Genomic DNA, 288,358 nt, shown 5'->3' on the forward strand with positions numbered 1-288,358 from the left:
CCAGCTTAACACACGGACTCTTTCTAAGGCTGACATTCATCACAGATGATCAATTAGTTATGCAAATTTCAGTTCCAATACTATCTCTCAGATGTTAGCAGCCAGGGCTGATTCATAGATAGGTCCTAAATTATATAGATGTTGCCGTGTATCCCACATATAATACTACTTATGCTAAACATCTAACCAGTCTATTAATAAAATAAGTAAAATTTAATGGTATGTTAAAAAAAGCAAGCCAAAACAAATAGCTACAGGTATATGTATGTAGAGATCAAAGTTCCATAGATAAACATATACATAAAGAAATCATCCAAAAAATGTCCATAATGAATATCCAATGAAAAATATCCACTACAACCATACAGACACTCACGCTAAAAATCGGTGGAACAGCGTAGGTGAAGTCTTAAGTGTAAAGAAGTAGTAGGAGGTAGGTTCACTGTGGCTAGAAAGTCCAAAGCGAGAAGCAGTGGCAGCGTCTTCCGTAGGAGTGTGTCGGAGGAGTCTGCGGTCCTTCTGTGTCTCACAGTGGAACGCAGTGAGCAGCTACTTCCTGATTACGGATGGCAGTGTGGAGAAAAAAGGTGACCCAACGCGCTTCATCTCTATCGAGACTTTCTCGAGGGTAAGTAATTGTGCAGCGATGTCCTCTTAAATACTCTGGCTTAAGGGTTGGTAGAATAATTAGAAAGGGGTGCAATTGAACATGTCTCAGAGTGTCCTAATAATAGTGGTATGCACGGACTATATCATGGAAAAGTAAAAATTCTTCATATTATTGAAATAACTATATTGTAATTGTTCTGTATTATACAACCAATAATAAAAAAAAAGATATAGTGAATATTAACAATAATAGATAATTGACATAATCAAAAAATAGCATGAGCTTCTTAAATGAACCCAACTGTGTAATATTTATATATCAAACATGTCATTATTATTATCATGGAATCTAATAGTTAATTCATATTATGCAAAAGAATAGAGAGTGCATTGCATGAATTCACAATAATTGATGTTAATAAACATTATTATAGATTCTGACAGTTATTTTATATTATGTAACAGATCAGAGAACACATGGTAAATGTTCACAATAATTGATATTGAAGTGGTACTGAATATATACAAAGGACAGGGATCAGGACATAAACACTATTTAAATATCATTTCAGAATTAGATATAAATGTATACAATGATCAAAACCACAAAATGTATAATTCGTTGGCGGTGCCACCAAATCCATAAAAATTGAAAGACAAAGGTAAAATGAAAGTAAAGATGGTATACATACCAGGTGGGAAACCTATAAAAGCCCAAGGCGAGTGGTCATCTAACAGCAGATCGAGAAATAGGGCATAACCAAGGAAGATGTCAACCTACTGTTCCAGGGGTTCCCAGGTGGTCTCCCACCCTGGTACTATTCTGGCTCACCCCATTTAGCTTCCAAGATCGGATGGTATTGGGCGTAAGGTGGGTGATAAGACTGTAGGTGTGAACCTTCCAAATTGGAGTCACCCCAATCTGCTGGTGACCGTGCTCCCAAAGGCCACAGTACCCACCCGCATAAGAAACTATAAAAGGGGTAAAATTCCAAATGAAGGTAAGTTAGATCAGGGATTGTAATTCAAAGTCTATATTGAGCCCAATTGGGTCAAGCGTTTTCAAAACATAGATCAGTCTCGCTTCTTCTTTGTTGATTTGTCTAATATGGTCCCCTCCTCTCCAGTTTCTTGTAACCTTGTTAATGGCAGTGTATCTAAAGTTATCTATTTTACCTTGGTGTGCTGTTTTGAAGTGGTTGTACAGATTGTGCTGTTCAAAACCTATCCGAATATTTCTCAGATGCTCAGAAATTTGTGTCTTTAGTTTACGGAAAGTACGTCCCATGTATTGTTTGTTACTTGGACATTCAATGAGGTATACGACATTCTCAGTATTACAGGTCAGAAAGTCATTAATCTTGTATGTTTTGTTCGTATGTGTAGAAGTGTATTCAGTATTGGGCTTAGTGCTAGAACAATTTAGAGTTTTACAGTTGTGACAACTTCCACAATAGTAGAAACCTGGTCTATGGCTTTGAATAGTAAGCCAGTCAGTGGGTTTAGACTTGACCTTAATATGGTTTGTCACCAATTTCTTTTTGACGTCAGGCGCCTTCCTGAAAACAATATCTGGATTGGTCGGCAAATGGTCCTTGAGTACAGTGTCTTTCTGCAATAAATGCCAATGTTTTTTAATTATCTGGCGTAATTTGGTGGATTGATCTGAATACTCCGAAATAAAGTAAACTTTACTGGAGTTGTTGTGAGATAGTTCTTTAGATTTATAAGAGACTCTCTCTACTTGTGGCCTCAACCTTCTTGAAATCTCTTTCAACAATCAGCGGGTTATAGTGTTTGTCAAGAAATTGTTGATTAATTTCCTTGTTCCCTATAGTCATCAAGAGAGGTACAATTGCGCCTGACTCTAGTGAACTGGCCCAAAGGAATGTTATTGATCCAGTTGGGATGATGGTGACTGTCAGCCAGGATGTAACTGCTAGCATCAACACTTTTCCTATATGTCTTAGTTGCTATAGATTGATTTGTGATGAAAATTTGTAAGTCTAAAAATTCTACATGTGTCTCTCTGTAGTTGGATGTTAATCTAAGGCCATCCTCATTGCTATTCAAGTAATCGAGAAATTTGTGTAATGAATTGTCAGTGCCCTCCCATTTGAAAAGAATGTAATCGATATATCTCTTCCAGAGCACCAGGTTTGCCTCCCACTTATGACCTGACCAGATATGCCCATCTTCCCAATGACTCATGAAAAGATTGGCATAACTGGGGGCAAACCTGGTGCCCATAGCTGTGCCACACTCTTGTAGGAAGAAATGATCATTGTACCAAAAATAGTTGTGCGTGAAAATATATCTGATGCTGGTAAGAAGGAAATTGATTTGTTCAGATGGTAGTTTACTGTATCGTTCTAAAGTGTATTTATATAAGGTTGCAAGATTTAAATAAAAAAATATTTCCAGCCATCGCATAGTCCGTGGTCGTCCTTCTTTATATTGGTTCCCAAGAAGGAAAGACAATGCGGTTATGCGTAGACTACAGTTGAACGAGGTGACTGTGCCTGATGCCTATCCCCTGCCCTGAATTGACGCTCTGTTAGACGAGTTAGCAGGAGCAAAGTATATTTCCACCTGTCATGAACATACAGTTATTTATAAGGGATAAATCATAACGGCAGTGTAAATTGATAAGTTTAGTTAAAGTGGAAAATGTGAAGACAGAGAGTCTGATGTAAATGTATTTGATGGCTTTGCACATTCCAGTGTGAGAAGAAAGGAGTGTTAACTGGGGCAGCTTCAAAGAGCTCCTGCGGTGAGATAAAGCCTGGTTGTGACACCTGAATAGACGTCTAGGTACTGCTCAGCATGTTGTCTGGCTCAAAAAAGTCATGTAATATAAACAAAAAGATTTCAGTTTTAAAATATGCCACTTAAAATCAATAAAAGTAGTGATCAACCACATATTCCTAAATATCATGATGAAAAGCAGCTCATATGTTGAATTAACAATTCTGCCCCACAGATAAGTGAAGGAAATGAGTGTAAGCTCTGCGAATACACTGTATTTAGGCATGTTTGATATCAAAAGATGGACAGATACATAAGGGATTTAGTAATAATAAAATGGGCTCTGTGTGTCGTTCCACAGAAAAGCTAGGTCACATAGTAGAATTGAGTAGTAAATCAGACAACAAGCAAATGGTGATTGAAAAAATGCCACAGGCCACAACCACTTGGGGTCAGAGACAGGGACAGGGTGTAAAGGTGCCTTTAAAATGCTGAGACGAGACACAGAAAATTGTCAGACTTTGGGAAATCACATTGATAATCTGTGCATCTTCCTTGCCAATTTCCCATGGCACAGAGTATGCAATTCATGAAAGTGACACTCTAAAGGTAACCCATTTTATTTTAAACTGTTTTGCTTGTGTGTGTGTCAATCTAATAATTGTTTATTCAATATTTTTTTATATCTGTATGCTCTGTACTTTTGTATATTAAATCTATAATTTAATATGCTGCGTCCTTGATACTCTAAAAAATCCATTAGCCTGTTAAGAAGAAATAGCTTGACCAAGTTAACCCAGTTTGTGATTTGTTGGTACATTTGATTAACAAGCTGTGTGTGCTTGCATTTACGTTTGTGTAACAGTCTGGAGGTGTGAATAGTTAACCCTATGCTTGCAGGTGTGGGTCTTGCTAGTCTGTGTATAGCTAGAAGTCTTGTGTGCCCGTCTGGGACAGTGTATTGGGGTCCTATTGCCCATATTCAAAAGGTGGTGGAAAACCTGAAATGTCTGGGGGTGTGAGAGAGCTGTGTTTGGGGGCAATTAAATAGGTCTATAACCTTTGTGATAGACTGGGATGGAGTCGTGTGACTTCATACAGCAAACACCCCCAAAGTCACGGCATCTGGGAGCGTGTTCGTGACAAATTGGTGGCAGCTGTGGGATTATTTTAGTTCTTAGAGTATTAAGTGCATGGTTTAAGCAATTAACCCTTGCAATTATAAACAGATTGTAACCTTGCGGGGAATACAATAGTTTTACAAGGACAAAACTCAGGGCTTATTATTTTTGAAGACATACATGCAAAGCAGTTCCCTTCCCTTCTCTCTGTTTTCTTCTTTTCCTATTTTTCATTTTGCAACATAACTGAGGAGATGGCTGCGGCATATAAACGCATGACAATGGAGGCGCTAATTTCACATTGTGAGGATGGACTTATTCCCACTAGTGGCAAACGCAAGGAGCAATTGATTGAAGCTCTTGTGCAGAGAGATCAGCATTAAGTCGTAGATGTGTCGCAGGAAGGGCACAGCCAGGATTCAGAAGCGGACCTGACTGTGGATATTGCTCAAAACAGTGAACTGTTACTCTCGGACGATGCTAATAGTTCATGTGTGGACACTCCTAAGGATGTTTATTTGCAAACTGCCCTAAAATATTTGGGCCCAGTGGACATTACAATTAAAATGTAACTTATACAGCAGTTCCAGGAGAAGGAAGCTGCAGAATGCCAGCGACAGGTTGCAGAGAGACGAGCTGCTATGGAGGCAGCGGAGCGCCAGGCAAAGCGCCAGACAGAAAGAGAATCTGCTGAGTGAGAGGCAGAGAGGAGGTACCAGCTAGAGCTTGCCAAGCTCCAACACCAGCGAGAAGCCAGAGAGGCTGGTATCAGCAGACCCCGTCCAGAGAATTTCCCTGTATTGGAAAAAGATGGGGATTTGGATGCTTTTTTGAGAGGATTTGAAAAGACATGCCAACAGTATGGACTGCACAAAGATCAGTGGGCACAGCATTTAACCCCTGGTTTGCGAGGGAAAGCATTAGAGGCCTTTGCAGATCTTCCACCTGAGATGGACGGAGATTATGAGGCAATTAAAAGTGCCCTGTTGCAGTGTTTTAAGAAGAAACTCCCCAAAGTAGTTGACTAGACACCCGCTTGTAAGCTGGCATTTCAGTCATTAAAGGAAGCCCTGGTTCGTTCTCCAGTACTGTTGGTGCCCAATTATGACAAGGACTTTATTGTGCAAATTGATGCGTCACAGTATGGACTGGGAGCAGTACCTAGCCAGGTGGGGCCAGATGGGCAGGAGCACCCTGTGGCCTATTTGAGCAGAAAACTACTATACTGGGAGGTGGGGTATGCCACAATTAAGAAGGAATGTTTGGCCATTGTATGTGCAGCGAAAAAATCTGATCTTAATCCTTTAAAGTGGCTTCAACACACCTCAGGGGAAAATGGCAGATTATTGCGCTGGAGCCTTGACCTGCAAATCTATGATTTTCACATAATTCACAAGCAAGGAAAGGCTCATAGCAATGCGGATGGACTGTCTCAGCAGTCCATCCGCATTACCGGGTCACCCCCGATAACCCTAAGAACTGCGGGACCAGGAGCCAAATCGTTGGGACATGGCACGCTGGTTGCTCATATGATCAACGGGGGGAGGAGTTTGACTGGATCACTTATAAATAACTTATGGTATAAATTTATTTAAAGGACATAGCACGGGTGCTTATTTATATAATTGCAAATGTACTTATTTTTGATATTGTGGGTATGTTGGTAAAAGAGATATCTTTATTTCTGAGACCAGGGGAAGAAATTTGTTTGTTTTATCTTTGCTAGAGGAAATGCTTGATTTCTGAAGAATCTGTCTGATACACAAAACACTTCCTCCTTATTGTATCGTGATGTGGGGAATTGACTTGCTTGGGGTTTTGTACTTTTCTTTGGGAACGTGTGTTCTGCGACTGTCTGAAGAAAGGACCAATGTTTATCGCATATTAATTTGACCTTTTGATGTGTGAAGGTCTTGCACCTGGAGTCACAGGAAAGTTTAATTAGAATGCTGTTAGATTTCCTGTGTCCAAAATGAGATGCAGGAAATCACAGCAAGTTTATAGGATATCACAGATAAGTGTAAATATTGTTTGCTTTGCATTTTATGTAAATCCATGTTTTGGTAAACAAATTGCATCCTGATACTAAAAATAGTTCAGACCCCAGTGAGCTGGCTTACCCTTAAAGGCTGTGTTCAAATCTGTATAAAAAGCACTTGTATTGAATATTGTTCTTCTGGTTCCATCTGACATGATCACTGATACCTTCAATCTGTGTGACTGCAAATAAACATCACTTGCTTAAAAGACCTGCTTGAAAACGTCTTCCATCCTGAAAATCCTGTGACCTACAGATTAGACTCAAAATCTAATCCATTTCCGGCTGTCTGAGGTTTGGACCCAGCTTCCTAGCACCACCACTCTGCCCGCTCTCCAGCAACTCTGACCAGTGGGATAGGCCAGAGCTGCTGTGGGGGGATCCATCCACAGCAACCCGGATCTATAGGAAGAGGTCAGGAGTACCATCCCAGGTTCACCAGTAACGGGGCAGAGTCAGTTATCTAGAAGATAACTAGGTGGCTCCACATTTTCCACAACAGAGTCACTGACAAGTGATTGTCTCAAGGGCTCCTTTTGTTTCCTTGTGCGAGACTTGGAACGAATAGCGGTCGTGGATCTGTAGTCAGCATCCATAGGTGACAGTTCTGTTGTCTCATTTCCCGAGCCCAAGTTGGACAGGTTCCTTTAAGATATGACTTTCGACCGGTGTATCAATTGCCAACATGTCCAGCCAGATAGGAGTCACTTAGAACCTCCTGGGACATGGGAAAGTTTTGTCCAAGGATAAGGGGGTATGGTAGCCACTATCTCAATTGTTTGGCCTTTTATGGTAATAGGAAGGAGAGTCTGCTCATATTCCTCAGTAGCTCCATGGATGCATAACACTTTCATCTTGGGTAACCTTGTCGCTACATCTTTCGGGACCACAGAACTGGAGACCAATGTTAACTCGCTTCATGAGTCTACCAGGGCCAAAACAGTGTGTTGATTTATTAAGACAGTCACCCGAAACAGTACCGGTTTCCCTGTGGAGGGGGACATGGTGCAACAACTAGGAAAGGCTGGTCCTAGCCGAGTAAAAGAACAATTCACAGGTTCCTGTTGCTTTTGACATTCAGCACGGGAATGCCCAAGTCTGCCATATTCAAAACGCAGAGCCAACATCTTTGGCTTGGACAACAGTTTTAGATTACCCTCTGGAGCCTTAGACATGTGTTGCAGGGACGTATAACACCATAGCGAGTTCCTCATAAGATGGTGGATACGCATGTAGCACCTATATATCAAATAGGGGCGTTACAATGGCTTGGCTTTTAAACACAATAAATTGCAGGAGAGGACACCTCTGCAGACACTATACAAAATTGGAGGAGCAAGCATAGTATCCTGCCATTTTTTAATTCAGGCTGAATAACTATATCTATTTTGTCTGGTAATTTGGCTAATTGCTGTGAAAGAGAGAGCTGGCCAAAGTGAATCAACCCCCTACAAGCTGAGGAAACCGAATTTCACATAATGCAAACTGGAAATCCTTGTGCAGCTGCACTTATCTGGCTAAGCACCAAATTTGGGAGGACATCACGGAGCAGTTCAATGCTATGGCTCCTATTCGGTGATCTGTGACTGAGCTGAGAAAACTCAAGTTTTTATAATATTGCGGTATATTATGATCTACATATATTTTTAAACTGCCCAACATCTATATATCTAAATGGCCATCCACTTTCAATATTGTCAAACACGTAAAGGTTGTACTAGGCATTGGAAGACCAAGACCAAGACCAAAACCTTTTATAAATATAAAAATAAAAAATGGGAAAGCTTACATTGCAACCTATTTTAAATTTTTAAACATGATTATGGCGGTGTTGTAATCTGTGATTATTGTGTAACCTTTAGGTCCAATACATTTCTTTATATAATATATATATATATATATATATATATATATATATATATTTGTGTATATATATATATATATATATATATATATATATATATATATTATATATATATATATATATATATATATATATATATAAAATCATTGCTTTCTTTGACCTCAGACCTATGGAGACCACAACATTGGCCTGCATCGGCGATCAGTTGATGCAAGGTATGGCAGGTGCCCCACTAACCACAACACAATCCCCATCAGGTGAATTTCAAACTAAATGTATTAACATTTCAAATGACTGTTTCTATGTATTTAGTCACAACATTACAATCTACCAACAATCTAAATATGCCTGTGTTTTCAAAACTAATCTCCACTTGTCCTTTTCCAAATGAGATTTTCAATTTGTCATCAAAAATCCTACCAAAGCCTGGCAACCTAGACTACAATCTAGTCAGCCTATTGGATAATCTTGCCATGTATTCAATATAACAATGTATTTTCTGTGATGAGAATAACTAAGTTAATAGTTGGCACTTTATGCGTATTGTTAAATCATTTGTTGTAATATTTTCTCTAAATGACCCCACAAATACATACATGGCACCAAAAAGTATACTTTTCACATGTGATCTGTTGCCCGTTCTGCCCCTGTGCCACCTTCTGGTTGTGTGACCCAAAGACAGCTCCAATCAAGTAGCATAAGGAATATTGGACCAGGAAGAAAGTAAGGTCAAACTTTTTTTTGTATTTTTTTGTGTGTCACAAATTTGCCTTTTTTGTAAACTAAAATGGTTTGAACAAAAAATGGTTTCCTTGTTTCTTTGTACATTTATTGTAATCATTCCATTTTAATTTAGCCTAAAAGGTACTTACATAAAAAGTACCTTGAAATCACATATGCCTTGAACGCCAAATAATCTTAAGACTCTGGAGGACTAGGTTCAACATTGTCCTTCTGGTTAGCACCTTGGCCTCTTCCACCCATGGATGGAAATATTGTGAAAATATTTCCTTGTGCATTGTAGATTTTGGAGTACCCTTTTTGGTCTTCACATTAAAGACAAACATTATTCTAGCTAACACAGCTTGGTCATACAAATGTTTTTCCCTTTTTGAGTCACTTAAAGAAAAAAAATGTATGCAACTGTATGTAAACTGCATTACTTAGCAAAAGTTCTAACATTTTAATACATAAAACCACATTGCACAATGAATGCAGCTATGTCTAAACATTTGATGTTATGCAAGATTAGAGTTCATTAGGTGTAAGTTTGACATTGAATAACAATATAAAGCCTTCTCAACAAGCTAACATATGCCATGCTTTTGAAAGAAAATGGTTTTGTTAGCTACTGCTTATGTGTAAGGAACCCCTCCAGCCGGCACAACATAACCCGGAATCTACTCTGCCAATCAGGTGTTCACTGGAGCCCCTGATGGTTGGGACAGACTGGACCGCAGACTGACAGAGGGTCGTGAAGTGTGTACCGGCTGGGGAGAACCCATGCAAGCGGAGTGAGGTCCACGCAGAGGTCAAGGGCTGGCAGCAGACAACAGTACCAGTAAACAAGCCGAGGTCAGGGGTCACAAGCGGATAGCAGAAACGGTAAACAGGCCAGAGATCAGGGTCACAGGATACACAAGCAAAGTCCAATTCAAAGCCAAGGGTCATACACGGGAAATCAGTAGAGGTTCAGAAGACAGGAACGGTAACAAGCATGTCAGCAGACTGGAGAGCAGAAGCTATAACTGGCAATGAGGTAGGCAACAGCCGGGTTATGGCCGAAAATGACGTCCCGGTCGCCATAGCGACGGCCGGGACGCAGGTGAGTGAGTCGCGGCGGCTGGGCACCGCCGCGGCTCGTAACATTATGTGAAAGTTTCACCTATAGATGTGAACAAATTTGTTTGTACTTTTATAGCTCATTGAAACAATGCTTCCTCTTGAAAGTGATAAGATTAAAAGCTATTGTCTCATGTATACCTGCAGGTCTTTGGTATATCATAGAATAAAGCAATAGTAAAAAGAGATAAATTATTGCTTGTTCTCCAAACATATTCTAAAATGGGCTGGACAGATTTGTTGCTACACCTAGAAATTATTATAAATATTTGGATTATAGTAATAGTTAAAAATTGCTTTCTTGCATTAGTATCACACATGTCTTCAATTTTCTTTTTTAAAAAAAAATGTTTTATTGTTTATTTAAACAAATTTACACGTATGCAAAATCAGCAAGTGATTGTATAAGTGTCGTAAAACGTAAGTACATGAGGATACAATGTTAACAACATTTGCAAACGCATAATAAATAGAATGAAGCAATATCCAAATGTAGTTTTGGTGCATACAGTTCAAAGAGAAAAAAAAAAAACTTGTCGGTGAGGATAGATGAACAAGGGGTAGAAGGGGAAGTGAGGGGAGGAATCTGAGGAGGAAAAGAAATAGATAAAAGAATTTGTCTATGGTCGCTGGAGCAAGAGGTTGGTATATTTAGTCAGCCATCTCCAATCAAAAAGAAGTATGCAGATAAAAAGTTAAAATAGTAGAATGTCAAACGGTAGAGAGGGGTGGTTCAGCTTCGTAAAAGGATGTCCAAGGGTTCCACACAGCTTTGAATTGAATTGGAGTATCATTGAGGGTGGCGGTTATACTTTCCAATCGGTATGTTGACCAGATAGAATTTACGGTAGCGGTGAGTGAGGGTGTGATCGAACTCTTCCAGTGCAAAGCAATCAGGCAGTTAGCTGCATTCAGTATATGTCTAAATAGTTTTTGGGCTGGGCGGGATATATTAGGGAGAGGTCTAGGGAGCAGTGAGAAGAGAGGCGTATCAGGAATTTGAATATGTGTAATGGAGAATATCAACTTATGGACTTGTTGCCAGTATGAAATTATTTTGGGACAGGACCACCAAGCGTGCAGCAGGGAGCCCCTACAACCACACTCCCGCCAACATCTGTCCGAGGAGGCTGGGAACATAGTATAAAGATGCGATGGTACCAAGTACCATCCACTATATATTTTAAATGAGTTTTCTTTGATTCGAACGGAAATAGAGATTTTAGCCAGATTAGTTCTAATTTTGGTCCATTCTTTAGGATCTATAGTTTCTCCTGCGTCTTTCTCCCACACAAGTTCATGTGGTTCTTTAGATGGTAGGCCAAAATTATTTATTAATTGGTATAATGTGGATATGAGGCCTCTCGTTGAGATGTTTGCAGAGAGATTCTAGGGGAGAGCACTGATCTGAGAGGGCAGGTTTAGGTAGGGAGTTGTAGAAGTGTCTAATTTGTAGGTACTGATAAAATATTGAATTGGGGAAATTGTATCTTTTTTAAGTTCCGCAAATGTAGGGAAGATATTCATGCGAGCAATGTCCCATGGAAATAAAAGATGATGGTGAGTCCAGTAATGGAAGGCTTTATGATTTTTCCCTGGGAGGAATACAGAGGAATTCCATAATGGGACGAGCAGTGGGTGTTGAGAACAAAGTTCATAAGTTCGTGTCACTCGGTCCCAAATGGCTAATGAGAATTTAACTGTGGGGATATGGTTTAAGTGATTAGTTCTGTGTTGGGGCTTGGTCCAAAGTAATGAATAGAGTGAGTATAGGTTAAGTAAATCAGCTTCTATAAGTGTCCAGACACGCCAATTTGGGGGAGAGTGCCAAAGGACGCATTGGACTAAATGAGTGGCTTGATAGTATTTTGTTATATTGGGTAAGCCTAGGCCTCCTAAATTTTGGTGCTTGAATGAAAGCCGAAGTCGGATTCTTGGTTTACGACCGGCTCATATGAATTTTGACAGGGATTGCTGTAGGTCTTTAAGAACATGGGTGGGAACATGAATGGGGAGCGTCTGCCATAAATAGAGGAGGCGGGTTAATATATTCATTTTTATAGTGGCTATACGGCCGAACAAGGAGACCGTAAGTTTAGACCACTGTGTGAGGTCAGCTTTCATTGTGTTAATGAGCTTTGGAAAATTAGCAGAATAAAGTTGGGAGTAAGATTTAGTTAGGTATACACCTAGATATTTGAGTTGTTTAGATTGCCATCTAAATTTGAAGTTAGTTTTGAGTGTCTGAGTTTTCGCGGGCGCAATATTTAAACTCAAAATCTCGGATTTGTCAGCATTAATCTTATAGTTGGATAGGGAGCTGTATGTGTCAATTTCTTTAATAAGATTCGGGAGCGTAATATGAGGATTAGTAAGCGATAAAATAACATCATCAACGTACAAAGCTATTTTATGGTCTCTAGAGGAGGTTGGTATACCCGTAATATCAGGATTGTTTCGTATGCGGGCTGCAAGGGGCTCCATTATGAGGGCAGATATGAGAGGAGAGAGAGGGCATCCCTGTCTGGTGCCATTGTGTATAGTAAAAGGAGTAGAGGTGAAGCCATTGGCTAATACTGAGGCTGTTGGGTTATGGTATAGTGCTTAGATACCACAACAGAAGTCTCCCTGAATTCCCATAGAAACTAATCTTTGTTGCATGAAAGGACAAGCGACCCTATCAAAGGCCTTTTCGGCGTCTAAGGTGACCACCAGAGCAGGGAGAGCGTCAGTATTAGCTATATGAATCAAATTAATCAGCCTTCCAGTGTTGTCCGAAGACTGTCTACCCGGGACGAAACCCACCTGATCTGGGTAAACTATTGAGGGTAGTACTGGGCTCAGTCTATTGGCAAGAACCTTAGCAAAGATTTTTAAATCAACATTTAAGAGTGAGATGGGGCGGTAACTTTCTGCCTCTGCGGGATCCCTCCCAGGTTTGGGAATAATTACAATCCCTGCTCCAGTGGTCGCCCCGTCGAATTTGCCCCCAGATAATATGAAGTTAAACAACCCAGATAGCATGGGTGCCAGGGAATAAGTGAATTTCTTACAATAAAGTGATGTGAATCTATCTGGTCCGGGTGCAGCCTGACGTTTCAGAGATTTAATAACGTCAATGATTTCTTCTGTCGTTATCGCTGCGTTGAGGGAGGCAAACTGCGCAGGGGTTATTTTAGGGAGATGACAGGATTGGAGGTATTTTTTTATGTTGGATTTTAGGAGAAGGGGGTCTGTGATGTCTGGGATGATATTATATAAGGATTCATAATATTCTCGAAATCTGTGTGCTATATGTTTTGGGTTATATAGTAAAGAGCCTGTAGAAGATTTTATAGAAGAGATTCTATTCTGCGTTCGCCTAGCTTTCAATTTGCGCGCTAAAATAGAATCTGCCTTATCACCCCTCTCATAATATTTTTGTTTCAGCCATAGCAAGGTTTTTGCTGCCTTTTTTAAAAGGATTTGATTCAATTGGACTTTAAGAGATAACAATTTTAAATAAATACGTCTCTTAGGGTGCTGCTGGTGGAGAAGTGTGGTACGGTGGATGTCTAATTCTAAGGATTTTATACGGTCGATTTCCTCTTTTTTTTGTTTTGATGACATACTAATAATAGTACCTCGTATTTTGGCCTTATGTGCCTCCCACAGAATAGCTTGAGATATATCTGGAGAAGAAATAAGGGAAACATATTCTGTAATTGCTTGTGTTATTTTTGAGATATGATCTTGTTTAAGCAGAAGTGTTTCATTGAGTCTCCATTTTGGGCGAGTGTCATTTTGTTGAGGAATATGAAATGTAAATTCCACCACGTCATGATCAGACCAGGAAACAGGGAGTACTTGGACCTCATCTATTTTCTGTGTAGTCAGGTGGTCTACAAAAAAGTAGTCAATTCTCATGTACAGGTCATGAGGAGGTGAATAGTGTGTATATGATTTAGAAAAGGGATATGACAGACGCCAAGCGTCCTATAGATTATGCAAATGTAATTGTGTTTTCAGTCTTGTCGAATCTCTGGATTGTGTGGAGTGAGTTTGCTTGGTTCGAGATCGGTTTAGAGAGTTGTCAAGGACGGTATTAAAATCTCCTCCAACAATGGTAATCGTACTCGTAAATGAGGAGAGTTGCTGAAAAAACCCAGAATAGAAGGTTCCCTGCCGCACGTTCGGGGCATAGACTAAGGCTATCGTTATAGTAGTTTGATTGAGCAATCCTTTCAGGATGAGAAATCTACCATGTGGATCTGAGAACGTGGAATCTATGGTTAGGGGGACTCTTTGATGTATTAGAATAGGCGCTTCGCACTGGAAGAGGAATAGAAAGTGTGTGGGTAGAGTTTAGATGCAAGTGAAGGGTGTGGGTCTTTAAAATGAGTCTCTTGAAGAAAAACTATATCTGGGTTCTGTCTCTTAATAAATTGGTGGGCTATTGTCCTTTTTGTAGGGGAGTTGAGACCGTTGACATTCAACGAGAGAAGTCTAAACTTCACGGAGGTTTAAAAAGTGTAGATCGCTGTGAAAATAATTGGATATGAGTGACTTGTGGTTCCAGATACCGCAGGACAAATGGGTTAAGGGGCATACATAGAGGGGAGAAATGGAAAGGGAGTAAGGTTCTGAACTAAATCAGAGTTTTAGGAACCGGATTTGAAAGAGGCGAAGAAGAGAAGGACTCCACCTCTGTGTTTGGGGGGTGCATGAGGCAAATTTTGAGTAGCTGAAGATACACATACATTACAATTCTATTACATTTGATCATAGAAGAGCAATTGTATAGGAGGGTAGTGGCATCGAGGGAAGAGGACTAAGGTGTGTGAAGCAGAGAGTGTGTGTCTATTGTAGTAGACATACTGTTATAGTGTTGCCACTTTTAGAAACAAAGGCAAAAGTCAATAGAAAGGCAATAAACTGCAGAGGGAACATTCATTTCATGTATAATTGAGCATAAAGCAGATAATTATCGTCAGAAGGGGAGGAAGGCGAGAAGGAGCGCAGGGATTCATGAATACTCCTTGACCCACCTCAGTATCAGAATGTTGGGGTGTAATATTTAGATTCCCATAGGAGTTCAGCGAGATCTAAAATAACAAACTTGGCAAAACGCTCCTTCCCGACTTCTCATCGGTCTTCAATTTTCTAATCAGTCATTCAGCCTATTTAAATGGATAAAATAGTCACTCTGCTGTTTGATATCATCGGGTGCACCAAACCGCACATGAACAAAAGAATGCCAAGGAGAGAGTTGTCTGAGGAGATCAGAAAATAAAATTATAGACAAAAATGTTAATGGTTATAAGACCATCTCCAAGCAGTGTGATGTTCCTGTGACTACAATTGCAAATATTATTAGGATGTTCAAAGTCTAAGGAATTGTAGCCAACCTTCCTCGATGTGGTCACAAGAGGAAAATCGACCCCAGATTAAACAAAAGGATAGGGAGACTAGTAGAAAAAGTTTCAAAAAGATACAAGCTGAACTCCGAGGTCAAAGAACATCACTGTCTGATTGCACCATCCAATGCTTTTTTGAGTGACAGTGGGCTCTATGGAAGAAGTCCCAGAAAAAAAAAGAATGTAATTTGCTAAAATGCATATTGATATTTAAAGTGTGGGTGTGATTCTACATTAGGATTACTGGACTGTCCTCACAATTTATTATCATAGGTATTATCTTCCATTTATTATTTTCTATAGAGGGGGTGCTCAGTCCAACAAATGGAAATATGAACACAGGTTCAAAAGGGAAGGGACATAGAGAACTCTGGTCCATCCAATAGATAATAAAAATTTACTTTTAATTTTACCATGAATTAAAATGTTCTATATCCTGCCAGGATTGGTGAGATATTAAAAAACATTAACACAGACATAAAATGAAAAATCACGTTTACACAAAAACAAGTGTGAATGAAAATGTGTACCCACCCATGAGAGCTAATAAATAAATAAAGAGTGAGTACCCAATAGTTGTGTCAGAGTTACACCCCAATAGTGTAACTTATCAGCTCTGGTACCTGTGAAACAAACGGGTTATCGATCGATAGAGAAGAGACACACTCAGTTTTTTAGGGCTGAATGAGAATCAATTCTGACAGCCCCCTAGTCAGAAGGCTTTATTTATACATGAAAAGTGTGCTCGCAGGCACATTCGTTATCTAGAAATTATTGCATTTTCTCTTGAGAAAATTAGACATAGTCTCAACAGAAAGAGTCTATACATCTATTATTTCACTTCTCAGGGATGCTGCTGTAAATGTCAAGGCCTGTAACTCTTGTAACTCCTTATCTTCAAGGACGGTCCATAGCCTTAGTCTCCACCACATCCTCTGGGCGTATTGCCAAGCTCAACATATTCACATGAGAAAGAAACAGAAAAGCTGGTGTCAATATCATATTCAGAAAAGCAAGGAAAGCATCTTTTATTTTACAAGTTTGATCAATGTATGTACTTTTTACCATATTAACTCTCACAGATCCTCCTTTTTATCATACTTTTAAAATGCTACCTGTCTTTTTATGTCTGTGGATTACACCTTGCTACCTGTCTTTTTATGTCTGTGAATTACACCTGCACTTTGCCTACTTCAATGAATGGAATCCCTTCTGGACCCTAGACGCTGGTAAAGATACATTCAGTCAAAGTCTTATAATCCACATACATTCATCTTATTATGGTATGACAATAGGAGGTATCCGGGGGGGCTTAGTAATATAAATCAGGGGTAGATTAGGTATAAAAATATACAGTGCGCTCGGCAAGTGTCTTAGTCACTTATTTCACAAAAAGGGGGATCACCTTTTGTGCTGCATACTTTGAATAGGAAGGTGAGGGTAAGGTATCAATATAGCTGAAAAGGTCTGGGGGCGCAAAACATTTTGTAGGCAATAAAGCAGTTCCATAAGCTGAGTAGTATAGTATCAATACTGGGTGTATCAGCATATTTAACATAGCAAATACTGTGGGGGACGCTCCTGTAAATACATCCCACCAATGCTTTTCTAAATCCTCCTTCAATTTGTTAGCCATGCCTCTTAGCTTCAATAATAGTTACCATTTTAGCATGATTATTGGTATAATTTACCTGTTTAAGATGATCATTTAGTAACTTGGTTTCATTAATTACCCTCACTATCATCCCTATATCTAGGGTCAGTTGAGGTAATGTTAAATCATTATACATGAACATTTTGTCCAACTGTGTCATTTTATCTTTATAGAACATTAGCAACTTTTCTTGCCATTGTAAGTGTGTTATATTTATTAAGCACCCTGAGAACGGGTAAACTAGTCCATAAGTTTGTGTTATTGCTTCATCATATGTGATGAGGCAAACCATCTGAGGAGCCACCTCTATTAATGTCTCATATTCTTTTTCTTTTGGATGCACTGTCCATATACAAATGCTGGTATTATGCTGTAGTAAACATGGTTCAAAGATAACAGTGTGTTGTGGGCATACTGGTCCCATGTCCGTGTCATCACAGAGGTCTAAATTATGTGACCTGTTTTTGTTATCAATATAATGTCCCTTAAATTCAGGTGTCCATAGGTTACCATCCTGCAAAATCATGGGCATAACAATAAATTTACATACTTGAACTTTTGTTTTTATTGTATATGTTTCTAGAGTCCCTGCACAGAAGGTTCCTTCACATCTTATTTTTCTACCATCTAACTTAAACCTTTCTTGGTTTGTCAGATTAAACATTTTTCTATAGAATAATATGTTTCCAGTCATAAGCTTTGTTTGTGCAGTGTCCTTCTGCTGCTTTTGATACAAATATTGCAACGTACACTGGGTCCAATTTACAAATTTCGTAATGTTTACTTGTGTACTCCAGCTATTAAGTATGGTTCTGTTGTATATCTGCAAAAACTCTTTATCCCACTGTTCCAGGGGAGTTTACCCCAGTAAGACTCTTCCTTATGCCCGGTTCTAGACCCTTTATGCTCACAATGAGCGACTGGATGGTCTCTTTACAGAACCTACTGCTTTTGAGTCTTACAACTGTATGTTTTTAAACTGCTTTATCTACCAAGGAGATAACAGATCAGTGGCACTACGTCCTCTCTTTATATTTAGAACTACTTTAATCAACAGGACAATGAATAATATTGCAAGTATACAACAAAGTACTGTTATCCCTTCTGTACATTCAATTTTCACCCATCTAATGTGGTCTTTGCACATCTCTATTCCGCTCTCTCACAGCCTGTGCGCCACACTTGTCCTATATCGGATATATCTGGTTTATTTCGGCTATTAATTATTTTTGAGAACCGCCCATATCTTCCAGCAAATGTTAACCTAGCACTTCTGTCTGTGTGTGTGTGTAGAGCACAAGGTATTATGTCACACAATATCCACGAGTTGTTCTCTCTTGCTAGGACTACACTGCAAATTACCTCTGCACCTTCTTCATTTGACATGACTCTTACATTTCTTAACAAGTACTTTAAACATGCAATTTCAACAGTTCAACACAATTTCAACTTTATACTTTATATAACCTCTAAAGGGGTTATTCTGGTCCAGAGCTTGGGATCATCGTCAATCCAGACGAGTTACCCCCGGACTTGTTACCTACCCCACTTCCACAAGGACAGAACTCTAAGAGTAAAAATAAAGCTTTTTACTCACCATATGGATTTTGTCCTCTGTCCTTGGGGATGAGGTGGTCCCGTGTGCCGGAGGGTCTGGATATATTGAAGATCCCAGATGAGCCCCCACTGAAACTGTCAGAGTTACACCCCAATAGTGTAACTTATCAGCTCTGGTACCTGTGAAACAAATGGGTTATTGATCGATAGAGAAGAGACACACTCAGCTTTTTAGGGCTGAATGAGAATCAATTCTGACAGCCCCCTAGTCAGAAGGCTTTATTTATACATGAAAAGTGTGCTCGCAGGCACATTCGTTATCTAGAAATTATAGCATTTTCTCAAGAGAAAATTAGACATAGTCTCAACAGAAAGAGTCTATACATCTATTATTTCACTTCTCAGGGATGCTGCTGTAAATGTCAAGGCCTGTAACTCCTGTAACTCCTTATCTTCAAGGACGGTCCATAGCCTTAGTCTCCACCACGGCCTCTGGGTGTATTGCCAAGCTCAGCATATTCACATGAGAAAGAAACAGAAAAGCTGGTGTCAATATCATATTCAGAAAAGCAAGGAAAGCATCTTTTATTTTACAAGTTTGATCAATATATGTACTTTTTACCATATTAACTCTCACAGATCCTCCTTTTTATCATACTTTTAAAATGCTACCTGTCTTTTTATGTCTGTGGATTACACCTGTACTTTGCCTACTTCAATGAATGGAATCCCTTCTGGACCCTAGACGCTGGTAAAGATACATTCAGTCAAAGTCTTATAATCCACATACATTCATCTTATTATGGTATGACAATAGGAGGTATCCGGGGGGGGGGGCTTAGTAATATAAATCAGGGGTAGATTAGGTCTAAAAATATACAGTGCGCTCGGCAAGTGTCTTAGTCACTTATTTCACAAAAAGGAGGATCACCTTTTGTGCTGCATACTTTGAATAGGAAGGTGAGGGTAAGGTATCAATATAGCTGAAAAGGTCTGGGGGCGCAAAACATTTTGTAGGCAATAAAGCAGTTCCATAAGCTGAGTAGTATAGTATCAATACTGGGTGTATCAGCATATTTAACATAGCAAATACTGTGGGGGACGCTCCTGTAAATACATCCCACCAATGCTTTTCTAAATCCTCCTTCAATTTGTTAGCCATGCCTCTTAGCTCATTTCCTTCAATAATAGTTACCATTTTAGCATGATTATTGGTATAATTTACCTGTTTAAGATGATCATTTAGTAACTTGGTTTCATTAATTACCCTCACTATCATCCCTATATCTAGGGTCAGTTGAGGTAATGTTAAATCATTATACATGAACATTTTGTCCAACTGTGTCATTTTATCTTTATAGAACATTAGCAACTTTTCTTGCCATTGTAAGTGTGTTATATTTATTAAGCACCCTGAGAACGGGTAAACTAGTCCATAAGTTTGTGTTATTGCTTCATCATATGTGATGAGGCAAACCATCTGAGGATCCACCTCTATTAATGTCTCATATTCTTTTTCTTTTGGATGCACTGTCCATATACAAATGCTGGTATTATGCTGTAGTAAACATGGTTCAAAGATAACAGTCTGTTGTGGGCATACTGGTCCCATGTCCGTGTCATCACAGAGGTCTAAATTATGTGACCTGTTTTTGTTATCAATATAATGTCCCTTAAATTCAGGTGTCCATAGGTTACCATCCTGCAAAATCATGGGCATAACAATAAATTTACATACTTGAACTTTTGTTTTTATTGTATATGTTTCTAGAGTCCCTGCACAGAAGGTTCCTTCACATCTTATTTTTCTACCATCTAACTTAAACCTTTCTTGGTTTGTCAGATTAAACATTTTTCTATAGAATAATATGTTTCCAGTCATAAGCTTTGTTTGTGCAGTGTCCTTCTGCTGCTTTTGATACAAATATTGCAACGTACACTGGGTCCAATTTACAAATTTCGTAATGTTTACTTGTGTACTCCAGCTATTAAGTATGGTTCTGTTGTATATCTGCAAAAACTCTTTATCCCACTGTATGTTTTTAGTCAAAGGGTTGAAGACTGTGGGCATCCAATCAGCTAGCATATGAACTATTTTACTGAGATCTGCTCCTGTTTTGCTAAGTTTCGTGTCTATGACCTCAGTGTCTATTGTATTCATTATGCCTAATCCTGTCCCTGTAGCTCCTAACAAGGTATCATACCACTCCCGCTTGCACTTTTTTGACTATGTGCCAGGAAAGTAATGTTCCACCTTATTATTGTTCTTTGTTTTCTTGTTCCCATCATTAGACATGTAGATGGGACCCTTACAATTGTGTTGGTTACCACCTTAGGCTGTGATTGCAAGATATAAAATCTAAGCCTTAACCCTAATGTGGAATCTTGCATCTGTGTATTATTGGCACAAACTATTACTTTATCTTGATAGTTTGTAGCATTATTGGTTTGGTTATACTTTATAGTATCAGTTCTATTTTCACACTGATCTATTTGATTCTTTGCCTCATCACTTTCTAGCCATTTCAGAAAAGGCTGCTCACAACATTGAGTTTCATTGGTACCTTTTAACTCAAAAGTACTATTCAATTCTGCTGCCCAGATTATATGAGTGTGTGTATCTCCTAGAATTTTGTACACCTTTCCACCTTTTATTTTTACACTTAATTTGTCACATGGCCAGACAAATTCCTGAGCTCCAGTTTTATTTTGTATTGTGTCTTCCATGTCCCAAGTGCCATCTCTCAAATAGCTTTTAAAACATGTATCTGCAGTCACATTTCTCCCTATGCTTGAGAAATCTGTAATATTCCATTCGCATATAGTCATATTATTTTCTGGTAGTTCCTGGTGTATGTAACCTTTACCTGTGCAAACTGTCACATTTTCTTGCAATAGCCCTGGAGCGGCAGACAGTATTATAGTCATGTGATGGAAAAACAAAACACATGTGTAGGCTTTGTGTTGCATTTTGCACATATCAGGTGTCATTCCTGTATATTACCTCAGCTAGTGGTCAGGATTGGGATCTGGTGCTGTAGCTTTCTTGCAATGACTAGCATGTATCCAAGATCCTTTTCCTTCCAGTTTCACTGAAGTGGAGGTAATTAGTAGGACTTGGTATGGTCCTTCAAATCTGGGTTCCAAGGTCCTTCTGACGTGCCTTTTTACGAAGACGTAATCTCCTGGCTTCAAACAATGGGTACCAGACAAGTTATCTGGATTTGGAATGGAAGAGAACACTAGACCATGCACTTTAGTTAATTGTCTTTGTAACTCTCCCATATAAGTCACCATATTGCCATAGTTATGTTCCATCTGTTATGGAAAATAGCACCCTGTTTTGGGTGGCCCACCAAACAATATTTCATAAGGACTCAACTTAGTTTTTTTATTTGGGGTTATTCTTACAGAATAGAGAGCTAAGGGCAGACATTCTACCCAGGATTTACCAGTTTCTCTCATAGCTTTCTGTATTTTTAATTTTAGTGTCCCATTCATTCTGTGCTGTTGCTCCCCTTTTTTTCCCACTCTCCATTTTCCGTGGGCATTGCTTGTTTCTGTAATTGTTTCAACACCTGCAAGTCTATTGGTTTCCCTCGGCCTAGGGTGACCTCATAGTATATGGCTACTGCTTTTAAAGCTGCATCCTTGGCTGCTTTATCTGCTAATCTATTACCTTTTACTTCAAATGTTTGCTCCTTAGTGTGTGCTTTTACCTTTAAAATAGCCACTTCTGTAGGGGCTGCTAAGGCCTCAAATAATGCTTTTATGAGGCTTGCATGCTTTATTAACTTACCATTTGCTCCCAGGAAGTTCCGGCTACGCCATATGGGGCCAAAATCATGTGCTACCCCAAAAGCATACCTGGAGTCTTTGTATATATTAACTCTCTGCCCTTCAGCCATAATACAGCATCTATTAAGGCTTGCAGTTCCACCTCCTGTGCTGATTGCCCTTGGTCTAAGGCCTCTTGGACGAGTATTTGCTGTTCAGTAGTTACAGCATACCCTGTTTTGGGTTGCCCCTCGTGGTAGTATCTGGAACCATCTACAAATAAGATCATATCAGGATTTGTTAGTGGCTCTTCGAACACATTGGGAAGCCCTTGATGCTCAGAATCCATCAAAGCTAAACAGTCATGAGAAAAATTTGTAGTGTGATCTGAGCCCTGCGCATTAAACTCCTCACTGAAGTCATCATGCTTATGGCTACTTTCCAGACTACTACTCCCCTCTTTTAAATCCTCTTCCTCATCCTGTGGTAACAGGGTGGCTGGATTTAAAACTGTACATCTTTTAATGGTTAGGTTACTCAGACTTTTATAATGCAACCTCATATTTAGTAAGTCTGGCAGTTGACAGATGTTTGGTTTTAGCTTGATTTAAAATTTCTGTTACTGCATGCGGTACTTGTAATGTGAGGGAATGGTCCAACACTATATCCCCCACTTTGTCTTTTAGCAGAGTAGCTGCAGCTACTGCTCTTATGCATGAAGCTGAACCTCTGATTACAGGGTCTAGTTTTCCTGAGTAATACCCCAAAGGTCGTTGTTTACCGCCATGCAAAGCCCTTCTGCTCATGACAGAATATACAAAGGGTTTATCATAATTTGGTAACCCCAGGGCTGGTGCTTGTAAAATGATTGCCTTTATTTGGAGAAAAACATCAACCTGTTTATCTGTTAGTTGCAATGGGCCCTTGTTATTACCGTTGGTGGTTTCATACAGAGGGTCTAATAATGCAGAGATGTTGGGTATCCATTTTCTGCAATAACCTACCAAGCCTAAAAAGGCTCTTAATTTTCGCACTGTAGTGGGCACAGGAACATCTTTTATAGCATTAATTTTGTCTGCTGTAAGGTATTTTGTTCCTTTTCCTATACAGTGTCCCAAAAAGATTACTTGGGATTGTGCCACATGCAATTTATCCTTGCTTATTTTGCATCCTACCTTATGTAAAAACATAAGTAGTTTTATTGTTTCTGTTTTACATTGTTGTTTATTTGTTGCACACAATAACAAATCATCCACATATTGTAACAACCTTGTCTCTGGGTACTGTGGCTGCCATTGCTGCATTACTGTCTTTCAAACCATCTGATATAAAATTTGGTTTAAAAAAAAAACAAAAATAAACTTACACTATTTCATATTCAACTTCAATGTTAGTCCATTTCTCCTTTTCCCTTTAAAAACATCTTCTCACCTTCTTCGACATACAGAAAAAACACCTAGTTCATGCATTTGCTATGCGAATAGCCCATAAACTCTATTATCTCTTTCCAAAACAAGGTAATCATTACTCAGCAGAAACTACGTTCTTTAAATCCTTCATTAGTTTATACTTATGTTTGTTGTGGCTGTTGACCAAAATATATTGCAACTTCTATTCATTGGAAGTTGGATCAATGCAATCTGGATTGCCTAAATGGTCTTTTTTTCTGGAGATCTGTGAAGAAAAAACTTTTGCATACAAATTAACATTTATTCAATAGGAATTACAGTAACTGTTATTGATTCACATTGAACAGCTGCTAATACGACACTTGTTTAAAAGTTTCTCTTTGTAGCATAACTGTGACGCTATGCGTTCCATGCAATGAAAAACTGATTTCCTCAAAAGGGCAGTCCCCAATCTCACAAACAGGGAATGTCAAAGTGACGAGACCTGGGCGAGTGTTCAAAGCCACTCCTTTCTCATCATCTCTTTGTAAACCAAATATTCACACATATTTTCAGACTGTGATTTCCATGTTTAAAACACAAATATATATTCACAATTCTCGCTCACAGACGACATTTTATCTCGTAACATTTCATTATGGGCATAACAAACCCTCCTGATTTCTGAGAACATTTATCAGTGCCATTTTACACAGATAAAAACAGCTTGTAATATCTCTCCATGTAAAGCTCACTCCCACAATTCTCAACTTCAGAAACAAAATTACTTTGTTTAAATACAGAAAACGGCTTGTTGGACCCAAGCCAGCTTTGTTCTGACCCTATTAATAGTGATAATGTACAATATTTACAGTCTTGTGACGGACCGAAGATTTTAAAACTTCTTTGCATCTCTTCAAAAGCATTACATTTGCAACTGTACAGCTTTTTCAACCTTGAAACATGTCTCTTAAAACGGTCAAGACAGACAAACACGGATCTCCCTCACACGTAGTAAGACGGAGATCAAACTCACATACAGAGAAAGAAAACTTAACTGCTATCTTCCAGCCTACTGCTGTGGAACTACAAGTCCCAGCATTAGACTAAATACACATTAGCTTCAACATGTTACTATCAATCAGCACTCCGGACATATTTTTTCTCTTGAAATATTGAAGCAATGTTACATACATTGTCAGATAACAAAAAAAAACAGCGTGCTTCTTATCTCAACACACTGAAATCTTTTACACAGAATAAGGGAGGGGCACATCTCACTCTTTAAGCTGCGCAACATTAAACATACATTTTTAGTACACAACCTACTTGATTTATTGTTTTAGTCATTATATCATTTAGCTTGTGATACATTGTTCAAGATAACCTTCTTTTAATGACTGCTTGTGATGTCCTTTAATTAATTTTATCCATTTGTCTGCTTTTAATGTCCCTTGCTTAGGAAATCCTGTCGCCTTAAAAACTTTTTTCACGCCTGTAGTGAGGGAGCTTCCCCCATGCCTGTATGCATTCCCAGGGGGTATACCCCAAATAATTTTCTGAATCCTTATCAGTCCTAGACTCTTTATTACCCACGTCTGGGTACACCTTATGTCTTTACTCTTAGCGGACCGTCAGATAATTATATCTTTATTTTTATTGTTTATATTAAGGCAGGATTACCAGGGGGACAACAAATCTGTGGGGTTTAATCCCCTTCTTATGTTGCAGACTATCTTTATGCAAAGTATAAGAAATAATATTGCTATTACACAGCTAAGTATTATTATTCCTTCTGGGCAATCTAGAAATATCCACTTTACACATTGTTCTAAATAACCTTTTGCCTTGAGTTTTTTTTTGGTGTTGTTTTAACAACTTTTGCCACTTGTCTAACTTTAGTGTGCCTGTTTCTGGAAAACCTGCTGCTTTAAAAACTTTATCCATGCCCTTTATGAGGGGTGAACCCTCTCTCTTTTTGGCATATTCCAGGGGAGTGTAACCCCAGTAAGACTCTTCCTTATGCCCGGTTCTAGACCCTTTATGCCCACAATGAGCGACTGGATGGTCTCTTTACAGAACCGTCTGCTTTTGAGTCTTACAACTGTATGTTTTTAAACTGCTTTATCTACCAAGGAGATAACAGGTCAGTGGCACTACGTCCTCTCTTTATATTTAGAACTACTTTAATCAACAGGTCAATGAATAATATTGCAAGTATACAACAAAGTACTGTTATCCCTTCTGTACATTCAATTTTCACCCATCTAATGTGGTCTTTGCACATCTCTATTCCGCTCTCTCACATCCTGTGCGCCACACTTGTCCTATATCGGATATATCTGGTTTATTTCGGCTATTAATTATTTTTGAGAACCGCCCATATCTTCCAGCAAATGTTAACCTAGCGCTTCTGTCTGTGTGTGTGTGTAGAGCACAAGGTATTATGTCACACAATATCCACGAGTTGTTCTCTCTTGCTAGGACTACACTGCAAATTACCTCTGCACCTTCTTCATTTGACATGACTCTTACATTTCTTAACAAGAACTTTAAACATGCAATTTCAACAGTTCAACACAATTTCAACTTTATACTTTATATAACCTCTAAAGGGGTTATTCTGGTCCAGAGCTTGGGATCATCGTCAATCCAGACGAGTTACCCCCGGACTTGTTACCTACCCCACTTCCACAAGGACAGAACTCTAAGAGTAAAAATAAAGCTTTTTACTCACCATATGGATTTTGTCCTCTGTCCTTGGGGATGAGGTGGTCCCGTGTGCCGGAGGGTCTGGATATATTGAAGATCCCGGATGAGCCCCCACTGAAACTGTCAGAGTTACACCCCAATAGTGTAACTTATCAGCTCTGGTACCTGTGAAACAAATGGGTTATCGATCGATAGAGAAGAGACACACTCAGTTTTTTAGGGCTGAATGAGAATCAATTCTGACAGCCCCCTATTCAGAAGGCTTTATTTATACATGAAAAGTGTGCTCGCAGGCACATTCGTTATCTAGAAATTATAGCATTTTCTCAAGAGAAAATTAGACATAGTCTCAACAGAAAGAGTCTATACATCTATTATTTCACTTCTCAGGGATGCTGCTGTAAATGTCAAGGCCTGTAACTCCTGTAACTCCTTATCTTCAAGGACGGTCCATAGCCTTAGTCTCCACCACGGCCTCTGGGAGTATTGCCAAGCTCAGCATATTCACATGAGAAAGAAACAGAAAAGCTGGTGTCAATATCATATTCAGAAAAGCAAGGAAAGCATCTTTTATTTTACAAGTTTGATCAATATATGTACTTTTTACCATATTAACTCTCACAGTTGATATATAGCTCATATAATTACTCCTATATCCAGGATCAAATATTGAGGTATCTGCGGGTCTCACCTGTCATGTACTGACCTATCTGCACAGCTGTTAATGTTATCAAAAATACAGGTGGCGAGATCACAATTGAAACCTATGATACACTAAAGAATGGTATCAGATATAATGCATGCATATCATATTGTACATTATTTAAATGTCATAAGAATAGGACAAATCATACGGAGGTATGATATGCTCAATACACATATTTAGTGATTGGTTCCACTTAAATCACCCAAACCTTCATCCTCTTATGCACCTCTCGCAACCATCATTGAGGCAGAATTGTACATCTCTGGAGAGGAGATTCTGGTGCACAAGGAGAAAGTCTGCCCTTAACGATTTAAATCATGAAATATAGTTGTGATTACTAAGGTCTCGCAGCTGATCAAATTACCAGCATGGCGTTTATTTCTTATTCCCTGCAGATTGCTTTATTTGATCTTCCAATCACATAATGTGTCATATATACAAGCAATAAGTCTGCCATAACATTGTGTCATTGTTTATACAGAAGGGCGCATACAGGGCTCTAATTCTCACTACATATTTTTCCCCAATTGTTAGAATAAATCTGCTGGTTAAACTGACCATGTAATTGATCACTGTGTGACCCATGGACGTGAATCTCGACCAAGAGTGAATGCCTCCTTTCTCAGTATTACTGCATACAATTCGCTAGTTAGACATACACACTAGACAGAGCGAGCAGCGGAGAAGACAACCATCTAACCTGAGACAGCTAAATTAGTTTGCCCAGGAAGAGTGAGCAAACCTGTTGGCAGGTGTAGAAGTATCATTGAGAGCTATAGAAATCGCTTGACTACATTTATTGCTGCTAAAAGTTGTATGTTGTATATGCTTTTTTCATATCTTGCAATGTCATACAAAGAGCATGCTTGCTGCATTATACAAGCAATATGAAATAAACAGCATACATACTGCATCAGACAAAGGGTTAATGAGCAGGGTTAGTATGATAATTTCGATCATTAAACATGAATATAAGAAAGGAATTGCAACCCTGTGCGTTCCTCTCTCAAACTGCAATATAAATGCATGTTGTACAGAAACGTACTTCTTTGAATTAGATTGTGGTGCAAATAAAAGTGCACTGTTGCATGCCCCAGTTTTTACGTCCCATAACTAAGTCACTATAATATCCGTCAAGATACATTTTGTCTATATATGCTCGACCATGAATACGCATGTTAATATGTCCGATATTGCGCTCATTTTGAGTTCCTTGTAAAATCAGGCCTTGTGAGCAGTTGGATATATTATAAATAAGTTGGCATGGGGTCATTTGATAGAAAACCTGGTGGGCAGGGGGCATGCTACAATAAAGCTGATTGGCAGGAGGGCATGTGAGAGAAAAGCTGGGTGTCAAGTGAATGTGAGACAAATGGTGGTGACATAGGGTAACTTGTAAGAGAAAATTGATTGTGAAGGTGCATAAGCGAAAAACTGGTGGGCAGATGGGCAGGTTAAATAAATGTTGTAAGGCAATGTGTGCAAGTTAAGAAAATGCTAGTGGGAAGACTGGAATATGAGAGAAAAGTTGATGGTAGTGGGACAAATAATGGAAAAGCTGGTAGGCAGGGGGAATGTGAGATAAAATTTGGTTGGATGGTGCATGTGAGGCAAAAGTTGGTGACATAGCGTAACAGCTGATGGTAGACAAGGTGCATAAGAGAAAAACTGGTGAGCAGATGTGCAGGTTAAATTAATGCTGATTGATAATGGGTGTCAGATGAGGTAAAATCTGATAGACTGGGGGAATGAGAGAGAAAAGCAGGTGGACATATGCACATGAGAAAAGGTGGTGGGCAGTGATTGACTTATAAGAGCAAAGCTGTTGGGCGCAGGTGTCATGTGAGAGAAAAGCTGATGCCAAGGCGGCATATCAGTGAAAAGCTAGTGGTGTGGTGGTAACTTGTGAATGAAAAGCTGGAAGGCAGAGTGCATTATGGAAAATCTCGTGGCAGGAGGGCATGTGAGAGAAAAGATGTTGGGCAGAGGGCATGTAACGGAAATGCTAGTAGGAATTTGAGACAAAAGCTAGAGGACTTTGCAACCCATGAGCAAAAAGGTTTGTTAGCATGAAATTAAAGATTCTGGGCAGGTATGTTAGAAAAAAAGATGGTTGGCATGGTGTCATTTGAGAGAAAAGTTTGTGGGCAGGTGGGGATGTGAGTGAAAAGCTGTTGTGCAGGAGGTGACTTCTGAGAGAAAAGCTGCTAGACAGGGGGACAAGTAAAGGTAAAGGTGATTGTCAGGCACATGATAGAGAAAAGCTGGTGGGCGGGTGGTAAACTGTGAGAAAAAAGCTAGTGGGCATGGTGCATAAGAGTAAAGTTGGAGGGCTGACGAACATGTGAGATGCAAGCTAGTGGGCAGATGGGCATGTGAGAGCAGCTGCTGGCAGAGGGTGAGGGGCAAGTGGGAATGGTGGCATGTGATGGAGAACCTGTGGGGCATGGGTTAATCTGTGAGAAAAAAGCTAGTGGGCAAGGTGCATGATAGAAAAGCTGGTGGCAGACTGGCTTGTAAGAAAAAACAGTGGGCATGCGGGGTGACGTGAGAAAAGCTAGTGGGCATCTTTGGTGGCATGTGAGAATACTGGTGGGTATTTGGATTGCCACATGAAAGAAAACATGGTGAATATATAGGATGACATATGAGAAAGAGTCTTGTGGACATGTGAGGGAAAAGTTGTTTGGAATGTGAGGTGACATGTGAGAGAAATTCTGGTGGAAATATGGGGTATTGTGTGAAAAATAATTTTGGGCATATGGCGTAGCACATGAGAGAAAAGCTGATGTGCAGGGGTTGACATGTGAGAGAATCTGGTGGGTATTTAGTGTAGCATGTGAGATAAAATCTGGGATGCTTGTGGTGAAATGTGAAAGAAGGGCTAGTGGGAGGATGGGGTTGCACATAAAAGAAAAGTTGATGACTATATGAGGTGACACTTGAGAGAAATAGTGATGGGAATGTGGGCGGCATGTGAGAAAAGCTCATGTGCATATGGGGTGTTAAGAGAGTAAAACTGTTGGACCTGTGGTGGGCATAGGCTGACGGGGCAGTGGAGAGCAGAAATCTGGTTTGCCACTTTGAAAAAAGAGTGAGTTAAATCAACTTTGCAATGTGCCAGACCATAGACCTCACCAATGCATACTTAACCATTACAGTCAAAACTCCTGCTGTTGGGCATTTGAGGTGCGCATGATATAAAAGATGATAATGATATGGGGTGGCATGTGATAAAAACTGGTGGAGAAATGTGGACTTTAAGTTGTGAATTACTTTGCCATCTTGACAATAATAGTAATGTAAGAAGCAAGAAGTTGTTCATGTGTGCATTACCAGAAGTGTACCAGTGTCACAAGTGGTGTCAGAAATGCAGATGCTTATGGAAGCTAGTTTCCGCTACCCAACCTGCGTAGACATTAACATGTAGGAAATTTAAGAGCCGCTGCACAGCAAGAGCTCAGTAAGAGCTCAGCAAGCTCAGGTGCTGCGAGTTGCAGAGGCACAGGAGGAAAACACCAGGCTCGTAAGGGAACAGTTAGTCCAGGTGAGGTATGACAGAAATGTACCAACTGGTCCGGCTCTGCAGAAAATGTCACAGCTGATTGTAAAGGACTCCCAGTGTGAAAACCACAGAAAATAGTTGTGAATGTAAACAGAGTGTCTTTATTGTGAACAACGGTCACACAGATTATAACCAAATGCAGTCAATGGTAATACAGCTATTACAAGTCCATAAGTACAAGATATAATGCTAGTAAGATATATTTGCAGACAGGAACAAAGCACTTGAGAATGGTGGTTAAATATATTGTAGACAGGAACAAAAGTTCTTGATAATGCAGGTTAGAGATATTGCAGACAGGAACAAAAGTACCTGATAATGCTGGTTACCAGGATTAGCAGATGAGTTGGAGCCCAGGCACAATAAGATGATCCACGGGAGATTAAGACCAGAGGTCAGGCAAGCCAGGGTCAAAAGCCAGAATATCCACAACAATACCAGAGAGTAAAAAGGAGCATGGTCAAATGTAGCCAGGGTCTGGGTCACAAGAAACAGTAAAGGATGATGGATCAAAGCAGGAGTTAAATGTCAGTGAGAAGTCAGGATGTGGTGGCACAGATATATTGCAAGCAAAATTCAATGAGTCCTAACACTGATGAACTTGAACTGTATCTGGTGTCTTTTGAGAGAGCTGCAAAGAGGGTAAATTGGCCTCCTGAAGTTTGGGCTGAAAGGCTGGTGCCAAATCTAAGTAGCGAAGCTCAACAAGCTTATGTCACACGCCGGTCCCGAGGACGGGCACCGGCAGTGTTACCTCTCTCTTGTAAGCGGTGAGCCCGATGTTCTGGTCACATCCTTGGATGGCGACCACCATCTTCTCTTCAGACCTCCTACTAGCTCCTCATTGGTCACAGCATTCTGGTGCGGTATTTAAACCTCCTACTCCTCCTGTCAGATGACTGTTCTTCAAGTTCATTCACTTGCTTTGAGGATCTGGCTCCCTTCGGTCTCATGCTGCTCCAGTGTGGCCTCTGCTTCTCACGAGTACTCCTCGCCGTGAAGGCTGCAGCTCTACCTCTCAGAAGCATCCACAGCTGCTTCTGTTGTGCCAGAGGTTCCATCTCCTCTCCTGAAGTAATCCATATCTCCATTGCTCATACTGAACTACCGCTGTTACAGGGACTCTCCTGCCGTGTCTTTGAGTTACCATCATCAGGTCAGCTACAGTTCTACATCTCCATTGCTCATATTGAACTACCGCTGTTACAGTGACTCTCCTGCCGTTGCACTGAGTGACCATCATCGGATCAGCTACAGTTCTACATATCCATTGCTCATACTGAACTACCGCTGTTCCAGTGACTCTCCTGCCATGGCTTTGAGTGACCATCATCGGATCAGCTACAGTTGTACATCTCCATTGCTCATATTGAACTACCGCAGTGCCAGTGACTCTCCTGCCTTTGCTCTGAGTTAACATCATCGCATCAGCTATAGTTGTACATCTACATCGCTCATATTGAACTACCGCTGTGCCAGTGACTCTCCTGCCATTGCTCTGAGTTACCATCATCGGATCAGCTATAGTTCTACATGTCACTCACCGGACTGTGAGTGCCATTTCCCGTGTGTTCAGGAACCGTGGCCGTCCGCAATCCTGAGGGTCAGCCCTTATCAAACCTTCAGTACCTGTTGCTTTTAATTGATTGGATGATCAGGCAACCCTCCCTATTTAAACCACCTGTGATCATTACCTGGTTGCCTGATCTTGGAGTCTCATTCCCCTTGAGCCTCTGAAGGTGTTCCTGTGTTTCCTCGTGTATTCAGCTCCTGTTGATTCCTGTTTACTGCTATTGTGGTTTCCAGACCACTTCAACTCTCCTGTGTTCATCGTGCCTGCACTCAGCTGATTCCTATCTGCTACTACTACCGGACTCCAGTTCGTCTCAACTCTCCTGTGTTTATCGTGTCAGCTCTCCGCTGCCTCCTTTACTACTACAGGGTTCCAGACCGCCTCTACTCTCCCGTGTACAGCGTGCCTTCTCTCCGCTGCCTCCACCACTTCTACTGGATACCAGACAGCCTCAACTCCCCCGTGTTCATCATGTTTCCAGTTTCACTACTGCTTCCTGAGTATTGCTTCGCTGATTCTGGATTACCTGCCGTGCGCTGCACCAACCGGATTACCGCTTCCACCCTCCAGTGGTCTCTCCTCCTGCCGGCCTTCAGCCGTTCAGGTATCCCTGCACGTCTCTCTGACAGCCTGCTCTCCTGAACCGCGGTATGCATACTTTCCATTGACTTTGCTTTTGTATTGCATATCCATCTGGACTGAGTTGTGTTCCTCTCCGGAGCCTCCTATCCACTGAAGCTAATGTTACCATTGACTTTGTTTCCTATTGCCTGGATAACTATTGTGACTTTGTATACTTCAAGCAGCGCTTGTCAGTTATTGTTGTATTGTGGATATCATCGTGGGATCAAGTTCTGTGTGCCCCGTGTATACTCTGCTTTACATTCATCTCCTCGTGCCCCTCCTCACATATATATAGCAGTGGTACAACTTGCTGACGCAGACCACTGACTCCTGTTCCCTGTGACACCAGTTTCAAGTATCCTCTCACATAAGCAGTGGTACAACTTGCTATACGCAGACCACTGACTACTCCGTTACCTACTTTCACCTGGATTCCATTCCTTAACTATAGACAGCGGTACAACTTGCTATACGCAGACCGCTGACTCTCACTACCTCCTCGCTACTCCTGGACATTCCTCCTCACTATAGCAGTGGTACAACTTGCTATACGCAGACCACTGACTTTCCTCACGTTTACTTGTCCATCTGGTTCCTCGTGTACATACATCTACTCATTACCAGTTGCTGCTAGTCATAGACTTTCCTTGAGCATTCTCTCACCATCTGCTAATTCTCCTGTTCCGTTGTCACCCTGCTACCAGAGAACCATAGTACCAGCTATATTACTCTGGTAAGTCCATCATCTGGTGATATCCTGGGCAAAGACTCCTAGTGCCCGTGACAGTAAGATCAGGCCATGACAGACCCAGGTGCGGAACCTACAGCTAAAGAGATGCTGCAGTATCTGGTTACCCGTATTGAACAACAGGATGTTCGCCAACAACATTTGCTGCAATGTTACCAGGCGTTAGCCTCCCAAAGAACGTCTGTGCAAAATATCACAGCTACTGTTGATGCTCCTGTGCCTTCTTCCGTTTCCCCAGTGCCATCCCAGGTGTCTACTGCTTCCACGCTACACCCGCCTACTCCTTCAAAATATGATGGAGACCCCAAAACATGCAGGGGTTTTCTAAATCAATGCTCAGTTCATTTTGAGCTTCAACCTCACAATTTCTCTATTCATCGTTCCAGAGTGGCCTATCTCATTTCCTTGTTTTCCGGACAAGCTCTCGCATGGGCTTCCCATCTGTGGGAAAGAAATGATCCATTATTACAGGATAGTGCCAAATTTATTTCCACGTTTCGAAGTGTATTTGATGAACCTGGTCGTTTTATTTCCGCTGCATCCAGCATCCTCCGTCTACGTCAGGGTTCTCGTACTGTAGGCCAGTACGTCATTCAATTTCGGATATTAGCCTCTGAACTTCAGTGGAACACTGAAGCGTTAATTGCCGCCTTCTGGCAGGGGCTTTCTGATAAAATTAAAGATGCACTGACTACTCAAGAATTACCTACTTTTCTAGAAGATTTGATTTCTCTTTGCCACCGTGTAGACATGAGATTTCATTAAAGAGAGTCTGAAAAAACAACTTCATTTAAAGCACCTCTTCGCTCAAGCCCTCAAGTTCACCCAGTTTCATCTCCAGCGATATCCAAGGAGATAGGTCGCTCCAAATTAACTTCAGAGGAGAGGGACCGAAGAGTAAAAAATAGACTTTGTATCTATTGTGCTGATTCTACTCATATGCTCAATTCATGCCCTAAAAAATTGGGAAATGCCAGGCCCTAACCAGTTCTGGAGAGGTGAAGTTAGGGTCCCTGGAGTCCTCTCCATGTTCTACGAAATTAAAAGTTTGTGCTTTTGATGTTACAGTTTCCTTTGCTACCAAATCGTTTAAGTCCCAAGCACTTATTGACTCTGGAGCTGCAGGAAATTGTATTTCTAAATCCCTCGTGAATCAATGGTCCCTACCAGTGATTACTTTGAAAATATGTATTACTGTGACTGCTATCGATGGATCACGCATTATTAATGGTCTCATCACCCAGAGTACGTCTCCAGTAACCCTTCAAATTGGTGTATTACACCAGGAAGAAATTTCATTTTTAATTCTTCCTGTTACTACCAGTCCGATTGTATTAGGCCTTCCATGGCTTCAACGTCACTCTCCCCAGATTGACTGGCACACTCCTCAAGTTACGTCTTGGGGGCCTGAATGTCATCATCGTTGCCTCTCTCAAGTCGTTCCTCTCAAAATACAGCAATCCTCCATTTCACCTTGTTCACCGGGACTTCCTCCTCAGTATGCTTCTTTTGCCGATGTATTTAATAAAACTCAGTCTGAACGTCTTCCTCCTCATCGTTCGTGGGACTGTCCGATTGATCTTCAACCTGGCAAGACTCCTCCCAGGGGACGTGTGTATCCACTTTTGTTACCTGAAACTCAAGCTACATCTGAGTACATCCAAGAGAATCTCCAGCGAGGATTTATTCGACCTTCTACCTCTCCCGCTGGAGCAGGGTTTTTCTTCGTAAAAAAGAAGGATGGGTCATTACGTCCCTGCATAGATTTCCGTGGACTTAGCGCCATAACTATAAAAAATCGGTATCACATTCCATTAATTACTGAGTTATTTGATCGTATCAAGGGAGCCCGGATCTTTACCAAGTTGGATCTTCGTGGTGCCTACAATTTAATTCGAATCAGGTCCGGTGACGAATGGAAGACAGCTTTCAACACCAGAGACAGGCATTATGAATATTTAGTAATGCCCTTCGGGTTATGTAACGCCCCCGCTGTTTTCCAGGGTTTCATTAATGAGATTTTCCGGGACTTGTTATATGTTTGTGTCGTCATCTATCTGGACGACATATTGATCTTTTCGCAGGACCTGCCTTCTCATCATCAACATGTGGCAGAGGTCCTTTCCAGACTCCGGAAAAATTCATTATTCTGCAAGTTAGAAAAATGTTCATTCGAGTTGCCCCAGATTCCATTTCTGGGATATATTGTCTCTGGAGTTGGTCTTCAGATGGATCCAGAAAAGGTGAATGCTGTGTTACATTGGCCTCAGCCAACTACTCTTCGTGCAATTCAGCGTTTTTTAGGTTTTGCCATTTACTATAGACGCTTCATTCAAGATTTTTCCTCGATTGCATCTCCTATTGTGGCCCTAACTCGTAAAGGGGCCAATACTAAACAATGGTCCTCTGAGGCTCTTCAAGCCTTCCAGTTTCTCAAAGAGTCCTTCTCCTCTGCTCCTGTTCTTCAACAGCCTGATGTGACGCTTCCCTTCTTCCTAGAGGTAGATGCCTCTAATGTTGGTTTAGGAGCCTTTCTCTCCCAAAGATCGGAGCAACACAAATTCCATCCTTGTGCCTTTTACTCTCGGGGTCTTCTGCCTGCGGAGAGGAATTACACTATCGGGGACAAGGAGTTGCTGGCTATAAAAGTAGCATTAGAGGAATGGAGATATTTGTTGGAGGGAGCTCGTCATCCTGTGACAATTTTTACTGATCATAAAAATTTGTCATATTTACAGTCTGCTCAATGTTTGAATCCTCGTCAAGCAAGATGGTTTCTTTTCTTTTCTCGTTTTGAACTAATCATAACCTTCAAACCAGCTGCAAAAAATAAAAAAGCAGACGCCCTATCTCGAGCCTTTGTGACGTCCTCAGACGTTGAAGATGGTCCCAACCACTCTATATTAGACCCCAAATGTGTTTCTCTGGCTGCTTCTTCCACTAAGGTGCTACCATTTGGAAGAACCCTCGTGCCTCCTGCTCTTAGGAAGAAAATCCTTTCGTGGTTTCACTCTTCTCGTTTTTCTGGACACTCTGGTGAACGCAAGACCTTTGAAATTCTTTCTCGAAGTTACTAGTGGCCTTCTATGATGAAAGATGTCAAAGATTTTGTGGCTGCGTGTGAATTGTGTTCCCAGTTTAAGACTCCCCGCAGAACTCCAGCGGGTTTGCTTCAACCACTACCCATTCCTTCCAAGCCGTGGACCCATATTAGTATGGACTTTGTTACTGATCTTCCTCCTAGTAAAAACTGCAATACTATTTGGGTAGTGGTGGACAGATTTTCGAAGATGGCACATTTCGTTCCTTTGACCGGTTTACCTTCTTCATCTACTCTGGCTGATTATTTCATCAAAGAAATCTTCCGTATTCATGGATGTCCTTCCGAGATTGTTTCAGATAGAGGAGTACAATTCGTTTCCAGATTCTGGCTGGCCCTCTGTAAGACCTTGGGTATCCGATTATCACTCTCATCCTCCTACCATCCTCAATCAAACGGACAAACCGAAAGGGTCAATCAAGATCTTGAGACTTTTATAAGGATGTTCTCTTCAGCCAACCAAGACAACTGGGTAGATTTGCTTCCATGGGCTGAGTTCGCTCATAACAACATGTATCATGAATCATCTTCTAAAACTCCATTCTTTGTGGTTTACGGTCACCATCGTCTTTTCCGGAATTTCCTGCCCTCCCTCCCACCCAAGTTCCTGCTGTAGAGACTGTTTGTCAGACCTTCAAAAATATTTGGTCTCAGGTCAAAACCTGTTTAAAGAAAACATCTGCCAGATATAAGTCTTTTTCAGATAAAAAGAGACGGGCTATTCCACCACTGAAAATCGGAGATCGTGTTTGGTTATCAACCAAAAATATTCGTTTGAAGGTCCCATCTATGAAGTTCGCTCCTCGTTTTATTGGTCCGTATATGATCATTCAAGTGATAAATCCAGTTTGTTTCAAACTTCTACTACCTAAGAACCTTCGTATTTCCAATGCCTTCCATGTGTCTTTGCTCAAACCTCTTATCATCAACCGTTTCTCGGTCCCTCCTTCAGCACCTCGGCCAGTTCAAATTCATCAAGAGGAGGACTTTGAGATTACTCACATATTGGATGCAAAAATTTCGCGAGGAGTTCTTCGTTTCCTCGTTCATTGGAAGGGCTTTGGTCCTGAAGAGCGGTCATGGATCACAGCAGAAGATCTCAACGCTCCAGCTCTTCTTAAGAAGTTTTATTCCAAGTTTCCGGACAAACCCAGTTCCAGGTGTTCTGTGCCCACCTTTAAAAGGGGGGGTACTGTCACTCACCGGACTGTGAGTGCCATTTCCCGTGTGTTCAGGAACCGTGGCCGTCCGCCATCCTGAGGGTCTGCGCATGTGCAGCCCTTATCAAACCTTCAGTACCTGTTGCTTTTAATTGATTGGATGATCAGGCAACCCTCCCTATTTAAACCACCTGTGATCATTACCTGGTTGCCTGATCTTGGAGTCTCATTCCCCATGAGCCTCTGAAGGTGTTCCTGTGTTTCCTCGTGTATTCAGCTCCTGCTGATTCCTGTTTACTGCTATTGTGGTTTCCAGACCACTTCAACTCTCCTGTGTTCATCGTGCCTGCACTCAGCTGATTCCTATCTGCTACTACTACCGGACTCGAGTTCGATTCAACTCTCCTATGTTCATCGTGCCTGCACTCAGCTGATTCTTATCTGCTACTACTACCGGACTCCAGTTCGTCTCAACTCTCCTGGGTTCAGCGTGTCTGCTCTCCGCTGCCTCCATTACCACTACAGAGTTCCAGATCGTCTCAACTCTCCTGTTTTTATCCAGTCAGCTCTTTGCTGCCTCCGTTACTACAGAGTTCCAGATCATCTCAACTCTCCTGTGTTTATCGTGTCAGCTCTCCGCTGCCTCCGTTACTACTACAGGGTTCCAGACCGCCTCTACTCTCCCGTGTTCAGCGTGCCTTCTCTCCGCTGCCTCCACCACTTCTACTGGATACCAGACAGCCTCAACTCCCCCGTGTTCATCATGTTTCCAGTTTCACTTACTACTGCTTCCTGAGTATTGCTTTGCTGATTCTGGATTACCTGCCGTGCGCTGCAATAACCTGATTACCGCTTCCACCCTCCAGTGGTCTCTCCTCCTGCCGGCCTTCAGCCGTTCAGGTATCCCTGCACGTCTCTCTGACAGCCTGCTCTCCTGAACCGCGGTATGCATACTTTCCATTGACTTTGCTTTTGTATTGCATATCCATCTGGACTGAGTTGTGTTCCTCTCCGGAGCCTCCTATCCACTGAAGCTATTGTTACCATTGACTTTGTTTCCTATTGCCTGGATAGCTATTGTGACTTTGTATACTTCAAGCAGCGCTTGTCAGTTATTGTTGTATTGTGGATATCATCGTGGGATCAAGTTCTGTGTGCCCCGTGTATACTCTGCTTTACATTCATCTCCTCGTGCCCCTCCTCACATATATATAGCAGTGGTACAACTTGCTGACGCAGACCACTGACTCCTGTTCCCTGTGACACCAGTTTCAAGTATCCTCTCACATAAGCAGTGGTACAACTTGCTATACGCAGACCACTGACTTCCCCGTTACCTACTTTCACCTGGATTCCATTCCTTCACTATAGACAGCGGTAAAACTTGCTATACGCAGACCGCTGACTCTCACTACCTCCTCGCTACTCCTGGACATTCCTCCTCACTATAGCAGTGGTACAACTTGCTATACGCAGAACACTGACTTTCCTCACGTTTACTTGTCCATCTGGTTCCTCGTGTACATACATCTACTCATTACCAGTTGCTGCTAGTCATAGACTTTCCTTGAGCATTCTCTCACCATCTGCTGATTCTCCTGTTTCGTTGTCACCCTGCTACCAGAGAACCATAGTACCAGCTATATTACTCTGGTAAGTCCATCATCTGGTGATATCCTGGGCAAAGACTCCTAGTGCCCGTGACACTACATCTCCATTGCTCATATTGAGCTACCACTGCTCCAGTGACTCTCCTGCCCTTGCTCTGACTGCTGTCATCAAGTCAGATATAGTTCTGCACCATATTGATCTACTGCTGCTTCAGTAACTCCTCGCCTCTGCTGGTCACCACCCAGCATCTGCCGTCTTCTGCTCTCTCCCCGCTCCTGACTCCTCCTACTAATCTGCCCAGCACTCACCCAGGAGACCGCGACGTGCGGGATAGGGGCAGCTAAGGTCATACCTCCTTGCGGGGGTCCTTGGTGAATACCACCTACTCGTTAGACTCAAAGCCCCTGAGTGAGCAATTCCAAACCTGGCAGATACAAGGGATCCATTAAAGACTCTCGGATTTCGTGACAGCTTATATGGATCTGGATGAGGACCAGGCTTCTGATTATCTGTGCTAAAAGCTTGAGATATTGTCTCACATTGGGTTTTTGGGGCCAGGCAGAGCCCAACGCCAACGCGAGTTGTCCTATGACAAAGACAAACCAGTCAGCGCACAATAGGCTGAGCTTTCCAAAAGGGTTGCAGCCAGAGGAGAATTTGCCTACTCGGAATATTGAAGTTTTGGCAATAGACCACTGTTTCCGGGCCTTTATCGCGGCCTGCAAAGATGGGTGCTGCAATCGGCTCTACAGACTTAACACAGTGGTAAAGAGGATTTGTGTATTACAGCAAATGACCAAAGCTCCTGCGTCCATGCCAAAGCCAATGCCACATCAAAAGCCAGGTTTGACAATCCTTGCTATAAGGTTCAATGGTAAAATTGTTTTTGACAGAGGGCTGGTTACAAAGGTGTCTAATCTAAAGTGCTTCAAATGTGGAGAGCCAGGCCACTTCCGACCGAGTGTCCTAAACTACCGGAAACTATGGCTTGTACTGTTGCTCATGTTGGGCCTGCTTATCCAAGTTGTTATGCTATGAGTCCCACATCAGGAAGTCCTTGCTTGTTCTGAGTGACTGTGGTTATCAACCAAAATCTTGTCCTAGCTTTGGAGTGAGCTTACATTGGTTTCCAGGTCTGCCTTGTCTGAAGCCATAGCTACTTGGTTACCCAAGGTGAAGGTTTTGTAAATAAATGGGAAAACTGAGGAATATGAGGGAAAAGTTCTGACAGTCACACTTAAAAACTACACAGTTTTGTTGATGGCTGCTATAGTAGCTAAGCTGCCTTATCCACTTATTCTGGGGTAAGACTGTAAGCAAGTCTGACCGGATATGTCGGCAACTAATTCATTGGTTGGTAGCTTGGTCTTAAAGTATCTGCCTACAAAACCACAGTGTCTTAACTTAAATCTTTGGGAACGGCCAACCCAAAATTTTATCCTGGGTTCATGGCCAGACTTCCACAAAAGTGTCTCCGTTCGGGGAAGCATGGTACAGTCGAAATCAGCATTGGCTCATGACGCCACGGATGAGCAGTCCCCACCTGTCGGTGAGGATATAAACTGGTCTGCAATAACAATTTTGTTTTCTTTGCAGGACTTTGCTTCTGACCAGCTTAACGATGCAACTTTAGAACATGCATTTAAAAGTGTGACTTATGTGATGGTGTAGCGAAAGCTGCGCAGCCTGCAAAAATGTTGTTGTTAAAATTTATTTTCTGTATTAAATTGGTGTTGTACAAGGGGAAAAGTTAGAACAATTAATGGTACTTCAGGCTCATGTACCTCTAGTGGATACCTTGGGGAACTTAAAACACGGGAACGAGTTCTGCTCAGGTTTTACTGGCCTGGTGTACATATGGCAGTGAAAAGAAATTGCCAGTCATGTCCCATTTGTCAGAGAACTTCTCCCAAACCTGTACAGGCACCTCTTTTACCAATACCAATCACACATTAAAGCATATGCTGAGAAAAGCTGTGGCACAGGAAAAAATATTGGGACACTCTTATCACATATTGATGTTTGCCATCCATGAGGTACCTCAAGCCTCAACAGAGTTCAGTCCTTTTCAGTTATTGTTCGGAATACAACAAAGAGGTATCTTGTATATGTTGAAGGAGGGGTGAGAGCAGCAATACCTCAGAGAGTCATATCTGGTACAATGTGTGGCCCAAATGTATGAGAAATTGGACAAGGTAGGGCCCGTTGTACAACAACATGTAAAAGGGTCAGGAACACGTATGAGAAGTTATGATAAAACTGTTGTAGTTTAAACTTTCAATCTTGGGACAAGGTCCTACTCCTGGTCACAACCTAGGAAAGCAAACTTTTCACCCACTGGCAAGGTCTCTATGAAGTCCTAGGGGTAAATGTATCTAGTAGCGAGTTTCCAGCGGGTTTGAAAAGTGGAGATGTTGCCTATAGCATCCAATAAGATTGTGGCTGTCAATTTGTAGAATGTACTTAATACATGATAACTAGAAAGGGTTTAGTTACTATAGGCAACATCTCCACTTTTCAAACCACGCCGGAAACTCGCAGCTTGATATATTTACCCCCTAGAGGCTGTTGGCTCTGTTAACTACAGGGTCCTTCAATTGGTAAGGAGAAGGGAGGAACAAATATACTGTGTCAATCTTCTTAAGCCAAAGTATTATGAAGTCGCCTCTCCTTGGGTATTGATTACTGTCATTAAAAAGACTGAAGTTCCCATAGAGCCAACTTTATTAACAGACAGAGGAAATGATATAACAGACTAGAGAGGAAGGAACAGAAGGAATGTCTTCTCTTCCATTCTTGGGCACACTACTTTAACTGAGCATGACATTTTCATTCTGCCAGGAGTTGTTGTGAAGCCGAAACCATAGTGAAGTCATGAATCACCCTACAAGTTAAGTTATCAGAACCTGTTGTTGACGAGAGCTTCACCTCTAGCAACTCCCTTTCCCATGAAACCAGATATGTTCATCGGTACTTGGTTGTCCCCAGGACTTAATCTCGAGTAGTGATAACTTAACTCAGATAGGTGGGCACCTCAAGTACTTGGCAGTGTGATACTGAGCAGAGTTCTCTGTGGCAACAGGGATGCAGGATACAACTAAACCAGAATATACTGAGTTGCAATAGAATATAGTACCAAGCTTCACCAGTATAACAGTTTGGCAGTGTAGAGTAGAGAATTGAGCTTGAGAGCAACACAGTGCAAGAGAAGGTACAGGAACAAGATCGAGCTGTTAATCTGGACGGTGAAACAGAGCTGACAGAAATGCATCCAATAGGTCAGATAGCTGGCACCACAATCCTGCGGCTGGGTGGTGGTCTCACAGATGAAAGGCAAAGTCAATTAGTAGGCAAAGGATAGGTCCAGGCAGCGAAATACGTAGTCAGGTTCACAAGCAAAAGGTCTATCCAGGCAGCGATCAGGGGTAGTCAGGTCACAGGATGTGGTCAAAACTGAGTATAAGACAGGAGTTGAATGTTTCAGGAACACAACAGAGATTTATACCACAGACTGGAAATCACATCTGCCCAAAGTCAAAGCGGTTTTAGCTTCATTGAGGTCCGCAGGCTTGACAGCTAATCCAGAAAAGTGTGCCAAAGCTATGAGAGAAGACAAATATTTTGGATATATTGCAGGGTGTCAGGCGCCGCTCGGCGGCCGCCCGCCCGTCCACACAGAACGTCTGGTTGCCTAGCAACCAGACGCATCACTTCCCCTTCCGCCCGGCCGGCCAGCTCAGACCCAGAAGCGTCCCCGTTGCTAGGCAACGGGACGCTGCTTGAAGAGAGCGCTACGGCGCTACAGTATGACTAGCGCTACGGCGCTACTGCTATGACAGCACTACTAGTGCTGAGGGCATTGGCTAGCAGCACTATTTAAGGCCCTCTGACCTCACCTCCTGTGCCAGAGTTTCAGGTCCTTTCCTGTCCTCCAGCGTTCCAGTGTTCCTGAGTCTCTCTGTTTCCTGACCCTTGCTTTCCTCCAGTTTATTGCCGTTTGCCTGTGACCATTGTGACCCGGATTGCCTTGACTACCCCTTTTGGATCTCCCTTTTGTACCTCGCTGTCAGAACGTTATCGACCCGGCTTTATTCACACCCCGCTCGGATTCTCCTTGTGTACCTACATTGCCCGCACCGTTGCCGAACCTGCCTGTCTGACATTCCTCTCGTGCTTCGCTATCTGACTCGTGGAAGGACCGCGACCTGCGTGTTTCCTGGAGCTAAGCCCATACCTCCTTGCGGGGGTCCCTAGTGAACACCAGGGGCACGTTAGACTCCGCGCCTTCCTCCGAGTAGTGCCAACGATAGCAGGTACGCTATACTAGTCGTGACAGTAAACTCTGGCGATGACTACTGAAGGAACGGGGGAACCCTCAGCCCGGGACCTTCTCATTTATTTGGCTCAGCGAGTAGAACAGCAAGAAGCAGCCCAAGCACACCTCCTACAATGTGTTCAAGGTATCGCTACACGCTTCGATGCCTTACAAGGCTCCCTGCCTGCTGCTCCTGCCATTACCACCGCCCCAGGGGCGTCCTCTAGTGTGGTTACTGTATCCACCGCAACTTCTGGCATGCGTATCCCCACGCCTGAAAAATACGATGGAGATCCCAAGAAATGCAGGGGTTTCTTGAACCAGTGCTCCATCCAGTTTGAGTGCAATGCAGGAGCATTTCCTTCAGAGCGAACGAAGGTGGCGTTTATGATCTCCCTCCTGAGTGGTCAAGCACTAGCCTGGGCTTCGCCTTTGTGGGAAAATGGAGACCCTCTTCTTAATAACACCGGCTCCTTTATTGAAGCTTTCAGGAGAGTCTTCGATGACCCTGGGAGAGTAGCCTCTGCTGCCACCAGCTTGCTGAACCTGCGTCAAGGCAACTTATCGGTTGGGCAATATGCCATCCAGTTCCGGACCTTAGCGTCAGAGCTGAAATGGAACAACGAGGCGCTGGTCGCAACTTTTTGGCAAGGTCTAATCGACCCTATTAAGGACGAACTAATTTCTCGGGATCTTCCCTCTGATCTTGATACTCTAATTGCGCTATGTATCAAAGTAGACCTACGTTATCAGGAACGCACCCAGGAACGTCCGGTCTCTAAGCGGGTGGTTCCTCGTCTGGCTCCTCAATTTCAAAACCCAGTTTTGCCTATGGATGAACCCATGCAAGTAGGACGTTCCCGTTTATCCCCAGAAGAAAGAGAGAGGCGCTTCAGGCAGCGTCTCTGCCTTTACTGCGGCGATTCCGGACATGTTCTTAAGGTCTGTCCTAAGAGACCGGGAAACCCGTCCTCCTAAACGGTAGCAGGGAGGCCGGTTTAGGAGTATCCACAGTTGCTCCCTACTCAAAAAACACCCCTGAGCTTCTTATGGCAGTCACCCTGAGCACCCCTAGAGGTCCCTTCTCCACCACGGCCTTTGTGGATTCCGGCTCCTCCGGGAACTTCATTTCTGCCACTCTCATTGCTGGGCTTCAAATTCCCACCCTCCCCTTGCCTCAATCATTATCATTAACAGCAGTGGATGGGAACCGTGTCAGCAGTGGCTCCATCTCCTTCATCACTTCACCTATTCGGCTAATGGTTGGAGCCCTCCATAGCGAGATGATTCAGTTGTTGGTGTTGCCAAAATCCATCAATCCCATTATCTTGGGGCTTCCATGGCTACGAAGACACTCTCCGCAGATGGATTGGGATCGAGCTCAGGTTACTCGTTGGGGTACAGAATGTCATCATAGATGTCTACCTAGTGTTCTGCCTCCTGGTTCCCAAGTTGTTGCTCAGTCCACGGTGACGGAAGTTAGCCTTCCAGCTGCATACACTGACTTCCAAGATGTTTTCAGTAAAACTGAGGCCGAGTTATTACCTCCCCATCGGTCCTGGGATTGTTCCATCACTTTGCTTCCCGATCAACCTATACCCAAGGGGCGAACGTATCCCCTTTCTCGCCCAGAGACCCTGGCAATGTCCCAATATATCAAGGAGAATCTGGAACGTGGTTTTATTCGCAAGTCTACCTCTCCTGCTGGGGCTGGATTCTTCTTTGTCAAGAAAAAAGATGGGTCTCTGCGCCCATGCATTGACTATAGACCCCTGAATCGTATTACCATCAAGAATCGGTACCCGTTACCTCTTATCTCTGACCTATTTGACAGAATCAGCGGGGCTCAAGTGTTTACTAAATTAGACCTACGAGGGGCCTACAACCTCATTCGGGGTGACGAGTGGAAGACCGCCTTCAATACGAGGGATGGTCATTTTGAATACCTGGTAATGCCCTTCGGTCTTTGCAATGCCCCTGCCATCTTCCAGAATTTCGTTAATGACATCTTTCAAGATCTGTTGTACACCTCCGTAGTCGTTTATCTAGACAACATCCTAGTGTTTTCTAAAGACTTGAGTTCTCATCAAGAACAAGTGAGGGAGGTCTTACGAAGACTGCGCAAATATCATCTTTATTGCAAATTGGAAAAATGTGTTTTTGAAGTTCTCCAAGTGTCCTTCCTTGGGTTCATTGTGTCCGGCTCCGGGTTACAGATGGATCCCACCAAGGTGTCATCCATCTTGAATTGGCCTCAACCGCAGGGTCTTAAAAGTACCCAAAGATTCATTGGATTCGCCAATTATTATCGACAGTTCATCCAAGATTTCTCTTCCATCATTGCTCCAATTACAGCATTAACTATGAGATCTGCCAATCCAAAGATATGGTCTCCAGAAGCTGTTTCTGCCTTTACTACTCTGAAGAAAGCCTTTTCCTCAGCCTCTGTTCTCTCTCAGCCGGATCAACAGCGACCTTTCTTTGTGGAGGTAGACGCCTCTTCAATAGGCATTGGAGCCGTGTTATTCCAAAAGACACCTTCAGGTACCCATTCTCCATGTGGGTTCTTCTCCAGACGATTTCTTCCCAACGAGATTAATTACGGAATCGGAGACAAGGAGCTTCTCGCTATTAAAGCAGCTTTGGAGGAATGGCGGCACCTATTAGAGGGAGCCCTATATCCGGTTACCATCTTTACAGACCACCGAAATTTGACATTCATTCGGGAAGCTCGCTGTCTGAATCCTCGGCAGGCCCGCTGGGCATCATTCTTTGCTCGCTTCAACATGATTCTTACCTTCTGTCCAGGTGCTAAGAATGGGCGGGCAGACGCTCTATCTCGTTCTTTTGATGATACAGACCGCCTGAATCCATCGATTCCTCATTGCATTATTGACCCTTCGAACATCATTGCTATTACCAATACTGTGAAGGATGCTCCGCCCACAACACGATCATTTGTGGAACCACAATTACGACTCAAGGTATTGCGTTGGGCCCATTCGTCCTGTATTGCGGGTCACGCCGGCATAAAGAAGACCACATTCCTTCTCTGCCGTTGTTTCTGGTGGCCTACCATACGCGCTGATATACGGGACTTTATTGCAGCATGTACCATTTGTGCCCAACACAAAACTTCCAGGAAGGTTCCTGCTGGGTTGCTCCAGCCCCTACCCACGCCTGATGCTCCTTGGGAGAGTATAGCCATGGATTTTATTACTGACCTTCCCTGCAGTTCTGGATTCAATACCATCTGGGTTGTCATTGACCGATTTTCTAAAATGGTGCATTTTATTCCTCTTTCAGGTCTACCTTCAGCCAGTCACTTAGCCGACACATTTATCAAGGAGATCTTCAGACTTCATGGTTGCCCTAAGGAAATTATCTCTGACAGGGGAGTGCAATTCATCTCCCGGTTCTGGAGGACTTTCTGTAAAAAACTGGGTACGGAGTTAAAATTCTCATCGGGATATCACCCCCAGACCAATGGTCAGACCGAGCGGATCAACCAGGATTTAGAGACTTTTCTCCGTTGCTTTACCGCTGATAATCAAAGCAGATGGTCACAATTCCTTCCCTGGGCAGAATTCTCACACAATCACCATGTCCATGAATCTACCGGGTTTTCTCCATTCTTTATTGTGACCGGGATGCATCCTATTATCCCAGAGCCATTTCCCAATTCTTCCTCCTCTGTTACAGCGGTGGACTCACTTTATCGAGAATTCTCTATCATTTGGGCCACAACCAAAACAGCTCTGCAAAAGGCATCACAGCACCATAAGATCTTTGCAGATCGCCACCGAAGAGCTACTCCCCTATTAAAGGTAGGGGATCAAGTATGGCTTTCCACTAAAGATTTAAAACTCAAAGTACCATCTATGAAAATGGCTCCACGTTTTATTGGTCCTTACATCATCTCACAAGTTATTAATCCAGTGTGTGTTAAACTAAAACTACCGGCTTCTTTACGATGTCATAATACTTTTCATGTGTCCCTACTCCGGCCATTGGTGCTTAACAGGTTCTTTGTACCCCCATCTCGACCTCCTCCTATTCAAATCTCCTCTGGAACAGAGTTTGAGATCAGCCGGATTCTGGATGTCCGCATTCGCTACGGGCAACAACAGTTCCTTGTGCACTGGAAGGGATTTGGCCCGGAAGAAAGATCTTGGGTGGATAAACCGGACCTTCACGCTCCTCAGTTACTCAAGAGATTCCTCCAAACAAGGGGAGAAGGAGGAGGGCATACTGTCAGGCGCCGCTCGGCGGCCGCCCGCCCGTCCACACAGAACGTCTGGTTGCCTAGCAACCAGACGCATCACTTCCCCTTCCGCCCGGCCGGCCAGCTCAGACCCAGAAGCGTCCCCGTTGCTAGGCAACGGGACGCTGCTTGAAGAGAGCGCTACGGCGCTACAGTATGACTAGCGCTACGGCGCTACTGCTATGACAGCACTACTAGTGCTGAGGGCATTGGCTAGCAGCACTATTTAAGGCCCTCTGACCTCACCTCCTGTGCCAGAGTTTCAGGTCCTTTCCTGTCCTCCAGCGTTCCAGTGTTCCTGAGTCTCTCTGTTTCCTGACCCTTGCTTTCCTCCAGTTTATTGCCGTTTGCCTGTGACCATTGTGACCCGGATTGCCTTGACTACCCCTTTTGGATCTCCCTTTTGTACCTCGCTGTCAGAACGTTATCGACCCGGCTTTATTCACACCCCGCTCGGATTCTCCTTGTGTACCTACATTGCCCGCACCGTTGCCGAACCTGCCTGTCTGACATTCCTCACGTGCTTCGCTATCTGACTCGTGGAAGGACCGCGACCTGCGTGTTTCCTGCAGCTAAGCCCATACCTCCTTGCGGGGGTCCCTAGTGAACACCAGGGGCACGTTAGACTCCGCGCCTTCCTCCGAGTAGTGCCAACGATAGCAGGTACGCTATACTAGTCGTGACACAGGGCAAGGGTAAGTAAAACTTAATCTTGACAAAAACAGGTCAAGACCAGGAAAGTAATTGCAGTTAAGAATCTTCCTAGGCCTTGTTGTTTACTACAGGTGGTTCATTAACCATTTCGCCACTAGGGCTTCTCCACTTATGGACTTATTAAAGTAAAGTTTTCCAGATCGGTAAGCCTGGTCTGACTCTGCAGAGGCTGCTTGGTCAGATCTTCGCTTAGCCCTCTGTTCCTCTCTTGTACTACAAGCACCTGACTTTACTCGGCAGTTCTTCCTCCAAACTGATGCCTCAGGTGTCGGCTTAAGTGCAGTCTTGTCACATGAAGAGAATGGAATAGAGAATCCAGTACTGTATCTGAGTAGGAAGTTACTTCTTTTGGAACTAGAGATGGGTGGGCTCGGTTCCCCGAGAACTGAACCCACCCAAACTTTGGGTATCCGAGTAACGAGCCAAGCAGAATCCAAATTGGAATCCAAATCGAGGCCGAACGTCATCGTGACATCGTCGGATCTCGGGGCTCAGTTCTCACGATACTTGAAGATTATAAATACACGCCTTCACAGCAATCCATCGCCATTTGACAGAGGGAGAGAGCAGGCTGTAGTCACAGGCTGATTAGAGCAGGGACAGAGAATACAATATTAAGATTCTAATTGTGCTAACAAAAATCGCTAGAGAAGAGAGGAGGATAGAGGAGGTTTTTTTTTTCAATATTTGCCACTCAAAGAGCTTTTTGGGTGTCCCCCATTATTTTGCCTAAATATTTCTGGCTGTCAAAATTACTATCTGTCAGCAGTATCTACCAAATAATTTTTAGCACTCCCCAGTGCTTTTGATGTGTCCCCCATAATTTTGCCTAAATATTTCTGGCTGTCAAAAGTCATATTTGTAAGCAGTATCTACCAAATAATTTTTAGCACTCCCCAGTGCTTTTGGGATGTCCCCCATTATTTTGCCTAAATATTTCTAGCTGTCAGAATTACTATCTGTCAGCAGTATCTACCAAATAATTTTTAGCACTCCCCAGTGCTTTTGGAGTGTCCTCCATAATTGTGCATAAATATTTCTGGCTGTCAAAAGTCATATTTGTCAGCAGTATCTACCAAATAATTTTTAGCACTCCCCAGTGCTTTTGGGGTGTCCCCCATAATTGTGCATAAATATTTCTGGCTGTCAAAAGTCATATTTGTCAGCAGTATCTACCAAATAATTTTTAGCACAACAAGTGCTTTGGGCTTAGAATGGATTCAAAGCAGTCCACATATGAGCAGAATGAGCAACCAGGTTCTGTCACCAGTCCTGATGGTAGTGTTCCCAGTACATCATCTGGGCAAGGCGATGTCAAACTACACAGTGTTGCGAAATCAGTCCAAAAGACACACACCCAAAAAAATTTACTGTGTTGAAGCGAAAAAGAAGTGTAACTGATCAAAATTTAAGTGCTGATAAAAAATTTTTTTGCCAACCTGCCATTCTACACACGCAGTGGCAAACAGAGAATGAGGCCTTCACCTTTCTCTATTAGTGGCAGATCCCAAAAAGTTACCGAGCCTACAATTGGTGCACAACTACTGTTATGCGTCAAAGCCGAGCTGCAAGATAACAGTAAGGCATTAGAGGACAATGTTTGCTCTGATTCACAATTAACACCAATCCCTGTGGAGAGTCCATCCAACAGTGGGATGTCTAATCGTGAGAATTCTGCTGATTTGTGCCTTAATAGCCCGAGTGTAGCCGGTGATACACAAATTGAGGATGCCACTTTGGAATTAGAAGAGGATGAGGGGGAGATTTGTTTAGGTGACGAGGGCACTAATGAGGATGAGGTTGTTTGTGTAAGTCCTGCACTAGTGGCAGCAGTTCTGGCACGTGACAAGAAAAAGGCCATTGTCATGCCTGGGCATAAAACAAAAAAATCCACTTCTTATGTGTGGAATTATTTCTACCCAAATCCAAAAAACAATTGTATAGCCATTTGTAGTGTATGTCAAGCCACAGTCAGTCGAGGGAGGGACCTTAACCATCTTTAACCTCGTCTATGTTACGCCATTTAACTTTGTTCATGGCAAAGTGTTGGGAAAAGCTAAAAGTTCTTTCAAAAAAATTACAAGTACTCCATCATCAGCTAAGACCCTCCGGTCACCGACATCCCGACGGCTACAAAATACACCCACCACACCATCCTCATCAATATCCTCAGTAGCGCTCGGAGTTAGCCCGGCATCCCACTTATTAAGGCTGGATGACTCCTACACTATTATTGATTCCTCTGAAGAAAGCGTTAGTCCCACTGCTGCTGCTGCTGCTGTTGCTGCTGCTGAGGGTGAATTGTCAGCCCAGAGGCAGGTCAAGAAAATGAGCAGTCCTACATTTCAGCAATTAACTGTGAAACAATCTTTGCGAGGGGAAGCAAATATGACAGCAGTCACCCAGTCGCCAAGCGAATCACAGACGCCATGGCTGCAATGTTAGTGTTAGATCTGCATCCAATCTCCACAATAAACGCAGCTGGTTTTTCACAGTTAATTGAGGTTTTGTGTCCGCGTTACAGAATTCCATCGCGACACCATTTCTCCCGTAAAGCAATTCCACAACAATACCAAACAGTGTATAAAAATGTAGAGATTGCGCTGAAAAATGCCATTATGCCCACTGTCCACTTAACCACAGATATGTGGACAAGTGGAAGTGGCCAAACCAAAGACTATATGACTGTGACAGCCCACTGGGTTGGTCATTCACCTTCACCAGCAGGAACAGCAGCAGCATTTACACCACTACGTAACATTTGTCACAGGCAGGTCACTCTTTGTATCACCGGCTTCACTAACAGGCATACAGCTGACAATTTGTTACGCAAACTAAGAGATGTGATTGATACATGACTTATACCAATTGGACTCTTCCCAGGATATGTCATTTCTGATAACGCCAACAATATAGTGCGAGCATTACAGCTGGGTGATTTCCAACACATTCCCTGTTTTGCTCACACCATCAACTTGGTGGTGCAGAGCTTCCTACGAAATTACCGTCAGACAGTCCCTTTCCTTACTGGGAAGAAAAGCAGGCCATTTGGAAACCCATGTACAAACTTGCTTTGCAATACCTAAGCTGCCCACCCTCCAGTGTGTACTCTGAACGAGTATTCAGTACAGCCGGGAACTTAGTCAGTGATCGCCGTCGAAGATTACTTCCAAAAAATGTGGAGAAAATGATGTTTATAAAAATGAACTACATCTTCCACGAGGAAGGCCTTCACCATCAAAGACATCCAAGCACTGACTGTTCTCTAATGGCGGATTCAAGCGGCGATGAATTGATAGTCTGTGATGATGACGTACACACTAATGTGGGTGAGGAGGAAGCTGGATATGATGACAATAACATCTTTTTAAAACTTTCTATGTAAGTGTAGGGTGCAATCTACCCCCAACAAGAAAAGGGACTTGTGGCATTTCCATATCACGTACCGTCTTGAAAGGCTGCTGTTTGGGCAATTTCTCCTTAAGGGTAGGGTGTCATAGACAGAGTGACCCCAAACTGGCTTTGTCCATCTCTTAATATTGTACAGACTATAACGGCTGAATTTTTTGGTATTTTCAACAAGTGGAGGGGGCCTATAGAGACAGAAACCAAACGGGCTTTCTCCATTTTAATTAATATTGTACAGTCTATAATGGCTGAATTTTTTTGTATTTTTAACAAGTGGAGGGGAGCCTTTAGAGACAGAAACCAAACTGGCTTTCTCCATTTCAATTAATATTGTACAGTCTATAACGGCTGATTTTTTTTGTATTTTCGACAAGTGGAGGGGGGCCTATAGAGACAGAAACCAAACTGGCTTTGTCCATTTCAATTAATATTGTACAGTCTATAACGGCTGAATTTTTTGTTTTTTTTCAACAAGTGGAGGGGGGCCTATAGAGATAGAAACCAAACTGGCTTTCTCCATTTCAATTAATATTGTACAGTCTATAACGGCTGAATTTTTTGTTTTTTTCAACAAGTGGAGGGGAGCCTATAGAGACAGAAAGCAAACTGCCTTTTTCCATTTCTTTACATATTTATCTATAAGTGTAGGGTGTAATATACATCCAAAGACGATGGCTGCATTGCCAATATGCATAGATGGAGAGGAAGACAATCTGTTTTATGTGTAGAATTAATGAAGGCCTACCGACCAGGAATTAAACAGTTTTTTTGATAATTTATTAGCTTTACAATTACATTACTTATCCATGAAACAGGTGGAGCACTAAATTTGGTTATTTTAGGCCCAAAAACATTGATTTTCCAACAAAATAGCAAAACAAAACAAAACAAAACCAAAACACGCAATGGCGGTTTTACAAAACCAAAACCATAACACGGCGGTAATCCAGATCCAAAACCGAATACAAAACCAAAACATGGGGGTCAGTGACCATCTCTAATTGGAACAGAAATATGTAAGCATAGAGAAAGAAAGCCTCGCCATAAAATGGGCCACATAAGCTCTGCTATTATCTTCTAGGGAGAGAATTATCATTAATAGCGGATCATGCACTGTTGCGGTGGATACAGAACAATCAGGGGGGGAATGCCAATGTATTGGACAGCATGGTGGCTTAGTGGTTAGCTTCACTGCACTGGGGCCATGAGTTCAATTCCCAACCATGGTCTTATCTGTGTGGAGTTTGTATGTTCTCCCAAGTTTGTGTGAGTGTCACGCACCGGACCTGCTTTCCCCACAGTTGGAGTCCGGTGATCCTACCTGTTCTTTTCTGTAGTTGCCCTCCTCTCTGTGGACAGCGCTGTGCTTCCACTGTTGGGTGCCATCTTGCCAGCATTTCTGCGCATATGCAGACTCGGCTTTTCTAACGTTCCTTCATTCAAACTATTGGTTGTTTACTGCCTAAGTTCCTCTATACAAAGCTCCTATTACCTTCTCTAAGTGCTATATCTTCAGGTCTCCCTACCTGTAAGGTCGTTCCTATCACTGGCTTCTGTTTGTTTTCCTTTGTTGCTGTAGTGTCTCCCTACAGTCTGCTGCGCCTCCTACAAAGATCCTGCTCCAGGGCTTCCTGCTCTTCAGGACCTCAGTGCGACAAATTTCTGCAGACCACTTCTGTGTACTTCTGAATCCTCTATTGCCCTGCAGACTGTTGTGCTTACTTCAAGATCCTGCTCCAAGACTTCCAGCTCTTCAGGACCTCAGTGCTACTCCACTGTGCAGATCTCGTTACTCCTATGTACCCTTGAATCCTCTCACCTGTTAATTAGACTCCAGTATTGTCCTGTAGACTGTTGCGCCTACTAGAATATGCTGCTTCAGGGTTTCCCAGCTCATTAGGACCACAGCGCTACATCACTTTGCAAAACCCAGAACTTCTGTGCACACCTCTACCACTTACCTGGATCCCAGTATACTCCTGCAGACCATTGCACCTCTCTCTGAATCTTCTCCTGGGCTCCTAAGCTCTTCAGGACCATAGTGCTGCAGTCTGTGAGCTGCAAAGTCCATATTCCCTTGGGGGGATCCCTGGCAAAAACCTCCATCTCTGTTAGATTTTACGCTTCTTTGTGGATAGTGCCTAGCCAAGCAGGCCTCCAGGTACCATCTGAATCTGAACTTGTGACAGTGGGTTTCCTCTGGGTGTTCCAGTTTCCTCCCACACTTCAAAAACATACTGGTAGGTTAATTGGCTGCTATTAAATTGACCTTATTTTTTCTCAGGCTGTGTATGTTATGGAATTTAGACTGTGAGCTCCAATGGGGCAGGGACTGATGTGATTTCTCTGCACAGCGCTGCAGAACTAGTCACTATATAAATAAATGATAATGGTAAAGGTAACCCATTAGTTTTTGGTATTGCAAGTTTAAATGCACAGTAGAACATAGACCTGGGATTTTGCACAAAAAAGCAGATGTGTTGTCACAGAATTTTGCGTTCCTTGACGCTAGGGGTTATGTGCCAAAAAAAGTGGTTTGCTACAGGCCTCCAAGAAAGGAGTTAGATATTTAGCTGACAGTCTGCAGGGCAAGGCTGCAGACAGAATTACACATTCGTACAGCAGTGGACCCAGGGCCGGATTAACCCGAGGTCTAACTGGGCTACAGCCCAGGGGGGCTCCAGGGGGCCGTGAAAGTGCTCAGCAGCATGATTGATTGGTGCGGGGGGTGGGGGCGCCCCCCAGCCCGATCAATGCTGCTGAGCCTGTCACTGCAGTCTTTCCCCGGCTCAGTAATCTCCTTACTGAGGAGATCTAGTGAGTCTCACTCTCACGAGATCTCCTCAGTAAGGATCTTACGGCGTGCCGGGGTGAGACTGCAGTGACAGGACAAGGAGGTAAGTGCCAGGGATGGTGGAGGGCGGCTCACAGGTGGGACCTCACGGGGGGGGGGGTGCTTGGCTCACGGGGGTCGGGCCTCACGGGGGAGTGGAGGCCCCCTTAGCCCATTCCCTTAATCTGGCCCTGAGTGCACCTATTTTAAAGAAATACAGGTGTAGGAAATATGTGTGACAGAATAATAGTATAAGGTATGATTTAACTTACATATTTTGAAGTAGTTTGGAGTTATCTTTTTCTACAGCTAAAACCACCTCACAGGGTGTGATTGCAGTGAGGCTTATCAAGCAGAGCACCTGATGAGAATTCCTGCATAAAGACAAGTTCACCTGTCTATCAAGCCAGGGCTGTGGGACGAGTCTAAAATATTTAAACCTGTCTTTTTCATTTGTTCAGTGTGACTGATGCGAGATAGTGGTCAGTATCTGTGAAGCTGATTTCTGTTAATTTAGCCTTAGAGTCACAAGACAGTGGGCCTGATTCATTAAGGATCTTAACTTCAGAAACTTCTTATTTCAGTCTCCTGGACAAAACTATGTTACAATGCAAGGGGTGCAAATTAGTATTCTGTTTTGCACATAAGTTAAATACGACTGTTTTTTCATGTAGCTGTTAGGAACCTCAGCAGCCAATACCACAAAACCCGGAGTCTGCTCCGAAAGTCTGGTGTTCACTGTTGCCCCTAGTGGTGAGGACAGACTTGGCTGCAGACAAACAGAGGGTTGTGTGATGGGTACCGGCTGTGGAGAACCTGGGAATGATGAGTAATGGCGGACAGCCAATCCAGCAAACTAGCCGAGGTCAGGGGTCACTTGCACAGAAGAATAGTCAGAACACGCCAAAGGGTCAGGGTCACGAGCAGGTCAGAATTGTTCCAGGGACTGATTGACCCTCTCAGTTTGTCCATTAGACTGCGGATGATATGCCGAGGAGAGGCTGATATTTGTTCCAAGGAGAGAACAAAAGGATCTCCAGAAGTGAGCCACAAACTGAGCACCCAGATCAGAAACAATATCTACCGGTAAGCCATGAAGTCGGAAAATATGTTGAACAAAAAGTGAGGCCAAGGTCTGTGCACTAGGGAGTCTGGTTAGAGGTATGAAATGAGCCATTTTACCGAAGCGGTCAACCACTACACAAATAGAATTGTAGCCTGCTGAGACAGGAAGCTCCACAACGAAATCCATTGACAAGTGTGTCCACGGTCTAGAAGGGACAGACAAGGGCATAAGCTGACCCTAAGGACAATTCCTAGGAGTCTCGTTCCTGACACAGATTTCGCAGGACATAACATAATCTTGGACATCAGCAGACATAGTTGGCCACCAAACAGAACGTGAAAGATGCTCAGTAGTTTTCAAGATACCTGGGTGTCCAGCAGTTTTATGATCATGAGCCTCCGTGAGGACGGCCTTTCTGAGGTGAACCGGAACGAATAAGCGGTTCGCAGGTGTTCCAGTGGGGGCCAATTTTTGGAATCTTTGAAGAATTGAAGTCAAATACTGGGCTAAACCGGCATGAATGATTGTAGATGTAGAATCGGTAGTGGTTTCGGAGCTGGTGCATGATGAGAGGAAAAACTTCTGGACAAGGCATCCGCCTTAGTGTTCTTAGAACCTGGTCTGTGACTGATAGTAAAACGGAAGCGAGTAAAGAACAGAGACCATTGAGCTCGCCTTGGGTTCAATCATTTTGCTGATTCGATATATTGAAGGTTCTTGTGGTCAATAATGACCGAGATAACATGGACTGCCCCTTCTAGCCAATGACGCCATTCTTCAAAAGCCCATTTGATGGCCAAAAGCTCTCGATGACCAACATCATAGTTGGCCTTTGCAGACGAGAATTTCCTGAGAGAAGAATGCGCAAGGGAACAAACGCTGGTTAACAAGATCCTTTTGAGAGAGTACAGCACCTGCACCTACATCAGAAGCATTGTCTCAGTCTGTATCCAAATCTAAAGGAGTTTTATCTGATAATATAGCTGATATGCACCATTTGTTTAATAAACTTGAATCACTATGTATGTCCGAAACTAGACATTGGTGGGATCAGGTGACTATACAAAAATATATTGATGGTGGTATTATACCGAGAGGTTTACGTATTTTTAAATCCTCTTCATTTACAGACGATATTGGGTTTATCAAAGAGTGGAATAACATTTTGGATGGGTGCTCCTTTGATTTAATGAAACTTTTAGTCAAGTATAGAAACAATAAGGTAGAAACCATTCAACATGAGATCGATAAAGTCCAAGAGTCCCTGAAATCATTTGAAGTAGTAGAGGGTTTTCAGGAGAGGGACAATAGGATCAGTAAATGCTTAGTTGATTTTGAGAGTTCACTAATCAATCGGAAAGATTTAAAATTGAAACGAGATAGGGATGACTACCAAAACGATAGAGTGAGGTCCTTTAACCAGCGTTTTAAAAGGTTTCAATCAAAAGAGGATAAGAATCGATCCCGCTCAAGGGTTAGATATCCACTCAATAGACAGGAGATGTCCTCTGCAGTTTCCCATGGTAATAGATCTTATCAAAATTCCCCGAGATATGGGAATGAAGGACAGTATATTCCAATAGATACAAAAACAGCCAGAGAGTACAGGAATCCTAGAGATATCAATATGTCACGGGCACTAGGAGTTGCTTACCCGAGTTTCACCAGATGGAACTCTGCTAGAGAGGCGGGGTTATGGCACGCACCTCAAAGCAGGCAGGTGAATGATTGGAGCGACACAACAGCAGGAGAGTAGAGATAGTCTGAGGAAGTCAGCGACTTGCAGCTATGGTTAGAGGAAAGTCAGCGACTTGGAGCAGTAAACTGGAGGCTGAAGATAATGTAGACACGAGGAGTGGACGTGGATAGGTGATGGTAGGTAGAGGAGGAGTCAGTGGTCTGCGTACAGCAAGTTGTACCACTGTAGTGATGGGAAGAATAGTACTGGTGCAGGTAGGTAGCAGGGTAGTCGGTGGTCTGCGTTCAGCAAGTTGTACCACCGCTATGGTGAGGAGTCTGGTCCAGGTGTAGGTAGGTAATAGGAGAGTCAGTGGTCTGCGTATAGCAAGTTGTACCACCGCTGTGATAGGAGGACTTGTCCAGGTGCAGAAGAGTGAAGTTGAAAGGCAAACTGTGGCTGTATGGAAACAGCGCGAGTAGAGCAATGTTTTGTGAGACAGAGATGGAAGGCACAATGAATAGTCTGTATGGAGTAGATGCCTTGCAGTGAGGAGAAGCTGGTCACAGCAGATATGCACAATAACGCTAAGTAGTAGCCTGAGGAGATATCGTAGCTTGAGTGAAAGCTTGTCCTAAATGAAGCAATGCAGAACACAGTCTATATGGGTACTTGTACCTTGTGCAGCAAACACTAATGGATACAACTGGTGAGCGAGCAATAGGCAATAGTCAATAGTCAGTAGAGCATACCCAGTTGTGTAGATCCGGAATCAGCTGAGAAGTGAAGCGTTGTAGCGGTATGGGAACTGCCGCTGAGTTGAGCAGGGAGCAGCGAGGAAGCTGAAGCACGAGTAGAGCTGGAAGCAGTTTGGAAACTGTACACACGAGTAGAGCTGGAAGCAGTTTGGAAACTGCACACAGGAGTAGAGCTGGAAGCAGTTTGGAAACTGCACACAGGAGTAGAGCTGGAAGCAGTTTGGAAACTGCACACAGGCGTAGAGCTGGAAGCAGCTTGGAAACTGCACACAGGAGTAGAGCTGGAAGCAGTTTGGAAACTGCACACAGGAGTAGAGCTGGAAGCAGTTTGGAAACTGCACACAGGAGTAGAGCTGGAAGCAGCTTGGAAACTGCACACAGGAGTAGACTGCACACACCTATAGAAGTTCACTGGGAGTGAGACTTCAAGATCAGGCCCCTACCTAAGGCTGCAGGTGCCTTAAGTAGGGAGGAGTGATTCATCCATCAATCACATTAGTGGTCAGGTGTAGTTGTTAAAGGGACCTGCGCATGCGCAGTGCGACAGGATGGCTGACGGCCGCGGTTCCACACAGGTGTGAGCGGGAAAGATGGAGAACCACGTACCAGAGTGGAGGCACTCACACTCCGGTGAGTGACACAATAGAGGTGCTATCCGGAAGGATTATAATGGTTTACCTATAAGTAGAAATAGGAATACAAATAAAACTATCAAGGAGAGGACTCGGGGGGACTCTGAGGAGTCAGAGCTCCAAATGAGAGGTTCAAGATTTAGAGTCCTGAACCCGCATAATGAGTCAGACAACCATGCTTGTAATAGAACCTCCTCTGAATCTTCTGGTCTGCCTTTTTTAGAGAGGGGCCATTCTCCAACACATTATCAAAATTCTCAAGGACCCAATCTATCCAAAAGATTAAGAAGAAGCGAAGTAGAGGATCAAGAGGAGGGAGGTTTAAACCAGGCAAAAAGTTCACGCCTGAGTTAAAAAACAGAGGTATATTTAATTTGTCATCAATAGTTTTATCACAGACAGAGTTGAAACTCCTTCGAAAGGGGTTAAATTTGCCCCAGTAACCAAACCAAATCTGTTCAATCTTTTTGTGGATCTCAATAGAAATACCAGAACCCTTAGCAGAAAGCGATATTTTGCGTGCAAAGCTTATAAAAAAATGGAGATTGAAGCTTCTCCTATAGTTTTGGATACAAATGATCATTCGGCTTTGGTTTGCTTAGAATCACTCCAAACTGAGAATGATGAAATGGACCTTAACACTCCTGTCCAGATGTATAATATTAACTCCTCGTTCCACACAGGGAAGTTTAAGATGAAATCAAACTTTTACCCTCTCCAGTATAAGGGGCCCTTGATAGAAAGCTTCTATAGAAAGACCATTGAGGACTTCAGGGTGTTGTGTGAGAAGTCAGCACAGGAACAAGTTAGGGACAATTTAACATCTCTTGAAAGAAAGGCTCTCACCAATTTGATGTCTGATGTCAGTATTATTATTAAACCCGCTGACAAGGGGGGGGGTCTCGTAGTTCAAGATAGATCAGACTACTTAGAGGAAGCCATGAGACAACTAGGCGATACCCAATTCTATATGAAATTGAGTAGAGACCCCACTCTGTCATATCAGCAAGAATTAAGGTGTTTATTGGATGACGCCACAACAACAGGTGCTATAACGAAGGAAACCTTTAGCTTTCTCTATACACAATTCCCTGTGGTTCCTACTTACTACCATCTGCCTAAAATCCATAAAACCCTTTGTAAACCACTGGGTAGGCCCATTATTTCGGGCATAGGGTCTTTGACCACTAATTTGTCATCTATGGTAGATTTTTACCTCCAACCGATTGTCCCCACTTTGAGATCTTACATTAAAGACACTACTAGTTTCCTTAGGATGGTACAAGATGTACCGTGGAAATCATCATACCATTTTCTTACGTGTGATGTGACGGGCCTGCGTTCTAATATTCCACATATTCTAGGACTGAATGCAGTCAGGTTCTATCTTGAGAAACAAGAAAAATTGGATTCCTCATTCTGTAACTTTCTGCTATCGGCAATTCAGTTTATTCTCTATCATAACTATTTTATTTTCGATTTTACTTATTATTTACAGATACTGGGGACGGCTATGGGGACCAGGTTCGCCCCGAGCTATGCGAATCTCTACATGGGTCGATTTGAGGAGGAATATGTGTGGGATTCGATCTTTGGGGCGAACCTGGTCCTCTACGGCCGCTATATTGATGATCTTTTCTTTATTTGGGATGGGGATGTACAGTCCATATCCAGTTTTGTTGCACATCTGAATTCCAATGAGTACGGACTTAAGTTCACTAGTAATTATCATTGTTCCACTATCAATTATCTGGATATCACTCTGAAAATCCATCAAGGGAGAGTTGTCACTGAGAACTACTCGAAAGAGGTGGACTCTTGCAGTTTTCTGCATTTTAATAGCAGTCACTACAGACCCTGGAAGGTTAATATACCTAAGGGTCAGTTTCTCCGAATGAGGAGGAATTGCTCAAGAGAAGAGGATTTTGTAATACACTCGGCTAAACTTTATGATTCTTTTGTTGAATTGGGTTACCCTTGTCAGGTCCTGAATAAGGCATATGAAGAAGTTGTGAGGCTTGATAGATCCAGTCTCCTAAAACAACCATCTAAGTGGCAATATGACGATAAATCTCTGGTCTTTGTGACCCAAATTAATAGCCATGCGAAGGACATCAAGCAAATTGTAAAGAGAAATGCTTCTATATTGGAGCTCGATGACCATATTGGCCATCTTATAAAGAAAGATAACATGACAGTGTTTAAAAGATCTAAGAATCTCAAAGAAAAATTAGCCCCCAGTTATTTTAAGGGAAACAATACATCACTCCCTGTAGTAAAAATCCCACATGCTGAGAGGTGGCTAAGCAGAGATAAGGGATTTTATAGATGTGGTAAATTGAGATGTATTTCATGTAAATATGCCGAACACAGAGCCAAAGAATTTACATCCTTTTCATCAGGCGACATCTATCCGATTGAAAAGATTTTAGATTGCCAATCAACATATGTGATTTACATGATTAGTTGCAAGTATGGTATGCAATATGTTGGCCGCACCATAAGATCTTTAGCAGTGTGGTTTTCAGAACATTGTCGGAACATAGTAAAAAATGTACAAACTCATACCTTGTCGGCACATGTGAATCTATGTCAGGGAAATAATCTGGAGGGTCTGACTGTTAGAGCTATTGAACAAGTAGACATCACCAATAGGGGAGGTGATAGATTCAATGCACTCTGTAGAAGAGAAGCCTATTGGATTTTCAGACTTAAAATGTTGTCACCAGGTGGTCTTAATGACTGCATAGAACTTAACAACCTCTGAAGATATTAAAGTGTCTTTGAGTAATACTATATCTAATGTGCGTAGTGTATGTATATGTCTCTCCGTCATGCCTCATCTTTTAAGGGGTTGAGATATTTTTAGAGGACGCATGATATTCTGTAGTCAGTGGGGAAAATGTGCAATGATATATATATGTTTGGTTTTTAAAATTGACCAAATATGTATTCATACATTTATATCTCTATCCATTCTCCTGATTTAATTACGGATTAGGGATAAACAAATAAAGATAAAAATTCAATAAAATGCAATATTTTTTGCTAATATTTGTATACGAGTTGGGATGCCAGTATGTTATTCAATGATATATATATATATTTTTTAGTATCTATGTAGTACGCTATAGCTGATTAATGTTATATGCATTTTACATGTTTGTTCAATGCTTGGGATAGTCTAATGATCTTATTAGGAATATTTAATAACCACATTAAGTCAAGTGGAATTAGACCCCAGAGACCGATCTGGAGTTTAGAGGAGATATAAGTCCTGGGCTGGACAATCTTACTCTTTGGATAAATCCCAGTTTGTATGTATATTTTTATTTTTACTTTTATTTCTATTTTTATTTGTATTTAATTTTATTTTTATTTTCATTTTTATTAATTTTTTGTTTTAAACACAATATGTATATGACCCTATTAGATGTGGGTTATTTTTCATTGTAATAGGGAGACTGAGTCATGCAGGTGAAATTTGTCTATTGTTTCATATTCACGGCATTGTGGATATGTACATATGGGAATACATATTCCTGTTGGTTATGTTTTTTATATAATCTATAATGTAATTGTATTTTATGAACAGAGACCTTTTCTATATTTATTTGTTCTAAGTACTGAGGTCCGTACGTACCTCTGAATCAGCATAAGCTAGCTTAATTGATTAAATCTGGAAGGTCACATGACCATTGTGCAAACAAGCTGTCAATTGGAGGATCGATGGATCGAGGGGTTAAATACTGAAGTGTGAGGACCATAGGAACATGCTTCTGATGAAACGGCATACGCGTTCACTATTGATACTTTGGAGAATATATGCTTTCCAAACTTTGGCATTTAACAACCCCGGGGTTTTTTGATCATTTGCGCTTGGAGAAAGATGCAGCAGATTTACATGTGAGTTAATCTATTTGGGATTACATCACTAAGGAGTATCAGCTAGACGCTGATTACGAAAACCGGCAAAAGTCTATGCTGAACAGCCAGTACAAGGTACTCCTCCTAACAGAGAGACAACGCCGCAAGGTACTGTGTTTATTTTATACAGTTTTTACGGGACGCTACACTGTCATTTTCTACTGCATGGTAGACGGAGTTGTGCTCTGAAACAGGTGTGATTTGAATTTCATATGAATTCCCTAAATACAGCTATAAAGGCATGCATATGTATTGGTGCGAATATCTACATATGAATAGCGAAGCACGCTCACATATTAGCAAAGAAATTCTTTACACACAGTAAACTGCCATTATCTTGCAGCCGCAAAACTTTTGTTGAACTTTATGATATCATCTAATTGGCTGTACTGGAGCCGATAAAACATCAAAGGATCATATATACATCGTGAGGTGTTTGCCCTCTCAAGCATTTATGCTGCAATTAACACATTACCTCCTCTACATACTATATTGAAAACATGGAGGTGTGTATAATGTGTTAAGATAGTTTCTACTCACCAGCGCTTTCATTTCTATCGATACTCTACTTATATGCATCTGCTGCTATTATATTTTATGCATTGAATGCTTATACATTTATGTGCCCTGTGGGGTTGTTTATGGCCATAAACTATTGTGTTTTTAATTGTGCATATTATTGTTAATAAATGTTTAATGTGTATTATACCTAGCGCTTTATTACTCTGTTGTTTGTATATCTGTTTATGGGACTGGAGCCCATTATAAAGCTGCTGGTATTCACTATATAGGTCGTATTAGCACCCAGTTGTGTCTATTTATTAAGTCAGGATTAGGTTGCCTTAAAACAGAAGCGGAGATGAATGCCTGTTTCAAAGCCTCAAAGGAACGAATAGCTTCCGGAGACCAGTTGCCCGGATCTGCCCCTTTTTTAGTGAGGGCAACAATGGGGGCTACTAAATCGGAGAAACTTCGAATAAATCTTTGATAATAATTAGCGAAGCCCAGGAACCTTTGTAGGGCCTTTAGATTAACCGGTTGCACCCAGTCAAGGATAGCTTGTACTTTCTTGGGATTCATGGAAAAGCCGGACGAAGATATTTTGTAGCCAAGGAATGATACACTTTGGACTTCAAACTCGCATTTCTCCAGCTTGGCGAACAAGTGATGATCTCGTAACTTACGGAGTACTTGTTGAACGTGGAGTCGATGTTGTGACACAGACTGCGAGTATATCAGAATGTCATCCAAGAATACCACTACAAACTGATCAAGGAACTCCCGAATAACATCATTATTAAGGTCCTGGAACACTGCTGGTGCGTTACAGAGACCAAACGGCATAACTAGATACTCATAATAGCCGGACTGGGTATTAAAAGCCGTTTTCCACTCATCTCCTTCCCGGATGCGGATGAGATTGTATGCCCCGTGGAGGTCAATCTTGGTAAAGATGGTAGCACCTCTGAGTTGGTCACACAGGACCGAGATGAGAGGAAGAGGATATGTATTTTTGATAATGATCTTGTTAAGGCCTCTAAAATCTATGCAGGGACGGAGACCGCCATCCTTCTTGGAAACAAAGAAGCAACCAGCTCCTACTGGGGATTTTGAAGGCCTAATGAAGCCTTTCTGAAGGTTCTCTTTGACATAATCATGCATGGCTTGGGTCTCTGGACCGGAGAGGGAATATAACCTCCCTTTAGGTAATTTAGCACCCGGGATTAATTCAATTGCACAATTGTATTCCCTATGTGGAGGGAGGGTGTCAGCTGCCTTCTTAGAGAAAACGTCCCAGAATTCTTGGTACTGCAGAGGTAGTAGCGGTGCAACAGGTTGTAAGATCCGAAGAGGCAACTTCAAACAAGTCTGTGAGCAAGGAGAACTCCACTGGGTAATCTCCCCTTGTGTCCAATCAATTACTGGTTTATGTAGTTGCAGCCAGGGATGTCCTAAGATCACTGGTACCGATGGACAGTTAATCACGTAGAAGGTCAGAAATTCTGAATGGACGGTTCCCACCGTAAGATGTAATGGTGGAGTTTCATACAGGACCTTGCCACCTGGAAGGGATTCTCAATCTAGACCACATACTGTGATAACTGGATTGATACTGCGGAGAGGAATTCCAGTAGACTTAGCGAAATCCATATCAAGAAAGTTCCCGGCGGCACCGCTATCAATGAAAGCTGAAATATTGACGGAATGAGCCCCACAGGTGATGTGGGCAGGAACCAAAAAGGCATTTTTAGAGGAGATGATCTGAAGACCTAGGTGTACCCCCTCTTTATCTATATAGGCCAAATCTTTTCCAGGCTTGGCGAGACAGGAACAAGAGAAATGTCCCTTGGCACCACAGTAGAAACACAAACCAAGGGTCCGCCTTCTGGCCTTTTCCTTTGCTGGGAGGCGATACGCTCCTAGTTGCATCGGTTCTTCTAGATCCAACGGTGCTGAGGTGAATACTGGCGGTAAACCAGACGGCGTCTCTCTCTCCGCCTTCCTTTCCCTGATTCGCCTATCTATTTTAATGGCGAGTTGCATGAGATCTTCCAACGACGTTGGCGAAGGATACTGAAACAATGCATCCTTGATCTGCTCTGAGAGACCCAAACGGAGTTGGCTGCGTAACGCAGGATCATTTCACTCGCTGTCGGTGGACCAACGCCTGAATTCGGCACAAAATTCTTCAACGGAGCGCCGGCCCTGTTTTAAAGCCTGGAGCTGAGCCTCGGCCTCGGCCGCCCTATCAGGATCATCATATAGTAGGCCTAAAGCGTTAAAGAACGCATCGACAGAGAGTAGTGAGGGACTTGAAGAAGGAAGGCTAAACGCCCAGGACTGGGGGTCACCTTGGAGGAGAGAAATAATAATACCGACCCGTTGTTGTTCTGACCCAGAGGAGCGAGGTCTTAAACAAAAGTAAAGCTTGCAACTTTCTTTAAAATTGCGGAACAGCGACCTTTCCCCGGAGAAATGGTCTGTCAAATTCATCTTATGTTCTGGAGGAGGCACTGACGAATCTTGTTGAACTTACGCAGTCCTGAAAGCTTCCGCTTGACCCGACAACCATTGCGACATTGCCTGGACCATCTGAGACAGGGATTGAATCTGTCCAGCTAGAACTTGGGCTGGAGAGGAATTTGTCCCGCTTCCATCCATGAATAACCCTCTCCAGCGCTTCACTGGTCGGTTATGATGTTAGGAACCCCAGCAGCCAATACCAAAAAACCCGGAGTCTGCTCCGAAAGTCTGGTGTTCACTGTTGCCCCTAGTGGTGGGGACAGACTTGGCTGCAAACAAACGGAGGGTCGTGTGATGGGTACCGGCTGCGGAGAACCCGGGAATGAGGAGTAACGGCGGACAGCAAATCCAGTAAACTAGCCGAGGTCAGGGGTCACTTGCACAGAAGAATAGTCAGAACACGCCAAAGGGTCAGGGTCACGAGCAGGTCAGCAGAATCCGAAGTACAGGCCAAAAGATCAGTGACACAGGCAAGAAGGCGAAATCTGGTAAACAGGCAATGGTCAAAACAGCAATCAGCAGAAACAGAGAGAAGGTCAGCAAGTGTACTACACAGACGCTATAACCGGCAGGGAAGCTAAGCCCTCCCTGCCTTAAGTACTTCATGTGGCCAATCAGAGCCTAGCTCTGACACAATCACCGCCAATCATTTCTCCCTAATCTCCAAGTGGATCTTGCGCATGCGCCCGGCCTCCTCTCATTGCCGGGATGCAGCGACGAACAAATGCTTCTGACCGTTGCCTTGGCAGGTCCTGGCCGGAAATGATGTCCCGGTGGTCAAGGTGACGGCCGGGACGCAGAACATAGGAGGAAGTGAGTCGCGGCGGCTGTAAGTACCGCCGCGGCTCGTGACAGTAGCACACAAATATCAACTTTAAATTTCAGTGTAAAAATAAGCTATCAAGTATTTGTGTGCTACATGAAAAAACATTCAGTATTTAACTTATGTGCAAAACAGAATACTAATTTGCACCCCTTGCATTGTAACATGGTTTTGTCCAGGAGACTGAAATAAGAAGTTTCTGAAGTTAAGAATCTTAATGAATCAGGCCAGTGTGTGGAACTTTATGTTGTCAATTACTTTGCCATCCTCACAATAAAGCAAAGTAATCAACTTGCTTGTGAGTGCATCACTAGAAGGGTGTACGTACCACAATATATATCATTTTGTTGATACGCTTAATATATTTAAATTATTTCACCTTTTCTCTTAACTCCCTTAATCTGTACATGCATATTTATGAAGATGAAATTTGTTATTCAGGTCATGCACTTTTTCAGTAGAAGACAAATTCCACCTGTAGACTTTTGAATGTGTCCTTGGTAATTTTTAGAAAATCTCAGATTCCTTGTTTCAAAACAGAGTAGAAGTTAGACATCCCAGGTAATGTGTACTGTAAAATACCTTGAAATTACATTTAATAATGTGTTTGCATTCATCTATTTTTGATGAGATTAAGACATTTGACAGAAATAGTCTTCCTCCTTATTTGTGTCAATTTAGGTCCATTTAGAGCAAAATTAAGTTTTTATTGCACACTGTTTATACATGATGCTTGAAAAAAAAATAAGTGTATGTTCTCACCTAGTAAAGTGAGATGGAGCACTCTGTGAAAGTCAAATAATTGGAAGAAATCGTTTCAAATTAATTACCATTTAATTGGCTTTATCTGAAAAGTATGCGAATAGCCAGCAACGCGTGGAAGGCTGTATTTCGCAATAACACTTGCGAACACATCTACATACATTTACACTCGCGCATTAATTTGCAAATAGTTCACCTTAATAAAGTTCCGGCACATAGTTTTTATAATCAAATGTAATTGATTTAATAGTTTAATTAATAGTTTAATATAATAATGTTAAAACCATTTTATTGCTTTCTGAGGCTCAGGATATAGGAAATGTATCATGTTTAGTGTCATTCTTATTCACTTTTTACCATCAAACATCCGCTACTTCACACCTTGCGTATGCAAGTTATGGATGATAAAGGATTAATGGTCAAAATAATAATTGTGTTTGTAATGCTTATAGACCTGTTTGAACCAGCATTTCGGTGGGAAGACATGTAGGCAGCTGTTGAAGAGTTGACCCCCACCCTTGGAGGGCATCGTTTGAACCGATCTATGACCTGCATTATACTGGACTGTCCTAAATTCTGAACCAATGGAAAAAAGCCATGATATCACTACTTTTTTTATGTACCACAAACTGTATAAAAACCAGGCATTGAAAAAATCATTCAGTCTACTTTGAACACAGGCGTCAGGATTGAAATACTGTATGCTGGATTCAGTGCACAGCGTATGTATCGGCTGTACTTTATTTTAATTGTTATTTGTTACATCTTGCTATTAAATCTCTTTGTGCGTGGGAACCACACTGATCGCAGTGGACAATTTTTATTGATAGCGACTATATGAACATAACAATTTGGGCGCTCTTGAGCGCAGATCATGCTACCGGAAGAATTACAAAATCTAGGGATTTCGGTTTCTCAACAAAGGGTGGGAGACTCGTCATAATCGAGTAAGAATGCAAATAGTTCAAGGCTTGTTTATCATTCTATGTTGTGAAGTTGAATATCCGTTTTGTGTAATCCAAGGGGTGCTCGTTAAAAACTAGGGACAAGAAAGAAAAAAATGGTTTATTTTTATTGTCATTGTGTGGTTTAATGTGATTTGTTTTGCATAGCGTATACAGTTTCCCTGTATATTTGCCACGTGTTTAAACAGTTGTATTGATAGATAGTCCTATTGTATTTTATAGTGAAATTAATTGTTAAAACATCTGAGAAGATTTTAAAACCATTTTTGAAAAAAAAAATTCTGCGCAGAAAACAAAGGTGTATATGTATGTGAATTGTGTGATTGTAAAGTTTAGACCCCAGGATACTGTTGACATAAAGGACATAAAGATAACCTGACAGAATGCCGGTTGCTGTTTGACGAAACAGGATATAAAGATAACTTAGGAAAGTATATGTGATATACAGTGTGATGAAAACAAGGGTTTTTCGTGGCAATTCCAATAGTAATTGTAAAGTTTATTGATAGCTAGTATCTGTAAGTGGTGCGATTGGACCACACATGTTGTAAACGCAATTGTGATTGTGATTTCGGAGTAATCGGAGAAAATATGCTAGAAAGCCTGGTATTAGTAAATAGTTAGTGCTCCCAGTGGTATAGTACTCAGCAGGAAACTCTCTGGAAAGGCAGGATATTGTTTTATGCTTTAAAGTGTTAATATTGCCATCAGTTCAGTAGAAAGTGCCTCTGTTAGGCACCTCATTGGGTACGCTGACAATTGTGTGCATTGCTTAGTGGTACACAGTGGAGAATAAGTGAGTGTACGCAGCTTGTGGAATTCGTTCATGGCCAATAAAAATCCTTAGAGGGAGTTTTGTGCAGCGAAACGTTGGAAAATTGTATTTCCATTTGGGTGCTAAACAAACTTTAGAGATGGTCGATGAGTTAATGGTTAAGGAAGAGCCGATTGGTTCGGTAAAGTATATTATGCGTGTGAAATATTGTGCGTACGCGATGGAGTACTGTGATAAGTGGGTCCAGATGACCAATGAGTGTGTGAATCCCTTTCCTAAGGTTGGTAGTTTTGATCCAGAGGTATTAAGTACTGTTATAGATAAAATTTGTTTGATAACATTTTTAATACTAAGAATTAAAAACAATGACTGTTTAAAACTGTGGAAACAGGAAGAGCACATGTGGCAGGGTAGCGCGTGCGTAACGGAAGGAAGCGCTGCGAAGCGAGGAGAAGGGAGCGCAAGCAAGCCTCCGCTGCCATATGCGGACAGGGGAAAAAGTACTGCCAATACCAAAAATTATAAAAATAAACAAGCAATTTATTTCCTATATTAAGTCATTTTAAAGGTAATGTTTCTGAAGAAGATGATGAGCCCACTGTTATTTCAGCCATTGCCCATGCAATTAATATGCAAGAGGTGCAGCGCAGACAAGGAAAGGGAACTGTCCCACAAACAGGGGTAGCGGCTGAAATTGGTGAGTGTAGTGTAGAAATCAATAGGCGGGGGAACATTAATTGTACTCAAACAGTAATTCCAGCAATTAGTCCAGAATGTAGTGATTTGGTAGGTTTACATCCTGATCGCACAGTACAGTCCTGTTCTGCCTTCCCAATGGGAAGGCAGAAAAGATGGTGTAGTTCCCATAAAACATGTAGCAATGCATTGTCCATGGACTAGATCTGAGCTGCATTCAATTATGTCTGATTTCCCAGATCCTAGGAAAGATTTGGCCAAATGACAGAAGTTTGTTAAAGATTTAGGTAATGTACACAAGCCCACTAATAAAGATTGATGAGTGGTGTTGAGGGCCTGTCTTCCTCTCAATACTGATATATAAAAGTTTATTAAGGAGTGTATTTTAGATGAAGATAAATCTTTAACAGATGATGATAATCAGGAAAATATTAAATGTATAATCTCACAGATGGCCATATACTTTCCAGTAGTAGTGAACTGGAGCAAAATTTTTACTATCAAACAATAGGATAGTGAAAATGCATCAGTTTATTTTTCTAGAACTCTAGCAGCAATGACCAAGTACACAGGTATATCAGACATAAAGGATGATGTGCATCACAGGGAGCTTACTGTTACAGTACTAATGGATGGTCTCAGGGAAAATTTGAAGACCAGGGTACAAACCTCTTTACCTAACTGGAGGGGAATCACAGTAGATGCGATTAGGGAGTCTGCTGTGGAGCTTGACAAAAATATAGGGAAGAAGAAAGAGGCACAAAGTTATAGGCTAATGAGGATAAGTATTCAGGTGTTAAAAGGACTATATACACAACCACATACTCATAACACATATTATAAGGAACAAATGCGACATATATCATTGAAGTTAGGAAAAAATCCCAAGCGCTGTCTGTTTTATCAAATTTTATCTATTAAAGTGAGGTGCTGCCTTAGGTATCTGAATTCTTTCTCCAACATTCAAAATAGTACAAAACACAAGATTATTTCCCTGGCGCTCCACCACTTTAAAAATAGTCTAACACTCTTAGAATGTATTGTAAAATATCTTATTCTAAAATATACATCAATATATCTCTGGCCAGAGTAAAATAATGCACTTTGTGCTTTGGTTTCTAGATAGACCTGCACAAAAAATCTGTAGACTGAGGCTTCTTCAGGGATAATTATGAATCATAATTAATAATTATCCCTGAAGAAACCTCAGTCTATGAGGGGAAACGCATTGGTAATAAACATCATTATTACCAATACTTGCGTTCTATCCGGAGAAAGGAAGGATTCAGGTGACACAACACAGCTAGGAAAGGATTTTCTCTAGCACCAAAGCGGAACCAAAAGTCTACATCTAAGTTCCCCCGCCGGACTAAGGATGACAGGACGCGTATGCACCAACGGAGTTCCCTGTGCACGGGACAATACAGCCAGAGCTCTCGCTGCAGACACCGGAATGAAATCGTAAGGACCCATCGGACTCTGACTTAACCTCCCAACTGTAAGTGTATACAAGAGTTTTTACCATTGGGAAAATAACCACGGACTTAGAACGTATTGACATTATTACACCATTTGTGCAAAATGATTTTAACGAAATCAAGTACCATTCAATGATAAGGAATACTTTTATCTCTATTAACGTGCACTACAGATTTTTTTGTGCAGGTCTATCTAGAAACCAAAGCACAAAGTGCATTATTTTACTCTGGCCAGAGATATATTGATGTATATTTTAGAATAAAATATTTTACAATACATTCTAAGAGTGTTAGACTATTTTTAAAGTGGTGGAGCGCCAGGGAAATAATCTTGTATATCATTGAAGTGTTTTAACTGCCTTAAAGATGGACACATAATGAAGTACTGTAGAGAGGGAAGATCAGAGTCATCTAGGAGGGAATAACATAGCTACCCACAAAGAAAGCATACACAAGTTTCAGAGGGTACCCAACAGTTGCCCTCACACATCATAGCAGCAAATGCTTTGCGGGAGGACAAAAGTCAACACTAAGGGTCAGGTCATACCTGTATTCTACAACCAGTTAGGTTAACTGAGAATCTTAGGGAAGAACTGTGAGGAAACAGGGTGCTACTGAACTGAGACCTTTGTATTCATCACTCGTTTATCACGGTTTAATGTACTTTTTAATTATTGGCCCAGTCTAAGTAAATACACCAGAGCATCAGTGTATGCACTTCCCTACAGGAAAAGGCGGTTTGGAAGGTGAAGGAATGTGGTCAAGAGTCCTCTGGACTCTGGAGAGATGGACAAGGTAGGCCCATGGCTCTCAGAACATATTTCCCAGGCCTAGCTAAAAAAACTGTTCATGAATTTGTGTGCACACATGGTATCCCTAAAATTATAGAGAGTGATAGGGGTATTAATTTTACTGGTGTTATCTTTCAGAACATGTGTAAACTTATGGGAATTGATAGCAGATTTCATACTCCTTACCAACCACAAGCCAGTGGTAAGGTGGAAAGGGTAAACAGTACCATTAAGAACAAACTGAGTTAGATAATGGCTGAAACTGGATTGGCATGGCCAGAAGCTTTGCCACTAGTCCTCCATAGCATCAGAACCACTCCCATACCTCTTCTTAATCTTTCTCACTTTGAGATACTTTTTGGCAGACAACCTCATTTGAATTTAGGTCCACAGCATGATTGAAAGTACAATAATGAAGTGACTGTTCAATATCTCATAAACAGCTAAGACAACAGCAACAGGAAATCAAAATGCTGCTACCTGGTATGCCAGAAACAAACTGTCACGATGGTGAACTTGGGGAATATGCCATGATATGCAATTTCTTATGCTCAGGTTGTTTAACAGACAGGTGGGAAGGCCCGTATCAAGTGTTAATGACCAGCACCACATCTCTGAAAGTCACAGAAAGAAACACTTGGGTCCATTCTACTCACTGCAGGAAAGTCCTCAATCCGGAGAAGGTACAAGACAAATCCGAGACTGACAACACAGATCTGAACCTTTTATTGCTAGTGTTTTTTGGAGGAGTTTATTGAGGGCTTGATTGAAGAACACTGATCACATGTGTTTTTTAACCTTATATATTCATTGTAGAATGGCTGCAAGCCAGTGATGGCTGCATAGTTAGTGTTTATAGTTTTAAGTGTGTTAGTTACAAGTGTAAAAAATTTAAATAGCATAATTCGGAGTTATACTGGAGTTAAACAGGAGAAGAACATTCTGCCTGTTATCACAGCTACACAAGGACAACAGTCAGTATTCACCAGAAACTCCATATTCTACTCCCAATGTATTCAACTCTCCTTGGCTACAAGCTACAAGCAACATGAGGACTGTTTTGGACTCTGATCTTATTTTCTTCTCATCTCATGAAAGTTTGTTTTATGTGGCAGTTTATTTTCCCTGCAAAATCCCCTCTGTTTAGTCAGCCTGCTGTACTACTTGCTCAGCCACTCCCTACCCATGCTACAGCTTTTTCAGTCCCCTACCTCAGCATTGTACTTTCAATTCTACTTTAAGCTTTGTCTGCCATCACAAGTACAAAGAAATGATACTGACTTTCAACGACTCTCCTCTCTCATGACTCTGCAAAAGCTCAGCTACTTAATCACCTGCTCTTTAGTACTCTCCATTCAACATTTCCACCAACTTCCCCGCATGGCTCCCCACATCATTCCTCTATGCTATCCAGACATCCAGGAATACACTACATTTGCTGCAGCCTAGCTCTGCACTACTTCTCTGATAACACAGGACATTGCAATTAGGTAATTCCTTTAATCCCATCATTTTACTATTTTACTAAATCCCAATGCTTGCCAAAATATTTTCTCTTTTTCTTTTCATTGCATTATCTTTAAGACTATAGTATCCCTCACCCATCCTGCAACACACACCTCTGTCCACATTGCTCCTTCATTACTTCACTCACCTCTAGTGAACACTCACAAACTCTTTTCCTATTTTAATTCAATAACTTTAATAGCCTCACCCTGCCACCAGAAACTAAGAAGAAATACATGTGACAATCATCTTTCCTACCTTTCTTCCTCCCTGCTTCTATTAGCTGGTGATATATCACCTAATCCAGGTCCCCCTCAATTCTCCCACAGGCATATATCTGAACATTACAGAAATCCAGCAAACCTCAAATGCATCACCTGTCTCCCCTCTATTCCAAATTCCTTTGGAATGCATGCTCTGCTTGTAACAAACTTTTCCCGTACACAATCTCTTCTTCTCAAACAACCTCAACCTTCCAGCAATAACAGAAACATGGCTCATGCAATCAGACACTGCCTCACCTGCAGCCCTTTCACATGGTGGTCTTCATTTCACCCACACCCCAAGACCTGGAGGCAGAAAAAGAGGGGGAGGTTGGACTACTTCTCTCCCCACAATGCATGTTCACAGTTCTACCAAATGTCCCATCACTCACGTTCATATCTTTTGAAGTACATGCTGTTAGGATTTTTAACCCGTTCTCTATGCGTGTTGCTGTCATCTATCGCCCCCCTGGTCCACACCAACAATTTCTTGAACACTTCTCTGTGTGGCTCCCTCACTTCTTTTCCTCTGACATCCCCACCATCATCATGGGTGATTTCAACATCCCTATTTCTAATCCACGTTCCAATGCTGCTTCCAAACTACTCTCTCTAACCTCCACACTTGACCTCTCCCAGTGGATTGAATCCGCTACTCATCAGGATGTCCACTGTCTAGATCTTGTTTTCTCTAGACTATGCTCAGTTGCTGTTTCATTAACACTCCTTTCCCCCTCTCGGATCATCACCTTGTTAGCTACACGCTCACCCCCAGTTCTTTACCCTTCCTAGTGTCAAACTCTTCCAAGCCTCCTCACAACCGCAGGAATATCATCTCTATTGATCTTCAACAGTTTTCCACCTCTCTCCAACACCTTCTCTACCCAATTTCTGCATTCTCCTCCCCTGATCGGGCAGTACCCCATTTTCACCAAACCCTAGCAACTGCCCTGGATCAAGTGGCTCCAGCGACACTACATAATCCCCGTAGACTTTGTTGCCAACCGTGGCACACTAAAGTAACACAAACTCTACAAAAAATTTCTTGTAAAGCAGAATGTCACTAGCGTAAATCTTGTACCTCTAATGATTTCATTACATATACTGGTATCTACCGCTCCTATAGAAATGCTCTGGACACTGCTAAACAAACATACTTCCAATCTCTCATCTATGCTCAGGCCTCTAACCCCAAATGCCTTTTTAACACATTTAAATCTCTTCTGATTCCTCCCCCCCAAATCCTCCAACTACTATCAGTGCCCAGGATCTTGCTTCCTATTTCAAGGACAAAATAGATAAGCTCAGACTTGAAATCGTATCATCTCCCTCGACAAGCAATCGCCTCAAATTCCTTTGTAGCACTCTCTGACACTCTCTCTTCATTTGATCCTACAAATGAAGAGGAAGTTTCTATTCTCTTCTCATTTTCCTACTCTACCTCTTGTCCTCTTGAACTCATTCCCTCGCAAATTGGTAGGTCCCTGTCTCCTGTGCTCATTCTCCCTCTAACTAAAATCTGTAATCTATCTCTTTCTACTGGTATTTTTCCATCACTATTCAAGCGTGCAGTGATTGCTCCCATTTAAAAAAAAACAAACAGAATTCTGATCCTAACTCTCTTGCAAATTATCGCCCATGCCCCTCCAAGCTTCTTGAGAGAATTGTCTACACTTGGCTCACACACTTTCTTACAGCAAACAACCTATTGGATCCTCTTCAGTCAGGCTTTCGCTCTCAACACTCCACAGAGACTGCGCTGACAATGATTTGATCACAGCAAAAAATAATAACCATTACCCACTTCTAATTCTACTGGATCTCTCTGCTGCATTTGACACTGTTGACCACTCTCTCCTCATACAAACGCTACAATCCCTAGGGCTTGAAGGCACTGTCCTATCCAGGTTCTCATCCTATTATTATTATCCTTTATTTGTTAGGCGCCACAAGAGTTCCGCAGCACCGTACAATGCACAGACAATAGACAGTACAGGGTAAAACATTACTGAGCAGTAAACAAAAATACCAACAGTTCAGAAGCTCCAAGCAGGCTAATGCAGAAAAGACGGAGCAGAAAAGTAGGTAAGGACACAGAAGGGAAGAGGGCCCTGCTTAAATGAGCTTACATCCTAAGGGAGGGTGAACAAGACTCAGGTACAAGAGGGGCCAGTTTATGTAAAGGAGAGAAGAGGGGATGGAAGGAGGGAGGGGAGAACGGGTTAGGTGGAGGGATGGTAGGCTTTGAGGAACAGGTGGGTTTTTAGTGCCCGTTTGAAGGAGCTTAGAGTGGGAGAGAGACGGACGGAGCGAGGGTGGTCATTCCAGTGAAGGGGGGCTGCCCGGGAGAAGTCTTGGATTCTGGAGTGGGAAGAGGTAATCAGAGAGGAGGAGAGGCGACGGTCATTGGCCGAGAGCAGGGAGCAGGCAGGAGTGTGAATGGAGAGGAGGTTGGAGATGTAGGGGGTAGTAGACTGGGAGAGTGCCTTGTATATGGTGGTCAGGAGTTTGAAGATGATTCTGAAGGGGATGTGGAGCCAGTGTAGGGCAAGGCAGAGAGGGGAAGCGGAGGAGGTGCGGCGAGAGAGGAAGATGAGTCTGGCAGCTGCGTTCAGAATGGAGCGGAGGGGGGCGAGATGGGAGAGGGGGAGGCCGGTGAGGAGGAGGTTGCAGTAGTCGAGGCGTGAGATAATGAGAGCGTGGATGATAGTTTTGGTGGCATCCTGAGAAAGAAAAGGCCGGATGCGGGCAATGTTGCGAAGTTGAAAGTGACAGGTCTTGATAAAGACCCTCGTTTTAAGGGTTGAAACGCGTTGGTAAGTGGCGATTACTGGAGGATCATCCCAGGTGACATATGGCGTTGATTACTTGTGTTTAAACATCTCACAAAGATCTAGCTATGTGCACGTTAAAGATGTATCTCTGGTACGAGTTTTATTTGTAAGCACAGCTACGGTTTGGGAGATCAGTGTTTTTTTTATATATTGTTGCAATAAATTTTTAATGTAATACACAAGGATTTTCTTCCTTGATTTTACTTTACCACATGTGCTGAGATGAATATTGGGGATGTCTGACACCTAAGGGAAGGAACCCTACTGGATGAAAAGATCGTGATAAGGCGCATGATACATCGTTTTTCTGTAAGCTTATACCCATAAGGGGTTGTATTTCCCTGAAGGAACATCACGATTGGGGATCCCTCTAAAGACATCAATTTCACTATCTATGAATTTAGTGGTGGTGGAAGTTTTTCCAGTGATGTTAACTTATTACACTATGCTGTGTTATATGTTTTTTTATGACATGTGAATAATATTGAAGATTGAACATATTGGATCAGAAGGTCCACCATTATACAAGGGGCCATTCAAGAGTACCTTTTGAGTTGGAAAAGAGAGCGCCAGTGTATGTAACATTTTGTTTATTTTTGTATACTGTTATATGTGAATACTTGTGGAGTTCACAGTTACATACCAGCTGCAAATCTGAGTGGAGCGCCCAGTAGATTCTATACCCTGCAATTATACATGGAGTACCACAAGGCTCAGTCCTAGGTCCTCTGCTATTCTCTATCTGCACCACTTCTCTCAGAAAATTTAATAAGCTCCTTGGATTTACCCTCTAGGTGGGTAATACACAAATCTATCTATACTCTCCTGATCTTTCACCATCTGTGTTGTCTCGCGTTACTGACTGTCTTTCTGCCATTTCATCTTGAATGTCTTCTCGACAACTCAAACTCAATCTTTCAAAAACTGAATTAATAATATTCCCACTCAAAAACAGAAGCTTCCTGCCTGACATTTCTATTTCTGTTGATAACGTGACCATAAATCCCACCCCACAAGCTCGTTGCCTAGGTGTAATCCTTGATTCACAACTATCGGTTATTCCCCACATCAACTCTATATCTAAATCATGTAACATACACCTAAAGAACATTTACAGAATATGCACATATCTGACACAAGATACCGCAAAAACATTAATTCATGCACTCATCATCTCCCGCATCGACTATTGCAACTCCCTCCTTACTGGTCTTCCCAAAGTCAGACTTGAACCCCTACGATCTATTTTGCACGCAGCAGCTAGATTGATTTTCCCTGCAAACCGTTCTTCCTCTGCTGAGCCACTCTGTCAGTCTCTACATTGGCTACATTTGATTTCAACAAATCCAATATAAAATTCTTCTACTAACATTTAAGGCCATAAACAAAATTGCACCGACATACATTTCCTCACTTGTCTCAAAATATCTCCCAACTCGACACCTCCGTTATGCACAAGATCTATGTCTCTCTTCCACTCTCCTCACATCCTCCCATTCTCGGTTACAGGATTTTTTCCGGGCTGCACCCACTTTGTGGAATTCCCTCCATTGCACAGTAAGACGTTCCTCTAGTCTTCAAACCTTCAAGCGTTCACTGAAAACCCACCTCTTCAGACAAGGTTGTGATATTCCTCAACCACTATCTTAATTTCCCTAGATTACGCTATTACCATCCTCTACACTGCTAACGCAAGACAACAACCCTCTGACCAGCATTGCAACACACACAGCACACTCAATACTTTTACCTTTGCATTCTAGCTGGTCCATTGTGCAATATGATGTAGCACGTGCCCTTGTGTTTCAAACTCCCATTGTCCTATAGAGTGTAAGCTTGCGAGCAGGGTTCTCTTACCTCTCTGTCTGTATGTATTACCCAGTATTGTCTTATAAATGTTTGTTCCCAGTTGTAAAGCGCTACGGAATTTGCTGGCGCTATATAAATAAATGTTGATGATGATGATGATGATAATGGTCAAAATGATATTTTGTTTTTAATTCTAATAGACTGGTTTGAACTAGCATTTCGGGGGGAAGACATTTAGGCAGCTTTTGGGGAGTTGACCCCACCCTTGTAGGTCATCGTTTGAACCGACCTTTGACCTGCATTATACTGGACTGTCCTAAATCCTGAACCAATGGAAAAATGCCATGACATCACTACTGTTTTTTTATGTACCACAAACTGTATGTAAACCAGGTACTGAGACCATCATTCAGTCTACTTTGACAACAGGCTTCAGGATTGTATGACTGTATGCTGGATTCAGTTTGCAGCGTATGTATTGGCTGTACTTTATTTTATTTAATTGTTATTTGTTACATCTTGCTATTAAATCTCTTTGTGCGTTGGAACCACATTGATCGCAGCGGACAAATTTTATTGATAGCAACTAGATGAACATAACAACTCACAGCCAATACCTCTTCACATTTGCAGATATAAATTGTCAGGGATGTCAGGAATTGTGTCACAAGTGGAGTTGGAGATACGTAAAAGTATAGAATTCTTTGCTACACTCAAAAACATACAAAAGTTAACAATGATTGGGAGTCATTATATCTCAGGACTGCACATGGGTAGCAGAGTGTCATTAACTCAGGATTGCACATGTACTTATTTTAAACATATTGCAATATGAATTTGGCAGACATTTTCTTATTACAATTCGATTATAACAAATATTTTTTTCTATTTGTGCTGTTTTGTGGACATCTTTTATTTAATTGTCTTTTTTTTAAATTAAAATAACATGGTGATGCTTGTACAATTTATTATTTTGTATAATGTATACCGGTTGCCTGGTCCTGTTTTTATCAATTAACCTAACTGTCCACATGGTAGTGTGAGACCTACTGGAAGTAATATATGTACAAATGGTTAATCCCAGCAGGGCCGGACTGGCCATCTGGCACTTCTGGCAAATGCCAGAAGGGCCTATGGCTGGATGGGCCAGTCCAACTCCTCCTGTCTTCTTGGTGGCTGGTTCCTCCTCAGGAACCAGCTACCTCTGTTGCGCGCTCCTCATCTCCCTCCCCCGTTATGCTGTGCACTGCAATCTGGACAGTTTCCAGGTTTTTTTTGTATCTGAATGGGGGGGGGGGCGCAGGGGTGTCGCGATTTCCAGGGGGGTCGGCGCTGGGGTGCAGCGATCTTTGCGGGGGGCGCGGGGGTGCCGCCATTTTCACGGGGGAGGGGTAGGGGGGAGGGGTTGCAAGGGTGCCGGGAGAGCCAGGGGGTAGGTGGTGCTGTGAGAGGTCGTGAGACAGCCAAAGGGGAAGTGGTGCTGTGAGATGGGGTGAGAGAGTCACAGGGGAAGGGGTGCTGTGAGAGGGGGTGAGAGAGCCAAAGGGAAATGGGTTCTGTGAGAGGGGGTGAGAGAGCCAAAGGGGAAGGGGTGCTGTGAGAGGGGGTGAGATAGCCACAGGGGAAGGGGTGCTGTGGAAGGGAGTGAGAGAGCCAAAGGGGAAGGGGTGCTGTGAGAGGGGGTGAGAGAGTCAAAGGGGAAGGGGTGCTGTGAGAGGGGGTGAGAGAGCCAAAAGTGAAGGGGTGCTGTGAGAGGGGGTGAGAGAGCCAAAGGGGAAGGGGTGCTGTGAGAGGGGGTGAGAGAACCACAGGGGAAGGGGTGCTGTGAGAGGGGGTGAGAGAGCCAAAGGGGAAGGGGTGCTGAGAGAAGGGGTGAGAGAGCCACAGGGGAAGGTTGCTCTGAGAGGGGGTGAAAGAGCCATAGGGGAAGGGGTGCTGTGAGAGGGGATGAGAGAGCCAGGGTGGTAGGGGGTGCAGGAAGAGGGGTGAGAGAGCCAGAGGGGGGGTAGAGGGTGCAGGAAGAGGGGTGAGAGAGCTAGGGGGGTAGATTGTGCAGGAAGACTAGTGAGTGTCAGGGGGGAAGATGGTGCAGGAAGACATGTGAGAGAGCCAGGGAGAAGACAGTGCAGGAAGATGTGAGAGAGCCAGCGGAGAAGGTGGTGCAGGGGGTTAAGTGAGAGGGACAAAGGAGAAGATGGTGCAGGGGCATAGGTAAAAGAAAGTGTAAAGGGAGAGACATCTTAAGAATGGGAATGTCAGGGATGCAGCCATCATAAAACACAAGTAGTAATGAAGAATGGGAAAGCACAGAGGGGACAATTGTTATAAAAAATAAAAAATTAAGCCTTCATACTCCATTCACTTATATTTTCCATACCCCCACTTCTAAATTTCTGCTTCGACCACTGCCCTCTGTTCCTGCTCCCGATTGCCTGTGTGAGCTGACAGCTGCTGATCCCTCCTCGCCCAGCACACCCAGTAGGAGAACAGAACACAGGATGCCATAATCAGGTAAGTTTATATATTTTCTCGTGTGCAATGTGTTTTTAACCATCCTTTCTTGAACTGGGGGCACTACAGCGTATCCAATAACGTTTAAAACACTATGTACTGCTCATTATTGCGCTGTAATGTTTGTTGCATATTTATCTGTACAGAGATTTTTAAATAAGAGGAAAAAACATTGCTTGTCATAAATTTTATCTGTGATTGTGTCAATATATATATTTTTGTTTGCATTGTAAATGGTGTATTAAGCTGCTCTTGGGACTCACACTCAGTATCTGATATGCTGTACTAATTTTTATTTGTGAATGGGTTTTTGTCTGGGCACTACTAATTTTACTAAAATTGCGAATGGCCTCACCCCCCGCGACGTACATGACGGTTTCGCGGGGGGCGGGGCCAAAATGACGTGATTGGGCCTGCCCCGCCCCTTCCCGCCCTCCCGCCCTCCAGTCACGCCCCCTCCCCCTCTCCCATTTCCAGGAGTAGGTAAGTATGCACTATGTGGCATAATATGACCTTGGGGCACTACGCTGTGGCATCATATGAACTTCTGCCAAAGGGAAGTCTTTCATTGTTGAATATGACGGGAGCCCAAAGACGTTGCTGTACCAGGGCCCAAGATTCCTCTTGTCGGCCCTGCCTGTGAGTCAAGAGGGTAGACGTCTCCAGGTAAATAATCTAAATGTTTCCTATCTAATCAAACTGATGGATCACATCCAATTATTTCTCACCCACCTCCTCTATCCCCTTTAATTTATATAATGTTATTTAAAATGAATAGAAAAGACGCATATCCAGTTACTGTAGTAAAAAAATATATTTTTCTCTGACATTTTGCTGTAGATGGAAATACTTTTAATGCGGCCGTGTGGGTTCAAATGATCATTCAATAGTTATCTTTTTTTTAGATATATGTTAGAGTTTTATTTCATGTGGAATGATTCATGAAAATTCTGCCATTACTATTTAATTGAGGGAAAAGGGTACCTGTTACCTATATGTGTGTAAGTATTCTGTTCGTTGTTGCTATTTTGTGGGAGATTTGAAAAAAGCAAAACATTGGTATCCTACAGTGGCGCCTGTATAATTGGTAGTATTGATGTAGTATGGGGTGGCGTGCTGGTAGCAATGTTGTAGTGTGTTTGGGGCTTAGTGTTGTTAATAAGTAGGAGAGGGTATTGCTATAATGTGGGAGGTGATGCCGGATGCTGTAATGTGGGGGGTCATGGTGGACGCTGTAATGTGGGGTTGATGCCAGTTGCTGTAATGTGGGTGGGTATTGATGTAGTATGAGTGTGTGTGGGGGGTTATTTATTGCTGTAATTTGGGTACTAATAATGTATTGTCATGGTATTTATTGATGTAATTAGGGTGCTAACAATGTAATGTTGAGGGTCATTAGGAGAAATAAATACCCCCCCCACACACAGTCATACTACATCATGTTGTACTGCACCAGCAACGAGCACTGCGCCAGCATCAGTGTGCAACAATATAGTGCATGGAGCCCACAACACGTGGGCCTGTGTGCTTTAAATGCCAGGGCTGATTTTTAGTCCCAGTCCGGCCCTAAATCCCAGTATTTAATCAGTTGCAATAAAAATGTGTCAGCCTCCTGTTTCCCAATATTACCAGACAGACTACTTTCCACCTGAAAACTGTGCACTGCTTATATTTCCACCATTCTAGATCCAGATTAATATAATGGAAGAAGAAAAGATAATGTAACTGTTTTACGTTATTTGTTACTCAAACATAATGGTGTAAGTTTTCTAACCTTAGCAATTTCAAAACTTAAAGTTATGTTTTATTTATATGATTTGTTGTAATACCATCTCAGTTCAGCTCCATTTCTGTTGCCACCTCTGTTCTTCCTCTGGTGTTCTCTGTGGCCTCATTGGTGTCAACAACTGCCATCACAACTTCTGTGAACATGGGCAATAAGTGTCCTCGCTCTGTGTCCAGCAACCAGCATGATGGCAAAGCATTATACTGGGTGCAAAACTACACTGAGCTGGAAGACAACCACAAGAGTGCCCATTAAAGACATCATAATAAAATATTAAATGTTGTCTGTTCAGGCTTAAATGGTTACAGTTTATAGCATTTTTAAAAAATATTCTTTTAATTCAAAAAGCAAACATTACTGTGTTTGAGTTCAAAGTTCAAGATTGCTGTCCGAATAGAAAACCTTTAAAATACTATGTAAAGTATACATTTAACCTCAAACATGGACAAATACACTCTACTGTCTTCACTATAACTCTTTTGTTAATCTATCTAAAGTTTGCAAAATTATTGCAAATGCTAAATTTGGTAAGTGGTAAATTTTAAGCTGATTTGAAGATTTCGAGAACCACTTTTAAACATATTTGAGATTTTTTACTTAACATTTGCTGTATGCAAGAGTATTCCTATTACAAATTTTAAATGTGAAAGTGTTGATGCTCTACAGTTTGGATTTAACCTAGATTGTCCAGTTCTATATTTTTAGTATTACCCATATAGATATGAAGTATAGAACTGAGTCCTTTGAATAGTCTTGGAGTTAGAACTGAATCACTTGTTAAGTTGAAACAAATAAAACTTTACTTGTCACAGCTTGAGGATATACTGTACTCAGGGTTTGGAAAATAATGTACTGCTTTTATTAAAGAACTTGACTTTCAAACTTTTGTGTGAGCATACCGGGATGATGTTTAATTCTTTTGCTTTGCCAGTTGACTGGGTGGCCTGCAAGCAGTCTTATGTGTCAGCCTGGTATCACCAATACCCCTAAGTGGGTACACAATCACCTAGGGAATTAGTGGGTAAAGCAAGAGGACTTTATTGTCATAATACCACAATACACAGAAAAAATAGCACAAATACAAATACTAGTAGGTCTTCACATCAAACCTAGTATATAACGTTATCTAACATAATCACCATCCTTTATTAGAGCTGTCTCAACTGCTGAGACATGGTCTTCCACTCCTCTACCAGTGAGATAGGGTCTAAGTCCAATGTCTCCCTGGTTGTGTGGATTTCACAATATAACAAAGTCCAAAGTAGGCTTTCATGAGCAGAGTAAGAAGCATGATCCTCTGCCCAGCTCAACAGTAACTGTAAACCCTAGTCAGACTGTCCAGGTGAAAGACAGAGAACTACTGGGGTGACACATTATTTTGTACCCATCTTGCTTCCCATGGTGGTGTGGCAATAGCAGGGCAGTTCTTAGAAAACCCGCTTGCTCTGGTTTGGTGTCTGCTTATCAGAGGGGCTGATCCTTGGCCTTCCTCCAGTCCTCAGATAACAGCAAGCTCTCTTCATTGAGTGGCTCCAGTCAGTCTCACTTCGCAGGAAAATTTTCTCATAATGAGGCATAATTTATGGCACAAAACGGCAAGCACAAAAATAGAGTATTTCAGCCCACACGCTGAGTTGGACACATCTGAAGATGTCTAGCTCTGCTTATGTACCATATGTGCCCGGTTATGGCAGATGTACTTACATCCACATATACATACACAGAACCAGGTCATTGGGGCAAACATTTGCTTTCTTAGGGAAAGATGCATTTGCTATTAGGCTTCATATAATACAACAGGTATAACATTCCTTCTCGCATATGAATAAAATTAAGATTGTTTTGTTTAAAATAGACATGCAAAATCCTATAGCACATGAATGCTCAATGAAGAAAGAACCTAGCATTCAATCAGAAGTGGTTAGCTAATGTTGGTAATCGTCATCATCAGCTCTACATTGGTACTTGCATGTGTTTTGTGAGCATGCACATAGCGAAATACGCAATTTGTGCTATGCAAACAGGTGTACGTTCAACCCAGACCTAGTTTTTGCACATTAATCAATTCAAGGGAGCATAACTCACACTAATCCTCTTGGCAACCACTGTTTAACCTTATATATTCTTTTCTAGGGAGAAAAGTCCCATGTTGACCGGTACTTGTAGCAAAACATGGCCAACTGCTAGCAGAGGAAGTCCAGCAATGTCTTGTGCCAGCGGTCGGCACAGCTACTCGGGTGTGGCTCAGTGAACAATGAGTCACAGCAGCTCTTTTAAGGAACATATTGATCTACCTAGTAGAACATAGGGAACCCACTTGGCAACATTAAGGAACACTGTGCATAGGACATACATTGCCACATATGCAACATAACACACCCATCAGAATCATGGAGGCAAGAGGGAATGCCAAATCTTAATTTTTACAATTCCATGCTCTCACCAAACCTTGTAAACCCTTGTGCCCCATTATATATAGTAACCATACCACTCAACCTTTGGTTTGGAATTTTTAAAAAAGTTAGACTCATTAAAACAACTTGTTTGCATTTTGTACATCAGGCATAATACTTAATCAGTTTGATGAACAATTAAAAACTTCCCAGCACTATGCCGTTTATATGTTCACTTTTGTTCTAAACACACTAATGACAACTGCTGCTGTTTGAGGGGATAATGCTAAACTCCAAAAACAAATTCAGTTACAAAGAAAAAATAAAACTGCGCTGTAGTGTGGATAATATTATGCCAAAAAAGCAAAGGTGGTAATAACCACTGCTGTAGTATTACCAATAAAAAGATTTTAAGAACACTCCAGTTCAATTATGGCAGTTTGAAATATCAGAAGGAATTATCTCATTTAACACAATAAAATCAATAAACATTTATTTCAAAATCCGACACAATAAAACCAATTATAATTATATTCATACCAAAAAAACAGATGGCTAATGATATCAATATAGGCTCAGTTATAAATCTGTGCATCCATTATAGTACCATTATCAGTTCTTCAATAACCAGATTAACTTTCTTAAGAGAAAAACCCAAATAGGTGCTGTGTTATTTAAAACTCTATAAAACTGTGTTACTACAGTTTGCTAGTTCTATTAGGAGCTCTCACCGGTTAGAATATTTAAGAGAATACAATCCCCAAATGCCTGTGTTATACTGAGTTCAGAGTTCCATTAACAGAAGTCTGTATTTTAAAAGGAATTAAAAAAAAACAGGTTCTTTTCCCTTCTGATGATACCATGCTAGAGCACTCAAATTCACTTCCTTAAAGACTCATAGCTTGAGTCTAAAAAACCGATTCTCACGTGTCCTTTATCTCCTGCTGCACATAATCGTAGCCCTTAAACATAACATAGTAACATAGTTGACGAGGTTGAAAAAAGACACCAGTCCATAGGTTTAAACTATATTGGATCTCCTGCAATCCCTATCTTATATTTGAAATACATCCAGATGAAGCAACCGCCAATCTGTTTCAATTGGAAAAAAATCCCTCATGACCAAATGTTGCAGTCATATTTCTCCCTGATCCACTACTATCCTTCATTTTCATTAACAGGAGAAACCCTGGATACTCTTTTCTGCCAAAAATTTGTCTAACCCTTTCCTGAATATAGCAATTGAATCTGCCATCACAATCTTCCCTGGCAGTGAATTCCATATCTTGACTGTGCATAACTGTAAAGAATCCCTTCCTTTGCTGTTGTGAAACTTCCTCTCCATATTCAAAATAAGTTCTTACTAATGTTTTATATAGTGGCAAATTACAACTTTTTCCCTTGCATCTATGCCCCTTTTTATGCATGCCAATACCTTGCAGCTGCTGCTTGACATTGAGCATAATTGCTAAGTCTTCTGTCTATCCCTAAGCCTTTTCCATTATAGCTTCCCCTAATTTTATCCCATTTAAATTATAGATTACATGCTTGCTTTTGATCCCTGAATGCCTAACCTTACATTTATCTATGTAAAACCGCATCTTCCATCTAATCCAAGTTTATTCAAGTCCCTCTGTAGAGAAACTACATCTTGCTCTGATTTTATTACCTTACAAAGTTTAGGGTCATCTGTAAAAATAGAAACTTTGCTCTCTTCATTAGCACCAAGTTATTAATAAATATATTAAAAAAGAGTGACCCTGTAAAAGGGTTTCTATTCCAGCCCCTAAAGCAGGAGCTATTTCCCTTGAGAGTCTGTTATTGCTATCTGCTATGACGAGAGTCTAATGATGAGGTAAATATACTATTAATATATTATTGATGCTAATATTGTAATAACCATGTAATAACTGCCTTCAATATCTCTCACAAAGGGTAGCTACTAGTTTAAACCCAGATATTAGAAAGATAATTCTATTTCAATGTCTGCTCTATTTACTCCATACTTACCTACTTTCTTCAGCTCTCTTCCGGTAGCCAGCCAGTGGAGGTGGGCGTGAGGGGGCGGGGCGGCCAAAATCGCGTCACCGATTCACCGGGAATCGCGGCGTTTGGGATCTATTTCTGCCCACTTCACTAGGAAGTGGGGTACTTCCTAGTGAAGTGGGCAGAATTCGGGAGATTGCCACATGCACTCAGGGTGTCCGGGAGACTCTCGCAAAATGCGGGAGTCTCCCGGACATTCCAGGAGAGTTGGCAAGTATGATTTACTCTGATTACCACAGTTTAATACAGGAAATTGTGCATATCATATTCAAGAACGGATTTCATTTAAGATAATATGTATTCTTATTAACAATAGGTATTTTCAGTAATGTTATTTACACATATAATAACAGTGTAGAAAGCATAATATATTTTACATAAAACATTGCATTGCTGGCTTTAGCTATTTTATACATGTGTATATGTGCCTTTATCATCTATGTTATTAAGTAAACATGATAGTACTATATGTGTGTATATCAGATTTCAGTATGTGTATATGTAAATCAATCATACTAACAGTGTGTGTGTGTGTGTGTGTAATCAGATTGTAAGACAGTGTGTGTGTAATCAGATTGAAAGGCTTTGTGTGTGTTTGCAATTAGATTGTAAGACAGTGTGTGTGTGTGTGTGTGTGCAGGGCCGCCATCAGGAAGGTACGGCCAGTACATCTGCAAGGGGCCCGGATAGACTAGGGGTCCCGGACAGACCTCTCCGTCTACCAGGGCTCCCTGGACTGTCAGGGCCCCTCTGTCTGACCAACCCTGCTGCCCCTTCTTCTCCGCGATGCTGCAGCTCCCAGGCTCTGATAGGCTGGGAGCGTGGCGAAGTGACGTCATCACAGCTCGCTGCGCTCCTAGGTAATCAGTGACCGGGAACTGCATCATCGCAGAGGAGAAGGTAAGTTAATTGGGTATTCATATGATATGTGAGGGGCAAATAGAAGAGGGGCAAATTCACTGCGATTGTAGGGGGGAGAGGGGAACATTTACCTTGGAGGGAGGGGAGAGGGGAACATTTACCTTGGGGGGAGGGAAACATTTACTTTGGGAATAGGGGGACATTCACTTTGGAGGAGGGGAGCAGGATACATTTGTTGTGATTGGAGGGACATTTACTTTGGGGGGGGACATTTGCTGTGATTGGAGGTGGGGAAAGGGGAACATTTACTGTGATGGGGGAGTGGGGGGAGGCATGTACTGTGATGAGGGATAGGGGGAATGTACTGTGATGAAGGATAGGGGGTGCATGTATGGCGATGAGGGAGGGGGCACATGTATGGGAGGGGGGCCCTGCCAGATTAATTAGTACTGGGCCCCACAGTTTCTGATGGCAACCATGTGTGTGTGTTTGGGTGTGCAATTATGTTGTAAGACAGTGTGTGTGTGTGCTATCAGTTTGTAAGACAGTGTGTGTGTGTGTCTGTGTGTGCAATCAGCTTGTAAGACAGTTTGTGTGTAAGACAATGTGTGTATGTATTTATAAATTGCAAGTAGGGGTACGCAAAATGTAGACTATGTAACATGGTATAGAGAATGGATGTTACAATCCAAAGTGGAGTCCAGACCATGTGTCTCTGACTCTAGAACAAAGCATAACTCACTGTTAGGCTGACGGACTGTTCACAAACTTACAGAACTAGTTGGCGGAGGTCTTCACCTTTAGCAGCTGCCTTTCCCATAGAGCTTTATACGCTCACCGGTACTCAGATGCCCCCAGGTCTTAACGCCAGACGTAGTGCAAGTTTCAAATAAAGAACCGTAGTGGCAGGCCAGGAGACAGAGTAGATGGCAGTGGATGGTCAGACGTAAGCTGAGGTCAGAGGTCACTAGCAAGCAGAATGGGCAGATAACACGCCAAAGGGCAAGATCACAGGCGTAGAAGCGAAGTCCAAGGTATAGGCCAAAGGATCATGGTCACGGGCAAGCAGGCAGGGTCCAAGTACAGGCAGAAGGTCAGAAGAGGAGATCCAATAGAAAAGTATCAGAGTATCCACAGGCACTGGGATCAACAGGAACAGGACAGGAGCAGGTCAGCATACAGGGTAGTAAGCGCTATAACTGGCAGGCAGGCTAAGCCCTTAAATACTTGAACCAGCCAATCAGGGCTTTGCCCTGAAACTACACTCAGATGCAGGCTACTAAAATCATTAAAATTATTAATCAGCCCACAGGCTGTGAGGAACCCTGCGCATGCGCCCGGCTGATATTGATGGCCGGGGCGCAATAAGTCGTTGCCCTGCCAACGATTGGGCCGAATACCTGGAAGTAACGTCCCGGAGATGATTGGGACGCTGTGAGAGCAGGCGGTGCCAGTGGCCGCCGCAGCTCCTAACACTCACATGTCTCTCACATGGCTCACAGGGCTCACACAAGAGCTATTTTGTCCATTAAATCTATCCAGCAATAAACTGCATGTACAGACCTTAATACAAAACTCCTGTATCTAATCTATTTTGTTTAACAAACCAGGGGCGCACGCAGGATTTTTAAGGGGGGTTTCCCCCCCATCCCCCCAAAAAAAAAACGTGAGAGAGCTGCTGCGCATGAGCCTGCACAGAAGCTCGCTCCGTTTTGGCATCACTGTACTATACAGCAGCCGTGGCGCTGTCAAAGAAGCATCCGCGGCGGTACTGTATACTATACAGCACCACTGCGGACGCTTCTTTGACTGCGCCACGGCTGCTATATAGTACAGTGCCGCTATGTAGGGGCACTTCTTTAGCGGAGGGGAGGGGATTCTGGAAACCCAGAATCCCCCCTGCATGCGCCCCTGCAAACAGTATATGCATTTAATCTATGGAATCTGCACACTATTTTCACTTTACAATCTGACCACTTCCTGCAAAACCTTCCCATAAAAATCTATTCATTTGCTATGCATTTACACTAAACTGCATTAAACAGTAACTAATCACTTACTATTCACTTTCTAACAATATCTCATACAAATAACTATGTAACAAACATCACATATTCACAATGTTTTTCTGTGTACAAATGGTGTAAAGAACACAATGTTTTTTATGCACTTTCCCAAAATAACCATTTTAATCTTCTAAGTCAGAACCTTTCCAAGTCACTTTCTAAATTCACTTACAATATAATTTGTAATATCCATTAGCCTTTTCAATCAACTCAAAACAGCTTACAAACAGAGTAACCACAATTCCATTCAAAAACACTGTACTACAAACTACATATTTAACTATAAACTAGCACCATATAATTACCTATTTTGCATGTTACAAAAATTACAGTTTTATCTACTTTGCCTTACTTTTAATCTATATGGGCCTATTTCTAAGAAAAATGGAGAGGTATTCTTAGTTGTTTCCATGTTAGCAGAGAGAGCCAGAGAGAGACTGTGTGTCTGTTAATGAAGAGTTCACCCCCAAAAGTGTGCAGTCCTATTACAGGATGTGATTGTAATTAAAAGATGTTAATTGAAAAAGGCCACTGTATTGGGAGGAAGCCTAGCCAGCAATGGTCTATCCAGGTCATATTTCAAAGCTAGACAAACTGGTTTTACTAAATAGAATTATAACAAAGAGGGGGGCTTTTCTTCATCAGACCCCAGCATGGAACCTTGAGATAAAACATAGAAAACTTTTGACCATTTAGAAAATGTGCCATTAATCACAACTCTTTGTTCCCCATTCTCCAACCAGTTTTCAACCCAAGTGCAAATGTTGGTTCCTAGACCGAGTTCCCTTATTTTGTAAACCAACCCTTTGTATGGCAAAGTATCAAAGACCTTTGCAAAATTTAAGTAGATCACATCTACTGTACTACCATGGACTAAGTTCCCACTAACTTTCTCGCAGAAACTAATTAGATTAGTTGACATGACATATCCTCCACAAACCCATGTTGATTCGCACTAGCAATCTTACTGCTCACAAAGAAATCCTGAATACTAACCTTTAATATACTGTCTAGTAGTTTTCCCACTATTTATATCTAGCTTACCGGTTTATAATTCCCTGGTTGTGATCTCATTCCCTTTTTAAATAACGGCACCATATTTGCCAATCCCTTGTACTGAACCTGATTAAATTGAATCTATTAAAATTAAGAATAGTGGTATTAAAGTTATTTTATCGCTTACCAATAATCATTGTCCACTGCAATTTGTGTGGTTCCAACTCACAATGCGATTTAATAGCAAAGGCAAAAGAATAACAGTTCAATAAATAAGTACAGCCGATACATGCTCCGCGATCCGCTGGATCCAGCTGACAGTCATTCAATCCTGAAGTCTGTGGTCAAAGAGACTGCATGCTGGTCCCAGAGAGCAATATATATACATTTGGTGTTACAGTAAATACAATACAGAGGACTTGGCATGTTTCCATAGGTTCAGGCTCCAGGACAGTCCAGTGTAGTGTATTTCATAGGTCAGTTCAAAAGACACCCTCCAAGGGTGCGGGTCAGCTCTCCAAGGGTGGGGGTCAGCTCTCCAACAACTAATCTTCCCGCCAAAAGCTAGTTCAAACTGGTCTTTTTACATTATACACACATAATACCATTCTGCTCACTAGTTCCCTATATTCCATAGCTAGCATACAGGAGGTGCAATCTCATAGCCAATGGTACCAGATCACTAAAGATAAATAGGGGATTAGAATGACACCAAACATGATATGTTCCTGCAACCTGAACCTTAGATCTCAATAAAGTGCTTCTTAACATTATCATATATAACTATAAATACAATAACATTTGTTCATAAACGACTGTGGTTTGGAACTACTATGAAAGTGAACTATATACAAGTACATGTGTAAGTGTAAGTGTATGTGTATGTGTACTTTGTTTATTGTGCAATTGCATCATAACACGTTGCGTACTGATTGCAATCGCACAGTAAACAATATTATTCAATATAGTTTCTTTCATCCAATTATTTAACTTTGACAGTGGCCTAGCTATTTCTCAGCTTAGCTCCATAAGAACCCTTGGGTGTATGCCATCTGGACCTGGAGCTTTATTTATCTTTATTCAGTCGCCTTTGGACTTCTTCCTTTGTCAGCCGAGTATTAATTATTGGTAAGGTAGCATTTCCATTTTTATGTATTATTCCTATCATTTGTTCCTCTCTAGTAAATACTAAAGAAAGGAAAGTGTTTATTCCTCTGCTTTTTCCCTATTATTATTAATCAATCCGCCCTTCTCACTGTGTAAGGATTGAGGATTGTCTTTTTAATTCTTTTGACATTTATTTACTTTTTAGTGTTTGCCTTACTTTCTTTTGATATTTGTTTTTTATTTTCTAATTTAGAAAATCTAATTTCCTATTTGTATGTTTTATTATATTCCTAGTAGATGTGGAAGAACTCATCAGTTCCTTCAGACTTAAACAATTTAAATGCACGCTTCTTTCTTTCTTTCATTTCTTCCCTTATCTTTTTATTTTGCCACATTGCTTTAGACTTGATTCTTTTACATTTGTTTCCCATAAGAATGAACTTATATGTGTATGTTTCCAACAACATTTAAAAGACAGAATATCTTCTGTATTTTTTCTTCAAAAACTGCATTACAGTCTATGCTTTTTATAGACTCCTTTAATCTATTAAATGTTGCCTTTCTAAAGATTAAAGTCCTAGTTGATTCTTTATACTGTTGCTCCTGGAAACTAATTTCAAATAAGACTATATTATGATCAAGAAAGGATATGATCAGCATTCTCTATCAGCCCATTTCAAAGAGATATATAACTGTGATATTAATGCTATTAAGTTTTTTGTGGAATCAAGAGGATTATGGGGGATTGGAGAAAGAGAGATTCCAAAAGTGATCTAGCGAAGTGTGAAATGAAAATGATTTACTCTATGGGCACTTTGACCCCGAAAAGTCTAAATAAGGATTTCGAGATAAAGTTGTTCTTAGAGTGATCTGTAACTGAGGGGTTAACGAACGTATGTTAGGTCATTATGATTCAATATAGAGTTTTAAGATTGTGCCTTACAGGATACATATATTCATATATTTTTATAGTCTCTTCTCAATTTCCCCAAAAAGTGTTTTGAACAATGTTTTGAGAACCTCATAAGTGTATTTTCATTCAGTGGTTGTAATATGCTGGGATGTTCTGCGAAGAAAAATCCCTGCATAATTGTTTAATGTTTGTATCAGGCAATGTTTGTAGAAGAAGTCTTTTTTTCATGTGGAGGCTAATTTATTCTGATTATCATGTTCTTACAAGTTCACGATTGGTTGTAAGAAAACTACTTAAGGATGTACGTTTGTTCACCTACCATGCCTTGATAAAGATTTCATATTCGAAACGCGTCGGAAGGAGTAGGTGATGTCAGAAAAACTGAAAGGGGAACTCCCTTCTACTAGGCTACAGCTGGATTTGCAGTGTACTAAGCCGCCAGTTCGGATTCTCTTTACGGACCATTACATCAAACTACACGCCTGTTATTATCGGATTGGGGGTAAGAGTCCACCCTTACTAAACGCTTCCGGATTGTTTATTTCATTGTGGTTTTATTTTTAATTTTCATCTGCGTGTGCATGTACGGAAATAAAGATTCTAAGGACTTTACACTATGAGAAGTTTTTTCCTTCCACATATGAGTCCTTGACTGATCAGAGTGGATATCCATTATATAAGAAGAGGGCTAAAAGGCTATATGAGATCCCATGTGCATTATCTATCTTCTTGGTGTAAGTGCATACCCAATAGGGGATGAAGAGTGTACCACGCATGTACCACGCAGTGTTTATATGTAATTTGCCATCATTCACTGGTCTTTATGGGTTTTGATTGATTATTGATATAGTAGTCCTACAGATTACACTATGATTCCCTCATGGTTGTTTACTTTTTACATGTGAGCTACATGGACTGACCATTTATCAACTGACCAGGAGGAATCATTTGATGTGAAGCAAGAAATCTGGATTGTATTCATATAGGACTTTTTAGACTTTTTATTGTGATGTAAAGTTGTTTATAGATCTATGCTTTCTATTGAGGTTTACCATTAGCGTCATTCTTTCCTCTTTGTTTTTGTGCTATTTTTAGATTTATCGGCACAAAGGGAATTGTGCTTAAAAGGATAAGAGGCAGCATTTGGTTTCATGCGCAGGTGTATCCATTTATTATAATTTCTTTATATTATGATCACTGTTTTCAAACTGCTCCCTTACTTGTAAGTGCTAATACCAATATCTGGGGGTTTATAGCATTTCCCTATCAACAACTTCTCTGAACTTTTTCTTTAACTAAATATTTACACCAACAATGCCTCTATTTTATCACCAATTCTCTCGTAAATTAATTCCTGTATATTTGGTTTTCATTTTTTAGGACATCCCCATCTTCCTCTAACATGGTAATTGGTGCCAACATGCACAAAAAACCACTGGGTCACTCATCATCATTGTGTGAGATATGTAAGTATTCTAGAAATGTTTTTTTAGATGTATGCAGCATGATGTAAATATAGAGTTGATGTGGGGAACAAAGGATAGTTGCGATTCAAGGATTACACCTAGGCAGCAAGTTTACGGGGTGGGATTTATGGTCATGCTGTCATCAGAAATAGAAATCTCAGGCAGGAAGATTCTATTGTTGGATGGGAATATTATTAATTATGTTTTTGAAAGATTGAGTTTGAGTTGGCGAGAGGACATCTAGGATAAAATGGCAGAAAGACAGTCAGTAACGTGGGACAACACAGTTGGTGAGAGATCAGGAGGGATAGATAAATTAGATTACTATTTTCTGAATTATTTCATTCATCACTACTAAATCCATGAGTACATCATGTGACATTGTCCAGCGCTTAATTTACAGCGTTTTAGGTCCATATTTGCTGAGCATTCTATTTTTCACTTAGAAATTGTACATTGATTTTTATTGAGATGCTTTGCTTGGGTAAATCAGATAATATTTACATAATATAATGGCTATTACAATTCTTTACTATATCAACATAATCACTGTACTTTTTGTTGTTGATTTTTTTACTCTGGTTACAATGGATTTGTAGTTCAATTATTTTGTTTCTTGCTCTTTGCAGTTCTTGATTAAATTTATCCCAACATTTAAGGCAATTAAGTCAATTTAAGCCATATCATAACAATGAATGGCAATGCTCCTCGGTCCACTTGCTGAGCTAATTATTTAATGAAGAGCAGTAGTTGCTGGGCCAAATGTGTTGTTATTCTCCATGTATCATGCAATTTTGTGGACACTTTGTAGCTGCTCTGTTTTGGAGATAGTTTACATTAAATGAAATTGAACTGATTTTGTCACATTCATCACAAATGTATTAATACAGTGTTTGTCTGTGTTCACAATGTTAATTCTCTGTTTTGGTTCCGCAATAGATATATTTTTATTTTTTTATGAATAAATTATTCCATTAAAAATATCTGAATGCTCAACCACCAGATCTTCATAAATGTCTTTCTAAAAACAGGGTTTTTTTTGTCAACAATTACAACAGATAATTGGTGCCAAATTATATGTTGCTCATTATGGGCCTCATTGTGAGTCAGATGTAAATCCAGCTTAAGGGTGAAAATATTCAACAGGACAAACAATATTGTTATGCAAGTTGTGCAAATGCAATTTTGTTGTGTGAAGGAAAAACACTGCTCCCTGCATATATGCCCAGAAATCAATGTACAGTTTATATACTGTGAAGGAGCTCCAATATCGCCACTGCTATGCCTGTGATGACACAAAAGTAGAGGGCAGAGCTTGAGCCATACATAATAGCCCCTGGTATTCCACCAGTGAATATAAAAAAAACATAGAATAACATGTGTGCAAATATTTATGGATTAAAAGTACAGAACTGCAATTCTTTTCGTATCATTTGCATTTTTTTATAAAAATGATCAAATTACATTTCTAAATAACTGTTATTCAAATGTTCTTGGATTTGATTTTCTTAGTGCTGTAAAATTATATTATTTAATAAAGTATTTCATAAAAATCTGGGGAAACAAGAACTACTTGTAAAACTCTGACTTAAATATATTTTTTACTATATTGGTAGCTGGGCGAATGTAAATAGAAGTAATTTCAAGTAAGTGATGGCAGTGGCTTCTTACTTTAGCTGAATGGTGTTATCACACATCTTACCAGCTACATTAACCTCTTTGGAATTACAAGTGGAATCCTTCATTAGAATAAGGTTCCTCCCTAATGAGGACCAGACTTCATACAGAGTCCCAATAATGCCCACTGATGTTGTCTTGCTGATTGATGTCATTTAGCTCAAATGCCAACTTCAAAAAAGCTGCAGCTAAAAAGTTAAAGAATGTTTTGTGTTATATCATGCCTCTGAATTACATAGAACTAATTCATATCTGACAATAATCCTTCAAGTTCACATTGAGTTTGCGGCTAAATTAGAACAATGATGGCTTGTTTTCATTATATCAGTGGAATTTGTGCAACTACACGGCTTTTCTAAAAAGAAACAGAATATCTTTTATAATCGCATCATCAGAAAAGGACAGCTCTGAAAATAAAAAATGTAGTTACTACAAGAACAAAGCTAAGTAAAACAGAAAGCATTGTTGTAGATTTTGCTCTTCAGTAATGAGTTTAAATTTTCTACTATGATCTTGAAGTAAACTAGCCAAAACATATCACTTGCTGTATTGTCTATTATATTACTGTGTTATTATGACAAGATAGTCAGAAATCTTAGGATATCAAACATTAAATAACAAAATGATGCACTGCAATATTAGATTATGGAGAAATACAGAAATAGAAAATCTAATTCCTCCAGGAATATGGCAATTATTGTATATCATGCTCTTGTTTTTAAAAACATTTCAATCCCCTGTCTGCCCCTTTCCTTGTAAATTCACTGGAAGAGATGTGATGGGAAACCTGAATAAGTATGTAACACTGGGGGGGATCTCTTTTTGTTCCAAACACTTTACTTAGGAACTTTTTAGAAATGCAACATCTTTTCTCGAGAGCATCATAGAAACTTAATTTACTTTCAATGAACAGAGCAAAACTCTTTTGTATAAATGCATACAGAGCCTGATATAAGTTTGAATTATGAAAAATATTCTTTTGATGTATGCATCTCATATGTGGCTCATTTATGCTTGACTTGGAATCATCACAGTTATTTTTATTTTATTTTATTGAAGCCCGTGTTGTGGTGCTCCATAACACCTAGTGCAGTGCAAAAAATACGTTCTGTGGGCTTGGGTTTTTAGACCCTTCCCAAAAGAAAAAGGCCAGTTTCTCCCCATTCCACAGAGCCAAAAGGCCCCTCAGGGAGATAAGGATCATCAGACCACCCTTTGACGAGGCTAGGGTATGCCCCAACCGCCAGAGCCAAAGGACCCCTTAGGGGGCAATGGTCTTTGGGACTACCTCTGCTGCAAGGCTCATGCAGTCCCCTTTACCCCGAGGTTCGCTGAAGCATTCCCCAGAGGACTAGGTCTTCAGCACTCCCCTTAAGAAGGGAGCCTATGACAACTTAAGGAGAGAGCAGCCCATAAGGGTCATGCCCAAACCCAAAACTTTCAAGCAAAAAATAAACTAAGTGAAATCCATGCCAAAAAATGCTTGTGTTCAATAAGAGAGGCACCTGGTGAGTGTGCAGGGATGGCGCCTGACAACTGGCTTATCCTATGAGGCTGTGTCCAAAAACTATAAAAAGCACTGTTTTGTAATGAAAATTGTTTTTCTTGTTTCATCTGACCTGCTCACTGGTACCTTCAACCAGGGTGAGCAAATAAACATCACTTGCTTCAAAGACCTGCTTGGAAACTTGTCTATCTCTGCGACCTATAGATTAGACCCAACTCTTTTTCGTTCCTGGCAACTTTGCGGTACCACCGCTTTGCCCGCTACACAGCAGCTCTGGACAGTGTGATAGGCCAGGTGGGATCCATCCACAGCAACCCTGATCCAGCCCAGGTCCACCAGTAACGGGATACACTAGCAGAGTCAGTGTCACAGATTTCTGGTGGCAAGCGGTGGGATAATCCCAGGTGGGTTTTCGTGCACCAGTCAGGAGAACCGAGTTATTCAGGAGAGGAATAACTGCAGTCAGGAGAATGCACAGGATGTCTAAGTACAGTAAAATGTCCAAGGTAGACCTTGAAATATTGTGCCAAGCAAAGAAGTTAGAAATTTATTACACAGTGACAAAGAGTGAAATGAAAAAGGCGCTGAAGGTCTGGGATGCGCAGTATTGTTAAGCAGATGAGGAAGCTGACTGCAACAGTGACCAGGAGGAGACTTCAACTCCAAATCTAGAGGTAACTGCAGTAACATCCCAGAGTACAGCACCTGTTACTAGCAACAGTCACCTCCCACAGAGTGAACCAGTGATGCAAGTTCAACAGCGTGATGAGGGTAACTTTTCTTTACTAAATACAGCAGCTGGGGTGTCTGGGAAGCAAAAACAACTGAGGTGGAGCTGTGGCTTATCAACAAGTTGTGAGGCAATCGGTGGGCACTGCCCATGAACAGTCATCTGCTGCGCCCAGACTGGGTTCTCTCCACTTTACCAAATTTGATGACACTGTTGGCGATATTGATGGACATTTGCACGTGTTCGAAATGTCTTGTAGCTTCCATGACTTGCCCAAACAGGAGTGGGTAAAGTATCTGGCTCCCACGCTACAAGGTTGTGCCATGAAAGCTTATCGCGGAGTGGCCCCAGAGGACTGTGCGGACTATGACGTGGTAAAACTGACCCTCCTTAAGCGCTATGTTATTACTCCAGAGACCTACCAGCAGAAGTTTCGGGACTTGGCTAAAAGCACCCATATCAGCCATGAGGAATTTGTCAGCCAGTTGCTTTAGTTGGCAATAAGATGGATTAATGGATCTGACACCAATTCCTGGGAAGAATTAGTGGACTTAATTTGCAGAGAGCAATTTCACCGTCAGTGCGCACCGGAGGTGAAGGAGTGGGCATTGGACCGTTGCCCAGCAACCCTGGAAGAAGTTGCCCAGTTTGCGGATCTGTATGTGGCAGTGAGGCCAGGTAAACAGCCAACCCCAAAGTACTGTACAATCAGGGGGACACCCCTCTTCTACTCACCCGCAAAAGCAAGTACCTAACCCATTGGGTACCATTCGTCAGTCACCGCCCCGTCCTGTCCCTGGCAGTTATCAGAGACCACCAGAGCCCAGGCTGGAGAAGAAGTGCTACAACTGCGGGAAAAGCGGTCATTTAAGGATGGACTGTCTCACAGTCCCAGCACCAGAAACTCATGCCACTAATCCCGAGTCCTGGGGTCCAGCTGACTTGCTTAACTGGCGAAGGTGAGCCATTAGAGACTGTTTACACCCCTGCCAACCCAATGGAGTGTGGCATGTCTGAAGGTGACTCAGCGGAGAGAGTCAACTGTGTGTCCAAAAGACCCCCCAAAAACATGTGGAGGAACCTGCAGCCGGTCCAATTAGGACCCCTGCAGTAGAAGGACTGAGAGACTCAGGGGCAATCATAACTGTAGTGAGCCCCCATCTTATTGATCCTGCTGCAGTATTGCAGGGTCGTACTGCCAAAGTTACCATGGCAAATGGACTGGAGAAGGAAGTGCCTGTAGCAAGGTTGTATCTGGACTGGGGAGATTGGCGAGAGTTGTGAGATGTTGTAGTTATGGATGGCATCCCAACTGATGTGATCTTGGGCAACAATGTTGGAGGTGGAATTGTGACCACATTTCTCAACTCTATTACCCAGAGCCAAGCTGCTAAACTATAGTCTTCAGGATCTACACCTGCACAACCCAGCCCAGAAGAAAAGACAACAGCTGCTATTTATTCAGGAATCAGCCAGCCGTTTGCCTCTGGACAGACTACGTCTCCTAGCAATGCAGAGGTTGTTGTTTCTTGCCAGCCTGATCTTGTGGGGGTTCCCGATGATGCTCCTAGCAGTATGCCTGCTCCAGCAGTGAGTATAGCTGACCACAGTGATCCCACCTTTGACTGAGCACACTTTGACTGACCCTACTAACCCCAACCTGCAGACCCCCCTGCAGCGTATCCTTTAACAATAATGAGGAGCGCAGGGAAGAATTCAGGGCAGCTCAGCTCTCTGATACCTCACTGGAAGGCATGAGGCACCAGGTTGGCAGTAACCTTTCAGCGATGGAGGTGGGAAGTGTGACCTGGCGTAAACTGTGCGAGTGGTTCAATGGCACTCTGAAGCACATTCTACGGGCATTTGTAACTACGGAGGGGGGAGACTGGGAATGCTACCACTTCAAATTACTATTACTATTGCCACAGAGCCCGTGGACCTCTTTACCTGTACCCACCCAGGATGTCTCTGTGGTGGAGTATGTGTTGAAGCTCAGAGATCGGTTAGAGAATCTCATTGGGCTCACACAGGCTAACCTAGCGGAAGCACAGGCAAAACAGAAGACTTGGTATCATCAGGGTGCGCGTGCCAGAGTGTTTGAGGTAGGGCAGAAGGTCCTTGATCTGATGCCCATGCGCCAGAACAAGCTCCAGGCTGCCTGGGCTAGACTGTGCACGGTCTCAAAACGCCTGAGTGACATCAGTTACGTGGTGTCATTTGATTGCGACGGTAGGTGGCAACGGACCCACCACGTAAATATGATGAAGACATAACATGAGTGTGTGGAGTCGGTAGCAGCGGTTTGCTGCTTATGAACTAAGGAACCATGAAGTAACCCACTACCTGACCTCCTCGTGGATGCCAGAGGTGAATGTGGTGTAGAGGAAGTGCGCTGGGATGAGCAGTTGAATGCCAGCAAATGGGTGCAGCTTGAGACAGTGTTGTGCCCCTTTGCAACTCCGTTCAGTAGGAAGCATGGTCGGACTTCCTTATGATGCACCATGTGGACACTTGTGAGCATAGGCCAGTTAGGCAACCTGCTTATCGGGTCTTACCAGAGGCCAAGGAAAATATGTACAAGAAGGTACAGGAGATGCTTGAGCTAGCATTGATCCAGCCTCATTCTGGATTCAGCAGCTGTGGTGTGCAGAAGCTCCTGAGAATCAGTGATCCCTGGGACAACATCCAGGGAAGCATGGAGGATCCTGGAGAAGGAGGGAAGGAAACTCCCCAGGCTTTGAGGTCTTGTCCAGGCGCAAGCCCAGCAAAGCAAGAGCATGCTGGATTTTTAGCCGGGAGAAGGCAGGAAACATCTGATACTCAGCCTGTGAAACATAAGGTACCTCCGGATAAAGATTTGAGTGAAGAAGTAGTTACTAAATATGCTACAAAATCAGGTAAATCCACCCTGTCTTTACAGCCAATGCAAAATTTGAATGCAGCAAAACAAGATCATGCTGGGATTTCAATGGAAGTAAAGCAGAAGAATTGTTGTGGTTTGAATGTGGAAGATAAAGATCCTGCTAAGGGAAAATTAGGGGCTAGAAAGAGTATGAAAGACGCTGATGAGACTGTGTGTCCCCCTTCATAATCTGTGTTGCCTTTGAGCAAAGTGGTAGGAACAATGGACAGTGAAAAGCAGCTTGTTAGTAAAACTCAGTCTGCAGTGTTTGACAGTGATATGGCTGGTTAGGGGTTAACCAGTCAGCCTGTGTGTAATGAAGGTTATCCCCACTGGCACTCCCTCTTCATCATGTACTATGTCAGTTATGGAAATTCCCCAGGCTCCTGAGGCAGCCCCCTGTGGCAGGAGTGTCAGACATTGCAGATATTTAACAAAAAATTGGCTATTCACCGTGAAGGGGTCACTGCAAAAGTCAAATTACCAGATTCTGGACAAAGTGAAGCTGTGAAGGGCCTTACCTGACAAAAAGCAATCCAGTGCTGGCAGGGGATCCTTTTACAATGCAGAGTGTAGTGCTGCAGCAGTCATGGATAATATTAAACTAAGTGATTCAGATGTTTGTCTTCCAGAGTCAGAGCCCAGCGGTGTTGATGAGGCAACAGTAAATGAACAAATCCAAAAACTGGAATCTGAAATATTAAAGCTAAAAAGGCAAATCCTGCAGAAAAAGAGAAAGAGGAATAATGCTTATAGTAGAGACCGAGCTGCTATCTCCCTAGAGATTGAAGACATGGATGCAACTCTCAAAAGGAAAGAAAAGCGGCTTCAAGCTTTATTTTCAAGTATGCAAACTGTGGCATCCAAGGAGTCTATGTCTGAAAGAGAGGACTCCTCGGTACCCTTGCCTGTCAATTTGCCAGCCTCTGAGACTGTTACAAATTCGGTGTCTCTGTATGATAATATCAGGGCCTTGGAGGGAGAACTACCAGTGAAGGAACCGGTGGGGACTGAAGGTGGTGTGGGGAAGAGCGTAGGTGTGACCGCAGTTACCGTGGCCGAGCCAGCGTTCACTTTCCCCATGTCACGGCGGAAACTGGAAGTCCCGGTCCTGGTATCCTGAGCGCAGCTATGGCAGATAATGCCATTCTGAGTCCTCCTTTTGTGAGCCTGTTAGATCCGGTGGCCCAGTGTTTGCCTGCAGATGGTGAGTACCCTTGTTTACAGCTTAGAGCGGAGGTTGCCTCCGGGAGCGAAGGGGGTGTGGCTGAAGCACCGGAGGTACAGAGTGTAACATCTAATGTTAAACATATTTATAAGCATGCTGTGTCTGTTGCCAGCAATGTTAAAACTAGTGGTGTTGTCTCCATGAGCAACGGGGGCGTGGCCAAAACTCAGAAGGTACAGAATATTTTGTCAAATGAAAAATCTATTGATAAGCTTACTGTATCCGATACTAATAATGTTGAAACCAGTGGTATTGTCTCCAGGAGTAAAGGGGCGTGTCCAAAGCTTCCGTGGTACAGAATATGTTGCCTAATGTAAAATCTACTGATAATATTTCTGTGTGTGTAGTTTGTAATGTTGAAACTAGTGATGTTCAGAAAAAAGTAATTGAGACAATTTTTGGCCCATTGAAAATGTTAGATAGAACAAAAGGGGCTTTGAAGTTAATTGAAAATGCAATAGAAGAAATGCCAAAAATGATGCCTGAAGCAGGTTGTTCTAGCACACAGAATGTTGATACAAATCAGGCTTCATCTTCTAAAGAGAGTGGCTTGGGAGCCCAAAGGGTTAATGTAACAAATGTACTTTCTGCTTCTAATCAGGCTATTGTGAATATAACCTGTACAGTAAATAATCCCTATCCAGCCCCCATTCATATGCCTGGTACAGTGTCTTATGCAGGAGTTGTGTCTGGGGGGGGGCAAAGCAAGGTGCATCAGTAATGCCTCCTGGGGGACAGCCTCCCAAGAGACGTAACATAGTTCAATTAAAATTTGTAGGAAATGGTCCCCGAAATTGAGCAGATTTTTTAAAAATGTTTCTTTCTGCTTTTGGGTTTGTGGCTGCGGATCTGTTTGCCTGCATCCACCCAGTCGGGTCACCAGAGTATGATGTCAGGTTTTTTTCTTATGGTGGTTTGCAGGCTTTTTGGACCCGTTGGGCAGGATGCAGGGGAACAGATCCGTGGTCAAATTTTAGAACTATTCCTATTACAAAACTTAATTGTATAGGTTGATCAAATTTTAGAACTATTCCTATTACAAAACTTAATTGTATAGGTTGACTGGTTAGACAGCTGCAACCGTTACGTGGCATTCCTATATAGTGGGAGTGCATGCAAACATATAGCGATCTCAAGGTATTATTTGAGAAATTCGTAAATTATATAGATGTGTCTCTGAGAAGACAAAAACATCTATTGTAAATAGAATGTGTGTCTGAAAATGATAAAGTCACTCATTCAGTAAAACAGAGATATTCCAAACATTAACTGTTGTTAATAAGCAAATATAAAGATAGAAAAGTCCTTTCCAGAGTAATCTTTCGTTGTGAAGGACGGAACTGGTGAAATAAGTTCCCAATCAAATATAAAAGGACTCATATGAAACGACTATGTCCAAATGTTGGTATGTAGAGGATGGGAAATCACTCACCCATATGTCCCGCTGAATGTCCGTAGCAGGAGGGTCTTACCGATAGTTAGGTGGTGAGTGTAGCCTGACAGATCCTTGTATTCCTCCGTATAGCCTCCTTCTGGGCTCCCCAGCAGCTAGCTAGAAACCTATACAATTATGTTATGATATCTATGTGGTCATTTTATAATACCAGTGCACTAGCTTTTCAAGTTATTAAAGTTGTCAAAATCCATTGTACATAATTTTATTTCTTTTGCTTGATTAGCAGTTTTTATGCAAGAAATTCATTATTTTGATACGTATTTACTGCTCTCTTTTTAAACATTCAGGTCATACTTTGCGCCAGTATTTTGTTTATGTTGTTATATTTACGGGAGGGACACCCCCTGTATTCTGTGCAGCATTGGAGACCACTTTCTAGAGCCGCGCCTTTGGGCTTTATTATTCTAGTACAAAACTTCTTTACCCTCATCTGACCTCATATTTTGGTTAAAGAGATATGCAACCCTGGTGTCTCCTTTAGTCAAGGTACCTGATCCTAGCTATGGTGTCTGGGGTGGCGGATGGTCAGCCATGGTGGATCTACGGTACACTGAGGCTGGTCTGGTGTATATACCATCGGCTGCATTTATAGGGTGTGACAGAATACAATGCTTTTATCCAGGTCAGCCGAGGATGTGCCACCGTTGTGGGGATTTCCGCCACCTCAATGCCAACTGCCCCTCCCAAAAGTGTGGTCACTGTGGTGAAGTGTGGCATGAGGCTAGAGGTTGTGTAAGAATACGCTGTAATCTGTGTGGGTAAATGGGGCATCCTTTTAGCAAATTCCCTCATGCATCACATAATAACAGTGGGTATATCCCTGATGCAGAGTTGGTTAGAGTAGTAGAGGACATGGAGACAAGGGAAGTAGTGTTGGTAGAGGGGTGTTCCACCTTGAAGATTGTTCCCACTAATGCTGCCTTTTCATCAGTTCAAGAACAGCCAAGTACTTCAGCTTCTGCTATCTCTAAGGTGACTAAAGAGCAACCTTTTGTTGTGCAAGGTAGAAGGGGGAGAAGAAAACAGGCTAAGGAAAAAGGCAGCGATGGTCTAGTGTTATCAAATAGGTTTTTGTTTTTTTCGAGTGAGGAGGAAATGGAAGTAATCTGGGTCCTACTTGTATAACTCTGTAAGGATGGCTCCCCAGTCCATAAGATTTGCCACCATTAATGTGGCATAAATTCTGTCCGAACGTGTTCGTTACATGGCCTTTAATTTTTTCAGCACGGTTGAGGCTGATATTTTATTTTTGCAGGAGACCGGAATAGGTCGGTTAGCAGACCTACATAAAGCCAAGAGGGAGTGTATTCATGGGCCTTCATACTGGTCTAGTGCGGCCGAGCCGTACGGTGGGGTGACGGTCCTTTTTACCGACATGATAACTGTCCAACGAGTTATAGAGCTCCAAGTAGGTAGATGTATGGTTTTGGATGTCAACCTGAGAGGACACGACCTGAGATTGATCAACATCTATGGTCCACAAACCAAAGGGGAAAGGAAGTGTGTTTTCAGGGAGAGAAAGCCATATCTTTTTTCAGCCCAGCAGATAGTCTTTGGTGGTGATTTTAACACCATTATTAGGACCAAAGACAGGGAAGGGCTTCTCTGGGCTATGATTCTATGCTAAGACAGGCGGGTCTGGTGGATGTGCATGTTCGCCATTTTCCAGACCTCACAGGTTTCACTTATTATAGCGGTAGCTGGAGGTCTAGAGTAGATAGGTTTCTTGCTAAGGAGAGCTCGAAAACATTGGCTCCAGAGCTAAAGCCAGTAGAGTCCACATTTACCTCAGTGTATCCTTGAATGCCTCAGAGACTCTTCAGAAAGGTAGGGGCCTTTGGCGCCTGAACTCTAAGTTCCTAGAGGAAGAGGAGATAAGACAGTCCTTTAGAGACTTCTCTGAATCCCAAGTGACGCTTTTGGAGGCAGAGTGGAGTAGGTCAGAGTGGTGGGAGATATTTAAAAAGAGGACCCGGGATTTCTTTTGAGACCTGTTAGCTAGAAATAACTTGTTAAGAGAAAATACCTATTTAGCATTAAGAAGGAAACTTGGATTCCTGATCTCTGAAAAAGGAGATGGTGGGGAAATCTCTTGAGTGAAGGCTCGGATGAGAAAGATACAATATGATGGGTATGCTTCCTTGGCTCTGGAGAGGGATTACGGGAAGTACCACTCGCCCGACCCTTACCTTAACTGCAGGAAATCGGTAGATATGAAAGAGGTGAGAGGCATCTACTCTGATCTCTTGTCTGAGAAATCACTAGACAGAGAGAAGATGGACCATTTTCTGAGGGAGACACCTGGGGCTAGATATACTAAGCTGCGGGTTTGAAAAAGTGGGGATGTTGCCTATAGCAACCAATTAGATTCTAGCTGTCATTTTGTTGAAGGTACTAAATAAATGAAAGCTAGAATCTGATTGGTTGCTATAGGCAACATCCCCACTTTTTCAAACCCGCAGCTTAGTAAATCTAGCCCCTGGTCTTGAAGATCTGTGCAGTTCATTTGGGTCTTTGGGCAGCGAGATAACTGTGGATGAGGTCAGAGTGGCCATAGATGAATTGTCTAAAAACAATTCTCCAGGTCCGGATGGTTTAACCTCCGAGTTCTTTTAGATCTTTGCGGACATTCTGGCTCCACGCTTCGTGAAGGTCTTTAATGAGAGACTGGAGAGTGGCTTTTTACCTACCTCCATGAGGGTTTCCACACTTATTTTGCTGTCCAAAGGGAAGGACCAGTCACAAATTGAGAACTGGCGCCCCATAGCCCTTCTTAATACCGACAGAAATATTTTGGCAAAGGTACTTTTTAATAGACTGATGTAGATCTCCGGTTAAATGCTTTCCCCTTCACAGCATTGCACTGTGAAAGGTCGAAGAACCTTCAGTGCTGTCCTGGGTATCTGGGAGGCTATTGAGCGGTGTCGGGCTGAGAAGTGGGTAAAGTATCTTTTAGCTCTGGATCAGTCTAAGGCCTTTGACAGGGTGGATCACGAGTAACTGTGGGCTCTACTTCTGAGGTATAGTCTTCCAGTGCTGGTGGTGAATTGGCTTTGTACTATTTATAAACAGGACGAGAGCTCCCCCTTGGTAATGGTTGGGTAGGTCCATCCTTTGTAGTCAACTCTGAAGTAGCAGGGTTGCCCCCTGAGCCCCCTCTTGTATGTGTTTGCAATAGATCCTTTCATTAGAAGGATTGAAGGGGACTCAATAGGAGGGCTGTACATTAGCTATGTGTGCCTTTTGCCACAGTCTTTATGGTCTAGGGTTTATGCAGTTTTCTTCCTTTTACTTTGGGGGAATAGGCTGAACCTGATCAGGCGAATAGCCTCCACGAAGAGATTGGTCGACTGTTCCTCGCCATTCTAAACCGCAATTTACTGAACCCTGATCACCTTGTCCTCGTTCTGGCTCCTTTTCAAAGTGTATCTGCACTACCTTCTACGTGACCAGATGTAGTCCTTGCAGATGCCTGACATAGTCCTACAATTGGATATGAAACTTAAAGATGCCACATCTTCAGCTGTCTTCACCCCTCATCTTATACTAGGCCGAGACTGTATTACTATTGCCAAAAACTGCAATGCCTTCTAGGGACTGTTACCCTGTTTTCTGCTGTTTTAAGAGGAGGCGTGTTGTTGCTCTTCACCTTTTCCTTAAGGTGTGCAAACTGAACTCTCTACCTCATTCCCCTCATATGGACCCACAAGGTGGCCTCGATGGGACACTGACGAAGCGCAGACTACAACTCCTGTCTTCGTCATTGATAAGTAACTGTGATGTCATTTCAATCATTTTTATATTGTATTTGCTGTTGTTTTGTTGTCTGTTTTTCTCTTTTTCTACAGCTCTCTCATCAGACCAGGCCCGGTTGCTTCTCATGCGGACATCACAATATGCATCTTGCTATTAAGTTACATTTTGCTACATATAACTTGTTTATTGTTGGTGATTACTTCCCTTTCTTTTTTCTTCCCCTTTGCTTCCCTTTTTCTCCTTTACCGTAGGGTTCAGTAATTTTCTCACACCTTTTCCACTTCCCATACACTCTATGTATGTCTCCTGGGATCTCCATTTTGGTCCTCTGGCCCTCTGTTTTTGATTGTTGCTACCCCCTTAGAGCCTAGGGCTCTATGCTGGTCCCCCTGATGGCTTGTTCATCATGTCCCGTCCTTTACCAGCAATTGTGACAAGTGGACTTTGGTCCGCTATGTCGGCCCCTATTTACCCTTAACCTTTGGTCCTTTCCTCCTCCTCTCCCTCACTGATCATCGCTTACCTTGTCTTATTCTGTATATATTTCTTTTTGTTTCTTCTTTCTTGACATATCTTTTCTGTCCTGGTCTCTTGCGCATCGAACATTGACTTACCTATGGCCCTTAACCTTATCTCCTACAATGTCAAGGGCCTCATCTCCCCTCAGAAGCGAACTAAACTTAATTTTTCTCTAAAGTCTCTTAAAGGAGACTTTATAATCCTGCAAAAAAAAACATTTGGTTAACCATCTCCACCCTGACCTTCTTAAAAAAGCGAGGGGTTGCAATCCTGTTTGCGCGCCATTCAATTTTTGAACTTCGTGACTCTCATAAGGATAAGGAAGGTAGATTCCTGATCCTCATAGGCTCTTTAAATAATCTCCCCTGCACCCTAGTGAACCAATATGCACCCAACACTGGTCAGCATAAATTCTTTAAAAAATTGGGTTCTTTGCTAGCGCGTGTTTGCCAGGGTGAACTTATTGTCACTGGGGATTTCAATGCTGTCTTAGCTTTGACTGTAGATCGCTCCTCAGCCTCTTCCTCTCCTCCCCTGAGGAGAGATGTCCACAACACTGCTGCTTTACAGGCCTTTCTGAAACTCCATAACTTATATGATTCATGGAGAGTACTAGACCCCTTGGCCAGGGACTATACCTTCTTCTCTTCTCCCCATAATACTTACGCCAGGATTGATATGATCCTGCTCAGTCACTACCTCACTCTTAAACTTAGCTCTTCCCAGATTTTTACTGTTACTTGGTCAGACCATGCCCCTATTTCATCTGTACTTACCTCCCTTGCCCAACGGCCTCCTAAAGCAACCTGGAGAATTAACGAATCACTTTGAATAAAGAAACCATAACTCACCTCAGTCTCTTCTCTTTGAGTATTTTGTTACGAACGATACCCCTGATATTTCTCCTACGACTCTTTGGGATGCTCATAAGGCGGTAATACGGGGTCATCTTATTGCTCTGGCTTCCTGGTCTAAGCGATTTCGTCTGGCCAAAACTATCCAACTGACGGACTCGTTTAGAGCCTTAGAGCATCTTCACAAATTGAATTCTGATCCCCTAGTTCTCCAGGAAATTGCTTCTGTTCGAGGTGAACAGAATCTTTTATCATCCCACCAGGTTTCTAATAAGCTAAAGTGGCTCAATCAGCGCTTTTATGAAAAAGGCGACAAGGCTGATAGATTGTTGGCCTCCAAACTTAGAGCTAAGATAGCGGTCCAGAATCTCCTAGCTGTCAGGGACTCCGATGGAATTTTACACTATGACCCTCAGTAAATATGGGCTGCCTTCCAATCCTACTATAGTAAACTTTATAACCTTCCTCAGCCTTCTGATCCCTTAATCTCCCAACAACACTCGCAGTTGATTGATTCTTTTCATTCTTCTGCTAAGCCTCCGAAACTCTCTCCACAGGCTAGTGCTCTCCTGGGAGCCGAGATTACTTGGGATGAGGTTGAACACATTGTAAAGTCTCAGAAATCCGGTAAGGCTCCGGGGCCTGATGGCTTCTCTGCTGTCTACTATAAGAGGTTTGCTGGGCTCCTGATCCCCCATTTGCACACTCTCTTCAATTCAATCCTGGCCGTGGGTTCTTGGTCCAGGGATTCTTTGGAGACTCGGATCGCCGTTATTCATAAAGAGGGTAAAGATGTTTACAAATGCGCTAGTTATCGCCCAATCTCCCTGCTTAATACAGATGTTAAATTATATGCAAAAATTTGGGCTAATAGATTCAATTTGGTCCATCCCTCCCTTGTACATTACGACCAGGTTGGCTTCATACTTGGCTGTCAGGCCAGAGATAGCACCAGGAGAGCCGTTGATCTGATTCATATCATAAATGCCAGAAAGGCTCCGGCGATTATCCTCTCTCTTGACGATGAGAATGCTTTTGACAGGATCTCCTGGAGCTTTATGTCCCGAGACTTGTCGGCGTTTGGAATCTCAGGTAGCCTCTTTACTGGTATTCAAGCCTTGTATTCTCGACCCTCTGCAAGAGTCATGATTAACGGCTCTCTGTCTGACCTTATTTCCATTTCCAATGGTACTCACAAAGGTTGCCCTCTTTCCCCTCTCATCTTTGCCCTCGTTATAGAGCCTCTTGATGCTTCCATCCGAGCCTGCCCTGATACACAGGGTGTGCGAATGGGGGACCTGGAGAGTAATCTCTCTCTTCACGGATGATATCCTTTTGACTCTCCAGCAACCAGGGAAGTCTCTCCCTGGACTCTTCAAGATTTTATACCATTATGGCCGCCTCTCTGGGTATAAGATTAATATTGCTAAATCAGAAGCCCTTCTCCTAAATATTTCCACCCAGGAGAGGCGAACACTCACCTCCCGCTTTGAGTTCGGTGGCAAAAAAAGAAAATCAAATACTTAGGTATTTTTATTACCGACTCCTATGACTCCCTATACCAGGAGAACTATCCAGGCTTTTTTGAAAAAGTCAGAACTTTTCTCCTGATGTTCGCTGATTATCTCGTGGCTGGGCATGATCATTTCTGCCAAGATGAACCTCCTTCCTAAGCTTCTTTATTATTTACAGACCCTTCCTGTTAGAGTCCCCCTTTCGGAACTCTCATCTATTCAAAAGTGTCTTTCTATATTTGTCTGTCTCCCAGGATCAAGGCTCTCTTAAAGAGACCCACCAAGTGTGGTGGTAGGGGCTTCCCAGATTTAAAGATTTAATATTGGGCAGCTCACTTGCGTCAGATTGTAGACTCCTTTGCCCCCCCTGGCGGCACTGTCGTGGGTTGACATTGAATGCGCCTATCTTAAATTTCCAATTGTCTCCTGTTTATGGGGTCTCTGAAAACAAGCTAGATCTCCCTTATCTGTTGATGACCCACCTTATTATTCTCAGATACGATCTGGGAGACCTGCCGACCCTCAATGTCCCGATTTCTTCTCTTCCTGTACTGCCTCTTTGGGGTAACCCTGCCTTTCCTCCTGGGCTCTCCCCTGCCTTTTATAGGACCTGGTCTACTGTGGGTGTTCGATTTGTTGAAGATCTATTATATCAAGATGCCTTTATCTCCTGGGATGATCTGCGCTCTAAGTATCCAAATCTCCATCCTAAATTCTATGAGTATTTTCAGTTGCAACACTTTGTGGGCTCTCTCCTCGGGGGTGCTCCTCTCCCCCCCCTCTCTTGTTTCCCCTTTCGAAACCTTATGTCTCTTCTCACCTTTGGGTAGGTGCATGATTTCCTTTATCAATAGCTTAATTCTTGATGCACTTTTACCTCCCGGCTGTAGACATGAGAGGGAGTGGGAGAGGGATGTGGACCCCCCCAGAGGAGGACTATTGGGAGATCATAAGAGTGCAGGTTTCCACCAGCTCTATTTCCACCTTGGTTAAGGAGACCGCATACAAAATATTCTATAGGTGGTATTTCACCCCCGAAAAACTTACTAAAATGTTCCCCTCTAGTTCTCCATTATGTTGGTGTGGTTTTGGGCAGATAGGATCCTTTTTACATATTTGGTGGACTTGCCCCAAGATATCCTCCTTTTGGGATCGAGATAGGGCCCTCCTCTCCTCCCTCCTTTTGTGTCCCGTCCGGAAAGACCCATGGTCTTTTCTTTTCTGTTATCCTCTGATTGATAATGATAGACAGTCTGAGAAATTAGCTTCCCATATCCTTGCTGCTGCGCGATGCCTAGTGGCTAAGTCATGGAAACGAGCTGAGCCCCCCACTATGGCGGCCTTACACTCCTATATTTGGTTTATTGCGCAGATGGAACAGATTACATATCATCTACACGATAAGGATGATAAATTCCACCAGACTCGGGCCCCTTGACTTTATTTATAACCCCTTAACTCTTGCACCAGCTCCTTCCTGTTAGGTGAATTTCCTAGGTTCCTTATTAGCGATCAGCTCATGGGCGGTCTAACTTTTGAAGTTGTTCCCCTTTCCCGAATGTTTGGGTAGTATTAGCTTCTGCGCTTTTGAAAAAAAATATATTTTATTTACTTCTTTTTCTTTGGTGACGACCATTGTCCCCCACCTCATATTATTAGAAAATCTTGAATAATTTATACAACAAATGTTTACTCACCTGTCTGATCTATGACAATCTGTTGTTGAGTTATGATATTTGTTATTCAGATATCCATTAACATTGTTATCTATCTATCTATGTTTTGTTTATTTTATTTTTATTTATTTTTTACCTCTATTCTTGTAATGTACTAATTGCTGATTCTTGCCTGTAATGCTATTTTTCAAAATAAATAGTTAAAAAAAAGCAAAATATTAAAACTTGGTGGTGTGAAAGAGAAGCTACATATATATATCTCAGCTAATCCTCTTTATGAGGCTCTTACTAGGAGTAAATTCGTATAAATGGTATAATACAAAATATGTATAGCCACTTATAATATAACAATAAGTAATATTGTCATACAAAATATACACTATATTTCAGAGTGATCTTTAAGATCATTTAGAAAGCTGAATTTCACAGATATGATGTTATATGCTGATACTGCTCTCATAAATATAATATGAATATAATAACACAATAACTGTTGCAAATATTGTGTAACAGTATTTGAGACTAATATAGGCTCCATTTAAGTATGTTGAAGATATATTATTAGTTGCTATGTCCATTAGTAGTAGTAGACTTTCAAGTCATATTAGGTATGTTTATATAGTAACGATTCTAAGGCTGAGTTTCAGAATTCTAATAAATAATCATACAACCGATTACTCCCATCCATGTGCAACTTGTAAGCTAAGATAAAAGTAATTGATATGGCTAAAATCTTTTGTACCATTTATCTCATTCCATATTGTGGTCTACAAGTGCACAGCAGTGGTGGACTGACAGGTGCACCTGCAAAAAATCCAGGAGGTGGTGAGTGATCACAGCTTGCTTTGAAGTAGTTTTAATAAAAAAAAATGTTTGCTATAAATTCGAATATTTAAAAGGAAATGTGTTAAGTTTGCCAGTGTCAAATGTCTTTGGAGAAACAAAAGATAATTAATGTTTATGTGAGCTGCAGTTAAAATATTGTGTTTCAAGAAGAGCAAATGTTTTAAAAGTCTTGAAAGCAGTAAAGTATTTTGTGAACTGAGCCATCTTGATATTGTGGTCCAGCATTGTTAAAAAGTGTTTTAAGTGTTTAAAGTAAAGAGAAAGGACAGGAGATGACAGAATGACATATTTTAAGTCTCATGTCAGTGAATCTGCCTAAGTAAACGTTGGGTGTTGTCCATAACCTGTACAAAACAAAAAAGATTTCTGCAAGGAAAATTAAAGTGGAAGTTACTGTGGCAACTGCTGGCTATTGTAGTTCCACACCTCAGTCAAGTAAACTTTGTTGTTGGATAACAGTGCTTGATTTGTGTGAATGCAAAGTTTGCCTTTAGTAAACAATGAGAATAAAGCCAGACAGGATTGTCAAGAACAAGCAATACAGTTGGCAATAAAAAAAAAAGTTCAGTCCAGCATTGGCACACAATTTTCATATCTTCATTTCTGCAAATTATTCTATTAATTGATACTTTTTCTTTTTATGTAGTCAGTTGCATTCCTGCACATCTCAGGTGTTATTATTCAGTGTGCTAGCTAGTTATAACTTTTCTATGTGCATATAGATTCTACATGCATATTATTGTTTTTATGTATATTCATACTGTGCACAGGCCCGGCGCTCCCATTAGGCAAGGTTAGGCACTTGCCTAGGGTGCCGGGCTCTGGAGAGCGCCTGGAGGGCGCCACAGAATTCTAAAAGACTTTAAAACTGTGCGGCGACCGCTGACCATACCTGTCACAGCCGCCGCACAGCATTCAGATACACGGGGAGGGGGGAAGAGGCTATTTTCTCACCACCACCGCCTCTCTGCTCCGTCTCCTCCCCTCCACTTACTAGTGTCAGTGAGTGGAGGGGAGGAGACGGAGCAGAGAGGCGGCGGTGGTGAGACAAGGTAAGGAGAGTAGGGAGGAGGGAGGAGGGCGGCGATTTTTGCGGGGGCGGTGGGGGGCGCGATTTTTGCGGGGGGGGGGGGGGCGCTTTTTTAAAAATGCCTAGGGCGCCGTGGACCCTAGCACCGGCCCTGACTGTGCAAGGACTTCCAGAGCATATTGAATCAATTACATCAGTCCCTGATTCATCTGAGCTTACAGTCTAAGGGCTAGATTTACTAAACTGCGGGTTTGAAAAAGTGGAGATGTTGCCTATAGCAACCAATCAGATTCTACCTGTCATTTATTTAGTGTATTCTACAAAATGACAGCTAGAATCTGATTGGTTGCCATAGGCAACATCTCCATTTTTTCAAACCCGCAGTTTAGTAAATATACCCCTAAATTTCCAGTCACACAAACACACTAAATTTTCCAAATGTGTAGAACATACAAACTCCAAGATAATGTCCTAGTTGGAGTCAATCCTATGGTCCCAACAATATGAAGCAACAATGGTAAATTATTTGTCACCTTCAGTCCAGAGATAATATAAAAGTTAAATTAATCTGTGTTTCATTGGTCCAGGTAAAGAAATTTTAATCTAATTCCAAAGTTGTAAAATGAACTGTATGTTTGTTATTTTTATGTGAGTGTCCAGTCTCTTAATTATATTAAAATCTGAATCACCTGCAATGATTATTACAGGAAACAAGGCAAAGGCACCTGTAATAGTACAGCATAATGAAAAATATGCAAATATTACCATATAGGGCAAATACACAGGCCTGATTTGCCAATGTATGCAGACATAGACAAGCTTTACAAAAAAATCTGAAATGCTGCAAAACCGAATGGAAAATAAACAGACTTACCTTCAAGATGAAACTACAGCCACATTAATGGGCACCCACCAATCATTGGCCGCCGACAGCACTACATTTTTTGACCATGCCCGGATACTCAAGACTCGAGCTCCACCACCTTACCTACACCTGCATTCCCCAGACTCTTATAAATTTCCCTAATAAACAGAAACAAATATTCATCTGTCAAGTCCTGCTGGAAAAGAAAGGGACACTGGAATCTAATTGACGGTTGTTCAGTCCGCAGGCCACCTAAAGAGTGTATAAACCAGGTGTCATGGGCACTAGGAGTCTTTACCCAAGGATCACCAGGTGATGGACTTACCAGAGCAGTATAGGTGGTAATATGGTACTCTGGTAGCGGGGTGATCACGGAACAGGAGACAGCAGATGGTAGAGAATGCTCGTGGAAAGTCTATGACTAGCAGCACTGGTAATATATACGTAATAGTACACGAGGAACTGAATGGACAAAGGAAACGTGAGGGTAGTCAGTGGTCTGCGGTAGCAAGTTGTACCACTGCTATAGTGAGGAGGAATGTCCAGAAGCAACGAGGAGGTGATGAGAGTCAGCGGTCTGCGTTTAGCAAGTTGTACCGCTGTCTAGGTGAGGGAACGGAATCCAGGTGGAGGTATCCGGGAAGTCAGTGGTCTGCGTTAGCAAGTTGTACCACTGCTATATGGAGGGATACTGGAACAGGAATCAGTGGTCTGCCTCTAGCAAGTTGTACCACTGAAATATATATGTGAGGAGGAGCACGGGGAGATAATGTAATGCAGAGTATACACCGGCACACTGAACTTGAATCCACAATGATATGCACAAAGTAGTAATAACTGAGCAGCACTGCACAAATATACAAAGTCACAGGAAGAGTCCAGACTACCAGGTAACACAGTGAAATGATGGCAATAGACTCAGTGGATAGGCGACTTCAGAGAAGAACAACTCAGTCCAGCAAGGTATGCAATACACGAGCACAGTCAATGATAAGTATGCATACCGTGGTTCAGAAGAGCAGGCTGTCAGAAAGGAGTGCAGAGATACCTGAGCGGCAGGAGGCCGGCAGGATGCAAAGTCCCAGGGAAATGGAAGCGGTATCCAAGTAGGTGCAGCGCACAGGTAGGTAGACCAGCAACGATGGAACAATACTCAGGAAGCAGTAGTATATAGGACTGGTCACCTGGAGATCACTGAAGAGTAGAAGCGGTATCGAAGTAGGTGCAGCGCACAGGTAGGTAGACCAGCAACGATGAAACAATACTCAGGAAGCAGTAGTATATAGGACTGGTCACCTGGAGATCACTGAAGAGTAGAAGCGGTATGGCAGAGAGGACAGCAGCGAAGCGTTGATCCAATGCAGACAGGCGAGTTGACACAGGCAGGAACACTGTAGAAGCACGGAGAGCGGATCAGCTGGCTGCAGACACGAGTAGAACTGAAGGGTAGCGACATGCAGGACACTGCAGATACACGGAGGTAGCGGATAGGAATCAGCAGGTGCAGTCGCGATGAAACACGGGAGAGTTGAGATGAGCTGAACCTGTTGAGCACGGAGGCAGCGGATAGGAATCAGCTGGAGCAGTCTCGATGAAACACGGGAGAGTTGAAGTGAGCTGATAACTGTAGTGCACGGAGGCAGCGGATAGGAATCAGCTAATGCAGTCACGATGAAACACGGGAGAGTTGAAGTGAGCTGATAACTGTAGCGCACGGAGGCAGCGGATAGGAATCAGCTGGAGCAGTCTCGATGAAACACAGGAGAGTTGAACGGAGCTGATAACTGTAGGGCACGGAGGCAGCGGATAGGAATCAGCTAATGCAGTCACGAGGAAACACAGGAGAGTAGAAGTGGTCTGGAAACCACAGGAGAGTTGAAGTGGTCTGGAAACCACAGGAATCAGCTAGGCTGAAGACACGAGGAAACACAGGAACACCTTCAGAGGCTCATGGGGAATGAGACTCCAAGATCAGGCAACGAGGTATAGACAGCAGGTGCTTTAAATAGGGAGTGTTGCCTGATCAGCCAATTAACTAAAAGGAACATGTACTGAAGGTTTGAAAGGGCTGCACATGCGCAGACCCTCAGGATGGTGGACGGCCACGGTTCCTAAACACACGGGAAGAGGCACTCACAGACTGGTGAGTGACACCAGGCCACTACAGAATTTACCTTTTTCCTAACCTTATCCCCAACCCACCCCTCGGGAAAAGGACCACAACACCTTTCTAGGCACTATATGGCACCTGCACAGTGGAAGATAAGGCCAGGAGGCATGGACCCGAGCCTGGTCAGAATTAATTTGCAAAATCATTTCACGGATGTAACGTGGCCAAAATCATTATCCCCCAAATAAATTACCAAGATATGGCATACCCCCCCACCCAGATATGTCTGAAGACGGTAGCTCTCTAAACCCAAGTCAAAGCAAACCCCTCCGACCTATCCAAGAAATCACTACCAACCCCAGGAAGGAGAGGGTGTCTCTAGTTGTCGGATGGGGTGGGGGATATACCTGCCCCAAAACTGCAGCATTATCTGTCACCCCCCAAGTGGCCCCGGGGGGCCCTGGATCATTATGAGTGAGGGAATTTGTGGCTTGTGCGGCCCATACTACTCCTCCTGGCCATAATTGGGGGATGGAGCCTGCAGCTTCGGGAACTGGTGGGGGTAGCACCACACACCGCCTCATACTGGAACTGGGTGGAACGCTACTTCCCCCAGTCATAATGGGGGAACAGGGCCTATTGCCCCAAGAACATGTAGGGGGAACCACCCCCACCCCTTCGTATTGGTCCTGGGGGGCACCGCTAAGCCCCCCAAGCCATAATGGGGACACGGAGACTAGTGCTCCAAGAATGGGTGGGGGGCCACCACAGTACCCCCGTCAGACATTTTTGTAGCTGGAACTTATTCCCTTGAGATGCGGTAGAGGGGGGCCATCCACACTGATGACACTCCAGCATGGGTGTTCACCCGGGTTGGTCTATGTCCAGCCAGCACGCCCCGAGTCTGGAAAATGTTCAGGCCACAATGCAGGGATGGGTGTCAGACCAGAATTATCGTCCGTCACCTATGGCGGTGAGGTGTGATTCTCAGGGTGTAGGATCTTCTTTCACTACAGGCCACACTGGGGGTCTAGGAGTGTGCCAGCTTACCCTCCTGGAGGAAGATCGACAACCCAAATTCTCTGGCTGTGCTGTACCGAGTGACAGGATGAAGGGGGCAGATGGTAGACCTGGTCCCAGACACGGTGGTGGTGTCACTAGGGCTCTCCATTGCTGAAACAATGATGGGGCTAAGGGATGAAAATGGGGACAGGGAGAGGGGGCACAAAAATTAAGGATGTTCCAGACCACTTGGTCCAAAACATGGGGAGAGAGGGATGGGGCAGCTGTAGATGAGGTTGGGGGGATGAAAATGGCTGAAAGGCTCAATAGTTAAAAAAATTGGGTACAAATGAAATGGTGAAAAACAGGGAGGAAAGAAAGGCAGACAAAGAGAAAACAACATCAAAGGGAATAACATTGTCAAAGTCAGATAACTGGATATGGTCATTTCAAATAAATATCTAAGAATCCAATTGTCTTTATCTGAAGTTTTGCGACTAGTACACTACGGCGTGGAGGAGCATAACTAACAACACGTGGCAAACACTTATACATGCATTTACACAGACATATACACTTGTAATTAGCTCACATTAAAATTAGTTGCAACACATAGTTATTTATACTGAAATTTAGCAGAGTTTATGGTGAAATATTATTATGTTATTTACATGTTAGTGAGTTCATAGGTTCAGGTCACAGGTAATATATATTATATCTGGTATCATTCTAAACCCCTATTTATCCGCAGACGTCCGGTTCAATCGCCAAAAGGATCGCACTTTGCGTATGCTAGATATGAATTATAGGGAATAAATGATCATGTATGGTATTGTGTGTGTAATGCTAATAGACAGTTTGAACTACGGTAGTTCTTGGCGGGAAGATTAAGTATGCATCTTCTGGAGAGCTGACCCCCACCCTTGGATGGCATCGTTTGAACTGGCCAATGACCTGCATTACACTGGACCTTCCTGAAGCCTGAACCTATGGAAACATGCCAAATCATCTGTATTGTGTTCACTGTATCACTGACTGTGGGACCAGTATTCAGTCATTTTGGCCACAGACTTCATTACTGAATGATTGTATGCAAGGCGCCTGCTAAGTAACGGCTGTACTTATTTTATTCTGACTTGTTATTCTGCTACTGTTGACTATCAAATCACATTGTGATTTATAATCCTGCTGGATGTTTTAACTCTTAGAGAGGTGAACTTTAGCTAACACAAAATCAGCTTTTAATTCCACTCATGCTTAATTCAGCCCTTAGTTCTTATTACAAGTGAATAACTCAAATTTGACGCCCCAGTACCAGTTAATAAAATGGCTGATAAATTTTGCTTTAAGACCTTGTCCTATGGAGGTCCTTTCACCTTCACCAGAGTGGGACTAACTTGGACCTTCAGTTTCTCTGAGAATTTATAACATCTAATTATATCCGTATTTGCTGATGTGAGTGTTCATTGCACTAGTTTGACATACTTTCTGTTACCAGGGGCGGGCTGGCCTGGAGGGCAGGGAAGCATGTCCCCCGGGCGGGCCAAAAAAATATAAATTCGGGCCGGGTGTCTGTAATAGTGACTGGCCACTCCCCCGGGCCAGCCACCTTCTCCAATTGTCCGCGGTGCAGATCCCTTCAACTTTGACCTCCTCCTAGTGGCACATGGGACGCGTACCACGTTATAGGTGCCGTCTCATATGCGAACAGATGAAGAACTGCACAGCGCGCTGATGAACCAGGTGAGTGTATGTTTGCCACTATATGAATGTATTGTGTGTGTGAGGAGGCCACTATATTAATATTGTGTGTGTGTGTGAGGGGGCCACTATATGAATGTAGTGTGTGTGTGTGTGAGGGGGCCACTATATGAATGTATTGTGTGTGTCTATGAGGGGGCCACTGTATGAATGTATTGTGTGTGTATGTGAGGGGGCCACTATATGACATACTTGCCAACTCTCCCGGAATGTCCGGGAGACTCCCACATTTTGCGAGAGTCTCCCGGACTCCCAGGCGAGTGTGGCAATCTCCCGAATTCTGCCCACTTCACTAGGAAGTGCCCCACTTCCTAGTAAAATGGGCAGAATTAGATCCCAAACGCCGCGGCTAAAATGTTAAATCGGGGTTAAAATGACGTCATTTTGGCCGTCCCGCCCCCCTCACGCCCCCCTCCACTGGCTGGGAGCTGAAGAAAGTGGACAAGTATGCTATATGAATGTGTTGTGTGTGTGTGTGAGGGGGCCATTGTATGAATGTATTGTGTGTGTGTGTGTGTGTGTGTGTGTGTGTGTGTGGAGGCCACTTTATGAATGTAATGTGTGTGTGAGGGGACCACTATATGAATGTATTGTGTGTGTGTGTGTGTGTGTGTGTGTGTGTGGGCCACTATATGAATATTGTGTGTGTGTGAGGGGGACACTATAAAAGTATTGTGTGTGAGAGGGGGCCACTAAATGAATGTATTGTGTGTGACAGGTAGGCTGTTAATTTAATTGAGGAGTGTAGGTGGGGGCTAATTATTGGGTGCTATTTTATTTGTGGGGTGATGGTGGGGCAATTTAATTTAATAGTGGGTCCTATGAATTTAAGATGGAGTAATTGGACCTTTAATGCTGAGGTGGTGAGCTATTGATTGTGGGGTTGTTTGGGGAGAATGAGGTCTCTTTATTAAATGTGATTATGAATTATTTAATGCCTGGGATTGTTGTGGGAAATGGTTATATTTGTTAAATGTAAATGCTATTTAAATTATTGCTGGGGCTGTTTGGAGAGGGGGAAATAGGTTTATATATTAAATGTGGGTGCTATGAAATGTCAGGGTTGGTTAGAGGGAAAGAGATCTATTTAACAAATATAAATATTATTATTTTAATATTGTGGATGAAGGGAGGCCTAATTATAAAACGTGGGTGCTATTGATTTAAACTGGGACTGGTTGGAGTTTTCTAAATTTTATGTACCCATTTTTTCTCCAAATAGGTCCTCCGATATTCCATGGTCCAGACAACCAGCAAATGAGCTAAAGAAACCAGCAGCCACAAGTGGTGACAGTAACAAGAACAGGTAGGAGAGAGCAGGACAGTCTGCCAACTGTCTTGAATCTGGTGGGACAGTCCCGAATTTGGGTGACTGTTTCGCTTAGGACAGTTGGGAGGTATGTCCAGCTTCACCGTGTACTGCTCGTGAAGGCAGAACAGTGGTGCACCCAGTATTGCCTGTGTATTTGTCTAAATGGATAACCATGCTACATCACAGGGGGTTACCCTGTCTAAAGTGCCCAGGCCCTCCAGAGCCTTAATCCAGCTCTGGGCCTGGGCATAAATATATATATATATGGATTAAGCAACACTAAAATAGCTTCTTTTTATATATATAAATATATATTGTACCAAAAAACACCCTTTAAGGATGGGCCGCTACTTATGGGCTAGTGCGGTGTGCATGCCCCCCGGGCCAAAATCTGCCAGCCCTCCCCTGTCTGTTACTGTTGGCAATCCATTTGCTTGAAGCTTTTACACTATTAATAAATAAAGCTTTATTAAATTATTATATTTTACTTTTAATGTGCAAATATATTCTAATTTTATGTGTATACCCCTTGCTGCTTTGTTCTAGCACTCACTGTGCATTTGGCTTACACTACTATGCAGTTTACTAATAAAATATTTACCTTTAAAGTCTTGTTGGCTTTCTGTATACTTGAATTGTTGTTAAAAGTCAGCTTAGGCCTTATAAGGGAATGGAATGGCAAACATCGCTCACTGAAAACCAAAGTAAGCAGAGGCTTCTATACCAATTAAATGTATTTGAAATATATTGTTATTTTGCAGTTCTACTTTTTTATGAAAATGCTCTACTGTCTCTTTCTATGACACTGAGGCCCTAAACTACAATAAAGCTACTAAAAAGCTAAACATAGAAAGTGTGATAGTACTGCATGTGTGTATTCCAACTCCACCATTTTCTGTGTGTCAGCAATCTGAATCCATGATAGTGTTGAATCTGCAGCTCCCCCCAGGATGTGATATCATACCATGTCTGCATTGAGCAAGGAACACGTCCATTATGGCATCTGCCTCAAATGTTGTAATTTCATTGCTTTTTGGAGGTTCAGTGGAAGAATGTCTATAGTTTTCTTACATTTTAGGCGTGTAAGTGTAACTAGCTTTAATCAGACATGTTAAACTGTAAGGTTTTTTGTCTATGTTTTTTTTTAAAGTTTATTGGCCTGATTCAGTAGGGCACGCATTCTGAGCGCATCTTGGGATATGTATTTTACGCACGTATCCATGAGTTGCATACTCCCTAATTCATCAAGATACGTGCCAAGATAAATTCACTCGTAAACCGTCTACATCACATAAAAGTGGCGTTGCGTACTACTGCGCCCGATTATGGAAATGTGCCATTTCCGACTATACACCTCAAGTACGTTAGAGTAAGCTAGGCATGTTGATTGCTATAAATTGGATGCTTGAATTTGCTTTGCAGGGGAGTTCTAAGGAGTTCAGTTCGTATCCTCTACCAGGATTTTGATTTTATTTGAATCACACAATGTATTACAGATGAAAGTCCCTTCATTTCCGTGACAAATAAACGTGGTCAATGTGTGCGTGTTTAATTTATGGCATTAAACATGATGTTTACACTTGTGTCTGTGTTTTATTTACATGTTTGTACAAGCTTGTGCTGGTAGTACTAGTGCTGTTTAATGGCAGCCTGGCCATCTGAGACCTGTTGTGCACTAGGGACAAATACTTTGCTGCATTACGCTATTAATATTACCCCACACACGCAGCTCATCGGTGTGGGAAGGGCCATTGTGCTTTCCGCGCAGGTGTGGTACCCCTAGGTAGGGGGGTTGGTGGAGGACTACATCTCCCTAGGGAATGGAGTCCATTGCTGACTACTCTGGGATTGGTTACCATTATGGCAGGGAGACCCCATGCTGCTGTACCTCTGCTATAGTGTCAGACAGGCAAATCCTAGTGCTGGTGCTAGTGAAATTTTGGTGAACCCAGGCTGTTTGGCCCACCAGTTTTTGCTAGTTCCTGTCCAGGTCGGCAGTGTTACAGTTGTTTCAGCTGTTTTGGTGAGGCCACTTATTTATTTATTTTGTATATATTTAACTTTGTCTAAAAAATTAAATGATTTATGTCAATATTGTGACTGTAATCGGGGTTATATCAGATTTTTTTTATCAAACTTCATTATATATAAAAGTGTCTTGTAGTTAATATCCAATAAAAAGGGAAAAATGTGTATTAGAATTGAGTTTATGTTCAAAACATCCATTAGTTCTGGTACAAAATTGCATGAGTACACATTTTTATTTTTAAAAACCAAAAACACACACACCAGTGTATGTGACATTACTTTACCAACTAGCCAAACAAAAATAATGTAAAAACATAATATTTTTTAATTAACGCAACTTTTTTATTTTTTTAGATTTATTTATTTTGTTAAGAAGTAACTTTAGTGATGGGAGATTAGCAACTGAGCTGGATTGTGGGTTAGGGGAGATGGATTACAGGTGAGGGGATTGTAGGTGCAAAGGGCTGCCAATATAAGCTGCAAAAAAAAATAAAAAAATTTCAAAGCTTAGGTCATATGGTCAACATATATTACTTCTATGGGTATACACATTACTTCTACTTTTTATACACATTTGCCAGGTTTGGAAGAGGTCTGAAGTGTAATATTCTATAAAGTGAAACTCTCTGCAAAAGTATGTTGTGCTAAACACAGTATTAGACAGATAACTATTAATTATTGGTTGCACATGCAATTTATTAGAGATGCGCAGGATCGGTATTCTAAAAACTGCCGCCACCCCTGAACATCGCAAATGCGAGTACTGAGCCAAGCCAACTCGGTAATTTCCCAGTTCCTCAGATCTGACATTGAGGCAAAATGTTGAGGTCGCGTTGTTGGATCTCGCGGGTGTTGGATTCCATAAGTACCTCCCTAACCCCGGAAATCCGGTGCCATTACTCACACAGACACAGGAGGAGTAGCAGAGTTCTTGTCAGTCTGCAGTTTCCAGTGCCATTGCTCAGTGCCATTGCTCACACAGAAACATGAAGAGTAGCAATTTTCATGTAACTTTCCAGTCTCCAGTGGCATTGCTCAGTGCCATTGCTCACACACAAACAGGAGGGGTAGCAGTGTTACTACTACTCTCCAGTCTACATTGTCATTGCTCAGTGTCATTGATCACACAGAAACAGGAGGGATAGCAGTGTACTTACTTGTCACTCTCCAGAGCCATTGTTCTGTGCCATTGCTCAAACAGAACCAAGAGGGTTAGCAGTGTTTTTGTCACTCTCCAATCTTTAGTGCCATTGCTCACACAGAAACAGGAGGGGTAGCATTGTTCTTGTCACTCTCCAGTATCCAGTACCATTGCTCTATGCCATTACTCACACAGAAACAGGAGGGCTAGCAGTGTTCTTGTCACTCTCCATTCTAAAGTGCCATTGCTCACACAGAAACTGGAGGGGTAGCTTTGTTCTTGTAACTCTCCAGTATCCATTATCAATGCTATATGCCATTGCTCACACAGAAACAGGAGGGGCAGCAGTGTTCTTGTCACTCTTCAGTCTCCAGTGCCATTGCTCTGTGGCATTGCTCACACAGAAACAGTAGGTGTAGAAGTGTTCTTGTCATTTTCCAATCTCCAGTGCCATTGCACTGTGCCATTGCTCACACACAAACAGGAGGGGTATCAGTGTTACTGCTACTCTCCAGTCTACATTGTCATTGCTCAGTGTCATTGATCACGCAGAAAAAGGAGGGGCAGCAGTGTTCTTGTCACTCTCCAGTATCCAGTACCATTGCTCTATGCCTGTCAGAATCACTAGATGGAATTGATGATACCTGCCAGCAGTTGGCGCTACTGAGTACTGAGGCACGGAGTCTAACACGCCCCTGGTTTTCACCAGGAACCCCCGCAAGGAGGTATGGACTTCGCTGCAAGAGAAGTGCAGGTCGCGGCCCTCAGTATCAGTCAGCTGGCGAGGTAACAATTGAGGCAGCGGTGAGAGCCCACCAGGATGCAGGATGGAAGAGTAGTCAGCAAGCTGGGTCAAAACCAGAGAAACGGATATAGCCAAATCAGAAGCAGGAGAATGGTCAGGAAGCCGTGTCAATACCAAATATCAGTCTAAGCCAGAATCAGGAACCAAGGAGAAGTCAGGAACAAGCCGGGGTCAGAATCCAAATAACAGCAACACAGGAACAAACGCTGGAGCAAGGCTGAAGACCAAATACTCTGGCACTAGACATGTGTCAGAGGCTGCCTTATATACACTAAGGTGCCTCCTGATAGGGTTAGGGAGATTTTGGCGGTAAGACATGCTGGCTGCAGACAGGTGAGCAGAGATAGCGTCCCGCTGCTAGGCAACAGGACGTGGTTGCTTGGAAGGTGCAAGCGTTCGTCTCCAGCACCAAGTGTCAGTGCGGAGACGGCGCCTAACAATGCCATTACTCATACAGAAACAGGAGGTGTAGCTGTGTTCTTGTCACTCTTCAGTCTCCAGTGGCATTGTTCAGTGCCATTGCTGCTACAGAAAATCGAGTCCAATATCCACCATTAATTCAACTGGTTTTAGTCAGTTAATGGCGATCCTGTGGCCCCATTCTTAAATTCCATTTCAGCACCATTTTACTAAACAAGTTATTCCTCACCTGCACCAGAAGATTAAAAAAAAACTAATTATGGGCTACAAAATGCCATTCTTCTCACTGTACACTTAACCACAGATATGTGGTCAAACGGAAGTGGGCAAACTAAAGATTATATGACTGTGATCTAACAAACAACGCCAGGGGGTAAATGTATCAAGCTGAGAGTTTTCTGGCGGGTTTAAAAAGCCAATCAGATTATAGCTATCATTTATTTAGTACATTCTACAAAATGATAGTTAGAATCTGATTGGTTGCTATAGGCAATATCTCCACTTTTCAAACCCGCCGTAAAACTCTCAGCTTGATACATTTACCCCCAGATCTTTCAGAGGCAGGCTACTCTGTGTATCACTGGCTTCACTAAGAGGAATTCCGCTAACAACCAATAAACTAAGGGATATCATTGCAATATGGCTTATCCTGCTTGGACTCTCCCCAGGGTATGTGATCTCTGATAATGCCACAAATAGTGTGAGAGCATTACAACTGGGTAAATTCCATCACATTCCCTGGTTTACTCACACAATCAATTTGGTGGTACAGAGCTTTTTAAAAAATGACAGGGACGTGCAGGAAATTCTGTCTGTGACTCGAAAAGTTTCGGGACATTTTTGGCATTCAGCAAAAGCATGTAGGAGATTGCAGCAGCTGCAAAAACAATTTAATTGGTCCTGCCACAAACTGAAGTAAGAGTTGGTAACAAGCTTGAATTCCAGGCCTTATATGCTTCAGAGGATTGAGGAACAGCGAAAAGCCATCCACGCATACTCAACAAGGCATTACAATAGGAAAGTCATCGGTGAAGTGAGTTCAGAAACTGCTAGCTTGAGTCAAGTGATTCCCCTAATTAGACTTTTGGAAAAGCAAATCGAGAAATTGAAGGAGGCGATGAAAAAAAGCAATTCTGTCGGACTTGTAGATCACGTACTTTATTCTCTTCACCAGGATCCAAAAGTTATCAACATCTTGAAATTGGATAACTATATTTTTGTGACTGTTCTTGATCCTAGGATTAAGTGCTATGTCTTCTCTTTATTTTCAACTGACCCAGGTCTCAAGGAATGCAATGGTGAGCAAGTTGACGACTTAAGTAGTACATGACACAACGATGTCTCCTCCTTCAGTTTCTCAAGCAACTGCTGCTAGGAAAAAAACTTAGCTTTCTCAAGAGACCGAGTGGTGATGCAGATGAGTCAGCACAACATTTTGACATCTGGTGGGGTGTAAAAGAATTGCCCGAAATTCGTGACACCTCTGCTGCAACTTCACTTGATCCTTCTATAAATATCTAAAGAATGTTGGAGATTTATTTTAATGACAGCATACAAATAGACATGTCAAACAAACCCTTTATACTGGGAGGAGAAAACGGAATTTGGAGACCCATGTACCAACTCGCTTTGTACTTACTAAGCTGCCCACCCTCTAGTGTGTACTCGGAAATAGTTTTCAGCACAGGCGGGAACCTTGTCAGCAATCGGCTTAGGAGGCTATTTCCACAAAATGTGGAAAAGATGATGTTCATAAAAATGAACTACAATTTCCACGAGGAAGGCCCTTACCTGAAAGTAGAGAGACTTCTGTAATCGTGGATTCTAGCAGGGATGAATTAATATTGCATGACGATGATGTACACACTGAAGAGGGTGAAGATGAGGCTGAGGATGATGACAACAACATCTTGCCACAGTAGAGTTTATTAGCAACACTTTTAGCTTAGGTGCCTTAAGCCCATTGTTAGCTTGATTTGTTGGGGCCCAACCAAGCCAAGCACATAATCCACAAAAGTGTCACTCCTTGTCTCTGAAGTGCTTGGTTTGTTAAAGTATGCGAGAAAACAGCCCTTTTCCAGGCTCCAAAGCATGAAAAGGGCTGTTACTACCCGATACGTGAAAGGGTGGTGTCCTGGGTGGGGAAGTGGCATGTTGCCAAAGTCACTGTACAGTGTGGGCGTGCCAAACTAGTGTGCACTAAGCCATGGCCGTAGCAAGCTCTACGGTAGTGGAAGTAACCTTCCATTTTGCCTGTATCTCTTGCTCCAGCTCTGGGACTAGTCTAAGTTAGTCGGTGGGTCTGCCGGCATTACAGCCAGCAAACCAGCTGGCTCACTAAAGTGTTGAAAAATAGATAAAACAATAAAATAAATGTGTGTGGTACCCATGTATAAACAGCATTAAACCTAATGCTGCTTGGTTAGTGGTGGTTGTGGTAATATCGGGGGGAAAATTGCATGGGTTGCCATCAATTTCATCGCAACTAGCACTAGGCATCCCAGCCAGGGTCGGTGTCACTACAGCATGGGTCCCGTTGTCATAATGACAAACCCTCCCTAGGCTGCTCAGCACTGGGCTCGATTCCCAAAGGAGTGGGATCAGCAAAAATAATGTATGGGACCCCTTCTAGTTAGAACCAGCCCAGTTCTGAAAGTACTAGTACTCAGATGTCTTCATGTGTATGGGATCCAATCTTAGAAGCTTTTAATCCAATAAGGCATGTAACTATACCCAAAGCAAATCATAATATACCAAAGGTCCTGTAGCTGTCCTGAGGGTAAATGTATCAAGCTGCAATTTTCTCAGCTATTCGAAATGGCCGCAAATCGCGGGAGATAACCAGCAATTTGAAGTTCAAAATCGCCATATGATTTAAGTAGCGATTTTTAGTCTGATCTTCAAAATCGCTCTTCATCGCTCGCGATTTGCAACGATTTCAAACTCAGATGTGTTTAGCAAACTCGCCCGTGTTTAGTTCAAAATCACCATTTTTAAACCAATACTCATTTCTAATTGGTTGCAAGTTTTACATTCAAAACTCACATGATTTTGACCTCATTAACATTATAAAAAGCAAGGTACTTCCTTATTTGAGTTGATAGGGGTTTCAGGAGTTAGAGAGAGGGGTGTTAAGTCAGAGATTTTAGTTGGTGTGTACAGGAGTGAGGAAAGTAAGTGTTTTTTTCTGTGATTTGATTTATCTGCCCTTGTTTGTCCTTTTGTCTGTGTGTTGATTAATATTTTTTTTGGGTGAGTTGTTTTTGGCCTGTGTACTGTTTTACCCCTTGTCCTTGCTTTGTTTGCTGTTTTGTATTTTCCCTGTGTTTTATTTGTCAGTGTATATGTTGTGTTTTTTTTTGTTTTGTTTTTTTAAATACATTTTATTAGTAACATCTTATCTTAAACAGTGTTACAGAATAGCAAAATTCTTGTGAGGTATATTAGTGAGATTACATATGCACATATAAATTGAGCAAAATATATGATATTCTCTCAAAGTGCTTTACAATATAAACTCAACTTCGTGTCAATGTGGTACCCTGAAGATGTTATTTTATTTTGGGTTGTACAAACAAAGGGGGAAGAGAAAAAGAAGAGGGGGAGGAGGGAATGGTACAAGGTAAGATGGGAGGGGCATAACAGGTTGGAAGGACTAGGGGAGGGGAGAAGGAATTCACGCTTTCAGCAGGAGAGAGCAGTCTAATTTGGTGTTACCAGAAACGAGTCAGGTTCAAATAGAATTGAAGCAGAGGTTGATTACAATATGAAGCCCAGGGAGACCAGACTTTGTTAAAGGACACGGAGGAGCCCCTAAGCACGCTGGTGATATATTCCATCTGATAGGTGTGCCAGACCTGACCAGAGACCATTTGGAGAGTTGGGGGTATAGGATTCTTCCAGTAGGCAGCTATTTGACAGGTAGCTGCACTGATTATATGCCGGAGAAGCTTATGAGTATGTGTTGGGAGGTCTGGAAGAGGTAGGGGCAATAACACATGCTTAGGATCGGAGGGTACTGGGGTGTCAAGAACAGCCGCTGCTTATGCGAGAACCTCTGTCCAGAACGGGCGCAGTTTGGGGCAGTCCCACCAAGTGTGCATGAAAGTGCTGATGTGGCCACAGTTTCTCCAGCACATTGGACTAGTTTGAGGATATATAGTGTGGAGGCTCGACGGAGCGTAGTACCATCTGTGGAGCAATTTATTGGCATTTTCTTTAATACGTACATTTATGGAACAGCGTGCTGTCCATTCGTTTATGTCTGACCATTCTTCTGGGTCTAGAGACACTCCCAAGTCCGCCTCCCACTGCGCCTGGAATCGGTCCTTGACCTCCGTGGAGGTGGGGAGCAAGGCATTGTACAGCGTGGAGATAAGACCTTTTGAGGATGGTCCTGAAAGGCATAGATTCTCAAACACAGTGGGAGGCCTAGAAGATAATTGAACCTTAACCTGTTGGTAATAATGTCTGATTTGCAAGTATTGGTGGAACTGTCCCTTCCCCAGTCCGCACCGGCTGGCTGGCTCTGAGAACTGAGGGAACATTGGGGTCCCCGTTATGTGATTTAGCAGCAGTAATTTGCCCTCCCCCACCCATTTTGTGTACATAGGACGTGATAGGCCCGGCGTATAGGCTGGGTTCGACCAAAGAGGTATTAGTATTGGAGGAGCAGGAGATAAAGATGCCATTTTATTACATCGGGACCAGATAGAGAGGGAGAGGGCTATTACTGGGTGAGCTCGAGAAGGGGCTGAGCGCTGCGCAGCTGGGAGCCAGAGGGTAGAACAAATCGGTGAGCCTCCTAGAAGATCTGATTCTATGTCAACCCAGTCCCTGGTTCCAGGCGGTGAGTGCCATTGGACACATTGTGCTAAACGTGCTGCATAGTAATAGTTGCGAAGATTGGGTATGCCGAGGCCACCTGCCATGGGCGGGCGTTGCAAAAATACGACTAGAGATCCTGGGTCTCTTGCTTGACCAAATGAAGCACATGACAGAGGTTTGCAGCATTTTCAAAGTAGAGGGAGGAATTCTGATGGGGAAGGTATGTAAAAGGTAAAGCAGCCTGGGGAGCAAATTCATCTTCACTGATGTGATCCGCCCCACCCAAGATATTATTAATTTATCCCAGGAGATCATGTATTTTTTAAGACACGCTATCAGTTGAGGGTAGTTTGCTTGGTAGAGGTCTTCTACCTTTCTGGTGATTGCTATGCCCAGGTATTTGATACTATCGGAATTCCAGTGAAAGGGAAAATTTAGCTCCAAGAGCTGCTTTAACTTAGGTGGGATATTGAGATACAGGATATCTGTCTTGGCCGTATTGATCTTAAAGTTTGAAACTATGGAGAAGTTATCGAGTTTCTGGAATAAATTTGGTAAAGATGTTAGCGGATTGGTGATGGTAAGGAGGATATCGTCTGCATAGAGCGCAATCTTATAGATGCTGGAGGATAGCTGTATGCCAGAGATACTAGGATTTTTACGTATTTTCATGGTCAAGGGTTCTATGATTAGTGCAAGCAAAAGTGGGGAGAGGGGGCACATTGTCGTGTTCCATTTTGAATTGGAAAAGATGGTGAGGAACACCCATTCACCTGCACAGAAGCAGCGGGATTGGCATACAAAGCGGAGACCCTTTTGAAGCCATAAGCCGAGAGGGTTTTCATCATGAAGGGCCAGCCAATGCGGTCAAATGCCTTTTCAGCATTTCGAGGGACAAGAGGAGGGAGGGCAGTTTACGTTCATTAATGTGTTGGATGAGATCTATAGTTCGCCTGATGTTATCTGCAGCCTGCCGGCCTGGAACAAATCCAACCTGATCGGGGTGTACTAATTTCAGGAGGATAACGTTTACTCTATTTGCGAGGACTTTGGCATATATTTTCAAATCTACATTAAGTAAGGATATGGGACGGTAGCTACTGCAAAGAGAAGGGTCTTTACCCTCTTTCGGTATGACAGTGATCCGGGCTCGGTTCGTAGCCAGATCAAAGGGGGCCCCATCAAAAATAGAGTTAAACCAAGTAGTTAGCTTTGGACTGAGAATCCCTGCAAATTTTTTATAATACTTGGCAGGGAGGCCATCCGGACCCCAGCAGAGGCTTCCTTTATACTACGTAAGGCTGTTGTGGTTTCTTCCATTGTTATATCGTAACAAAGAAATTGGATCTCCGAATCAGATAGTTGCGGGAGTTGACATAATGCAGGTAGGCATTTATTTTACCATCCAAATCAGGAGGTGGCGGGTTTGAGGCATCGAGAGTGTATAATGAAGAATAATACGCCTGGAATTCTTTTAATATAGCATATGGGTTGTATGTTAACTTCCCTTGAGAATTTTTAATAGATGAGATTGCGTTATGTGTGCGCCTCTGACGGAGTTTCTGGGCTAGTAGGGAGTCCGCCTTGTCACCTTTCTCGTAAAAAAGCTGCGGTGCCCATTTAAGGGTACGGGCTGTTTTTTTGGACAAGACCGCATTAAGCTGGCCCCTCACTATTGTCAACTCCCTTAGGTGTGACTGATCTAGTGATCCTTGATGCTGGGTGAGCAGGGAGAGAAGGCGAGCCTCCAATGCGGATATCTGTTCTCGCTCTTTCTTACGTAGGGATGAAGTGATACTAATAAGGCGTCCACGAATGAGCCTCCCAGATGGTGGACAAAGATATTTCAGGGGTTTCATTCAGATTGAAGAATTCAGTAAGAGCCTCTGCAATATCCAGACATGTCGCGGGGTTGAGCAAAAGAGTGTCATCCAACCGCCATTTTGGGCTTCATTTGGGGAGGTCTACAATGTCTAATTGAAGAGATGTACCCGTGTGGTCTGTCCAGGTGAACGGATGAACCTCAGCTCTGCGGAGCTTGACAGCTAGTCTAGAATCAACCAACAAGTAGTCTATTCGGGTGTATACATTATGGGGGTTTCGAGTAGAAGGTTTATCCTCTATCGCTGCCATTAACCACCCGCCAAACATCCAGAAGAAAGTACTCCTTTAATAATGCGGCAAATCTATTAGCCTGTCGAACAGAATGTGTCAGAGATTGAGATAAAGGTGCGGCAAATGGTGATCTATCTAGAGAGGGGTCTAGAATCATGTTAAAATCACCTCCCATAAGTAGATGGCCCTTGGCATGTTTATGTATACGGCTGAATAGTCTCTGGAGGAAAGAGATTTGGGAATTGTTTGGGGCGTAGCAACAGACTTGGGTGACTGGGAGTTGGCCCAGTGTACCTATTAGCATGAGGTAACGACCCTCTGGGTCTGCAATCGAGTGGCACACCACCAGTGGGACAGACGGTCATATCAGAATGGCCACCCCTCGATCTTTGGAGGTAGCTGAAGCAAAGAATGTCTGTGAGAAAATCTTTCCTTGGAATGTTACGTGTGGTTCGGTTAAGTGGGTCTCTTGGAGGAAGACTATAGCTGCGTGTCACTTTTTAAGGGCGGCCAGGAGTGTTGTACGTTTCTGGGGTGTGTTTAACCCCTTAACGTTAACTGTTAGTAGCTTGAGAGACATACTGCAAGAGAGAGTCTAGTATGTGTCGCCGGGTGGCTCCCCCGTTTGGTGGATAGGACAAGAAAGCGTGAGTTGAGTTGGGGAGAGGAAAGGTTAGGAGGTAAGGAATGAGGGCGAGTTTAAGCCGTCTGCAATCAACCAGGGAGGAAAAAGGAAGACCGGACACAAGGTGGCCGATCTATGGTTGCTAGACTTCGGAAAGGTGAAAAAGTGTTGCTACAAGGTGCAGCAACAGTGGGAGGTGTGGGAGAGGGGGGCGGACAGGAAGGGCCCAAACTGGAGTGGAGTTCGGGTAGTGGGTGTAAATATGTGGGGGCATCAACATAAATAGCTTAGATTGGTTAGCAAACATTAACCTGAGAGACAAACTACTATCTGGTCTATTACATAACAATATTAAATAGCAATGAAGATGTAACATTAGGCTGATGAACTATGAAAACATTGTAACTGCAGAGGATTTAAACGATTAAACATCACCATTGCAGATAAATCTGTGAGCATGCATCAAACGAGAGCGACAGAACTGTAATCTTGGAACGGTGAGGTCCCTCCATGGCAGTAGAGACGAGGATGGAAGGCGAGCAGCCGAATCTTCTCCTTGCTTCCTCTGCAGGTCAGCCGAGAGCAAAGCAACTTATATTGAAATCGCTAGTGTATGGTATTCATACCTGCAGAGAAAAAAAAAAGGGGGGGGGGGAAAGAGGAGACAATAGGAAGGAGAAGGGACAAACAACAACATTCGGCATCCTCAAGGGATAAGTCACTGAAGTTCAGAATTTTTTTGTTTGTCTTTCCCCTGTTTCTTTGTCAGGATGGTGAGGAGGCTAGGGAGTGTGGGGAGGAGGAGATAGAGGAGCTAGGAGGTGAGGAAGAGCAGAAGGAAGAGTAAGACAAAACTAAATCCGGGTGCAATGTGCGCTTTAGTTTTGCCAAAAAATGTGCGCTTATACAGTTTAATTCATGTATATGAGTGAATTTTGGGCAGTCTAGCTGCCAAGACTAATTTCTCCAGTAAAAAACACCTGTGGAGTCAGATGTGTGATGCGGTCAATGCTATAGGCCCCATCAAAAGGAGCATTGAAAACTGCAGAAAATGCATCTCAGATATTAAACGGCGAGGGAAGGAGAAAATGGCAGTGTAGAGGGGTGCAGCTACAATGACTGGTGCTGGTCCGGCCCTGCTTATGACATATACCTCCTATGATGATGAATTAAAGCAGCTTATTCCCATTGAATTAATGAATTAATTAATGAAGGGCTAAATGTTCGGGACACGGACAGACCTATGTCACAACCTCAAGCTGGTGAGTAATGTATAATGGTGCAAATGTTTTTATTTTATGCTAAAACATTTATCCTGCAGCATTTAAAAGTTTATTTTTTTCTTTACATTGCAAACAGAAGCCAGAATATTTGTAAAAAAAATTCCTGCTGAATGTTTTTGCACAAGAAAACAATATTAATTACAAACATTTGCAAACAGCAGCACCAGCAACATCAATCGCTACCCAGGAGGATGATGACTTCTTAGCAGATAAATCCACTTATGTTGCAGTGGAGGGAAAAAAATTCTATTAATCATTTGCCTGTAACGAAAATCACCTGTCAGTGCTATTGTACAAAAAATGCTTATAAATTATTATTTTTTATTTTCAAAGGAACATCACAAGTACACAAATGCAGTGTCACAATTGGAGACACCGAAGATATAGATGCAGCAGACATTCAAAGTGAGGTGTGCATCGCGTTTGAAAGTGTGCCGGACATCAGTGAATTGCAGCAGCATCCTGACTCTGCACCACCAGCCACTTCAGAGAATCCCCGACAGAGCCAATAAGAGCAAACTGGCTGTCACACGCTGCTCATTCGGCTTCCATAGACGAAGACTGAGACATTCACCTGTGTCTCATTAGCAGACCTCAAACCTCCGAGTTCTGATCTGCGCATTTGCAGACTGATTACCTGTCTACTTCTAATTAAGATTCCTATTGGTTCCTGTTTTGGCTCCAAACTTGAAAAGGCACTTCCTCCCTTTCCTCTGGGCCTGTTGATCAAGTTACCTGTCTGGTTAGGTCCCTACCTATTCTATGAGCTCTCACCTGGATCGTCAGTGCCTCTGCTGTTTTGCTTCTCCACGGGCTATACCGCTCAAGCTCCACCTGCCTCTGCTGTGTTGCTACTCTACGGGCTATACCGCTCAAGCTGCACCTGCCTCTGCTGTGTTGCTACTCCACGTGCTATACCGCTCAAGCTGCACCTGCCTCTGCTGTGTTGCTACTCCACGGGCTATACCACTCAAGCTGCACCTGCCGCCGCTGTGTGCTACTCCACGGGCTATACCGCTCAAGCTGCAACTGTCTCTGCTGTGTGCTACTCCATCGGCTATACCGCTCAAGCTGCACCTGTCTACGCTGTGTGCTACTCCACAGGCTATACCGCTTAAGCTGCACCCATCTCCACTGTGTGCAACTCCACGGGCTATACCGCTCAAGCTGCACCTGTCTCCGCTGTGTGCTACTCCACGGGCTATACCGCTCAAGCTGTACCTGCCTCCACTGTGTCGCTGATCCTAGGACTGGACTGCCTAAGCCACGCCTGACTCGTCAAGCTGCTGTCCCACTTTCTCAAGTCATCTCTCTGAGCTGTCCTGTTCAAGCTTCATATACTCCGCATTTGCCTCTGTGGCTCAGTGGCACTACAGGTCGTATCATCAAACCACATGTTATTACCTTCTCTGGCTGAATTGTTTCTGTATCTACTAAAGCACATTAAGGCATTGTATGGTACCTCCTTCCTGCTGCATATGTTGTGATCATAATACTGCCTGGACTGTTACTCTCTCCTCTGATGTGCGCTGCTCTATTGTGATACCATATACCTGCTGCCTTATCTTCTCCACCTTATTGTTGGACTGTTCATTCTATGCCATATTCAATTACATGCTGATTGTTCTCATTGGATATGATATTGCCGGTGGCTCTGCTCACCTTGTACTATGCTCCTAGTGTTAATATATATATATATATATAGAGACTTTCTTGTTATTTCATCATTAAACCACTGATTGTACTTTTATCCTGCATCTGTCATCTGTTTACCCTCTGGATACTACTACCACTTGCAAGTGTGTTACAATACTCTCACTCCGCGAGGATCCGTTCCTATAACATCTATTGAACGGATCCAGAGTCCAGAATACCAAACTGTGACAGTATCAACAGGCCACAATGGATTCTGCTGGGGAGCCTTCAACCATTGATATGTTACAACATCTAATTACCCGGGTTGAACAACAAGATGCTGGTCAGCGACAGCTATTACAATGTTTTCAGACGAACAGCACAAGAATGGATACTATTCAAGTTGTCCCCTCTATTTCTCCTCCGGTTGTGCCTGTACCAGAGCTACCAAGTAATTCTCATTCTACTCTCCGTATTCCATTTCCTGCTAAGTTTGATGGCGACCGTAAAGTCTGTATAGGTTTCCTCAATCAGTGTTCGATTCAATTCGAATTACAACCTCAGAACTTTCCTACTCAAAGAACAAGAGTTGCTTACTTTATATCATTATTATCTGGCCAGGCCTTGGCCTCTCCTCTCTGGGAGCATGATGATCCTCTCCTTTCAGATAGCTCTGCCTTTATAGCCACATTCCGGAAATTTTTTGATGAACCTGGTCGTGTTACCTCTGCAGCTTCAAGTATTCTCAGGCTTCGTCAAGGGTCACGATCAGTGGCGCAATATGTGATCTCCTTCCGCACCTTATCATCAGAACTATGTTGGAATAATGATGCTCTAGTGGCTATTTTCTGGCACGGCTAATCGGATAAGATCAAGGATGCTCTTGCCTCCCAGGAACTGCCTGCTACTTTAGATGCTCTAATTTCTTTGTGTAATCGTGTGGACTTACATTTCAGCGAAAGGTCCGCTGAAAAGGATAACTCCCGTTGTCCTGTATCTAGGACATTGGCTCGCTATCTCTCTCCTACTTCTGAGGAAGAACCAATGCAACTGGGACGATCGCGTTTGACTCCGAAGGAGCGCGATCAAAGATTTAAAAATAAATTGTGTATTTACTGTGCCAATCCAGGGCATATCCTAATAAGTGTCCCAAGAAATCGGGAAACTCCAAAGTCTAATTTGTTGCGGGGAAGTCAAATTAGGCAATGTCAAATCTTCTCCTCAATCATTGTTACCCTCTGTGTGCTCATTTCCAATTATATTATATGGCCCTTCTGGCCCTGTTCACTCCTATGCCTTGCTGGATTCAGGAGCTGCTGAGAACTTTATTTTTTCTTCCCTCGTGTCCCAAGGGTCCTTATCCGTATCCTCCCTAGAGCATCCTGTATCTATTTCTGCAATTGATGCATCTCGTATCTCCAATGGTCTCATTAAGAAATGCACTCAACCTATTCTGTTACAAATAGCATTCCATAAAGAGATGATGTCCTTCCATGTTTTGCCATCTTCTACTAGTCCTGTCATTCTGGGATTACCCTGGCTCCAACAACATTCTCCTCAGATGGATTGGACCACTTCACAAGTTATATCCTGGAGTTCTAATTGCTTTAAAAATTGTCTTTCACGTGTTCATCCCCTGGCCTCTACTAGCATCTCGTCTGAATCTCAATTCAGCTGCCTTCCAAGTCAGTATCTGTCATTTCGGGATGTGTTCGACAAGGCCAGATCTGAACATCTTCCTCCTCACCAAACAATGGATTGTCCTATCGATCTGTTATCTGACCAAATCCCTCCGCAAAGTCTTGAGAGGGGGAGATGATGACAGGGACAGCGGATGACAGGGGAATCTTCTTCGTGGATTCATTAAACCTTAATCTTCTCCTGCTGGAGCCGGTTTATTTTTTGTTAAAAAGAAGGATGGGTCCCTGCGCCCATGCATTGACTACAGAGGCCTTAATGCAATCACAATTAAGAACCGGTACCCCATTCCTCTCGTCACTGAACTATTTGACCGTATAAAGGGGGCGAAGATTTTTACAAAACTAGATCACAGGGGAGCCTATATTTCATCCGAATTAAAGCCGGCGATTAATGGAAAACAGCTTTCAACACTCGCAATGGCCACTATGAATACCTAGTGATGCCTTCCGGGTTGTGTAATGCCCCTGCGGTGTTTCAAGGTTTTCTAAATTAAATCTTCAGAGACCTCCTCTATGATTGTGTTGTTGTATATTTAGATGACATTTTGATCTTCTCCCTAGACTGCTGAGAGCACGTCACCGCCCTGCGGAGAGATCGCCCCCTCATGGGAACTTTGTCACCTGGTTGGAAAGTTCTAACTACAGCTGACTTATCATAGGTTTTTTTGCTATTGTGCTGAACTTTATATTGCGCCAAGGTATAGCCTTGGAATACCTGGTGGCATAGTCCACTGTGACCCATACATACTGATGGCCGCAGGCCAACTTCTCTAATGGGTCTACCCAAATCCTTACCAATACGCTTGAACGAGGTCTGCACCACAGGGATGGGACCTAGCGGGGCTTCGGACAGCGGGGCTTCGAGCAGGTTCTCTGACATACTGGACACATCCGGCAAAACCTTTTTATTGCCTTGCACACTCTTGGCCAATAAACCTGAGCAATATCCGCTCCATTGTTTTATCTTCCCCCAAGTGTCCCACACACAGATGTGTATGTGCAGCTTTGAGAACAAGTGATGTATGGATTTGTGATATTAACAATTGCTCCACAGTTCTACCCTGTACATTAGCAACTCTATACAACAGATCATTATTTACCATATAATAGGCAATACCCTCTGCAGGCTTGTTAGCCTGCTCAACCCCATTAATCTCAACCACATTCTTTTAGACATTGGCTAAGGCAACATCTCCAAGTAGGTCTCGGCCAAAGTCTCTTACTGGAAACAAGTTAGACAGGCCTGCACAGTCTGAGTCCTCATTAGGAGGCGTAGACCCTTCACCCAAGGCCTCGCCAATGAACGATGCCAGGGTCTGGTTTTGCATTGATACTGGTGCAGCTCTCCTTTGTCTACACTCTCACCTCTTAGGAGGTGTATTTTCCTGAATTGTCTGGTTCAGGTTCCGTAGTAGATCCTGGCGCTTTCCATTTTCTGTTCCCTCAAGCTCCTCCATCAAGGCTGAACTTTTGGCAGGTGCTTCAATTGCCGTCATGTCCGGCTGTATTTGCTCCTGGAGGATCTGCTTGAACAGTGGGAAGTCCCTGCCCAGGATAAAAGGGTATGGTAGTTTTGGGGCAACAGCCACTACCATTGTACAGCAGCTTGGATATCTTGGTTGTGTGTGCGCTAGTGAACAATACATATGCTCTACTAATGTTGGGCACTGAGCCCTCAAATATCCAGGCTCTTTGCACTTGAACCAGATTGGTCTTAATGCATATTTGGCTGCCTTTTTATGCAGCAATCTCTCCTCACCACTGTTCCATATGCCAGTCTTTGACCGAGGTACAAACTTTGGAGTGGGCAACAGAGGTTTGGGCATATGCTGCAAGGTGCTGTATCTCTCCACTACAGCAGCCAATTCCCCATATGACTGAGGATCCGCCAGTCGCGCCCACCTTTGGAGCCCTTGGTCCATACCTGTATACAGTGATCAATGGCCAGAATTTCGATCATTCTGTCCGCAGTGTTCTTTTCTGGCTGCAACCACTTCTTTAGTGTTCTACAAAGTTCAGCAAGCTGAGCCCGAACTGGTATATCTTTGGAGAGCCTCCAGTCATGATATTGTTGGGCCTCCCCTGCTCTGGTGACACCAACCCTCGTTAAGATGGCAGTTTTCAGCCACTGATAATCGCCAGCCTTGTCCTCATCTAGGTCTATATAGGTTCGCTGTGCTTCTCCTGAAAGATAGGGAGCCAGTTATTCGGACCAAGACCCAGGTGGCCCCTTGGCCCGGTTGGCGGCACCAGGGCTGCCATCAGAAATTGTGGGGCCCAGTACAAATGAAACAGGCAGGGCCCCCCCCAATGAACGCCCCCACCCCGCTTGGTGAATGTCCCCCCTTTCCCGAAAAATACAACAAAAACTTAATTTATGATTTTAAGGGAGAAAATAACTATTATCCCTCAATAAATACAGCTTAACCCATTATCATACTTCAAAGCCTAGTCTCCTACAAAATTTAGAGTAAAAATAAATGTGATAATAAAATATCTTTAAAATATACTTACCCAGATGTTGCAGCTGCTGCTCCTTGCTCCTTATTCTTACAGCTGCAGCAGGAACATCAGTGTGACGTCAGGTCACACCACACCATCACTCAGGGGCGGATTGGGAACTTAGAGTTGCCCTGGAAAAAATTCTGGAAGTGGCCTCACATGGGCGGGACCAAAGAGTGGGCTGGTCCAACACAAAAGTAGATGGGATTAAATCAATTATCCATAACCACATCAGTTATCAGTGGCAGGTGAGGCTAATGGAACACGCAGTGGTAGGCGGAGTCACCAGTAAGCAGACACAAAGAAAGGTTATAAAGTATTGTGCTACAACCCAAGTATGTATTAATGTAGAACTGAAAACTGCCATGTAAGAGGAGTGTGACTATATTGTGTGAACAAAAAGACATTTGACACACCGCACAGACAGGCCATGCCAGCCTCCTATCTATAAGAAAGTCATTCATTCAGAGGTCCCTCTCCCCTTCCTATACCATCAAGCATTGAATTCTGACTAAATTGCTCCTCACGTGTGCGAGTATGTGGTAGGTAAAATATATTGTAATCTACACAGGGACTGATATGCATGAATAAAATGCTGGTGTTCCATACATATGTAAAACATGTTCATAATATTTAAACCATATATTGTAAGCTTGCGAGCAGGGCCTTCCATATATTGTAAACTTGCAAGCAGGGCCTTCCATATATTGTAAACTTGCAAGCAGGGCCTTATCACCTCTTTGTCTGTTTTACCCAGTTTGTTTATTACTGCGTTTGCCCCCAGTTGTAAAGCGCTATGGAATATGTTGGCGCGATATAAATAAATAAATGATGATAAAGAGTTAAAATAAGTAAATACTCTGCAGAAAGGAACTGTGAGTTTCCAAATTTGCAGGATAATCCATTCAATACCTCATGAATTTACTTACAGTACCTGCTTAAAAGTGACCAGATAGAGAAATAAAAGAAAGATGCCAGTGCTAGAATATTGCAAGGACAGCAGCACTGTCAGATGTGAGAGTACCACTGTTATGCAGTAGAATCAGATCATAAACGTGTAACATGGTCTCATAACAAGAATAAAATCCTTAAATACTACCAAATAAGGAGGATGAAATACAATTTTGGATGTTATAAGATATAGAAAGATGACACAGTAGGCTGGCAAGCAGATTTACTCCACAAGAAAATTCTGTTGCCAATGATGATCTGATATTAGCTCAGTACTCACTCAGAGTGTTCAGTTTGGGTCACTTACCCATAGGAGTGCGCAGAACACTTCATTAGGGTGTGCACCCAGGGACACCGGGCGAGGGATACTCTGTGCCGCAGCTCGCTGCCGGAAGGGCGTGTACGCAACGTCTAGGGGGCGGGTGCCTAATAGTGCCCCCAGTTCATAAAACGCCAAACAATAGTGCCTTAAGTTCATATAACACCAAACACCAAACAATACTGCCCCCAAATCAATCACATTACACCAAACAAGTGCCCCCAGAACATATTATGCCAAACAATACTGCCCCCAGATGATAATATGCCACACAGTAGTGTCCCCAGATAATATTATGCCAAGTAGTGCACCCCAGATGATAATATGCCACACAGTAGTGTCCCAGATAATATGCCACACAGTAGTATCCCCAGATAATAAAATGCCACACAGTAGTGCCCACAGATAATATGGCACACAGTAGTGCACCCCACATGATAATATGCCATACAGTAGTGTCCCAGATAATATTATGCCACACAGTAGCGCCCACAGATAATATGCCACACAGTAGTGCCCCAATTCAAATTGTGACACACACTACAAACTCTAAAAACTGCTCTGTAGTCCTATATGTGAGTAAACTCACCTCTCACACTGATGTTGTCCGGTCCTCATTGGTAATAGAAGAGCTGTGAGCAGCCTATCTCAGCTCCAGGACGTTGAGCTCCCTCCTGCTTGTGCTGAGCCCACCCTCAGTGAAAAGCAGCCTGGTGATTTACTTCCAGGACTGCTTCACTGTCGGCCGTTGGGGCACCCCCTTGTGGTCGGAGGAAAAACAACATGCATAAAAAAAACAAAAAACAAATGAATGAAAATGAAAGTATAAGAGAGCCGCCGGGCCCCCTGGTGACTCCGGGCCCGGTACAAGAGTACCCCCCTGATGGCGGCCCTGGGTGGCACGCTCAAAGGCTATTAGATATGCCTCCACATCATCATCAGAAGTTAATTTCTGTAGAGTGGTGGTAACTGGAGCCTCTCTATCCCGTCTCCCCTGAGCAATCTCCTCACGGAGAAGTTGGGTATTTTCCTCCTGCACTGCTGCCATATGCACTATGGTTCTTAAACTGTCTTCCATTCCCACAGGAGTTTGTGCTGGGAAATGAAACCTAGCTTCTCTTAGCATTCAGGTAACAACAAAAGTTTCTGGGCTACACCCAATTCACAACTGAGTGACCCACAAGGTGTGGTTCTACCATTACCAGAAAATAAATTTGTTTTTGCTTATTTTTAAACCCCTTTTTTTTCCAGCTGACATGTGTTGTGAAACTTTCAATGGTAAATAGCAAACAAACCCCAAAAAAAATAAAAAATTTCTTGAACCACACCCATCTCACAGTCTAAACCCTTAATAAGTGTGGCACTACAATGACCAGCAGTGTTTTAACTTCTGCTTTCTTTTGCAACAAAACAGCTGCTAATCAGTTCCCAATACAAAGGTTTGTCTCTTCACAACAACACATTTGATTGATTTTCTTAATCAGACCCAATTCACAGTTTGAACCTTTAGGACAAGGGGAGCGGATGACAAGTTGAGCGGATGAGAGGGGGAGATGATGACAGGGACAGCGGATGACAGGGGGATCGGATGACAGGGGCAGCAGATGACAAGGGGAGGAGAAGGGAGTCCGAATGACGGGCAATGGATGAGAGGGGAAGCAGATGACAGGGGCAGCGGATGACAGGGGAAGCAGATGACAGGGGCAGTGGATGACAGGGGGAGTGGATGACAGCGGCAGCAGATTCCAAGAGGAGGACAGGGTAACCGGATGACAGGTTGAGCGGATGAGAGGGGGAGATGATGACAGGGACAGCGGATGACAGGGGGATCGGATGACAGGGGCAGCAGATGACAAGGGGAGGAGAAGGGAGTCCAAATGATGGGCAACGGATGAGAGGGGAAGCAGATGACATGGGCAGCGGATGACAGGGGGAGTGGATGACAGCAGCAGCAGATTCCAAGAGGAGGACAGGGTAACTGGATGACAGGTTGAGCGGATGAGAGGGGGAGATGATGACAGGGGCAGCGGATGACAAGGGGAGGAGATGACAGGGGCAGCGGATGACAAGGGGAGGAGAAGGGAGTCCGAATGACGGGCAACGGATGAGAGGGGAAGCGGATGACAGGGGCAGCGGATGACAGGAGAAGCGGATGACAGGGGCAGCGGATGACAGGAGAAGCGGATGACAGGGGCAGCGGATGACAGGGGCAGTGGATGACAGTTTGAGCGGATGAGAGGGGCAGCGGATTACATGTTGAGCGGATGACAGCGGCAGCAGATGACATGGGCAGCGGATGACAAGGGGAGGACAGGGGGAGCAGATGAGAGGGGGAGCGGATGACAGGGGGAGCGGATGACAGGGACAGCGGATGACAGGGGTAGAGGTGGAGCGGATGACAAGGGGGAGCAGGGGAGAGGGTGAGCGGATAACAGGGGTAGAGGTGGAACGGCTGACAGGAGGAGGACAGTGGGAGCGGATGACGGGGAGCAGATGACAGGAGGAGAGGATGACAGGGGTACAGGTGGAATGGCTGACAGGAGGAGGAGAGGGGCAGAGTGAGGATGCAGAGGGTGCAGAGTGAGCATGCAGAGTGGGCATAGTAAGGGGATGCAGAGGGAGCAGATTGAGTGGATGCAGGGGCACAGAGTGTGTGGATTCAGGAGCACAGAGCGTGTGGATGCAGGGGCACAGAGTGTGTGGATATGAAGGAGAACACAGAGCGTGTGGAGATGAAGGAGGGCACAGTTTGCGGATGAAGGGGCACAGTGTGAATTAGCTGTAAATTATTCTTTGACAGAAATATAATTGAAACAAATATATAAAAATATTATTTTCCCTAGGATTTATGTGTATTATTTTTGCTAAATAAGTGTTTCTGTCCTGACCTAAATACGTATTATGTTTTTTGACCAAACTACTAAAACGGGACTGCTCAGTCTTGAAAAAATTATGGAGACTCTAAGGGTGCTGTGAACTGCAAAAGTTTGGGAATCACTGGCTTAGACAATGATGCTGAATGGACTGAGCTGCTGTCTTGCAGATAAAAATTGGTATCTGCAAATGATTTTGTCCTGGTATACTATTATAGCTGTTATGAGTTAAATCGCTAGGACTGTTTGCAGGTTAGTTTCAGAGATCCATTTTTTGTGGGGGGGTGGCAGTAGTGTCTCTCACCAAGGGCACTAAAATGTCTAGTTACGGCTCTGATTGTACTGAACCCAAGAGGAGATGGGGGGACCCTCGGGGGCAGAGGAGGGATGGATCACTTAAAAACAGGGTGATCTTTAACACTATTGATTTAAAATTGCTTGTACCTGGTACCCGGTATCAGTCACTGATTAAAAGAACGATAAAAAGGTATGCTTAATGAGAGATATTTAAATCCTATTCAAATATATATCTGACTCATAAATACTGCCAGACAGGGTAAAAAGACTTTTCTTCAGGTTCATTGAGAAATAAAAAAAAAAACCAAAACTTTTAATGCTTAATTCTCCAGAGCTTGCTCTGCTCAGAAAAATTTTCACTGTGTCATCAATATTAACTCAGGGTTGATGAGGGCTCTGCAGTATTAACACAATAAATGTATTTAAGATGAATGTACAGTATAAACTATTCATCTTGTTTTCTTGCACTATTAGGCATTAGAATCCCATATAACAAATGTAGTGAGCAACACAAAAATCCTGTTGGGTTGAAAGTTAAAGAGTTAGTGAAGCCACAAGTTGACACACACACTATGCATGCCCAAAAAATATATACAAAGTAACTTAACTTTATAAAGTTTGTGTACTTAGATAACTATCATTCTTTTGTTCAGCACAAGTCGGGTGTCATGGTGCTGCTTCTCTATCTGAACACTGTGGGGATTTGTGTATCCCTACACAAAGGCATAGTAACTGACAGAAATTGTCCCAAATGTTGTCTACAAAGGATTGGGGAGGTACACTATTAAACATAATGCTTTATTTGTAGTTAGTGTCACATTGAACTATGTAGGGAATTTCTGGGACTTTTCGGTTAATTATGGAAAGGAATTTGAAACAGAATTAATTACATGAATTTTCTCTTGTACAGTCAGCGAGGAGAGGAGAGGGAGCGGGTGGAAGATTGGTATGTTGTACGGTCAGCGGAGAGAGGAGAGGGAGTGGGTGGAAGATGGATATGTTGTACGGTCAGCGGGGAGAGGAGATGGAAGTGGGAGCGGGTGGAAGATGGGTATGTCGTAGGGTCAGCAGGGAGAGGAGAGGGGGGAGGGAGCGGGTTGTAGATAGGTATGTTGTATGGTCATCGGGGCGAGGAGAGGGAAGGGGGAGCGGGTGGAAAATGGGTACGTTGTTCGGTCAGTGGGGAAAGGAGACGTAAGAGGGAGCGGGTGGAAGATGGGTATGTTGTACGGTCAGCGGGGAGAGGAGAGCGAAGGGGGAGCGGGTGGAAAATGGGTATGTTGTACGGTCAGTGGGGAAAGGAGACATAAGGGGGAGCGGGTGGAAGATGGGTATGTTGTACGGTCAGCGGGGAGACTAGAGAGTGGAAGATGGGTATGTTATCAGTCAGCGAGCAGAGGAGATGGAAAGGGGAGCGGGTAGAAGATGGGTATGTTGTATTGTATAGTCAGCGGGGAGAGAAGGGGGAAGGGTGAAGGGGGTGGAAGATGTTGATGTTGTACGGTCAGCGGGGAGAGGAGAGGGAGTTTTCCAAAGGAAAACTGAGCTCCAGGCTAAGGCAGCTGTACTTCCCTTCCATTGTTGTGGAGCCTGAGAGCTCCTAAGCCAGGGGAGGAGAGCTATAAAGGGAGACCCCAGCACATGAAAATAGCCAAGTACTCCTGTGATTGAAGTTTAAATGCAACACTTTCTTTAATAGGTAGTGACAGTGGTATCACCCGCCATGCCCACTCTCCCAGAGAGAAAATGGTACAGTCCACATGCTGACGTTGCCATAGAAACAACTGGAGAGGAGAGAATGAACAGAGCCCTCAGTCAGCATGAGAAGAAGCTGCTGCTTTGACTCTGGAGACAGAACACTGACAGCGTAATTAGCTGGGTGTGTCGGGGCATTGTGATCAGAGTGCTCCTGAGGGTGAGTGTTAGGGGGCAGTGTGATCAGAGTGCTCCTAAGGGTGAGCATGCGGGGGCAGTGTGATCGGAGTGCTCCTGAGGGTGAGTGTGCGGGGGCAGTGTGATCAGAGTGCTCCTGAGGGTGAGTGTGCTGGGGGAGTGTGATCAGTGTTCTCCTGAGGGTGAGTGTGGTGGGGCAGTGTGATCAGAGTTCTCCTGAGGTTGAGTGTGCTACTGTGTAGGGGCTAAGTGTGTGAGAGCAAAGTTGTTGTGCAGGGGCTGAGATGTATGAAAGTAAAGTTGTTGCGCAGGGGCTGAGATGTTTGAGAGCAAAGGGGTGGCGGAGGGGCTGAGATGTGTGAGAGCAAAGGTGCTCCGCAGAGGCGAAGGTGTTTGCCAGCAAAGCTTCTCCATTGCATGTGACATAGGAGGGAATATTTGTGCACAATGGGTAACGTGTTTAGAAAAGCTTGTGCGCATGGCGTGAGAGAAAAGCTGTTACACAGGGGGTGACGTGAGAAATTTGGTGCATTTGGGGAAATGCTGGTGGACAGGAGGTTGGTGCGGGAAGGCATTGGGGAATGTATGAAAAAAATATGGTGGGGGGGGGTTGCTACTGATCAAAACGCTGGTGGGTAGGGGGTATATATGCAAAAAAGGCATGCTCTGAAAATGTAGGGTTTTGGTTTATATGACATCTGAGGAGATATTACTTTACCAAAATGGTAGTGGATTGGTGGAATAGGCATCCAACAGAGATGGTAGAGGCTAATATAATAGAACATTTTAAACATGCTTGGTTATTAGGGATTAAGAAAAACAGTGGAAACTAGATGGCCCAAGTGGTTCCTATTTGCTGTCAAATTCTAAGTTTCTGAATTTGATATCCTAAATATTTAAACTTTACAAAAAGCAATGAAATTCCATAAACAAAAAACCTTACAGTTTAACATGTGTGATTAAGGTTTCTTACACTTACACCATCTAAAAGTTAAGAAAACTTTTGAAACTCTCTTGCACTCAAACTCCAAAAAGCAATGAAATTACGACGATTAAGGCAGAAGCCTTAATGGATGCGGTACTTGCACAATACAGACATGGTATGCCATCACATCATGTGTTAGCTGCAGATTCAGCACTATCGTGTAGGGAGATTGCTGTCACTCACAAAGGGCAGCACAGTGGCCTAGTGGTTAGCACTTCTGCCACACAGCACTGGGGTCATGAGTTCGATTCCCGACCATGGCATTATATGTGTGGCGTTTGTATGTTCTCCCTGAGTTCGTGTGGGTTTCCTCTGGGTGCTCCAGTTTCCTCCCACACTCCAAAAACATACTGGTAGGTTAATTGGCTGCTATAAAAAAAAAAAAAAAATTGACCCTAGTGTCTCCCTGTCTGTGTTTGTGTGTATGTTAGGGAATTTAGACTGTAAGCTCCAATGGGGCAGGGACTGATGTGAGTTCTCTGTACAGCGCTGCGGAATTAGTGGCGCTGTATAAATTGATGATGATGATGGTGGATCTGCTAATTCACAGAATTGTGTGTTCACTGGAATACACACATACAGTACTATTACATTTTTTTAGTTTAGCTTTATCGTAGTTTAGGGCCTGGTCATCTTAGAAAGAGACAGTAAAGCAACTTCATAAAAAAGGACAACTACAAAATCCCTACAGAGCATTTCTCCCTCCAAAACTGTGCCTGCTCATTAAAGATACCTGCAGAACCAAACAGTATCTGCTCCAGAAAGATCCCTGCAGAGCATCCCTCCACCCAATACATTCCCCGCAGAGCATCTTTCCACTCAACATACTACCCCCTTCTGACAGATCACTGCAGAGCATTCCTCCCACAAACACTATACCTGCTCCCAGCAGAATATCCCTCCTCCCGATACACAATACTTGCTCCTGACATACCCCTGCAGAACATCCCTCCCTCTCAGACTCTGCTTGCACCAAGATGATATCTGCAGAACATAGCTCATCACCAAACAGTTGATCTGCTCCAGGAAGATCCCTGCAGCGCAACCCTCCACCCAAAATGTTTCCAGCAGCTGGCAGACCCCTGCAGAACATCCCTCCACTCAAGATACTACCCCCTCCTGACAGATCCTTGCAGAGCATTTCTCCCTCCAATATTGTGCCTGCTCCTAAAATATACCTGCAATACATGCCTCCTCACGAAGTATAGTTCCTGTGACTGATAGATTCCTGCAGAGAATCTCTATGTGTTTGGATTACACTATTTTGCAGTTTGCTAAAATATTCCCCAATAAAGTCTTGTTGGTTTTATGTATCCTTAAAAGTTAGCTTAGGGCTTGTAAAAGAATGTAATGGCAGACATTTCTCACTAAAAATCAAACTAAGCAAAGGCTTATACACCAATTTAATGTAATTTAACTCTATTGTTATTTTGTAGTTCAGCTTTTTTATGGTTACTTTGCTGTCTCTTTCTAAGACACCCAGGCCCTAAACTATGATAAAACTAAACTAAGAAAATGTAATAGTACTGTATGTGTGTATTCCAGTCAACACACAAATCTGTGAATTAGCAGATCCACCATTTTGTGAGTGACAGCAATCTTACTACATGATAGTGCTGAATCTGCAGCTAACTGCAGGATGTGATGGCATACCATGTCTGTATTGCACAAGGAACACGTCCATTAAGGCTTCTGCCTTAATCCTCGTAATTTCATTGCTTTTTGGAGTTTGAGTGAAAGAGTTTCAATAGTTTTTTATATGTTTTAGATGGTGTATAAGTGTACAAACCTTAATCGGACATGTTAAACCGTAAGGTTTTTTGTCTATGGAATATATATATATATATATATATATATATATATATATATATATATATATATATATATATATATATTACACTATGTGCACCAAGGTATTCGGACGCTTGACCATTACACATTACAGGGACTGTAATGACATTTTATTCAAATACATATACTGTAATATGGTGTTGGTCCCCCTATTGCAGCAATGACAGCTTCCACTCTTCTTGGAAGACTTTCCACAAGATGTTGGAGTGTTTCTGTGGGAATTTGTGCCCATTCGTTTTGTAGAGCATTTATGAGGTCAGGCACACTGGTGTTGACCTGGCTCACAATGTCTGTTCCAGTACCTGCCACGGGTGTTCAATAGAGTTGAGGTCAGGGCTTTATGCGGGCCAGTCAAGTTCTTCCACACCAAACTCATTAAACCATGTCTTTGTAGTGCTTGTTTTGTGCAGTGGGGCACAGTCATGTTGGAATAGAAAAGGGCCTTCCCCAAACTGTTGCCACAAAGTTTGAAGCATAGCATTGTCCAAAATGACTTGGTATGTTGAAGCATTAAGATTGCTCTTCACTGGAGATAAGGTGCCTAGCCCAAACCCTGAAAAAGAGCCCAATACTATTATCCCTCCTCCACTAACATTCACAGTTGGCATAATTCAGTCAGGCAGATAACGTTCTCGCGGCATCCGCCAAACCCAGAGTTTGCTCATCTGACTGCCAAACAGAGAAGCGTGATTTGTCACTCCACAGAACACATTTCCACTGCTCTACAGTCCATTGTCATTGTGATATACACCACTCCATCCGATGTTTGCATTGGTCTTGGTGATGTGAGGCTTGCATGCAGCCGCTTAGCCATGGAAACTCATTCCATTAAGCTCCCGCTGCAAGGTTTTTGTGCTTACATTAATGCCAATGGAAGTTCGGAACTCTTCATCTATGGAATCAGCAGACCGTTAGTGACTTTTACGTACCATGCGCCTTAGCAGCTGTTGACCGCACTCTATGATTTTGCATAGTCTTTCGCTTCGTGGTTGAGTTGCTGTTGCTTATACACTTTCTAATAATATCACTTACAGTTGACCGTGGAATATCCAGCAGGGATGAAATTTCACAAACCGTCTTATTGCAAAGGTGGCATCCTAACACAGTACCACAGTTCCACGCTTGTCACTGAGCTCTTTAGAACGAGACATTTTTTAAGACAAATGTTTTCAAATTGAGATTGTATGGCTAGGTGCTTGATTTTATACACCTCTGGCAACAGGTCTGATTAAAACACCTCAAATCAGAGCTGGATTTAGACCTCATAGGGCCCTAGGCAGGATACTGTTTTTGGGCCCCCTCACCGCCAAAGTAGGTGCGTGGAACTGTGGTACTGTGTTAGGATGCCACCTTTGCAATAAAACGGTTTGTGAAATTTCATCCCTGCTGGATATTCCACGGTCAACTGTAAGTGATATTATTAGAAAGTGGCTTGCATCTTTGAAGGCGTACCTAACATGTGAAAAGAGCAAGGCCACCCTGCTGCAGAAAAAGGCACCCCTAGATAATTACCGAGCAGTCCCGTTTTTTTAAGTAGTTGGATCAAAACAACTTAATAAATATTGAAGTCAGGGCAGAAATACTTAAGTTGTTTGCAAAAATAATACGCATAAATCCAAGTATGTGCTCTTGTCACTTTTGTCCCTCTATCATCACACTGTGCCCCTTCATTGTCCCTTTTGCCCCTTCACAATATCACATGTGCCCTTTCACCATCATCTCTGTGCCCATCACCATCACCACCTCTGTGCCCATCACCACCACTGTGCCCCTTCATCACCTCTGTGCCAATCACCATCACAACCTCTGTGCCTCTTCACCATCACCACCTCTGTGCCTCTTCACCATCACCACCTCTGTGCCCCTTCACCATCACCACCTCTGTGCCTCTTCACCATCACCACCTCTGTGCCTCTTCACCATCACCACCTCTGTGCCTCCTCACCACCACCACCTCTGTGCCAATCACCATCACCACTTCTGTGCCCCTTCACCATCACCACTTCTGTGCCTCTTCACCATCACCACTTCTGTGCCCCTTCACCATCACCACCTTTGTGCCTCTTCACCATCACCACTTCTGTGACCCTTCACCATCACCACCTCTGTGCCTCTTCACCATCACCACTTCTGTGCCAATCACCATCACCACTTCTGTGCCCCTTCACCATCACCACCTCTGTGCCTCTTCACCATCACCACTTCTGTGCCCCTTCACCATCACCACTTCTGTGCCCCTTCACCATCACCACTTCTGTGCCCCTTCACCATCACCACCTCTGTGCCTCTTCACCATCACCACCTCTGTGCCAATCACCATCACCACTTCTGTGCCCCTTCACCATCACCACCTCTGTGCCCTTGACCATCACCACTTCTGTGCCCCTTCACCATCACCACCTCTGTGCCCATCACCATCACCACTTCTGTGCCCCTTCACCATCACCACCTCTGTGCCTCTTCACCATCACCACTTCTGTGCCCCTTCACCATCACCACTTCTGTGCCCCTTCACCATCACCACCTCTGTGCCCTTGACCATCACCACTTCTGTGCCCCTTCACCATCACCACCTCTGTGCCCATCACCACTTCTGTGCCCCTTCACCATCACCACCTCTGTGCCTCTTCACCATCACCACTTCTGTGCCCATTCACCATCACCACCTCTGTGCCTCTTCACCATCACCACCTCTGTGCCTCTTCACCATCACCACCTCTGTGCCTCCTCACCACCACCACCTCTGTGCCAATCACCATCACCACTTCTGTGCCCCTTCACCATCACCACCTCTGTGCCTCTTCACCATCACCACTTCTGTGCCCATTCACCATCACCACCTCTGTGTCCCTTCATAATCACCACCTCTGTGCCTCTTCACCATCACCACCTCTGTGCCTCTTCACCATCACCACCTCTGTGCCAATCACCATCACCACTTCTGTGCCCCTTCACCATCACCACCTCTGTGCCTCTTCACCATCACCACCTCTGTGCCTCCTCACCACCACCACCTCTGTGCCAATCACCATCACCACTTCTGTGCCCCTTCACCATCACCACTTCTGTGCCTCTTCACCATCACCACTTCTGTGCCCCTTCACCATCACCACCTCTGTGCCTCTTCACCATCACCACTTCTGTGACCCTTCACCATCACCACCTCTGTGCCTCTTCACCATCACCACTTCTGTGCCAATCACCATCACCACTTCTGTGCCCCTTCACCATCACCACCTCTGTGCCTCTTCACCATCACCACTTCTGTGCCCCTTCACCATCACCACTTCTGTGCCCCTTCACCATCACCACTTCTGTGCCCCTTCACCATCACCACCTCTGTGCCTCTTCACCATCACCACCTCTGTGCCAATCACCATCACCACTTCTGTGCCCCTTCACCATCACCACCTCTGTGCCCTTGACCATCACCACTTCTGTGCCCCTTCACCATCACCACCTCTGTGCCCATCACCATCACCACTTCTGTGCCCCTTCACCATCACCACCTCTGTGCCTCTTCACCATCACCACTTCTGTGCCCCTTCACCATCACCACTTCTGTGCCCCTTCACCATCACCACCTCTGTGCCCTTGACCATCACCACTTCTGTGCCCCTTCACCATCACCACCTCTGTGCCCATCACCACTTCTGTGCCCCTTCACCATCACCACCTCTGTGCCTCTTCACCATCACCACTTCTGTGCCCATTCACCATCACCACCTCTGTGTCCCTTCATAATCACCACCTCTGTGCCTCTTCACCATCACCACCTCTGTGCCTCTTCACCATCACCACCTCTGTGCCCCTTCACCATCACAACCTCTGTGTCCCTCATAATCACCACCTCTGTGCCTCTTCACCATCACCACTTCTGTGCCTCTTCACCATCACCACCTCTGTGCCCTTGACCATCACCACTTCTGTGCCCCTTCACCATCACCACCTCTGTGCCCATCACCATCACCACTTCTGTGCCCCTTCACCATCACCACCTCTGTGCCCTTGACCATCACCAATTCTGTGCCCCTTCACCATTACCACCTCTGTGCCCATCACCATCACCACTTCTGTGCCCCTTTACCATCACCACTTCTGTGCCCCTTCACCATCACCACCTCTGTGCCCTTGACCATCACCACTTCTGTGCCCCTTCACCATCACCACCTCTGTGCCCATCACCACTTCTGTGCCCCTTCACCATCACCACCTCTGTGCCTCTTCACCATCACCACTTCTGTGCCCATTCACCATCACCACCTCTGTGTCCCTTCATAATCACCACCTCTGTGCCTCTTCACCATCACCACCTCTGTGCCTCTTCACCATCACCACCTCTGTGCCAATCACCATCACCACTTCTGTGCCCCTTCACCATCACCACCTCTGTGCCTCTTCACCATCAACACCTCTGTGCCAATCACTATCACCACTTCTGTGCCCCTTCACCATCACCACCTCTGTGCCCTTTCACCATCACCACCTCTGTGCCAATCACCATCACCACCTCTGTGCCCTTCACCATCACCACTTCTGTGCCCTTCACCATCACCACCTCTGTGCCCTTCACCATCACCACTTCTGTGCCCCTTCACCATCACCACCCCTGTGCCTCTTCACCATCACCACTTCTGTGCCCCTTCACCATCACCACCTCTGTGCCCTTCACCATCACCACTTCTGTGCCCCTTCACCATCACCACCCCTGTGCCTCTTCACCATCACCACTTCTGTGCCCCTTCACCATCACCACCTCTGTGCCTCTTCACCATCACCACCTCTGTCCCTCCGTTGTTTTACTTACCTTTCTATTGCCTTTCTTCTCCGGCGCACTGCTCCTCCTCGGTTAGTCCAAACAGATAAAAAAAAAAAAGTGTCACGTGATCGCTCATCGGGTCCCGGCAGTCTCTCCTCCTCTCTCTCTATCACTGAGACACTGAGAGGAGGAGAGGCTGCCGGGACCCGACGAGCGGTCAGCTGACTTGTTTTTTTTTTTCTTAAATCTATTTTCTGCCGGTTCTTGTGTATTATGTCGGCGGCCAGAGGGGGATGGCAGGCGGAAGGGAGCGCCCCCCTGCCTTGCCTACCCCGCTCACCGTCGGCTCTTGCAGGGCCCCCTGGGTACCGCTGGGCCCTAGGCAGTTGCCTAGGTTGCCTAGCGGTAAATCCGGCCCTGCCTCAAATCAGTCCATATAGTGCGTGTGTGTGTATGTGTGCATATATATATATATATATATATATATATATATATATATATATATAAAATCAAAAATAGATAATACAGCGCGTAACTCCAATTTGACCAAGAAGGTTCAATAACAGTCCAAGTTGGACATAGGATTTCCTATGTACAGGAGGCAGCCACAGTTCCCACAAAAGCCAGATGGTGACCTGGAATAATCTATAATAAAACAAATAGGGAGGGGCACCACATAGTATAAAACTGTATATATAGGAAGGTATACAGAAGGTGTGCCATAAATAAGAAGCTCAGTCATCCATATGAGTGAGAGAGAGAGATAGTTTCTATAACACTCAAACAGCAAGGGTGAATGTAAGTAGATGGATTAGACGCTGGAGCTCCTGCACCTCACCAATATAAGGTGTGCGTACCAGATAAAAATTCTTTAAAGCTTATCTGTATAATAGATGATGATTTTTCACATAGAATCCACTCCGTTATCACCCCTCAGATGTACACTAGGCAGGAGTCATGAATAGTGCTTCTGGAGTCCAGAATGGATACTCAGTAGTAGCTGTTGTCCTGAAAAGAAGGGGGTGCAGTGCTCTGTATTGTAGCCTATGGCAGCCATCTGCAGCCGTCTGAACCTTCCCAAAACACAACAGAGCATATTACAACACACACATGCATTGATAAGGGTGCAGCTATCTTAAAGACAGCATTTCAAGCAATGTTTTTCATTTTTTTATGACTATTGTTCTGTGTACTTCCCTTTTTAATTATTTTGATAGAGGTATTAGTAAGAAAGACAATCCATATTAGACAGTGTCACCACTTTAATGACAAGCTGTTAGAACCTTTGTTTCTGTAATATTTTTTCAAATTACTTATATCTCCCTAACCATATGCAAGCTGTTCTACCCAGTCATGAGTACATACATTTACAGAATGAGGTTAATTTCTAGTGACTCATATGTCTGGGAATCCCTCTAAAAAATGTTTTTTTTTAAAATGTAATACTTAAATTGGCAACTTTACAGTGAAACATGTTTGAAAGAGGTTATATCTAATAGGGAGGTGTTACTGTATTTTTCTTTTGAGTCTGTGGTTCATTGGAAACTGCAGACTCCACAAAACCAATTCCCTCGATGTTGATGGTAAATGCCAGTGTGGTGGCAGTGTTAAGTTAAACTTCAACATTTCCCTACATTACATTTGATCTACAGCTGGATAAGTTCATGCACTAAATGGAAAAATGTAACCTAAATCGGTAAGAGATTCATTACTGCTATGTTAGAACTAACTTGTTTTACATGTGCAAATACTGTGTGCTAGGAAATCAGTTTCTTAGACAAATATGAACATTTACAACAAGTTATACATTTAGTATTTAGAAAAACTTTTTGAAAAGCAAATATTTATTTTTATTTCCCAGGAACTGTAGCTATTGAAACTACATCAGGAATAATTCTGTTCAAGACTTCATAACATGTAAAAATTCAAATCCTTTGAATGGGCATGTAGTTTTTTTGGATCAATTCAGATAAAACATTCATCATTTGTAAAGCATTGTGGTAATGCTGATGATAGCTCCATTAATATATACCGTATTTTTATAATTAAATTGGCTAACAACTAAAATGTTTATTTTTCTTGTATTTTTATTTAATTTCATGTTTAATTTTATATTTAAAACTGGTGAGGAAAAGTAAAGCATCATTAAATGTTTCTATTTGCTTACTAATATTTCACAAATTAAGCATTTTGTTCATATTCTATAGGAAACTAGTCTTCATATGAGTTACTACATTTTAAAATACATAGCAGTGGAATATCAAACATTTTCAGTTTATTGCAATTCACTGTACACATTGATGGTCTGAGCACAAGCACACTGAATACTGCAGTAAGCAAAAGAAGACAGGTGCAAACACAAGCTCTGAGGTAATGCAGGAATATAACATCTGGTGGCAATGCAAGAATATAATGCAATCTTTGTGACAATGCAAGAATATAACAGTCTTTATGGCAATGCAGAAATATAATAGTCTTTACTGTGAATGCATCGAAGTGTGAGAAATGCTGATTACAACAAAATATAAATGGGAATATTGTGTAGAACTATATGAATAGCATGCAGCATAGCTGGATTAAGGCTTTGTGGGGCCTTGGGCACTTATGACAGGGAGGCCCCTATGATTTAAAATTATGAGTCTAGTGGGACAACTTCAATTGTATATTAAAAAAAATAGAAAAAGCACCTCATAATAATTATTAACCCCCTGATCAGTAAATCCCCTCTTCTTCAGTCATTAGCCTTCTCATAATCATTAAATATCTCGTTATAACCTCTTCAACAACATCGAGCTCCCAATCACCAATTAATCCCCCAAATTTTTTAGAATTATCTTCTTGTAATCATTAACTCCCTCATCATCCTCCTCTAATCAGAGCCAAGAAATGGAAAGTGAGCTTCATCTTGCTGATATCATGGGTTCCATGACAGGGCAGATTAATAAGACCTGGGGGTAAATGTATCAATGTCAGGATTCTTCAACTCCTGCGAGATCGACGTCTTCAGCGTTTAAATTTAAAGCGGCGCTGCATTGTAAAGGGAAGTTTCCCTTTACAAGGCAGCGCCGCTTTAAATTTAAGCGCTGAAGACGCCGATCTCGCCGGAGTTGAAGAATCTGGACATTGATACATTTACCCCCTGTTGTGAATTGATGACACCAACCTTTACAAATACCTTTTGGCTCTGTGCACGAAAACTGACAATATGTGCTGAAGCCAATTGACCACAATTGAATATTGAGCTGCAGCAAATGAATATTAATAGAGTTGCCTGTGTGATTTAATCATCAGTGAAGGTGGAAGACAAATAAGTTCTTTCCAGATACTAGATGTAACAGCAATGTTAAAGAAATATGAGGCTAGAATGAGATTAAACTGTATGTATTTCCCCAAACATCATGCACAAAAGCTTTATACATTTGGCATCACCTGGATAAGTGCTCCCACCAGTTTTACACTGCTGATACTCTAATTAGAACCCGTCACAGCAAAAGAAAACAGCACCGAGATCCAGAGGCATTGACTCTACTTGTGGTCCTATTGGCTGCATACGTCTGACAGCTGCAAAGAAGTTTGAAGCTGGCATAGATACATTGGAAAATTGGCGCACTAATAATGATAAGAGGACTATTAACTCTTCAATCTAATATGCCAATATTTTTCTTTCCTAGATATCCTACCTAATCTGCAATGTTGGATCAAATTGAGGTATCACCAACCAGCCAAAGTCAACAGCATAAAGAAAAGAAAAAGGAACACTTGATCTACAATGGTGAACAATACAGTCCTTCATAAATTATGAATGTGGTTGACATAGAAACCTAAATTAATTGCATTAAAATACAGCTTTTACTTGTTATAATCAACAAAATTATTAATTTATTAAATGCAGCGAAATTGAGAAGTGAAGTTGTTATGTCGGTGCTATTGTCTAAAATAAAGATTTCCCAAAGTGTTTGCTATGGTTCCAAAGCACAGAAGGTTTTATTAGCAAAGAGATTTAAAAGCAAAGTTTGATATTCATACGCATGTGCCCATTGGCACCAACACAAGCTTCAATCAGAAATCTCTGGTTTTCAAAGCCACAGAGCGCTACAATTTATATACTGCACAGTTGAAAAAAAAACAATGACATCACAAAGTACACAGTAACAGTATTAAAGTCTTCATTCCTAGGTTGAAGGGTCTTGGCTTCACAAGAACTCTGTACAGCATTGATGGATTCTTCTGGTCTTTGTTCCTTAGAATTGCCAGCTGTCCTTCTCTAGATGTCCGCCTCTAGTTCTGTTTTAACTGTTTTTTTATGACCCCTATGAGCTGGACATTTAGTGTATGAAGATGTGATATTATCTATAACTAGCGACTGCACGGTGCAAATGCTACACAGATAGCACCAGAAACGTTCCCTACCAGTTGTATTACAGATATAGATAACATTACTTAGCTTCTTCACCACTTTATATTTTATTAAAAACATAAAAATAGGCATTGAACATAGTTAAATGTTAAGCTAAAAATTACGTTGCCTATGAATCGCATTAGAACTGATTGTAGTGTACAAAAATTGTTTATTTACCACTTTCATCCGATTATTTAACTTTAACAAAGTGAAATAAAACGTTATTTCAAATTGCTGTGTGTGACTCTCAATCTTTCTGTATGCAAAAAAAGATTTTTTTATTATTATTGCAGTACCGTGTTAGCCAGAAAAATCTATGTGATTTTAAATGCTTTTGTGGCAAAAAAGACAATAGTATTATAGGAGTGATACCTTTATTGGCTAACCAAAAAAAAATATTGTATTTGCTAGCTTTCAGAGCACAGAGGCCCCTTCATCAGGCAAGTTTACAAATAAATGACTGAGGAAAAGGCACAATATTTAAGAGCTGTTACATCAAGAAATTTGTACAGGGGGAGGGGGGATACATCAATAAGATAAGCTAAAGTAATAAAAAGGAGGTTTTTGTATATATATTTAAATATGATGGATTATTAATACATATTGGTGCCTTTTTAAAGCAGGGATGGATTAAGGTAGGGGCTGGCCTGGCAACATTTGACCTGGGAGGAGAGTCCATCCATCCAAGCGGCTCTGAGTCTGCTACCACCAGAGAATGTATTAACAAGTTAAAGATGGGGCACTTTTAGCAAAAGTCTGTTCTGTGTGGAAAAGAGAGGAGGAAATAATTTTATAATTTTATATGCCTAATCAGAAGTTGTTCAATAGTGAATGGCAGGTTTCTAGGTTGACTAACCACCGCTTGGTGTATGCTGCTTGCCTTTCATTAGTGGTGCAGCATGAAGCAAAACATACCTGTCCTGACAGCACGGGACCAGAGTAAACATAGATAGATATGCTGCTCTCTCCTACCTGATCTTGCTACTTTTACTGCTTGATGTTGCTGCTGGTGATATCTTAAGCTCTGATGCTGTTTGGATAGATCTTGGAATGTTGTGGAGTCCTGTCTGAAATAGATTTAGACATCATTTACCTTCTGGAAAGCAGGGCAACCACTGTTACTTAAACAGTGCAGAATTATCAAATTAAACAGCAAATGTCAAATAATGCAATAGAGATACTTCAGGTGTATAGTACAGGACAATGCATTAAAATGTTACATTACTCAAACAAAACAAAACTTTTTTTTAAAATATCAACTTTAACTTTCTTTATATTAACTACATGACCTGCAGCATTATTTATAAAAAAGAGTAAGATGTGAAAACCTACCTGCCTGAAACATATGGGACAGGAGTCTAAAAGTGCTGACATTGCTGTCATGGTCACGGTGATAAAAATAATGAAAATACATGACACCAAGAGGTGGTGCTTAGCTACTAATCATTGTTAAGGAACACACAGCAACATAAGAGTATTGAGTTGGCTGCCCCTAGCTTCTTTTTTTTTTTTTTGCACCCCCCATGTATGTTTTTAGAGACTCTTCTTACCTACATAGTGACTTCATTACAACAAGGAAGATCTGAAGAAATTGAGCTTCCTTGGGCAGTGTCATGAAGGTGTCTTGAGCTGGAATTGACACTGTATATAAGATACTTCTTTCATCGGTAATCAAGCCTGTTTGAATCAAAAAGTCTCCCTCCAAGAAAGCAAATGATGCCTCTGCCTCATTTTTGCACCCTGCTGAACTGTGCAGCTGCACAGACAGTGGTCTAGCCTGGCAGTCTACTGAAAACATTGCTGGTGAAATAATAACATAGGTGGCACTCTGGCCCACTCATGAGCGTTCCAATATAGATTGAGGAAGCGCCCACCTTTTTTAATTTTCTTATATTAAATAACAAAAAAGTTTTCTTTGGGCAGCAGTCCCTTGTTGGCAGCCACCTCGGAGAGGGGGGACAAGGGCACGTACCGTCTGTGCCCTGCTTTAATCTAACTTTGGCGTGGAGATGCAATGCCAGTTATCAGGAATGAAGAGACAATAAGTTGCAAAACCAAGTATCAGGGACTAGGAGACTGCTGAACGCAGAGCCAAGAACTGTTTGATGCAAGGTCAGAAGCACATAAGAACCACGATGCTAGGGTGCTTTTTTTATCACTGGCAATGAGTGCAGGACACATTAGAGCTAATAAAGTGCAGTTTTGAAATATACACTTAGATGGAGACCCAACTGAACTGCATAGTGGAATTCAAAGCAGGTGGAATCCTAACATTACCCCTGGCACCCATGTGTGGAAGGGGCACCAGACCCCTCATGAGGTTTTCTCTGAAATTTGCTGATGGAATGTTGCATTTAGTTTCTCTGCATTGAGATCTCGAGAAGGCACCTACAAGCTCTCTTTGGAATATATTTACTAAACTGCAGGTTTGAAAAAGTAGAGATATTGCCTATAGCAACCAATCAGATTCTAGTTGTCATTTTGTAGAAGTAATAAGTCCAATGACTAGATATTGTACTTTACTCCAAACTTTTCTCAAAATTAAAATCTCTAAAACGGAACTCATTGTCTTTCCTCCCTCCAGACTCCCCTCCCACCACAACCTCTCTATCGTTGTTAACAACATAACCATCTCATCTGTCACCCAACTCGATTGCCTGGGTGTCACCCTTGACTCCTCTCTCTCTTTTTCCCCCCAACATCCAATCCCTTGCTCAAGCCTGTCGCTTCCAACTGCGCAACACGCCTGCAACCGACCCTTCCTCTCACAAGACGCCACCAAAACCATCATCCACGCACTCATCATCTCCCGCCTGGACTACTGCAACCTCCTTCTCACTGGCCTCCCCATCTCCCATCTCGCCCCCCTCAGATCTCTACTTAATGCAGCTGCTAGACTCATCTTTCTCTCACGCCGCTCCTCCTCTGCCTCCACTCTCTACCAGGCCTTACACTGACTCCCTTTCCTCTACAGAATCCTCTTTAAACTCCTTACTACCACTTACAAAGCTCTCTCCCAGTCTACTGCCCCCTACATCTCTAACCTCCTTACCATTCACACTCCTGCCCGCTCCCTGCGCTCGGCAAATGACCGTCGCATCTCCTCCACTCTTATTACCTCTTACCACTCCAGAGTCCAAGACTTCTCCCAAACTGCCCCCCTGCACTGGAATGACCTCCCTCGCTCCATTCGTCTCGCTCCCAATCTGCGCTCCTTCAAACGGGCACTCAAAACTCACCTGTTCCTGAAAGCCTACCAACCATCCACTTAAAACCTCATCCACTCTGGTGGTTCTCCCCCCTCTCCCCTGGTCCTTTTTTCAATAAACATCAATAGCTACATTCATTATAATAGTAATCATCATCGTCTTTGGCTTGAGAATGTCCCCTTGAGCCAAATGTTAAGAGTTAGAAGGAACTGTACGGATGAAATGGTATTTCAGAAACAAATCATAGAAATGAAACATAATCGGAAGGGCTACATGAAAGGGACTTGCAGAGAAGGTAGAGAATGCTGAGAAGGTAGCAATAGAAAAGAAAAGGGAAGATCTCTTGATCCCAAAGAATAGGAATTTAAACCACAAAGGTCACAAATGTGAGTGGGCTTTCATTTCCAATTATAATTCTAATTATCAACAAATAGAGAAAACCATCAACAAATATTGGTATCTGTTAAAAAAAGATGCGACAATAGGAGACCTGATTCCAGACAAACCCACTTTCCTGTATAGAAAGGCCCCCAATCTAAAAGACAAGATTGTTAGGAGCCACCTGCCAGAAGATAAAAGAACATCCAATAGAACTAAGGGTTTCTACAGGTGCGCACAGTGTGTAGCATGTAGGACTTGTAAAATGGAACATAATAAAATGTCCACTCTGTTTCTTAACAACAAAGAGATTCATATAGAACAGTTCATAACATGCAATTCCAACAATGCAATATATGCCATCAAATGTAGCTGTGAGAAAGTCTACATAGGTAGAACAACTCGTCCCCTTAAAACAAGATTACGGGAACATCTTTACAATATAAGAAGAGGCTTAGAAACACATGCATTGTCCCAGCATTTTAAGCTTCATCACTCTTGCTCAGACAAACATGTGATTGGGGGATCTGGGGATTACAAAAAATTGAACCCAGCTGGAAACATAAGGATACTGTCGAAGTCAGCAAAATGGATAAAGTCATTTCAATTGATATCGAGCAAACTTGATTGTCCTTGTCTGAAATTATGCGTAGAGGACGCTACGGCGTGGAAGGGCGTATCCAGCCGCAACACGTGGCAATAACAGTTTTTACACTTTAGTATACATTCGCACCAACACGCACATTTGTAAATAGTACACATTAATCGTAGTTGCAAAACATAGTTATTTATGTCGAAATATAGTAGTGTTTATGTGTAATATAAGTTATATGCATATTAGTGATACATATGGTTCAGGTTAAAAGAAATGTGTCATGTCTAATATCATAGTAGTCCCCTTTACATCAGCAGCTGTTTGGTGCATTCAGTGAAGAGATTGCACATTGCATACTCTAGTTATTGATGTCAGGGAAGAAACCTTTAATATGATTATTAACTGTCAAATGCAAATGGACTGATTGTAATTGGAGTGTGGCGGGAAGAACAGAGGAGTGTGGCGGGAAGAACAGAGCAGTGTGGCGGGAAGAACAGAGCAGTTTGGCGGGAAGAACAGAGCTCATCCCCTGGAGAGACCCCCACCTTTGGATTCCTTAGATTAAACCAACCTATGATGTGTAACCCCCTGGACCCTCCTGATGCCTGGACCAATAGAAGTAAGCTATACCACCTACATTGTTTCACTGTATCTCTGTTTGCATCTCATGCAGTGTTCAGTCACCTAGACCACAGACTTCAGGACTGAATGACTGTACACTGGATCCAGAGCGCCTGCGATAAGTAACGGCTGTACTTATTATTATTTCGCTTGAATATATTCTGCTACTTTTTGAGAATAAATATTTGTGCGTTGGAAACACAAATTGATATTCGACAATCATTATTGGATAGCAACAAAACGCTCATAACAATACCCTTTCCATGTTGTCCAAGTCAGAGATGAGATGGATCTATGACTTGGATACTTTGACCCCTAAAGGGCATAATGCTGACTTTGAGTTAAAATGTTTTCTCTAGACGTCATCATTTTAGACATGATATTGTTTTATTTATGTAATTTGGGATACTCTTATCTCCAAAAGGCACAATGTTGATTCTGAGCTTACATTATGTTTTTTCTAGATGCTATCTCTTTAAGATATTGTATTGTTTTATTTATATTTTTCATGGATTTTCACATGGTTTTAGAATTATGTGTGCCAGCAAGTGTGCGCATTGTATACTATTATTGTCACATTCCTTGTCTCCTTTTTCCGTTTTGTTCTGAGGGAAACATCAACCATAAGGATCGTCATTACCGATATGTAAGATGATGCATATGTAAAGCATTGTTTAGGTCAGCTGACACTATGTATTAGTTAATTCAGTATGTAGTAGGTTTACCGATGTTTCTATGGTATCCAAGCCTCATAATGGAAAGAAGGATAAACCGGAAGTATCACAAGGAGGAAGTATCCAAGCCTCGGTTTGGGATCATCATCACATCGCATATGGATATAAAAGGAGGACATGGCCAGTTACATATTACCTTGAGAAAGACTTTACCTATAAGTCGAAACGCGTTGGTTTTTAATTTGGAGGACAGCGGGACCCGACAGAGCGTGAAAGACGGATGTCATTTGCGGCGGTGAGAGGATTCTGATGTGATAGACTTACCTTGTTGTACGCGAATTCATCATCTTTCCCTGGTACGGGTTCACTTTTATGTTTTTACCCTCATTGTTTTAATAAACGGTAATATGCTAGATTTGCTTCTTTCATTTTTGAGTGAGGAAGATCGTCAGTGTGGAATTTGATGACGAGGGGAAATCCATTAAGTATTTGAGAGCGAGATCACAGCTGTGTTCGAGTAAGCATATACCCGAAAGGGAGGTGTCACGAGTGAAAATCAGGGTGTTGTGTAATACAACTGCACATGGGATTACATCTGGACAATTAAGTTATATGTCTTTTGATGGTTTGTGTTAGACAGATTGCACTATCACTATATGTATGTATCCATCTGTTTATTATACCTGGTCCCTTTTTCTCACTCGCATCACTGCCTCCCTTCGTGCCTGTTTTGTCCACCCTCCCTTAGGATGTAAGCTCGCATTAGCAGGGCCTCTCTCCCCTCCTGTCTCCATACCAACTTCTGCTTCGCCCTCACTCCATATGTCTGCCCGAAGTTTCTGAAGCATTGGTACTTAGTGTTTATTGTTCTGTAATGTTTTACCCTGTATGGTCCACTGTTCGTACTAAGTAAGGCGCTGCGAAAACCCTGTGGCGCCCAACAAATAAATGATAACAATAATAACCCTTTGTGGATCTAATATTTTCTTCAATGTATATTCAGGAGATCTATCAACAAGTACCGGAAGTAAAATATTAGAATGAATTCTCTTAAAGGTTTGCTTTCTGTAATCTGAATTTAAAGAACAATGGAAAGTATTTGGCAATCTTAAGAATTCTGCGCAAGGTTTGGTTACTGTGACTTGGTTAATTTTTTTTGTTAATCTTCTATGGCCAATAATCTTGGGTCCCAATTTAGCAATGTTCTGATAAACACAAATATATTTTGTTGAAAGTCAAACCATGTCCCCGATTTGAAATTTAAATGGTCTGTGATGTTTGTTAAAAATATTTGTGCTTTGACAGTAGCTTGGGAGAAGAAAGTATGAACTCTCGTCCAGACTGATTTAAGAGTGCTGACAGTATCACAGGCCTCATAAAAGTATGCATAATCAAGAGTAGAAAAATGATTGGCCTTAGGGTGAACCGCATAATTTCTGTAGAAAGGTGAAAGGCAGCACAGTGGCAAAGTGGTTAGCACTTCTGCCTCACAGTGCTGGGGTCATGAGTTCAATTCCCGTCCATGGCCTTATCTGTGTGGAGTTTGTATGTTCTCCCCATGTTTGCGTGGGTTTGCTCCGGGTGCTCCGGTTTCCTCCCACACACCAAAAACATACTGGTAGGTTAATTGGCTGCTATCAAAATTTACCCTAGTCCCTGTGTGTCTGTGTGTGTATATTAGGGAATTTAGACTGTAAGCCCCAATGGGGCAGGGACTGATGTGAATGAGTTCTCTGTACAGCGCTGCAGAATCAGTGGCGCTATATAAACAATTGGTGACGATGATGATATTCCAGAGACAGAATGTTATTATACGTGAATGCAGCCCATGGTAGATGTTCTGTGAAATCATTCTGCAAGTGAGAGGTATAGCATCTTAAATATTACTCCATGGTCTGATTAACTCTTTTCTACCCATTTGTGTGGGGATACAGATAAGAAATTGAAATCTATCCTGTGCAGATTACGGGCAGCGTTCCAAAAAATGCATATTGTTTCTAGGAATGCTGTGGAGCCTCAGGATATGCTGGATAAATAACGGGGCAAGCATTTCAGCTGTGGTAATATGAGACAGAGGTTCATGAGAAGGCGGGAAGTTCCTATAGAGAGCATCAGCTGTGATATTTTAGGTCCTTGCGTCTATGTAATCATAAAGTTAAATCTGGTAAAGAAGAAGGCCCATCAAGCTTGTCTGGGTGTTAGTCTCTAAGAAGAGCTGAATTTCAGGTTTTTATGGTCACTCTGTGATTTGTACCCTACAACCAGTGCCACTATTCTTCTAGAGCCAATTTCATTGATAAAAGCTCTCTGTTGCTACATCATAATTATGCTCAGCAGATGAATATTTTTATCGATGGAATTTCTGAGTCTCAGGATTTGCTTGTGAGAGAAAATTCTCCAGCTCCCACATCCAAGGTGTCTACCTCAACAAAGAATGGCAATCATTGATCAGGAAGCTGCAGAAATGTTGCAGTAATAAAAGCTTTCTTTAAGGATTTTAAAGTTTGCAATGCCTGAGGGGACAAGGGGGACAGATCTGTGCCTTTCTTAGCTGTGATTCATGCTTATATAGCAGAAAGTGCTGGTAGGAATCTTCTATAATAGTTAGCAAACCCCATAAATCATTGGATGGTCCATAGAGAAGCCTTCAGCAAATATGATGTAGCACAGAAAGGAGTCCTGAGGCACTTAGATTTTGCATGTCTCCCTTTTTGAAAATAATATGTTAAGTCTTACGCTTTTAAGGACTTGACATAGATGGCCTTGATGTTGTGAGACAAGAGGAATAAATTGGAATATTGTTGAGATAAACCACAACAAAATGTGGCAATAAATCCCAGAGAGCATCATTGATTACATTTTGGAACACTGCAGGAGCTTTGCAAAGGCCAAATGATATTACTACATACTCATAATGTCTTGAATTGGTATTAAAATCAGTTTTCCATTCATCACCAGATATTACTCTAATCAGATTGTAGGATTCTCGAAGATCAAACTTAGTTTAAATGTTAGCTCCCCTAAGCTGGTCAAAAGGTTCTTAGATAAATGGAAATGAATATTGATTCTTTATCGTTTTGTTTTTTTATTAAGTTCATGGAGGTCAATGCAGGGGCACAACCATCTTGTCTCTCTTTGAAAACAAAGAAAAACATTTGTCTCTGGTGATGTAGAATGGTGAATAAAACCTTTCTCAAGGTTTTCGTTTATGTATTCATCCAATAGTTGGTTTCAATAGTAGATGAAGATTATAGTCTAGCTTTTAGGTAACATATCCCCAGGAACCAGGTCAATGGCAGAATACTATATATGCTAGGAGGCAGAGTGTCAACAGAACTTTTACTGAAATCATCATCAAACTTTAGGTATGGAATAGGTAAGTCAACAGAGTTCAATGTGTTTTGACAAAGTGAAATACTCAAGCAACTGTGATAACACGAAACACTCCAACATATTATCGTTCTGATTTTCCAATTGATTTCTGGATTGTGCCTAACTAGCCCAGGGTATCCCATTATGACGAAAAAGAAAGTGTTGAAAAAGTAATCTGTTTTGAGTGAAGCATCCAAATGCTCATAGTCATGGTGGAGTAGAAAACTTGATGGGACTCCCAGGAAGAGGTAAACCATCCACCCCATTCAAAGAAATACTATTATGTAGAGGAATGAGTGGTAATTGCAGGACTGTAACCAAATTATAGTCCAGAAATTTACCTGCGGACCCACTATTAATGAAGGTTGATGCGTGAATTGAAGTGGTAACATATAGCAGTCTTTTAAATAGTTTTAGGGAGTTAAGTAGAGTTTCAGGTTTGAGATCTAGGATAACTACTCCCTCATTCATGAGTGCATCTAATCTGAGGCAGAATTGACTGCAAAGATGTGTTTGCTGCCCACAGACAAAATTCTAAACCATATTCTTCAGTGGGATGATTGGCTTGTCTTAGAACACGCAATGAATTCTGCAGGGGATCACCTCTCTGGGTCAGCATACAGGAGGGAAAATGCTGCAAAGAACACCTCCATTGTCTGTAATGGATCAATAGGCTGTAATGATAGAACCCATGATTGTAAATCTCCCTGAAGGAGTGAGATAATGAGGCCCACTCATTGTGATTAAGTACCATAGGACATTGGTCAAAAACGGAAATACAACTGTTCAGGAAGTTGCTGAAGCCATCTCTGTTACCATTGGTACAATCTGGAAGGCGCATTTTAGTCTCCAGAGATGCAGTATGTACAGTAGCTTTTCAAGTTCCTGCTGAGCTGACTGTCTGGCGGATAAAATCTGTAGTGCTTGTTGTAATTTCAATGCAAAGCCGTTGAAAACTTAAAAAAGAGCCAACATCAAGTGATTATTTTGCAATAGATCATAAATAAACTTCGTGAATAGCATAAGTAGCACTTGCCGCTTGTAAAAAGGGTTATTTACCATTAAAGTGGGCCCTGGTGTTCCATAAGCAGAGTGATCTAGAGAGTCAATAGTTAAACACAATCTAATGAACCTCTATCTTATGGGCTGCAATGAAAATATATTATGTAGTGTAACCAAACACTATGCATACACTATTCACCTTACACCTTTTATATATTTTTTCCTTAATTTTTTACACTTGTTTTACAGAGAGTAAAGCAGATTAATTACAATCTGGCATGTTCAATACATTTTAACAATATGAAAATTGCTCCATCTGTAGTCCAGGTTCAAGGATAAAAGCTATAGGAAAAATATTAGAAACATTAGTCACTTTCAGCTATTTACACCTAAATAAATATATAGCATCTCTTTTATAGAGAAATAATGTAACCGGCAGTCCTTTTCTTGAAGTTTATAAGCCAGTGAATGCTACATTTGCTCTTCCCAGTCAAATACACTTCTGTGTGAGTGTGATCAATGCGACATATGACACTTCGAATTGCGTGCTTCATGTGGGGCACCCAATCTTGCTGCTTGATTGCTGCTCCATGTGTGATTACTATTTTATTTTGTTTTTAGTGCATGATGCAAAATCTTTATACTGAATAAAATATCATATTTTCAACAATCGAACCCTTACAAGTGGATTTACCTGTGTACTCTTCATAAAGTAATATTTCATGTAAATATTAGCACATAGCCTTTCGAATTTTGGCTTCTTGGGAAATAGCCACATTTTAGGCAGCAGCATGAAACATGTTTTGCTTTTTTTATGCTAAAATAAAATACAAATGAATAAATTTATTCAAAATAATATAAGTAGATAATGTTTTACACACATATTACATTGCATAGAGATACACTTGTTCTATAGTGAAACTGTAGTAAACATTTTACATGGACAGCTTAAACATACTACCCATACTCTACATGGGTATGGCCTATACATAATTATGTATCCTATTTATCCAATGGGTTATGGCATATACGCAATTACATATCCCACGTATATTCCATAACACTAAGGATGATTTGTAACACTATTTTTATTAAACTATGTGATATATTAACATTCTACTAGGATAGAGCACATACAGTATTCCCACAGAGCCCATAACTCAAATAATACGTGACACTGTTTGTTTTTCTTGAGAATATGTGATTGCCTGAAAATACCAGAGAAAGTATTGTTTGGATAAAAAAACATGCCAGATATTCACAGAAACCTCCTCCTAACCGAGGAGATTTCTGTGAAATCTCCTCAGTTTGGCATGTAATACATAGCAAACATACTTAAAAGATGTGGAAACAGCAGTTAAGTTTAAGTGTCAAATATGCTTGATGCATAGGCCCATTATACTGTATATCATCAGCTGCACCAAGATCTGAGAGGCATTGTAAAGTCCTATGAGCTTATTTGATGACATCATCAAAGGAGGAGCTTTTGTTTATATGCAGCCTTTCTCAGGATCTTTGTTATTGTCACGTCTACTGAAAAAGAGTTGGGATTCTCTGTATTTGCCTAGGATAGAGCTACTCTTACCCAAAAGGTGCGGAGTCTAACAAGGCAGGTTGTCTTTACCAGGGACCCCCTCAAGGAGGTATGGTCTTCGCAGCCACTGCCTCACATGTTGCGGTCCTCAGAGTGAGTGTTAGATGAGACCCAATAGGAGAGTTGAACAGCAGATGAAAGAGGAATGAGACAGAGTAACTGGAGAGATGCTGGAATACTGATGAGCCACAGGGGATAACTAGTAGTGGATAAGTCCAAAGATGAGAGATAGAATCCGAGATGGTGATACAGAACTACAAAGAGTCACTGGAACAGCAGGTTTAGCCAGATAGAGATCGTATAATGCAGAGATGGTATTATGGGACAATAGACTGAACATGAGGAGGTGACACTGAGTCACTGGAACAGCAGATTGAGCCAGATAGTAATAGTATAATGCAGAGATGGTATCACTGGAAAATAGACTGAACACGAGGAGGCGACACTGAACAGCACAGCAAAGAGTCACTGGAACAGCTAATTGAGCAGATAGCAACAGTATAATGCAGCGATGGTGCTAGGGAGCACAGGAGCCATGTTCAAATGGTACACTGGTGTGAGCATAAAGAACAGGCACCTGACTGCCATGTCAGGTGTCTTATATACAAAGAGAATTGAGAACAACCAATGGGAAGGGATCTGGGGGGTTACAAATAGGAGAAGTGGTCTGCGCAGATCCGGAAGCAAGTTGGCGCCCGCCATCAGGGGAGAGTGGCATCTACCACCGGGGAAACTGCCTGTATGGAGCAGGAAAGTTTGCCGGTACTTGCTTGCGGGTACGTCGTGTGACAGTTATCTGCTGTATGCTTACTGAAACCCTGCTGGTCTTGAACTGAGGCTAGACAGAGTCCTGTATGACTGCTCACATGGAACACTAAGGGCTAGATTTACTAAAGGGCGGTTTGCTCAAACCACCGGTTTTGGGCTAGTTTTCCCCGTTTTTGCCATTACATAATATAAGAACATAAGAGAAAGCACCATTGATATTTTAATCATTTGGAAAATCATTATTTTTTGCTAAAGGGACAAAATAAATGTAATATTAATTTATGAGAGAAATTTTTTTTTTATATTTTTTTTTAAAGGAACACTTATAGCATTATATTATGTAGAAAATGTGAATATATAATATTATTAACTGATTGTTAATGGTGGATATAATTATTTATGTTGCACAATTTGTCATGACATATTGTCCAAATAATATAATAATTAAATGATTTTATCCCCTTAATATAATGAAAAAAATTATTCCCTGCTCAATTCCGAGTGTTCAGTCTCTCAGTGCAGCTGCTTTTTTTGTCTGATTTCTAATGTAACTATAATAATTCAGTGCAATCACACTGGACTTCTAATCAAGTGCCAATAATCATCTCAAAATAAGAATTTAATAAAAACTCAGTACTATTTCAGTGTTTTATAAACTTTCGCTTCTGTCAGAATACATAATTAAAATTGAGACATTTTATTCCAAGTAACGATTTGCATTTTAATCTATTTATTAATTATTTTAAGCTTTGATTTCAATGAGATATGTATTTTTTATTCATGTTTTAATAAATTACATTGTTATGATTATTTGTTTCTTACTGTGTTACTATATACCAGTATATTGAGCCATCTTCAGCACTGTTTTTTTATTTTTCTGTTCTTACAATTTAACAGGTGGTTTCCAAAACCCCTTAGAGCGCAATTTTGGCTCACTATAGTCTGTCATTGCTTTATATATGTGGCTGGATTACCTATAAATAAATTATTGTAATAATATATTTAAGTTATCAGCAAAGTGTGCCGATTTATATATTTTCAATTGTACTGATTCTTGATACTGTATTGGAAATGTACTTATTATATTGTGTGCCACTTTGCGTGGGAAATGCCTTCATTTCTAAGGTATTGATTTGTAACTGCTGAGACAGGATGTCATGATTGGATTTGTAAATCCTTTTTAAAGAAAGTCTCTTATGTCAATTAGACCTTTTTATTTCAGTGGCCAACATGGTTGTTTAGCCTGTATACGCAATAGGGGGTTGCTGCCTTTCTGTCTGATGTGGCTGCATCTCAGATAAGGCAAGCTACAAATTTTAGCATATAACAGAGTAGTGTAAAGATTGTTAATTTTGCATTGTCTGAAATCTATGTTTGGGAAAACATATTGCATTCTGATACTAAAAATAACTCAGACATGTTGGGATCAGGGAGGATCAAGGGGCAGCGCTACCCCCTGCCAAGAGTTATGTCAGAACTGTATAAAAAGTGGGCTGTTTGAGCATATAATGTTCATGCCACCTGTACCATTCTGGATGTCACTAGTACCTTCAACTAGTGACTGTGAACTCTTCTTGTTAGGACTTCTTGAGCTAATAAATATAATTTTGTTTCAAGAACCAAAATGATGACTGCTTACCCTGCTGTAAATTCCTGTGACCTACAGATTAGACCCAAATCTACTGCGGTTGTTCAGAGGTGGACCCAGCATTCCAGTACCAATGTTTTACCCGCTACCTGTAGCTCTGGCCATGGTGATAGGCCAGGAGGTCAGGTATACCAGCACCGTGTACCAGCAAGGAGGTACCCTAGCAGCAAAAGTTACTCAGAAGGAAGCAGTTCTAGCGCTGGTGTAGGATCCTAGTGGTGGCAGCAGGCTCCTCCTATTGCAACAGGAGGAGTGGATTTGGGATAAAGAAAGGGTACTGTGGCAAAGTAAGCCCAGCCAGTTTTCAGCGACAACAGACAGGGTGGCATAGGCAGTCTATCCTGTCACAATATACATCATTGCTTTTAGCCCTTATATTTATATTCAGTCATTATATAATTTATATTAGACTTTTTATAGTCTTAAGAGCCACATCAGGCATATGATTCCCCATAGGTTAAGAGGAATTCTTATAGATTGTAACATCTATAAAGGAATAGAGTTAAAGATACTTGGACCTGATTCATTAAAAGTTAAGTAAAAAATTAAGCAACTTTTCTTACTCAAGTTTTCTGGACAAAACCATGTTACAATGCAAGGAGTGCAAATTAGTTTATTATTGTGCACATAAGAAAAATACTCTTTGTTTTTTCATGTAGCACACAAATACTTTATAGCTTATTTGTAACCTGAAATTTAAAGTTGATCTAGGACATGCCCTACCCCAACTATAAATCTGTTATCACATTTTAAATTTACATCCCCCTCCAATGCAACATGGTTTTGCCAAGGTGCAAAGTTAATCATTTGTTTGCTTTACTTTCCTTAATGAATCAGGCCCAATGTGTGTAACTGAGGGGTTGGGGCAAACAAGTAGATAGGTGTGTTTTTTACAGTAAGTAATACCCCTCTCCATGTATATGCATGTACATCAGGGAGTAATTTTATGAAGCTGTGATTTGGGATTTTAAGCAATTTTCTCAGATGTGTTTGTGCTATGTACACATTGGCCTCCCTTACACTTTGTGATGTTACTCAGTAAATAAGAAAAAAAAAAGAATAACCTTTATCAGGGCAAAAGCAATTGCAGGTGTTTTTGCTTATAGGCAAATAATTAATGGCAGTCCTCTCCTACACCACTACAACATATGTGGATTTACCTTCTAAGGAGTCACCATCCTCCTGGCTAGCGACTGCTGGTGCTGTCTGCGTTTGCAAGGACCCTGTGTATAGAAAATTTGGACATGATTGATATTAGTATATTTTGCATATGCAAAAAAATGACATCTTAAAAAATAAATAAATAAGTAAATTGAAGAAAAAATATATAAAAATGTTCAAGCTTCTGTTTTCAATGTGCAGAACAATCAAACATGTACATGGTGCAGGATTATTGTTTGACCACAAAGAAGAAACATTACTCACCAGCCTTAGGTTGGTACAGAGGTCTGTCCGTGTCTCACACGCTTATGGCTTTGAGGAGCTCAATTGGGTTGATCTGCTTGAACTCCTCCTCAAATGTGGTGTATGTTAACACCAGCTGGGCCGCTATCAGGGTGGTACAGGGGGTAATCTTGTACCAGGCCCGGGCTCACCAGGGGGCCCAGCGGCACTCATTTACCAGGGGGCCTGCTGTCTTCCAGTCCCCGGCATCTCCGCTGCTGTCCTCAGCCTGGCTGTGACAGCCAGGCAGCAGAATGCGATCGCAGGGACAGAGCAATCATTCCCCTGTGATCATGTGATCTTCCTGTGCCAGCCAGGCAGCTGTCAATCATGATCGCAGGGGAATCATTGCTCTGCCCCTGCAATTATGTGATCCTCCCTTCTCCCTGATGGTGTGGTGTGTCCTGACGTCACAGAGATGTCCCTGCCGCCGCTGAAGAAGGAGCAAGGAGCAGCGAGCAGCAGCTGCAACATCTTTGTAAGTATATTTTAAAGAAATTTTATTCTCACTTTTTTTTCTGATTTTTCTGTTTGTTTCAAGTAGTAAGTAAAAAACATTTAGAATACTGGAGTTGATGGGGTGGTTCAAAGGGTAAATGGGATCCCTGCAGGGTGACAGGCTGTAATAGAGGGCCCCATTTAATACGTTTTAAATAAAAAATTACTCTTTTCAATTATTTCTTTAAGCTAATTTAATTTAGCTCAAGCTTACAAGTAGGTAGATGTCACATCTGAATACAGATGTGTGAGTCTTAAACCAATGGCCAGAAGTACCTAAAATCATGCAAATTTCTTACTTTTCTCCCAGCTGACTGCATTGTTATCTTTAATTACCGCCTGTATTATTAACAGAGTTTCTTCTGAAATTGGAAATAATTATAGCTAGGTACAACTTTATTTTTTTCTGTTTATTAGGCGTGAGTAAATGCTTTATTGAGTATTGTGTTGCAGTAGTATGTTGGATATGTATATGTTGCTGATGTTAAGGTGACGTGACCTAAAACACCTTTGGGCAGCTCTGCATGTGGTTGGTCAGACAGCAGCAGGAGCGGCTTGATGAGTATATATTACTCTGCGTTACTTCTACAGTTAATATGTAATAACCTATTAATGTTACTTTTGACATGTTACTTATTACTGGGCATTACAGTTACTGTTGAAATGGACATTGTTATAGCAGGACATTACTACATAACTGTTTCCATATTATTGGGTATAACTGATGGTTATTTTTGGGGATCATTGTTACAGCTGGCTTACTACTCAGAATTTAAAATTCCACACTGATTGCACTTTGCATGGTGGCTTAGTGGATGGCACTACTGCCTCACAGCACTGGGGTCATGAGTTTGATTCCTGAGCACAGCCTTATCTGTATGAAATTTGTATGTTCTCCCCATGTTTGTGCGGGTTTCCTCCAGGTGCTCCGGTTTCCTCCCACACTCCAAAAACATACTGGTAGGTTAATTGACTGCTATCAAAATTGACCCTAATGTCTTTCTGTGTGTGTTAGGGAATTTAGACTGTAAGCTCCAATGGGGCAGGGACTGATGTGAGTGAGTTCTCTGTACAGCGCTGTGGAATTAGTGGCACTATATAAATAGATGATGATGATAGTGTTGTATTAGTTAAATACACTTTGTTGCACTGCTGTGAGTGAGATAGTTGGAGAAGTAATTCCACCCCTCTAGTTTACAGCAGTAATTTAATAGACAAATCCTGTCACCATTTAATATGGTATAAAAATCTGTTATAATATGGTATATTTAATATGGTATAAAATCTGGTATAAAAATCAGCTTTTTGTTTATTCGTGATTATCATCCAGATGTAGTGAAAATATAAAAAACTGAAAGGTTTAACTACATTTGACGTTATATATTTTAAAACATAGTTGAGATCATTGACAAAGCATATTGAGGGCGCACTGCAAAACACCCTACTTCTGCACCGGTGTACCCCAGACGTCTACTAAAGTTCCCAGCGCCACTGTAGGAAGAAGGAGCAGAGGCTGCAAGTAAAGTAAATTTATTTGATTGTTAATATACGTATTTGAATTTATGTCATTCTTTTTCTGGCCAGAAATTGTCCTGTATAAGACTGATAGAGGCTACAGCAATCAACATCTTTGTAAGTAATTGTATGTGGTTCCTAATATCAAGTATTTTTATCATTTCAAAATATGATGGAATCTATTATTGAACAAGGGATTGAGACTAATCCTTTTATATATGTAATTCTGTTTCTGGCCATAAATTGTACTGTATAGGACTGTGTAGTTACTAATTAAAATATTGATTGTGTATTTACAATTTTGTGATAAAACTTTTACCCACATACACTCTTCCTACACACTTTACATTATAAAATTAGTTTATTTGGACAGACATATTGATAATACACCAAAGACTATCTATCCAATTTATTGGATTACTTCACTTTAATTTTCTTTAAGCACCTAGGAAATCATTATGTTTCTGGTTTATGTATTATAGGATTAGGGGGTTTCCTTTTGCCCTCCTTATTGGCTGCTTATCTTACTGATTTAACATACATATGCAGATAAGGTTCTCTCTCTTTTTCCCAGCGTTTGCCTATTTTTGCAAATACATCTATCATCACCTTCATAAACATTTATTTATATAGCGCCAGCAAATTCCGTAGCGCTTTACAATTGGGAACAAACACAATAATAAACAATACTGGATAATACAGACAAAGAGGTGAGAAGGCCCTGCTCACAAGTTTACAATCTATAGGTCAATGGGGCAGATTAAATTAGCTGCAATGTTACTCAGAACATCGTGGCCGCGCATTTTTACCATTATTATGAGAGCTAATTATATTTCCCCCTAGGAATCAATGTTTATATCCCTAGCTACAGAATTCAGAATTTCTCCTTAGAGTTAATGTGAAATGTGAAAAGGAGTACAGATGGGAATAGTATTAAAATGCAAATAAACAATGCAAATAGCTGGTAACACATCTTTGAGTTCATTTTATAGGTCAGTGCACTGAATAGGTTTTGATCCTTAGGTTGCGTATATGAAGTGTATCAGCAATTCATTGGGTATATATATTGATGATTTAGAATTCTTAATTATATCAATATATTTAAATATCATATTTTTATGTATTTTAATAAAATAATCATTATGTACTTATTTTTCATTAACTCATATCTGTGAGAAATGTGGATCTGTTACTCTGCGCTGTAATTGGGGTTTCTTTTCGGATATTGTTTGAGAACACACAGGCTCTTCTACAGCTGCAGAGAACAGGTTCCTATTTCTCTATTTATCACTTCTTGAGAGTAATTTCAGTATCATTTTCTATTGCTTATCTTCCAAACACATATTACTTTCGTTTATATGTAGCATTTTATGTACAATACTCAGGATACAATTTGTGTTGAGCACATTAACATTACTTGCATAGGAAAAGGCTATGAAACTCAGTCATTAGCTTTGTGGATAATAACAATTTCCTCCTATGTTTCATTCAGTGAGACAAATACGTCAGCAAATGGTTTTTAGTGACTTTGCAAAGGCATGCTTGGGTAAGGAGTTTTCTCTGTGGGGTAGAATTACACTTTTAGTATTCCCTGTAGGGCAAGCTCCAAATGTTTTGTGTCACATGTGAGAACTGAGAAGATAATTCAACAGGTACAGAAACTTAGCCATGATATACCTCTTAAAATGGTGCAGTATTTTTATGCTAATTGTTTCACAATCTACATTACTCATTTTTATTGCTTTTTGTGGTGATTTACCTGGAGATGTACTATTCACCATATGGGGAGTACAAGTGTACTAGCGCATGGTGCCCGGGCTCAATATGTGGCCCATGGTGCGGGCTCACTAGGGGAGCCGTTTGTCCACCGATGCTGTGTCCTCCCCGGCGTCGCCATTGCTGCTGTAAGCCTTGCTGTGGAAGGCAGTTGTCAAACTGCAATCGGAGATGAACGGCAAGGGGAAAATTGCTCCATTCACCGAGGTCATGTGACCTGCACCCTTTCTGTCAGTTAAGGTGTGACCTCATATCACACTCATCTTCCCGCAGTGAGGAAGGAATGCTCTACTGTCAAGACAGAGGAGAGGCTGCAGCAACATTCTTTCTCTGTAACTTTATTTTACATTTTTTAAATAGACAGGTTGAAGAGGTTTAGTGGGGCAGTGTTATTTTTTTTTTAAGGGACATGTTCGGCGCTCTGATAAGCATGTACGGACCATAGTGATAGATATGTGGAGTGGTCTGATGGGCATATAAAGGGCATGTGTGGAGATTTTGATGAGGGGCATGTGGGAGCATTTTAGGATCAGTGATGTGGATGTGCCAAGGTACAGTTTGGATGTATGTATAATATACTGTGTGATCTTATATATTGGGTTCAATTATTGCTCGCCTTCCAATATCTAATGTGCCTATACATTTTCCAGAAAATTTCCAGCATTCCATCCAGACAAGAAACCAGCAGCAGGTTGTAAAAGCTGTAATAACAGGCAAGGGAGAACAGCACAGTCCACCAACAGCCTTGTCCTTTAGCCCTCCTAAATATTTTTCAGAACATCTCATGCTAACTCTATCTCTCTTCCGCTTTCTCTCTCTCTCTCCCTTGCTGTCCTTTATATGTCACCTTCCTCAATGTCCTGTCTATCCCCTGCTGTGTTTCTACCTTCCATCTTATTCACCTCCTCTCTGCCACCTTCAGTCCTTCTCATCCTCTCCCTTTCTATTTTTTGTTTTAGTTTCTTAATCAGGGTCTGGCGAGACGTGCCCCCTGGCAACAAAGCTGAATTAAAGGAAATTATTAAATGTATGCCAAAGGATTGTGAAGACCGTTTGTTTACTGATTTTCTTTTATATGCAAAATCATCTAATCTTGCTTCTAAGGGACTGGCTTTGATGGAGCAGTAGGAAACATGCATTGTATTACATCACTTGCTTTGCATTTGCTCCAGACCACGGCAAGACTTCTAGTCTTCTCTGCAGGAAAGACGGATTTGATCCCTCAAAGAATAAGTGGCATCAACTATACAATAGACTGCCAGAACATGAGAGGAGTATTCATCAAAAGCAGCATTATTGAGCTGGAGAACACTGCAGATGTCTCTTAGCGGACATGGGCTGGACTCTGCCATAGAAAGAAATCTGGAAAAGGAAACTAAAAAGTTTGCTGCATTACTTGAAACACTGCTGAACATGACTTTGGCATCAAGGAATATGGCATTCAGAGGAAGCTCCCATAGGATAGGAGACTTGAACAATGGAAATTTCCTTGGTACATTAGAGCTGGTATCACATTATGATTCTCTTCTATGAGAGCACTTAGAAAATGTGAAGCACAGTCAGCAAGAAGGGAAAAAATGCAAACACATTATTTATCGTGGGCCACTCAAAACGAATGTATATCTCTATGTGGAAAACGTGTTCTGGACACCTTACTATCAGAAAGGGGAAAGGCTATCTATTTTTCTGTGATATGTGATGCCACTCCAGATGTTTCACATACAGAACAAAATGTGATTGTTCTACGGTATGTCCTAAGAGATTCAGTGACAGAACGTTGGATCATTCAAGAGAGGTTCATTGAATATTTTGACTTTTTCAACAAAACTGGAGAAGAGGTTGCTGAAAAGTTGTTGTCAAGATTAAATGAACATGACATTGATGCTAAGGACTGCAGAGGTCAAGGCTATGACAATGGAGCCAATATGTCTGGTAAAGTTAAAGGAGTAAGAGCTCACAGAGAGGAGAAGTATCCAACAGCTACATTTTGCCCTTGTGCTGCCCATTCCTTGAATCTTGTGGGTGTGCATGCAGCATCGTGCTCTTCTGATGTCATGACGTTTTTTGGTTGTGTAAATCGTTTATATCTCCTTTTCAGTTCAAGTCCTGAGAGATGGCACATTTTGAAAGAAGAAATTGGAGGTTTCTTAAGTGACACTAAAGGAAGCGCAAGAGTGGACGTTGTTCGCCCAATAACTCAGAAACTACCAAGTATCGTTGAAGCATTGAAGAAAATATTTAGTTTGTAACTGTCCTTCTAAGGACTACTTGAGCTAATAAAACATCACTGCTTCAAGATCCTGCTTTGATGCCTACTTACATGTGACCTAGAGATTAGACCAAACTTATTTGTTATCTGGCTGTTCAGAGGTTGAGACCCAGAATCTCGTAACAATGCTCTTCTCACTACCCTACAGCTCTGGCCAGTGTGATAGGCCTGGGGTAACCATCCACAGCAAACCTGATCTAAAGGAAAAGGTCAGTTGTATCAGCCTAGGTGCCCAGGGGGTCATTAGAACCAAGAGTTACCCAGAAGGAAGCAATTCTAGATGACTACAAAGGAGTCTAGTGGTGGCAACAGCAAGTCCCTCCTACTGCATTTAGAAGGGCGTAATTTGGGATACAGAAACGTGACGGCGGCAAGGCAAGCCCAGCCAGTCCCCAGCAACATGAACAGGGTGGCATCCTATCACAGTTTGTTTGTTTGTTTGTTTGTTGGTGAATATCTTTCACAGCTCTCAAGGTAAAGCTGCCAAATCCTTCATAGTTATTTAGTATCGAAAAAGTAAGCTATTACACCACATAGCGACAATGCAACTATGTGGCAGAGTGACAAATATTAAAAACATGATTTTTTGGTTGTAAACAATAATTTGACTGCAGGAAGGAAACCTTGTGACAACACAATATAATGACAATGCGACTGTCAGACACCGTCCTTCTTCTACTTCTAGACGGACGCCTTCCCTTTGACGATGTTCAAGTCCCATTGCATATCAACGGGACATTTCCGCTCCTGATTCACACACATGGACATATAATTGCATTCCATCGCATAGCGACAAGAGACTTTCTCCAGTCCTGACAAGAGACACTATTTTCCTGTTTAGTGGTTCTTACCCCCGAAAACTGCAGCACCAGTCAAGGAGTACTTCCCTCTATTTAAAGATCACTTGGACACTTTTAGTGTGACACCTAACTAACAGATGCCACATTTTTTAACCAAGTCATAGTCTTCCGTCAGAGTACGCCTCTTTCTAAGATGTTTTCAGCAAGACTTCCGCTGAGATTTTCCCACCCCACCGCCCATGGGATTGACCCATTGAGTTTATTCTGGGAAAGAAAATTCCTCAGGGCAGAACCTACTCTCTTTCTCTTCCCGAGACTCGAGCTATGACTGAGTATGTCTCTGAGAACCTGAAACGAGGATTCATTCGGAAGTCTTCCTCTCCCGCAAGTGCAGGATTCTTCTTTGTCAAGAAAAAAGATGGTTCATTGAGACCATTTATTGATTACAGACAACACAATGCCATTACCATGAAGAAAAGGAACCCTATACCTCTCTTTTCTGATTTTTTCGATCGGATCAAAGGTGTCCGGTGTTACCGGATGAACTCCTGACCTAGCTGGATCAGGAGTGCAGGAGGTACAGTACAGGAGGAGTATCCTATGGAATAGTCAGACAGGCTGGGTCAGGAAACACAGAGGAGCAATAGCAGTCAGAATAAACTGGAGCTTACACAAAACGCTGGAGCTAGGGGGACCTAATACTCTGGCACCAGCATGGTCTGACCTTACTACTGCTATGGGACAATGAATGTCAGCGACATAACGTCATCTGCCGCCGCCGGCGATCATAGTGGCGTCCCGTTGCCTAGCAACGGGGTGTGTCTGTATAGTGTAGCCGGCACTAGAGCCAGAAGTGACACGTCTGGTTGTCTGGCAACCGGATGCAGTAGGCTAGGAGGAAGGCGGTCATCCCGATGGATCAGAGGAACAGCGCCTGACACCATTCTTCCACAGAAAGATTCTACTGGGAAGTTTAATCTTTGTGGTTTTTGTTCCAGAAAATTCTCCACTAGTGAACAAAACTGCAGTATCAGGGATAACGTGTTATTGGCCATTAAGACTACTTTAAAGTGGAGACATTTGTTAGAGGGGGCTGAGCATGCTGTTACTGTTTACAGTGAACATAAGAATCTCACTTATCTTCAAGCAGCTCAAAGTTTGAACCCACGCCAGACCTGCTGGTCTTTGTTTTTTGCCCGCTTTAACCTCATTTTAACCTTTAGACCTGGGGTTAAGAATATTATGGTTGAAGCTCTCTCCCGATCTTTTGATGATAACGATTTCCATTTTCTTCCCATACCTAGAACATCTTGGACCCTGCCAGCATTATGGCCCTCTCAAGAACCTCACCCGAAATTCTCCCCGTTGGCCGTTCATTTCTTGCTCCTAGGCTTCGTCACAAGACTCTCAAATGGGCCCATGACTCCCTGATCGCCGGTCATGCTGGTATCAAGAAGAACCAACATGACCGGGTCTTCTTGACATGGTTGTCCCCGAAATCTCACCGGGGAGACTTTCCGCCTTTATGGTTGTTCCGGGGATATAATCTCTGATAGAGGAGTTCAGTTTGTTTCCAAGTTTTGGAGATCATTTTGCAAAGAGCTGAGTGTCCATCCAAAATATTAATCAGGCTACCATCCTCAGACAAACGGCCAGACCGAGAGGGTCAACCATGATCTGAAACATTTTCTCATGACTTATTCCTCGAGCAATCAGTCTGAATGGAGTCGTTGTGAGGGAACAGTGTCTACCAAGGCTGAACAGCCCACTGAGTTCCCCTGTACGTTGGTAAATAATTACACCCAGGCAGATATCCAACTTAACCAATGGTAGCTTTTATCAATGGAACAGCAACAACTGACCCAAAACTACTATATATATAGGAGTAACAATTACAGGTATGTACAATGGACATGAGAGTAGTACATGCAATACAATACCGGTCCTATTATGGCCATCTTGGGAAATCCGACTTATACTTTCCTGGTAGTATGAAGCCCCAGTGACTGCCAGCAGTGTAACGGTGTGGCTTCACTGTCACCTCGCTTTTAGGGAGCACTCAGATTCACAAGAGCTTGGGTAATTTATCCAAAAGAAGAGGGACAAGGGTCCCCGCCGTCCTTCTCCCAATTTCTGTCCTCTGTCAGCTGGCAGGAACCATACCTCCTACACCAGCCTGATCTTTACTCCATCAACCCCCCTGACACTCCACTGCTCGTAAACCCCCAGAATAGCCTCAGGCTGTAGGGGTGTGTTTACTGTCTGCTGTGTCTTAGGATATTCAGGCATACAATACATGTTTCCTAATTCAGACACAGAAAGCCACCATGTCTGGCTTGTGAATACACTACTAAACATTATCTCGTTTGCTACAGGCATAGCTAAAAGCACAATATTGCAATTTCTCATTTTAGCCTGTGGTTACCTAGCAATGTAAATAGCAGGGCAAATAGACACAATCTATATAAATGGTTACAGTATAATGTAATGGTGACTATTCACTTCATTGTGTTTTAAACATAACACTTACCTGACTAGTTGTAACAGAGGAGGTACTACCCCTAGCTAGATCTCCTGTTGTTTAGGTAAACAAAGATAGTTTTTGTTAAACAAAAGTCTGGTCTACCTGATAATACAATTATTGATGTATTGTTTTGCAGACCTTGAATACACATAGACTTTCTCTTTTGGCATAAGTAAGAAAAAAGGAAGCACTAGGTATATCATGAATACCTCACCTACAGTGTAATAGATAAAATGACACAATCTCATATATTGCCAATCTTAAAGCTAATATTCAAACACAGTTTTGCGGAACCATTGACTATATAATTATACTTACTATATGTTACTCATTGTAAATATGTATATGGTTTAATGTATATTGTTGATTTTGCAGTTAAGCTGTTAGTCATTGTTCTTAAAGTGAAGCCATGTGGGTTACATGTATTCATCAGAACATCATATCGGATTACAACATGGTAGATCTAATGTTTCCTGATCAAGTCATCACCCCCCTCTTAGAGATAGGAAGCTGGGAGCAGCTGGAGGCCCTCTCACATCACATATGACTATAAGAGGTTGAAACAGGGAGGCACTCTTAACCAGGGTTAAGTCAATCAGAAACTGATTTGAGCAGCCATTGTTCTCCCTGGAACAGTGTGAGACTCCTAGACCCAAAGCAGCAGGAGGAAAAGCCATGAGCGGATGGCAGCTCTCCACTCCCATCTCCAACTCTCTAATACCTCCCAGCCAATCCCAGCATCCCTGACCTGTGGATAACCCAGCAGCAAGGGATTCCCAGCATGGGACATGTTGTCCCTTTAAGAAGGCCTGCAGGAGAGACTTCTGTGGGAGTGTGTATGTGATTTGCTTCTAAAAGCTACTGGTGGTGAAGTTTCGGCTGCTACCAGTGTACTGAGGATTTTCCCTGGGAGTATTGTGGCTACTGGATTGCAAGATTTTACTGGATTTTCAGACTTATTTGCACTGCCTGGTTTATTCATTAATCATGGACATTATCATTTCACTATAACTTGGACTGGTAAAGAAAACCTATTTTCGTTATAAACAATTTTTGGTTATTGAACACTGGGGTGTTACTGGGTGATGGTTGTAGTTTTGTGAACACTGGGTGTTGTTTAAATTATTGTTTGATATGTATAAGCTATTGTTTGCAGTTAGCTATAATAAAAATACCATTGTATTCATACCTTTTCTTTTCCTGTGTGATACTGAACCCCTAGATACCAGGACTTTCCCCTGGGTTCCTACCATAACATACTTGTATCATCACACACAGTATGATGGTGAGCACAGACATTCTATGGGAATGAAAACACACATAACAAATACACAGTCATAATATGTGCTAGGGCAGGCACTCTAGGGGAACATGGGGATTAAAAATACATGCACAGCAGTATCGTGACAGTCGTTTTCTGTGTTGGGCAAAATTTGCTCATATTAATCATGTGCATGAATCCACTGGTTCGTCTCCATTCTTTCTTATCTATGGGCTCCACCCTCTTCTCCCTGAACTTTCTCAACCTGGTTCGACTGCAGGGTCTCATTCAGGATTTCTCCCAAATATGGTCTCAGGCTAGATCTAAGTTATTGGAATCCTCCCAACACTACATGTCCAGCGCTGACTGTCTCCGTAGACCGGTTCCTCATCTTCAAATTGGAGACTAAGTGTGGTTGTCCACACGGAATTTGAAACTTTGAGTTCCTACCATGAAGCTTGCTCCTCATTATATTGGGCCTCTTTAGATCACTCAAGTCATTAATCCAGTCCCGTTCAGACTTCACTTCCCTCTGTCACTCAAGATACATAACGTCTTTCACATTTCCTTGTTATAGCCGCTCATCCTAAACAAATTTGTGAAGAGACCGGCTTCCCCAGTTCCGGTGAACGTTAAGGATGGGGAGGAGTATGAGATCAATCAGATTTTATATTTCCGGATTTCCAGAGGTTGTCACCAATGTCTCATCAGCTGGAAGGGTTATGGCCCAGAGGAGAGGTCTTGGGTCGATGTGCAAGAGATTCATGCCCCTCGTTTATTGGCTAAGTTTAAGAAGGAGAGGGAGGCTACCTTACAAACCTTGACTAAGAAGAGATGAGAGAATACTGTCAGGCGCCGTCCTGCTTCTACTTCTAGATGGACACCTGCCCATTTGCAATGCCTGCGTCCCGTTGCATAACGAAGGGACATTCTTCGCTCCTGATTTGCATGCATTCACAGAAAACCGCCGAAAACCGCAGCACCAGTCCTTCCCTCTATTTAAAGATCTCTCGGACACCATTAGGGTGCCAGAGTATTTGGTCTTCAGCCTTGCTCCAGAGTTTGTTCCTGTTTTCCTGTTCCTCATTTGGATTCTGACCCCGGCTTGTTCCTGATTGTGGCTTAGAGTGATTTCCTGGTTCTGACTCTGCTTCCTGACCATCCTCCGTCTTCTGATTTTGGCTGTGACTGTCCCTTTGGTTTTGACCCGGTTCTGCTGACTATCCTTTGTGTGTGCATTGCTGCATCCAGGCCTCCATCCTGTATTCTAGCACACCATCACCGCTGTCTCATTGATCACCTCTCCAGCTAACTGATAGTGAGGGCCGTGTCCTGCACGTCTCTTGCAGCAGAGTCCATACTTCCTTGCGGGAGTCCCTGGTGAAATCCAGTGGCGTGTTAGATTCCGCAACTCAGAACTCAGTAGCGCTAACTGCTGGCAGGTATCACCATCTTCATCCTCGTGGTTGTGACAGCGACAAAGCAACAAAGCAACAAAGCAACAAATCTTATTTTTAAAATAGCATTTTGGTCTATTTACCAAATAAATTGCTAAGCTATAAAAACTGCTATACATTACAAGTCAGACCCGTGCAATGCAGAGTGACCCAGTTTGACTAGTTTTAATTCAGGGAGTTTGTTCTGAGCCTGTATTCAGACATCCCTGCACTGATTGGGATGAAGCCAATGCTAGGTTGTTCAGGTAAATACTGGCCAGGTTTTCTAGGGGTTAGTGTCAGACCTCCTGTTGGTGTTTGCTGGGCAGAACTTTGATCTGGTGAGCCTTCCACTGGATGGATTTGGATGAAAACTTCACAGGCTGGTAACTTTGGATCCCAGAAGACATATTAGGGGGTTGAGGTCCTGGTCAGACCTCCTGTTGGTGTACGCTGGGCAGAACTTTGACCTGGGGTGCCTGTTCTGGGCCTTCCACTGGTTGTATTTAGATGACATTTAATATAAAAACAACAACGACACTGGGCAGCCACCTAATGGGTGTCTTGGAAGAGCTGCTAAGCTGCGAATTATTTTTAAAAGATTTACAGTTACATCCAACTGTTTGATAGCTTAATAATTTGAATATATAAACCCGGGCAATGCTGAGTACTTCAGCTAGTGTGTGTGTGTGTGCGCGTGTGTGTATGCGTGTGTGTGTGTGTGTGCGCTAGAAGCTGTGAGCATTACCTGCTTTCATTTCTCACACTTTAATTAGTGTTTGAACTTGCACATTTTTACTTTATATTATTATTGCAATCTATATGTATGGGTAGGATTCAAAATGTGATATTTATTAATTATTTTTTGCAGCTTATATTTCATAGGATACAAATATCTAGTTATGTGTACACACATGTCATAGTTTTTGAATTGATCTTATATTGTATTTTTTTTGTTTTAATTGGCAACTAGTTCATCTGGACATTGTTATTTTCATCCATCTTCTCTCATCTAATTTGCTTTTTGGTAAATTGTGTGAATCTTTTGAAATTCTAAATTGTCAAACATATCTTCACTAGGAACATGGGTAAAGACTCGACAACTTTAATTTTTCCCAGTCCCAGAAAGATACATATGTGAAATATAATACACCAATTAGCACACAATTTGATGTTTTATATTGCAAACATAGGAATGTCTTACTAATAATTCACTAAAACATGTATTCTTACCACTCCAGCTCTTTTGTACTGACAAACAGTGCAATAACTTGGTGGCTCATTTAGTGCAGAGTTATTACACTCTATCTCATGCTTGTTCTGTAGCTAACGGATTACCATGTAGTGCCTCTGATGTGTGTAAATTGATGTAGCCAACTATTTATTTTTTGAATACTGCAAATGGACCCTCTGCCATGTTAATAGCAATGAAATTGCATAACTGCTGATGTTGTGTATGCTCTGAAAATGTCCATAAAATGTATTATACATTGGCCACACTTCTTCATAGCTAAAGAACAAAAATCAAAAGCACAAATGCACAGTTTTGTAAGAGAGAAAGATCAGAAACTAAGCATTGTGGAGTTAAATTATAATTAAAAACATGACAGCAGGTTTCCGTATGTTGCAGTTGTTGTTCATTGAGGCGCAGAGGAGGTAACTTGACAAAAAAATGACTCATACATGAATCCTGGTGGATTTATAGTTGGAATGCTTGTAATCCCTAAGACATTAATGAAGATTTACTGTTTCACTGCATATGTAGGCTAAAATTGGTTTTATTTTCTCTCCTTATTTTCCTTTTGTTTTACAGCTTGAGTTCCTTTTTCGAATATGGAATTGCTGTCTGCTCACTGACAATATTTTCAGCAATTTTATTTTTTGATGCATATGCTCCTACATTCTACAAATATGTTTAAAATCCTTTGTCATGAACGCCCAGCCTGTTTCAGATACAATAATCTGGAACAGCTAGCTGTGACTGGAGTTACCTTGGTTACTTACCAAAGTATACACCTTTTCTGCCACAACGAAAAATCTACTACACATGTAGCATGAGCCTCAGCTGGCTTTAGTTCTCAAAGAATCACAGAGAATATGCTAGATTAAATATATTTAATCCGAAAAATGTTTCCAAGGCGTAATTACAAAACAATTAATAACAAGACATACAAAATAAGTTGCATAAATAAGTTTCACAAATAAAATAGGAAATAAACCAGAGTCACTAACTTACTAGATTTAAGACTTGGGGGTCTATTTGCTAAACTGCAGGTTTGCAAAAGTGGAGATGTTGCCTATAGCAACCAATCAGATTCTAGCTGTTATTTTGTAGAATGCACTAAATAAATGAAAGCTAAAATTTGATTGGTTGCTATAGGCAACATCTCCACCTTTTTCAGGCCTGCAGTTTAGTAAATATACCCCTTGGTGTAAGAGAATTACACTTTGAGAAGGATGGCACACTTTAACCTAGGTACTGTAGGTCTCCTCTTTAGAAATGTACAATTTTATTAGGTAAGGTAGCTGATTTAAACCTTTATCACATAGCTCTCACCCCCACCTTTGGAGGTTAGCTGTCAGTCAGGACAAACTGATTCCCAGAATGACACAGGGCTTCCGAAGTAAGTTATCTATCCCAGAAATATGTCTGGTATCTCTGAGGGCATGGTTCTCACGTCTGCTCCTTCTGCCTGGCTTGTCAGATCTACATCTTCTGTATACACAAACTCTTTAGAGATGCTTATCTGTCCCTGGGCCTGGCTAATTTCAAAAGACTCTTTGTCAAGTGACACTTTAAAATGTTACATACAATATACACATTGTCATACATGAATATTAAGGGAAAATAACAATAATACATAATCGTCACATAATTCATACACATATTTGTACTATGTAATTTAGTAAATTAAAAATAATCTGAAATCTTCAAAGAGCCTCAGTGCTAGACATGAGAATAGGGTCCCCATGCTAAATTTAAACATAAGTCCTAGACTAATAAAGGCAGAGGTGTTACATCTATGGGTAGAGGGGCTGCAATAAACAGCATGCTCCATTTCAGGGGCCAAGGTAGTTAACAGAATTAAGACACCTGTATTGGCACCTTTGCCATCACAGCAATCCCAGGATAATGGAAAGGGCCCTTTAGGGCCCCATCCGATTATACAAAGAAAATTTAAATAAATAACCCAATTTTAAATAGCTCTTTTTTAAAAAATCTCCCAAAACTTGTGTTTACTGTATTACATGAAATTAAAATATAACCTCTTTCATCTATGATCTACTCTAAACCAAATTGAAAAACAACAACAACAATGAACAACAGCTTAAAACAGAGAATGATGTGAGTTATTGAAGCTCTCCTTCACAGCAAGTCAGTTGCCCGCAGTATTACACGATAGTCACTTGTGATTTGCTGGCACTAAAGGGGAGTCCATGGCAATTCTGTCTTTGATCATATTATGGTGATTTTTCCTAGTAAGTGGGACAGCCAATTTATTATGGGGATTTTTTGTTATTTATGATGTGGACTACAACAGGTCAAGGTAAGAGATAAAAAAATAGTTTCATTCTTACTGATTAGGACTATGACAGATAAAGAGATACGACATTAGATTAGATTATATTTAAGAAAGTGATTAACTAAATTTTGAGATGCTGTTTATTCAAAGATTACTTTAAAATCATATGTCTGTGATTAACTTTTAAACTTTTAATATAATGGGCAGGAGTATTAGGGTGCCCTGTCAAATATTCTGAGATCTCTGAGGTGGTAAAGTTGTCTTCTTAATTACCCTGACCTACACAGCAAAAAATATTTATTTAGCTATTTATTTTAAGTACACTAGGCATGTGTGTAGAAAATGTTTTGTCCCTTGCCCTTCTGGACACAGTTACTTGTGTTACTACAAATCTTTTCATAAACAAGAAATAAAGTAAAATGGTTCAAATTCTGTGCAAAAATGAATCAATGATGTAACATCAGTCTGGCCGATCACTTGATTGCCTCTGTCCAATGGGAACCTGAAGCAGCAAAATTGAATATGTTAATTTTCAGGCATTTAAGGTAATTGCACTGTACTATCTTTTTCTTGTTTTCTTTTTATTTCCATCAATGATTTTTATTGAGGTTTTTCAAAGGCATATAAAGGGGTACAGAAAGCAAAAAGGGAGGTTAAACAAGGGGTACACAGGAGATCTCTTGTTTTTTATTTGCAGAAGATCTTTGCAGAGAAAGACTAACAATACATTATACAGAGCTCAAGCATCGTGAGCATTCTCCTCTGGGAAGGAATGATTAGAGGAAAGCCTACAAAATGGACTTCCTTCTGATCATTTCTTCCCAGAGGAGGATGCTCAGCTGTACACAGGAGAAATTAAGATCGTTGGGCCACAGACACAAATGATAATAATGACAAAACTTTATATTTCACAGCATAACACACAGGAACATTAGCACAGCAAACAAACTGATTGTGGGGGACTCACCTGCTGGCCTGGATGCTTGTTGTCTGGTGAGCACCTCCATTGTGTGCCTGGGTTCCCGGGCCCGGAGCTGGTTTTAGGTTGTGCAAGTCGGAGAGCCAATCAGGGCTGATCCATCATGTACCAGGGGTGGTTCCTCCCTTAGCTGTCCCTCAGGATTGGGTTGGTACTTGGAGGGTTGGGGAGAGAAGGGTGGTTTGTGTGGCCTTCTTCCCTACACCCGGTTACATTGATGGTGTGCAAAGAAAAAGCTTAAATATAAACAGAGCACAGGTGCACTGCTGTACATAACAGTATATATAGCAGGGTAGAGATTGGTGGACAGGAGAATAATGCTTCACTGGAAATTGCTGAACAGGAGTCATTCAGGAAGATTCCATGTACCCTTACAGCATCATAAGTATTTCCCATGTGGACCTGGCACTTGACTTCTTTGATTACATTGCCACAGAAACACCACCATCATGCTGCTGCTGATTGTTTAAAAAAATGTTTATCTTTTTTAGCCAACATATGTACAGACTTATATGCAGGCTTCATAATAAACTGTTCAGAGATCACAATGGTTGCTATACAATAGACACATATGCACAGTGTAGTTTTAACCTGATGTCAAAAATCAATATTACAAATATTTTTATATTTTTAAGGGATACTTTTACACAGGATTTTTTTTTAATCCGCACAATCCATGTAGGGTCAAAATGATAATTAAAGAAGGACACATCTTTATGTATCGAAAAGGCATTGAAACTTTTGCACACCTCTTATGTTAGCAAATTTAAAGGTTGATATTGTCATTTATTTTTAATGGGTTGAGTTTTTAATTGTTTGAACTCTGCATCAAATTAATATTGATCACAATGCATTATGGAATTTAGAGTTGGATGTAGGTCCATACGCAGGCTGTAAAATTTCTTCTCTGTCGCACTGCACATAGGTAGTAAAATGCAGCCAAAATGTAAAAAAAGAAAGAATATTTTAAATTACATGCGTTCTTGGCCCGTTATTCCTGGACAAGCTTATAAATGTAGCACAACCCCTTGAGATGTGACTTACAGTGGTTAGTCATGAAAAATTATGCTACTTTCTACTTACATGCTGCAATAATAATAAATATGTATGTCATTATGCAAACAACCATTAGAGCAGCTTGCATGTGATTGAGGAGGGAGCATGGCAAAATCATTCTGATTGGCTGTTCACTTTTTGACCTTGAGGTCATTTAAGTTCATTAGTTTGTGTCACGACTCTGCAAGGAGCAAGTAGCTTCATTTTCCTACATATTTTTTTTCTTTTTTAATGGACTACTTCATGAAAGAACGTTTCTTATGGATTTAGTAGTCTAATAAAGAGGTTTAATAGACAAGAGCTTTGGGACTGTGTTTATTTTAATTATAATACTTACATAGTGCAATAATACAATGTGTCAGTTGGTAATACTGATGAAATATCATGAGAATTTCTTAATATTTTATGCTTTTTTCTTTTAGATTGCATGCTCTTACAAAGATGGACTGCGCTCAGGCCCGGCGCTCTCATTAGGCAACCTTAGGCAGTTGCCTAGGGCGCCGGGTCCTGCAGGGAGAGAAGTGGGAGAGAGGTGCAGCGGCGGCGCGGTGCCGCCACTGTTTTTTCAATGTCCGCCGCCACTGTCATTTTCTTCAGATGCGCCCGGGCTGCACACCTGATCACCGACGTCAGTGATCAGGTGACATGTGTTTACCCGGCGGCGCCTGCTGTGCCCCGTGTGATGCATTTTCACACTGCCTGTCACTGACAGACAGTGTGAGTAAAGTTTACCCAACTCCCCCCTCCCTTCCCAGCATGCACCGGCTGCTCCACCCCTCTCCTTTGGTGTAAAGAAGCTGAGGAGCGGTGGGCAGCCATTAAGGAAGAGTCTATCTGCATCTGACCATCCTTCATCATCAAAAACAGTAAGTATATTTAATATTTTTTTTTGGGGGGTATTATTAATTTTATTTTGCTAAAAAATGGGGAACCAAAGCCCAAGTGTGGAATAAAAAAAAATGTTGGGGGTGGTATTTGATTTTTTTTGCACTTTATGCCTTATGTTTGATTTAAAAACTATGGTGCATAAAATAATTATTTTATTGCACCTCATGCTCTATATTTGATTTGCTTCAAGTCAATAATACAGCATGACGTGCAAATAAAATAATTATTTTATCCACCATAGTTTTTAAATCAAAGAGGCTGAAGTTGCCAATAATATAAATTTTTCTCCCACATAGCTTGAAAATTAAATATAGAGCATGAGGTGGAAAATAGTATTTTTTCAATGGTATAAAAATTACTATTTTCCACGTCATACTCTATATTTGATTTGCAAAATATGCGGTGGAAAAATCACTATTATTTTGCACTTCATGCTCTATCTTTGAGGACATGGTGCTTCGGGGGGGGGACAGAGGACATGGTGCTGCAGGGGGGGGGGACAGAGGACACGGTGCTTCGGGGGGGACAGAGGACATGGTGCTGCAGGGGGGGACAGAGTACATGGTGCTGCAGGGGGGGGACAGAGGACATGGTGCTTCGGGGGGGGGGGACAGAGGACATGGTGCTGCAGGGGGGGACAGAGGACACAGTGCTTCGGGGGGGGGACAGAGGACATGGTGCTGCAGGGGGGGACAGAGTACATGGTGCTGCAGGGGGGGGGACAAAGGACATGGTGCTGCAGGGGGGGAGAGAGGACATGGTCAAGCAGTGGGGGGGCAGTATGCTGCAGGGGGAGCAGTGTGATGGGTCATTCTCACAAGTTTTTGTTCCCATATCTAATACTTGGATACTTTCCCTCTAGAAATCCTGTGATTGCCCCTGGACAGCAGTGGAGTCTGGACAACGTTCTCTATGAAACATCACGGCAGCCAGACCGCTGTAGGAGGTAAGGCTTATCTTTTTTTTTTTTTTTTAACCAAAAGTGAAGTGTTTGAGGGACTGGGAAGTGGTTATTTGGCGTGTCTTGGGTTAGGGGGGGGGGGGGCGGTATTTTTGAAATTTTGCCTAGGGTGCTGAGAACCCTAGCACCGGCCCTGACTGCTCTACCACTTATGCTAGTTTGTAAATGTAACTTTTGTTGCACATGTAAAAGCAGAGAATTTGATGGCAGATCTAGTCTGCCAATTTTTGAACTTATGGTAAGTTCAAACTAGATCCATAGTTCTTTGTACAGCTATTCTTATGTTGAACCCAAGCATGTTTAAATTTCTCTATTGTATTATCCATTACCACCTATGAGTGGAGGCTATTCAACTTATAAATTACCCTTTCTGTAAAGTAGTTTTTCCTCAAATTTCCCTCCAGTTTCAATGCATGTCCTCATGTTCAAATACTTATTTTCCTTTGAAGAGTGTTTCCCTACTGTACCTTGTTAAAGCCCCTGATATATTTGAAAGTTTCAACCATGTCCTTCCTTTCCCTTCTCTGCTCCAAACTATACATATTAAGATCTTTAAAATTTTCCGGGTAAGTTTTGTGCTATAGGCCATGTACCATTTTAGTTGCCCTTCTTTGTACAGTCTCTAATGTATTTATATTCCCCTGGAGATATTGCCTCCAGAATTGAACACATTATTCTAGATGAGGCTGTACCAATGACCCTTACAGTGGCATTATTACTTCTTTCTTTCTGTTACTGATTCCTCTCCTTCTGCAACCAAGCATTTGACTTGCCTTTCTAATTTATTTGTTACATTGCTTACCTGCCTTTACAACAACTGAAATAGTGAATCATAGATTCCTTTCCTCCTCAGTAGTTTCCATTATAGTGTTATTAATACTATCTTTAGCCTTTGGGTTTTTGAGACCCAAGTGCATGATTTTGCATTTTTTGGGCATTTAACTGTAGTTGTCACTCTCTTGACCATTCCTGTAATCTACCTAGATGATCAATCTTTTGTTTTACCCCTCCTGGTGTGTCTACCCTGTTCCATATCTTTGTGTCATTGGGAAAACGGCATGCTTTCCCTTCAAAACTACTTGCAATGTCACAATAAAAGATATTTAATACCACTGGTCCAAGTACAGATACCTGTAATATGCCACTGGTAACCTGTGAAAGAAGTCCATTTACTATAACTTTCTTTTTTCTATCCTGCAAACTATATCTTATCCATTCAACCATCTTAGAATCAATTCCCAAGCTTTCAAGATTAACAGTCAGCAATGTGGGATAATGTTAAAAACCTTAATAAAATCTAGATAAGCTACATGTACAGCCCCCCTTGATCTATTACTTTATTCAGTCAGTCAAAAAAGTCAATAGAATACTTTTAGGGAAGATGCATGAATATATTTGGCACTCTCTTCTGCTATGAGCAATGCCAGCAGTAGCAGGATCCCTACTAGCAAAAGTGGGCATGGTCTGCTCATTTTTGCTTTCACAGTACTTGCTACACTGGCTTCTTTTTTCTTGTGCTTTTCCTAACACTTTTGATACAAAGATCTGTTGCTTTTAGTATTGCACTTTTTAATTTTTCCCACCTCTCCTACATTCCTTTCAAGTTCTCCCACTCTGTCAAAGAGTCACTTACACATGTTACCATCTCTACTAAGTCAGCCTTCCTAAAACCTAACACCTTTGTTTTTGTGTAGTATGAGTCTGTCTCTGTATTTATACTAAACCATACTGCTTTATGGTCACTGGATCCTAGGTTCTCTCCCACATTTACATCAGATATGTTGTCACCATTCAGAAGTATTAAGTCTAATATTGTGTGTTTGCGAGTGGGATCCCTCACCATTTGCTTGAGGGATGCTCCCTGCAAGGAATTCATAATGTCCTTACTTCTAGTGGAACTTGCAAAAGACCCCTACCAGTTCATATTAGGTAGATTAAAGTCTCCCAGGATTATTACCTCTTCTTTTAATGCCATTTTAGTGATGTTCAGCAATAGGTTCCTGTCCAGTTTCTTTTCCTGACCTGGTGGTCGAAAGATCACCCCAGTACGAAGAATAGCCTTTCCCCTGTTTCTTTGGTCACCCAAAGGGCCTCCGTTTTTCTTTAATACTTTGTATTAAGGTAGTATTCATGCTTTTTTCACATACATTGATACCCCTGTTCCGATTCCTCCCAGTCTGTCCTTCCTAAATAAAGTATGTCCCAGTTATAATTTTCATTGCACCACGACTCAATAATATCCACAATATACAGATAATCCTTTATCAGTATCGTAACTAGTTCTGGTATTTTATTTCCTAAGCTCCTAGCATTTGCACACTTAGCTTAAGAGTTTTATTTGTGCATCTTCTATTCCTACAGATGTTTAACTCTCGCTCTCTGTTTATTTTGTTTTGATCTGCATTGTCTTCTTTTGCTGTGGATATATTTCCAATTCCATTTGCCTGTAGAAATAATACCTCTTGTTTGGGGGAGCAGATTGCTTTATTGTTGCCTCAGATTTTATAATGGCAATTTGAATATGCTCTGAAATGTCATGAAGAGTGATCAGATGAATTGCAATTAATTTCAAAGACCCTCTTTGCCATGACAATGAACTTTATCCCAAAAACAATATTTGCACTGCATTTCAGCCCTGCCACAAAAGGACCAGCTGACATCAGGTCGGTGATTCTCTCTTTAACCAAGGTGAGAGTGTTGATGAGGACAAGGCTGGAGATCTCTCGGTCATGCTGATTGCTTTAGAATAACAGACTGGAAGCTTTAAAAGGAGGGTGGTGCTTGAAATAATTCTTCTTCCTCTGTTAACCATGGTTACCTGCAAGGAAAAATATGTAGTTATCGTTGCTTTCCACAAAAAGGGCTTCACAGGCAAGGATATTGCTGCTAGTAAGATTGCACCTAAATCAACCATGTATCAGATCATCAAGAACTTCAAGTACAGAGGTTCAATACTTGAGAAAAAGGAATCAGGGTGACCAAGATCGCCCAGCAAGCGCCAGAACCATCTCCTAAAGTTAGTTCAGCTACGGGATCGGGGCACCACCAGCGCAGAGCTTGCTCAGAAATGGCAGCAGGCAGGTGTGAATGTATCTGCATGCACAGTGTGGAAAAGAGTTTTGGAGGATGGCCTGATGTCAAGAAGGACAGCAAATAAGCCACTCCTCTCCAGGAAAAACATCAGGGACAGACTGATATTCTGCAAAAGGTACAGGGATTGGACTACTCAGGACTGAGGTAAAGTCATTGTTTCTGATGAATCCCCTTTCAGATTGTTTGGGGCATCTGGAAAAATGCTTGTCCAGAGAAGGAAAGGTGAGCGCTACCATCAGTCCTGTGTCATGCCAACAGTAAAGTATCCTGAGACCATTCATGTGTGGGGTTGCTTCTCAGTTAAGGGAGTGGGCTCACTTACTTTTTCGCCTACCAACATAGCCATGAATAAAGAATGGTACCAAATCATCCTCCAAGAGCAACTTCTGCTTACCATCCAAGAACAGTTTGGGATTGAACAATGCCTTTTTCAGCATGATGGAGCACATTGCCAGAAGGCAAAAGTGATAACTTAGTGGCTCGGGGATCAAAACATCAAAATGTTGGGTCCATGGCCAGCAAACTCCCCAGACCGTAATCCCATTGAGAACTTGTAGTCAATCCTCAAGAGGCAGGTGGACAAATAAAATCCGAAAAACAAAAAGAAATGGATCAGGTGCACATTACTCTCTAATTTTACAATTGGTTGAGACTGGAGAGAGATAAAACTTTTTTTTTACCTGAAACTAGATTGATCTTTAAAGATGACCTGGAGGTTTTTTTGGTTATCAATCCAACCTGTAGGTCAAAAAATCCTGGTGTAGACATGGATTACAATAAGACATTATTGATCTGCCCCATTTGTTCATTAAATTGATTAAACCACTGTGATTTTATGCAGAAACCATTTAGTCCTTATTCTGATGCCTAAAAAGATGATAAAATGATTAAAAAAGGCTCCAAATGGGGTAATCTTTATTGCAGCATTTGGCTCCTATTGCCCAGCAAGGCTCACCAATTACATCAATATAACAAAGTTTTGATTGAAGATCAATGGCTACATAATGTTACATGTTGATGTGTGAGTGGTAAAAATGTACAAAAAGGCTGCTTATTTGAACTGTAAAATTGTTAAACGTGACATGGAGTTTGGTAAACACACTCTTACATGTCAAATGAATTTTCCGTGCAGTGGGTTTCCTAAAGTATTATGGGAAAATATGCAAAAAAAATGTCTACTTTAGCATGTCCAATATGCTTCAAACTGAACAACACTTGGCTTTATATATATATATATATATATATATATATACATATACATCTAGATTAGACTTGTACAAAATATTACATTTATTTTTAACTACAATCCTTCCTAACTAAGGCAATTCTTGAACAATTTAGTGGAACATGCTACAGCAGAGATTCTTAGGGCTAGATTAACTAATGGGCGTGTTTGGTGGCGTGTTTTATCTGCCATGCATCGCCACGTTTATTCGGCGGTTTTGCAGGACAAACAGCCAGATTTACTAATGGGCGATTTTAAGCTTCAAGATGAATCCGCCGTCGATGTAACAGCGATATGTAAGCCTTCAAGCCGCTGCCGGCTCTGAAAGAAACATGGCGCTTTTGCTTTAAAACACGGCGGTTTCGTGTTATGGCGGGTTTTTTGAAAAAAGCACCTGTATCATGGCATTTTACTATTGGCTACTTTATCTGTCAGGAGATTTGACATCACAAGCCCTATATAAATCACTAGCCTTTCACTTTTTCTTTGAAAGGGTTTTGAGGAGAAAAGAGATAGGAGCTTGGAGGAGTTAGGATTGTAAGAGTTGCTTTTGAGGGTTGTTGTGCTGCGATATCTGATTGGAGTGTGAGTAGTCCTGTGTTATTTTACAGTCTTGTGGCTTTATTTTCTGATTTAATTTCTGTCTTGTTCTTTGGTAATTGTCTAGTCCTTTGTCTCTGTTACTTGTGTGTGAGTGTGTTGTGAGTGTTTCATTAGTTAGTCTAGTTTGTCCTTTGTGTTTGTCATGACTTCAGTGTTACTTGTTTTTTGTGTCTTACTGGACATTATGGCCAGAGAAAGGAGGGGGGCAGAGGGAGAGGAGAGGGAGATGGAGCTGGAGGGGACAGAGGTAGGTGAGGAAGGGTTAGAGGAGACAGGACAGGGCAGGAAGACAAAGTCAGGGAGGAATGTGAGATTTTCTCACGATGAGAATTGTGTGTTAGTGCACAATATTGTTCCCTGTTAAGAGATAATTTTAGGGAACCTTGCAGCCCGTACTTCACTCAGGTGACGACATCAATTGTGGTCCAAATATATGTGAGGCCGTGAACGCAGTGGGACCATTAAAGCGGTCAGTGGCACACTGCCGCAAACACTTTTCGGACATAAAGTGGAAGCTGAAAGAAAAAATGGCTGAGGAAAGGAAGTCAGCAAGATACTGCCCCGGGAAATTGTAGAGGGGGTCAATGTCCAGGACACGGATGCACCTTTTCTTGGTCAACCAGCTGGTGAGTAGTTTGCAATTTTTACTATAACTGTTTTGCAAGTATACATGATTTTTTAAAAAAATGTATTTGTATTTTAAAAGCACATTATCAAAATATACTGTATACATGTTTAAATGATTGTCACTGCTAAAACAGTGTCTGCTATTTCTAACACATCCAGAATCGCCTGTAAGAGACTCCACTCCGAGTCCAAGGTTTACTTGTCACGACTTGCACTCTGCAGCTGCTGTCTGCAGTGACTTTATTGGACTCATTAGGTATTCTACTTGTAGTACCACTGCCCACCAAAGGGGCCACTGTGCTACTTGGATCATTTTCCTTGATTACTGAGAGTTGTGTCACCTGCATGAGGCCTATATACACCTGCCTGCTTCATACAGTCTGGGCCAGATCATCAGGTCACTCCTGTGAGCATTTCCATGTGCTTTGTTCCTGTGAGCATTTCCATGTGCTCAGCTCCAGTCTGCATTTCCATGTGCTCAGCTCCAGTCTGCATTACCAAGTTGTCAGCTCCAGTCTGCATTACCAAGTTGTCAGCTACTGTCTGCATTACCAAGTTGTCAGCTACTGTCTGCATTACCAAGTTGTCATCTACTGTCTGCATTACCAAGTTGTCAGCTACTGTCTGCATTACCAAGTTGTCAGCTACTGTCTGCATTACCAAGTTGTCAGCTACTGTCTGCAACTTCGCACTCAAATAGTGCAAGTATCTTCTTTGTTGAATCAAGTGCTCAAGTAACTTCCAGTTTCCACCCCTGATACATGCTGCAGTAAGGAGTCTAACTGTGCTGCTAACATTTCATTATCAAATTTGTCTGCCTTTGACTCTCTGCAAGCAGCACCTTCCAATAGTCCTGTAACAAATTCCAGGTTTTCAGGTGCTCCACGTCCCCACCTGACCGAAGAGGAGCGATGGCGCAGGAGGACCTACAAACTGTGTCTTTACTGTGCCAGTGATTTACATTTTTTACAGGATTGCCCACTCCGTAGACTCCGACCATCTTCAACCTCTATCTCCAGCTCTGAGTTACAAACTTCTGTCTCCATTCTAGACATGTTATCTGCTCCCATGAGAACCCGGGTTCCCCAGTTCAACCCAGAGGGGGCGCTGCCCTTAAAGTTTGCTCCAGAGGGGGCATGCCCTTAAAGTTTGCTCCAGAGGGGGCGCTGCCCTTAAAGTTTGCTCCAGAGGGGGCGCTGCCCTTAAAGTTTGCTCCAGAGGAGGCGCTGCCCTTACAGTCCTCTCCAGAGGGGGCGCTGCCCTTACAGCCCACACCAGAGGGGGCGCTGCCCTTACAGCCCGCTTCAGAGGGGACGCTGCCCTTACAGTCCGCTCCAGAGGGGGTTCTGTCCCTCCAGCCCACTCCAGAGTTGCCTGTCCATGCGGTTCAGCCCGAGTTACCTGTCCATCCGGTTCAGCCCGAGTTACCTGTCCATCCAGTTCAGCCTGAGTTGCCTGTCCATGCGGTTCAGCCCGAGTTGCCTGTCCATGCGGTTCAGCCCGAGTTGCCACTCTATGCGGTTCAGCCCGAGTTACCACTTGGTGCTGTCTGCCCTGAGGCTTCTCACAGCGCTGTCTGCCCTGAGGCTTCTCACAGCGCTGTCTGCCCTGAGGCTTCTCACAGCGCTGTCTGCCCTGAGGCTTCTCACAGCGCTGTCTGCCCTGAGGCTTCTCACAGCGCTGTCTGCCCTGAGGCTTCTCACAGCGCTGTCTGCCCCGAGGCTTCTCTCAGTGCTGTCCCTGCCAAGCCTGCCGCCCAGTCCGGGCCTACTGCCAAGTCTGAGCTACCACCTACCTTCAATGGGGATATTCAGCAATTTCATGCTCTCATTAAGTTTTGTATATCCTATTTTCCCTTTGTATTTGACCTCCTTGATACTCAACGAAAGCAGGTGTTTTACATGTTGGCCAACTTTACAGGGGAAGCTCTGGAATGGGTAGAGCCTTTAATTGAAACCCAAGATCCCATCCTGTTTGATTTACAACTTTTTACTGAGGCCATGATCAAAGAATTTACACCAGAACTTGCCAATCCCACTCCCAGTGCTTCATCTATGCCACATGTTCTATCTCCGGCTATTCCAACCTTGAGATTATCGTTTTCTTTGCTCCATTTCCAGCAACCTTCTAAAAACCACAAAAAGAAAGTAAATAAGAAGAAGAAGAAAGATTCTCCTGGATCTCAACTCCCCTGTGGTGTGGTTTCTATACCCTTCCCGTCCTTGCATGAAGCCTTCTCAACTACATGCCCAATTCTGGATTATGACTCTGACCTTTCCGACCATTTCTAGTATTTGGGCATCTGGAATCCGCCCTTTAAGGAGGGGGTACTGTCACGACTTGCACTCTGCAGCTGCTGCTTGCAGTGACTTTATTGGACTCATTAGGTATTCTACTTGTAGTACCACTGCCCACCAAAGGGGCCACTGTGCTACTTGGATCATTTTCCTTGATTACTGAGAGTTGTGTCACCTGCATGAGGCCTATATACACCTGCCTGTTTCATACGGTCTGGGCCAGATCATCAGGTCACTCCTGTGAGCATTTCCATGTGCTCAGCTCCAGTCTGCATTACCAAGTTGTCAGCTCCAGTCTGCATTACCAAGTTGTCAGCTCCAGTCTGCATTACCAAGTTGTTAGCTACTGTCTGCATTACCAAGTTGTCAGCTACTGTCTGCATTACCAAGTTGTCAGCTACTGTCTGCATTACCAAGTTGTCATCTACTGTCTGCATTACCAAGTTGTCATCTACTGTCAGCATTACCAAGTTGTCATCTACTGTCTGCATTACCAAGTTGTCAGCTGTTATCTGCTATCTGGACTCCTGCAAAGTACTTCATTGTATTCTCTACTGCTGTTACCTGCTACTGGACTCCTGCATCTTCAACCATTATATCTGGTACTTATAGTTCCACGCTGCCTGTTGAAATCTACTATTGCAGTTACCTGTTGTTTCTCATCTGCACATTGAACTGTCTTGTGAATTACCTTGTCATCTGTGTTTGTTAATAAACTTATTATAACCACTTATCCCCTCTCCGTGGTCATACCTAGGAAACCCTGACATTACTCCTTCATCTTCTGTGAGGGATTCTGCCCCTGAAGAACAAGCAAGTGCGTGTAGTCTGTTTGGGGGAGAAACAATGGTGTTAGAAATTTGTTCTTTGAAAATGTTGCGGTAAATGTTATATTGCTTGCTTTATATATGGTTTGCCAAATAAACTTCATGTACTACACAGAGGGAGAACTAAAATAGTAATAGCTTACCCAAAATCACTGTCTTTCAACATTTTGATGCCAGCACGATCATATTTTTTATTACAAATAATTTGCTTTTCTATCCCCCTCACCCAAACATAGTCCAAATGAGATTGTATTTTACAAAAAAAAACATAGCATCCTTAAGCAGGTCGCATAGGACAACTAATCAGGAATGCAGACCTTGGTAAACATTCTGAAGTTGTAAAAGGTTTTTTGTTTTTTTACCAGTATCCAGAATGCAATTTACAAACATGTTATATCCTATATACTTACCTTGATTATTTCACCACAGGAACGTCATCATATCAGGCAGGTCAGTGGTAGTCCTTGGAAATGTCACCGCACACAGAGGATGACAGAGTAATCACCCTACAAGTTCTTGATGCCCCTGTGTCTAACCTCCACGATCAAACAACTGGGCTTGCAGAAGACACAGAAAAGCAGCAAACTGCAGCTCCTCCACTGGATACAGGGCGAGAAATGGCCCAATCAATAGCAAAATTCCAGGTAGTGCAATCCCAGTTCATGGACACACAAACAAGACATATGGCGCATATTGTGGGTCATTTGAGACGTGCACACTGCACTAATAGTCAGATACCTGCAGCTTTAAATCGGATAGCTGCAGCTATTGAACAATCAAATGTAACTATGATCCAAATGACTGGTGCTGTGGAGGCCTTACACACAACTGTAACGGAGGTGAATGCAAATGTAAATAGGATGGCAGGACAAATCCACCATGAAATGATGGCACGTTTTCCAGTCCCAATGTCATCGGCCACAACGAGTTTGGCTAGCACGCCTAATCGCTCCATACAAAGTACACCTCCAAGGAGAGGTGCTCGCACCAGGGGTGGCCGAGGGAGAGGAAAGAGTGTTTTCAGAGGCGCAGATGAACCTGCCAAATGGCGTAGGTAGCCTAATGTTTGTGGGCTAATTAAAAATTTCTTAAAAATCATTGTTTACAACACAACACATATACCTTTTTGTGTGTTCAAAATGTTGCACTATTTGTTGCCTGTTACTCCACAGTTACGCCTATCACAAATACAGTTTGTACATTTTGGTGCATGTTTATGCAATGTTCATTTATATTTTATGCTTACTACTGCAATAAATGCGGTTACATTTCAATGCAAACAGTCTTTCTTTACTGCCAATTAAACAATAGTATACTGCTTACAAAAAACAATGCACAAATGCCACTTACACATTGACATCTGACTGTAACTTACCAGTGACTTGCAAAATTACCACATGAAGAGTACACACTATCCTCTGTTTCAAGCTTTCAAACTCTAAAAAATAAATAAAATTAAACCATTGCTCTCACATTAAACACATTTTGTACCAAGAAATGTTTTTACTAGTATGCACTTACATGTAAAGTAGTTTGCAATGAGACGGTCTTTAATCTGCCTCCCCCCTCTGTGCTCTGCACATCATCAGATGAGACACGGACCACTACTTGTTCACCATCTACTTCAATAATCGGTGGGCAAAGTTGATGTAAAGCCAGATTATGTAGCAGACAGCAAGCCAACACAATATCAGACACCTTTTCAGGTGCATACATAAGCACCAGATTTATTAAGGCACCTGAACCTGTTTTTCAATAGTCCAAAGGTATGCTCTATCACACCTCTAGTGACTATGTGTGCCTCATTATATTTGTGCTGTGCAGGAGTCTGAGGATGTAGCAGAGGAGTCATCAGCCAGGAGCGACACCCATATCCTGAATCTCCTATAATAAAACAAAAATGTTAGCTACCATTTAATGGAGCATGTTGTACAGCAGTTAGCACATGTGAGGCAAATCTAACAAGGATAAGGGAATTAAAAAAAATGGTAAGTACATACCCAAAAGCCATCCCTCCGGCATTTCACCACTTTCATATTTGGCATAAAGAGCAGACTGTCTAAGGATAAAGGTGTCATGACATGACCCAGGATAGCCTGCCACAACACTCATTATACGCATGTTAGCACCACACACAACCTGCCCATTCAGGGAGTGGTAATGATGGCGATTAATGAAAACCTCTGCCCTGTGGTGAGGTGGTCTCAGGCCAATATGAGTGCAATCTATTGCTCCCATAACATTTGGGATGCCCGAGAGCCTATAGAAAGCTACCTTTAGCTCATGTCACTGTGACTCCTGGCTGGGGAAGCAGATATATCTAAGGCACACTCTATTAAGGGCACCTAGGACCTGTGCAAAATGTCTTGAAAATGTAGGCTGCGTTATGCCAATCACTCTGGAGGACACTGATTGAAAGGAATCTGTGGCCTAAAGTGAACTACACACAGTAGTTTGTGTAGTCCTGACACTGCATTAGAGCGACTGCTTGTAGGCTCCAAATCATCCTTCACTTGCTCATAAAGTCTCATCAGGTTAGTGCGATTGAGCCGAAACATTTGTACCACGTCCACATCAGCCAAAGAATCCAGATTCAAATGCACTGTAAATGCACGTGGAGTGCGTGCTCTGCCCAGGCTCCGCGGAACAGATGCCAACTGCTGTTCATCCTCCTCCTCCCGCCTTTCTGCCTCCATCAGATAAAAAGCTGCAAACATACACTGGCAAGAATGCACCACATTCCCTGCAAAAGCCATTCTCCAACAAACCCACACCTGAAAAATATTGATGGACCCTTTTTATAAGCATCATGATTAACTGCTGGCCAATAGACTGTGATTGACTGTGATTTCTTCAGTCAGAAACATCTTTTTGTTTTTGTCACATTTGGATTGCATTAACATTAAATTATTGGTAACTATGTAATGACACATTGTGCATCCTGATTTTTTATAGGCACCATTATTATTGTTGCCTTTTTGAACAAAAAACAATTTATCTAAAGTGATGTTGGTTTCAGAAATTAAGTTGCAATCAAAAAGGGGGCGAAAATTAAAAGTATCCTGAAATTACATTACACTTTGCCCATTTTCTATATACAATCCTAATGGAGCAATCATTGGACATGAAATGGGCCTTTATCTTATGTTCTGAATGGCAAAATAGCTCAAACAGCATGCTGTTGGAGCAATCTCGCCGCTCATAAACAACTCTTTTATTTTGGTCGTTTGAATGGCGCTTTGACAAACCCCTCCATAGTAAATCCGGCTGTTTGTATGTTCAACATTGTAAAAATCGTGATGGTGGTTTGTAAAGTAATGGTTTAGGAAAAAGTCATTTCTGGCCGCTTGGACGGCGGTTTTGCCTTTAGTAAATCCGGCGATGGCTAAACTGCCGGCAAACTAGCCGAAAATCGGCGGTTTGAGCAACCCGCCTGTTAGTAAATCTAGCCCCTAGTGTAGGATTTGGAACCCATAACATGTATTTTCAAACCTTTTAGGATGGATCCCCATGATCCATTCTTTTCAAACCTTCTGCGCTACCTACTAATACAGTCATTAAAAAGTAATTGTTTAAATATCAGTTTGTGGAAATCCTCACATCCCTATTATTATATTTCATATCATGCATATACATGCCAAGTCAAGTAGTTAAAAGAGAAGTGCCATGTGCAAGCTAATTTTTACGCATAAATCTGCAAATATGTGATTTCATTTCTCGAAATAGCGTGACATGTCTCAGAGGAGCTGTTTAAATCAATGTGTTTATGCTAAACTACCCAGAGGGTGCTGGTAGACAAGAGCCTAGATTTGTTGTAGCACCTTGTATCATTTATGGCAGGTCGCAAAAGTGAAAGCCTTTCAAAATATCTCTTTCAGGATATCGAAATCTAACACACCTCTGGGAAGCCTCAGACAGGCCGACTGCAGAGACAGGGTTATGTGTTAATGACAAATTCAGCTGAATAGCTGAATCATATCATTTTCTACTATATCATACTTTCCAGAGGCATGTGTGGTTTGCAGATGAAGGGGAATTTATGACCTGTTGTGTGGAGGTAAAATCATGTTTGTAAGCCATTCTGGTAATAAGTTGGGACAGGGTAATTAAAACTTAACTTAGAAGCTGTGTCCACAGGGGTCATAAAACCCTAATTTGCATTCACACAGGCCTTTTAGTTCTGACATAACAGGAAGGGGGGTGGTGGGCCCTGCAGCTTGTTTTTAAAACTGCACTGTGACTCTAAGGATTTGTTTTCTTTTGGGAGTCAATCTGATATTGAAGAGTGTCCCATTTTCTTCTTCTCCCAGCACCAGAAATTTGGTTATACGTGAGTTATCGATTCTCTGTTTTATTCTTTTTTTTTTTATAAGAAACAATTGCATTATATTTGTATGACATTTTACCAACTGTGTTATCTTAAGCATTGTGGATGTATTTTCCATATTAAATTACACTTAATAAGTTCAAGACTCTGTGTTCTTACGAATTCACGGGACAGTTTGGTCACAATGCTACATAATTGAAAACTGGGGAGAACATTGCGGTCAATGTTAACTCTAATTAAAGTAAATTGTGCTAGATTAGTTCTAAGGGAGAACCAAAGGCTTCCTAAATAAGAGTGTCAGCTCTTTATAAAAAACCTTGGTGGTGGCATAGTTGGTACGGCAAAGCTAGTGTGTGGCATAGATAGGGAAGTTTTTAATCATTTTAGACAGGTGGTTGTTTTTGGTTAACCCTTTGTAACACACACGTCACGCAAGCACAGGTGAGTGCAGTTCGTTCCAACATGCATTATTCATTAAAAAATGAACAATGGGTTACAATGCTGGTTTCTAGACATTTGGGTTCCACATGAAAAAGGTTAAGAAATTCTGTGCTATTTTATGCTAATCTGTGCCACTGTGGGTAATTTATCAAAATTCTCTACATGCAAACCTAGGATAAAATACAACTTGTACAACATGTAAAAACTAAAAATATGTTTAATTTTCTATTTTATACGGTTATGTTTTCTATTCCATAAGATATACAAATATATATTTGGGATGAGTTTAATATAAAATGGGTGTCGTTTTACACAATTTTGAGCAATTGAGCAGATTGAATGGAACAAGGGCTGGTCTTATTGTCCCAATTTCATGATTCTAAATATTGGGACACATGATGAGGGATTCTACAGTATTACATGATATCACTGTGGCACAGTATGCAACATTACTGTCTATCAGCAATGCTACGTTTGGTTAGATTCCAGTGAGGTTTTAGCCCAATAGAGTTTGGATGTTTTGCCTGTACTGATGTGCTTTAGGTTTCTCCCATACTTTAAAGAAAACATGGCCATCTTCTGGCAATTAGCTTGTGGCTAAATTTGTCCCTATTGTGTGCATGTTTGCTTGTCTAAGAAAAAATAGATGAAGCTCCAATCCCTGAAGCTTATTATGCATAACTCTGGAATATGTTTGCCTTATATAAATTAAAGATGATGACGATAATAATAATAATAATAATAACTTTGGCCCTTTCTAGTAATTGAATAAAAAATAAGCTGGAGGAAGTGCAAGCAACAAATTAAATGAATGAAAGAGTCTGGGTGACCATTCTCCTCTTTAAACACAAGCAGTCAACATTTTTGATGGTCTGGAGTTAGGGGTAGTTTTAAAGTCTCTATTCAAAAGTAAATGTATAGATTAGAGATGTTCACTGAACCCCGTGTTTTAGTTTTTGCTTTGGTTTTGAATCTGTATTAACTTCGAGTTTTGGATTTGGTTTTGGCAAAACCGCCCTCGCGTGTTTTGGTTTTGGATCTGTATTTTTTAGAAAAATTGCTAAAATATGCTAAAATCACATAATTTTGCCCTTTTTTTGAATCTACATTATTATTAACCTCAATAACACTAATTTCCAGTTATTTCCAGTCAATTTTGACCACATCACAGGTCACAAAATTATTTTCATACACTTTTGGACAAAGACTGTAGCGAGTTGGCAGGAGGCTGAACGACAGAGCAATGACACAAACACATGGCAGTTCATAACACATCTAGTAAACATTGCCGCAAAGCAGTGGCAGAAAAGAAAAGTGGTGCAAGATGGAATTGTCCTTGTGACCTCCCACTCACCCATATGTTAAAAAGCTTTAACAAACTCACACAGAAACAGGTGGGGTAGCAGGTACAGTTTAACAAAGTAAGAACTTTGACAAGGAGTGCCACTTTTGTGGCCGAAGTGCTTGGTTTGTCTGGGCCCCCACAAAACAAGCTAACAATGGGCTTAGGGCAGCTAAGCTAACAGTGCTGTCAATGAACTGTAAGACTGCAGCAAGAGGCTGGCTAAGGCAATGGCGCAAACACATAGCAGTTCATATCACATCTATGAAACATTGCCAATGCCACAGAGCAGTGTTAGGAAAGAAAAGTGGTGTAAGATGGAATTGCCCTTAAGCCCTCCCAACCACCCTTATGTTGGATCTTAAAAAGAACATGCACAGTTTAACAATCCAAGCACTTCAGCAACAAGGAGTTCCATTCGTGTGGCTGAAGTGGTTGGTTTGTTTGTGCCCCCCACAAAACAAGGTTTCAATAGACCTAAGGCAGCTGAGCTAACAGTGCTGTCAATGGACTCTACAATAGCAAGATCTTGTTGTCATCATCTTCAGCCTCATCCTCACCCTCATCAGTGTGTACATTATCCTCACGCAATATTAATATATTCACCATTACAGAAGTCTCAGTAGCAAAAATGTAAAAGAAAAAAAAAATCTTTTACCTTTTTAAAGAAAAAAACACCTCTGTAATAAAAGTGCAAGTTTACTGTAGAAAAACATAAAACTGCCAACATCCCATTCTGCACAAAATATTACCAGTATCAGCTAGCTCCCTTGTCTCAGCTAGGTCCCAGCACCTGCAATTTACAATGTCATCATCCTCACCCTCATCCTCACTGTCATTAGTGTGTACATCATTATCACACAATACTAATACATCCCGCTGGAATCCACATTACTGAAGTTTCTGTACTTTGATGTAATTGCCGGTAATGGCCTTCTTCTTGGAATTTGTAGTTTATTTTACGGCAAAGCTGTCACAATTTTTGGGCAATTATTTCAGACCAGACAAATGTCAAAATGTTGTGCTGACTCATCTGCATCACCACTGGGTGTCTTGGGAAAGCTAAGCATTTTCCTAGCAGCAGTTGCCAGAGAAACTGAAGAAGGCAAAATCGTTGTGTCATGAACCACTTGAGCTGTCTGCTTGTTGACCATTAGCTCATTGCATCTCTTGTGATCTGGGTCAGTTGGAAGGAAAGAGAAGACATAGCTTTTAAAACTAGGATCAAGCACAGTTGCCAAAATGTAGTGATTCGATTTCAAGATGTTGATAACTCTTGGATCCTGGCAAAGCGAATAAAGTACTTGATCTACTTGACCCCTGTTTCTGTGTGACCAATGGCACTGCCACTGGAGAGTGACAAGAACAATGAGACTGGAGACTGAAAAGTGCCAAGAACACTTCCACCCCTCCTGTTTCTGTAAGAGCAATGGCACACAGCTATATCACTGGAGACTTATAAAAACACTATCACCATTCCTGTTTCTCTATGTGCAATGGGACAGAGCAATGTCACTGGAGACTTATAAGAACACTTCCACTCCTCCTGTTTCTGTATGAGCAAAGGCAGAGGGCAATGTCACTGGAGAATTATAAGAACACTACCACCCTTCCTGTTTCTGTATGAGCAATGGCACACAGCTATTTCACTGGAGACTGATAAGAAGAATGCTACCACTCCTCCTGTTTCTGTATGAGCAATGGCACATAGCTATGTCACTGGAGCCTTATAAGAACACTACCACACCTCCTGTTTCTATATGAGCAATGGCACACATCTATGTCACTGGAGATTGAAAAGAAGAACACTATCACTACTGGTAACACAAACACTACTGAACGCCTCTGGAGGAAATCTTGTTCCCTGGCTGACTTCCTTCACTTTAAATTTATTCTCTCCTCATTCTGCTCTGCCCTCTCCCTCACTAAACAATCCTTCTTTAAGTCTCTCCACTCTTCTCAGTCCTCCAATCCCCATCACCTCTTTTTCACCTTCTACTCTTCAACTTCCTCCTCTCTCCCCTACTCTTCTGTCCTGCTTTCCCTCTCTGCTTCTGACTTTGCCATCTTTATCTCTCCAAAAATTGAGGCCATCAGACTAAACATCTCCTTCTCCCGCCACCCTCATCACTTCACCTCCCTCCAACAACCAACTCTGGTGCCCTACATCAGGTGAACAAGTTTGCTCCCTTATTCTTTCCTCTCCACCCTCTACCTGTCCTCTCGATCCCATTCCCTCTCACCTCCTTCGCTCTCTCTCCTACTGCCTGCTCTTACTTTGCACACCTTTTCAACCTATCACTCTCCTCTGGCGTAGTCCCCTATGCTCAAAAAACTCAATCTCAACCCCACCTCTCTTGCTAATTATCGCCCTATCTCACTTCTCCCCTATGTCTCCAAATTAATTGAGCGGATTGTCTGCAGCCGCCTCACCAGATACCTTTCGGACAATTCCCTCCTCGACCCTCTCCAATTCGGTTACTGACCCCTCCACTCCACCAAAACTACCCTGACCAAAATTACTAATGATCTCCTATCAGCCTAATCCAGGATTCACTTCTCCCTACTCATCCTCCTCGACCTCTCTGCGGCCTTTGACAGCATGGACCACCCCCTCCTGCTACAAACTCTTCTCTCTCTCAGCCTCTCTGGATCTGTTCACGCCTGGTTCACCTCATACCTTGCTAACCGCTCCTTCTCTGTATCCACGTCTGGTTCTTCCTTCACCCCCTCCCCTCTCCCTGTAGGAGTCCCTCAAGGCTCTGCTCTCGGCCCTCTACTCTTTTAGCTCTATACTTCCTCCCTTGGTGCTCTCATCTCCACCTTCGGTCTTCAATATCACCTTTATGCTGGCGTCATTAAACTCTACATCTCTTCTCCTGATCTTTCCTCCTCCCTCCTCTCTGGTGTATCTGACTGCCTCTCTGCCATCTCCTCCTAGATGTCCTTGCACTTTCTCAAAATAAACATCTCTAAAACTGAACTCGTTGTCTTTCCTCCCCCTAGACTCCCCTCCCACCATCACCTTTCTATCATTGTTAACAACATCACCATCTCCTCTGTCACCCAACTCCGCAGCCTGGGCATCACCCTCGACTCCTCTCTTACTTTTGCCCCCCACTTTCAATCCCTTGTCCAAGTCTGTCACTTCCAACTACGCAACATTGCCCGCATCCAGCTCTTCCTCTCTCAGGATGCCACCAAATCTATCATCCACGCACTCCTCATCTCCCACCTCGATTATTGCAACCTCCTCCTTACCTGCCTCCCCCACTCCCATCTCGCTGTCACTCACCGGACTGTTAGTGTCACTAAGATGGGACATGGATCTCTCTCGCTCCTGCCGGCGCCTCTCCTGAGCCGCGGCCACCCGCCATCTTGACGAAGATTGCGCATGTGCAGAAACCCTGAACAGTTAATACCTCGCCTCTAGTCTCATTTGTCAACTAATCACCTCTCAGTATTTAAAGCACTTGTTGCCCTATTACAGTTGCCTGTTCTTGGTTCTCATTCCTTGAGACTCTGAGGTGTTTCCTGTTTCTGCTCGTGTTATGTGCCAGCTCTTGGACAAGTCTCCTCTCCTCATCGTAAGTGGAAGTTACCCGCTGCAGTCTACTCTCACTACCTGTGTTACCTGCCTGCTCCTGGACAATTCTCCTCTCCTCATCATTAGTGGAAGTTACCCGCTGCAGTCTACTCTCACTACCTCCGTTACCTGCCTGCTCCTGGACAAGTCTCCTCTCCTCATCGTTAGTGGAAGTTACCCGCTGTAGTTTACTCTCACTACCTTCGTTACCTGCCTGCTCCTGGACAAGTCTCCTCTCCTCATCGTTAGTGGAAGTTACCCGCTGCAGTCTACTCTCACTACCTCCGTTACTTGCCAGCTCTTGGACAAGTCTTCCCTTTACATCAAGTGGTACAACTTGCCTATTGCAGACCACTCACGTTACTTCATTCCACGCCTGCACCTGGACAAGTCTTCCCTGCACATCAAGTGGTACAACTTGCCTATTGCAGACCACTCACGTTATTCCGTTCCCCGCTTGCACCTGGACAAGTCTTCCCTGCACATCAAGTGGTACAACTTGCCTATTGCAGACCACTTATGTTACTTCATTCCACGCCTGCACCTGGACAAGTCTTCCCTGCACATCAAGTGGTACAACTTGCCTATTGCAGACCACTCACGTTACTCCGTTCCCCGCCTGCACCTGGACAAGTCTTCCCTGCACATCAAGTGGTACAACTTGCCTATTGCAGATCACTCACGTTATTCCGTTCCCCGCCTGCACCTGGACAAGTCTTCCCTGCACATCAAGTGGTACAACTTGCCTATTGCAGACCACTCACGTTACTCCGTTCCCCGCCTGCACCTTGACAAGTCTTCCCTGCACATCAAGTGGTACAACTTGCCTATTGCAGACCACTCTCGTTACTCCGTTCCAAGCCTACACCTGGACAAGTCTTCCCTTCACATCAAGTGGTACAACTTGCCAATTGCAGACCACTCATGCTATTCTGTTACACACACGCGCTGGATAAGTCTTCTCTTCATATCCGTAGTGAGACTTACCAGCTGTTGACCATTCATGTTTCCTTGTGATATAGCTACTACTCTGTATGGTATCTATTGGCTGGACTAAGTCTACAAGTGCCTCTGTATTGTAGCTGCAAGTCGCTGACTTTTCCATTATAGTGCTGTTTATTTGTTGCCTAACGTTATCCAGTTATCAAGTACTGGCCTGCTATATGCTACCTGTGTGTTAGGCACTTGGACTTTTTTCTAATTTGATTCTAATTACTAGACTGCTGAACCATCATAGTTCCACGGTGCCAAGACTCAGCATTTATACTATTGACATTCCTTTCCTCTATTCTACTGTATGGTTCCATCGATTCACCACACTACCCAGAGGTCCGTACTTCTGGTAAGTGTAGCTACATCTGGTGAATTCTGGGTAAAACTCCTAGTGCCCGTGACACTTGCCCTCCTTCGCTCTGTACTCAATGCGGCTGCAAGACTCATCTTACTTTCACGCCACTCCTCCTCTGTCTCCCCTCTATACCTTGCCTTACACTGACTCCCCTTTCTCTATAGAATCCTTTACAAACTCCATACCGGCACTTGCAAGGCTCTCTCCCAATCTACTGCCCTCTATATCTCTAACCTCCTCTCCATTCACACTCCTGCCCTCTCCCTGCTCTCGGCCAATGAGCGTCCTCGCTCCATCCGTCTCTCTCCTAATCTGTGCTCAAACTGGCACTTAAAACTGACCTGTATTCTTTGCATATATCTCATGCATTTTCACTACAACATTTTTGAATTGCCCATATTGTTAATCTGAGTGCTATTTTGTTAAATGATGTATTTGCAAAGTTTATTATTAGCACTTTCAGACATTTTAATATTTGCATTTCACAAACAGAGAAATAAGCCACCTTCCAAAATTTTATTGGTTTTAACAAAGCATTCTAAAATATCCCTAACAGTATGTTCTATCTAAATCTCCTTATTGTTTTTGAAATACAATAAGCCATAGTAGCGAAACTAAAGGTGGTGCACAGGGTGTGACCTCTACCGGGAGATGAAGGTGCATTCTTTGTGCATCATACAACACATCTGTATTATATGTATATGTATACAGCACATAAGACTGTATACATATAATATTTACACCATCTCTTAGATACCTGTATTCCAAAGTTATCCATCCTAGTTAAACTATTCTTTATAAGTGTCTAAACTTGAAGCATAGAGTCCAATGAGATCCCAGGTCTAAACCAGAGACCTGGGATCTCATCAAGATCTAAATAACACCCACCACGGCCTACATGGACAATTGATACATTAATCCTAGATACCACAAAGAAAAGCCACTCTCTCCTCCCTCCCCTGTTGTTTCTCTCTACAGAACTACATTCACCAAAACCTTTCTCTCGCCTACTAAAGCAACTAAACTATACAACATCGCAAACCTCACCATTACTGCAGCAAGGAAGTCCACAAAAAACCCTTAAAATGAACCTGGCATTTCTCAAATTTACACGTGTTGTATCTCCATATTATCTACAATGTAGTACAAAACTTTGGCGGTAGAGACATTGACTGCAGATGTATCTCTGACACTGATTCAGAATAGCAAACAGTATCTGGTAAAAATGATGATCACTTGAGGCAGATATGCAGGCATCCTGCTGGTAACACAGTCTAAAAAACGAATTGAGCACTTAGAAAGAACAGTAGCAATACTGAAACAGGTCTTGAATCAATGCTTAGACTATAGACCTAGGTGGCCTACACCCAGAAGTGAGAAAGATGATGAACACAATATTTTCAACTTTAGACAGTATGTGTGAAACAGTGTCGAAAGGCAGTAATAAAAGCTCATTAGATGGGATAGCAGCAGCATCAATAGATATTTTAGATAAGAATATAGACCTAGGTGTCCTGCGCCAAGATGTGAGGTGGTGTGAGACACAGAAATGATATTTTCAACATTAGACAGCATGTGTGACATGTTGTAGACCAGGGGTGGGCAAACCAGTCCTCAAGGGCCATAAACAGTTCATGTTTTTAGGATTTCTGTCTGTAGAAACAGCTGGAATAATTACTGACCCAGCCAAATAGATTAACTCAGCTGTGCATGATTAAAGAAATCCTAAAAACATGAACTGTTTATGGCCCTTGAGGACTGGTTTGCCCACCCCTGTTGTAGACAGACAGTAATAAAAGCTCATTACAAGGATGCAGTTGTATCAATAGACATTTTAAACAGGATAATAAACAATGGTGGGTAAAAGCAATAATATAAAATAGTGCAAGATGGAAATTGTAAAGCGCTACGGAATATGTTGGCGCTATATAAATAATTGATGATGATTATCTTTGGGCCCTCTCATCTGCCCGGAAAAAAAAGGACATGCATAATTTAACAAATTAAGCAATTCAGAGACAGGGATAGACACTTTTTTTTTATATTCTTTATTTATTCAATGCGAGTAACCAAAGGTATTACATGGTTGCATATAAATATATAAAAAATATGTTGCAAGAAGTCAACAATTGAACATAATGAACAACCATTTGATATAAACATAATCGCAACTCACTACGCATTAATTTTGAAAGCAACAATAGATAGGGATAGCCACTTTTGTGGCTGAAATGCTTGATTTGCTTGGGTCCTGACTAAACAGAACATTTTGGTTGTTAGTTATTGAACTGTAAAATGGAAAGGGAGTTTAACAAATTGCTAATTGACATTTGCCTAAGAGTGGCCATCTCCCTCAATGTTGTCAATGCCATCACCCTCATAATCATCCACATCACTGATGTCAATATCATCATCACATAATATTGGGTAATCCACAATGGAACCAGCAAATTGTCTTTTTTCCTCCAAGAATTCAAAGTGGCTGTCTGAGATTCTAATTTGTACATTATCAATAAAATAATCCTCCACCATTCTACTAATACAAGGTGTAGCAGAATGAGACATGGTATAGGTATCAATATATATGGCCGTTATTCACTCATAATTATTGTGATAGGGAGCTAGGTAGGTTTGCACTGGGACTTATAAAGCAGCATGACATATAAAACATATCAGCCTACATTTGGGTATGTACCCTAAACCAAGAACTTTTTGTTTACTACAAGATTTTCCATCACCGGTGATACAGTATAGTTGTCAAGATTCAGTGCAGTTTGTTGATTGCCCATCACATGCAATTACATTAATAAAAGTATGACTAGGATGCTGGAGAGCATGTTTTTAAAAAAAGTTTGAGAGCCCAAATCAGCCCACTAACACTTTGAGTGAAAAAAAACCCTACATACCCCATTCATACTGCACCAAAAACCCGGGTTTTTGCAGAGGCACGCTGAAAAACCCGGGTCTTGGTGCAGTATGAATAGTCCAACCACAAAATCCCGGGTCTAAAATCCCGGGACTTAGACCCAGGATTTTGCGGGGGGTAATTCCCGTGTTGGACCCCGCTAGCCTGCAGTATGAATGGTGCAACCCGTGTAATTCCCGGGTCTCACCATTCATACTGTAAAAAAAAAAAATTGTTAAGTAAAAAAAAAAAGATTTTAATTAATAAAAAATACATAAGAAATGTTTACTTAACTTATTTTCAGCCAGCGGTGTCTCCGGTGCGGTGCAGGCTGTCAGGGGGACCTCTGGGTACTAAAATGACGTCATTTCTAATGGACTAGAAATTACGTCATTTTAGTACCCAGAGGTCCCCCTGACAGCCTGCAACGCACCGGAGACACCGCTGGCTGAAAATAAGTTAAGTAAACATTTCTTATGTATTTTTTTTTAATTAAAATCTTTTTTAACACTTTTTTTTTTTCTAAAACCCGGCACGGGCAGGTGCAGTATGAACCCGCCCGACCCGGGAATCTTGTTATCTTTACTGCCCTGTGCCCCGGCAATATCCCGGGTTAACAACCCGGGATATTGCCGGGGCGGCAGTATGAAAGTGGTATTACTGGCAAAGGCCAGAATTGCCAGTCCATTTTTGGCCTTAGAGATGGTGTTTGTTATAGTTAGTATTGTTTTTGAGCTTTTGTTGTTTATACTGTAAGCCCAGAGTACAAGAGAGAATTCTAACTTTCTCTATTCTAAAGCTACACACTTATCTCACACAAACACACACATGTGTGTGTACTTGTGTGGGTGTGAGTTAAGTTGCATCTTTACTTATTTACAAGGAGGCTGATTTAAAATTGGGAAAACTTGATATTTTTGAACAGATAATAGAGCTATATTTTAATAGCATATAATATTACATTACATTTTTCGTAATACAAGGAAAACAATCTGAAAACAATTTCACCCATAAAATGATTAAATAAGTAGTTCTACTGAGTAAACCAGATATTTGGTAAAATAACTCTAAATAGCAGATACCCCAAAGTATTTAATTTGTGGATATTTTGAACATTTGTAGCGTTGTTTTTTTCTTTCAATCTTACTAGAAATTATGTAAAAAAGAAAAATACTGCTGCATTTGAATTTTTCTTTTATGACAACTGCAGAAACCTACAACTAAATGCTTCTTGATATTTTCTGTGCATGGGGATACGACATATGTGTGTTTTGTTTGCTACTTGGACACATAGTAGGGCATGGAATTAATAATTTTTTGTGTTCAGGCAGCATAGCTAATTTTCTGAAATTGCAAAATTACAATAAGAGAAAACAACCCCCAACCTATTCCTTTAGAGTTTTTTTTTTTGTTGCTGGCATTCATTGATATTAGGTGCCAAAAATGAAAAATGTTTTTTTTCCATAGGTACCTTTTCAACAACACAGTTTACACATACCATCGGCAATCGGATACATACACCTTAACACATATTTATTAGGTCTGCTGTGCTGCATTGGAATCAAAAAATGTTGGCTCTCAAAGGGACATTTTTTCATAGATGATTTTCTCGCGCTATTTTGCATTTTAAAATGCTGTGACTGGATCACTTATAAGTAGCTTATGGTATAAATTTATTTAAAGGAAATAGCGCAGGGAGATTATTGCTAGAGGAAATGCACTATTTCTGAGGTATATACCTGATGCAATAAGCAATTGTTTAGGAAGTCTTTTGTGTATTTTGTGGTAGGGAATTGACTTGTTTGGAATTTTGTTGCTTACTTTGGGAATTCTCAAGTGGAGGGAATGTGTATTCTGCAACTGTCTGAAGAAAGTTGCAGAATACACATTCTGCAATGTGTACACATGCATACACATTCATGTTAATCTCATGTTAGTTAGTCCTTTTGATGTGTCTAGCACCTGAAGGCACAGGAAGGTTTAATTAGACGTGCTGTTAGATTTTCTCTGTGTCTAAAATAAGATGCAGGAAATCACAGCAAATTTTAGGATATCACAGATAAGTGTAAATATTGTTAGATTTGATTGCAAGTAAATCCATGTTTGGGTAAACACATTGCATCCTCATTCTAAAAATAGAACACACCTCAGGGGGCTTGCTTACCCTTTGAGGCTGTGTCCAAAAACTGTATAAAAAGCAGTGTTTTATATTGAAAATCATTCTTCTTGTTTCATCTGACCTGCTCCCTGGTACCTTCAACCAGGGTGAGAAAATAAACATCACTTGCTTTAAAGACCTGCTTGGAAACTTCTCTATCCCTGTGACCTACAGATTAGACCCAACTCTTATCCATTCCCGGCTGTTCTGAGATTTGGACCCAGATTTCCAGTACCACTGCTCTGCCCGCTACCCAGCAGCTCTGGCCAGTGTGATAGGCCAGGAGAATCCATCCACAGCAACTCTTATCCATAGGAAGAGGTTAGGGGTACCAGCCAGGTATAACAGTAACGGTGGCAAGTAAGCCCAGCCGGTTTCCAGCAACAACAGACAGGGTGACATAGGCGGCCCATTCTGTCACAGATGCTCATAAGTAACAGGATATTAGGAACTGTCCCCAATTGGCTCCTATCTATAAAAGTAGACAGTAGGAACTGTCACGTGGTTAACACTGGAATTATCACTGACTGGTATTAGTGCAACTAAACAGGGAAGCTCGGAGTCTAATGCACCACCAGTGTTCACCAGGGAACTCCGCAAGGAGGTATGGACTTTGCTGCGTGAGGTGCGCAGGTTGCGGTTTTCCCAGTGCATTGGTGAGAGAAGAGTGGTCGAACAGTCTGGATCAAGCCAACAGTAGCACAGTAAAATGGAGATAACCAGGAAAGTAGTCAGAATGAGCCAGAGGTCAAACCAGAACGTGCAGAGCAGTAAAAAAATCTAAATCCACAGGGAAGGTTAATAACAAGCCAAAACCAGGAATCAGTAGCAAGCAGAACAAGACAGGAACACTGGAGCAGGGTGAACCAATACACTGGTACCCTAATGGTGCCAGAGAGTACTTTAAATAGGAGGAAGGCCTCCTGATTGGAGCATGTAATTTTGGCGGTCAGAACACAGCTGACCGCCGACAGGCTGGAGAGAACAGCATCCCGTTGCCTAGCAAGAAGAGGATCACATCCATCTCCAGTACCTATGGGGGGTGCGGAGGCGGCGACTGGCAGGCACACAGATAGATGCACACCAAACAACAATCAATGGGGAATAATACGACCTAGGTGTGTCAGGTGCTTCCAGTTAAATAAAAAATATGGGGAAACATATGAATAGCAAACTACAGAGAAAAAATAATCTATTTATTCATGCAGTCTATGTACACAAAATCCAGTATTGCAGACTCTACAATGGTGACTTTCTAAAGATGAATAAGTTCCTTAACATGTGGCGGGGTTTTAGAATAATAAAGTCTATTAATTAACGCTTGAGAATACTTATGCTTGTAACGCTTGGTGTAACAAGCTCCCCCTCCTTTGCTTAATATTTGCCTCTAGTGCCACTTTTTCCATCTGCTTTGCAAAGACCCAGACAAACATATTTGCATTTGTATCATGGTTGCCAAGATTGCTGAGGCAAGTACAAAGTACCAGGGCCTTGGTTGGAGATTGGCAGGATATGGTGGTGACTTCATCCATAACCCCATCTGAACCACATTAAAGCTGGGGTAACTATTTACACATTCATAGCCTCCTATCTCTTCCAATTGGTCTGCAAAGTCACACCCCTCAGATGCGCAGGCTTGAATTCTGTTTAGACACACACCCTGAAGTAACTCACATAGCCTGGGGTCCCAAAAAGTGGACTGAGATTACTCTCAGCAGTCTTACATATACAGTACATTTGGTGATAACTTAATAGTAAGTTAGCAAATTTAGGTTTTGCAATTTTAACTAACAGGTAAGCACTTCTAGAAAAGTAATGAGTTATTAGATAGGTGCCTGTTATATTATGTAAATATCAGTTCCTAAAAATATTTTTATAAGGTGTCTGACTATTCATTTTTGTTTAATACTTTATAAAAATGTCAGGCTTGTCTGAACAATTGAAAATTCTCATCCATGTTCATGTTTATATTGGATTTATCAGTAATTTTTGTAAATTGACAAAGTTCCTAGAACTGCTTTGCAGTCATACATTCTCTGTTTGAGACAGATCTGATTTAACTATCAATACCACCCAGAAATTTGAAGTGCAAATATTTTTTAACCTGGCTTTGGGAAGTCTACATATATCCATGTTAGATATTATGATACATGTAAATGCCCTGAAAATTGAACTAGCAGTAGTTTATTGAACATACCTTAGTATAGAGTGTCTTTTGATCTTGTTTTCTATGTACAGTATATATTTATACCAAAGTATAATGTTCTATTAATTTAATTTTACTAATAAATAGCCCTAAATTGGGTCATATGCTATCAAACAAAAGTCATTATACATTGGTTATTAATGACCTATATATAATGATGACTATAGAGCAATGAGGGTAGCACAAAAATGGAAATAGTTGATATAAACCAACCAGAATTCACAATCATTAAAAGGAAAACTCCGGACAAGTGAGGAGACGCTGAACAAATCAGCTCACTTGCGGCCAAAGCAGAGCACATGATAAACAACAAGTTTTAACCCCCTGATTGAAAGCAACATGCACCTCATTCATCTGGGCACTGATCCATCATGAATGGAGAAACTTATTTCCACATAAATGTCTGCAAAGCAGCAGATGATCTGTCCAGATAAAAAGTGTGCCAAATCCAACATGGCCACCACACCATGCACTCAGGTAGAGGATCAAAACCATACCCTATCTATAACACCTGATACTGCCCCCACACCATGCACTCAGGTAGAGGATCAAAACCATACCCTATCTATAACACCTGATACTGCCCCTACATATTCACTTGTATGGCATATAGTAAAAGCTATAAAGCAGACAATAAGAAAAAGCATTGAGCTGTGCAGAAGGGATCTGATCCACCTTTAGAGACTGAGTACTCAAAATCAGTACATACAAAATCAATAGATCATGAGATTTGTCAAAGCATAAATAAAATACCATATATACCCAAGGAATCAACAAAATATAAAAATATTTATTGAATACATAAAAACAAAGAAGAATCACTTTAATATCAATGTAAAACAATGAATAATAAACCACAGACCACTTGCCACAGCTCAGAATAGCAAATGTATTAAAAGTATATCTTGTTAAATGTCCAACAGCAGATAGTGGAAAAAATTTAGAAATTAATAGTTTTTCCACTGAAGGTTTCTTAATTTAATTATCCTCTGAATATTCATTAAAAGCTACTTAGATCACACATCAATAATTCCAGATGATATAATGTATCAGTCCAGTTAGTAGCTGGCATACCTCTAAACTTCGGGCTTACAATGGTGTAAACATAGCCAGAAGTGGGTGCGTTCACACACTCTCTAAGACAAAGCCACTGGAGGTTAATGTCCTTAAGAACATTTCTATAACACATGAACTCACCCGATCTAGAAGAGAAGAGCTAGATATACAATAAAATCCTTTGACATGCTTCTTCACAGACTTCTCTCATCAGCTGTTTCGTGTATCCTGTTGGTGTGTACCTAGTAAAATCAAGTTTTTGTTCCTTCACTGATTACAAAGGATATCATATAACATTCTTGCTAGAGAGAGTGATATATACAATAGCAATACTTTCAGCCTCTAGATATGTGGTTAGGTTCAGCATTAGTATTGGAAAGCAACACGTTTTCGTCTGCACCATACAGACTTTCTCAAGCCATGTAAAAAATACCCTGTCCCAATGTAAATGGGACAGAGTATCCAATAGCTCAGTTTATGAATTGTGAGACCACAAACGTAATCTTTGTACTGGAGTGCCCTTGTGGACTCCAGTACGTGGGCAGAACTACTGGTGCCCTAAAAAATACGATATTGAGAGCACAGTTTGAATATTAAAAAAAGTTTACAAAACCACAGTGCATCCTTTTCTGAGAAGCATGATTGTAACCCCCAGGGTTTGGTTATAAAAGGTATCAAAAGTTTTGGGTCACCAATTAGAGGGAGGATAGGTATCAGAAACTTTGTAGAGGAGAAGTTTACTGGATGTTCAAAACTTCAAACACTGCATCCAGAGGGCCTTAAAGAGGCTATGGAATTTAATGATTGGTATTTTTGAGTTATCAGTTTACTATGTTTCTCTCATGGAAGGAGTCTACTTTTGCTTAAACAGGTCTATATACCTGTACATTTTACAAGCATGTATATGTGTATATATATTTTTTCAAGTAATATGTGTATTTGCAGTGTTGTATATCTACATATGTATATGTATGTTGCAAGAAACCAATACCGCTGAAACACATGCAAACAACTTCTTCCGTTTATGCAGTTTTAATGTCAGGATGGTAAATGTGTTTGACACCATACAGATTTCACACTGTTTCTTGAGACCCTAAACGTATTACCCCCTTCACAGCACTGATGACCGTGTCATCAGCTGGCGCCGCCTTCTTCAGCAATCTCCATCACTTCCAGTCGCAATACACAGAAGTCGTCCTGCACGCTGGTCGGGGAAGGATCCCTTTGATCTCTCCACGTCGGGGTAAGTTGTGTCGGAATAATGAGTATCATTATTCCGTACCCAACCCAGTAAAATGGCCCTAGATGTGTAGGCTTACATAGCATATAAGGAGAAGGAATAATTTACCTATCCTTTCTGTTTTTTAGCTTTCCATTGACTATTGCTGGACATTTTATACAAACGATCACCCTCCATTTTGAGGTAAGTAAAATGGCCCTATGTGGGCAGGCTTACAAAGCATATAAGCATTTAAGCATATAAGGAGAAGGAATAAATTATTTTCCCCTCTGAGACATATGTATGTGTTCATTTGATTAGTTGTTTTTTCTTGCTTTGTGTAATGCCTAGTCATGTGGCACAATGGCAAATTGTGTTTTTTACAGCCACATTATGAGTTTGGCCAACCACTTGTAGGTGTAAGTATATTGTAAATGTTTCCTGTGCAAACAGGAGTGACATTTCCAAAGTGATGAGGTAAAGTATTTTTTGTAACATCCTTCTCTCTCAAATATAGCGTTTCTTAGAAATGGCCGAGGCACATGTTGCAGCGCAGGAGGGCAACCAGCATCCACGCCTCCAAAACCAGCAAGTAGTCCATCGTCGCCGGCCCAGGGAGTGTGTCTTCAGGCCACGTGTCAGCCTCTTTGGGATGTCTGATGCTGAGGTGGTTTGTCGTTAACGGCTCCCGCCTCGTGTCATCCTGGACAACCTGCGCATTGTGCAGAGTTACCTGGAGCGAATGTGCAACATCCTGACAGCAATACCACCATTGACCAAACTGTTGCAGAATTACACTTTTGCACCACAGGGTCTTTTCAGACCACTGTGGCTGTCGTAACAGGGATGTCCCAGAAGTCCTTCAGTCTTGTGCTGAAGGTTGCTCTGAGGGCGTTCCTGACGCAGCTCATTCAATTCATACATATGCCACTCGATGAGGAGTCCCTTGTGCAGATCAAGCAGCAGTTTTCCACCATAGCCTGTTTTCCACAACGTCATAGGGTAAGTAGATGGTACTCATGTAGCCTTTGTCCCATCGGGTGGGAATGCAGCGATTTATTTGAATCGCAAGCATTTCCACTTGATAAATGTCCAGGCTATATGTGACGCGTCTTTCCAGATTTGTGACTTGGTAGCTGTTTGGCCAGGGAGTACACATGACTTCTTTGCCTTCCAGTAATCACGGACATGGCAAAGATTGCAACAGAGGCAAGGGGGTGCAAGACTGAATGGTGACACATTGATATTAGGTACTAGGCTTTTTCTTTTTAACCTAAATAGATGTCCTATATGTTGTACTTTAAAGTGTTAATATACAAGTCTTAAGTTTTATAGTAGACATATTACAATGGAGCATTGCAATATCATTCCCAGTTACATTCAATTGTGATGTTTAACTTAAAATACCACCTGGACAGCCCCCCATATAAAAAGCTTTCCAAAAGATTTAACCTTGGGTCAAAATAAATTATATAGTATATTAGATTAGAGTATATTATGTAAGCTTCTCGAAAGTAATATCTGCGTTATTTCTAATTTGCACATCTGCCACTATTTGTCATCCAACATGTTTGTGTTCTTGATGGAGCAACAATTTTGTCACTCATATTATTTCCCTATGTCCTTCTTGTCACACCTTCTAGGAGATAATGCGTACCCTTTTCGCCCTTGGTTCCTTTTGAACCCACGCACGGAGCAGTTGGTCACATACAACTCTACACTTACAGCCACTAGATCGGTTGTGGAGTGGGCATTTGGTCTTTTAAAGGCCATATTCCATTGCCTAGATCGGTCTGGTGGTGCTCTATTTTATGCACTAACCACTGTGTGTGATATCATTTCACTGTGTGTGGTGTTCCATAACATTGCCATTATCAGTGGGGTTCCTTGGTTGGAAGAGGTTGAGGTTGCTGGCCAGGAGGTGTTAGATGCTGACCCCAGCCTTCCTGAATCGGTTGTCTCCTTTAAAGGATATGTCCTGGCCACGTACTTTACTTGTAAGCTTGTTTTTAACTAAATAAAACATACATAACTTAGAAGTATATCATTATATATTTTGTTTACAATGTAAGGAAAACAAAAAAAAAACACTTTACTTTGATTTGCGTGACCTCTTTGCTGGAACAATAGTTGCTGCTGTTATTGGATGAGTCTGGCTTTGGGTAATCCGTGATATGGAAGGCAACAGTGGGGAGGAAAAGAGAATGTTTAACTGCACCAAGTGTACCACTCATAACCTCCTCCACTTATATAGTTCCCCCTAACACCAACTTGGTATAGATATTTATTGAGGAGGGGTGCACCCGGTCATATAATTGGGTAACCTTATTCAGCAAAAAGAAAAGAAAATGACCTTAAGGGGCACTCATAAATGGAAATAGACAACATATATATTTACATTATATTGATATGTTGGTGACACTAAAATCACTCTTTATTATGTATCAATTTAGAACGTACTTCTAATAGCGAAATATTTAAAATTTGTAATTGGAAACATACATTGATATATACATAAATCAGTTAAAATAGACAATACTTTATTGTCTAGCCGCGAGACTACTCTGATGTTCTTATGTGATAATTAAATAAATATTTTCATAAAACCGCATTCACGGTATGACAATCAACTCCAATTGTATACTGACACTCAATATGTATCTCCTATGTATAATCAGGAGATTTACACCTCTAATAGTGGGCTATTGATAGGTTAAATCTGACGGGGATTAATATCCCTCTCATAAACCCTAAAGCCCCTTTTTTTTATAACGGTATTACTACAAATAGGAAGTGTGCCTCTAATAACAGATATAATGCTATTATTGACTCCTATGATCTAGAATCTAGCCTGTCTCTGATACCACTCCTAAATAGGTCTATGGAGGTGGTAACGTGAATCTCAAATCTCTACAGTACTGCAGTCTAGCTGTCTGCTGCAGTACTGGGAACTACTGAGATAGTGGGCACCGCTAGCTGCTAACAAAAGCTGTAATTGGACTAGCTGCCTATAGTATTGGAGGTGTAAATAATATAGTGCAATTGGAGTTGCAGAGTGGCGAGCGCGGCGTCCGCCGACGCGCATTTCGCTAGTAGCTTTAACAAGGCAAGACGAGGTTTCAACTCAACAGGATATTTAAAGAGGAGAGCCCTCCCCCTTAATGACGCTTTCCCTGGCAACGTTTATAGCAACCATCAGGTTGCGAGGTTGAACTCCGGATACTGGAGTTAAAGATACTCCCCCTTACGACAGCTTCCTTGGCAACGTTGTAGCAACCACTCGGTTGCTGCTTGCCATCTCATTAAGGTGATAAATCGTCAGACATGCAATACCTTTTCCTGCACAAGTACAATAAAATTACCGGGCATAGTATATGGCACTTGATCTAGATAATAGTTTTACTAGTATAACACATCAATCACGTGTTTATTATAATAATATTAAATATATATATAACGCTGGGCTAGTGAATAACAGCTTTTGTGTTCAGGGTTAAAGGTAAGTAATGATATTTAGTTATTGAGATTAGTCACTACTGTACTTGATTATTGATTCCACTAATCTTATAATTCCTAATAATAAAATAGATAAATGTTTGTCACTTAGTTATAATGATACTAAGTTCATTGTATATTTGAAATATAGGGAGTCCTTGATCCAATATTAAAATCAAAAGAATATTAGAGTCACCAATTTTATTCCCCAACCACTTGGTGTAAGCCTCAGCAAAGTGGGATATAACAATCAGATCCATTAAATTAAACTTGGGACAAATTGACTGCAACTTATTCCTATATTTATTACTCAAAATTGGTGACTAAGCTTTGAACAGATTAACTGTAATCCATTCCTATATTTTCTACTCTAGAAAAGTGATTAAATTGTGACTGATGATTTCTTATCAAAATTTGAGATGTGCAAATGTGACATTTATCACAAATTGTGCACCTAAGAGAAACTCTAGGAAGAAAACAAATATATGATTGAATAAAATATAGATCATTCCATATAGGAGTGAGTTACATGTGAGGTGAAATATGCATAGCGACATTTTAATGGAATCAGAGCAAGTCCACTCTTGATAAATTTAGTGCTAATATGATTTTACCATATAGTAAATAGGTGAGAAATTTAAGACGGTCAAATAACCTGACCGATTAATGAGGCAACAGTGAGCCTTTATGACTATCAAAGTGAAACATTAATAGAATGGATTTATTTATATAGTTAGAATGTAAGGAAAAGGTGTTACATATTAATAACATTAGTCCATATGTAAGAGATGTAAGGAATATATATTTACTTGGCCAAATTGTATTTAGTAATTTGCAAATATCCCCTGGATTTGAAATTTAAATAGGAAATCAAAATTGACTTAGTTCAAAAAGACTGACTAATTACTATGATCATTCAAACCATGTGGTACCATACTGTCCATCAAGAAAATCTGTTTAGTTTCTTCTACCAATAGTTCACTGTTAATATCTCCCCCTCTTAGACCTAGATTGACCTGTTTCATAGCAAAGGCCATTAGGTCCTTCGGATCGCTTCTATGATACTTTAAAAAATGTTTGGCCACCACAGTTAGCTGTTTTAGATTGGCTTTATCATTGGCAGCTCTCCTTATGTTACCTAGATGTTCTAAGACCCTTTTCTTAAAGGGTCTGCCCGTCATTCCTATATAAATCAGATTACAAGGACATGAGAGACAGTAAATGACATTGACCGAGTTACAATTGAGATATTTTGCAATTTTCCATGTTTTGCCAAATTTATCCCTGTACTCCTTAGTCTGCTGCATATTAGGACACGCTTTACAAGATCCACACTTGAAAAAGCCTTTGGGAATACTACTAAGAGTTTTTTTCTTCGACGTTAGAAAGCTATGTACCAATTGGTCTCTTAGATTTTTTGATCGTCTCCACGTTATGGAAACTCTATCCTCCAATGTTTGTCTCAGATCCTCATCTAGTTGTAAAACATGCCAATGTTTTTGTAATATTCGTGTGATGGTTCTCCACTCTGAGCAGAAGGTTCCTATTACTCTTAGCTTTGTATCTTTACTATCCAGTGGCCCTAAGACCTAAGCTATATCCTGCTTTCGATCTGGTTAACGAAGAGTTGAGAAAGGAGTGGGAGATTTCCCTCACAAGATGTTCTAATGAACTAATTAATATTCTAATAAGACATGACAACATTTTATTGGAAAAGTATGCACTTGAAATCTCAACATTAGGAGAAAAGCTAAAAATTTTTGAAGGACTTGAGTCCTTTCAGAAGGCTTATGAAAAATTAAAAAAAGATTTAGATTCTTTTGAAAGTACAATTATTGACAAAAAACGTAACAAATTTGCTCGTGATAAAGAGGATTACTCACAGGATAGAGTTTTTAGATGGTATACTAGGAAGCCATATAGAAAAACACCAACATATAGTACCTCAGAGGTTGATTCATCTGAGAATGAAACATCTGATCGGCATGGCTCTAATGACACTAGGGATCTGATATCGACGAGAGATTTTTTAGAACTAGGTGCCAGACACAAAGACAGAGGAGAACAGGGTTCCATAAGATTCGGAGGGGGGGCAAGAAATCTAAGAGACAGAAAGCGAAAAGAAATGGAGAAACAGGGGAGTCAACCCTCTATGAGGAGAAAATTCAGACGAACCAGATATTAGAAGACTCCCTAAGGGTCATTAACCTTTCCAATAGAACTCTTACCCCCACTCAGGTTACACTACTAAGTAAAGGCCTCTCTTTCTCTCCCACCCAGTTTCTGAATAGATTCGAATGGGAAAAAGACCTGGTATTATTTTCCAGGAAATTATTACTTAACAAATTTTTTAAAGTCAAACAAAGGGAGGATGTTACCCCTACTCAAGATGGTACTGGAATTTCGAATCAAAATCAGATCCGTCTAGATACAGAAGAAGATAAACAGGCCCTATCAATTTTGGAAGAATTGTATCAACCATTAACGGTAAATGATGATGTCACCATCTCCATGGTAAACCAAGATAGTGTTAGGTTACCTAATATCAAAACGAGATTTACCTTCTTTCCTGATCCCTTTATTTGCCCTCAAGTAGGGATTTTCAGAGAATTAGTTTCCAAAGATCTGGACAAGCTTCTCTTTGAAATGAAACAATTCAAATCACGCAGCTGTAATTTAAATAAAGATGAAACCTTAGCACTGAGAGAGATTTCACAATGGGAAGATGTAGTGATCAAGCCCTCGGATAAGGGGGGCAATGTAGTGTTATGGCCCAAACAACAATACCTAGATGAAGTTTATCGACAACTGAACAATAAGGATTGTTATAAAAGAATTATATTTAATCCAACAGCAAATTTTCTTACTGGGTATAATAACATTATCAATCAGGCCCATCAAAGTAATGTAATCTCCAAGTCAGACTACGAATTTCTCAAGGTTAACAACCCCAGAATTGCTACTTTGTATATGTTAGAACAAATATCGAAATACAGTAACCTTGGCGCTGAATAATTGTCACATATGGAAAGAGATGAACCCTGCAGCTATCATGGGATGGTGCTGACACCCCTAAAATATATATAAGATACAAAAAATGGAGACAGCGCTGGGATAATCTCAGACCAAGACATACATCACAGGTGCGATGTCAATCAATACAATAATCTCCAAGTCAAACAGCCAAAAAAGAATCTGGAGATTATAAACCAATAATTTAATCACATATACAAAAGAAGAGATAAATGCACAACTTTGTTGACTCTAATTACAGTATAAAAATTCCATATTGAGATAACATAGCAAGAAATAAAAAGTAATAATAAAAAAAAAAGGAAAATACAAATAATGGTGTATAACCCTCGTTAGGCCTATGAGCTCAATAATTAAAATTACAATTGCACAAGGTGGATCATCAACACAAAACCAATAATAAAGAAGATAAATCATAAATATCTGCAAATAGGAGACTCCATAGATGTTAAGGATGTGTAAAACACAATCTTACTGTTTTGCAAGAAGTCCTCCGGTAATTGTGAATGAAATAGATTGAGTCCAGGTAAATCTTCACTCTGATGTTAAGTCTGGGAACTTGTTGTTTTCACAATCCAAACTTGCATTAGATGATAAAAAGGTTGCAGCTTTCTATAAGTGTTGGTCGCGGCATGCCAGTTAAATAGCTCCGCTGTAGAAAGATAAGTAGAAACAGGTGCGCACCTGAAGTGGGTCCGTAAAAATCAGGATAGACGCCGGAGTGTTCTTAATATGTCCTTAGTTAGCGTACTCGCATGAATAGATAGGACTAGGTCACTCCTCGGCTATTCTTGAATGTAGATTCAGACCAAATGCCTAACAGCATGTGCTGGTGTGGTAACCCATGACTGTCAGTCAGTGTAAAACAAAATAGAAGCCAGAGTGTTCCTAATGCGTCCTTAAGTCAGCGTACTCGCATCAACGGATAGGACTGGGTCACTTCTCGGCTAGTCAGATTGTAAACAAGCACAAATAGTTTGCAGCATGTGCTGGTATGATAACAAATGGCAACGCGTTTCGTCCACCGTGCTGTGGACTTTCTCAAGCCTTAATGTCAATTGTCTAAAACAGTGATCTTTAAATAGCCCTTGTAGAGTGGGCTTAATTGGTGGAATCACACCTTGTGCATAATGATCATATTAACATTACCTTTAAGATGGTGATATAATAATAAAACAGATATATATACTTATACTGTTATATGCGATAACTTACTATAATAGTAAAAATAAATATAAAAATGAAAATAAAAATAAAAATAAATGTAAAAATAAAAATAAAAATAAAAACAAAAAGAAAATAAAAATAAAAATAAAAATAAAAAAATCAAAAAGAGAAAAAAAATAAAATAAATAAATAAAGAAGAATAAATAAAAATAAAAAATATGATAGAAAATAAATGAATGAATCAAAAATAAAATAATAATAATGGGTCATAATTTAGTGGCACCAATCGTTAAACTCAATGGTCTCGTTCAAACCTTCCGGGAATAAAGTTTGTAACTTAAAGATCCACATTGCTTCACCCCTACATAGTTTTGAAAATCTATCACCCCCCCCTGGATGTAGCTTCAAATTTCTCTACCCCTATCAATGATAAACCTAAGGCTTCCTTGTTGTGTTTCTCTGCAAAGTGTCTTGAGACTCCATGTGTAAGGAGTCCTTTCATGATATTAGTTCGATGTTCTCTAAATCTAGATTTTAAAGGGCGAGTTGTTCTGCCCACGTATTGAAGGCCACACGGGCACTTCAATACGTACACAACAAAAGACGTTTCGCAATTAATAAATTGTGGAATCTTAAATGTTACTCCATTGGAAGTAGATTTAACCTCTTTAGCCCCATTGCAAATATATTTGCACGTCAAGCAAGTGTTTTTGTTGCATCTAAAGCAACCATTTATTGGTGAAGGAATCCAAGTTTGTTTTGGACAGGGTCCAGTCGTTTGTGATTTAAAAAAACTAGGGGCCAGAAAATTTTTTAGATTATAATTCTTCCTAAACACAATTTTCGGTTTATCACCTATATGGTTACGTAGAATGTTATCTTGTTGCAAAACTTTAAAATTATCATTAATAATCTTTTTGATCCTATAGGATTTATTATTATATTTTGAAACAAATAATGGAACATTATCTTCCTTCCATGCCCCCACGTTGTCTCTTGATCTTGTTCGGGGAACTAACAAGACTTCCCTTTCTGTGTTGATAGCACACTCTTTTGCAGCGTCTATCAGCTTCTTGGGATAACCCCTCTCGTGAAATTTACCTTCCAGTGTCTTAGCTTGATTCTTAAAATCTTCTATTTCTGTACAATTCCTACGTAACCTCAACATCTGCCCTTTAGGAATATTATCTAACCAGGGACGATAATGTCCACTGGTATAATGAAGGTAAGAATTGGTGTCTACCGGTTTACAATAATTGGAAGACAAAATCTGCTCATCTTTCACAGAAAAAGTAATGTCCAAAAAATTTATTTCAGTTAAACTGAATGTGTGAGTAAACTTGAGATTAAAGCAATTAGAATTCAAAAATTCCACAAATTGAAGAGCCAAATCGATGCCACCTTCCCAAATTATAAACAGGTCATCAATGAAACGACCATAAAGGACCAGGTTCACCCCGAACGGTCCCCCCCACAGGTAGCGCTCTTCGAACGCCCCCATGTAGAGGTTAGCGTAGCTCGGGGCAAACCTGGTCCCCATGGCCGTCCCCATGACCTGCAAATAAATGCCTGAATCAAAAATAAAATAATTAATGCGTCAAAATAAACTCAATAGCGCTAAGTAAAAAATTATTGTGACCAATCATAGAGGTATCGTCACTACTCAATACATCTTCGATGACTTTTAGACCTTCTTTATGGGGAATATGCGTGTACAACGCCTGCACATCTAAGGTTAGAAATGCCAATCCTGGTTTCCATCTGATGTGTTGGGTCAATTGGAGAATATGCATAGAGTCTCTAATGTAAGATCTCTGAGCAGTAACGTATTTTTGAAGGTGATTATCAACATAAAAGGATAAGTTCGATGTTAATGATCCCAACCCAGAGATTATGGGTCTCCCTGGTGGGGAAGTTAAGGACTTATGAATCTTGGGTAAAAAATAAAAAGTTGGGGTCACAGGATATTGAGGAAACAAAAAACCAAATTCATCTTTTGTTAATATTCCATCTATCATTGCATTTTCCAAAATGATTCTTAGTTGTTCTTGAAATACCTTTGTAGGATCACTTTTAAGGATACTATAAAATACAGGGTCCTGTAATTGACGCATCGCCTCCTTAACATATTCAGATCTATCAAGTATGACAACTGCACCTCCCTTGTCCGCTTGTTTAATGACAAGGGAGGTGTCGTTCTGTAGGCATTTAAGTGCCTTTCTTTCAGCTTTGGATAGATTTTTCTTTCCAAGGTTTTTCTTTCCATCGCTCGTGCCATGGTCACACAGCGACTTGAAACCTGCTAAGGTATTCTGGTAAAAAACTTGAATAGGGAAACTTCTATGATTGGCGGGAAAGAAATCAGATTTCTTCTTAAATCTAACTGACTCTCTTTGTCCATTTGGAACGGCAATATCAAATAATAATTTGGGTGATTGTGGTAAATCTATTGTATTACTTTCTTCCCACAGCTCGTTTAGTATGGCTAAACCATTTCGATCCCCAGAGTCTAGTAGAATGGAGTGACTATCATTCAAATCAGATTGGGTTAATCTCTTCGATGCAAAATAACGTTGTCTGCAAAGGGCTCTGGTGTATCTATTCAATTCAGTGAAGAGATCGAACAAATTGGGGTCAGCACTAGGGGCAAACTTGAGGCCTTTGGATAAAAGTTTAATCTGATCGGTGCTGAGAGATTTACTAGAGAGCTTAAAAATGCCTTCAGTATTTACTGGGCTGGTTGGTATCTTTTGGATTCTTTTTCCTCCTCTAGTTCCTCTAACTCTCTTGACCTTTTGGGGGTCCTTATGCCTAGAACTCCGTAACGGTTCCTGTTGGGGTGATATCTCCCTGGATCCCCCCTTTCTAAAAAATCATCGTGATGTCTACTCTCACGTTGTTGTTTAGGTCTTGCTCCTAGATGACTGAAACTATCTTTCCTATAGTTCCTATGATCATTCCTTATTGATGGTGAAAATGTCGATCTAGGACCTACATCATCCCGGGGATACCTTCTCTCATCATTATGTCTATCCTGAGAAGATCTTCTAAAGTCAGATTTAGATTTGGAACTTTGTTGGATTGACTGCTCTTTCTCTTTTGGGATTTTGTTCTTAGATGTTGATCTCTTATTTGTCTTAATCTTCCCATATTTATAATCAGTTAGATCTCTGGAGAATTTCTGTCTCTTATTTTCCACAATTTCTTTTTCATAGATTTCAACACGTCTTGTTATCCTACTATCACGAATAGCAAAGTCTGGATCCTCTCTAAATTGCAGGAGATTGGTTTTAGTTGTCTCTATCTCTTCAACCGTTAATTTGACTTTACTATCCCTATACTTTACCAAAAGACGCATTAAATCTATTGAACATTTGTCCAGAATCCCCTCCCATTCGGTAGTCAATTCTAAATTATCATACATAGAGGATTTTTTGATAATTCTCAGACCTCTGGGGATGATCTTTAAATCAATATACTTTTGTAAGAATACAGTATCCCACCAATGTCTTACTTCATTTTTAAGAAGTGTTTCTAATTTAAGAAACTCTTTATTCATATTTAGATTAATTTGAGTCTTAGGACCTACATAATCAGATTCAATTGGGTCTGTCAAATCCAAAGTTGAAAGAAATAATTCACGTTTGGATTGACGGTCTCTACAACACGTTAAGTCTGCCATTATATCAAAGAAACAAGATATATGACAGTAAAGCAGCCTGGTTGCAAACACATAAAATAGAACAAATATCGAAATACAGTAACCTTGGCGCTGAATAATTGTCACATATGGAAAGAGATGAACCCTGCAGCTATCATGGGATGGTGCTGACACCCCTAAAATATATATAAGATACAAAAAATGGAGACAGCGCTGGGATAATCTCAGACCAAGACATACATCACAGATGCGATGTCAATCAATACAATAATCTCCAAGTCAAACAGCCAAAAAAGAATCTGGAGATTATAAACCAATAATTTAATCACATATACAAAAGAAGAGATAAATGCACAACTTTGTTGACTCTAATTACAGTATAAAAATTCCATATTGAGATAACATAGCAAGAAATAAAAAGTAATAATAAAAAAAAAAAGGAAAATACAAATAATGGTGTATAACCCTCGGTAGGCCTATGAGCTCAATAATTAAAATTACAATTGCACAAGGTGGATCATCAACACAAAACCAATAATAAAGAAGATAAATCATAAATATCTGCAAATAGGAGACTCCATAGATGTTAAGGAGGTGTAAAACACAATCTTACTGTTTTGCAAGAAGTCCTCCGGTAATTGTGAATGAAATAGATTGAGTCCAGGTAAATCTTCACTCTGATGTTAAGTCTGGGAACTTGTTGTTTTCACAATCCAAACTTGCATTAGATGATAAAAAGGTTGCAGCTTTCTATAAGTGTTGGTCGCGGCATGCCAGTTAAATAGCTCCGCTGTAGAAAGATAAGTAGAAACAGGTGCGCACCTGAATTATTTTATTTTTGATTCATTCATTTATTTTCTATCATATTTTTTATTTTTATTTATTCTTCTTTATTTTTTTTTTATTTTTATTTTTCTCTTTTTTATTTTTTTATTTTTATTTTTATTTTTATTTTCTTTTTGTTTTTATTTTTATTTTTATTTTTACATTTATTTTTATTTTTATTTTCATTTTTATATTTATTTTTACTATTATAGTAAGTTATCGCATATAACAGTATAAGTATATATATCTGTTTTATTATTATATCACCATCTTAAAGGTAATGTTAATATGATCATTATGCACAAGGTGTGATTCCACCAATTAAGCCCACTCTACAAGGGCTATTTAAAGATCACTGTTTTAGACAATTGACATTAAGGCTTGAGAAAGTCCACAGCACGGTGGACGAAACGCGTTGCCATTTGTTATCATACCAGCACATGCTGCAAACTATTTGTGCTTGTTTACAATCTGACTAGCCGAGAAGTGACCCAGTCCTATCCGTTGATGCGAGTACGCTGACTTAAGGACGCATTAGGAACACTCTGGCTTCTATTTTGTTTTACACTGACTGACAGTCATGGGTTACCACACCAGCACATGCTGTTAGGCATTTGGTCTGAATCTACATTCAAGAATAGCCGAGGAGTGACCTAGTCCTATCTATTCATGCGAGTACGCTAACTAAGGACATATTAAGAACACTCCGGCGTCTATCCTGATTTTTACGGACCCACTTCAGGTGCGCACCTGTTTCTACTTATCTTTCTACAGCGGAGCTATTTAACTGGCATGCCGCGACCAACACTTATAGAAAGCTGCAACCTTTTTATCATCTAATGCAAGTTTGGATTGTGAAAACAACAAGTTCCCAGACTTAACATCAGAGTGAAGATTTACCTGGACTCAATCTATTTCATTCACAATTACCGGAGGACTTCTTGCAAAACAGTAAGATTGTGTTTTACACCTCCTTAACATCTATGGAGTCTCCTATTTGCAGATATTTATGATTTATCTTCTTTATTATTGGTTTTGTGTTGATGATCCACCTTGTGCAATTGTAATTTTAATTATTGAGCTCATAGGCCTAACGAGGGTTATACACCATTATTTGTATTTTCCTTTTTTTTTTATTATTACTTTGTATATGTTGCCAAAAATTCATAAAAGTGAACAGTTACCCCCAGGGAGACCAATAGTGTCTGGGAATGGTAGTTTGACGGAAAAAGCTAGTAAGTTTCCATCTGCAAAAACATGTTATCAGCTTAGACTCTTATATCAGGGATACTAAAGATGTCCTATCCAGATTGGATAATATCAGTGTTAACGCAACTACCAAACTTGCGTCATATGATATAGAGTCTTTATATACCAATATAGCACATGAAAATGGATTACATGCTGTGGATTATTTTCTAAAGATGGAAAAAAACTCTGATCTTACGACATTCTTAATTACACTCTTAAGATTTGTATTAACGAAGAACTACTTCATATTTGAAGAAAAATTCTATCTACAAATCAGGGGGACTGCGATGGGGACTGCCTGTGCTCCCACCTATGCTAATTTATATCTAGGCTGGTGGGAGAAGGAGGTAGTTTTCAGACAGCAGAATGATAAATTTACGGACCACATATTATTGTGGTTAAGATACATAGATGACGTGATCATCTTATGGGATGGTGAAATTGAATTATTTCAAAAGTTTACGGATTCTCTGAATAATAACGATCTTAACTTGAAATTAACATCAGACATTCAATATGTATCTATTAATTTTCTTGACCTAACTATCTCTATAACTGAGGATGGTAGATTACATACCAATATGTTTAGGAAAGCAACTGCTAGAAATAGCTTATTGAATGCTTCCAGTTCTCACTTTCCATCTGTGATTTCTGGAATACCAAAAGCTGAACTTTAAAGAACAAAGAGGAATTGTTCAGATGAACTAACCTTTAAACAAAGATCAATGGAATTGAAAAGCAGATTAAGTAAAAGGGGTTATAATGCTAATACTATAAAATCAGCAGAAAGTAGTGTGTCTAAATACTCAAGAGACGCTCTGGTGCATCAGAAAAAGAACAAAGGGCCACTGGATAGTAAAGATACAAAGCTAAGAGTAATAGGAACCTTCTGCTCAGAGTGGAGAACCATCACACGAATATTACAAAAACATTGGCATGTTTTACAACTAGATGAGGATCTGAGACAAACATTGGAGGATAGAGTTTCCATAACGTGGAGACGATCAAAAAATCTAAGAGACCAATTGGTACATAGCTTTCTAACGTCGAAGAAAAAAACTCTTAGTAGTATTCCCAAAGGCTTTTTCAAGTGTGGATCTTGTAAAGCGTGTCCTAATATGCAGCAGACTAAGGAGTACAGGGATAAATTTGGCAAAACATGGAAAATTGCAAAATATCTCAATTGTAACTCGGTCAATGTCATTTACTGTCTCTCATGTCCTTGTAATCTGATTTATATAGGAATGACGGGCAGACCCTTTAAGAAAAGGGTCTTAGAACATCTAGGTAACATAAGGAGAGCTGCCAATGATAAAGCCAATCTAAAACAGCTAACTGTGGTGGCCAAACATTTTTTAAAGTATCATAGAAGCGATCCGAAGGACCTAATGGCCTTTGCTATGAAACAGGTCAATCTAGGTCTAAGAGGGGGAGATATTAACAGTGAACTATTGGTAGAAGAAACTAAACAGATTTTCTTGATGGACAGTATGGTACCACATGGTTTGAATGATCATAGTAATTAGTCAGTCTTTTTGAACTAAGTCAATTTTGATTTCCTATTTAAATTTCAAATCCAGGGGATATTTGCAAATTACTAAATACAATTTGGCCAAGTAAATATATATTCCTTACATCTCGTACATATGGACTAATTCTAACTATATAAATAAATCCATTCTATTAATGTTTCACTTTGTTAGTCATAAAGGCTCACTGTTGCCTCATTAATCGGTCAGGTTATTTGACCGTCTTAAATTTCTCACCTATTTACTATATGGTAAAATCATATTAGCACTAAATTTATCAAGAGTGGACTTGCTCTGATTCCATTAAAATGTTGCTATGCATATTTCACCTCACATGTAACTCACTCCTATATGGAATGATCTATATTTTATTCAATCATATATTTGTTTTCTTCCTAGAGTTTCTCTTAGGTGCACAATTTGTGATAAATGTCACATTTGCACATCTCAAATTTTGATAAGAAATCATCAGTCACAATTTAATCACTTTTCTAGAGTAGAAAATATAGGAATGGATTACAGTTAATCTGTTCAAAGCTTAGTCACCAATTTTGAGTAATAAATATAGGAATAAGTTGCAGTCAATTTGTCCCAAGTTTAATTTAATGGATCTGATTGTTATATCCCACTTTGCTGAGGTTCACACCAAGTGGTTGGGGAATAAAATTGGTGACTCTAATATTCTTTTGATTTTAATATTGGATCAAGGACTCCCTATATTTCAAATATACAATGAACTTAGTATCATTATAACTAAGTGACAAACATTTATCTATTTTATTATTAGGAATTATAAGATTAGTGGAATCAATAATCAAGTACAGTAGTGACTAATCTCAATAACTAAATATCATTACTTACCTTTAACCCTGAACACAAAAGCTGTTATTCACAAGCCCAGCGTTATATATATATTTAATATTATTATAATAAATACATGATTGATGTGTTATACTATTAAAACTATTATCTAGATCAAGTTCCATATACTATGCCCGGTAATTTTATTGTACTTGTGCAGGAAAAGGTATTCCATGTCTGACGATTTATCACCTTAATGAGATGGCAAGCAGCAACCGAGTGGTTGCTACAACGTTGCCAAGGAAGCTGTCGTAAGGGGGAGTATCTTTAACTCCAGTATCCGGAGTTCAACCTCGCAACCTGATGGTTGCTATAAACGTTGCCAGGGAAAGCGTCATTAAGGGGGAGGGCTCTCCTCTTTAAATATCCTGTTGAGTTGAAACCTCGTCTTGCCTTGTTAAAGCTACTAGCGAAATGCGCGTCGGCGGACGCCGCGCTCGCCACTCTGCAACTCCAATTGCACTATATTATTTACACCTCCAATACTATAGGCAGCTAGTCCAATTACAGCTTTTGTTAGCAGCTAGCGGTGCCCACTATCTCAGTAGTTCCCAGTACTGCAGCAGACAGCTAGACTGCAGTACTGTAGAGATTTGAGATTCACGTTACCACCTCCATAGACCTATTTAGGAGTGGTATCAGAGACAGGCTAGATTCTAGATCATAGGAGTCAATAATAGCATTATATCTGTTATTAGAGGCACACTTCCTATTTGTAGTAATACCGTTATAAAAAAAAGGGGCTTTAGGGTTTATGAGAGGGATATTAATCCCCGTCAGATTTAACCTATCAATAGCCCACTATTAGAGGTGTAAATCTCCTGATTATACATAGGAGATACATATTGAGTGTCAGTATACAATTGGAGTTGATTGTCATACCGTGAATGCGGTTTTATGAAAATATTTATTTAATTATCACATAAGAACATCAGAGTAGCCTCGCGGCTAGACAATAAAGTATTGTCTATTTTAACTGATTTATGTATATATCAATGTATGTTTCCAATTACAAATTTTAAATATTTCACTATTAGAAGTACGTTCTAAATTGATACATAATAAAGAGTGATTTTAGTGTCACCAACATATCAATATAATGTAAATATATATTTTGTCTATTTCCATTCATGAGTGCCCCTTAAGGTAATTTTCTTTTCTTTTTGCTGAACAGTGGGGAGGAAGCAGAGGCCAATGGAGCAGCAGAGAGTGGGTGTGCTGCAGTCATCGATTGTGTGGCACGGGGTGCACGGTTGGCATGGGGTGCACAGGTGGCATGAGGTGCATGGGTGGCAGAGATGGCAGGAGGGGCAGAGATGACAGGAGGGGCAGAGATGGCAGGAGGGTCAGAGATTGCAGGAGGAGCCGAGATAGCAGGAGGGGCAGAGATGGAAGGAGGGGCAGGAGGTACAGGAGGGGAAGAGATGGCAGGAGGGGCAGATATGGCAGGAGGGGCAAGTGGAGGTAAATGAGCGTTGTATGACGGATTGTAATGGGTATATGGTTCAGTGTCCAAATATTGGTTTCTTTGTTAAGGATGGTGTTGCATTTGGGGTCTTGCGCTATAAACAATAGACCTTGAGAGGGGAGTGGTTCAGTATGTGAACATGGGTGCATGTGATAGGGTCTACTTGTGGAGTGATAATCAGGTGGGGTGCAGTATGTTTGATAGATGGGACTGAGAGATGGAGAGAAAGAAGTAGGAGAATATTCCTGGGAAAAACATGCTGAAGGATTGCTGTTGATATAGATAGAAATAAGGTCAGTGAGACGTGTAAGGGTATTGTTTATAGAGGTTTGGTTTAGGTCCAAAGTGTTCTCTATATAGGCGAAGCTACTGTGTAAAGTATGCTTCCTACGGGTGAGGGTTGTGAAAATATCTGTGGTGTTGGACTGAATAGTGGTATTTGTCTCCAGAATACTGTGATAGCAAGCGTGCAGTGATTCCCGCTCACTGACTTCTGCTTCCTCAGTCATCTGATGCTCTTCCATATCATGTACCTCTTCCACCACCTCATCCTCAAAATTGTCTCCAGCTGTAATGGCACCTACAATGAATGACAAACTGAACAACAAAAGTTAATACAGTGTTATGTGCCATTGTGTAACGATACATTGGCAATACAATTTGTTACTGTTCTTTGTGTGGGGGTAAAAATTTAACAAATTGTTTATATATATGTAAAAAAATGAATTGACTTTTAAGTAGCAAATCCTAAACTCAAACATATTTGCAGTTAGAAACACTCCCTGCCGCTGACAGACCCCTGCAGAGGATCCCTACACTCAACATACTAACCCCTCCTGACAGATCCTTGTAGAGCATTCCTCCCTCCAATAATGTGCCTGCTCCTTAAAGATATATGCAATACATGCCTCCTCACCAAATATGGTTCCTGCAGCTGACAGATCCCTGCAGAGAATCTCTCTGTGCGTTTGGATTACACTATTGTGCAATTTGAAAAAATAGTTCCCAATAAAGTCTTGTTGGCTTTATGTATCCTGAAAAGTTAGCTTAGGGCTTGTAAAAGAATGTAATGGCAAACATTGCTCACTGAAAACCAAACTAAGCAGAGGATTATACACCAATTGAATGTAATTTAACTATAATTTTATTTTGTAGTTCTACTTTTTTATGACGTTGCTCTACTGTCTCTTTCTAAGACACGCAGGCCCTAAACTACTATAAAGCTAAACTAAGAAAGTTTAATAGTACTGCATGTGTGTATTCCAGTGAACACACAAAACACACCATTTTGTGAGTGACAGCAATCTCACTCCATGATAGTGCTGAATCTGCAGCTAACCGCTGGATGTGATGGCATACCATGTCTGTATTGCGCAAGTAACACGTCCATTAAGGTTTCTGCCTTAATCGTTGTAATTTCATTGCTTTTTGGAGTTTGAGTAGAAGAGTTTCAATAGTTTTCTTACATTTTATATGGTGTGTAAAGAACCTTAATCGGACATATTTAAGCGTAAGGTTTTTTGTCTATGGAATATATATTGTGGCAAGAGCCCGCTAATGCTGAAGCACACGCGAACAACTTCTTCTTTTTATGCAGCTTTATTGACCAGCTCTCTCAAGACCAGCCAGCTTCCACAGCGTTGGTCTCAGTGAACAAATGACACAATCAAGCTTTTATACATGATGCTCCTCCCCCAGCCTTAGCTTGATGGGCAGGTGACACACCCACCTTCTTTTTAAGAGGAAACTCCCATCACAGGCTCTGTTTGCACTAACAGACACACCCTGTCTGTTTGCTGAGAGGAAGGAGCTTCCAAATCATGTAAGTTAACCAAACTTTAAACTACACATAAGTTTTTAACTGGTTTAACCTCAATCTAGGTGCATAACTGTGCCAATGTTTTATTCTACTTGTATGCTGTCTCTGCATCTTGTCAGATAAATGCCTCCCTTTGTTATATATCCCTCCCCCTAGCGTCTCCAAGTAGGGGGATGCGGACTTCGCGAGGAGTGCATATTTTCGTTACAATGCATCTCCATTCTTGTGCAGAATCCCAGGTCTCTGTTCTACTGAGAAATTGAAAGGTTGCAGTGCCAAGAACCAGCGGGTTACCTTGGCATTTACCTCCCGGTTGTTCTGCATCCATCTCAATGGTGCATGATCCGTTATTAAGGTGAACTCTCTGCCTAGGAGATAATAGCGCAGAGCTTCTGTAGCCCATTTTATGGCGAGACATTCTTTTTCCACAGTGGCATATTTTTGTTCCCTTGGAAGCAACTTACGACTTAGGTACAGGACAGGATTTTCTACTCCATTCTTCTCCTGTGACAAGACTGCACCTAAGCCAACACCAAAAGCATCAGTTTGGAGGAAGAACCTCCAGGTAAAATCCGGTGCTTGTAGAACTGGGGAGGAACAAAGAGCTAACCGAAGATCAGACCAGGCGGTTTCTGCAGAATCAGACCAAGTTAATCTATCTGGACAACTTTTTTTTAACATGTCCGTAAGTGGAGCAGCTCTAGTGGTGAAGTGGCTTACAAACCACCTGTAGTAACCTACTAAGCCTAAAAAGGTTCTTAACTGTGACTTCTGGTCTTGCCCAATTTTTGACTGCCTCCACTTTGTCTAGCTAAGGGTTTTACACGCCCTTGACCAACAACGTACCCCAAATATTTGGCTTCTCTCATGGCTATGGCATATTTCTCTGGGTTAGCTGTTAACCCTGCTGACCTTAATGAAGCTAAGACCGCCTCAACTTTGGCTAAATGTGATCCCCAGTCTGGAGTATAAATCACTATAGCGTCCAGGTAATCGGCTGCATAAGCTGTATGAGGTCGTAGCAATTTATTCATGGCCCTTTGGAAGGTAGCAGGTGTCCCATGCAACCCAAACGGTAGGACTTTATATTGATAAAGACCATCAGGGGTGGAAAATGCAGTCTTTGGCTTGGCCATGGAAGTCAGGGGAACTTGCCAATAACCCTTTGTTAGATCAAGGGTTGTCAAATAATTGCTACCAGCAAGATTTTCCACTAGCGCATCTACACGTGGCATCGGGTAGGCATCTAACTGCGACATACTGTTTAGGCGCCTAAAGTCATTGCAGAACCTAATTGTTCCATTGGGTTCGGAACAAGCACAATGGGACTATTCCACTCACTAGTGGACTCTTCAATTACGTCTAACTGGAGCATCTTTGTGATCTCCTTTCTCACGTCCACCCGTCTGGCTTCTGGAATACGATACGGCTTCTGCTTAACAATGACTCCTGGCACAGTGACAATGTCATGTTCGATTAAGGTAGTGCGCCCAGAGAGGGAAGAGAAGACATCCCTGTTCCGGCGAATCATTTCTTCAGTCTGTTGTCTCTGCTTAACAGATAATGCTGGCTCTATGGGCACTTCAGACTTTTCAATGGCAGTACTCACTACCTGAGGAGAGGTTTCCTCATCCAGCCAAGGTTTAAGGAGGTTAACATGATATATTTGCTCCTCCCTTCTCCTACCTAACTGGCGGACTCTGTAATTGACAGGACCGACTGCCTCTAGAACTTCATATGGCCCCTGACAATGGGCGAAAAGTTTGCTTTACTGGGTAGGAACCAGAACTAGGACCTTGTCCCCAGGCTTAAAAGATTGAACAACAGCACTTTTGTCATAACTTTTCTTCTGTCGTTCCTGAGCCTCTTTTACATGTTGCTGCACAATGGGCCCTATCTTTCCTAGCCTCTCATACATTTGGGACACAAATTGTAACAGATTTGGCTCCCTGGGACCTTGCTGCTCACACCCTTCTTTTAACATATCCAAGATACCCCTGGGCTGTCTCCCAAACAATAACTCAAAGGGACTAAACCCTGTTGGAGCTTGAGGTACCTCATGGGTGGCAAACATCAAATAGGGAATAAGAGTGTCCCAATCTTTTTTCTCTTGAGCCACTGCTTTCCTGAGCATGTGCTTCAATGTGCGGTTAAAGCGTTCCACCAAGCCATCTGTTTGTGGATGGTACACGGAGGTATGAAGCGCCGTCACCCCTAGCAACTGGCACATGTCCTTCATCAGTTTAGACATGAATGGAGTACCCTAATCTGTGAGAATTTCTTTGGGTATTCCCAAGCATGTAAACATCAATACAAGTTCTCTAGCTAAGGTGCTTAACTTTATGTTTCGTAGGGGAATTGCCTCTGGATACCTGGTTGCATAGTCAAGCACCACTAGTATATATTTGGTGCCCACGTGTGGATTTTTCCAGTGGCCCCACAAGGTCCATGGCTATCCGTTCAAAAGGAACTTGTACTATTGGTATTGGAATGAGAGGTGCCCTGTACAAGGGTTTGGGACAGGTTCTCTGACAAATGGGACAGGACCGGCAATACTTTTTCACTGCCATGTGTACCCCAGGCCAGTAAAACCTAAGCAGAACTCATTCCCGTGTTTTATCCTCCCCTAGGTGTCCCCCACAAACATGTGTGTGTGCTGCTTTTAACACTAGGGGTACATGGACCTGAGGAACCATTAATTGTTCTACTTTTCGCCCTGTACAATAGCAACTCTATAAAGGAAATTATTTTTGACAATAAAATATGGTATACCTTTTGCAGCCTGGGCGGCTTTCGCTACTCCATATACCTAAGTCACACTTTTAGTGGCATGTTCCAAAGTGGCATCATTAAATTGGTCCCGAGCAAAGTCCTGCAGAGAAAACAAAATTGGTATTGCGGACCAGTCCGTATCCTCACTGACAGGCGGGGTAGGCTCATCTGCGACATCACTGACCAATGCTAGTTTGGACTGTCCATGTTTGGCCGCAGGTGGATGCTTTTGTGGAACTCCTGCTGTGACTCCCAGGATGGCATTCCGGTTTGGCAGTTCCCAAAGATCGATGTCCAGATGTTGTGGATTCTTAGGCGGTTCCTTTAAGACCGGGCTTTCGACCGTTGTATCAGTTGCCGGCATGTCCGGCCGGATCCGCTCACCGAGGACCCCATTAAACAGTGGGAAGTCTCGCCCCAAAATGAGTGGATATGGGAGTTTAGTGTTATTGCAGCTACCCTCATAACGGTTTTGTCTTTGAGTGTGACTGGTAGTATTGTTCTTTCATACTCCTCTGTCGTGCCATGTACGCATAGAACCTTCACCTTGGGCAACCGAGAAGTTATGGTTTCGGGTAAGGCAGAGCTGGAAACCAATGAAAGTTCACTTCCCGAGTCAACCAAGGCCAGAACAAGGTTTTGGTTGATTAGCACAGTCACCCGGAACAAACAAGGACTTCCTGATGTGGGACTCATGGTAAAATAGCTTGGAAAAGCAGGCCCAATATGTGCCACGGAACAGTCCATGGGTTCCGGTAGTTAAGGACACTCTGCCTTAAAGTGGCCTGGCTCACCACATTCAAAACACTTCAGATTAGAAAGCTTTGCACCTGGCCCTCTGTCCGTAGCAGTTTTGCCATTGGACCTTGTAGCAAGGATTGTCAAACCTGGCTTTTAGCGTGGCAGCGGCTTTGGCAAAAATGCAGGCTCTTTAGTCATTTGCTGTAGCGCACAAAACCTTTCTACCACGGTGGCAAGCTCTTCATAAGTTTGTGGGTCTGATTGCAGAACCCACCTTTGCAAATTGCGGTTTAGCCCCCGGATACAGTGATCTATCTCCAGAACTTCAATAATCCGAGAAGGCGAATTCTCCTCAGGCTGCAGCCATTTCTTTAAAATTTTATTAAGCTCAGCCACTTGCGCTCTGACCTGTTTTTCTTTATCATAGCGCCATTGGTAATAGCGCTAGGCTTGGCCTGGCCCGGAAACTCCAATGCGAGTCAAAATCTTAGACTTTAGGCACAAAAAATCAGAAGCTCGGTAATCATCTAGATCCATATAAGCTCGCTGAGCTTCCCCAGTCAGATATGGCGCCAGTCTCTCAGCCCAATCTTTAGGAGGCCATTTTGCCCTTTTTGCAAGTCTCTCAAAGGACACCAGATATGCTTCTACGTCATCAGCTGGTGACATATTCTGCAGAACCGGACCAGGTGATTCATTTCTGTCATGCATCACCTGGCTTAACTCTTCCCTTAAGAGCCTTGTGTTTTCCACCTGTGCCTCGGCAACTCGTAGCATCTGAGCTTGCTGCTGTTGCTGCGCAGCGGCCACATTCACAAGGGTTTTCAGTACTTCCTCCATGTTGACGTCTGCGCGGGTTGGGTAGCGGAAACTTTCTTCCAGGAGCATCCCACTTCTGACAACACTCGTGGCAAGAGCCCGCTACTGCTGAAGCACACGCGAACAACTTCTTCTTTTTATGCATCTTTATTGTCAGGATGGTTAAAATGTATTTGATACTGTATGACTTTCCAAGCAGTTATGGAGACCCTAAACACTAGCTAGACATAGACCAGCTCTCTCAAGACCAGCCAGCTTCCACAGCGTTGGTCTCAGTGAACAAATGACACAATCAAGCTTTTATACATGCTGCTCCTCCCTCAGCCTTAGCTTGATGGGCAGGTGACACATCCGCCTTCTCTTTAAGAGGAAACTCCCATCACTGGCTCTGTTTGCACTAACAGACACACCCTGTCTGTTTGCTGAGAGAAAATCATGTAAGTTAGCAAACTTTAAACTACACATACGTTTTTACCTGGTTTAACCTCAACCTAAGTGCATAACTGTGCCAATGTTTTATTCTGTTTGTATACTTTCTCGTGTCTGTCTGTGTATATATATATATATATATATATATATATATATATATATATATATATATATATATTAATACTATTGAGATAAAAGTTTTATATTCATTTTTGTAATCCAATAGTTTGGGTAAATACATTAATGATTTATTTTTGCCTTAGTTGATGAAGGGTTAATATGACTAGTTCAGGTTATTTTATTTATTTTCATACTCAATGAATCAAACATGTTATTATTTTATTTATTTTATTTTTACTTTTAGAGTCAAGGAATTAAATATGTAATTATCTCAGTAAGATGTAATCTATATTATGTTATGAGATGAAATTACAGGATTGTAGTCCTGTTATTGATTGGGACACTTGTGTCTAATAGATTAAATGAGGTTTCTTCCCCTATTTAATAAGAACCAGCTTGTTTATTACATAGCTTGAGAAAGTTTGCATGGTGCAGGTGAAATGCGTCGTTTTCCAATAATTATGCTGAACCTAACCACATATCTAGAGGCTCAACATATTGCTATTGTGGAGATCGCTCTCTTTAACGAGAATGTGCTATAATTTCCTCTGTAATCAGTGAAGGAACACAAAACTTGGCTTCCTCAGTTCTGTCCGGACAATTTTACTAGGTGCGCCCCTACAGGATACACTAAACAGGAACAGCTCACGTGAGTAGTACGTGAAGAAGCATGTCAGAGGATGCTATTGCATATCCATCTCTTTTTTCCCTCAATCGGTTGAGTTGCTCTGTTTTAGAGTCAATCTTAAGGTCTTTAATTTCCAGAAGCTTTGTCTTAGAGTGTGTGTCCATTGTTTTATATTGATATTAATATGATTGTTATTTGTCTTCCTTTGACCCCTGCTCAACACAGAGAGCCATCCTCTGGTCCCTGCACAATACAGAGAGCCATCCTATGACCCTTGTACAATACATAGAGCCATCCTCTGATCCTTGTGCAATACATAGAACCATCCTGTAAACCCCTGCGGATTACACAGAGCCATCCTCTGACCCCTGCATAATATATAGAGCCATCCTCTGACCCCTGCACAATACATAGAGCCATCCTTTGACCCTGCACAACACAGACAGCAATTCTCTGACCCCTGCACAATATATAGAGCCATTCTCTGACCTCGGCACAATACATAGAGCCATCCTCTAACCCCTGCATAATACAGAAAGCCATCCTCTGACCCCTGCATAATACAGAAAGCCATCCTCTGACCCCTGCACAATACATAGAGTCATCCTCTGACCCCTCCACATTACATAGAGCCATCCTCTGACCACTGTGCAATACATAGAGCCATCCTCTGACCACTGTGCAATACATAGAGCCATCCTCGAAACCCTTGTGCAATATATAGAGCCATCCTCTGACCCCTGCACAATACATAGAGCCATCCTCTGACCCCTCCACATTACATAAAGCCTTCCTCTGACCCTTACACAACACAGAGAGACATCCTCTGACCCCTGCACAACACAGAGTGATGTATTTTGATACTATAATTTTCACTAAAACATTCCTGGGCTTAAATGTATGAAGCTACGAGTGAGTTTTTAGCAGGTTTGAAAAGTGGAGATCAGAGATCAGAGTCTAGCTGTCATTTATTTAGAACATTCTACAAAATCATAGCTAGAATCTGCTCTAGGCAACATCTCCACTTTTCAAACACGCCAGAAATTCACAGCTTGATACATTTACCCCCTAGGGGGGTATAAAAATATTCTTGATTTATAATGGTGTTACTAAGTCTTCTTGCAATGCTTACCATTCCAGTTCTATTTTATTTCTTTTCTCTGTAATTTCTCCTCCACTTGCCCTCCAATCCATCTACCTGAAGTCTAATACTCTCACAATACAACTTTTTGTAGGGGTAAATGTATCAAGGTCTGATTTTTCCAGCGTGTTAAAATCGCGGCAAATCACGGGTGTTAACCCTCGATTTTAGTCCCAAACTAGTCCCTTTAAAAAATAAAGTAAAAAATAGATAAAAGTTAAAAAAATAAAAAAAGCGTGGGACCCCCCTCTTTTTAGTTTTAACCCTAATGCTGCCAGACTACTGCTGGTTCCGTGAAAATCGGGGAAAAAATTTGCGTGGCGTCCCCCCGATTTTCAAGGAACCAGCACTAGGCAAACCAGTCGGGATTGGAGGCACTATAGCAGGGGGACACGCCTCAGGGGTCCCCCTGCCATGAGGACTAACCAACCCCAGGCTGTTCAGTGCTGGGCTGTAATCCCTAGGGAGTGGGGTCTGCCAAAAAAAACGAGCGGGCCCCCCCCTAGGGATACCAATCCCAGTACTGATAGCGCTAGGGCTCTTCCTACACCCCTGTGCGGTGGGTGTAGGGTAATAACGGCAATTTAAGTGTAAATAAAACAAACGCCATTTTGTTTTGTGGAACTACAAGTCCCAGCCAGCTAAGTTGCCCTAAATAGTGTGGACATGCTGCTACTTGTATAACTACAAGCACCAGTATACCCACGGCAGCTAGGGCATGTTGGCACTTGGAGAAGCACAAGTGCCAACATGCCCTGACACCTAGGGCTGGCTAGGACCTGTAGTTCCACAAAATAAAATGTTAACAAAATCACAACACCCTGGTTAAAACCACTAACATTTATTAAAAATAATAAACCCACAATAAAGACAGTAAACACCCTCATTTACACCACATATTTTTATTAAAAAAATAATAAATACCCTATACTCACCCATAAAAGTTTTCATCTGTTGTCAGCAGCTTTCAATCCCAAAATGGCTGTAAGCAAAGTCAAAAATACATTTGTATCCAAAGTCCTGCTTGCGCTTGTCCCAAAGAAATTTGTACTTCCAAAAGTCCTGCTTGCCCCTGTCCCAAAGAAATTTGTACTTCCAAATGTCCATGCTTGAAATCTGTTCAGTTGTTCAGCCCATGGGGGGGCCATTGTTGCTTGAAGTCTTCTGTTCTTCGGCCAGGGGGGCCCCATATTTGTAAGATCCCCGAATCTTCTTGCTTGATTGAAGAAAAATAAAAAAAGTCCTGGACCGCCGCAAACAGCTTCTAAACTAAGATCAATGTACTCCTCAGAATGGCACATTGTTATTATTTCCATGGCTGTGTAAAATTTTCTCAGTGCACATTGAGATCAATGGATGAATAGCAATGTGGCACTTTTTCAGGAGCACAATACCCACAGCACTATCATAAGTGATCACTTTGATTACGTTGTCAAACCCCTTCTATTCATTGGATATAACATGTGGGTAAGCTTCTGTTAACCATGGGATCGCGTACCACAAACATAGTGCAATATTTGCTAGGCAGGGGCCCTCAAATTAGGGAGAACTTCTTGCAATCCGGTGTTTGTAAATTATCAGGTGGCAGGATCCCTACTTGCCAGTGGGCTAATGCCACTCATCCCTTTCATATAACACAGCTCTATTCCTTGCACAAAGAGAAGGGATCGTACGGAGGAACAAATCCTATGACATGGCGTCTGGGGTTTCCGCAGCACCATTAATAGGGCCGCCCTTCTGTGATGTCATTGCCCATATATGGAGTGACATTCTCAGAAGCTCCACATGGCCTCTAAATGACCATGCATTCCTTTTACTCAACGTGAACAGCTATAATATTTATTCCCCAAGCGTATGCATCAGTCCGTACATAGCATTGGAGAGATAGAGCATACAACGCTATGGGCTATTCCCCATCTCTCTACACAGGCACAGTGGGGACACAGTGCAGACTACAGGACATGGGAGCTAACCCCATATATGGCACTGATTGTTTGAGAGGGAGTCAGCAGCAGACTTGTCCCTAAGTGTGCAGTTCTCTGTGATTTTTGGTTCCCACAGTAAATTAATACAGCAGGACTTTAGGATTTTTTTTTGTTTGTTTTTTAAAGCTTAACTTGTCTATTTCCTTTAATTGTTCTAAAGCAAAAACTGTAACAAACCCTGTAGCTGAACAATCATTACTTGTTAAAGCCAAGGCCTGGTCCATAGTTGATGTGTAACCCTTTTGTAGTCCCGGGATAATAAAATGACACAAATTCATGTATGTGCTATTTGCTGGCCGACCGGTTCGCACTGTGATTTGTGTGAGTAATACAGGTGTATTGACACAGGGATGAAAGATTTTGGTGCTCTGTTTTTTCAGAGAGGTTTCTAATCCTCTTGCCCAAGTGTGAGAATGCAAGATTGTGATTAGTATCTACCGCAACAGCGAAGTGCCACTTCCGTTACTGTTTTGGGTTCGTTAAATACGCTCCTTGCTGCTACACTCACCTTGTGTCATCTAATGTTCCTTAAATAGCCCCTCGCTTATCTGCAATTTTAACCCCTGTCTTTTTGTTTGGAAAAATGGCGTTTTATCTGCATTTAGCTGCTGCAAGACTCTGCTAGCCTCAGATTGACTTGTTGGCAATATTGATGTACAGATGGAAGTTGATATTTTCAAACTACATGGGAGACTTGATCTCTGGAATTACAGGATTTAATTTTTTAAATTATTGTGATTTTGGCCCAGCCCCCTTTCTGACATCTAAGGCTGCCGGCGGCTGCACACTGTGTGCAGGTCCGCTCGGCAGTGAGAGTGTGCTGCCCGGCTGCTCTGATTGTGTTTGCCGGGCAGCACACTCTCACTGCCGAGCGGACCTGCACATACTGTGCAGCCGTCGGCAGCAAGTCCCCACAATTGCCCCGATCGCCCCCTTCCCCCCTCCCCCCTGGATCTGCCACTGCCAGAGACCTGGCGAATGGGCGGAGCAAAACTGGACTGGGAATGACCTCAGAATCAAACGGTGAGTTAGGGATCCACAAAACCTGACACCCCATAGGCGGAGGAAAACATATCTTACGCCCACACACCTCATGTGCAGAGAAATCATATGTCACCCAAACCCACCATACTCTGCACCCAATACTCTGACAATATATATACTGCACCCATCACCCGGACATCAGCTATTTTGCATCCTGCACCCATCACACATTTTATGTTCTGCACCATCACAATTTCATAATCTATTATAGAACCTCCCTATTATTTGTACTAATCGTGGATCTGTGTGGTCAGTACAGGATCCCAGCTCAGAGCACTTTTAAATCTCCCGCCCCTCAGCTCAGTTCAGTGAATAAATTAACTGACGTCACTGAGGGGCGGGAGGTTTAAAATGGGCTCATTTACACAGCCGCTCTGGCACCACTCTGAGGGAATAACCTATGAAATAAGAGCGGTGCCAGGGCTAAAAATGCTAGTGTGTCCCCCCCCCCTCATTCCCAAAACCCCAGCCATCCTCCCTCTACCCCTCAAATGAGGGTAATTTTACTCCTGCTCACAGAATATTTTTTTTTAGCGAGAGGTCAGTCAGCCATGTTTGTGCTCTCAAGTGAAGCCACTTTCAGTACACCCAGCACAAGATTCTATCTGACATGCGAAACGTTATGAAATTTTCCGAAATCCCCTATCTATAAAATGGGGCAATTTTTACCAAATTGTAAAAAAACTAACTTTCTCAAACTTGTGAACCCTCAAAGGCACTCCTCAGCCCTAATAGCTTTCTAACAAAACTTACTGCGTGTCTTTAAACGCCCTGTACACTGAGTTACTCTCCCCCCAAAAAAACAGAAAAACAGCGACTTTTGCGAAACAGGAAGTGGAAAAAAAAACGGCAAAATTTAGACTGTTTCTAAATTGTCATTTTTTATTCTTTTTTTTCTGAAATTTTACATGTGGCACCTGTGGACAGTTCTCCATTTGCATGCCGGATTTCAGTTTAATAGCTTTAATACTTTTTAAGATGAAGATCCTCAAACACCATGCCCCCCCTCTCACAGATTCCCTATGGCAAAATGACGTTTTTTAGATGTAACCTTAATATAAGGTTATGTTGGTTATTATGTGTGTATATATAAATATATATGTGTATATATATATATATATATATATATATATATATATATACAAGTTAACCCATGCATGATACTCATGCATTCTAGTCAAATCAAGCTACTTAAGTTGTTAAAAAGGTTCTTGTCATGGGCCAGGCCTCCTCAGGGGAAGAGCGTTACTTCCTGACGTAAGCGCCCTTTTTTAACGTGGTTTTGTCCACATGTCACCACCTCATCATTCTTCTCCATCACCTCATCCTTCATCTTCATCACCACATCCTTAATCTCCATCGTCTTACTGTTCTAAAACCTCTCGATACACAATGTTTCTGCTAAACACCTTATCGCTGTGCTCAATCAGTCTTCCATGAAGGGCAATATTCATAACCTGCACTTTCACATCACTGCTTCTCCATACTCGTGAAAATGCGACATACAATTGTCCATGACCAAACACAGGCTCTGGTAAATAAATACCCACACGGTCAAGAGTTTGCTCCCTCAACTGGTAAAATTAGCCTTTACTACCCCTCCCACAGGGGGAAGGGGGATGATGGAAGTTAACTGACTTCACTATTATAATTTTTTTGTCAAATAATGTCAGTATACCAAATTTCAGGTCAATTGGATGAGCCCTTACTGAGAAAATAGTTTTTCCACACACACACACACTAACACACGCCGCTAGGCTTATGTATATTAGATATATATATATATATATTTACATTAGGATTTTAGGCTTGAGAGCCAGCTCGGTACTCGGCTTGGTATTTATATATATATATATATATATATATATATATATATATATATATATATATGTATGTTTATATATACATGTATACATACACACACTATATGGACTGTCACAAATCGGGATCTTAGCCGCACTTACCTCATCCGCCGCTGTCATATCACGGCTACCTGGGTCCCTTCTGGTCATCTGCAGCATTCCCGTTCTCCACACCTTCATTTGTAAACAAACACATACTGTCTGTCCTGCAGCATGGGCGCGGCCATCTTGGATGCAGTCAGGTGATCATTCCAAACCAACCAGATTCAGAAGCTGTGATCACATGAACTGATCAGCCAATAGTTGTTTGGGACATCCTATTTAAACCTGCTGCTGTGATCTGTTCATTGCCAGAACAACACACTTCTCTCCAGAGGATAGTTCTTGGCTCCAGTGTTCCTGACTGCATTACAAGTGCAGTAATCCTGACTGCATTACAAGTGCAGTGTTCCTGACTGCATTACAAGTGCAGTGTTCCTGACTGCATTACAAGTGCAGTGTTCCTGACTGCATTACAGGTGCAGTGTTCCTGACTGCATTACAAGTGCAGTGTTCCTGTCTACATTTCCAGACTGCTAATTCCCCTGCTATATTCTACAATCAGCACGAACATGAGCAAGAAGTTCATCCAGGCTGCTAAGTTCTGTTTCACTCCTGCTCCAGCTAGTCCCAAGGGTCCCGAATCGGATCAAGAAATTCAGACGACCGTGACAGTTTGTTCTGGCCTAATGGATCCGCTAGGGGAACATACCCCGAGGGAGGACTCTGTCCAAATATTAGCTGAACGCATTGAGAGACAAGAAACTAACCAGGAGCAAATTTTGAGATTGCTGCAGGATGTTTCTACACGTATGGATACCTTGCAGTTATTCCGCAGTCAACCATCCCATAGTCCGCCTGAGCCAGTAATACCTGCTTCACTACTTACTTCATCCAGACTCCATCTTCCCACGCCAGCTAAATACAATGGCGACCCGAAGAATTGCCGCGGGTTTCTCAACCAGTGTAGTATACACTTTGAATTACAACCCGGAAATTTCCCCACTGCACGTACCAAAACTGCTTATATTGTTTCGCTACTATCAGGGCAAGCTCTGGCATGGGCATCACCGCTCTGGGAAAAATCTGACCCAATTTTATTTGACATTGATAGCTTCCTGTCTACCTTCCGCAGAATATTCGACGAGCCTGGAAGAACAACGTCAGCCGCTTTAGATATTCTGCGCCTTCGGCAAGGGCAGCAGTCTGTGGGCCAATATGCCGTTCAATTTCAAACACTTTCATCTGAACTATCTTGGAATAACGATGCTCTTGTTGCGGTTTTCTGGCAGGGCCTGTCGGACCACATTAAGGATGTATTAGCGTCTCGGGACTTACCTACAACGCTAGACCAATTGATTACCACCTGCAATCGGGTTGATCTTCGGTTCAGAGAAAGAACTCTAGAAAAGAGGAGGCTGAAACACCCCAAGTTTCACCCTATTCAACGGGTCCGTGTACCGTCTCCTTTCCCTGAAGGACCCATGCAATTAGGCAAAGCACTTCTTTTACCCACCGAGCGAGAACGGCGAGTTAGAGAGAAACTTTGCTTATACTGTGCCAGTTCCGGACATCTGTTACATCATTGTCCTCGTAAGCCGGGTAAACACAACCTCCTAGCTGACAATGAGGAAGTGAGCCTAGGAGTGGCTCTTCGCTCCCCACAAGGCAAGGACTGTATTATCCCAGTCACTCTGAAACACGCTCAAGGCTCCCAATACATTTCAGCCCTGCTGGATTCTGGAGCAGCTGGGAATTTCATGTCTGCCAGATTAGCTGCTGAACTAGCCATTCCACTAGAGAAAATTCCAGTGACCATCTTTCTCTCTGCGGTTGACGGTAGCCGTATTCCAGGGGGTACCATTACGCATCAGACTTCTCCAGTGACGCTCCAAATAGGAGTTCTGCATTCCGAGTCTCTTACCTTTTTGGTCATCCCAGAAGCCACTAGCCCTGTGGTTCTCGGGTTTCCATGGCTTCAAACGCATAACCCCCATATTGACTGGTCGACTCCACAAATCCTGGCGTGGGCTCCAACTTGTTTCGGGTCCTGTTTACAACGTGTTCTTCCACATTGCTCCACCTCTGATAAGGAAGTTTTGCCAGTTCCTTCTGCCTACCAAGAGTTCACAGACGTTTTCAGTAAGCAGGCCGCTGAAACTCTACCACCTCATCGGGATTGGGACTGTCCCATTGATCTTGTTCCGGGTAAAACCCCACCGCGTGGCAGAGTCTACCCTCTTTCTATCCCTGAGACAAAATATATGTCTGAATATGTAAAAGAGAACTTGGAAAGGGGCTTTATTCGCCCATCCTCTTCACCGGCAGGAGCCGGGTTCTTTTTTGTAAAAAAAAAAGATGGTGGATTACGTCCCTGCATCGATTACCGAGGTCTCAACGACATTACCATCAAGAACCGGTATCCTCTGCCCCTCATCACAGAGTTATTTGACAGAGTCAAAGGTGCGCAAATATTTACGAAGTTGGATCTCCGCGGGGCCTACAATTTGATCCGTATCAGGCGTGGCGATGAATGGAAAACCGCCTTTAACACCAGGGATGGGCACTACGAATATCTTGTCATGCCATTCGGTCTGAGCAATGCCCCAGCGGTTTTTCAGAATTTCATAAACGAAATCTTTCGGGACTTACTGTACCATACTATTGTGGTATATTTGGACGATATCCTCGTTTTCTCCTCTGATATCCAGTCCCATCGCAGACATGTTAAAGAGGTCCTCAGCCGTCTCAGAAGGAATAAACTGTATTGCAAGCTTGAAAAATGCACCTTCGAAGTTGAATCCATTCCATTCTTGGGGTATATCATCTCGGGCACCGGTCTCCGTATGGACCCAGAGAAGGTGCAAGCTATTCTTAACTGGCCTCAACCATCTACACTAAAGGCAGTACAGCGATTTCTGGGATTTGCTAACTACTATCGAAAATTTATTCGTGGCTACTCTACTGTAGTAGCACCACTCACCGCCCTCACCAAAAAAGGAGCTAATCCTGCCAAGTGGTCTGAAGAAGCCCAATCTGCTTTTCAACTTCTGAAACAAGCATTTATTTCTGCTCCCATACTGAGGCAACCAGATTTAACCTGTCCATTCTACTTGGAAGTTGATGCCTCATCTGTCGGAGTAGGGGCAGTTCTCTCCCAAAAACCAGCTGATGAGCAATGGCATCCCTGCGGGTTCTTCTCCCGAAAATTTTTACCAGCTGAACGAAATTATGCCATAGGGGACAAAGAGCTGCTTGCCATCAAATTGGCGCTTGAAGAGTGGAGACATTTACTTGAGGGAGCTCGTTATCCTGTCACAATATACACGGATCACAAGAATCTGCTCTACCTTAAAACTGCACAGTGCATGAATCCACGTCAGGCCCGATGGGCACTATTCTTTTCTCGATTTGATATCCATGTCACCTTCCGTCCCGGTTCCAAAAATCGCAAGGCCGATGCTCTGTCACGTTCTATGGTAAAAGAAGAAGATTCCATCATTGTGGATCCACGGCCTATTATCAGCCCACTCAGCATCGCAGTCAGTAGACCCGACAATACACCTCCCCAGGGGAAAACTTTTGTTCCTGAGAATCTGCGGAAAAAATTGCTCCAATGGGCACATTGTTCCAGATTTGCCGGTCATGCTGGCATCCGCAAAACTCAATCTTTCATATTGAGAAGCTACTGGTGGCCTACGCTTCATCAGGATGTTCAGCAATTTGTTTCCGCATGTGGCAGCTGTGCCCAACATAAAAGTTCAAGACAATCTTCAGCTGGTCAACTTTTGCCTCTGCCTATTCCCACCAAACCCTGGACCCATATTTCTATGGACTTTGTTTCCGATTTGCCCAATTCTAATAATTTCAATACCATCTGGGTCATCGTTGACCGATTCTCTAAAATGGCGCATTTTGTTCCTCTCCGTGGACTCCCATCAGCACCTATCCTGGCTCAGCAATTTATAAAGGAGATCTTCCGTTTGCATGGGTGTCCTGAAGAAATCGTCTCAGATAGAGGAGTTCAGTTTGTGGCGAAATTCTGGAGATCCTTGTGCCAAGCACTACAGATCAAACTAAACTTCTCTTCAGCCTATCATCCCCAATCCAACGGGCAAACGGAAAGAGTTAATCAAGACCTAGAAACATTTCTCCGTTTATACATATCCTCTTCTCAAGACGACTGGGTAGATCTGCTTCCTTGGGCAGAATTTGCTCATAATAATCATTATCACGAATCCTCTGCTTCCACTCCATTTCATACGGTCTATGGCCTACACCCCAGGGTACCCTTGTTTACTCCACTTCCTACAGCCTCAGTACCTGCCTCTGAAGTTTTCCTAAAGAATTTTTCAGGCTACTGGCGCCAGGTACGGGAATCTCTACTTAAAGCGTCCCAACGCTACAAAATTCAGGCCGACAAAAAGCGACGAGCCATTCCAAGCTTGAAACCCGGAGACAGAGTCTGGCTGTCTACTCGCAATCTACGCCTCAGAGTTCCATCTATGAAATTCGCTCCTCGCTTTATTGGACCGTTTAACATCTCCCGAGTCATCAATCCAGTGTCCTACAAATTACATCTACCATCTTACCTCAGGGTACCCAACACCTTCCATATCTCTCTCTTGAAACCACTGGTGCTAAATCGGTTTTATACACCCAAACTGGTTTCTCCTGAAGTGCAGACTGAACATGGTGACGAATATGAAATTAAAGAGATCTTGGACTCTCGGTTTCGACATAAAACCTTACAATATCTAGTCGACTGGAAAGGCTATGGTCCAGAAGAGAGGGCCTGGATCAAAGCTTCTGATGTTCACGCTCCATCTCTCATCAAAAAATTTCACCGCAAGTTTCCTACTAAGCCCCAATCTAAGTGTCCAGTGGCCACTCGTAAGGGAGGGGGTACTGTCACAAATCGGGATCTTAGCCGCACTTACCTCATCCGCCGCTGTCATATCACGGCTACCTGGGTCCCTTCTGGTCATCTGCAGCATTCCCGTTCTCCACACCTTCATTTGTAAACAAACACATACTGTCTGTCCTGCAGCATGGGCGCGGCCATCTTGGATGCAGTCAGGTGATCATTCCAAACCAACCAGATTCAGAAGCTGTGATCACATGAACTGATCAGCCAATAGTTGTTTGGGACATCCTATTTAAACCTGCTGCTGTGATCTGTTCATTGCCAGAACAACACACTTCTCTCCAGAGGATAGTTCTTGGCTCCAGTGTTCCTGACTGCATTACAAGTGCAGTAATCCTGACTGCATTACAAGTGCAGTGTTCCTGACTGCATTACAAGTGCAGTGTTCCTGACAGCATTACAAGTGCAGTGTTCCTGACTGCATTACAAGTGCAGTGTTCCTGACTGCATTACAGGTGCAGTGTTCCTGACTGCATTACAAGTGCAGTGTTCCTGTCTACATTTCCAGACTGCTAATTCCCCTGCTATATTCTACAATCAGCACGAACATGAGCAAGAAGTTCATCCAGGCTGCTAAGTTCTGTTTCACTCCTGCTCCAGCTAGTCCCAAGGGTCCCGAATCGGATCAAGAAATTCAGACGACCGTGACATGGACAAAGTATTCAGACACACCTGCTAATTATTGAAATTAGGTGTTTCAATCAGACCCATTTCCAAAGGTGTATATAATCAAGCACCTAGCCACGCAGTCTCCATTTGCAAACATTTGTGATACAAAATGGGTCGTTCTGAAGAGCTGAGTGACTTCAAGCATGGTACTGTGATAGGATGCCACCTTTGCAACAAGACTGATCGTGAAATTTCATCCCTGCTGGACGTTCCACTATCAACTGTAAGTGATATAATTAGAAATTGGAAGAGTTTAGGAACAACAGCAACTGAGCCATGAAGTGGAAGCCCACATAAAATCACAGAGTGGGGTCAGCAACTGCTAAGGCGCATGGTGTGTAAAAGTCGCAAATTCTCTGCTGATTCAACAGCTGAAGAATTTGCCGAAATTCCACTGGCATTAATGTAAGCACAAAATCTGTGCGGCGGGTGCTTAGTGGAATGGCTTCCATCTGCATGCAAGCCTCACATCACCAAGGCCAATGCCAAGTGTGGGATGGAGTGGTGTAAATCACACTGACATTGGACTGTGGAGTACTGGAAACGTGTTCTGTGGAGTGACGAATCCTGCTTCTCTGTGGGGCTGTATATGGAAGCAGGACAACAAGGTAAACCTGGGGAGGATTGTCAGGATAAACTTGGGATGAAAATCTTGGGTGGAATAATAAGGAAAAACTTGGGACATAGTGGCCTGAGGTGAGAAATTTGGCAGAGGGCAGGATTGAGGAAATGTTGCAAAGGGGCAGGAGAGGAAACATGTTTCATAGGGGAGCTAGTGGTAATAAGCGACATAAAGGCAGGAGGTTTAATGGTGACATATTGTGCAACAACGTCGGTGACACTGGTCAGGGTAGTGTCGATGTGTTGGAAAGTTTGAAGGATATGGGTGAGGGTTATTGTGACAGGATGGACCACCTATGCCACTCTGTCTGTTGTTGCTGGGGACCAGCTGGGCTTACTTTGCCACCGTTCCCTTGCGTTGTCCCAAATGCGCCCTCTAACCGCAGTAGTAGGGGTTTACAAATGTTGCCACCACTGGACTCCTTACAGGCATCCAGTAACTTATTGGTGTACTAGGTCTGGTACCCCTATCAACCACAGGGTTGCTGTGGATGAATCCCCCCTGGCTTTTCACACTGGCCAGAGCTGCTGGGTAGCGGGCAGAGCGGTGGCACCGGAAAGTTGGGTCGAAACCTCAGAACAGCCGGGAATTCGTTTTGGGTCTAATCTGTAGGTCACAGGGATTGAGAAATTTCCAAGCAGGTCTTTGAAGCAAGTGATGTTTATTTGCTCACACTGGTTGAAGGTACCAGTGAGCAGGTCAGATGAAACACGAAGAACAATTTTCAATATAAAACAGTGCTTTTTTACACAATTTTGGAGACAGCCTCACAGGGTAAGCCAGCCCTCTGAGGTCTGAGTTATTTTTAGTATCAGGATGCAATATGTTTACTCAAACATGTATTTAGATACAATGCAAAGCTAATAATATTTACACTTATCTTTGATATCCTAAAACGTGCTGTGATTTCCTGAATCTTGTTTTAGACACAGAGGAAATCTAACAGCAAGTCTAATTAAACCTTCATGTGCCTCCAGGCATGTATGGACATCACAGATCAAAAGGTCTAATTAACATGAGATTAACATAGGTCCTTTCTTTAGACAGTTGCAGAATACACATTTCCTCCACTTGAGAATTCCCAAAGCAAAGTTACAAAACCCCAAACAAGTGATTGCTCTACACCAAAATACACAAGACATCCTCAACAAATGCTTACTGCATCAGATATATAACTCAGAAATAATGCATTTCCTCTAGCAAAAGTTAAAACAAAAATGAATTTCCTCCCCTGGTCTCATAAATAAAGATATTTCCTTTACCAAGATACACACAATATCAGAAATAAGTACATTTGCAATTATACAAATAAGTGCCCTGTCCTATTTCCTTTAAATAAATTTATACCATAAGTTATTTATAAGTGATCCACACAGTTATGTTGAGTTGATGTGTGTTTTTTTCAATATTTGATTGGACTGGTGCATTTTCTGATATAATTCTTGGAGGCCGGAAGACTGTCCACTGCCCCCTGCTTCCTCAACATGTGTGTACTTCCACATCATGGGTAGCCTCCACAGGAGCCTCCTCTTCTTCCACTGTTTTTGCTAACATATTGGATGATAAAAATAAAAGTAAAAACCTAAACATCAATGTTTGACTCCATAACATCTATGTTTATGCATCATATTAGTAGATTTCATAACATTTTTAATATTTATTTTTATGAAAGTCTGTGAGTAGATATATATATAAAATAACAAAAATGAAAAAATATTGTACCACATAAATATAAAAACTAGCATAGCTGTGTCTGAAATTTAATTTTAGCTAAGTATGCATTTGAAAACTATAACTGATCTTCTCTGGAAATACTCAGTAATACCATGCCCACATTCTACAATAGGCTGGCTAGGTACCAAATACTTAAGAGTTTTATTTGCATTTAAGTTAACAAATGCTAAAAATGTAATTGTATATTATTTTGTTGTTGGATGCTTTTATATTTCTTTAAGCAGAACATTAGTCATTGGAATTTTTATGCCTGTATTGTGATCTGCAATTTACCTCTAGGGAATAGTGGTGAGTTTAGGGGTGTGGCTATCTTTGGTGTCAGTGCACTCCTATTAGAAACTTACCTGTCCCACATTCCTGCTGCACAATCCCGTGCTGGCGATTCTCCTGTCTCTGTGTCCGAACTTCCTGTTACGGGTGGTCACATGACCGGGCTGGGAGGTATCATATACAATCCGCAGACTATATTAATCTCACTTTGATACTGCAGCTGTGTCAGAGCAACAAGTTACCGCTTGGCATCTCGCTCTCCATATGTACTATTATACTACTTTCAATTGTTTCCCTGTGTATGACCTATTGGCTTGTTAGACCTCTTTTTCTAAACTTCCATTTTGCTGCCTATGCTCCTGTGTATCCGACCCAGCTATCCATAACGACCACGCTGCTGTCTGTGCTCCAGTGTATCCGACCTGGTGTTCCACTGAATACGGCTTAGGATTCTTCTGTGTGTGCTGTAACACTTCAGACAACTAAATCCTTCTTTGTGTCACGATCCGGCCCCATATACGGGTACCAGTGTCTGTACCTTCTTTTCGCCGGCGGCGATACCGGCATATCGTGGCATCAGTTCCATTATGAGCACCATCTTGCAGTCGGGCCTGCGCATGTGCAGAACAGCAGACCTCCTTTGAAACCCTTCTCTTCCCTCATTGGCCGCAGAATCATGGAGCGCTTTTTAAACCACCTGTGTTCACCTGTCTGGCGCCTGTTCTTCAAGCTCACTTCTTGCAGCAGTAGAATCTGGCTCCTGCTTCCTCCGTGATCTGCTTCCATTGTATCAGCCTGCTCTCATCTCCGTGGCCAGCATGGATCTACCACTGTTCCAGTATCTCTGCTACTACCTCCTGAGTTACTACATTGTGTCAGCCTCGATTCTCTTTCCGCTGCCTCTCTTAGCTACCGCTGTTCCTGTGACTCCACATCTGTTGTCCTGAGTTACCACCGTTGTATCAGCCTGCTCTCATCTCCGTGGCCAGCATTGAACTACCGCTGTTCCAGTATCTTTGCTACTACCTCCTGAGTTTCTACATTGTGTCAGCCTCGGTTCTCTCTCTGCTGCCTCTCTGAGCTACTGCTGTTCCTGTGACTCCTCAACTGTTGTCCTGAGTTACCACCATTGTATCAGCCTGCTCTCATCTCCGTGGCCAGCATTGAACTACCACTGTTCCAGTATCTCTGCTACTACCTCCTGAGTTTCTACATTGTGTCAGCCTCGGTTCTCTCTCAGCTGCCCCTCTGAGCTATCACTGTTCCTGTGACTCCTCAGCTGTTGTCCAGAGTTACCAATGTTGTATCAGCCTGCTCTCCTTTCCGTGGCCAGTATTGAACTTCCACTGTTCCAGTATCTCTGCTACTTACCTCCTGTTGTCAGTGTCTGTCTCCCATCATCTCTTGGCTCCTACATACATTTCTGCTGTATACTCTCTCATGGGGCCGCGACCTGTGGGATAGGTGCCGCTAAGACCATACTCCCTTGCGGGGTACCTGGTGAATACCACCTATCCGTTAGACTCCATGCCCGTGAGTGAGCCTTGTCATATCCAGCAGAGTCTGGGGATCCACAGCTCGGCCAAGACAATCATAACACTTTGCCTCGCTTTACTATACTACCACTACTCTCCCAGTCCAGCCTTGGTCTCTATTAACAACGACAGTAGTTATGCCTACGAAAAAAATCACGATTACCAGAAATTTGACATGTATAGAAAACAGATTTACCTTAACACAACCACACACTGTATCAGACAAGGTTCTGTCACGATCATCAAAGAGTCTAATGCACCCCTGGTGTTCACCAGAGACCCCCGCAAGGGAGTTTGGGCTTCGCTGCAAGAGGGTGCACAGGTCGTGAGACAGTCACTGGCGTAGTAACAGAGTGGATGGGTGTAGTCAGTCAATCTGGGTCAGAACCAGCTGAGAAGTGAGGTACAAGGGGAGAGCTGAAGAAGTGTCGAAGCAAGCTGAGGAGTCAGAGAGCCGGAACTAACACTAAGGTGCCAAAACGTAATCCAAAGGAGAAAGCCGGGTCACAATGGAAGCAGGTTCAGACAAGATGCTGGAGCAGGTGTGAGAACCAATACTCTTCCACCCTAGTGGTGCCAGAGGCTGCTATTTAACCCCAGGGATTAGCCCTGATAGGTGGGTGTTAATTGACGTCAGACACGCTGACTGCCGTCAAGAAGCCGAATAGCGCCCTGTTGCCTAGCAACGGGGAACGAGGCCCACAGCGCATGCGCACACAGCTTACCAAAGGAAACAGGAAGTGTCCCGTTGCTAGGCAATGGGAGGCGAAGATCAGGGCAAGCAGGCGGCCATCTCTCACACCTAGTGTCAGTGCGGAGACAGCGTCTGACAGGTTCATATTAAGTACGACAGAAAATGTCGTCTGTGATATTCACGTCACTTAAGAGCCTGACACAGACATTTCTGGCTTTAAAGCAGCAATGTATGGCCTATAGTATCTAGAACCTCCAATCCTAATCCTAACCCTTAACTCTAAATCTAACATTCAGGTCGGGTCCACACATTGTCGCTTTAAAGGAAGAAATGTCAATGTTTTTTATAGGCATACTTACTATCGTTAATAAAGTTGGGAGAATGAGTACTACCCATCACGTCAGTGGACTAACCTAAAGGCCGCAACCTGTGGACCTCTAGCAGCAGAACTCATCCCGTCTTGCGGGAGTTCTTGGTGAAGACCAGGGGGGGTTCGTTAGACTCAATGTCTTGGGAAGGCCAGTGCTAACACTGACCGATAAAAATCTCCTGAGAGGTGTAACAGGTATTTGAAAAGAAGGGAAGACCTGCTCCTCTGCTATCTCCAGAGGATAAAGTTTGGTTATCTACCCGTTACCTTCGCTGGCAGGTTCCTTCCAGGAAATTTGCTCCTCATTTTATTGAACCCTTTAAAATCTTGTAAGTCATCAACCAGTTGGTGTCTAGATTGTAATTACCTCCCTTTATGAGAATACCTAAAGTTTTTCTGTGGAGAAATTTAAAAGCTGACAAACTCATAAAGGAATTCTGTAAGCAATTTCCTAATAAACCAGGATGTAGGGGTTCTTTCACCGCTCCTCAAGGTGGGGTACTCTCATGGGCACCGCGCTGCTCACGCCCGCTCTCCGACTCGCATATTCGGGATGTCACTTCTGGCCTGAGCATCCGGGCCTTTGCCAGGGCAACCGGGACACTCCCTCTCCACTGTCGCTGCACCCAGCAAGATGTCAAACAGCCTGGCGCACGCAGTTAGAGTATTAATTAACATCTGGGGACTAATAAGTGCAGGGTTCAGCCCTGCTTCTGATTGGGTGATAGTACTATTTAAGGCAGGGAGGACTTAGCTTTCCTGCCGGTTATAGCTTAAGTTTACACTATTACTAATCAGCTCCAGGTTGTGCCTGTGTTCTTTGTTCTAATTGACTGACCACCAATGTGACCTCTGCCTGATCACCGGACCTCCCCTTTTGCCTTTTGTCCTGAGCTCCTGCCTGATTACCGGATCTTGCCCTTTGGTTTGTAGCCCTGACCTCTGCTTGTTTACCAGATATTGTGTGTTTTCCAATTGCCCTGGCCACCACCGTATTACCGGACTGCTGGTAGTAGGTATAGTCTGTTTTGTTTCCTGGACATACCTGTGAGCAAGACTCGCACTACAGAATAGGCGGCTGCTATAGGCAAAGACCTCTACTAGCAGTAACATGTATAAAAGGATTTAAATTAACTTTTAATTAGTTAGCCCGAAGATGTGTTAAAGAAACACAATCATGAGTGAAATATAATTGATTTCATACAAAAGTATCAAACTTGTACGTAGCAACTGTAATACAAAGTAACATGTAATATGACAGATAATATATTGATAGAATGTGATAGTCCATTTAATCATATTAACAACATAAAATAATGGCATACTTGACACACACTTACCTATAACAGCTGTTGCTCTCTTAATTTTACTGTTATTAATTAGCTCAGCGCAGGACATACTATTTTTTTTATATCTAGCCCACTTACGTTGCCCCACGATATCTAGCACATCAAACTAAATGAAAAAAGCTCCTAAACAGATGAATATCTTAACTCCTGTAAGAGCGTTCAGTGACGTCCAACCACTATGGTAATCAGATCCTTGTAGCCTGTCTGACCAGGCACTACTCAGCCCAAAGGTGTGTATTCTAACGAGGCAGATGGTTTTCGCCACGGACCCCCAAACGGAGAGTATGGACTTTTCAGCCTCTGTCCCGCAGGTTGCGGTCCTCTGCTTGAGTGCAAGATGAGACCAATAGAGAGAACCCAGAGGCTGGGAAAAAGCGATGATCCAATAGAGACTGAGGAAGGACTGATGGTCTGCAGAGTTGCTGAAGACAAGGAGCGATAGTCTACATCAGGTATAGAGACCACTGTGGTTTGCTGCCAAGTTGCTGGAGACAAGGAGTGATAGTCTATGGCATGTATGGAGCAGGAGAGCAAATGAGCCAAGTCTGACTACTAGAGAGATCTGACTCAAAGAACAGGCACCTTCTAAGGGATAATTAATCTGCCAATGAATGGTAGGAGGAGGTGATAAAATCTGGGATTGCACATGCACAGTCCAGGAAAGCAGACTGGTGGTGTCAGGGGAAGCTTCAGGCAGTGCGGGCAGGTGAGTGCGCTGAACCCCAGGTTTTACATCCTGAGGTCCGACGTTTGACACCGAAGCAGCTTTAAGTCACCCATCATGAGATAGCACAGAAGCATGTGCCAGTCTGAACTGAACTTCTTTTTTAGGTAACTGATGGGACAGGAACTTCTTTATCCACAGGAGATCATTGGCACATATTTTCTACATTTGCGATATGTCTAAGAATTAGAGATGCTCAGGCTCAGTTTCCCAAGAACTGAACACACCCGAAGTTAGCAGATCCCGGTTCGGTACATTAACGCGCCCTCGGAATTGAATACGAGGCAAAACGTCATCGTGTTTTTCAAAGTCTACAGTGAAATTCAGGAGAGCTCCATTGCCCCATTGCTAATTGTCATTGCTGAAATCCAAATACTAGGGCTGGCAGGCTTGGTCTTCCGAATTTGCAGTCAAATTGTACTGTGTTATATAGGTTACACACAAAGAGGAGAGCTCCATTGCTCCATTGCTAATTGTCATTGCTGAAATACAAATACTAGGGCTGGCAGGCTTGGGGCAAGATTTACTAAACTGGAAAAGTGGAGATGCTGCCTATTGTAGATTCTAGCTTTCATTTATTTAGTGCATTCTACAAAATGACAGCTAGAATCTGATTGGTTGCTATAGGCAACATCTCCACTTTTTCAAACCCGCAGTTTAGTAAATATACCCCTTAGTCTTTCTGAATTTGCAGTCAAATTGTACGGTTAATATAAGTTACACACAAAGAGGAGAACTCCGTTGCCCCATTGCTAATTGTCATTGCTGAAATACAAATACTAGGGCTTGCAGGCTTGGTCTACTGAATTTGCAGTCAAATTGTACGGTGTTATCAAAATGGATTCACAGCAGTACACAGAAGAGCAGGAGCACCAAGCAGCTGCTTATTGTTTATTTAGAAAAACTTGCAACAAAATACATAAAACAACAATATTACAATAACAAAACCCCACCCATATCCCAATTAAAAAGTCCATGCTCATGATAAATAAAGTCCATAAAAATAGAAAAGTGCAAAGGCCTTCATGGCTAACGTAACCTGGCTATATGCACCATAATAAATCACAACTTTAATGTTAAAGCAAACTTTTACTGTACAAAAACTAAAAACAAGCATAGTGGAACTAAATAGGATGACTAGACATATGCAAGCACTTACTAAAAATAAGGAACCAATTAAAATCTACTGGGAGGTGAAGAAATAGAAAGCCAACAGATTGAGAGGCCCCAGATTTCCACCCACTAAGAGGGTTTCATGTAAAGATGGACGGGCTCGGTTCCCCGAGAACCGAACTCACCCGAACTTAGGCTATCCGAGTACTGAGCCGAGCAGGCTCGGTACTCTCCCGCCCGCTCGGAATCCAAATCGAGGCCGAACGTCATCGTGACATCGTCGGATCTTGGGGCTCGGTTCTCGCGATACTTGAAGATTATAAATACCTGCCTCCACAGCAATCCATCGCCATTTGACAGAGGGAGAGAGCAGGGTGTAGTCACAGGCTGATTAGAGCAGGGACAGACAATACAATTCTGATTCCAATTCTGCTAACAATCGACAGAGAAGAAAGGAGGATAAAGGGATGTCTTTTTTTTTCAATATTTGGCACTACAAGTGCTTTGGGGTGTCCCCCATTCTTTTGCATTAATATTTCTGGCTGTCAAAAGTACTATCTGTCAGCAGATTTAAAAAATAATTTTTAGCACTCCCAAGTGCTTTTGGGGTGTCGCCCATTTTTTTGCATTAATATTTCTGGCTGTCAAAAGTACTATCTGTCAGCAGATTTAAAAAATTATTTTTAGCACTCCCAAGTGCTTTTGGGTTGTCCCCCATTCTTTTGCATTAATATTTCTGGCTGTCAAAAGTACTATCTGTCAGCAGTATCTAAAACAATTTGTAGCATTACAAGTGCTTTGGGCTCAGAATGGATTCAAAGCAGTCCACATATGAGCAATCAGGTTCTGTCACCAGTCCTGATGGTTGTGTTCCCAGTACGTCATCTGGGCAAGGTGATGTCAAACTACACAGTCTTTTGAAATCAGTCAAAAAAACACACTCCAAATTTTTTTTTACTGTGTTGAAGCGAAAAAGAAGTGTAACTGAGGAAAAGTTAAGTGCCGATAAAAAAAAAATTGCCATTCTACACACGCAGTGCCAGAGAGAATGAGGCCTTCACCTTTGTCTATTAGTGGCAGATCAAAAAATGTTACCGAGCCTACAAGTGGTGCACAACTACTGTTACGCGTCAAATCCGAGCTGCAAGATAACAGTAAGGCAGTAGAGGATAATGTTTGCCCTGAATCACAAATGACACTAATCCCTGTGGAGAGTCCATCCAACAGTGGGATGTCTAATCGTGAGCATTCTGTTAGTGTACACATAAAGAGGGACCCTTTCAGCAGTTCTGCTGATGCGTGCCTGAGTGTAGCCGGTGATACACAAATTGAGGATGCCACTTTGGAAATAGAAGAGGATGAGGGTGAGATTTGTGAAGGCGACGAGGGCGCTAATGAGGATGTTGATGAATATGATGTAGACAGATACCAAATTGCCTTTCTCAATTTCTATTTATATTCTAGATTATATAACGGCTGAATAGTTTTCTATTTTACTCTTAGTGGAGAGGGGATCTGATACAGACAGATACCAAACTGCCTTTGTCCATTTCTTTGTATATTTGAATTTCTAGTTCTACAGTCTATGCAGGCTGCTTTTGTTCTATTTTACTACAAGTGGATGGGGGGGCTGATGCAGACAGCAACAAAACTGCCTTTGTCCATTTTTTTGTATATTCGAATTTCTAGTTCTACAGTCTATGCAGGCTGCTTTTGTTCTATTTTACTACAAGTGGATGGGGGGGGGGGGGGGTGGCTGATGCAGACAGATACCAAACTGCCTTTGTCCATTTCTTTGTATATTCAAATTTTTAGTTCTACAGTCTATGCAGGCTGCTTTTGTTCTATTTTACTACAAGTGGATTAGGGGGGCGGCTGATGCAGACAGAAACCAAACTGCCTTTGTCCATTTCTTTAGATCTTTACCTAGAAGTGTAGGGTGTAATATACACCCAAAGATGATGGCTGCATTGCCAATAGGCTAAGATGGAGAGGAAGACAATCAGGTTTGTGTGCAGAATTAAGGACGGCCTACCAGGGATTAAACTGTTTTTTTCCTAATTTATTAGCTTTAGAATTACCTTACTGATCCAAGAAACAGGTGGAGCACTAAATTGGGTTACTTTATGCCCAAAAAAAGTGATTTTCCAACAAAATAGCAAAACAAACCAAAACAAAACCAAAACCAAAACCAAAACACGCAATGGTGGTTTTGCAAAACCAAAACACGAAGGTAATCCAGATCCAAAACCAAAAACAAAACCAAAACACGGGGGTCAGTGAGCATCTCTAGTTTAAAGTCACGCTAATACCTAGCCCAGCTTGCAGCATCCATCCATTGCCTCTCCATATCCCTTATCTTCCAAACCTTGAGGAGAATATCTCCCACCACCTATTTGCAAGTGAGGACTTTCTTGCGGATTGTCACTAAACACCATGCATTCCACGTGTAATACCTAACCACTAATGTAACTAAAAACAGATTAACCAAATCAAAAGCCCTAAATCTCTTGAACGCCTTGTAAACCCACTCAGGGTAACTTAGCCCCGAAAGACTAAGACACACGAGACCCTATCATAAACCTCTATGTTAAAAGGACACCTCAACAAGAAATTATTCATATCCTCCTCCTCCCCTGGACACTCCTCCCATGGGCACCTCAACAAGAAATGATCCATTGTCTCCTTATCCCCTGGACACTCCACACGTGGTCAGCCATGAACATCGGCATTCCTTACCTTGAGGTTTCCTCTAACATAGAGTCTCCTGTGGAAGGAGAGCCATGCAATGTCCCTGAGCTTCAGTGGTATCCTCCGATAAGTGATCTATGCCATCTTAGCAGACACTGCTTGGGCAGTCCTTCAGTGACAGAGGCTCCCAGAAGAGAGACCACAAGACTCTCCTCTCCAACTCCCTTCTAGAGGAGCTGTTGACCTCTGCCACCTCCAGTTGCCATTTCCTTGTCCCCTTCAAACCCAGATTTACGTAGGCCGGGAGGTAACCATGTGGAACTCGAAAGCTCTTTACCGTTCCTCCCTATACCCAGGAATTGAGGAAGGGATGCACCCAAGCACGAAAGCCCTCTTCCCATCGAGGGGGAGTCTCCAAGATGAGACTGTGCAGAAGTAATTTAAGAATAGTGAGCATAAAGAAGAGCACTGGGTTTACCATACCCAGGCCCTCCTCCCCCCTCGATCTGTAGGTTACGCTATGCTGAACAAGGTTCAGCCTGTTCCCCCAAAGCATCTGGAAGAACACTGCATTCACCCTGGCCCATAAAGATTCTGGCAATAGTCATACATAGCGGACATACAAAAAGACTGGAATCAGGTAGGTCTAAGAAACAAATGCCATCCTTTCCAATGTGCACTTTAGCGGAAGCTGCTGCCAGCCTAATCTCCCAATTTCGCTTGGCATAATCACCAGGGCCAAATAGGATCCCAAGCATTTTAATCTCGCTCGCCTGGGAAAGGCTGTCTGGAAGTGCAGACCCCTCTCCCCCATCCAGAAAGCTTCACACTTATCCTGATTGATTCTGGATCCTGAGGCCTTAGAATATGTACAGATATCAACCATCACGTCTTTTGCTTCTTTCACATCAGAAATCACGATCGTGACATCAACTTCGTAAACCACCATTATCAACGGCTTCACTGTGCTCAGTTGCACCCCTCTCACTGTGTCACCTTCCACCCTCCTGATGAAGGGATAGATTGCAAACACGTACAAGAGGGGGCTCAGGGGACATACCCAACCATTCACAAGCGGGAAGCTCTCAGCTTACCTGTAGATCACTCTAATCCAATTGACCACCTGCTCTGGGAGCCCATACCTATCAATTAGGCACCAGAAGAACTCATGATTGTCCAGATCAATAGCCTTCGACTGGTCCAGTGTCAGCAAATACTTCTCAGCACGACACCGCTCAATAGCCTCCCGGGCACCAAGGACAGCACTAAAGGTACTACGACCCTTCATGGTGCAATGCTGAGAGGGAGAAAGTTCCAGGTCTGTAATCTGAATCAACCTGTTAAACAGCACTTTTGCCAGAATCTTACGATCCACATAAAGAAGGGCGATGGGGCGCCAGTTCTCAATCTTGGATTGGTCTGATCTCTTGGACAATACTATAAGGGCAGATTTCCTCATGGAAGGAGGAAGTAAACCCTCGCCCAGGCACTCATTAAACACTTCCATAAGGAGAGGGGATAAGATGTCAACAAAGGTCTTATAAAACGTGGATGTCAGACCATCCGGTACTGAGGACTTATTCATAGACAGACTGTCTATGGCAGCCTTGACCTCATCTACCATTATATCACCATCCAGGGTGTCAAGTGCAGCATGCAGGTTATTCACACCAGGCGTTTCCTTCAGAAATTGCTCCATTGTCCCTCTGTCAAGTGATTTCTCAGAGAGGAGGCCAGAGTAGAAAGAGCCAATGATGCCAAGAATGCCCTCCCGAGACTCTTGAAAGACACCCCGCTCATCACACAGCCCTCTCACCTCCTTAGCATTGATTGAGTTCCTACAGCACTGGCAGGGGTCTGGCGAGTGGTATTGACCACTATCCCTCTCCAGATCTAAGGAAGCATACTGATCATACTGACACTACTTCAACTGAGCCTTCACCCGATAGATCTCCCCACCGTCTCCCTCTTCAGAGATCAAGAAAGCAAGTTTCCACCTCAAAGCTGAGTAGGTATTAGTTTTTACGAAGTTTATGTGATTTATGAGGCGGTGGAAGAAGCTCCAAGTTTGCTTCTTGCAAACCTCTCACCACTCTGACCTACTCCAACCTGCCTCCAAAAGTGATTCCTGGGTTTCAAAGAAGTCCCTAAAGGACTGTATTATCCCATCTTCCTTTAAGAGCTCAGAGCTCAGACGCCACAGGCCCTTGCCTTTCTGAGGGGTATCTGTGGCGTTCAAGCTGACACACAAACATGATTCTGAGAATTCCACAGGCCTCAGCACAGGTGGCGATGTCACAGAGCCCTCCTTAACAAAAAACCTGTTTATCCTAGACCTACCCCTACCTCTAAAAAAGTGAAACCTGTGAAGTCTGGGGAATGACGAAATGTGCACATCCAATAGACCTGCCTGTCTAACCATGATAACTAGAAAAAGGGAATCATAGCCCAGCTTAGAATTGGATCCTCCCCTGTCTTTGGGCCTAATACTTATCCATTTAAATTTAACAACATTTCGCCGTTTTGGTGGCACTCCTCCTAACACAGGCTGTGGAGTCATCTCCCGCTTCCCTGTTAATACCCCAGCATATGACACAAGGGCTGGCCTACCCAAAGCACCTGAAGTCCCAGGTTGAGGCTCTAAAGAAGTAACTGGAGGGGAATCAGGGATCTCCCCAACCCCACCCCTAGGCATAGCAGCAGCCACAGACATAGAACGAGCCAAAACAGATTCAGCCACACTAATTGCAATATCTTTTAGACACTGAGCTCCACTGGGTAATTTTTCAATACTAACAGGCCCAAAAATTGATTGCATAGACACAGTACCAGCACTAGGTGAACTAGCAAATGCAGGTCTCTCACCACTTACCTCATTGTCCAAACAACTTGGTGCCTCAGTCTCTGAACTCACTTTATTTACACCTGTGGTAACACTGGCTGCTGCAGACATTAGTTCTCCAAGAGACTCACTCATTGCAAGATCAACCTGAGCCGCCTCCTGCTGCACAACACAGTTAGCTGCTGACACAGATGTGACAGAGTCCTCTACAGACTGCGCCATACTTCCGGGCGCAGCACTCGAACCAGCGCCTTGGGTTTCGAATTTTACCACCGGACCACCAGGGAGAGGAGTGACCCCTGACTGAGGTACAACAGGGCCAACTACAGACCCTTCAGTGCTCCCAGCCGCCGCTGTCAAATCACGACCTTGGACTTCAGGTGACTCTTTTACTTTAGACACTGTAAGACCCACTACAGACCCTACTGCACTCATGACCACACTCTGATATGTTACACTTTCTTCCAATGCCCTTATGGATGAATAAAGGGTATTTTCTCCTTCCACATTTTCCATCTCTTCCACAGGGATATTAGCAGGCAGAGTGACTGAGGCAGATTGTGAGGTTGTATTTACAGAGACAGGTTCCACACACTTTACAGCTTCACATGCAGGACCCACAGTCAGCTGTATCATACCTTGGGATGGATCAGCAGATGTTAATAGCTTAATAATCTCCCTCGGATTGCTGGCATGTTGCTGGTAATATGCCATTCTCTTATGCAAATCCTCCAGGTGAGATTCTTTATACTTTAGGTTATCCACCAATTCATCAATAGCCCTCTGTATTTCCACTTTGTCACGGCTAAACAACTTATTTTACTTTAGCTTCTTTTTAGCAATTCTCTGTCGCAATCTAGCAAGTGGGGTCTCTGCCCTTTGCACTTCTTCCTGCAGATCCTCTATTTCCACTCTGTCTCCCCAGGATAGATATTCTCTGGAGTCAGGCACCAACCAGGCATCCCCCAAGACTTCAGCCTCCTGACCAACCTGACTGGATGAAACAGGCGCTTCCACCCCAGGATCCAGCCCATCCGCTGAACAACTCTCTCCCTCTAATGTCGTAATGTGAAAACAGGGGGTTACCTTTGCTGCAGGTTTCTTTTCTTCCACAGGTTGCACCAAGCCAGGAGCTTTAACTTCACCGTTATCCTGATCATGGTCTGTTGTTTTGTTGAAGCTGGGGCCTTTCTTGCATTTTTACCACCAGTAGCACCACTTATCATGGGAAGCTGATTATCAGGGATCCTGGACGAATCTGGGCCTAGGCCCAGTAGGCAGGGGACTCTCCTGGAACGCTGCCCCAGGATGCTCCATCAAGGCTGTGTTAGTCAAAAAACTCTACCCTGCAGGCTTCTGGAAGTCAGAAATCCACCTCAAAATCCACCTCTTATGTGTCGAATTATTTTTACCCAAATCCTGACAACAGTTGTCTAGCCATTTGTAAAGCCACAGTCAGTAGAGGTAGGGACCTTAACCATCTTGAAACATCATCCATGTTACGCCATTGGACACGAGTTCATGGCAAGCTGTTGGGAAAATCAGAAACTTATGCTAAAAAAAATAACAACAAGCAGTCCATCATCAGCTAGGTTCCTTCTCTCACCTACATCCCGACGTCTGCAAATTATCCCCACAATACCGTCCTAATCAATATCCTCAGTAGCGATCGAAGTTAGTTCTGCATCCAAGATGATAAGCCTAGATGACTCCTCCACTATCCTCGAATCTTTAGAAGAATTCTTGAGCGTTAATCCCACTGCTACCGCTGCTGCTGCTGCTGCTGGGGGTGAAACTTCATCCCAGAAGCAGACCAAGAAGAAGAAAACCAGTAGTTTACAACAATTTACTGTTAAACAATCCTTTGGAAGAAGAAGCAAGTATGACAGCTGTCACCCAGTTGCAAAGCGGATCATAGACGCCATGGTGACTATGCTAGTATTAGATCTGCTTTCAATATCCACTATGCAGCTGGTTTTAGATAGTTACTTGAAGTATTGTGTCCACGTTACCAGATTCCATCACAACATCATTTCACTAGAAAAACTATTCCTCACCTTTACCAGAAGGTTCATAAAAATGTAATTATTGTGCTACAAAATGCATTTCTACCCACTGTACACTAAACCATAGATATGTGGACAAGCGGAAATGGACAAACTAAAGATTATATGACTGTGACAGCCCACTGGGTAGGTGATTCGCCTTCATCAGCAGGAACAGCAGCAGCATGAACCCAAGTACGTCACATTTGTCAGTGGCAGGCTACTTTGTGTATCAGCGGCTTCAGTAAGAGGCATACAGCTGACAATCTTTTGCAAAAAATAAGGAATGTCATTGCAACATGGCTAATCCTGCTTGGACTCTCCTGAGGATATGTGATTTCTGACACCAATATTGTTAGAGCACTACAGCGGGGGGAATTCTATCACATTTCCAGTTTTGCTCACACAATCAACTTGGAGTTACAGAACTTTTAAAAAATGACAATGACATGCAGGTGATGCTGTTTAGGTCCTGAAAATTTTTGGTTCATTTTCAGGATTCTGCAAGAGCATGTAGGAGAATGCAGCAGCTGCAAGTAGACTAACATTTGAGTGGAATGTATTTTAATCCAGCGAAGTAGTCACCTGTGAATATAGTGCAGACATGGTTAGCTTAATACAGTAACATAGTAACATAGTTGATGAGGTTGAAAAAAGACACCAGTCCATCAAGTTCAACCTATTTTGGATCTCCGGCGATCCTGCACTTATATTTGAAATTGATCCAGAATAAGCAACCGTCAATCTGTTTCAATTGTGAAAATCCCCCCAGACTCAATATTGCAGTCCTTTTTTTACCCTATATCCACTACTATCCTTCATTTTAATTAACAATCGTATCACTGGATATACTTTTCCGCAAAAAATTTGTCTAACCCTTTATTAAACATATCTGTTAAATCTGCCATCACAACCTTCCCTGGCAATGAATTCATATCTTGACTGCCCTTACTGTAAAGAACCCCTTCCTTTGCTGGTTGTGAAATTTCCTCTCCTCTAACCTTAGGGGGTGACCGCATGTCCTGTGTATAGTCTTTAGGGTAAAAAGTTCCCATGAAAGCTCTCTGTATTGACCCCTAATGTATTTGTACATAGTAATCATATCTCTCCTTAGACGCCTCTTTTCTAAAGAAAACATGCCTAAACTGACTAAGCTTTCCTCATAACTTAATGACTCCATACCCTTTATCAATTTTGTCACCCTTCTCTGAACCCTTTCTAGTTCTGAATTATCTTTATTATAGAGTGGTGCCCAGAACCGTACTGCATATTCAAGATGAGGTCTTACCAACGATTTATACAGTGGCAAAATTACACTGTCTTCCCTTGCATCTATGCCCCTTTTTATGCATGCCAATACTTTGTTTGCCCTTGCAGCTGCTGCTTAACATTAAGCACTATTGCTAAGTCTACTGTCTACGACTACTCCCAAATCCTTTTCCATTATAGATTCTCCTAAATTAATTCCATTTAATTTATAGATTGCGTTCTTGTTTTTGATCCCTAAATGCATAACCTTACATTTATCTATGTTAAACCTCATATTCCATTTGGCTGCCCAATACTCCAGTTTATTTAAATCCCTCTGTAGAGAAGCTACATCTTGCTCTGATTTTATTATCTTACAGAGTTTAGTGTCATCTGCAAAAATAGAAACTTTACTCTCTAAACCATCACCAAGGTCATTAATAAATATATTAAAAAGGAGTGGCCCCAGTACGGAACCTTGAGGTACTCCAGTTAAGACTTTTAATCAATTAGAAAATGTTCTATTTATCACAACTCTCTGTTCCCTATTCTCTAACCAGTTTTCGATCCAAGTACAAATGTTGATTCCTAGACCCAGTTCTCTTATTTTGTAAACTAACCTCTTGTGTGGCACTGTATCAAAGGTCTTTGCAAAATCTAAGCAGACCACATCTACTGTGCTGCCCTGGTCTAAGTTCCCACTAGAGATGGGCGGGTCCGGTTCTCCGAGAACCGAACCCACCCGAACTTTGGGTATCCGAGTACCGAGCTGAGCAGCTCGGTACTCTCCCGCCCGTTCCGAATCCAAATCGAGGCTGAACGTCATTATGACGTCGTCGGATCTCGGGGCTCGGTTCTCGCGATACTTCAACTTTATAAATACACGCCTCCACAGCAATCCATCGCCATTTGACAGAGGGAGAGCGCAGGGTGTAGTCATAGGCTAATTAGAGCAGGGACAGAGAATACAATATTGTTCTTGCAATTGCTCTAACCAAAATCGCTAGTGCAGAGAGGAGGATAGAGGTTTATTATTTTTTCTTCATATTTGGCACTCCCCAGCGCTTTTGGGGTGTCCTCCCTAATTGTGCATTAATATTTCTGGCTGTCAAAAGTCATATCTGTCAGCAGTATCTACTAAATAATTTTTAGCACTCCTCAGTGCTTTTGGGGTGTCCTCCCTAATTGTGCATTAATATTTCTGGCTACCAAATAATTTTTAGCACTCCTCTGTGTTTTTGGGGTGTCTCCCATAATTGTGCATAAATATTTCTGGCTGTCAAAAGTCATACCTGTCAGCAGTATCTACCAAATAATTTTTAGCACTCCCCAGTGCTTTGCGCTCAGAATGGATTCAAAGCAGTCCACATATGATCAGAATGAGCAACCAGGTACTGTCACCAGTTCTGATGTTAGTGTTCCCAGTACGTCATCTGGCCAAGGCGATGTCAAACAACGGAGTGTTTCCAAATTAGTGCAAAAAACAAATTTTTTTTTACTGTATTGAAGCGAAAAAGAAGTGTAACTGAGCAAAAGTTAAGTGACAATAAAAAAAAAAATTGCAAGCATGCCATTCTACACACGCAGTGGCAAAGAGAGAATGAAGCCTTCACCTTTGGCTATTAGTGGCAGATCCCAAAAAGTTACCCAGCCTACAATTGGTGCACAACTACTGTTACGCATCAAAGCCGAGCTGCAAGATAACAGTAAGGCATTAGAGGAGAATGTTTGCTCTGATTCACAAATGACAACAATCCCTGTAGAGAGTCCATCCAACAGTGGGATGTCTAATCGTGAGCATTCTGCTGATGTGTGCCTTAATAGCCCGAGTGTAGCCGGTGATACCCAAATTGAGGATGCCACTTTGGAATTAGAAGAGGATGAGGGGGAGATTTGTGTAGGCGACGAGGGCGCTAATGATGATGTTGATGATTATGATGCAGACAGATACCAAATTGCCTTTCTCAATTTCTATTTATATTCTAGATTATATAACGGCTGAATAGTTTTCTATTTTACTCCTAGTGGAGAGAGGATCTGATGCAGACAGATACCAAACTGCCTTTGTCCATTTCAATTTTTATTTTACAGTCTATAACGGCTGAATTTATTAGTATTTTATACAAGTGGAGGGGGGCCTAGAGAGACAGAAACCAAACTGGCTTTCTCCATGTCAATTAATATTGTACAGTCTATAATGGCTGAATTTGTTTTTTTTTTTTTAAAAAAAGTGGAGGGGGGCCTATAGAGACAGAAAGCAAACTGTCTTTTTACATTTCTTTACATATTTAAGTATAAGTGTAGGGTGTAATATACATTCAAAGACGATGGCTGCATTGCCAATATGCATAGATGGAGAGGAAGACAATCTGTTTTGTGTGTAGAATAAATGAAGGCCTACCAACAAAGAATTAAACTGTTTTTTTGGATGATTTATTACCTCAACAATTAGATTACTTATCTCTAAAACAGTTGGAGCACTAAATTGGGTTATTTTAGGCACAAAAACATGGATTTTCCAACAAAATAGCAAAACAAAACCAAACAAAACCAAAACCAAAACCAAAACACGCAATGGCGGTTTTTCAAAACCAAAACCAAAACCAAAACACGACGGTAATCCAGATCCAAAACCGAATCCAAAACCAAAACACGGGGGTCAGTGACCATCTCTAGTTCCCACTAACTTCCTCGTAGAAACTAATTAGATTAGTTTGACATGACCTATCTCTCACAAATCCATGTTGATTCCCACTAACAATTTTATTGTGTACCAAGTATACCTGAATACTTTCCCTTAAAATACCTTCCAGTAGTTTCCCCACTATTGATGTCAGGCTTACAGGTCTATAATTCCCTGGTTGTGATCTCGTCCCCTTTTTAAACAACGGCACCACATCTGCTATTCACCAATCCCTTGGTACTGAGCCTGATGAGATTGAATCTCTGAAAATTAAGAATAGTGGTCTAGCTATTTACGAGCTAACTCCATAAGGACCTTTGAGTGTATGCCATCTGGAGCTGGAGCTTTATTTATGTTAATATTCTTCAGGCGCCTTTGGACTTCTTCCTCTGACAACCAAGTATTAATTAATGGCATGGTTTAATTTCCATTTTTATATATTACTCCTACCATTTGTTCCTCTCTGGTAAATACTGAAGAAAAGAAAGTGTTTAATACCTCTGCTTTTTCCTTAGTATCATTTATCAATTCACCCATCTCACTTCTTAGGGGTCCTATATTATCTTTTTTTAATCCTTTTGCCATTTATGTGCTTAAAAAACTTTATGGGGTTTGTCTTACTTTCTTTTGCAACGTGCCTTTCATTTTCTAATTTAGCCAATCTAATTTCCTTTTTGCATGTTTTACTACATTCCTTGTATCTACGGAAGGACTCCTCTGACCCTTCAGACTTAAACAATTTAAATGCACACTTTTTCCTTTGAATTTCTTCCCTTACCTTTACCTTATGTCTACACATTAGTTTAGACTTAATTCTTTTACATTTATTTCCCATAGGAATGAACTTATACGTGTATGTTTCCAACAACATTTTAAAGACAGCCAACTTTTCTTCCGTATTTTTTCCTTCAAAGGCTTTGTCCCAGTCTATGCTCTTTATAGACTCCTTTAGCATTTTAAAATTTGCCTTTCTAAAGTTTAAAATCCTAGTTGATCCCTTATACTGTTGCTTCTGGAAACTAATTTCAAATGAGACCATATTATGATCACTGTTTCCCAAGTGCTCCCTTACTTGAATATTTGATATTACGTCTACATTGTTTGTTATTACTAGGTCCGGTATATTCCGGTTCCTAGTTGGTTCCTCTACTAATTGGGACATGTAATGGTCTTTTAGCGTGCTCAGAAACCTATTTCCCCTAGCTGTACCTCAGATCTCAGTACTCCAATTAATGCCTGGATAATTAAAATCCCCCATAATTAAAATTTGACCTAGTTGTGTAGCCTTTTCAATTTGCTGTAGAAGTTGGGCTTCCTCAATCATACTAATATCTGGCAGTTTATAGCATATCCCTATCAGCAACTTCTCTGAACTTTTTCCTCCGCTGGATATTTCCACCCACAATGCTTCTATATTATCACCAATATTCTCATATATAACTTCCTGAATACTTTGTTTTAATTCTGGCTTAATATAAAGACATACTCCTCCTCCCCTTTTATTTCCCCTATCTCTCCTGAAGATAGAATAGCCTTCCAAGTTGACTACCCAGTCATGTGTATCATCTCACCAGGTCTCCGTAATACCTATAATATCATACTGCTCCTTCATTGCTACTAGTTCTAACTCCCCCAATATACCAGTCAGGCTTCTTGCATTTGCAAGCATACACTTAAGTCTATTGCTTGAGTCAAGTAATTGCCTTAATTATACTTTTTTAGAAGCAGCTAGAGAAATTATATAGATGAAATAAAACAAAGTAAATCTGCTAACTATATTGTAATTGCAGTTTAAGTTCTTAATTTGCTTCACCAGGATCCAAGAGCTATCAACATCTTGTAATGACGTCTACTCCTTCAGTTTCTCGGGCAACTGCTTGTCGGAAAAAACTTAGCTTCCCAAGGCACTCAGAGGGGATCCAGATGAGTCAGCACAACATTTTGATATTTGCTCTGCTCTAAAAGAATTTCCCAAAAATCGTGACAGCTCTGCCATAAGATGAACTACAAATTCCATGAGGAAGGCCATTATGAACAGTTACATCAAAATACACAGACTTCTGTGATGGTGGATTCCAGTGGGGATGAATTAGTATTGTTTGAGGAAGATGTACACAATGATGAGGGTGAATATGATGACAGTGTATATTGCAGGTGTTGAAATCTAGATAAGAGAAGGGAGCTACCTGATGCTGGTATGCCTGGTAATATTTTGGGTAGAATGGCATGTTGGCGATTTTATGTTTTTCTACAGTAAACTTTCACCTTCTTAGAGAGGTTTTTTTTCTTTAAAAAGGTACAAGCTTTTTATTTACATTTTGGCACCAGTCCTGATGACAGAAATGCCTGTATGTCATCTGCTAAAGCCTATGTTAAAGACTGAGGTACATAGTGTTTTTAAAGTGAGGGAAAACAAAATGTTAAAAAATGTTAAAAAAACACATGTAATCAAGGCAAAGTTAAATAAGGTAGGGACTGATGAGAGCTAACATTACTTATAACTATATCTTATAACTATCTACCTAACATAACATAACTATATCTTATAACTATCTACCTAATTAACATAACTTATAACTATATCTTATAACTATCTACATAACTAACATAACTTATAATAGTTTCTGCTTACTTCTCATCTACTCTGTAGAGCGCAGCACAATTACTGGCGCTATATAATTAGCTGCTGCAGATGAGGATGATGACAGGGACATGCAGGAGATGCTGTCTGTGGCTGGAAAAATTTCTGGACTTTACCGCCATTCTCCAACAGCATGTAGGAGATTGCAGCTGCTACCACAATAATACAATTTTCCCTATCACCAACTGAAGCAAGACGTGGTAACAACGTGGAATTCCACCCTTTGTATGCTTAAGTGGATGGAGGAACAGTGAAAGGCCATCCACGCTTACTCTACACTCCATGGGAAAAAGGGTAATGTATTTTAGTCCAGCGCAGTGAAGAATAATTTCACTGTTATTGATAGTCCTGCAAGTGATATAAAAAGTCTACTGTAAAGTGAGTTCAGGACAGCTACCTGGATTCCCTTAATTAGACTTTTGTAAAAATAAATTGTGAATATCAGACTGGTAGATCAAGTACTTTATTCGCTTTGCCTGGATCTAAGATTTATCAACATTTTTAAATGGGATCACTAAATTTTGGTGACTGTGCTTCACCCTAGGTTTAAGAGTTATGTGTTATATTGATTTTAAAATGACACATATCTCAAGAGATGCAATGAGTTGCTGGTCAGTCAGTTGACAGCTCAAGTGGTACATGACACCACAAGGTATACTCCTTCAGCTTCTATTGTGAATGCAGCTAGGAAAAAAAATAGCTTTACCAAGAGACCCAGTGGGGGTGATACCTGAGTCTGCACAATATTTCAACATCTGCTCTGCTCTAAAAGAATTGCCCCAAAACCGTGACAGCTTTGGATTAATATGTACTACAAATTCCAAGAGAAAGTCCTTTGCTGGCAATTGCATCAAAGTACAGAGCCTTCTGTTATATAGTCTTACAGCATGGAATAATTAATATTGTGTGAGCAACAATGATGTGCACACTGATGAAGATGAGAATGGTGACTGTAGATTGCAGGTGCTGGGATGCAGCTGAGAGAAGGAAGCTAGCTAGTTTATTCTTCAATTTCCTCTGAATCTACTTCCCTCAGTACATAATATCATTGTGCTCTAGTACTTTTCTTCCTTTGATGAATGTTACTCTCCTGTACCTTGTTAAAAAACCCTTTATAATTATATATTTCAAAGTTTATTATGTTCCTTCTTTCCCTTTTGTTTCTGTGTAGGCAATGACACTGAGACTGAAGAGTGACAAGAACACTGTTGTTAACCCTTCTGTTTCTCTATGAGCTCTGTGAACAACAATGCCAGCCTATTACAATCACATTCTTTTATTTCTGGGTGAGCTCTGGCACAGTACAATGTGACTGAAGACTTGGAAGAACACTGCCAACACTTCTCTTTCACTTGCATTAGTAAAGCTGCCTAACTGAACTGGAGACTGCTAAGAACCCTGCTACTCCTTCGGTGTCTCTCTGTGAAATGGCACTAGATTGTGGTGGAGGGCGGTATTTATACATTCATAAACCCGCGAGATCCAATATCCGAGATCCAATGACATCACAATGACATTTTGCCGCGTTTTGGAATCCGAATAGGCGCGAGAAAACCAAGCCGACTCAGGAAGTTGAGGCAGGTTCCATTCTCGGGGAACCGCCCAAACATCTCTAGTCAAAATTGACTGCAAATTACTTGAGATTAGTGTTATTGAGGTTAATAATAATGTAGGAACAAAAAAAAGCTAAATTATGTGATTTTTATGGATGAGCAGGCTCGGATTCCGCTAATCCGAGCCCACCCGAACAGTGCAGATCCGACGGGATCCGAGCACTGTTCGGGAACTTCCGGGTGCCAAACTAATCCAAACCGAGGCTATGGCATCCAAGTCTCGCGTCGGATCTGGCGAGACTCGGATGTCATAAATACTCACCTTGCGGCCTCCATCTTCATTTCGCCTGACATCAGGGAAGAGGGAGGGTGTGTAGGGTAGTGGTGCTCTGTCCTTGTGTCCAGTGCTCTGTCCTTGCTGAGTCCAGTGGTGCATCAGTCCAGTGCTCTGTCCTTGCTGAGTCCAGTGGTGCTTTTGTCCTGTGCTCTGTGCTGCTGAGTACAGTGGTGCTTTTGTCCTGTGCTTTGTTCTGCTAAGTGCATAGTTATTTTAAAAGTATTAAAAAATCTTAAAAAAAAAAAAAATTATACAAAAATCCTTTAAAAAAAGATATAATTTTTTTTTTTAAAAGTATAAAAAAAAATCTTGCAGTCCAGAAACATTAATACTGCAATCTATAAAAAATTGTTCACTGTTCTTGCAGTCTAGAAACATTAATACTGCAATATATAAAAAATTGTTCACTGTTCTTGCAGTCCAGAAACATTAATACTGCAATCTATTAAAAATTGTTCACTGTTCTTGCAGTCCAGAAACATTAATACTGCAATCTATTAAAAATTGTTCACTGTTCTTTCTTGCAGTCCAGAAACATTAATACTGCAATATATAAAAATTGTTCACTGTTCTTGCATTCCAGAAACATTAATACTGCAATCTATTAAAAATTGTTCACTGTACCAGCAGTATTTAAAAAATAGTACTGTAATACAACGTGTGCTGCATATAATGGAGTATCAAAATTTGGAGGATAAAGTAGGGAAAGATCCTTCTAATGCTGAACCTGCTGCCAGTATTCATGACATAGACGATGAAATGCCATCAACGTCGTCTGACAAGGCCGATGCCCAATCTCCTAGTAGAGGGCATGTAAAATGCAAAAACCCAAAGTTCCCAAAAATTACCAAAAAAAGGAAAATAAAAACATCTGAGGAGAAACGAAAACTTGTCAATATGCCATTTATGACACGGAGTGGCAAGGAACGGCATGGGCCCTGGCCCGTGTTCATGACTAGTGGTTCAGCTTCACCCAAGGATCTAAGCCCTCCTCCTCCCCCCCTCCAAAATATTTAAGAGAATTATGCTGTCAGCAACAACACAGCAAACAACTCTGCCTTCTAAACACATGACATCACAAATCCCCAAGGCGAGTCCAAGGGTGTTGGTGGTTTGCGAAGCCTGACCTTCCCTTCACTGTATGGGAAGAGGTGGCTCCTTCCACCATTTTGCAGCACGCCCTCTGCATATGCTGGAAGGATCACCCACAGTCCAGTTACAGATTTGGCTAATAAAGGTGTGAATGTTGTACACCGGGAGGAGCATATTGATGTAGCTGGCGCTAAGGAGGAACTTGACGAGGAGAATGCTGATGTGGTTATCTTAAATGAGGCACCAGGGGGGGAATCAGTTGTTGTCCATGGGATGAAAAAGCCCATCGTCATGCCTGGTCAGAAGACCAAAAAATCCACCTCTTCGGTCTGGAGTTATTTTTATCCCAATCTGGACAACAAATGTATGGCCATATGTAGCTAATGTAAAGCTCAAATAAGCAGGGGTAAGGATCTTGGCCACCTAGGGACATCCTCCCTTATATGTCACCTGAATGACCTTCATAGTTCAGTGATTAGTTCAGGAACTTGGGCTAGGACCGTCATCAGTCCAAGGACATCTAAATCCCTTGGTCCTGTTGGATACACACCACCAACACCCTCCTCGTCAACTTCCTCCACGATCTCCATCAGATTTAGTCCTGCAGGCCATGTCACCAGCCAGACTGAGTCCTCTTCAATCCGGGATTCATCCGAGGAATCCTGCAGCGGTACGCCTACTACTGTCACTGCTGCTGTTGCTGCTGGTAGTCGGTCATCTTCCCAGAGGGGAAGTCGTAAGACCGCTGCGTCGTTCACCAAACAATTGGCCGTCCAACAGTCGTTTGCCATGAGCACCAAGTACGACACTAGTCATCCTATGGCAAAGCGGATAACTGCGTCAAAAACAGCAATGTTGGTGTTAGCCGTGCGTCCAGTGTCCGCCATCAGTGGAGTGGGATTTAGACGGTTTATGGAGGTATTGTGTCCCCGGTACCAAATCCCGTCTAGATTCCACTTCACTAGGCAGGCGATACCCGGGATGTACAGAGAAGTACGAACAAGTGTCCTCAGTGCTCTGAAAAATGCGGTTGTACCCACTGTCCACTTAACCACGGACATGTGGACAAGTGGTTCAGGGCAAACGAAGGACTATATGACTGTGACAGCCCACTGGGCAGATGCATCGCCTTCCGCAGCAACAGCAGCAGCTGTATCAGTAGCAGCATCTCCACAACGGCTGCTCGTGCCATGGCAGGCAACGTTGTGTATCACAGGTTTTAATAAGAGGCACAACGCTGACAACCTCTTAGAGAAACTGAGGGAAATAATCTCACAGTGGCTAACCCCACTTACACTCTCCTGGGGATTTGTGGTGTCAGACAACGCCAGTAACATTGTGCAGACATTACATATGGGCAATTTCCAGCACGTCCCATGTTTTGCCCACACTGTTAATTTGGTGGTGCAGCATTACCTGAAGAGTGACAGGGGTGTGCAGGAGATGCTTGCGGTGGCCCGCAAAATTGCTAGACACTTTCGGCATTCTGCCAGTGCCTACCGCAGACTCGAGCAACATCAAAAAAGGCTGAACCTGCCCTGCCATCACCTCAAACAAGAGGTTGTGACGCGCTGGAACTCCACCCTCTATATGCTGCAGAGGATGGAGGAGCAGCAAAAGGCCATTCAAGCCTACACAGCCACCTACGACAGGCAAAGGAGTGGGGATGCGCCTGAGTCAAGCGCAGTGGAGACTGATTTCCGTGTTGTGCAAGGTTCTCCAGCCGTTTGAACTTGTCACACGAGAAGTCAGTTACAACACTGCCAGCTTGAGTCAGGTGATTTCCCTGATCAGGCTGTTGCAGAAGTAGCTGGAGAAAGTGAGGGAGTAGCTGTTAAAGCATTGCGATTCAACAAAGCATGTAGCTCTTGTGGATGAAGCCCTTCGTACGCTTTGCCAGGATCCGAGGGTGGTCACTCTTTTAAAGTCAGAGGAATACATTCTGGCCACTGTGCTGGATCCTCGGTTTAAAGCGTATGTTGTGTCTCTGTTACCGGCGGACACAAGTCTACAGCGGTGCAAAGACCTGCTGTTTAGGAGATTGTCCTCTGAAGAGGACCGTGACATGCCAACAGCTCCTCCATTTTCTTCAACACCTGTGGCTGCGAGGAAAAAGCTCAGTTTTCCTAAAAGACCCGCTGGCGGGGATGCTGAGAACATCTGGTTCAGACTGAAGGACCTGCCAACCTTTGCAGACACGTCTACTGTCGCTGCATTGGATGCTGTCACAATTGAAAAAATGGTGGAGGATTATTTTGCTGACACCAATTAAATAGATATGTCAGACAGTCCATATTGTTACTGGCAGGAAAAAAATGCAGTTTGGAAGCCCCTGTACAAACTGGCTCTATTTTACCTGAGTTGTCCCCCCTCCAGTGTGTACTCCGAAAGAATTTTTAGTGCAGCGGGGAACCTGGTCAGTGAGCGGCGAAAGAGGTTGCTTCCGCAGAACGTTGAAAAAATGTTGTTCATAAAAATGAATTATCAATTCCTCAATCAAGTACAGCACTGGCCTCCAGATACTACAGAGCGACCTGTGGTTGTGGAGTCCAGCGGGGACGAATTGATAATGTGTGAGGATGAGGAAGTACACACTGAAGGGGGAGAGGAATCAGAGGATGAGGATGAGGACGACATCTTGCCTCAGTAGAGCCTGTTTAGTTTGTACAGGGAGAGATGAATAGCTTTTTTTGGTGTGGGGGCCCAAACAAACCAATCATTTCAGCCACAGTTGTTTGATAGGCTCTGTCGCTGAAATGATTGGTTTGTTAAAGTGTGCATGTCCTATTTCAATAACATAAGGGTGGGTGGGAGGGCCCAAGGACAATTCCATCTTGCTCCTTTTTTTTTTCTTTGCCAGCTCATTTTGTGGGGGTCCAAACCAACCAATCATTTAAGCCACAGTTTGGTAGGCCCTGTCGCTGAAATGATTGGTTTGTTAAAGTGCGCATGTCCTATTTCAACAACATCAGGGTGGGTGGGAGGGCCCAAGGACAATTCCATCTTGCAACTCTTTTTTTGGCATTATGTGACCGTCCAACAGTCATTTGCTATGAGCACGAAGTAC

The 288,358-nt window shown here is 42.0% G+C and overlaps 1 pseudogene; it reads right to left on the reverse strand.

Moving 5' to 3' along the window:
• Nucleotides 1-1,383: 1,383 nt before the first annotated feature.
• LOC142098756 (5S ribosomal RNA) lies at nt 1,384-1,501 on the reverse strand (annotated as a pseudogene).
• Nucleotides 1,502-288,358: the final 286,857 nt, after the last annotated feature.

The sequence above is a fragment of the Mixophyes fleayi genome, chromosome 7, assembly GCF_038048845.1.
Source record: "Mixophyes fleayi isolate aMixFle1 chromosome 7, aMixFle1.hap1, whole genome shotgun sequence".
Classification (NCBI taxonomy): Eukaryota; Metazoa; Chordata; class Amphibia; order Anura; family Limnodynastidae; genus Mixophyes; species Mixophyes fleayi.